General features: G+C 38.9%; 1 protein-coding gene across 1 annotated transcript; it reads right to left on the minus strand.

Annotated features, from left to right (window-relative positions):
* Positions 1-29,203: 29,203 nt before the first annotated feature.
* LTBP1 (latent transforming growth factor beta binding protein 1) lies at positions 29,204-210,008 on the minus strand (the record flags this gene model as incomplete). The annotated part of the gene is made up of 33 exons (XM_079550558.1): positions 29,204-29,373; positions 30,578-30,727; positions 32,742-32,864; positions 42,368-42,538; positions 45,124-45,264; positions 46,577-46,705; positions 49,647-49,733; positions 51,023-51,205; positions 55,652-55,795; positions 57,777-57,902; positions 64,861-64,986; positions 67,487-67,609; positions 71,659-71,781; positions 73,889-74,011; positions 78,122-78,241; positions 82,026-82,148; positions 82,873-82,998; positions 84,102-84,227; positions 88,600-88,698; positions 89,287-89,386; positions 90,359-90,381; positions 92,340-92,573; positions 95,222-95,389; positions 96,746-96,868; positions 108,867-108,938; positions 113,689-113,791; positions 124,267-124,544; positions 127,212-127,436; positions 147,516-147,683; positions 161,922-162,097; positions 194,385-194,673; positions 209,267-209,337; positions 209,587-210,008. The coding sequence occupies 33 exons, from the start codon at positions 210,006-210,008 to the stop codon at positions 29,204-29,206; spliced, it is 4,965 nt and encodes a 1,654-aa protein (XP_079406684.1).
* Between the last annotated feature and the right edge of the window lie 49,126 nt (positions 210,009-259,134).

Here is a 259,134-nt window from a genome sequence, read left to right on the forward strand (position 1 = left end):
GCATCCTAAGATGGGTACTCCAGTAACAGAGGTTGCAGCTGGAATTCATCAGAAAAGCCATAAAGTGAGAAAAGCTTGAAGACTGCAATATTCGAGTTTCTCAAAGCACACACTCTGTGTTTAACAGTAACTATTGCTAAAAAAGTGGGCTGATAAGGACAGAAACTACTGCAGCCTTGAGAATCTTGTAATGCTGATCAAGCTTTCTTTACTTTGTGAACAGAGGGTTTAAAGGGTTAGCTGTTACCCTTGAATTTGATTCAAAATAAGATATAGTAACGATAGCTGGGCACTGTAAATACAGCAGGGTTGTTTACCTTCAATTTTGCAGATCTCAGTGAGAAATTATTTTCCTTTATTGTAAATAACCTTAAAAACCAATAGCATACAGGCACAAAACTGGGCTTTCCTCACTGTTTCTTTGAGATAATTCAGTGTTAGCTTTGACAGTGTGTTTCAAGACATACCTTATACTACCTGAAGTGAGCTCAGTGGTGCAGTTATAGAATTTTTACCATAAAATCTTCAGTAGTTTCCTTACGCTTTGCTCACTTCCCAGTGATGCCTGCTAATAAAATCAGCTGCACAATGTATACATGCAGCAGGTTAGTGATGCAGCTGACACGGGACCATATGGCTTTACATCAGTCTTTTGCACCAACCCTGGCACAGTGGTTGTTCTAGAGAAGAAGGAAAACAGGAACAGCACTACTGAGCTACTATTTTTCTGGTGGATTTGGGGTTTAGCTTATGTTCAAAGCATGGTCCTTCACAACAGACAGGCCCATGAGACGCCGCTGTAGCCAGCATCCCTAGAGGACTACAGGCTCCTGAGTGCAAAGCCAGGAGGCACCTCAGAGCCCCATAGCCTGCAGCACTCCTGGCTTTGCGTGCCATTTGTGTGGGAAGGCTGCAGTGTAACCACAGTCTGTAGTACTCCAGCTCAAGGTTCAAAGGCAGACTACCCTCTGATACGAGAACAGGCAGGAAGCCAGGCAGACTTCTGGTTTTGTGAACAATTGCAACTGATTGACATTTTCCTATACAATTTCCAGTTAAACAGTAAAGCCATAAACTATGGTTTAAAGGAGAATTAGAAGCCGTTAGGGAGAAATAAAAAATGAAAGTTCTCTTTTTGCATGAGAAGCGAATGAGGATTATTCTGCTCATATTTAAAGGACAGACAACATGATTCACTAAACTAGAACTCCAGTGTTTACTCTTGATCCCATTCTGAAATGTAGATCTTCCCTTCCTCAACAGGATCCCACTAGTCTCCCTTCTCCCAGCCTTCCCCAAAGCACCTGGCAACCCTCAGCCTTATCGCATACCTGATGCCCCACTACCTGTTCATTTGTTCCAATTCTTTCTCAGTCTTACTCAAAAAAAAACAAAAACCCACACCAAAATGAAAAACCTCTCCACAATAACTCATCTCTATATAAATAATTGATCAAAAGTTCCTTTACGAATCCTGTAATTCTTGTATTTTTAAGCAAAACTTCAGAGATTTCAAAATTTATCAGATGGGGAAATCAATCATTCATGAAGCAAAAGCATAAAAAATGCAAACATCTAAAAATAAAGTGAATTAAAAACCTGGAGACATTTAGGAGACTCACTCCCTGTTTTTAGGGAGGATTTTTTAATCTTCACAAGCCAGTTATGTGTTATTATCAACAATCAATTGTATCTTAATCAGTGCATCTTCACTTTTCTCCTGTATTTCTCTGCTACTACCTTTCTCTTTCAAAAAAAATTCTTCTTTCAACCCCCAAAACTTGCCAGTCACAAGCAGCTTTCTTCAGGTTGATTCACACTATTTCAGTTGAGTACATTTGTCAATTTCTTACATGACTATTTTTAAGCCAAATGCTAAAATTGCTGTATTCCCAACTGGCATCTTTACCTATTCGCTAGCTCTACAGAGAAAGGAAAATACATTTGCCATTAACAACCTCTTCACAACATCATCTGTGTAAATAAACACAATTTTCCCTCCCCAGCTAGCATGAGGAGAAAACACAGTACCTGTCTTGTTCCTGCAACAGCGAAAACAATACAATCGTTAATCACAGATCAAAAAAAAATAGACGTTTAGAGCATGAATGACTGCTTATCAATGAGGCGACAAAAAACACGCCTCTCTCTTAAGTGTTTTCACAAAAGGTCTCAGATGAAAATAGGAAAGCAGTGGTAGCTTAGAAAAAAATAAAAACAGGGAAAATCACTTACTGTACTTGGTTCTGCAGAGGTATTCAACACAAACATCACCCTTCCTTGTCCAGCTGCCAAGTGCTAAAGCATGAAATGAGCAGCTGTTTCCTTCAAGCTGGGGCTGTGTGTCTTAACTAGTCACATGCCCCTCCTGATAAATCTCACTGCTGTGCCAGGAGGTCAGAATCTGAAGATCATTATTCCCCCTATTAGAAAATCCTTTTCATAATAGCAGCCTTTGCTAAAACGCTTGACTGGAACGTGGCGCTATGTGTTCCATAACTTCTTTTTTCCCCCTTCTAAATGACTAACGCCCAACAGTAGATAAGTCTTAATCAACAGCAGGGGCAGTACAAATGGAAAGTTAAACAGATCTCTGTTGATTGCTTCAATTTTGCACCTGACTTTATGATCTGCTGTGTTTAAATTCAGTCTTCCTGTCAGGAAGAGAACATTTTAAAGCACAGTGGTGTTCTTAACATCTTTAAGACTTGGTCTCTCCACTGATCACACAAAATAAGGGAACAATCACGCTTTCGGAGATTAGGCATATTTAAAGGGCAACATCACTACCTCTTGTGTTTACATAGTAGAATGATGAGTGCCTTAATGGCACTGCGGATAATTTTTATTTTGGTGCCTACTATTTTTGCAGCACAGAGACAGAGCCCCATTGTGCCAGACATTGCCTGGTCACACAGGGATACCTCTTCTGGGTTGGGGGCTATCAGTCCAAACTGAGTCAACAATATGGAAAACAAAAGCATCCTTATCCCCACGTTCCTAAATGTAGGACAAATGAAAGTACAACTCTGAAGTAAAAAAAAAAAAAGACAGATCCTAATGGAATTTTCCAGGGAGATACGTGGCCATATATTTCTGAAATATAAGTGAGATTTTGTAGCCTAATTCCCTACAGCTTGGCCACATATTTAAATATATTCAGGTGTTTGAAGGTAAAAGCATGCAGTCAATGGAATTTTGAGGGTGAGATGCAGAACTCAATTTTCTGAAAAGTTGAATTTCCAACACGCATATAGGAAATACCAGGCTGAAACTCCAGTGGTAGCTTATATCGAAAAACCTGACCAGCACACTGTTTCTGTACCTCAGTATGGGGTGCAGTAACGATGGATGGTATCTTATGGTTTTGCAAGTAAACCAGACCTTGCAAGATCACAGCCCCACTGAATTATAAAGGCATTTTCCTGAAAGAGAAGCTCTGCTAATGGTACTGTATTGGAGAGCTGAACAAATTCAAAGGATTGCTCAGAGCCAAAAAGCTACCCATTTATTTCAATTATTCAATTTTAATTGCCTATCTAACTGGCACATTTGTCAGAAATCAACAAATGCCCTCAAGTTACTGAAGATGAAAGCTGCAGGGAAAAAAGGAAAAAAAAAAAAAAAAAAAAAAAAAAAAAGAAAAAAGAAAAGAAAGGGGGCAATTCAGGTTTCTTGCATTGACCCTACCCAGCCCTTCACATTATATAAGCTTGCACATGGTTATGAAACCACACAACCTTCTGTGCTGCCAGCACAGCCTGAAGCAGGGAAGAAGCCCTTGTGATTATTATCCATGCATTTTTGTGTCTCTTGTGGGTGAAACCACTGGGTTTCCTTGGAAAGATTTAATGAAAAGCCTCCTAAACCTTCTCATCACCCAGCAGCATGAAGTGGTAGCAGCCTGTCACAGGACCCTGTCTGTAGGTTCAGTGCTGCAGGAACCCCATGGCCACAGCCTCAGTTAGGGGTCTCCTCATACCCCGAAACTCCAGCCTGTCCTTGGCCACGTGGCAGGGTGCCTGCTTTGTCCTCGCTCATCTCTGCACCTGCACCCTGCTAACACGTGTCCACAACGGACAAACGAGAACGAAGCGTTAGTTCAGTGTTTCTTCAGTTTATAGCCAGGGAGACTCCTGGGTTTGCTCCCTAAGGACGGTCCTGGTGCAGCAGCCTCCTTCTCTTGCTGGCACCAGGGCAGAGGCTCTGGGATGCTCCCAGGCAGCCATTGGGGCTCTTGCAAACACAGAGATGTTTTTAGAAGGTTTTACCTTTCAGCCTAACCGAAATGGCATACTCGGAGACCCCTCGTACTCCTACGGTCCCTCGTAGCAGCAAGGAGCGAGGTGTTGCACGCTGGCCCCACAGCAGCCCCCAGCGGTCTGAGTTCCCCAGTGCAGTACAACCCGACCCACCGCAGCCACCTGTGGCCCGCTCCTCGGCGGCCATTTTCCTGCAGCCACCTGTGCTCCTCAATGCAATGCACCTGGAGCGCCGGGTCGGCCATCTTGTGCGGTGCTAAGGGAGCTGGGCTGGCAGGGATCGTCTGCTCGTCTGGCGGCTGAGCATCGTGTACGGAAAGCAAAATTACACCAGGTTTCAGCTTTGCCCTTGTAAGCAGGGTAAGTAAGCGTGGCATGAGGAGGGATGCTTCTGGAAAGGCAGTTCAGTGGCTAAGTAACTGATTTATCCTACTGCATGGTAGGGCTTGGCAATATGGCAGCGACTTGCTCCTCTTGGAAGCTGCTTCCCTCTGCCTGAAGACGTTGATCTGGCCTCTAAGTAGAGTGCCTCCATGCATGGGCTCTGTATGAGGTTTTTAAGCTGCTGAGGATGTCTTAAAAGAACGAAGGAGGTTGCAAAAAGGAAGGGTTTAAAAATGAGAAACAAGCCCATGAGGAATGAGTGCCTTTAAGTTCAGGACACTGGGAGAAGGATAATTTCAAAGAGGTACTCAGAGCTGTCCCTGCAGAACTGGGTGGCAGGCTGCTGCACGCCTTACTGGTTATGCCTCAGGGCATAGCCCATTGACCACATGAGTTACCTTTGGTAAATGCCATTTCATTCCTCCTAAACACTGCTGTCATTTGAGATCGAGATTAATTGAATTTTATACATGGTTTTATAAAAGAAAAGATCATAAATTTCATTAGAAAATTAATTATAAAATTACTCTCTGCTGATATTTCAGAAAGCATGATTAAAATGTGTTCTGTATAATGATCTGTCAATCTGCACATAGTGTTGTGATTATTTTGTTCATTTCATGGATTATGCAGTATCCACAGCGCTCTTTCAGATCTATTCAACATTCAAAGTTATAAGGTAGCTAATGTGGACACAGCAAATCTACAAAAATGGTGTTGTATTCCTATCTCTATTAGAGTACATCTTCTCTGTGACAAAATAAATAAATATGCAACAGTGTATTCAGTTTCTTCTTATGTTAAGAAAACAGCTCAAGGCTTGATAGAAAAGGATATATTTTCGTTTGTGGTAACTGATGTTTTACATAAAAACTAAGAAATGAACATTCCTCAGAGGTGCCATGAGAAATAGTGAACAGTAACAAAGAAGCATGGTGTGAAATTGTGATAGTATGTTTCACAGCTGCCTTTCAACTGCTGTTACTGCTATCTGTTTGGATGTGCTTGCCTATGTTTTGCTTGTGTGTCATTTCATTTCCAAATTTGGCAATGATACAACATTTATCTCAGCATCAGTGCTTTGAAACTGTGCTAAATCTTGGAAAGTATAATTATTTTCTGAATATGGCAGTTACAAAGTGGCCTGAAAATGCCTTTTTATGTTGGTGCGTTCTGCAGTTTGTTTAACAGGAATTAAGATTCTCAATGGACACAATTGTACCCTCTGAGAATGTGAGTCAGGTTATGCTAACTGCAAGTCTGCAGTATTGCATTTGTTTCTTAAATGGCTGCACTATGATTTGGCTGCTATCTTTCAGAATATTTGGAATGCATAGCTAATAAACAGTGGCTCATTTTCTGGTCTGCCTCATTGCCACAAGTACTATATAGCCTTCACTATCAGCAGATATGAATGAAAGCAGACCATGGCAGTGTTTACTAGACAGGATGTTTTATAAATACCGAAGTGCAATTAAAAAGCCTGCTATAAATAGTCTAACATCTCTCATGCTAAGCTGCTAGCTAAAGGGCATCTGAAGAACATCATGGAAAGGAAATTTTGCTGAAAATATTTTGTGTCTCTCAGCGTTCCTCTGCGTTCGGTCAGTTTTAAGCATCTATAGGCAATGCTATGTGCCTGGCAATCTGTGAATTCTAAGTTCTTCAACATTATGTTCAGTGCTCTAGGGGGCACAGCAGTACTGTAAATGTGATCTGTACCTCCCCTTTCACATGCAAAGATACACCCAATATTTATGTTGTGGCTGAGAAATTGAAGATAAGATTAGGTCATCCTTGAGTCCAACTCTTGAAAAAGTCTCTTCTTCATATCAGCAATTATAAGTCATAGGTGGAGCCTATAGCAGTACCTGGAGTTGAGGTTGTGATTGCTTTTCATCAGAAAATGAATGCTCTTGTTTACTTTTCAGCTTATGATAATGTAGGAATATAAACTGAAATTCTCTGTGTTGCCAGAATATTCTTATGTGTGTTAATCATATGCACATGTTCAGCTTAGAATTTGCAGTTTGTGTACTTAATATCTGTGTACTCAGAACTGCAAGTTAATAGTAATTGTGTCTTAGCTCATGCAGTATTTTCTCTGAAGATGTAATCTCTAATCTCTCTTATCTCCCTATACAAATTTGGCATGAAACATAGCGGATAGTTTTCATTTTTCTGTACTTCAGTCCTGAGAAATGGGATGAGCATAAATCAATGTGTGAATAAAGTAACTTCTTATCCATGCAACATTTAACAACGACAACAAAACCCAAAACAAACAAACACACCCCCTCTCCCCCGCCCCATACTCAAATAAAAAAGCAAACCCACACGGAATTGCATCTTAAAAACATCTCTTGATGTTCAACCAAGATGTTTGGGTAGACCAAGATGGAGTTCCTATAGAAAAAACACCAACTGGGCAACAGCATGCATATGAGGCATTTCACTTGCAAGTTTCCCAGTGTTTTTAGCAAATTTATCTTCGTTAATAGATTCTTTGTTGTTTGATGATAAAATTGCGTAAAATTGTTACTTGTTAGTTTATCCATGATGCTTCTCAGTCAGCATTGTGACTTTCATTTTTACAAAAGCAGCATGAAATAGCTATCAGTTGCTGAGGATCAGCTGAATCAGTATGCATTTCTATTGTTGTTGATTTTTTAAAAGCAAATGAGATTATTATTATTATTTTTTTTTTTGTAATATCTAATGTAAATACAGAGAAGTACTGACAAATATAAATTGTTAAATTGAATGCTGAGGAGTAGTGATGGTGCCTTTGCCCAAGACATAGAGTGAAATTGGCCTGTGCAGTCAAAACAAGCACTGTGGGCTTCTTTGCTGGCAGTAACAGTATCTTCACTGTTTAGTTGTTGTAGTTTACAAACAACAGAACAAAACAATAAAAGCTTTTCACTATCTACCTTATATAGCAGTCTGACTAGGGTGGATATACTTGTGTCAGAAACAGAGCTTGAAGACTGTGCTTCCTCACCTAGATGTGGTATCACCACTTAAGCACCAATCCATCATAAAGGGTGGTATTTCCAATACTACCCTGATTATTCTGACTGTGAAATTTCTAAACAGACTTGTGTGTTTAGAAGAGATTTGTGTTCTAGATTTCTCTGACCATCCTCACCCTAGGTGGTGTTTCACACAAAGATGGGGGCAGTGCTGCATTGTTGAGTGCACTGCGGATAAGTCTGTTGCAGGGCAGTGGTGAGTTAATCAGCAGCTTCTACAGTTTAAATGCTTCAGCAAGTGTTTTTTTTCTACATTGATCTAAGCAAGATTACAAGTGAACAAGAGCATGGCATCAGTATTTTTTTCCGAGTTCTTCATTACATCGTCTCTCAGATATGAAGCAGAATGTTAGTTGCATGAAAAGTTTTCAAGTCAGTAAACATATGTTAAGTAATACATTTGTTTCTATTTTACAGAAAGTACCAGCTTACTTGTCTCTCCTATTATAAACTGAACTGATTTCAACTTTGGCTTGTGTAAATCACCTCTCAGTGTGTTTTTTTCACTCAAAATTTATGTTGGAAAGACTGCTATTCTACCAAATCTACCAGTTTTTATGTGAATCCCCATGTTGTCCATCTCAAACAATTTTTCCATGACTAAAGTACAAGGCATTTATGAGCTTTTTCAGTATACATAAGAAGGGAAAAATGTTTTTTTCTGTAGTGTAAATTTTGATGTATATGTTGACACCCCCCAATGATTCTTGGTTTATCAAGTTGATCTTCTCGGTGGGGCAGCGTGAGCTGATGCTGAGCATTGCTGAGCATCAAACTGAAACAATACCCAGAGCTGGAACAGACATCCCAGCTTGCAGATTTATGTAGTCCTTTTACATTGACTGTACAGGAGTGGAATAAGGGAGTCTAGTGAGAAACAAAGCTGAAAATCAAACCTCTTTCCTTCTGCTTCCTTGAAAGAACTTGAACAATTCTTTTTTTTAAATCTGTTTCTGTCATTAATAGTTAAAAACAAAACAGAACAGTAATCATGCATCACTCCTTTGTTATCAACAGCAATTTAAGCTTCTGCTTGCACTGTAAAATGAGGCATAGATCGTAAGTGCCTAGCTTGGTAGAATTGACAGGCAGTCTCCACTAACATGTAGAATGTTTATCAAACTGTGTTATCTGTCAATCTGTATGAGCTCAGTAGTGTTATGTGTGAGCATTTTGGAGTCTATGCTTCCAAACTTCCTGTGAGATGAGTGAATTTGGATCCATCTTTTGCTTTCTGTATGTTATGGTGTACCCAGTGCAAAGATGAGAGAGGCTGTTGCTTCCATGCTCATGAGTTGAGGAGATTTGCTTATTATAGTCAAAACAGTTAATATTTTTGTATGCCAGAGTCCCTTGGGGCCAAGGTTGCTGTATGCATTAAGCTTTGAATATGGGCCTTTCTCTGTTGCTGATGTTCCCATTTCATGTCTCTTAATGGTATGAGGACACTACTATGCTTTTTTATGGTGCTCAGGGACGTGATTTAGTAGAGGGTTGTTAAGTTGTGGTTGGACTTGATGATCTTTAGGGTCTTTTACAACCTGAGAAATTCTATGATTCTGCTTTTAACTATTGCTTAAGACACTTAACCCTCCTACAGTAAATATCACAGAAAGATGTACAGTATCCAGAATTCTGTATATAAACTGTATTGCTGTATAAAACCATAGTGTTATGTGAAGATAGAGTGGAGGTTCCTTCTTTTAAGAAAGAAAGAAGGGACTAGCCAGGCCTGTGAGGAAGGTCAGTCTGTTTGGAAGAGCTCAACATTAGTTCACTGTCCTCCATTGCCTCTTCACATTTCTGAATTAAGGACTACTTTATTGTTCAGTTGAGTTTGAATGCTTTTTTTCAGTCTTCCTTTCCCCTTTCTTAATGAGCCAGCTTATCTTTGAAGATCTATCTTTAGCCTCCTGAGATTATTGTGGTGCAGTAATAATCCAAAATAGCAGTGAAACATCTTATGAAACTCTATTGGAAAAGTGAAGTATGCTAGGATATAAAGGATGCTGAGAATTCTAAGCTATCTAAATGGAAGCGTTGGTTCTTTTTCGTTCTTAGTGCAATGACCTACAGCTTTATAATGTACAATCTCTTGTGAATTAACTAGCTGGGTAATGCCAGGGCCTGTTAGCTTGACAAAACGTTAAATTCACCACAAATGGAATTATTGTGTTGTGTGACTGAATCATGTTATAGAGCAGCTTTGCATCACACCTGGGTGTTCCTTTGTTTATGGTTCACTCCTGCTTTCTTGACCATCACTTCTTTGCAGTATTGGTAGTGGACTGGCAGGCTTACATTTTCATATTCTTGGAGGCATGTGGTCCTGCATTACAGAAATGCTAGAGCAGTGCTGTATTTTGTGTTGCACAGTTGGTTGAGTCCTTTAGTCACTGGGGGAAGTGACTGCACAGTCTGTTAGGGGACCACAACAAAGAGGAATACTTCTCAAAGCCAGTGTGCCCTATCTATGCAAGAAGTGAAGGATGCCTACGGGGTTTTGTATTTGCAAGCTATTTGGAGAAGTCTTAGTGTGTCATATGGTGTTTTTGATTAAACTTTGCTCAGAACGACTTTTGCAAAGCTATATGTCAAATAGCGGAGTTCTGCTTTGTTTAGATTTCTGTGAATACAATCACTTGGGATGTATAAAAGCTTAAGCTTTGTTAAGCACTTAGTTGCATGAAGTGTGGGCTTCCCCATCCCTAGCTGAGTTTTCCACATAGCCCTGGAGGCTGTATGTGCCATCTTCTCTGTTCTGCTGCAGTGTCGGACATCTTTGTAGTCAAAGGATCTTTGAATCCTGGAAACAACATTATTTGTGGGCAAGGTGTATGCAAGGCAGTCATCTTGTTCCTCCTCCCATTGTTTTTTTTTGTTGTGCATGTTGTATCCTTTGTGACACTGCTATGCTGTTCTATGTATATGGAATATAAAACCACTCTTGCTGAGGCTTGTAAAGGTGGTATCAGGTCAAGTTTCCCATTTCTTCTCGTCTTTGCTTCCAATACTAACTTGCTTTGTTTTGTTTTGTTTTTTTTTAAACTTGTGTTTAAGTTTCTGATAATAAGAAATTTGATAATTTCCTTTTGCTATACGTCTCCATTTGATGATTGCTGCTATGTCTTGTGACTGTTCAGAAGCAGACTCCTTATCTTGTAACAATATTTGCACATGGCTGTGTGGTAAACAGGAGAAGGTAAGACAAAAGATATCTGCACATTGGATAAGGATTGTCTGGTAAAGCAGCTTTTTCATTTATTCTTGTTTATGCAGCAATACTTTTCAAGTCCACTGAAGGCATAGGTAGCTGAAGTTAATGGTAATATTCCTTCAGGGAGAAGCAGTCCTTCACTGACCTTCACTCTTGTGCAGAAGACTGGTACAAAGCCTGTGCACCGTTCAATTCTCATTTGAGCTGGGGATTGGTGTCAATTCAAGCGGTGGTCACTGTTGTCAGTCTCCATTTGCATGTAGAACATCATGAACTGCTCCTTAAGCTTTTATCTTGAGTGCACTACATCCACATGTTCTGTTACAAGCAAGCTAGTTTTTGAGTTTGGTACAAGAGTTATAGGAAAATCAGTGTACTGTGTTTGAAGTCAGACCAGATGATCTAATCACTCTGCCTGCCTTTAAATTTTATCATCCTGTTGAAATAATTTTGCTTAAAATCAATGGGACAGCTCATATGCTTAAATTTAAGCACCTGTATAAACATTTGCACGAGTCAGGATGTTATTCAGCACATAGTCATAATTTCTTTGATAATGCCTGAAAAAAAACAGCTTATTTTTTATGCTGGCATTTCTATTGTAAGTGTTGTGCAGCTGCTTCTTTTTGAAGAGCAATCTTGATGCTGTTGTGGATTCTGATTTCTTCACATGTTTTGGCTGGGCTTCTTTTTTGTGTTCTCTCTCCCCTACTTCTGCTTATTGAGTGAGACTGTACTGTAGACTGTATATGTGACTTCAGAAAACCTTTGTTTCTCTGGGTAGCTCAGTGCTTCCATGTCTTTGCTGGGTTGTTTTTTTTTTTTTTTGTTAGTTTGTTTTTAGTATTAGTGGACTTGATGGACTTAGAGCACACAGCTCCCTGAGGTAAGAGAGCCTGCTGTAGTAGAATAGGGGCTTAGAGAGAAAAATTGGATATACTATTGCAACTGCAAGAGGAATAACAAATCCTGCTAAACCTGACCTACGTACTTGGTTGTTTCTGTTACCCAAAATGCATTTTTGATGTCAGGCGAGTTATCCTTGAGTCAGACTGCTCTTTCCTGGGAAGCTCAGTAGCGCGGGGTGCCCACAGTGATGGCAGCTGACTGGCATGCAAATTGTTTCATACTTCAACCTTGCACTTTTTAATTAAACCCCCTCAAAGTTCAGATTGCTTGTTTTGTCTCCCTACAGGTAAATCTCTTTCAGAAACTGAAAGGAACTTTGCCTAAAGGAGGGCATGCTAGCATGCTATGCTCATAACTCAAACTGTAGCCTAAAAGACTTTTTCTTGAAAATACCTACAGAGGCTCCTACTTGACTCTCATTAGATGTTTTATCCTTTACAAGGCCATGCTTATAGCCTGTTGGAAATGAGAATTACTGTAAATAATCGAGTACTTTGAAGTCAGACAAAGAGAAGCCGGATCCTTTCTGTGAGTGTTATCTAACATCTGTTTCATTGGAATTGCTGCTTGGCACCTCCTTGGATGCAATTTTCAGCTGAATGCTGCTGTTTACAATTGCCCTATCGCAGCTTTTCACCTACATGGCTGACATCCTGCCTTGCTATCTTCACTAAGACAGACTTCAAACATAATAACATCCTACGGGGATACAGTATAATAACTACACACCGTGCTTCCTTTTCACTGGGGGCAACTTTTCACAATGAGCCGCTAATCCTAAATAACACTGAAATAACACATGAATAATCTGAATAGCACGTGCACAGAGGTAGTGTGTTAACACAGGTGAGATTCCTAGAAGGTTACCCTCACAGCTAGTTCAAAGGCAATAAAACTTTGTTGCTGAAATCCTGAATCTGGTATTCTGCAGCTTCTATCCTCCCGCTTTCAAATGGCAACTTTCCTTTGTTAGCAGAGGGCGTCTTTAAAATAGAAGAAAATAAACATGATCTTAAAATAATTTTTCCTCTTAGAAGCCTGTCTTGGTGATGCTAATTCAATTAATTGATATGGTCTGCAGACCATTGTGTCTTAAAATGAAGTTTTCTACATATGATGCCAGGATAGATATTTGTCTCTATCTGAAAATAAGCATATTACAAAATCCCACTCGCATTTGGCTGTTAGTTTTAATTAGACCGCCCAGTGGTAATTACATGGTGTTACAAAAAGCATGAAGAATGCTAGATATTTATATGTACACATGGGGTATTGTTATGCATTTACCCACATACCTAAATATGTGCCATAATAAAGTCTGAGACTGTAGAGACTTTCAGTGCTTCAGTTTTGGCAAAGTCCCTATCTTCATATATACCTCATGGGTCTGAGACTCAATTTTCACAACACTTTAATTATAAATTGTATTTATGTTTATACATTCATATAATCTAAATGAACACATCTTACATAAACATATGTTCCATATAATTCTCCCTCCCTCTCTTTTTTTCTAAATTTTTATTTGAAGCCTTACACAGAGCTGACTTCTTTGGGGCAGGCAGCTTGCATCAGTCTTTCTCTAGCACTTTGTCACAGTGATAAGATAAACGAGATGCAGGTGAAGAAAACAGCAAGAAGATCATGTGAACATATGGCACGGGCATCTTTCACTTCAGGAATAATCTGAGGAATCTGTAATTGAATTCAGGTTTCTTTCTTTAAAAATTAGACATCCTGCCAAACCTTTATCTGAAAATCAGATACAGTTCCTTCTCCCAAGCTCGTGCTGTTTTCATTTACTAGTCCGGTCACATGTGAAAAGATGCAGAGAATGCAGTCAGCAGAAATGCCAAAAGGAGACACTTACCTTAATCTGACAGATGTCTGACTTTCAGAGTGCTGCTTCAAAAAGCTCTTTGCGGCCACAGGGTTGAGATGCACAGGGTTGAGGTTATGTGCTGCTCGGCAATGTCCCATCCATGGCTGCACCCAGCCGTGGCGGGGCCTGTGGAATGGAGCAGGGTCCTGCTGCGTTGGCTCCCAGCAGCTCACTGAGGCTGGGGCTCTTTTGAGCTCAATTAGTTCTAGATTGTTTGGCTAAATGGCAGCCACACTTCCTTCTATTCTTTCCCAACTTAGTTTTCCTGCCTCCAGTGGTGCTTTTTCCTTTCTTTGGTCTATAAATAGGCCTGCCACAGCACAGTCTATAGCAGTAAGGAAGGCAGGAAATGCGATTAAACAAAGGAAAGATCTTAGGGTTGGGTTGTTGGTTGTGGGTTTGTATTGTTTTGTTTTTTTTTTCCCTCGCCCCAGTATAAGTAAAGGAATTTGATAAAGGTAGCTTTGCAGATGCAGTTGTCTGATGCGAGGTAAACACTTGTACTGAAGCACACTAGGATGTCATTGATTGTTTCAAAGGCCCTCTCAAATTTTAGAAAATAATTTCCAGTTTGACATTATACACAATTCAGATAATACTTACCTGGCTTTTTATGTTTTCCCTATTCCCGCTTTTTCTGCTGTCTGCATCTAGTCTGGGGTAATTGCTGTAAAAATAAACAAACCAACAAAACAAACCCCTTTCTGCTAATCCTTATAGCGATGGTTTCATGTTAGCATAGCAGGGCACTCTGTTAAGATTGTGACGCATGGTTCAGGACTGGTGAATTAGTGTGGGCAGAGACTTAAAAGAGTGGTGTTGCTATGCGCAAAGTATTTCTTCTGGTTATGATTTGTATGTGAAATACATGCAAATCTTGAGTCTTGCTGAATGTGATGAAAGTTAAAGACCTGTGGCATGTGACAAATTTAGAAAATACTATACCTTTTGTTTTGTGTGTATTATGTGATCATCATTGTTATTTACTAGTATGGAGTTTAGGAATGAAATTGCAAATCTGTGGAAGTTTTAAGGAGATTAAATGATGTCAGATGTGAACGTCTGTGTTCAGATGTGGACTCCTCAGTGCAAAAGAGACATGGACCTGCTGGAGTGCATCCAGAAGATGGCCACAAAAATGATCCGAGGGATGGAACACCTCCTGAAGGAGAGGCTGAGGGAGCTGGGGCTGTTCAGCCTGGAGAAGAGAAGGCTCAGGAAGACCTGAGAGCAGCCTTTCAGTATCTAAAGGGGACGTACAGGAAAGAAGGGAACAGACTCTTTCGCAGGGTCTGTGGTGATAGGATGAGAGGAAGCGGTTTCAGATTTAAAGAGGGGAGATTTAGGATGGATATAAGGAAACGATCTTTTACAGTGAGGGCAGTGAGGCACTGGCATGGGTTGCCCAGTGAGGTGATGAAAACCTCATCCCTGGAGACACTCAAGGTTAGGCTGGCCAGGGCTCTGAGCACCTGATCCAGCTGTGCGTGTTCCTGTTCATTGCTGGGGAGTTGGACTAGGTGACCTTTAAAGATCCCTTCCAGCTCTGATGATTCTGTGATTCTGGACCAAAGGACCTTGTATAAATACAAGAGGATCTTCAGGAAAGTTCCAGTCTTATTGAGAGCTTCCCAAAGAAGCTAAGGCTAAGGCTGACGCTAAGGCTGCAGAAGCAGCAGTGTGTAAAAGCTGACTGAATGTGGAACAGACCTGACTAACTCTCTTTCTGAAAAGTTCATTTCTACAGTGTAACAGCATTCAAGTATGAAGTCGCTTAGCAGTATTTCACTTGTGCCTTTTTTCAAATGGGTTTAAAGCTTAAATCTGCTCAGTGAGTTGCTAGTGATTACAGGCTTGAACTTGCATCGTGTTCTCTGCGCACTGTGGTGCAGTCAGCACCAAGCACAACCAGTGCCCTGGAGAGGCTTATTCTGGGTCAGCACAGTGCCAGCAGTGCCCAGCTGCAGAGCCTGCTTGCACCGTGTTTGAGGGCAGCCTTTCTTTCAAGCGCATGCACCTTGTCTCCGTGCCAATCAACACATCTTGAAGGAATTGCAGATAGAAGGCAAGGTTGAAGCAGGATTCCTCTCCTCTGTCATTTTGACTTTGCATGCTGGAAGATATTCTTAGCCGCTGTGCAAACTTTTTCATTCTCACTTCATGCTTGAGGAGAGAGCCTGCCTTGAGAGGTCTTGAGAGTTTCCAGTTCAGAATGTCCTTGGGGACAAGGTAGCTCATGGAGCTACGAAAGAGCTAGGAGCTGGGTGAGAAAGAGATGCTGAGGGCAAACGTTCATAAGGTTCAGTCAAATTGCTCTGTGTCAAAGCAGAAGAGATATATGCTCTCAAAGCTCCATTTTTCCAAATCTTTTGTATGCACCAGACTGTAGGATAAATAATGGCTGTGGGAGTAGATGCAGAGCAGAATAACACTGTTGTGCCCGTTCTCTGAAGAACGCTTTTGGTACTCTGGAATTCAAAGCAGCTTTCACTGCTCGTTTACACTTTGTGCCTTGAAAATACATGCATGCCTGCGTGTGTTGGGTATGTAAGCAAACTTTTCTTTTTGGGGAGTGCCCATATCCAGAGTCAGCTTGTTCCTGACACGAATTCTTCACAAGAATTAACAAGCTCAGAGTGAATGATCCAAAGGCAGTGCACTTTACTGGATGCCGTAAGGGGGCTTTATACAGATCATCTTCATTTCTGCCAGTGAGCAGCAGGACACGACCCTGGAAGCTTTGATACAGTTTCCTCTGTACTGCTAATGACTGCATTACTTTAGCTCTGCACCTGGCTTTCCATAGCTGGAATGGTAACAGTGGCATCCAAATTCCCATGAAATTGGAGTGCTGGAGCTTTTAAGAACAGCTTCCAAAACAAAAAGCTGAAATATCTGAACCTTCTCCTTTCCTCCTATGCTGCCCTTCTTTTGTGCTGCTGAGCAGCGTTGTGTCATGCCCAGTCTTTCCACTGACATCAGTGGGGAATAGGTTTGACATAAAGTCCTGCTCAGCGTGAGCCAGACAGCGTTATCTAGTTTGTCACATCTATATTCATAAAATAGCTTGAATTCTTCATAGTGTTGTTTCTGTCCCTCTTCTTTCCTCAGCTGTCTCCTTGCCTCCATGTTTCATCACCTTATGGAGTATGTTGCAAGAAATTACATAATCTTTCCTGGTGAAGCTATACGGAGAAACAACAAACAGGTTTTTGTCTTTTATAGCTCATGTTTAGTCTACCTAATTTAATGCCATGGAGATCACTTGTCTCAGAAGCATTGAGTAAGTTACAAGGACGCTGATTTTTCTTTTGATTTCCAATCCTGTCAAACACAGATGGTCTTTCTGGACTGCAGTGCGGGCTGTGGGCCAGATCCCTCGCTTCCACAAATCTGAGCTGATCCGAGCTGTCTGGGGAATCTGGCCAATTGGTTTTAATGGATCTGTGACAGTTTACAGCAGCTGAGGATATGTGAGTTTAAGAGCCTTTCTAATTATAGCTTATGTTCACAGTATAGAAAGTTTATTGTTTTCCTCCCCTCCACCATTCAAGGAAGCCATCACAACATAAAAATATCCTGACTGATCTACTGCTTGCAGCTGTGGGGCAAGCTGAAGAACAGTTCATTGTGATCTGAAAAAAAAGCAGTCAGGGAAAAGTACGGGTCAGACTCAAGCTGTGAGTCAACATACACATAGAGGGTAATGTGCTCATCGTCTGTCCTCTGTGTTTGTGGCCTCGTGAGGTTAGTGCTGCTGCTGCCTGCAATCCCTCATGCCTTCAGCTATTTGTGTGTCTTGGGTTGTGTGGTTATGAAGAGAGAGAGAGCAGAAGGCTGTTCTATTTCTCACCTTCTTGCTTATCAAACGCAGTGTGTTTCTCTGTACTGTGAACAAAGAGCATGATGGCAGCATAACAGTGAAGATTAATCCTAAGCTTTACTGAAGAACTACTGAAGTTGTTAAGGTCTAAACCCAATGCATGTCTCCATCTCTTCGCTGTGATAGATTGCTATCCAACAATCAGAGGTTTAAAGCTTTTGGGGAGATGGTGACAGCAGGAAACATTACCTCTGTGTTATGGACGAGGAAATTGAGTAACTTGCCAAAGGTCTCACAGGAAGTAATACTTTTATCTAGGATGCTTATTCTGCTAGTTGTTCCTTCTTTTTGTATTTTCTTTGTATTTTACTCATCTCTTGTTCCTGTTTCAGCCCCATCTTTCTATTCCGTGTTCTTTGTATTCTACCTCTGTCCTGTTTAGTGTATGTATAATTTATTCTGGCAGAGTTGATCTTTGCTTGCAGCCAGCTCACAATTTCATGTTATGTTCCCACTTGTAAAATCTTCATGCATGTGCCCTTGAGCTTTCTTCTCTACTTGTGAAAAGCTGCTATAAATAACTGCAGTATTACCACTCTATGCTCCAGGACCCATTTGTCCCTCCATCCTGGGGGGCAGCAGGTGGTGGTTCATTCCAGGGAGGTAAAACAGGGTGCTTAAAGCTTCAGTGAGTTCTAGAACTGTCAGAAATGACATCCAGTAAGTTCCTCTGTAAAGCCTGTGCTGTGCATCTTCGTGTGTGGTTTCTCTGCTCTCCCGGCTGCTTGATGCCATGCTGCTTGTCCTCATTCCTGGCTGCATCCCTCGTAGCAGCGGGGTGGGCATCTGCCCTCAGTATTGTTAGAGTTATCTCATACACCTGCATACTGCTTCCATCTGCATCCATCTTATTTTCCTGTTTTATAGGGTCACTGGAGAGAGAGCCTTTTTTAGAGCACCTTGCACAACCATGTGCCCTTTTTTGATTTGCATTTGCTCTGACTCAAAGGCATTAATAATGGTTAGAAGCCCTCAAGCTTTACAGACCCAGACTTCAGCTTGTAGCTGTTTAATCTCAAAAGCCCACTTTTCTACTCCTGGATTTGTTTTAATGTGTGTATTTTAGAATTGAAATTTCCAAGAGAAAAAGTTAGAAAACATATGGCAGTGACAGATCACTTCTACATTGGTGTAATGCACTGATAAAGAGCAAGAATACATTATACAGGCAAGGCATCTGTAGCAAAAAGGCTTTTATTATGGCTTCCCGAGTCTGGGTGTCCACCGTTGTATTTACCCTTTGTAGGCAGGTGTAGATTGAGAAAGAACAGTCTTTTAAAATGTCTGAAGTTTACGTGCTTTGCTCTTAGGCAGGTAGGATTAGCGTTTTTTTGCTAACTTCCTCTTGCAGTGATACATTGAGCAAGGTGAGTTACTTCACACTTAGGACTGTGCAAGTTTATTCCCCCTTTGCTTCTTTTGCCGCAGTTTAGAGGGTTCCCATCTTCTAACCAAACTTTTCTGGTTTTCAAGGAACCAACAGTCCTTTAGCTCCCAGTCCAGAAGAAGTACACAGGTCAAGTTGTGCTCGGCACTGTTGTGCCAGCTTGTGCAGGGCCCTGGTGAATGCCCTTTGCTGATGCTTGAAGTAGGGCATTCTGTCCCAGATGGGTCTTTGAGGCATAGCTGCAAGCAGCGCGGGTCTCTGTTTGAGTCTGAGTCATACTGACTCAGGTGCTCTCACTGGAGTGGTAAAACAAGCCCCGTCAGTCACAGGAACATGGACCTCTTTCTATCATGTGCTCTTGGAGTGGTTTTGTCCTGCATTAGGTGACATCTCTTCTTCAGTGCTAAATCTGTTGCCTGCACCTGTCTCGTTGTGCTGCAGCCTCCTGTGATCTTGCTAAAGGAAGAGTTGCTCTTTCCTGGTCCCTGCGGTGCTGGCATGTCACCCCCTGGCTGGCAGTAACTGGGCCATTGGGAGGCCCAGAAGCAGGCATAGTGGCTGTGAGGTTTCTCTATGACTTCAAAAGGATGAGGATTACACCAGAGCTGTCTGTCCTGTAGTGTTGGGAAGATGAGTGTCTGCCTGTGGCTCTTTGTTCAGCATTCCTAGGAAGTGTTCCAGTGCAGTTAATGTTTTCTGTATCTGCTTGACCTGCCCAGAGGAGCTCACTTTACATGAGCTAGCCCAGCTGTTCGCAGCTGGGATAGGAATGTTGTTATGCAGGGAGATTAAATAGTTTATTTCTCATCCATCAGGATGAGGCCTCAGACAGCTAGTCAGCTGGGCTTCTAAGGTGACAGCTTTTACCTTGGGCTAATGGATGCTTTATAAATAGCCGTTGTTAGACACTAATTGCTCTGCTGGAACCTTTACTTGTTCAGCATGTTTTTATTCTCAGTTGTAGTCCAGGCTTTTCACTGGCTGCCATCAGCAGTGTTCCCTGTCTGAGGCTTCACAGTTGGCTCAGAACTTCACTGCAGACATACAGATGGTGTCTTCTTGGAGCTATTTCTGGAGATGTGCTGTTATCCTCTGAGCTGCTGATTTTTATCATCATTCCTTAAACGCGAAGAGTGTGGCACTTCAGATGCTGTGCTGACCTCTAGTGACAAAGACAGAAGAAAAAGCGTCTGCTTTTAACACCTATGAATGCCAAAGCTTCCCCATAGTTCTCCTTTCTGCAGTTTGCAGCCCAAACAAATCATGAGTGTTTCATCTCTCCTCATGTGTCTCCACGTTTTGATGATATGTGCTTATATTTCTGCCCAGTTGTTGAACAGCTGCTGCTGAATCCAGATCTGCTAGTTGTGCAACAGGAGAATTCTATGATCATTTATAAACGTTTATAACATAATAAGTTAATGTTTTTACAGCCTGCTGATACTTCATTTATGGAATCATAAAATCCTTAAGGGATTCCCTAGGGGAAAAGACCCCTAAGATACTCTGATCCAACCGTCGGCCCATCCCTCAGTGCCACAGCTCCCCTCTGCAGTTCCATCCCACACCTCCCTGGGCAGCCTGTTATGATGCTACAAGAAAATGATTTATGTAAAGCTAACTTAACTCCCATAACTCAGAGTTTGAAAACACTGATGTGAATCTTCCTTTTGTCCCTTAAGTACATGTATGCTTTAATTCACATTTTGCATTGTCAGTGGGGAACTTGATAGGGTTTGGTGAGATAATATTTGTTCTGAAACACAGAAGAAATTTGTATTAGCAGATTGCTTCACTACTTCTAGATCTCTTTCAAAAGGTTTTAAACTTTTTGTGAGTTTTTTTTCTATAAACACAGAAGTGTTTTTTTCTTTAAACACTTTATTTGGCACTGTTTTGAATTATTATTATTATTATTATTAACTTCTATAGAGTTAGGAAAATGTCTGTCTTCCTGTTTTGTGAGCTGAGTTATTCCCTGTGTGAGTCCCCAGAAGTCAGAAGAACTGTACCAAAATCAGATGAGAAAGCATTAACACAGATTGTCCAGCGGAGGGCCACAAAGATGGTGAAGGGCCTGGAGCATCTCCCCTGTGAAGAAAGGCTGAGTGAACTGGGTCTGAAAAGAAGACTGGGACCTGATCCAGGTCTATAAATATCTAAGGTGTGGGGGGCAGAATGGCGAGGCTGGACTCTTTTCAGTGGTGAGTGGAGACAGGACAAGGGGAAACAGCGAGAAACTGCAGCATAGGAAGTTCCGCACAAATGTGCGCAAGAACTTCTTTACAGTGAGGGTGACGGAGCACTGGAACAGGCTGCCCAGGGAGGTGGTGGAGTCTCCTTCTCCGGAGATGTTCAAGACCTGCCTGGATGCCTACCTGTGCGACCTGGTGTAAGGAACCTGCTTTGGCAGGGGGGTTGGACTCGATGATCTCTGGAGGTCCCTTCCAACCCCTACAATTCTGTGATTCTGTGATTAACAGACAGTGTTAATACAGAAGAAGAAAGAGAAGGAATGTTGGGGAAAATTTCAAAGAATGGAAGCTATGAAATTAGAAGCGTAAGGGAATGGAGAGATCTGCTGCAGGGATCTTTTGGGCCTGCTCTAGATGCTGATGAGAACATGCACAGGGAGCCATTGCTCAGGGTGTCACCAAGTGTCTTGTAGCTGTTTTGAGTTAGGTATTTAGACAGGAAAATACTTAGTATTAGATTTTCCTGGCTTGTCTTCCTTATGGTGCATGTTTGCGAGTGTTTTGTTTTAGTCTAGTATGTAGTAGATGTAACGTTTGTAGCTAGTGCTCAAACATAAACTAAGTTTTACGGGATGAAGTAAGGGCCAGCTTGGCTGAAAGCAGTTATTGCTGCCTTGTGGTGGAATCACCCAATACCAGAACTATGACCAGATGTTAAATTAATATGTATAGCTGGATGCACTGTGTTATTTCCTTCATTAGTGAAACCCTCAAAAACTTCTTTACCATTAATCGACTTTGTTTTATATTCAGTGTAATGAGAATGGGATAGCATTGCAAGAAGCAGTGTAGTTAATGTAGTTCTTTTGTGTCTTGAAAAATGACTTCTAAGCATGAGCAAATGTGAATGAAAGTTCCACATTCATTCAGCTTGCTGTTGCAAAAAACAAATGATTTCCCTTTCCTTTCTCACTTTATTTTTGAAACTTCCTTATCCTGTGTTTGCTGTGTAGCTCCATTTGGTGATGTTGCAGGCCGGAGTACGTTAGCTGCTAAAAGTATATTTGAAACTTCTTGCTTATGGTAAAAAAAAAAAAGGCAAACATGCGTGTTGCAGCCCCTTGGGTAGTTTTGAGAAGAATATAAATATGATGTGATGTGATGGTGGTATCCTCTGTTTCTACGAGGTGAGAGAACGCTGTGAGATGATGCTATATTCGTGACGGATGTGATCAGCTTACCCTGGCAGAAGATGTCTCAGCACCGGATTGTAGCTATCACTTTCACCACATGGCACATCTGTATTTAGGGACTGAAAACTACTTTGTGGATGCCTGTACCAGTAAACAGGAAGGAATTAGTGCATGGGAGGCTGAGACTTTGGTTGTGAGCTGATGACAGGGTAGGCTGGAGGGGAGGGAGTATCAATGGAAAGGAGTATCAAATGGGACAGAAAATAGGGCGTGCTTTTGCATATGGCTGCCTGCAGCAAGGAAGATGAGTATGGATCCACGGAACAGTGCCCACTTGTAGCACAAGAGGGACCACTGAAATGACTGGAAAATTGACTTAATTTTAAGGTGGAAACAGACTGTCTTTGGCTGGGGATACTGGAACAGATCCTACCCACCCTTTGGGGCAGTTATCTCCTGGATGAGAAGTGGCATAAATGAAACTTCTATTGTGAAAAAAATAACATTATTGCTTAGCTGTACTCAAATCTTTCCTGCAGGAGACATTCCTCATCAAACACTCATAGTGGGATTTTTCAGAAGAGACTGGCACAGCCACTGAACTGAACTCCATGGAGGTGCCACAGGCTTTGGTGGGAAAACAAGCTAAGTCAATCTGGAGTGCTTTGGAAAGTCCAGTCTGGAATGGGTCCTGGCAGCATAGCTAGATAGGGATTGGAGGTGATGCTGAAAATGTCACGTAGAAATTTTCCATGCTGGCTAACAGTATCCTCTTCATCCCCTCTGGTTTAGAACTAATGGAAAGCAGTGTGTGGAGAAGCATGACTTTCAGGGAAAGGAAAATCAGCATAGAAAGTAATAAAAATACCCAAATTTCCTCTCTCCTCTTTGCCTTTCGTTAGGACAAAGGCTTCACTGCAGAACTTTCCTTCTAACCTGAGATTGCTGCTTAACTCTTCATGTACATAGTGCGTAATGCTCCTTCAGGACAGGATACTGCTGAAGTGGGATGAGCAGATCTGTGTCTTCCCCAGAGTGAAAGGCAGACTCCTGGCACTTTCTCAGATGTGGGAGAGGAAGGGGAAGAGCATTATAGAATTATAGAACGGCTTGGGTTGGAAGGGATCTTAAAGATTATCTAATTCCAGTCCCCATTTCACATCCTTTCTGTCAGGTTGCCTGTCTTACATAGGGTTAGGGCACAGAGGCTGCTATATCAGATCATGTCCTCTTGACATGGAAAAAATGTAGTTTGGAAGGGACCTCTGGAGGTCTCTAGTATAATATTCCACTTCAGGCACGGCAAGATTCAGAGTTTGGTGAGGCTACACAGCTGCTGAGGTGCAGGGCTGTATTCCCTGCTTGGTGTACAAACACAGCCTTTGCTGGCTATGGAGCAGTGACCCAGGAGGCTCCAGGTTTTGTGGTTCTCCTGCTGTAAATGCAGTGACTGGAGCCCAGTCCTTGGCATTTTCCAAGGCTGCTGTTGTTCTCTAACAAGCTGACACTGTTGTCACTCAAAGGGAAGTCTTCAGCAAACTGCTCATTTTCCTCATTCACATAGATTTCAGATCTTCTGATAGGAAAAGACCATACAAATAACAAATTATGATTTCAGGAGTGAAAATAATGATTTCATATAAGGCAAATTCACCTTTTTATTTATTTATTTATTTATTTATTTTGCTTGAATGGCTCCCTTGGCCAGCTTGGTGTTAGTCCCCACAGCAAGAACAAACTGCTCTTCAAAGTGGGTGGCATTGCTGAAGAACAATACTGTAGTCTCTTTAAGAGGCAGCAGTGGGGTTTTTAAGTTTGGTGTGTACTTTAAAGGCATGCTGTGGTACTTGTTGGTGGCCAGGTCCGGCCCATGCCATGCTCTACTGGGATCTATCACCTTTCCCTTTGAAAAACTGGGAGGGATTGCCAAAGCCAGGATTCTCTCTGCTGCCACAGCTGCCGTGTGGACATCCGTCCAGGGGCAGTGAGGGATTCAAACTGGATCACTGTGAGCTAATGTCCACAACAACTGTTTGGAGCCCTTAGTGTTTTGGGACTTCTCTTAGTCAGGAATTTGTCTATGTCAGTTGCCTCTGAGCAGCCGAATATTTTCATGACTGCCAATTTTGTCTGTTGAATTCAAGCAATTTTTCCTGCTGTGACAGTGTTTTTCCCAAGGAATATTAGGGATCACTTTGAATACTGTTTTAATTTTGGCTATTTTTTCACTGACAAGCATCCTGACAGGAAAGTGTCTGTTCATATCTAGTGTCTAAGTGAAATGCCTCTGTCAGTGCCATAGTGCCTTTGTTCTCTTTAGCTCCATTACAATGCTACTGTGCTAGCAGAATTCAGTTTTAACCACATCAGCAATCTTGTAACGCCACTTTTGTAGCAAGGAAATGGCTGGCTGGAGAAGGACTATATATTTAAAAAAAAAAAAGAAAAAAAGAAAAAAAAGGGGTTGATATGGGTATAAAAAGTGTTGGTGCCATTTGGTATAAATTGTAATCAGTTCCAGACTGCTGCACTCAAACTTGAATCAAGGAATTGTACTTAGTGGTTTTTGTATTTTTAGGGTTCTCACCTAAACCACAGCCCTTGTAACCAGTAAATGGCCACAGCCATGGTGTCCAATCCCTCCTCTTAACGATGTAAAGAAAATGTTTATTTAACTATGAATTGAAATTGTATTCCTGAGCCCTGCAGCTTTTCAGGTGAAGTGCCAGAACCAGTCACACTACACTGGGGCAAAGTAGGTGGGCTCAAGATCTGGGTTCACATAAACTGGATTTCACTTAATTCCTTCAATTGTATTTTGTTTAAGGCATTTCTGAAGGCCTGGAGCCAGTCAACATGGGAAAAACACTGGGATCTGAATGGAATTTAGGCTGGTTGATATGCTTCTGGCTCCCTCTTTGTCTTAAGTCAAATAACGTGTAAAAAGAGGCAAAAGGAAAAGGCAGAAACATGCAGAAAGTAATAGGCTTGTGTAGTGTCAGCAATGGATAAGTGCAGATTTAATGAGGCTGTTGAACCAGAATATTTCCAAGCTGGAGGCATGGTTTGGGTCAACTGCTGCACCTTTGAGTCAGGCAGGGGAGATGGAAGGACACACCAAAACCTCTGCTGTATACTGCTGATAACAGCAACAGATAGGCTAAGAGCTTATTGAGGCATGGGTTGTCTGGTTGGTTTGGGTTTTTTTTGGACCCAGAGTGAGTGAGTGTCTGCCCGAACTTACTGCTACTGGTAGATTTTAACCCTGTGACCAGTTTCAGCTATACGTTTAAGGAAGAGAGGACCAGAAGGATGGTAGTTTGAGGCCTTCACATTTTAATGAACAGCTAGAAAGCAGTGATGCTTGCTGTGAGCAGGCCAGCTGTTGGCGTGGCAGTGGCTGCATCACTGCTCGTATGGCCTTCCAGCCCTTCCAGCTGCAGACCTGTGCCTGGTGGGTAGGAAGATGCAAGGAGCTGGAGCTGGCCTGCTGAGGGGAGCTGTGGGGAAGGGCTGTAGGAAAACAGGCTTTGTTTTAGTGTTTTTTGCTCACGGAATGACTTGGGTTTGTGTTTTTTCTGTGAAGTCACAAAGCGACTTGGAGTGTATATTGTTTGAGAATGGCAAACTCCCAGGCTATTCTAAACTTGTTGTTTTAAAAAGATGCAATAAACCAGCAAGGAGTCAATCCTTGGCTCAGAATTACTTGGTCCGCACAGTGTTTGTCCTGAAGCAAAGGCTTTTAAGGGTACTGAAGTTTAACTGTCATTTCCTTAGCTGTCGCACTGGGATTCTCCTGGGAGCAGCAGAGACTCACACTGCCATCCTAACTCCCTAACTGGGGAAGGGTTGGAGCAGTACTGAGATGTGGAAGCCTGAGGCTGCAGTGCTGGCTGTGATGGCAGCACAGGGGTGTAAGCCAGCTTTCACAGATGAGCCCAGCCCATTTCTGAGGCAGGAGGAGGCCATCCAGGGGAGAGAGATTGGGAAATTTCACGACAGCCAAATGCAGAATAGAATTCTTTAATCCAGATTTCAGGGTAACACCTTTCAGGAAGAATTTCTTTTAGCAAGGATTATCAAAGATATATATAAAAGAGAATATAATCTAATGTGCAAGTACTCAGCTCCTTACAGCATAGTTCTATAACGTGGTGATGATGGGAAGCTGCTAAAAGTTTGGGGAAAAGCCACAGATCTTCAGAAGAGTGCAGCTTCTTCGCGTGTGAAAGAGCTGCTCTGTTCTCAGAAGTACAGCTCTCTGTTGTTACCGTGCAGAAAGCAGTTTCTCCACTTTAAATTCTTGAGCATCTGTTTCAGGCATTTCTCTGCTTCTTGAGGATATGTGGATTTTCACAAAAAAGAAGGATGAAATAAGCCCCAGCAAAACTCCTTTCAATGAAAGGAAGGTTCTGGTAACCTTGGAGGCAGATTTGATCAGTCTATAGAGCTACATACTGGAGGGACAATGATTTAGTGAAACTGTTTCTGAATACTGAATCCTGCTTAGATACAGAATGTGTTCTCTTAAATTTCAGGATGCCTCTTTTTAATGAAGTAGTGGACTCAGCTCTTGTGGGCAAATCATCATTGATAAGGAGAGAAAAAGAGACACCATATGTGAATTTTCAACTGTCATCACAGAGAAGAATTTCCATCAGTACCTTAAACAGAAGTTGACTCGAAGGAATCCACAGCAGTATGTTAAGCGTTTTCAGTGGGTATGTCTCAGCTATAACTCTGTATATTGTTTTTTGAGATTTCTGTGTATCTCACACTCTTATTTGAGAAAATCTAAGGAGATAATAGGCTGTAGAAAATTTAAATTTAAGCAGGACAACCATGAGGCCTTTAGCTACAGCATTTCCTAGCATGATCAGATTTTTCTTCTTTTTCTGTAACCACAGCAGGTAAGCAGGTAGTTTTTCTTCTAATTTTAGATAAGCTGTAGCGTTCCTCTTCTGACTGAGGAGAGAGACTGGCCCTCCATCCTTCTCCTGCTTAACTCCAGAATAAAGTTATATGTTTGATACTTTGCAAGTAGTCTCTTCCTTGGAGATACCCCCTAACATTTTTATTTGGGACAGTTTCCTTCATTTTTCACAAGTCAGATCTTAAAACTACAACGTCTTCACTTGTTCTAGTGTCAGACTTTGGCAGTTACAGAGGAGAGGCCCTGAGAAGGACCCATGCTTCCACAGTGAACAGGGACAGGGGCTTTAACGAGACCTACTGAGCGCTTAGTACTTAAAAGGATACAGTGTACAGCATTTTTAGTTCTGTGACTGACCTAAATATTGTAAAGTACTCAGACATGAAACAAGTGTTCCTTTTCTTTGGTGAAATGAGAAATAAAAATCAAATTTTCAGGCAATTTGAAAGTCTCATTTTATCCTTTTCCTCTTAATGCAGGGCAGGTCAGAAAGACGCAACAAAAAATGTTTCATTTGGAAAACATCACAAGGACCTGCTGTAGGATTGCCAAAGTAAACTGTTTCATTCTAGAGGAGGTCGAAGTGAAACATCTGTCAGTCTGGTAATCTTTGTGTCCTTCCACTGAAAAATGGAGCTGATGGGAAGGTACAGTTCAGCAAGCAAAGAAAAGGAAATTCTCCCTCTTCTCTTAACTATTTCTGAAAACTGAGCCATCATACTGAAGAGCCTGATTCGCAGACTTAGTGGGAATTACGCCTGAGCCAGGTAGCAAGAAAAGTTCCATGGAAGACAACATCCAAGTCAAACAATTTCTGTAGGTCTGGGTTTGAAATCCTCACCCTGCAAGTCTTAACTTCAGCCATCAGCTAACTCAGTTTCTGGTCTTATTAAAACAAGATGAGAAGAAGAAAAACAGCCAGGCACCTCCCTCGCACTGCTGCAATGTAAGTTAATTCTAGTACTGTAAACACCCTAGGGTTACATTCATGTAACTTAAATACCAATAAGGGAAATAAAAAAGTCTACAATTAGTAAATAGCTTTTTCTAAAAAAAAGGTGATTTTATTGAGTTTTAATATACAGCTTTAATATGTTAGGGTAATCATACAAGATCTCTCGTGTTCAATTTACACATTACAATACAGACGTGAGCTAAAATCTTTTGTTTTAATGTACAAAAGGAATCCAATGTTGTCCACTAGCAGCTTTGAACTTGGCAAGAAAGGTTCTAGAGACTTTAAGTGCAGTAACAACCATACAGAATACAAAATGAATACAAGGACTTTTCTCCAAGGTATATAAACATTTGAAAACAAATGGTGCCTGCTCCACAGGGCAGACAACTGGCAAATTAAAACAAGTCACTGACCAATGTTCCAGAGTAGAAGGAGCATTACCCTGTGTAACAGTTCTTATAAAATATCCTAAGAATATCTGTATCAAATAATTTGTACTGATCAGAAAAAAGGTCTGAGAAGAAACAGTAGGCAAGGAACTGAACAATCAAAAATGACATAGTAATATAAAATATTTCCATCACTATTTAAATGCCAAATTAAATCAAGCAATAGTAAAAACAAAACAGAAACAAAAACAACAACAAAGAAACAGAAAACTAAAGCTCTTCTGTTTAAAATAACAGCACTGTTTTTGCTTATTTTCAATGATTTTTTTTCTTATGAACACACTATATACTTGATTATTTCTTTCATACAGAGTAATGTGTCCATTTGGTTTGGTCTGTCACTTCAGTGAAGCTGACCAGCAGTCAGCCCATCACGTCTCACCTTTGACACATATTTAATGCGTTTTTCCCCTTATGTTCACTACTCTGGTGCCTCCTCTTCTCAAGTTAAATACTTTTTCTTCTTTTTCTTTATACAGTGCAGAGTATATGGGCTTAGGATATGGAGATTTTCCTCTACTCCAGTTCACTGTCTAGTTCTGAGTTCAGTGGTGTGCAGTAGTTTGGCTTGTCTGAAGGTACGTACCCTGGGAGACACAAACACTTGTACGAACCTTCTGTGTTAATGCATTTGGCGTTCTTGCAGAGAGACATCCTGTTGTTCAGCTCATTGCACTCATTCACATCTGCAAAAAGTGGACAGCAAAACACACGTACTTCAGCATGTAGGTAAAACATTTATTTCCAGCATTCGCAGGAGCAGAGTAGGCTGTAGGAAGACACTGAGAATTATGTATTCAGTTGAGACCAGGTGGTAATAGGCTAGCCCAAAAACTGTAACACACAAACCTTTTGTTGGGAAGAAGTGGTAGTTACCATAGGAAATCAGTGTATTTAAAAACCTTAAATTGTTACATTACTTAAGCACAAAACACAATAACCACTTACAGGTTTCCACTTGATTGCATGAAAGTAGCTTTATAAGAAGGGTGTTGCTGGTTCTTAGTATAATATCCGTATTTGAAAAGCAAGTATTTCAGGCCTTGCTGGTGCTGCCAACAAGACAGGTATGAACAGCAAATTACCTGTAGTCCATAATGTGCAGCATTTGGCCTGAAACACCCAGAGCTAAGGAGGCCAATTTGCTGTAAAGTTCTAAAGATTACAAGGCAAGCAGGTAAGCTTACCATGATACACCTAGGAGACCAAAGCTGCGCATTACACAGCACACTGCTGGCAGGGTTAGCACGGACACTGACAAATACGCACACACCCCCTGTGATAGGCTGTAAGCTGAGAAGTGCTGGTTGTTTTGCTTCATCTTCTACCTGCCGCTTCACCTTTCCCTGTTTTTTAATTGTATACACAGTCACTAGATGTCCTGGTTGTCTGCTGTGCAGATTGACTAATTTATGAGTGAGAGGACAGACTGTTTATTTTCACTGCTGAAATCAGTGAGAGTTAGTGTACAATGTCCTGCCAAATGGATATCTGAATATTTGGGAGATAATGCTTAAAAACTGCTTAAAAAACTCGCTCCTGAAATTATTCTTCTGCTCTGGATCCAGATCTATTGTCTATTGAAAAAGCTTTGCTCTCTGTGTTACAGTGTTGCATTGTTGATACAAGTTTAAGCTTCCTTGCACAAGGGTGTGTCTTTTCATTTCTAGGCTCTTAACTGAACACAGCTGTCACGAGCTGAGGAACAGCACCGCAGTTACTTCTGTAGCCCTTGCAGTAATGAAGATTAAATCGGCATATTTAATAGAACATCAGTAATCATCAGTATCCTCTTCTTTTTTTTTTTTTTCTTAGCCTCTGCTTAGGTCAAATGACCGAATAAAACTGGCAGGCTAAAAGAAGAATAAGTAGTAAATACACTGTGCTCACCAACACAAGTCATCTTGGCCATGTCCAGGTGATAACCATCAAAGCAGTCGCAGGTGTAGCCTTCCTGGACTCTCACACATCGGCCATTTTCACATCCGTTCAGAATACCACACTCCTCTGCTTGTAACTCCTCAAAGCTGTTCAGAAAACCTGAGCGAAGAAAGAATTAGCAACAAGTAAGTTAGTTATTGCGCTGCTGAATGAATATATACACCCAAACACAGAGCGAGACTGAAATTCTCTTGGAGGTTTGCTGGAATGTGAGTTGACTTTGCAGAATGCAGGTCAGCTTTAGCAGAGCTACACCATCTGGAGTCGTAAATGCACTAGAAAAGCGCTCTGATGTTTCAAGATGAAAACTGAATGACTTAGTGAATGCTGTATTTTAAAATTGTGTTTAAAAACCTGAGGGTTGGCTTTTTGGTTTGGCTTTTTTTTTTTTTTTTTTTTTTTGGTAAATGAAATGGCATGCTTTGTCTATTTTTTAAAGGATAAATCAATGTTTTCTCAGTTGCACATTTTATTTTAATATTTAAGTATATCAACTTTTGTGTAAACAAAGGTAAGCAGTGGTAGTGCAGTCTGGGACAAAAGATCTTTACAATAGTATTCTAGAAAAGTGAGGTGTGCTTATGGGGGGAAATACTTAAATTCGATTGCCTTAAGGAAAGTAAGAAGAAATCAGATACTGCTTTACTATTGTGGGTTTGGTTAATAACTCTTTGGCTGGTACTTCAGCAATCAGTGCCAGTACAAATACTTGTAATCTACCCGTCGTTCCATGTCATAATTCTCAATGGTGAGTAGTCAAAGGCTCCCTGTTTCATTATGAATTTATGTATAAAGAGGGATATGTATTTAAAAAAAAAAAAAAAAAAAAAAAAAAGACATTTTTTACACATTCAGAGATTTTCTTTAAGACTGAATTGCTCCTCTTAGTTCTGCGTAAGTTTTTCAACCAGCTTTCAATTCACCGAGCTGTTTGTAACAGGACTGCAGATGGCAGCCCATCACATCAAAAGGCCTTCTAAGGAAAAAGGCTGGAGCGTGCGAGACTCTGTTGGCCTACCAGCATAATGAATATATAGCACAGAAGTAGAGGTGAAACTGGGGCTGGAATGGAACAAAGTATAATACATCTCCCCATCTGTCCCATAACGTATGATTAGTGGAGTGAATGCACAAACCATCGGTTTATGTAAAACCTGGTTACTTATTCACTGTTACAACAGTTGTAACCAATTTGCAAAGCCATCTTGCAATATAAATTTCTCTCCCTTTCCCGCTGCTTGTTCTGTCTTTTTCTATACATTTCATCCTGTCTTGGTTCTTGGGTCTCTTTTCTCTACTGCCTTGCTCTTTCTACTCTGCCCTTTTGTACTATCCTCCACGTATATCCTTCAACTTCGGCTATACATACCACTTTTCTGTGATGAAAATGTTGGACCTACACCAAGTGGCTGCTTTTGAAGAATATACTGAGGTCTGTAAGGATTTATTTCCCTCAGGCCTTAACAGGAAGCTGGGCCAGATCCATCAACAGCCTGGACATTCCTGAAGGACATCTGAGATGTTGTACACAATCCCTCACATCCTGCCTGCAGCCCATTCCTGAAGGTTGTATGCATGCATGCTCTCTGATCATCCTTTCTGTAGTTTCACTGCAGAGAGAGAACAGCTTGCGCGCTCTCCGTTTCTTCCATCTGAATTGTGCTGGAAAATCATGAAATACTGGCATGGAGGTATTTTTTTCTTTTTCCCTTTTTTTTTTTTTTTGTGTGTATGTGTGTCTCTTTTCAACTAAATGTACTCCAAAGAACTCTGTCCCAAGCTCCAGTGGAAAATTAATTTGTGAGAAAGAAAACTGGCGCTCCTCTCTACCTTCAGCTGTAAATCTGTTGGTAAATATAAATGTAGTGCATTTGGCACAGAATGTTCTACTGTATTAAAAATTAAAATTGCACTCTGAGCCCAAATGGACTCTTATACAATACAGGCTCTTGAACCAAAACACCTGACTGAAAGCTAATGTCATAGGAATAACTAAAAAATAAATAGGACACATTACTCAGAAGCAAACAGAAGAATAAAGCCAGCTACAGGGAAATAATCCAAGTTACAACCCTCATTTCAAGCATTTTACATAACAGAGAAACTTGCTTACGATCTTCAATGAAGTATGGATTAGTTTCTGGAGTGTAGTGCTCCTCAAAGTCAACCAAAGCATCTTGTCCATATGGCCGTCGAGATCCTGGAACAGGAATGTTGCACAGCTGGGCATAATCCTCTGAGGGGAGAAAGAAAAGAGGATATAAAACTAATCACACTTGTAACACAGTCTGCGTTGCATTAGTCGCAGTGTATTGTGGCTCATATTAGCTGGAAATAAACTTATCTTCCTAGAAACACCATAAATCTGCGATTCCCACAAAGCACTGTCTCTTCAAGAAGAATGTCATTAAAATGTAACGAGCCAAATACAGACTATTAAGTCATAATGGGATAACGCCAGGGATAGATTTCAGTCAGTAACTGCACCAAAAGTTATGGGTCATGTTCTTCTGGTCTGCTCTTGCCTTGAGCTGAGGGATGCTGTGTGTCCCACTGCCAGTGCACCCCTGACCAGAACTAGCTATGCTTATGCTCTTTGCTGGTTTAATAAAGGCTCTCCCAGTCCTTGTCTGCTAGCAGAAGACATCCCAAAGGAAGCAAAAGAAGCTGTATTTCTGGCAGTGCCAGCCAACCTGCAGAAATCACAGAATAAAAACCCTTCCAAAATAGCATGCACTCCTTTGCAAACCATTCTTCAAACCACAGGCTTAATTGTTAATGCTGTTCAAGGTCTGCTTTGGCTGCAAACCTGACAGGGCAAGAGGAAATGTATGGGAGAAATAGCTACACTGAAATTCTGCCTCTTGAGCGAAAACATACCAAAGCAGCTCTTCATTTTAGGTGTCAGAGTCTGAAATGCTGGTGTACAGAGTTTGATTTTCTTTTTTTTTTTGATTTATTGTGCTCCCTCAGTTTGTCTCCAGTATTTTTAGTAAATGGTAACTTATTTGAGACTGGAAACTCTGTTAAAATCCAGTAATCCAGGTGCTCCCTTACGCTTGCTACAGACTATTTAGCATCTGTTTCTGTGAAGATTGCCTGGTGTTCTGAGAATCAGGCAGAGTAAGGACGGGAACGAAAACCACCAAAAAGAGAGAGAGGAAAAAAAGCCCTAAGTAGATACAAAATCCAAGAATTGCAGATGGTTACAAAGCCAGAAACCTCATGCTGTGTTGAACTGTCCCAGACAGCAAATAGTTGGATATATCCAGACTGCCTCCAGACAGCCCAGAGGACAGCCCCTTTTGCTGCTCAGCACTGTCTTCTGGTTTTCCTAGGTACTATCATCTCCTTCACATGGGATGGCTTCACACTGTACCAAAAAGAATAAGGTGCTCAAAAGTCTGCTTGAATTCTGTGGCCAGCAACTCGGCTCTTGTGAATGTAAAACACTATACTGAGTGCAGAGCTTGTCATTGCATTTTGTAAAACTGCCACTGGGTTCCAGCCCACGTCTGCAGAATGCTACTTAGAAATCCTTCTAAACCTCAACCACCTTCTGCTCCAAGTGCGAGGGTTTTCTCCATTTTGCTCCTTTATATTATATTTAGACACAGTACTCTGTATACCTGAACAATCCTCTCCTCCTCACCCAGGTAAAAAAGGACACTGCCCAACGGAGATATCCCATGGTACTCAAACAAAACACAGCCAGCATAAAAAAAACCTTGGTATATAATGTTACCCACATTCCTTAATGCACAGCTTCCCACTGAGTTACTATAATAACGATCAGTTCTAACAGTTGTTACCAGAAACACCTTATTTTTTCCTTTCCCCTCATTTTACTTCAAAGTACAGGAACAGCTGGGTTGTCATCTCAGACTGACTCTTCCATTCTTTTATGCTGAACTACTGATACTTTGCCGGTCACGTGAAATGTCTGCATTTTTAGGTCTCATTATAACTAAATTAGCAGCAACAAAATGATGAAGAGTTGTCTTAGAGCTTACTGTAAGATTTGCCTTTGTTACAATGAGTTTTAACTGTATCAATGTCTTCCACAAGGCTATACTTACAACTGTAATACTCTGTTAAACTCTTGGAGTCCATCATGCTTAATTAACCATTTGTTAATGTAATCTGATCCTTAATAGTCCATATATTACCTGTATATACAGTTCTAGTACAGAAGCTTGCAAAGCATTTAAGTAGTCTTAACTTTACAATGTATAAATCTATAGTACGCATATAGAATGTACACGCTTTTTTTGATACATACTGTGATGTCTTCAAAATTACCTATAATAACCTTTGTGTACTGTATGCTCTTTTTAATTGTCCAAGTAATTGTTGATTCAGCTACTAGATAAAACCAAGGAGAGCAACAGCAAGCCACCTAAGAAATCATAAGAAACTCAGGACCAGTAACCAAATGCACCATGTAGTTGTACTTGCTTTTCTCCCTAGGGAAGGAAAGGGTGGGCAGAGAGGAAAGTACAAAGATTGGAAGGCTCTTAGGAGGGATATGCTATGGAAAATCTTGAGAACTGGCGTTTTGAATCAAAGTTAGTTAGAGACTTGGATGCCTTTACATTCCCTCTTTGGATGATAGAACAGCATGATAGTTACAGGATGATAGTTACTGCAAGACAGATGTGTATGTATAATTGTTGTTGTTTTAAACTTTTCCCCTTGCTATGCTATGTTCCTACAGTTCCAATTAAAAATATATTTTGGGTCACCGCACTGCGCTGGTCACAATTTCCCAGGGAAGCAATTTAAAACAAAGTGCTATAAGATACTTTGGTGAAGACATATGAACAGTGCACAGAAAGCTGCAGCAAGTGTACAAATGAGTGAACAGCATGATGCTGCCCCGGGGAGATGTCTGGAGGAGGATGACATCATGAAGGCAGGAGGGAGGCAGAGAACAAGGAGCAATCTGTAACAACCTCTGAATTACAAAAACATTTCAGCTGTCATAGAAATTAATGCTCGCTTTCAAAATAGTCTTTCATATAAAATGATGGAAAAAAGTGTTTTCTATAATCACAGTCAATGCTAGAACTTTTTTCACACAGATTCATTTTCTCTGCTAGCTCATCTTCTGGCTGCGATCAGCAATAATGATGCAACTACTGTTACAAGGGGCAATTAAAAGGAGTTAATCTGTGTTGCCTCATGTTTTTCTGTGTTTTTCTCACAACACTGATATGAAGCATTGAGACAGCTTATTGTATAACATAGCAGAGCTATCATAAAAGGAAGCTGATTTATGCTTCCAAAATCATAAAGGACATTTTCTAAGGCAGATGCATGCACATAAAACAAATACGTTATGGGATTACAGCTAGATGCTCATGCATACTGGCACAGATATTAGCCATAATTGGTGGTGAAAGCTGGGCTGACAAGACGACAGAACATAAAAGGGATGGATGGACCGCTTTGAGATTCTTGTTAGCACAAATGCAGCTGCACATATAATTTGCATAAAGTTGTAACTGCGCAAGCTTGTGTGGGCTTTGCTTGCACCTGGAGTCATAGAAATACTAAACTCTCTAGTCAGAAAAAACATTCCCTATTTCATGCATCTAAGACAAAATACTATATTAAAAAAGCGTTTCTCGACATAACCGTGATTGAACCACAGCCAGTCCTCCCTCCTGCCTATAAAGCAAGCTTTATTTCTCTTCCAGCTTCTTAGAACTGTCATCATTGCACAAACTAAAAAGCAGCCAAGGCTATCAACATCATGGCAATCCCTTCATGTTATTTAAAAATGCAACAGATCGACTATGGAAGACGTTACTGGAGGGAAGGACAAAGCTAACAAAACATGTATTACATGTAATGAAGGTACCTTCCCAATCAGAGCTTCTGGACATCAGTCTGAATAGGCTGAGTTTCTGCTGTCTCAGGAGATTGCATCACTTGTGAACTGAAGCTGAAAATATTTCTGTAGTACCTTTAGACTGTGCTCTTTGACAATTTAGATAATTTTATCAACATCTTTCACAAACAGATGCTGAGGTTTGTGGTAGACTGCATTCATATATATGCTACAACTCTTGGTACTCAAGAAAACATGAAGGGTACTAGGACTTTTCATGACAGACCATGTCTTTGCATGAAGAAACTCTAATTGAAATTGCTGAGGAAAACTCTCAGTGGATATAAAGCTCTGGTTAAAATTGAAGGAAGTACCAACCTCATGATATTAAAATCTTCCTTATGTTCCTCATCTGAGGCTGCTCATATTTCCTAAAACAAGCTTTTCTCCTACTGCTTGTGGTAGATTGTTAAAAGTCAGAGTGTTTCTGCCACAGCTTTGCAAATGGCCTTCTGACTCCTTGCTGACTTTCATATATGCATGGAATTCCATGAGCAAAACCCTTCCAAAGTTATTCTGCTACACTTCAGAAAAAAACATTGAAAATCATTGACAGAAATGAAAGCAGCCAAAAATCTGCACAATGGAGCATAAGACTTTAAATATTCAAGACCCAATCACTACTATTTTCTGTGCCCCAAAGGTAATTCATTTGTCCAGGATCCTTACCAGAAAGGAAGCATGCCATCCTAAATGGAAAGATGAACAATGATCTCCAGAAATCAATCCAGTGCCTCCCTGCTGATCTTTACCATCTTGAAAGAGTACAGATGGAAACTCATCGTTTATACACATTGGTTTCCCTTGTACTTCAAGATCTTCATGAGGGGCACCAGCCAGAACTCAGAGGGAAAAACATGTTCTCATAATATGGAAGCTCAGCCCAGAACTAACTCAATGTTTACGAAGGATACACAAAGTTCCTTGCCACAAAAATGCAATCCAAATAATGTGTTCTGCCAGAAGCCATGAAGTTCAACCATCATGTGTAGGCATCTCCATGGTCTGCACCTGAGTTAGTCATCCAGTGCTCCTTCTTAGTCCACTGAAAGACATAACTACTTTTAGGACACCATCTCATTCTGAAGTAGATGTCTGGAATAGGTCAGACAAATCTAACCATCAGGGTGCTTACTTCTTCTTTCTGGTGGAATGGGAAGCTGGTAGGGCTGAAACACATGTAGGTTTTCTGTATAAAAAGCATGAAATTGGCCAAGAGGAATCCTACATTCTCCTACATAACACTCCAGATGACTCACGTTAGCCACTGCCCTCGGTAGTTCTCTCAGTAGTCTGGGCTTTGCCTATACTACAGTGGAGATAAAGAGAAACTTTAAGTGTAGCACAGGTCTTCAGCAGTTTCTGATAACACAAAAAACAATCAGAGAATTGTAGGATGGTTGGAGTTGGAAGAGACCTTAAAGCCAACTAGTTCCAGCCTCCCTGCATGGACGTAGGCACTTCCTGTTAGGAAAGTATAAACTCCTGTAACATCTAGTGAGTGGAGTTTTCATTGCTATTTCTGTAGATCTTCTAAACATAAAATGGTTCCAGTTAAAATGCGTACCCACGAAATGTCAGAGTAAAATGCTGAAAAAGTGTAAGTTTAAACAGGTAAGCAGGCTGAAAAATGGAACAGCAGTATTCTCTACAGTTGCACGAATGTCCTAATGACATTATCTTGGTAGTCAGACCACCAAGTTTTATACACTATATATTTTGCTATAGATGCAGCAATGTATCCTCATCCTCAGTAAATAGTTATTAAAATGTCTGTAAGAAATGCAGAGCCCCAGTCCTACCACCTTTTTCCATATCAGAACTTCTCTTGGCAGCTACCTACATACAGGAAGAGAAGACATCCCCCTTAACAGGCTGGCATATCTTTAGTTCAGGGGCATTAACTCCACCTTCCTAGCATCCTAAGCTGCTTACCGAAGCAAAGGAGGTACTGCACTGCAAAAAACAAAGTCCTAGGCAGGTTTCTGGAAAACATTTTACAAATATAAAAACAGACAGTCTCCTTAAATTAAACACTGACCCTGACACACTTCCTTACTCCACATTTTCTAACTTCTATCCCCTCCCTTCAAACTTACTGTACCATGAAACAACACACCTTGCCTAACATTCATTTCCATCCCATAAGAGTCTCACAAGAGCTTCTGGAGTCTCAGCAGATTTTTAATGCGGGTGTTACATGTTCAGGTTAGCATGAGATGTCTATGGCCTAATTCTGGATTCCAGATTTTTTTCAGTCTTGGCCTATTTCTCCGTTTTCTGGCAGGGATACTTTGACCCAGCTGTTAAACCCATTGGAGTCTGTCTTGATGCCAATTACTAGAGCATGCACTCCATATGGAAACTGTTGGGTCTTCACAACACTAACAGTAAATTGAGTGAAGAAGCAGAGCATCTGAAGGCAGGTTGGCTGACAGGCTTTTTAAGGAATGGATGCTTTACTTTTGTTATCTAAAACAAAAATACCCACTTTCGCAAACTTCATCAATCTGTCAATTATTAGAGATTGCAAGCGATATTTAAAACTTCAAATGGGTTTTTAAGAAACTCAAAAGTTTCTTGACGACAATAACTGAAAGTTCTTTGGGCAAGTACAGCTTAAGATTGCAGTAATTCCAGGAAAAGAACCAAAACTTTTAAATTTTCACGACTTTGGTATTGGATGCAAACATTGAAAGTCTTTTTCTGTAACATAATGATATCATAAGATTGTAATGTTAGAAGCAATATAATTGGAATCAACCTGTCCTTGCTTCCTTCTTTTAATGACAAGAAGGCCTATCCTGCAAAATTGTTAATGCAAATAAGATACATTCAATCACATCACTATATTTGATGTTTGCACTATTTTTGTCAGGAATTTGAATTAGTATTTTTAGTTTATTCCTTGGTGGTGCCTTCAAAATACTTACTAGCCTTACCTCTGGTAATATGTTGCTGCTCAGTTGCAATACTTAAACTATTGCTAATTCTTTTTGTCTCAGTCTCCAAATACACAGCGTCATTTTCAGGGGTAGTTGTTTGATCAAGCACCAGAAGGTAGGAAAATCCCCATCAGTAGTTTTCAAGAATGTGAGCAACTACATAAATTTCATGCTGATGAATGGATGGATTTCTTTTTCATTTATGTGGATCAACTCTTTATCTCCCCACTGTTTCTATGCTGGATCTGATTCAAACAGGAAGTTTAAATCTTGTAATGAAAATTTCAAGTGCTTTCAGAAAAGGCTGGGACACCATATGCATTTGTTTTAGAAGGTGCTTAACATTCTATCACTCATAGCTGTAGCTCTGTATTTCCTTCTAACTGCAACATCTAGATCCTTGGGTATAAGATAATTAAAATAATTATATTTATGTCCTTAACTGTAAATCTTATGTAAGTTATATAGGCAGAGTATAGATAATGTAAGAAGAAACCACAGATCAGCGAATGATCTAGTTATCTAATCCATTTCATGGTAAAAGTCTGTCAGTGGTAATGCATCCCCATGTCTTCTTTTTCATGTGTCACAAATCTTCAGAACGCCCCTAACTTGGAAAATAAGCAAACACCTTCAGTAGTAAATTTGGCCAACACAATACACAGCTATTTAAAAATGGAGAAATTCCAGGTTCCCCACCCAGGACCTGAACCTGTGACCTGCTAGCCCAGAGGTGTGAAAGCACTCTCTTGAGCCAATGATATCACTTTAAGTGCTACAAACTGAAGACATGTCAAATGAATCATTTATTCAGTTCAGTCAGCTTCAAATTTTTCTTGGTAAATGTTCCTGAAAACGGAGAAGGTTTCCAGGTTTGTGTGTGTGCACGTGCACATGTGCAAGGACACATGAGCATGTACCACCTACACTAAGGAATGCTGGTTTTTTTTTACATACTAAAGATTCAGTATGCTTTTGTTCTTTTTAACTCTCTATATTCCAATCCAATTTAAGTAGTCTGAGATCGAAGTATGCCTCGTACTTTCATTTAAGGCAGATATTTTGCAGTGCTCTTCAGCTTTGAGGATCATCCAAGTGACTTCTGGCATTTTGTTATCCATCGTGATCCTTCATATCATTTCTTTAAAGAACTACTCATGTCCTTTCTAGTTAGTTGGGATCTGCATCCTGCTGTTGTCACAGGGTTTCTGCTCCAGAATCCTGTGGATTCTGGATGGATTAAAACCGATCTAATTTCAAGTCTAAATATGTTCGAACTGAATTTGTTCCCTCATTATCTTACATGGATACCGTTATTTAAAAGCTAGTGGGACTTATCTATGATGTTGATATAGCAGAGCCTTACCATTTACAACCCTTATTCTGCATTTAAGTCTGTCTTTTTCCATTTACCCTTTTAAGATGGGTTCTCCATACCATGACCATCGTGGTAGTTCTCTGTTCTTTTTCAGGTTTACTCTACTTTATTCTGCTCTGTCTTTCCATCTGAGGAGCTCCAGGTCAACGCAACAATTCTCACCATGAATTATTGCCTTGTGTTTTTTTTTTTTCTTTTCTCATTCCATTTCAATTGTTATTCTAGCCAATGTAGTAATTTCATTCTGTACACGTCCAGCTTATGTCATACTGTTTTTCTTCTTCAGTCTCCTGAAGAAGAGTGAGCATTAACCAGTAGTTATTCTGGCCAACACCAAAGTCAGATTTTTTTTTTTTTTCCAGTTGCTGTACTTCCAAAGCAAACTCAAACACAGAAAGATGTATATGAACAGTTCAAGGAACTTGCAAGTGAATTCTAAAAAGATAAAACCCAGGCAGACAAGAACACAGCTCCATTAGTACTTTGATAAGCTCTTCTGTGTACTTTGAACCATGTTACTGAAAGACACTTTGTAAGAAAGTCACATCCAAACTAAGCACTTCAATAGTTTATATGGAAGAAGTTACAGTGATTGCATACAAGTTATTGTGGTACCAGATTCTATAATACCAGGGCTGTTAAAGGTACAGATGTATCACCTCATGTGCTGACATACAACTTTGTTGCTTCTAGGGGGTCTCTTCTCCAGTTTTCAGCTCACAGAAAATGTCTGTGTCAGTAACAACATATCTCTACATCTGTTTAGCTTTTGTACTCGCCACAAGACATAGTTTCTACTTGAAGTATCCTGGAACAATGTCTAATTTCTAAACGCTAAACCAAAATGTAGTCATAAAAAAATATGACCTGCTAGTCAGTTTGTGCTCTAAAACACTCTTTAACATCCTTGGAAATCCTTTAGTCCTTATTGTACTTCATTTCCCTTACCTATCTTAAATTGCTTCTCTAAACATTTCATAATAAGCAAGCATGTAACCATATAATAACAACAATTTCTTTGATTTAGTGATTTGAAACCACTATTTAGCAGACCCTTATCAAGCAAACATCCATTTGCAGCCAGTCTGGCAGAACATCACACTGAAAATATATCTGTATGTGTAATACCTGCAACAAAAATTGGAATCATTTATGTAGCCTGCTGAGTATTAGCATGTGTGCACATGAACTATGTGTATCTTTTCAGAGGTAGCTTTTAATTTCTCTTTCGTGGTAAGGAATTCTGCTACTCTTAAGATGCCCTCCTATCTTCACCAGGGTCCTACACTGCCAGTCACTGAGAGATTCACCCAAAAGAAGTGGGTCCAATAGATTCCAAAAAATAAAAGCAGTACATTTTCCAAATCTGGACCATAATGGCTTCCCCTTATTTAGGGAGAACAATTTCCATTAGCTTTTGAAGGGTTGTGGGTTTTTTATTCATTATTAGCCCAGGTATAGATGCAAGAGATTACACATGCCAGAGTTTGTTCCAAGAATGGAAATGTTCATTTCCTTACCTGATTCTTTCATCGGACACAAGGCGCACTGCATGCCCCAGGCTTCACCATACAAGCAGCAGCACTCGGTGTATGTAGTCTGCTTTCCAACCAGAGGTCGACTACAGACAAAATCGTCACTTAGATGCTGCCAGCAAAGATCCTGGTAGACCTCAGTTTCTTCAGTTTGTTCTGATGGAGAAGACAGTATTACATCATATTTGCAGCACTATTGTTTAAAAAATAGATACTGGCATAATGCAGAGTTCTGTAAATACACACTAGAGATTAACCTAGCTTTACTGCTCGTGAATCCACGACAAGACGGACTTTACTAAATACAAATTTAAGCATTTTTAAGTGCTTGGTGACTCATCCCTTGAGATTTTGATTTTTCAATGGCATTATTAGACACAGAATACACAAAAACTAAAATTTCCAAAGGAAATAACCATTCATTAATGATAATAATTATTAGTAATTATTAACAGTTAACAATAATTACTAATAATTAATTATAGGACTAGAGGGAATGGTCTCCAGTTGTGCCAAGGAGATTCAGATCGGTTTTAGGAAAAATTTCTTCTCTGAAAGAGTGGTCAGGCACTGGAACGGGCTGCCTGGGGACATGGTGGAGTCACCATTCCTGGAAGTATTCAGGAAAAATTTAGATGCTGTACTGAGGGACAGGGTTTAATAGGAAATACTGGTGGTAGGTGGACACTTGAGAGAGGAGGAATATTGCTGAATGCTTAGCACTGACTCAGCTTGGAAGTTTGCATAGATCTAAAAAACAAAAAAGCAGTGTTTGGACAGTGGTGAATATTTGGAGAATTACTGGAATGAACCTTCAATAAGGGTTATTTTACTTTTCTTACATGACTAGCAATAGCATCAGAATGAACCGTTACTGTTAGAACAGAGCTGAACAACAATTTTACATGGGCTCAACAGAAGACTGGATAAATTCTTGGAAGAATCCCATTAACTAAACAAACTGCATCAGACTAATGAAATCCCATCAGCTGAAAATAGTTAGAGGCTGGGAGAATATTGGGGGTGGGGGATGAGGGGAAATACTGTTTATCTGCTCTCTTCTGGTCCCTAATAATCCACTTACAGCTATTGTTAGAGATGGAATACTGCTGTGAGCTACTGTCACATTCTTACCAACATTAACAAAACATGCATTTTTGTTGGAATATTTGGAATATGTTTTTCTGGAATATTTCAGAGGCATACTAGTTTTTACAAAATTCTCAGCAGCAACAATTATTTCCTAGTCCTAGCAATCTGAAAACTTTATCAAAAGGAGAACAGAAAACTTAATATACTTGGAAAGTAAAAACCACAGCACAATTGTTTTATAAAAACATCTGAAAGGTTTTGATTTTGTTCCAACACAGAACAAAATATAAGAGTTGTCACAAACGAAAATCATGCAAATATTAACTACATTTTTACATGATACAGCCACAAGATGCAGTAGTGCACAGGTAAGTATACAACAAAAATCTACAGTGTGTTCTGCAAGTGTAAAGATCTAGGTAGATACTCGCTAAGAACTTGCCAGAACATGCAGTGAAGAGCAGCATTGGTTATCAGCAACCAGCTCTAAATCCTGCTGGTACAAAGGAACCAGCGTGTGCTGTCCTCTGCAGCAGGGAGGACAGTGCCAGTAGTGATACAAGGCTTGAGTGCTTTGTGCTGGGTGAAAAGGTCATTGATGTATTCTCCACAGTATTGAATGATGGAACACCCTTCTGGGCCCTTTTCTCTTCAAACCCTAGATGAAAGCAAAGAACAATCCTGCTTTTTGTTTGTTTAACTCGAGACTGAACCATAGGAATGCTGTTGTCCTTTCACAGTTCCAGGCAAGAGGATGACTACACTGCTCCTCAAAAATACCAGTTCTGTAATTCTGCATGACTAAATCAGGCACTTGGTCTGTATATCCACATTTCCTTTCACAGAAGCACCTTAGGAAAATTTATTGAGAGTTACAGGGACCAGAGGTCTGGATTATGCTTATGCAATGCCAATACTAATAAAAAACATTGTGATGTTTCTTTAAAAGTTGAGCATGGCATAGGCTAAGCTGTACAGACTGAATAAATGCTCTGGATTTCTGAAACATTTCTAAGAATCTCAGAATAGCTGACATCCTTTTCAGAAATCAATCAATGTCCACTGAAATCAAAAGAATGCGAAAAGTATTATTTAAATAGCGTCACTGCAGCTCACAGCTTGAAAAGTGAGCCTGATGCAACTCAAATATTAATCAATTGAAAGCATAGATATAATTTAAGCTGTTTTCTTCTATATCTTGTTATTCCTGGTTTTATTCCAATGGTAGAAGCTCACAGTCATTCATTCTGAATTAGAGTGGACTAACTCCAGAGTTAGCCCACAGCCAAATCCCAGTCTCACAAAGCCTGCAAGCAAGATGCACCTCTTTGTGTACAAAGCTGTAAGAGGCCAATGCAGAGCTGGTGAATCAGCAGTGGAAAACTCCCCAGCCCAAGCCTAATTTTAATTGATACTTTCAGCAGTCTCCTGTCTAACATGGCAAGGTAGAGCCCTGTGAAGTCCTACAACATGTTGCTTTCTGGATAAACAGGTGATGAACTAAGCAGTGCCCTCCAAAATCCTCTTGGGAAAAAAAAGAGCAGGATCATCCAAGCACGACCCATACTAAGCTTACTGTGGTCTGTAGCCACGTCAGCACCACCTTATAGAGGTGTACTCACTCCAGGAATATATATAATGGATCATACCACTTGAATCTGCTGGTCTGATGCATCGCTTTTCTGTTGCGTCCAAAACCATTGGGTGTGTACAGAAACAGTTGTAAGATCCTTCTGTGTTAATGCACTGGCCATCAATGCAGCTGTTTGGGTCCTGACATTCATCCGTGTCTTAAAATGGAAGGAAATGTATCAAGGAAAGCCAGCACAAAGCAGTTGTATCGTGTTAATCAGTGTTTATATTTTCTTACATTAGGAGTAGATTTCCCTGCATGTCTTCTGTTAAGTACTGAAATCCTGCCTGTGCCCATAAAGAAGAACAGACAGATGAGCAGGATGGTGATCTCTAATCCTCAGATACCAGGAAGCATCTGGATGAGGAGGTTTGCTGAGGTAGGAGTGCCAGGCATACCCTGCATCCAGCACAGTTGCAGCTGGTTCACAAGTTCCTATCCCTGTGGGATAGTACTGGCAGGCATTAGAGGTGGGCATACTCTCTGAGACTCTTCACGACCTCATCAGAAGGAAGGATTAAGTTATCTGGCCACAACGTTTCTTAGTTTGGATTGGAGAAGAAAAGCAGAAATTTAGCCCAAAGGGAAGAACAGGCCATACTTAAAAGAAATTACCTTAAATTAGCAAAGAAAAACAAAAATAAAACCAACCAAACTTTGTAAAGAAACAATCTTAGAAACCCAAGGTGAAAGACTCTCTTATTGTGGTTGCAAAAATTACTTCCTTTCATTATGCTATTCTGCACATTTTACAAGGTTATTTGCTTACAGAATAAAAGCCAGGGTGACACTAATTTTTAGCTGAATACCAGAACCAAAGGAGTACAAAATTCTGTGGACTAAACTGAGCTTCAGAGACCTGAACTATAATTTCACATTGCATTTTAACTCCTTGTGGAAAATAATCTGTCCTTAAAAACAAACAAACAAAGAACCCATACCTCTGTTGATTCATTATACTAAAACCAGCACACTTAACTAAGCACACTATGGTGGGCTTCACCATACTGATTTCAGGTGTTTGTCCCATGTACAAAGAGCAGAAAGCTAAATGTTAGCTGGTGTAGTAAAGCAGCAGTGTATGTTTGCAGGGAGGGAGCTACCTCCAATCACTGTGCTGCCTGGATAAGGGCTGGTAGCAGCTCTAAACTACACTCAAGGGAGCACAAGGAGCTGTTTTGGAGATGCAAACTCTTGGGAGCAATTTGCTGAGAAAGGAAGCAAATAAAGCAATCTCTGCTCTACATGCCATTACCATGTCAGCCAAAATTGCTGCCCAGCCAAGCAGAAGGGAAAAGAAATGACCCAGTGCCTCTGAAAAAGCTGCTATTACAGGAGTTTGGAGGCCCTGTGTACCTCTCCCCTTACTGGGAGTACTGCAGTTCTGGTGGGAATTCAGCTGTTTGAGTCTGCTTGTTTTGCCCATCTGCATACCATTACAGTGACAAGACCATTTTAAATAAACTTACCAAAGCACTGGAGCTTAACAGGGTCATAGTATGTGCCTTGTTTGCAGTAGCACTCATAACCTGGCTGTGTATTCAAACAGAAGCCATTTTTACAGATTTCTTGTCCAAAGAGCTGGCATTCGTCAGCATCTGAAAAGAAAACATTAAAGGCTGCATTATCATAATTATTACAAGGCCACACAGAAGAGCAGAATGGAATAAAGCCTGTACACGTCTGTTCAAGTAAAGTGCACTTTAAACAGTGGGGCCTAGCAGCACAGATATTCATAGAAAAAATAAATCTGATATAAAAGAGGCAAAATAGAAAAGAGGTAGCCAAAACAGAAAAGAGAAAACTTGTGCACTATAACTTTCTCTTGTCAGAGCAACTCTTACGGCACATACACATGGTAGATGAACTGCACAGAGTAAAGCCTGTGATACTGGGAGAGCCTGCAGCTCCTCTATCTAGCCTTCGGGCAAGCAAAACTGATTCAATATGGCCAGGCCTATGCTTTTCAATATAATTTGCTTTACGCAAGGGATTCTCACCATGAAATCCAATCAAATCACATCATATTACTACAGAACTAACTAAGCAGTTATGCTTATTGACTTTCGTCGCTGCTCTCTTTCTTTCCCCGCAGTTTGGCAACTGCTGTGTGTAGCAGAGAATCCTCCTATCGGCACTGTTAGTGATTTCATTATGCAAACGTATCAAAAAGTTCACTGGAGACTTCCTTCCCCATAGAAATAATCGTGTCTGTTGCAAAATGCAGTGCTGCAGCTCTTAGAGCCACCAAGTGACAAAGAGAATCCATCACGCTTTCAGATGAATTATTTTTTTCCAACCCTCTTTCATTTGCTCAACCTATCTGCTACACTGCTAAAGCACTCTGTTGAAGCTAGGTTGGTATAAAAACAGCAATAACAAGCACAGTGTAAAGTAGGTGATTTTCTCTCAATACCAGTTGTCTCAATCCACTGTCTTCTATAGACTTACTCCCCACTAGGGCAATATATACTTCAGCCTCAAACTGTCATTTCCAGTTGTACATCAGTTTTAAAGGCAAATTATTCAAATACTTTTTGAGAGGAACTGAAAGAACAATAAAGCTATTTTTACAGTTACTCTTCCAGCCCCTAAGTGGCTTCAAACATTAAATATTTTAAGTTGGACTGTTTAGCAGCAACGCAAAGATTAATAAGAAATATTATTTAGCTGGATGTCTGTACATGTATTTCTTTTTGCTGTGGAACAGAGGTATGTGTCTGTCTGGGGAAAAGTGGGAGAACCTGGCTGAGCATATTCACTTCTGACAGATAATTTCAAATGAAACAGGAGCTTTTGCTATATGGAAAAGTTTGCTGACAAGAGCAACAGAAACACAAGTTAGTGTAACAGAGCAAGATCACATTATTAAAAGGACTTGTCCGTTTACTGTCTGTCCTCTGTGCCGTTCCTAAGGTTATTAGGAAATAAACTTATAAAAACAGAAAGAGTCTCATTATGGCAAGGAATTGCTGAGGATATTTCCAGATTGAAATATTTCCGCCCTCCAGTACTCATGGCAGCTAGAGAGGTTACCAACCCTGAGGTAGCACAACAAAACCAATGAAGATTTGGTTTGACACATCTGGACATCGTGTGCACACAGTGTGTCCCAAATCTACAGAAGTCTCTACACAGATAAATAACATGCTTAAACAATCCTCTAATAAACATACCCTCACAGAATGTTAGGTGCTTCAAGAGAAGCTCTGTAATAGTATCCTGACTTGTCTAGATGGAAACTGTCAGCCTAGCCATCTCATGCCATCAATCATAGGTCTGGAGTGATCCCATGACATCTTTTTCTTTACTCACTCTAAGTTGGTCAACAAAGAGACACCTCTAAAGAGTGAAGATCTTACACAAGAACCCAGTTTAAATGCCCAAATTAGTTTGAATGAATCTGGGTATTAGTGCCTCACAACTTTCAGTATCTTTTCCATGTCCCTGTGAAGTAAAGGACAGCATGTTCCTCAATTTGTGAAAAGCAAGGAAAGGTACAAATAAATACTTCATGAGGACAACACTGAAAGATAGAAGGAGGGCAGAGAATGGAACTATTCACTAACCGGATAGGAAAAATGACCTATCAGTATCCTGGTCATTGAGGAAGGATAGTTAAAAAACGTACAGATAACAATCATACGAAGAAAATATTTCACCATCAGTTTTGTCATCTCTCAGATTTAAGACTGACAGAGCTGGGATTTAGCTGGAAGCAACTTTGGCCAATGTTTGTCAACCATGTGACAGTATGCCTCTATTAATAGTAGCTCTTTAAAAAATATCCAATTTTACTGCATTTTTATGTGATGTGAACACATGGTAATCTCCACATAAATTCTTGATTTGTAAAACAGTGATTCTAATAGGAAAAAAAATATATAATTTGTATACTTTTTAAAGATACTGCAGTTACTGCATAACTCAAACACAATACATTGATTTCATTTTAGGTAACTAATACAGTGCATGACACCATATGCTGAGGAAAATTGATTTCACAAATGTGAGTGACCACTTTTCAAACAGGAATTTCCCTGATCTCGCTCTTCTCTTAGTGATGTCCACACCCACAGGCTCAGATTTCTGTCACTCACATTCTCTACAGTCTTTTGTTCAGGAATAATTTCATGAAGTTCTGTAATGAGAATCTCATTGCTGAGCTTCCGTCAATTTTTATATTCACTCTTTCTTCTAAGTCTAATTTTAACAGAACACCTCCTCCCAGCTGCCCATGCATTTATCTACACAGTTCAGGCTGCTTTGCATTTTGTATATAAATGACTATTTGAGGTTTACAGTCTTGGCATCTAGTCTTACAGTATATAGCACTTAATACAAAATAAACTGGAATATCACAGAGACCGTATAATTGATATTCTGTCTGTCAAATGATGATCTTCAGCACTGTTCTGTATCAGAAGCGGTTTTTGTCACCTACTAAAATTTGAATCAATATGTTTACATTGCTAGCTCACATTTCTAGTTAATCAACTACCAGAAATTCTGAAGGAATTGATACAAGTCAGCACTGACCTTTGTAATTCTCAGCAAGAAGCCCATAAGATGATTCTTCAGAGGGAATGAAGCCTTTCCCTTCAGGACACAAATCAGTGAATTCAGCTACGAGAGAGGGAAAAAACAAAAATTATGCTGTCCAGAAAAACCTACTTGCATATACTTGCTATATACATGTTTCAGGGCAGTTTGAGAAATCTGAGGCAACCTACACATCTATGCCATCATGCAAACCTTCAGCTAAATGGGTGATGCTAATTCTACAGTTCAACTTTTTGCTGCTCTCGGCACTACTAGCAGAGGAAGCTTTGAAAAACAGAGCTAGGATACCCAGCTATCACAGAGCTGAATGTAAACTCATTTATCTAGCTTCTTGTCTGAAGAATATAGTCCTCATTGGGTTACATGGTGCATTGGTGTTATAACAATGTCAGTAGCAAAATTATTGTAATTAAAGGGAGTTTTGGCCTTTCTGAGCTACACTGCAAGTTGTAGTGTAGACACATCCCAACTGAGATACAACCCTCTGTGCATGGACTTCAGTGAAAACAGTAATTAACTGCAACAGGAGAACATCGTATGGGTAACAGAGGATAACTGTTTAAAGTGTCTTGGAGACTGTACAGAATCAAGTAAACCTATCCAAGCAGAGTGTTTACCTAATGTGCTTCATTACAGTTTCACTGATCTTAAACTACAGCTAAAACAGGAACTAAACAAGATGATGCATACGAATAGAAATTAATGTTTAGTATTTAATATAAAGAAGTTTATGCATGTTCTCTTTTAACGCGATTTTTTCCAGATGGTTCTGAATTTCAGCCATCACTGTTTATATTTCAAGTATTGTTTTCAGTATTTGTGACAAGTATCATATGGCTGTGTTTTTCTAATTTAATATTTAGAGGTTACACAATAGTCTGCAGACGGCATGATTAGCTGTACTGATCAGTAAGTAGGAAAATGTAAAACTATCATAATATATATCAGTAATTCATAGTAATGTAGAAACAAGATTAAGAAAAATAACTACAGACTCAAAAACATGTGATGCTTACCTTTGTTTTCCAGCTTGTGGAAAAAAAATCTAACTAAAATGATGTCATTGCATCTATACCTTCTGTGATAATCCATTTTTGTTTAAAATCTATTGGAGATAATGCTGCATGGTAACATTTTATTCTTATGTTTACTATGGCAAAGCAAATGGATTTAGACTAGATCTAATTATTCCTATTGACTTTTCCTCTACAGAAATCTCTCCTGAAAAAATCATGGCGATATTCTACGTAATATGGAATCTAATGTGAAAGCCTCTGACAGCAAAGCATACTAAAGTTAACAAAAATACAGTGCTTCAAAAATTTACATGTGGATGGACAGCTTCATCTTACCAGTTCCAAAGACAGGGCATGGGAAGATTTCACAGTTATCACCCCAGCCAGCACCCAAAGTACAGCAGCATTCTTGTTTGGTTACATTGGACGCAAGCACATTGTCACAGAAGTTAGCATCGTTCAGATTGTAGTAGCACTCCTTCTTTCCATCTTCATGTTGATCAGGCTCTATTGGCAATTCTAAAAGTGAAGAGAACGTCTGTGTAAGATGTTAGGTGAAATAAATAGATTTGTTTTACAGGAGAGTCATGTGAGTCATGGTTCTGAAGTCACCACAGTGAAGAATAGTGTTGCCTGGTTGAGAAGAAAATAGCTACAAATTCTGTTTTCACCTTTTTGTTCTTGGGAAGAATGGTGGGAGTTCATAACTGTTCTTTTTCAGACCCATTCTGAAATTTTTCATACTTGCACTTCCTTCACTTTCAAGCAGATCTACCTGCTGTCATGGCTAACTATCTAGCTATCATGCCCAACGCTGTGCTTTTCATGTATGAACCTTGATGCCCTTCACACACATGACCAAACATTACACAACCTCATTTTACAGATAAAGAAGGTAAGGCATAAACTGGAAAGAACTGATTCTCCAAAGAATGAACATTTCCTTTTGATTTTACTGGGGAAAAAAAGCACAGTCCATATTTGAAAACAAAGCCCTTTAAGATTTTGGCAAAAGTAACCGTGCAAATCTGCAGCAAGCAGAGGAATATAATACAGATGTCGAGTTAACTGACTCTGCGTTTTACTTTAAAATAGCCTTTACAGGCATCCAGCCAAGAATTAGTATTTTTTGCCCTTTGCAGTTGAGTGGGTCCTCTCCTACTATATATACATAAGGACTTGAGGAAAAACACTCTTTCCCATAGATCCAATAAAAGATATTAACAGTCAAAAACTTTTAAAAGCAAGGCACTCCTTAAGTACGCGAAGGAGTGAGTTTGAAAAGAAATACACAGTTTAAGCTTCTATATTTTCAGAATCCTGTCCATCTAACCTTGCACTTGCATAAAAATTCTCTTCAAGAGCTCAATAATAGAAACTATCACATAAAATTGTTAATCGCACTTGATCAGTATGACAAACTCTTTATGTGCCATCTGTAAGGTAACTGAGCAGCTCACATTTATTAATCAAAACAAAAACTTTGTTCTTTAGTTTTAGATAAGCCCTGAGGTGATTTGTTCACTCCATTTTCTTCTTGTGAAATGCCTCATGCCTAGCACTTAGTTTAGAAATACTGAAATTCATAAAAAAACACTACAAATAATTGCATATTGATTGATTTTCCACTGTTTGAGATTTCATCTGTTTCTTTTCAGTCTGTTGCACAATATGCCAAGTGGCAGAGAACTGTCAAGCAATGTATCCAGGTGGGAATTAAAACTCAAGGCTGCCAGCGTACAAACTCATTGTGTAGCTGGGAGAACCACGTACACTTGACCACTGTGTCTGTTTGCCCCTTCCTCTGGCCGTCTCACAGAGGCAACGCTCAGCCTCTTCGCACAAGTTACAGAATGCATCTTTTTCCTTGTCCCCTCACGTAAGAAAAAATGGCTGTGAGGTGGGATCTCAAAGGCAGTGATTGCCTAACAGATGCTGAACGAACTCCAGCTCAGTACCTAAAACCCATCCTGCCTTCCCGGCAGGATGCAAGCAGGTGAGACAAGGCAGCTTTATTGAGCATGCAAATAACAGATTCATTTTCAAAAAAGCAGTAAGGATTGCCTGTTACTGCAGTCTAATAGTATGAACGTGTGTAATAGTTCTTTTGGCTTCTCATTCCAAACAGACAATTAGATTTATTTCTATTTTCCTCAGAAAAGCGCCCGTGTCTGTTTTTGGAGATTGAGGAGCTGGCAGACTCCTCTACTCAAATGTAGTACAATGTTGCCACCTACAAGGCACATTTTCCTTTGCTCCTTTGCCAATATAACTAAGTTGTACATTAAAGGAAACACCCAACTGAGTGCTTATTTCATCTTTGTTAGTTTAGTCTGTGGTCTCCCCTCATCAGATAATTACAATTTTCCATAATGTGCTGAATTTCATAAAGTACGGTGGTTTTGTGGTATCAGCTGCTGTCCAATAGGAACCAAGTTAAGACTATCGTGTGTCACAGAAACTAGGGAACTAAATCTGTTATTCCAAGGTGAGAGAGCAGTACTTGAGCTACCAAATTATACATTTTCTTTGGCTGTCTGCCATCTGTCTAACTGAATCAAAGCCAAAAGCTTTTAGCAGGAGAAAATGCATGGCACTTTTCATGCTGTTTACCAGAGAAAGAACACCAGAAGCTGCCCCAAGAGGGAGGGGAGACAATCTCATGGTGTGATTGTTTATTCCCATTTTACATATGATGTGTTGGTTTTTCCTCCCATTATCTGTTCAGCAGCTTAAAGGTCTGTTGTTTACACAGCTGTGTCTGAGGGTTAGTCAAGCAGGCTTCATGAATGTTTGGAAAGCAAATGAGACACAAGTTTTATTATTATTTTTTTAAATCAAGATGAGCCTACGTCTACAAGCTTCTAATTTCTTTCATACACTATTAACCATTTAGTAAACAGGTTGTTTCTGAAAGTGGTTTCAGCAAGTATTTGGACCAAATATGATAGGAAATGGACTTGCTATTTCATACTGTTGCTTGTTTTGTGTTTTTTGCTGTTGCTAGAAAACGTAAAATATTCCTCTATCTAAGGCACTCAGGTAAAGTAATTTTATCAGGTTGATACAACTGTTAAATTAGCAGCCTGGAAGACAGAATCTATCTGCTGCTAGATGCAGCATGAAGTATTTGTCAGAAATAGATTTATAGATCTTAATGTAAGCTTGATCTAACAATATGCTTCAGTATGTGACCAATGCAAAAATGCGCATTAGCGTTACAGGATTCAGTGGGTAATTAGGACATTAGTATGTAATTAGACTGTAGCATACACATTTATTTATCTAGGTAACAGTTTGAGACAAAGCCTTAAAATAAATTTACCTGATGAGATCTTTTCTACCTCATACTTATCTCTTAATTGCGCACAGAATCAGTGATGTAGTTGTTAAAGTGAAAATGTGGGAATCGTTACAAAATCATGACTTCTAAAACTTCAGCAAAGACTCGAGTGACTGAGCATGAGTAACACACTTTCTGAGCTCCATTTTCAGAAATAAAGTAAAAATGTATTGGTATGTGCCTACAGTCAAGGTGTAATCTTACGGATTTCTCAACTGGCTCCGCATGTGGCAATCTACACCACCTAATGCGTGTGTGCAGTGCATTACAGACACAGGTATATACGTATGTAATTCAGCAAGTAGTAAAAGTGATGCATGTTTACAAATGGTATCTGAGACCACGTCCTCATAGATGACGGAAACTCAGATTGTGATATAGCTCAACCACCTCCCTGGGGAGCCTATTCCAGTGCTTAGCACCCCTTTCTGTAAAGAAGTTTTCCTTGACATCCACCTAAACACACCCTGGCGCAACTTGAGGCCATTTCCCCTCATCCTGTCACCTGTTGGGGTTCCTGCTCCAGCTATCTTCCTTTTTTCATTCCTGTAAGCCTGAATTTTTCTCATGGGATTTTGTAGAAGTTTCAGCTTGTCAGTCAGCTGTTTATGGTATTTCACAGGCAACATCTTGAGTGCTGCTGAGTGCTGTATTCAACAATCTAAATACTTGTTGCACTTGGGTCACAGATGTTTCAACCTTGTTTACAAGTCAGTGATACCACAAAATAGCCACAGCTTTTTAAGTTCTGAAGTCTGCATCCAGCAGAGTCAGGTTTTTTAAAGCGTTCAGAAGCTACAACTGACTACAGTGTAAGAAGAAAACAGAAAAATACCAAGATTTACATTCCAGAGGGGGAAAAATGTGCAAGTTAATTCCTTTGTTAATTGTTCTCTGTTGCTCCCTATACTGAGTTGCTTCTAGATCAGTCTAGAAAACTGGAGGCAAATCCGTGAGTTCAAAGTTTGTTCTTAAAGAGTGTATTTGCAGTAGTGTTTGCAACATCCAGAACACCTGAATGAGACCTCACAAATCTTTGAAGATGGACACTGAGGAAAAACAGGACAAAAGATGGAGTAAAATGTGCAAAGGGTGCACAGGCACTGACAATTCAGTGTTTAGGCTTTCCTAATCACCTTTTCTGAGGCCTCACATTGGTACTATTTAATGCTATGAGAAGACCACTATATACAAAGTTTATTTTTAATCATATTCTCCCTTGAACATTGCCTAAGAATACCAAGAGGTCATTGTAAAGAATAAAAAATAAAAAGAATAAAAAAATCACTCATGCTGTACAGTTGATGTCGTATCACGTTTCATTGTCACAGCACAGCAAATATGAGATTGTTTGATCTTAACTGCTCCAGGTGTTCACTGTTATTACCAAGGCTGTTGGTATAAAAAACTTAACAGGTACTTCTGGTATATTTTCACTGCTAACTATGCATTGCAAATATTATTTAGTCCTAGACACAGCTTCTCTCATGCACACATATTAAGGACAACAAAGTTTTAGTTTTCTGTTATTAACACAAGAATTTCTACCGACTTTTCCTTTGCACGGGTTACATATTCACTGAAAATCATGCCAAGCATTCAAAAATCTGCTGGTATTTTACCTGGTGAGGTACGGAATCGACACTGTCCGGTCATGGGATCGTACTCCTGGTTTTCATCAGAACACAGGCACAGGAAAGAACCATCGACGTTTTCACAGAGGGCTTCGCCACATACCCCGCTCAGCATTTCACATTCATTCACATCTGGGAGAAAAGGCAGAAACATAAATCAATTCAAAGCCATTACTGACAGTTTATTCTTTTATCTGCTGTATCTGTGCCAATGTTGTCTGCCAGATTTCAGATATGATCTCTGGGGAAGGATTAAAGCCTCACTAATACCTAAGTGGGCTCATAAACAAGTAGTTAGGCCCTTTGAAATAAAGGTACATGAAAGCCACTGTGTAGTTTATAAAAATATTGGTGCTGCTTGTAGACTGGAACACCAGTTTTCTTTTGTTGCTTTTTGGGGGGGTTGCTTTTTCATTTCTAAATACTTTCTATTTTTTTATTTAAATATTTATATTTAATATATTTAATATTTTCTCAGCACTGTTTCCTTGAGCTTTAAGATTGAGTCTCATTTCATTTGTTTCCTTAAAAGAGCTACTACAATCAAAATTGTTCTCTTTATTATCAAACTTCCAGTAAATGCAGGGAGGGAAATAAGTGCTGTGATACAGACTGCGCTATGAAAAGACAGTTCACTTTTCATCTCAAAATCCCATTTTTCCAGTGAACATCCACTGAACAATGAAATCTCTGCCTGCACTTCCACTGCATATATTCTGTATCTGTGTGAGTCCCCACAGGCTGCTCTGCAGCCCACAAGGGTTATTTTCCTACACAAATTTCCTCTCCCACTTTCAGATGCTCCAAAGTAATAACTGTGACTGGCCAACTATTAAACAAACAGAAAAATCCACATATTTTTAACATGGACTCCACATACCTACTAATTAGTCTACCCTAAAATGCTTACTGTTGATGGGAGTGTTGTCTGCTGTTTAAAGAAAGGTCACCAAATACTCTCAGTATGACTTTATTCCCTTTTAGGCTGTGAAAGTTTACCAAGGAAAACTACTTAGTGTTTCTACTAGTGGCAGAATCTGAAAGTTATAGTTTCTTCATTATGGTTCAGAAATATCTATAATTGAGTACAGACTAAAGTGTAATTTGTGAGGCAGTCTTTTATCCTTTTTGCAGAAAGAATGAAAATCTACTCTTGTGATCGAACACTGCTTTGTATATGTTTACTTTTTATAAGTATGCATTTTAACTTTGAAGAACGTTGCCTGGTCAGGAACTTACATTTTTCCTAAAATTCTTCTGCTAAATAACCTTCATTGAAATGTATAAACATTTTACAATTGTCCGCCGTATTTCCAGGACTGTGTGTATATTAAAGAAGGTAAGAACTGAAAGACTGAGTTTTGTCCTAATTCTGGCTTGAAGAAATTGTTTAATGAGTACCTTTCCTTGACCTGGTACTAATTTTCTATTAGAAACTTGTGCTGCCTCAGACACTTGTTAGGACCAACCACTGCTATTAACAACAGACAGAGAAACCCATTACTTAAAAAGAAACGGGTGCTATTTACACATGTATGAAAATCTCACACCTTTTCATGGTGATGGGTGTCTTTCCTGGGGCTTGAAGTCAATGTTAAAATATGTTCAAATACAGTGTGCCTAGGGAGGCGTGCCATCTAATTCAGTCTGCATGTACCACATGCCAGACTTTATTTCCTGTAGGAGGTACTACAGAGTTCTGGTTATTCAGTTGAGAGACTAAACAGATGTTGCATTTAAATAGATTAAAGCATTAAATTCACTCTGTCAGGATTTATACCTGTGCATGGTTGTGACATTCAGAAACAGCATGTTTTCTTGTGTTTTTATCTTTTTCTAGGAGAGAAAATGAGTGGTTCAACTTATTTACTGTTGGTTTCTGTACAGTTCTAGTAACAAGTTCTCCCCACATGGCTAAACAGTTATATTTCCACCTGGCACAGTGTTCAGTGAGCAAAGCACAGCTCAACTTTCTTTTGTTAGCACATGACACAACTTCAGTAAAAATGATGAAAAAAGAAATACGTTCTTGTCAGGAAATGCATTTTGCTTATCAGCTGCTTTTTACTTGCTAGAACCTTATAAGAGAGACCACTTGCAAGTGGGAACTCACCTGTACACCCTTGCCCATCCTGTGAGTCCTGATAGCCCTGGTAACAGAGGCAGCGGTAGGAGCCATCCATGTTTTCACAGAACCCGTGGCTGCCGCACACTGTGCCATTCACACATTCATCAACGTCTGCAAAGAAGTATTTAACATCAGCCATGTGACAATCAAAACAGACATTCAAGAGGAGCGCAGGAAAACAACTAAAGGGCTGCTTTTGCAAACAGATAGCTGTAATGCCTCTGCACAGCAGAAAGGAATACACGAAGGACAGACCCGAAATCCTCAAGTGAAGTAGGAAAACATAAGATTTTGGGAATTGTTTCACTGTTAATTTCACTGGAAATACCTCATGTCAGACAATGATTTTCTTTCAACCGCCTCACACGTGTTTCACCAACCTGCCCAACCTTGGCATGAGGGTACATAGCACAGAATAAGACACAGTTTAAACGCAACCATCTCTGCATTTCCTACAGGTTCTGCCAGCGTAGTGTTACACAGTCAACAGCATATGTGAAACTGAACCCCTCGTGCAAGAAGTGCTCAAGAGTATGGTTACATTCCTTTTGCAGAAGTGCTGAACGCAGGCCAAAGAGTTTATGTGGGACTGAGAAGTGCTGAACATATCTCATTCTGGCACTTGGCACAGAAGAAAATTTTGTGGTGCATATGTAAGTGGCAAATATCCACAGCATTCACCTTCTGGTTTTAATCCTCAATGTTTACACATATGAATAATCTTACGTAGGTAGGCAAAGTAATTACAATGCCGGCATGCTTTCTATACCAGCCCTTTCATTTGTAGTTCCCATTTGTGGTTTACTGGTCTTACAAGTCACTGCATGAGTAAGTCTGTTCTTGACTCAGCTGCCCACCAACCTGTAATGAAGCAGAGCTCCTTGTGACAGAATGTGGTTTATTTTTGTAAGTGCATTACAAGTGCTAGGAATATATTGTTTTTATCTTCACTCGAATCAAGACCTAAAACCAAGGCTATGACCATCTGTGGTCATTTAAGATGTCATTGTGTGTTTTTCAGGAGGAAGAACATTAGCTTAAAAAACTGAGAACCTGCCAAGATACTAGGATCAGTACCTTCTGCTTTCTGAATTCCTCTGCAGTTTGAAGTGGAGAAGTTGTTGCTAAATTTCTTTCCTAGAATTCATTGTGACTAGTAAGTAGGGTTGCTGTTCACCCAAAATTATGTTCTCTGCTGTGCCTCTAAGATAATCACATTTTAAATGGTAAAAAAAAAAAAAGTGACACACTTTTGATTTACCTAGTTATTAGCTAGATCATTAATCCTGCTTATTAGAGCAGACCATGTGATGGAGCCTACCACTACCGTACCTTGAGCCTTAGGCACTCACTGAACTCAAGGGCTGGTAGGACTGAACCCTGCATTGACACAGAGGATGTGTTTGAACAGGTGAGCAGCACTTTTTGACAGGTTTAGAACTGCATATCAATTTTCAAGACCAGAAGAGAGATCCACAACATATAGCCTGGATTCTTAAATTAATAAGTTAAAAAAATACCTCTGGTTGTTCTTTTTTACTGAATAAATTGTGGAACTGTGTACTTTACATAAAGGCCTCTAATATAATTTTAAGGTTGTGTAAGTGAAGGAAAACTCACCTCTCACTGAATTGATCCACTGGTTAACAACATTCAGCTAAAATGCAAATTTCATGCAAAAACTGGATGTACTAAATACTCTGAAATCTTTCAGACATTTATGAATATGATCAATTGTATTTTAAAAACACTTGCAGATAGAACTTGTGGAATATTTTATTTGTTTTGTTGGTTTTGTCAGTAGAAGTTTTTACGAGCTTCACGTCTTGATTTATTAAACAGACAAAATAATTAATTCTATAAAGTGCAATTTGTATTTGGCAAAGAATACAATTGCTACTATGTTTATTCTGAAAGAACTGAATGTAAAAATTAGAGTGCTTTTTGGATACTGGACTTCTTGAAGTCTGCCACTAACCCTCCTCATTAGAATTAATTCAGCAGTAAGAGCATATAACATATATCTCCATTAAAGACACCGTCAAAGGTGAAAGGTCAAGTATTCCAATGATGGAATAGTGAAACGATGCATATAGAGTTACTGGGAGAATGGAGATAAAACTTGTACACCAGCAGTTACAGTTGTGTTTTTGTGAACCTTCACTTTTGCTACTGAGCACTAGACCTGCATGACATATTTCAGGTTAATTTTTAGTCTCATGACCGTCTGGAGTTTCATATATCTGGTAAAAAAAAAAGTCTTAACACTATATCTTTTATACAGAAAACCCTGCTAGGGGAATTCAAATTGAGTAAGCAGTGGTGGATTGACAGCCAGGAATTTAAGAAAACAGACAATAATGCAGTGCTTGTATTTTTAGTGGCCAGCTATAGTTTAATAACAGACGTTCCTGAGCCACAGGATGTTCACACTGCTGAAAGCCCAGACAGGAGAGACTACAACTGGGGATTTTGGAATTACATGAATTATAGTGTTTCTTTTACTGAATACCTAAATATTAAAGAAAACAGATAGGAGAATGGATTGTGCTCTTCAATAAACTAAGGTCATTGACTAAGGTCACTGAAAATCTGCAGAAACAAAATTTGGGATTGTAGCAGGTGTCGTAATATAGTATAAATAGTACATACTATATCCGCAGGAGATGGCTTTGTTTTTAAAAAAGTACACAGTCTGAACATGACTGGATCTTTCAGTGCATGGGAAATTACAGAGAAGGTCCAAGCACCAAATATTTTTCCTTGTCTAGACAGCTCACTCAAAGGATGCTTGTTTTTCAGCCGGAAAGGGCATTTGTTCCTTTAATGACGCTGTAAAGCATGAGCCTTGTAATTGGCAATTCTCTTGCTATATAGAGACAGAGCAAGGGAAAAAATTAAATATGAAATAAATACATCCTATGTCTATGCAGTGACTAAAATAGCTCTCTAATTATAATTGTTTTAGAATGCATGACTCAGTGCTGCCTGCTATAACCAAAACTCCTTTGATCTAAAATCATAGAGGTGTAAAGAAAGGCAATGCTCATGCACTCAAGCCTGATCCTACTCAACTCAACAAGCCATTGCTGTTTTCTGCCAATGTGAACAAGGTGAAGGCATATTTAACCTCAGGCACAAATATTTAAATCTCACTGGTATCAATTTACATTGCAAAATTTCTGTCAGGTCAGTTTTGTATGCTGCTTAGAAGAACAGCTGTGGTTCTGAGACTTCCAGGGCTGTCCTTAACACTCCCAAGTTAAAATCAGGACAGTGAATATCTGAATAAAGAAAGATTGGTCATCTGGAGGCAATGATTGAAATACTGTGATATGGTAAGATAGACTCTTGTTTTTCCCTTTGTGTTCCTATTTCTTTAGTGTCCTGTTAAAAAGCAGTTGTTGCCCTAACACTTCTCTAATCAGGAAACATTAAGAAAGTTGGTGAAGTTTGTGATTATTCTTTATTCATTGTGAAACAAAGCTCACAGGGGCACTCTGGAGATGAATGCCTGAATCCAACTTTGGCAAAAGCTTTCTTACCTCAGTATTTAATCAGAGACTTGTTGAAAATTAAGTTGCTTACTGCATAAAATTTGCAAGATGGCAACTGAGGGCAAACAGACATCGCAAAGCTCTAAAGGAATATGTAAGTTATTTTGGAATGCCTGCTGATGCTGACACTGGGGCTATGGGCTTGGAGCAGAGAGAGGGAAAAGTGAGGGAGCCACTGAGAAAGATGAGATTTGACATGAAAACAGAAGAAGCGCTTGGTGCAGGGCATTGACTTTAGCATCAGATAACCTCTACGTTGAGTTTTTGCCAACACAGTTGACTAGCAACCAGCTGAGTAAGGTATCTATAGGAACCCCAGAGAGCTCCACAGGGAGCTATGGAGTGCTCTAAGAGCCTCCTGTTCTGAGAGCACGGCACAGTGAAATTGCTGAGCCTGGGGCCATGAAGCAGTGAAATGTCACCACCACAACAAAAGTTTGTCTACACCATGGAAGCAGACACAGTCTGCACAGCTGTTCAGTTTGCTTTGGCCATAGCCATAAAAACTCCATACCAGAACTGAACCACATAGGCTTCTCACTGTTTTATGTTGTTATTGTTTCTGACTCTTCAAAGAATTATTAAATTCATACAAAAACAGCTTGGAGATACGGAAAATCTGTTCTCCAGGTACGGAAAAGCATCCGAATCCAGCAAAATTTCCTCAACTTCTTTCTCTGATGGCATAAACAGTTATCCTCACTCACTTCACTGGAGATAAATTCAGAGGCACCTCGTGTAAAGAACAGTAGCTTCTGCAGATTGAAGCCACATCCTTTCTCAGTACCTGGAATGTCACACATTCTTTCTGTTTCTAACCTTATTGTTTCTTTTTGCAAGCTGACTCTTGAAACTGACATCAAAACCAAATATTAACTAAGCAGTGAATGTTAATTAAGCACTAAAGTAATCAGTGCTTCCCTTAAATGATTTTCTTCGACTCTAGAAATGTTATTATTGAAATGACAGAATGGAGAAACTAGTTACAGTAAAAAATGAGTGCTGCTGCTTCAGAAGACTAGAAGTACCTCTGTTTCACCAAGTTATTAAAATACTTTTCCAAGTGCTGAAGTCTGATCTGTATTCCATACACACCAATTACTTGTGAAGCACAGTGACCTGGTTTTGTATTTTTTTTATTCTTCACTAAAAATGTTCCAAAACTACTCATGCTCCTGGAAACGGATCTATCTGCTGATTTCATCCCTTTCTATTTAGTAAAACTCTGGCTTTTAAATTTTAATGGAGATTACCTATGTACTGCTGTCTCATATGTGATAGTAACTCTTCACTAAGAACTACTTATTAACTGTCAGAGATCAAGACAGAGAGGATTCAGTTTCTGGTCTGCCCCCTAAAATCAGACTTCTTAAGTTGTGTTTCTTGTGTTTCTGTTCAGTGTTGTCTCTTTTAATTTCTGAGAGTTTGATTCCACAAGGCTGGTATATGTTCTTCTAACTGATTTGGAAAAAATATTTGGTTTCTACTAAAAGCAAGCTACATTCTTCTTTCTTTTTTTAAAACTATGTTAAACAGTGAGGCAAAACACCTGCTGCTACTTTCCTTGCTGAGAAACCGAAGGTATTTAACCATATCCTACATAAAGATTGGGTAAAATGTATATGTGCTGTCAGAAGAGTCTAAGAACATGATTTTTAGCAACTGGTTACCAGAAAAGTTGGAAATTGCCCCATTGCTTGAAATCATACAATACTAGCTTCTCCATCTGACACTGGGCCTATTCAGAGTCTTCCTCTCTAGTCTAATTGCCAGGCTTTTCTATAATGTTATGACAAATAAATAAATATTTAGAGATGAAAAAGCAACAAAATATCTACAGGAGTTTTTTGTTATCAGCAATAAGTAAAGCACAAATAGTGTGTTTGATGCCATGCTGTATCTAAATATGTAGAACACATTCTCTTACATCAGCATAGCAATATTCCCTTACCAATTTAATTTCCTTATTGAATTACTTTAGTAAGTTCAGCTCGAATAATAATTCTGTCTTTCCTCTGCTAAAAGTAGAGTGAGTAAATGTTACAGAAGTTTCCAAGCATCTTCTCCATAGAAGGAAGAGTCTTTTCGTTAGACCTAAGCAAACTGATGAGAAGAGCTGGCCCATGGAAAATCAATCACATGAGAATTTATTGGCTTATAATCTAGGATAGGGAACAGCTTGCTTATGTTTTGGATGTTGGGGATCCACTACTGCAAGGTTTTAACACTGAGCTATCCCTGCCCAGATCATCTTCTCTGTGTGCATCCTGCTGATCTACTACAGCATATACAGACTTTCTCCTCTTCAGAATTATTACTTTCCACACAAGGTTTCCTGCCTTGAAAAATCCTTTCATCCATAAGCAAAGCCATTCTTCATCCAGTTAGGGGAATTTACATTTTCTGCAGTATCACCATCACAAAACCACGTATCTCCTTGGTATCACTGAACTCAAGTCTCCTGGCTCAAATTAAGTGCCGTAGAGTAGCAATCATTAGAAAGAGTTTGCTTTCTATTAGGAACAAGGTATTTTCTCATACAATAACCAAATAACAACCCTAGTAAATTGTAGTAAATTCTAGACTTCTGGCTGATGTTTCTCAGTGGTGTTATTGCTTTTACAACCTTATTTGAAAAATACTCGTATGAGCACACCTGCATATGAAGTGTAAGCTGTATCACTGTAAAGATCTAATCACTAAGATTTACTTAAACTTTTGCCATTTCTAAGTGTATGAAGTTCTATCATAGGTAGCATTTTACTACAGTTTCTTACTGGAGCTCTGTTGCATGGATGCCTCAGCTGGTTGCCAAGGTGTTGATAAGGAAGGTTCTGTTGTCTCACATCCAACTATAAGAACGTTTAGGCAGCTCAGGCTTGTTGCTAATGCACCTAAGACTCTTTAAACTAAATGACACTAAATATTTATGGCAGTAAGGGTTACCCATCTGAAACCCCTCAGTAGGCTGAATTCTAACGTCTTTTTACTTGTGTTTTATATGTTTTACTTCTCCCTCTGTTGCTGGATGATAGAAATGATTTCTCACTCTGAAAAGATTTTCATATTATTGCAGATGTCTGCTTTCACATATCTTAACATATGAATATTATTCTCATCTTTGCTATCATTGGCCATATTTAGATCTGTATTTCTTTTTCACTGACTTCTTTTGCTCAAAAAAAAAAAATATATAATTAAGATGATAAAATTTTTATAACAGAAGTAAAGCTTCTAACAGCTTCTAACAAATGTGAGCTCCATTGTGTCTTCCATTTTGTATATTTCATGTTATACTTATTATGATACAAACAGCAATTTATCACATCATGCATTTAAGAGAAAAAAGCCAGAAAAGACCTTTAGATGTCAGATTGCTGAGTTAATAATGGTTCTGGAACATTACATAAAAATGGACTGCTTCCCCCCCACCTCCTCCAGCCAGTCAGCAAATCAGTGAGAATGCAGGGGAATGCAGGGGGAAGCTCATGAGTTACTGTGATTTGTCTCACCTTCACAGGTTCGGCCGTCCGCAGACACAGAAAAGCCCTGCTCACATATGCACTGGTAGGAACCATCTGTGTTTAGACACTCTCCATGAGGTGAACAGAGGTCAGATCTCTCACATTCATTGATATCTGAAAGCAGAGAGATTAACAGCTTTGCAAGCAGCAATCATTCCCATAACACCAATCCTAAGTTTGATTATTCTTAAAAAGCAGCTTTCATTTCTACCAGCTATGCAAATCGTGTTCATTTTCAGGAGCAAGCAAGTCCTGTGGGATCATTTTTAAATACTGTATGTTCAGATGTATCATACTTTCCAAGTGTTGCTGTCTGCAGTGAGGACAAGCAGATGAGAATGATTCCTGAAACGTCACTTTGAGCTCTATACAAGCCAACATTTATTCTCTATCAGGAGAATTCTCAGCTGGCTCCATCTTACTGTTTCTTGATTGCTCTGTGTTGGTCAGCTTGTTCATCTGACCCCATGTGTTATCAGCGGGTTTGGAGTTGAATCTTTTAACAGGATAGCAGAATTTCTTCCTCTTCACTGTGTCTTTGTTGTTTAGATTCCAGCTATTGTTACAGCCACACAAAATGCATTGAAGCAGACAATAACTTTGATAGAATGGGTAAGTTATGATTTCAGCATTAAAGTCCCATGACTACATTATAAATTTTTTTTAGATACAGACTGATTATATCCTGTGTGTATAAATCCTTTCAGGCTGGTGTCCTGAAGGCATGGCACAAGTGGAAAGAACAAAGCTTGAGGAAGGGCAGCATCTGTATGAGGTGCAGAGGGAAAAGTTTTCTCTGAATTCAAGGTCAATGCAATGAGATACTCTGTGAAGCTCTCTGAATTTGTCTAAGTCCCATAAGGTCAGCATTGACAAGGGCAGCACATTGCCTTCTTAGCACACATGCTGCTCTCAGGACTGAGCTGTGTGGTGTTTGTTTTTTTTTTTTAACTGCCAGAACAGTTTGTTACACAAGAGTATAATAATGTATTAAAAAACAGGAAAACAAAATTAATAATGTGAGAGAAATAAGAGTTTGAATTTGTCTTAAGAGAACTCGACATACTTTCTGATTTGGACTCTAACTTTGCTCCTTACCAAAATACACATTCCTAATTTCTAGTCTGAATTAGTCCAGATGCAGCTTTGCAGACACTGCATTCTTGATACATTCGCCAGTTTAATTCAACAGCTCTCTACTTTGAATTTTGACTTCCTTTGAAGGGAATCAGTCTGTGATCAAATCACCTGCCATTTTTTTCTTCAACAAAATAAATGTTTTAAAATCACTCAGTCCTTTTACCTCCAGCCATTATCTATTTCGGGTTCATCTCCAAACTCTGTTCAGCTCATCAGCATTCATTTTGAAACGCGAGTTCCCAAGAGCACGTTGCCAAGAGCAGTTGCATCAATTGCAAAATAGAGGTATATAATTTGTGCATGCTCCTGCTAGATATTCTGCTTTTTCAATCTTTCAAGCAGTGCATTAGTCCTACTGGCCACAGGGTTGCAGTGAAAGCTCATATTTAGCTACCTATCTCTGACCCCTACATCCTTTTCAGTCAGTGTGCTTCAGAAGGAAATCCACTAAACTACCCATACGACTAAGATTCCTTCTTCAGTATGCACCTCACTATATTAAAATACAGGTTGGATGCTCATATCAAGTTTATTATGTGATCACTCTACCCTAGTGGCCTAATATCTTGGTCTTCTGCCATACCCCTAATCACTCCACTCAAATTCTGTTAATTTTTTTAATGTATTTTTTGTTATTACAGAATTCTGATAAGAACTGATTTCAGCCACTTAAGTTTTTTTCCATTTTACTGCTGTTAAAACATTCTGAAGGTACTGGGAAAAAAAAAATAAAAAAAAAATCAGTTATTATATTAGTATGGCTAGTTCTACCCAGTCCACAATACAGGACAAGAAAATACATTCAAGATTTCCATTTTTGACTTCTAAGAGTCTGTTAGATCCTGTAACAGCTCAACTACAGCAAGAACGTGCTACCAATTTCCAACTCTAGTATCACGCTTCCTATCTCATAAAAATGGAAGTTTTTTGTAAAAGGGAATGCTGAGGCATGCCTAGGTGTTGTGTCAACACAGTTAGGATTCTTCAGACTCAAAAGCTGAGAAGTACTTCTTCTGGGCTTGGCAATGTTGATTTAGCCTCAAGTAAAACATTCTCTTCCTTCTCATCCTCCACCAAGTGCTGCCAAATGTGTTAGGGATGAGCCATGTTTACCTAATGTGATTTGATATGACCTGTACTGCTCTGTTACAACATCAGTTCACAAATGCAGAAGATACTGTCAAAATAAATGCTCCTATCCTAGATATATTTGGGATATTGCAGCACTGAATCGCTGTTAATTCTAGCAGAGGTTTTCTTTCAAGTTAGGAAGGCTGAAATTTAAGCTTCTTGAAATAATTCTTCAGTTTGTATTTAGAGACAATGGTATTAAGTGAAAAAATATGGAAATATTACCAATCATAAATAAAAATAATTTATCCTCATTATCATGATTGATGACCATCACAAATTACAATTTTAGACTTGCACATTTATAAAAATGATCCAAATATTTTTAACAGCTATTTCCTACCTTGACATCCCCTATTGGCTACCTCCTGGAAGCCATCTAGACAAGAGCATTTGTAAGATCCATCAGTATTCATGCAGTTTCCTCCAAGGCAAATATCGCTGTCTTGAAGGCATTCATCAATATCTGAAATAAAAATGTAACTGAGTGATTAGATGACACAAAAGCTGATGAAGCTCTTAAGTGATACTTATCAACTTGAAGCTACAGTGTCCTTTCATAAGTGTGTGACAGAATGCCCTTTCAATTTCTTTCATCATACTGTCAAACTGCTTTATTTCTAGAAAGCCTTAAAATCTGAGTTTCTGACATTTCTTCTTACCAAGCACGTCTAGTATGTGCCATCTGCATCACTAATAAAAACTATCATCAGTGACCTTTATATCAATCTCTCCATTACTTTAATAGTGACTGTGATGTTAGAGTACTACAAAAATCCAACCAGCTGTACGTTTAGAAGATAGATACAAAACATGGCTAGTGACGCAAACCCGTATTTTGAAATATGTATCTTCAGACATGTTTAGACCAAAGATTGCTGAGCCTGAAGTGATCTGACTTGGATCTTGTCCACAGCACGTGCAAGCCCAGACATAGCTGGTGTGCCACACCAGACAAGATGTACTTGTGGGGACTATTCAAGCAACAACCACGTGGACAGGTTTGTAGGACACAGGCTACACTATATGCAGTCAACATCTGTGTGTTAAACATGTTGCTCGACACACAGCAGGGCAAGTTCCAGGCTAGAAATTAGATACAAAGCAACCAAATATTTAAAGAACAAGATACTAGGCATTGTCTCCACCAAAAGTCTTTTCTTTTCATTCAGGAAATGGAGTGCAGGTACAGCATTAACTCAGAAAGCACTTACATTCCAGTGATATTCTACTTCTGGTTTTTAAAAGCAAACAGAAAATAAGAGAACAAAAGAAATGTAAGTAACTTCCTTCTGCCTCCACAGTTCTTTACCTTGTAATTCATTGAGCCTATTGCTATGGCAGGACAGATAATTTCCATTGAAAAACTCCACAAAGTTTGTCCATTGCCTTGGAATATTCTTAAGTTTTTAACCACAAATTTGATCTGAATAGATTTGTAACTTTTTTATGCATTGCAGGAATAATAATTCTAATTAAAAAAAAAAAAGGGGGGGGAGGGATAGACTTAACCTCATTTCTGCACATTAGAATGTGCAGAATATGTACAATTACTAATTGTTAATTACTGAGTAATTACTAGTTACTCATTTACATACTTGGGATTTAATCTATTTGATTAAAATAAGGAAAAGTAGTAGCTTTCTTGCATTAAAGATTGTTATGGCAGATAAAATTGCACTTAATGCTGACAAACAACCTTTTGATAACCACATGTTTTGTAATCATTTTCAACTAAGAAATAAATTGTGGTTTATTTAAAAAAACAGCAATTAATTTTGACTGGGAGCCTGAAAAAAAACTAACGACTCCCCTGCGCCGAGTTAATGCCAAGTCTCTCAACAAGAAAGCATTTTCTGCCAAATTCAGTCAAAACTCATTATTTTCTGTATAGGATGCAAACCTCTTGTTCTCTGATGGAACAGAATGGGCAGCAAACACAGGAGTGGGTACTCTTGTGATTACTGCCCAAGGATCTCAAGGAAAAGCAGAGACAGTAACTAACGCTTGAAATGCTCAGTGCTTTTTACCATCTTTCACAGGTGCATGTCTAGAGCATTTTGGCTAGCAAAATCTTTGAAAGCTGCTGGGAAAACTTGAGCCTCAGCTGCTTTAGACAAGCTCTTGTATGTAACTTCAGCTGATGCATGTAAGTATTTCTTAAGCTGAGGAAGAACAAGAAAAGTGTTCTTACAGCATATAAAACGGTTACACAAAGCATTGTTATAGAGAGTAGAACTAGCACTGTCTTTTCAAACACAGTTTCCAAGTTGCAAAAAGAGTCAGCAGTATCACATGCTTCCAAAAGTAGCGAAGGGATATAATGCAAGCATAGAATTTCTTCAAGAAGTTAACAGATTTTGAGCACAACTTTTAATATGAAAATCTTCAGTGAACAAATAGCCTCCGCAGATATTAACAGATAGACTTGGTTACACAGTCTTGTGAATGAGACAAAGTCTCCAGACTAACAGAACAGCTTTACTCATTTTTCCTATGTGATCCAATTCCTCCTCTTTTGCCTTAAGAGCTAATATAATTATTTTTTTCCTGAAAATTGCCCTTGAATGGGAACAACAAAGAAATAAAGTATGGATCTCTCCTGACAGCCCATGGCACAGTGATGGAAAGCAGCAGAAGTTACCAGGTCTGGTATGAAATGCATCAAAACAGTCAGAGGAAATGTGATAGAAACTACAATGGATTTAAATTAACTTCTTTATTTCATTTGCTCTTTCTCACTACAAGATTCTTTAACAAACGATTTTTAAGTTCACACTCTGTTAACAGCATTTACTAATACATCATTTTTCCCTGCAGACTTAATGGTTTGTAAGGCCTCTTGCTGAAGCAATCAAAATGCTTGAAACAGTTCTGCATCCCTCCCTTCCACCCTCTTCTCCCAATATGCTGAGACAAAAGAAAGAGAATTGTTTCTTTTTTGGGATAGACAGGATAAAGAGATCTCTGGAATCTCATCTGCTGAAGCCTGTTGAGGGCAGCTTAGATGAGTATCTGCCAGGAATAAGAGAGCCTGTTTTATCATTGGGAGGCAGGCTGGACCAGCGATTCGTTTAACCACACTCTTTTTTGGCTCTTGATACAGCACTTCTACATCTGTCACAACTCTCGAATGTGTTGAAGCCAACAGGGAGCAACATTTTTTGACACAATTTTCCACTGCCATGCATCATCAGGTCACATTTCTTGAAGCTGATGCAAGCGATACTGGTAATTCATCAGGACCTCTGAGATCTTATGTTCTTCTATGACCAGACCCTCCAAACAGGTCAGTACTAAGGGTATCAATATACTGAAGAGATTAAAAGATATCCTCATTTCTTGTTGGTGAGAGCTTCAAGAGCTGCTGCCACTCATTAAACATGGACAATCCCTCAACATCAGCACTTATAAGTCTAGTCTTACAGAAGCTTGCCTTGAGAAACAGGCCTGAGTCAGCTCTGGGCGAAATGCTCTTCTATCCTAATCAATGGAAGAAGAGTGTTCCTAATGTACTGCTCTGTATGGGAAAGTGGTAACTGCCTCCTAGATTCTGTGCGAACAATAACCTAACAGCAGAACACACAGTAGGTAAAGCAGCAGTAAGGAGCTGTCTCATTTCCTTGCTATTAGCAGCTACAAAAAGCACACCAGGGATTGAAAGATTATATATGCTAATACTACAACTGTAGCAAGAGCTTAACAGAGTTCTTCCTCCTAAGGAGGGAGATAAGGAAGCAATGGAGGTAGAACTGTTTATGGAGCTCTTCAGCAAGAAATTTCACGTGCTCTGGGTCACCACGAGCACTGCAGCAAAAGGCTATACCTATTAATGATATTAATAAAATAACAAACCTGTTTGCTGAATACTGGACATTAAGCTGCCTGACTTGAGAGAAAATAGAATGTGGCTGTTTTCTATAACCTAGCATTTCCTTTCTCCCGATTTGCCTAACATCTTTCACTTCTTGTTTTTAAAAGCATAGCACACAGATTCCCTTCTGAGACAGTGAAAGTTGTGAGCACCAGCAGATCCCTCTGGAGCACATCTGAAACTGTGCATTTCTCTTGCAATTGCACATGTGGGATTGCAGTGACTGGCTACAGGTTCCCAAAACCAACTGAAGAATTTTTCACTTAGCAGGCCCCCACGTGAACAGTGTCTGCTGGCAGAAGCTTTTGTAACAGAGAATCTAACACAGACCTCTGCATAAGCAACAAGATATGAAAAAGGTGAATTGTTTTTGGTATCAGTGCCAATTGCTCTTCTAGCCTTAGTGTTGGCAACACACATACTGATTTCTTGTATGCAGAAAGATTACAGAAACTGTTTCTAAGAAACCATAAATAGGTACCTGTGCAGATGTGAACTGTTAAATAGTTGACAGTGAAGTATCAAGAAGAAAGGAAGCGATGTATTTTTCTGTTCCATTCACAGAAGAGTTCATGCCTATGGCTGAAATACTCAGGATCTTTTTGAAAAAATGAATCAATAGCTTATGTCCACAAGCTTACCTTCACACTGATCTCCAGTAGCAGACAGCACGTAACCTTGGCTACAAACACATCTGAAAGACCCTTCTGTGTTCCTGCAGCGTCCATTGACACATAGTGATCTGTGCTGGCATTCATCTATATCTGTAGCAGAAGAGACAGGGATGACATGACACATCAAAAATACAGATTACTGAGCAAATAGTGAAAAAACATATCTGAACAAAATAGCAAAGCACGGTGTTATTAGCAAGTATTGCTTCTCTTGATTTTATTTACAAATGCAGCAGACAATACGTTGCATAAAAATATACAAAACTGCAGATGGAACGTTTCCCTCGAGGTGACTGCATTCGGTATTCTCTCCCGTAGTGTCATTATATCCCACAGTGGACATGCAAATACACACAGACTCACAAGCACACACAGACATACTGCTTGAGAGCCACTTTTGTTTCTCTCCTCTCTGGCAAAGGTAACAAGCCAACTGCTCCAATGAGTCAGCAAAACCCACAAAATACTTTCCAGCCAGCTCACCACCTTTTAACAGGGTGTGGTTTTAAGATGCACACTGACAGGCCATTCCCCTGTTAACTTGTACGTTGAGGCTCCTTTAAATACTTGCCTTGTAACAGTATTAATCCTCCAAGTATGGGGAAATGTCTCTTTGCTTCCACAACCACTGCTAATCCCTCAGTGCTTCAAGTTCTCATAATGTGGGGTCAGCCTGGGTTACCAAATGGACTTGAACACTAAGTTTAAATTTTCCTATGGAAAAGTCAAAATAGTGGAGGAGAGCAGCACTCTGAATTTAGAACTTACCACGTGTTCTGCATAAGCTAGGAACTGCTTTTCCCTCTCTCATTTATAATTACAATTTCTTAACAAATGTTTTTAATTTATATTACAGGTTGTTAGTCACTTCTAGGATTTAGGCACGGGTGCCTATTGTTCTGAGAATATTCTATAATGCAAACAGGAGAAAGTTACTCAGAAGTTTTTCTGGTCTCTGTTACGGCTACACAGCCTGATCGCTTTCTTGAGTTGTGGTCCCCTGCAATCAGAGAAGTTTTGAATTTAAGGATCACTGAATTCTGTGGGGCTGCATGAAGCATCTGGGTGCATGTACAGGCCCTGACTTGAGAAGGGTGCACTTTAAGAAGAGCTGTCTGCACATGCCAGTGTAGCTTGGCAAGGGCTCTTTTCCATGAAAGGCTCAGAGGAAGCAGTCAAACTTTGTCTACATACTTTCCCCAAGACCGGTCTGCTCTGTGTCCTGGACAGCACATTTAACTCACTCACGCCATTTAACATTCAGTGTGTTTTGTTTCAAATTTCCTGACAAAGTCAAATGAGTGATTATTCAGTTCTATTGTATTATTGTAGCACCCAGAAGTCCAAATGTGTTTGGTGCTATACACAGACGCTTGCGTAAAGGGAAAAAGAAAAAAAAGGAAAAGAAAAAACAATCAACAAGAAACTTGGATTTCTGTGTGCTTCCACAGCTTCTCTGAGACATTCTCTCAGATTTTCACTTTTGGTAGAGAGGTTGCTAGAGTCCTAATGCCTGCTCAAGGAGGAAAGGGATATTCATGGTTAATATATGTAGTCGATATTCGCTCTCAGACTGCTCAGCTCTGACATCAGACCTAATTTTGATCCACCAGAGCAGCCGTGGCAGGAATGTCATATGTGGAAGAAATGCAGGACCTAACACTCTGAGGTGCAGGTACAGCTCTTGGAAATATTACACCACAGTCCCTCTAAGCATGCTGCTCAAAAAGCAGTGATAGCAAAGCAGGCGTCAGCTCAGCATTTAATTGACACACTTTGGGGTTCTAAGCCTGGGTTTTTGATTTCACTTCCTGATATTTAAAAAAAAAAAAAAAAAAAAGTAAAGAAAAGCAAATAAGCAAATCCCACACTAAAAGTTTAAGGCAGCAAAAGCAACAGTCCCCAAATCTCCAAAATGACAGAAATGTCAAGCATTTTGCAGGAACTCCAAACAAGCAATATAAATATTACTAAACATTGCTGATCTGCTTTATAACCCCAGATGTTTTATAAGAAATCACAAAAAACACAGTGTGACCACAGAAGTCATAAAATGGAAATCCACATTCTTCTTACATGCTTGGTTATGCAGTCTCTGTGTGATACATTTGTTGTGTCTCCATTAAGAGGAATGCCATTAGATGAAACATTATTGAAAAAGTGCCACTTTATGAATTTTGATCATATTCCTTCCTACCTTCACACTGATCCTCTGATGCAGAGAGTTTGAAACCTTGGCCACAAATACATCTGAAAGACCCCTCAATATTTTCACAATGTCCATTTGCACAGAGATTGCCATACTGACATTCGTTTATATCTGTGAATATAAAGAAAGCAAAAATATATTGTTAACTTGAAAATACAACCATCTCTCAGATAGGCTTGGGAACTTACTCAACTTCTGTCAGACTTGAGTTGGCCAGTGCTCAAACACAAGTATGTTCACAGGCCACATGATCAAAACACCACTTTCATCCTAGTACTGCAGTTGAGAAATTTTTTTCCCCCCAATGTGTTTTGTACTATGAATGATGTACTAATATCATTCTTACCTAACTGAAGTTACTTTTACCCATAATTTTCCTCACAGTGTCTTAAACTACAGTGACAGTAGTGCAGAGAAGAGGTCAACAAGTGCTGGTACTTTCTTGCATTCCATAGATGCACTCTTAGGAAGCATACATGGCTATGATAAAAGCACTGGCAGCTGCCAATAGCTTGTAACGGTTATTGCTAATCCTTTTGCTATTGCAAGGAACAGTCCAGCAAAATCCCTTGCAGATGTAGGTCAAGCTGACAGGTCTGTGTTTGAAGCCGTTCTCTCTTAAGCTATTTTTAAAATGTGCTCAGAGCCCCCCTACCTGCTGCTGCCTCTCTGCTTGTTCACCTGGTGTTAATATACTGAGGAAAGTACAGAACTCAACCACGTTTCCTGCTGTTGAGTTTTTTGCTGTCTTTTAAAGCTAGGGCAATTAATGTGCAGGAGTTCTCTAGTGTGTAACTCACAACTGTACACAAAGCCCGTGCATGTGAGACAGTACCAGACAATGTTTTTCAAAAGCATTTAAGGGAGCTCGGTTCTAAAGGATGTAACTAACACTGAGGAATTTCAAGGGAATTTCTGCATCTTCAAGCAGACCCCTCTGTAAGGGTAGTCTGTCTAAACAGGCTCTATATAGCAATCCTAATGAGCTAGGCCTTTGTAACAAAAATTTTAAACTCCTTTCTTTACAGGGGGACTTTTTCCCCCTCAACGTTAACTCAGTAGACCACTCTCTGCAGTCAACATGAAAATTGCTACATCACTTAAACATTTTCAGAAATTCTTTCTGAATGCAATTTGTATAAAGAACAAACAATAAAGCACAGAGATAAACAAACCCAGCCAGAATTCATTCAGTATTCTAAACTGATCAGTCCTTTTTTTCCTAGGGATAGCTTTCACTTCAATGCTTATTTATTTTGAGGGTTTACTTAACAGCAAGCAGGTGTCTCTGTTTCTATGGAAAAAGCTGTCTTTTACAGCTTTACGGATGCAGAAAAAAATTAAATCTCATTTGCTTTTATATGTCAGAAATCATATTACCCTCAAACATATCTTTTGTCAACACAAAGCATAGAAAATCTGCTAAAATGTAGTAAAATCACTGATTATTTGAGAGACTTGAGCTATTTAGGCAGCTGAAGCCGAGGGAGAGCAGAATAAAAGATAAAAAGTTTGAATTCATCATCATAGCTTTTATTAGTTACCGTGAATTTCTGCAGAAACTACTTTCCTCAGATTTATTTGTTATTCGTGGCTCTTCACATGGTACTGCACATTTGGAACTCTGACAATGCCCACCTGTCCTCAGAGACAAAGGAAATCACTATTGCTACCTGTATTTCAAATCATCTGTATTTCTTTTTTCCCCACTCACTTGAGCCTTTGTAATACCTTGTCTAGTCTACTTAGCCAGACGGCAACAACAGCATAGGTTCACAGGTCTTCTGCTATGACAGATCTAGTAGGCAGTCTTAGTTCTGCAAGATGAATTTTTGAAATTCCTAACTGTTTCAAAATGATCTCACTGAACAAAATTCAAACTTTGTAATGACTTGATCGCAGGACTTGAAGTTATACTAAGGAATTTTGTTGATGACAGTACATTAGTAAGAGCTGTTGACCCCCTCAAGAGCAGAGAAGCCCTGCAGAGAGCTATTTACGCCTTGGAGAACTGAGCAACTACGACCTGAATGGAGTTGAACAAGAGCAAGTGCCAGATCCTGCCCCTGGGACCAGACAACCATTGATATAATAAGCTGAAGAGCAGCCCTGCGGAAAGGGATCTGAGGATTCTAGCTGTGGCAAGTTGAACATGAGTCAGCAGTGTGCCCTGTCAGCCCAAAGGGCCAACCACATTCTGGGGTTTCTTGACTAAAAGATCAAGAGACTTCCCCACAAAGCCTGAAACAGAAAAGCCAGAAACAGAACCTAAATCTGAGAAGAAGTCCAGAGCTGTAGGTGATTCTACCGAAGTCCCTTACAGCTGGGCCAGAAGATTGGCTTCGCTGATCTCTGTATTAGTTTTGAAAGTTTTTGGCCGGGTCTCTCATGCCATATGAGCAGAACATCTTATTTAACTATGTAGCTGCAAAATTCATCACAGTATTAACTATGAGGACGAAATGGTCTAAAAATTGTCATTTTTCTTCTCCCCCATTTATTCATAAACACACCATACAGTACTCTAGACTCTGCTAACATTCATTTTCATTATATATCATGATACATCACTTTATTTTGAAGTACAAATCTGGAGAGAAAATGATTTAAAAAAAACCCACAATAGTAAATGCAAGTGAACTTTAAAAAAATAAATAATTCAAATAGTCCTTGTACAACAGAAATGCATGATGCAGCCTAGGGAGGCAGGGTGTGCTTATTTTTTAATCTCACCCAATATATGAATCTCACATTGCATGGTCCCAGCTGAACTGCTGTTAATATATTCTACTCAAGTCTGAAGTGAATTGATAGGCTTGCCTTTGTTAAACAACAGATATGTTCCTGGTTTTAAATCTTGGAAGGTTAAATTATAAATAGCATTAAAGAACTCTGGAATTGTTATGCTGTGCTTTCTAGGACACCAAGTGCTGGCAGAGGAATGAGCTGAGGCAAATAAATCAATATTAGTGAAACCAGCTCTGAGAAAAATCAGCAGAGCTTCAACTGATCTAAACTAACACTAGAAACAGCTACATTTATGGAACAATGGGCTCAAATACCCATCACAGATATCTCGGCAAATATTTTCCTTCACAGTGTATTTAAATGGTACCATATTGCAAAGCTGTAAGACAAACTATCCATGTTACATTTCCTAAAATGTATATATATAGCTCATCTCCAACATGATGTAAGTCTAGGATAATTAGAAAACTGATCACATCACTAATGATGTGAGATGTCTAGGCTTAGAACATACCACAAAACAAAGGAAAAAAGGGAGTTATAACACAGTAATAAAAGGAAAAGAAGCATCTGCATCTGAGAACAAATACTTATTCCCTAAATGAGTAAGTTTGTTTGTAAATCAAGAATTCACATCACTCATTCTACTCCTACTAACCTGGTTAGTAAGAATGAAATAAGTGAAAGGTATGCCATCATATTTTCAACTAGGCTGTTTTCATGTAGGTATAGATACCATGCATATATAGTGCCCAGGGCAGATTGGACATCTTTCACAACTGAGTTCAACTCCAAGTTTCCAGCAGCAGCACAGGAAATGGCACTTAAAACAGAAAGATTTTATTTCTTTTTGCAGAGTGCATACATTTATTCTCTTACCTCTACCTCAAATAGTTAAAATTCGTTTGAAAAAAAAAAATCTAATAATTAGAACAAATAGACAAAAATATGTGAGAAATCCTCCTAAAAATCTAACTTAGAGTGAGACAAGCTGTGAAAAGATGTGCTGAATCATACAAGATATGCTGGAAGTACGGATGATTAAGATAATAGTAACATGATTCACAAGCAAACTCTCATGCTTTATAGAAAAATCTGCCAGGCACAGTGATGTGTCAGAACTCTCTTGATTTTTCAGTTTGTTAAATACCTCCAAGCAATGACTTACTAGCATTTCACCAATAATAAATCCTTTACAGTTACGTATTTTTGTTTCAGTAATTTTATTTTGTAATGACAATTGTATGGTTTGTAGTCTAGTCTTTCAACTTATCTGCATTAAAACAAGATTTCCTTATGTCTTCTGTGTCTGAGAAATCAGTCATTTCAAAAAATTGTATTCTCATTTATTATCTAATGAAATGGGTACAGGCAATGCTGTCATCAGGTTTTAACATTTATGAAATAGAAAATACAGCATCACCGAACAAGAACCATAACCAGAGACAGAAACAGTATTAGTACTCAACATACCATGGCACTGTCCATTCCAGCCTCTGAATCCCACTCTACAGGGTATGCACTGGTAAGAGCCAGGAGCATTAATACACTGTGCATCCGGACAAGTAGTTGGGGTCATGCATTCATCAATGTCTTCAAAAGAGAATACAGAAGGAAATACCGGTCAAAACCATAACAGAACAGTGAATAATGAAGGTAATGTGGTTATCCTGGCCGCATTAATTTTATACTCACAGATTTAAGGAGTCATGTACTTTCTATAAGATACCCAGGAAGGTACAAGTTGGAACAGACTTAGACCAGTGAAGAGGCATCGCTAAGGCAGAAACTGGATCACAGTGCATGCAACAATCTGAATTCTCTATTATACTGCAATTCCTTTGTTAGGCCCTGCACAACACGCAGATCAGATTACCGGCTTAGATGGGAATTAATTCCTTTGTTTACATCAATCATCTAATCACTGAACTGTCTTGAGGTACCTCCTATCATCAGTCTCAGGAAATTCCGAAAGTGCACTGGAATGACAAACTGTAACTGGCTTTGCAAAGCAAAAAAAGTAATCTGGTACTCCTAGTTTACTCATGACAAAGCAAGAGATAGGTTCTGAAAAACTCAAGTATTTATGGCTAAGCTCTAAGCAGCTACTAATAACTTCTTATCCTGCACCACAGAAACCCACAGTACACGAAGCGTATGCAATCTAATAGAGACTGCATGCAAAAATTGACATTCAAAGACATGTTGCTGTCCAGAGACCAATGGCTAGATCCTCCAATTTAAATTACGTGCGCAGCCTCAATCCAGCCTGCTCCATACCTGAGTATTACTTTATGACATGGTTTAATTATACAGCAGTAATCTTTCCTACAGAATACTTGCTTTGCTCGTTGCAAAGAACTAATGAAATTCACACAGTATAAGTTATCTCTAACTCAAGCTCCCTAAGCACCTGCCCCTTCCCTGCTCCAAGCTTTCTACCTGTTGCACCTCCTGCAATTAAGGACCGCTGCTCCCACCACAGATAGTCCAAGGGTGGCAATTTATGCCAAGTTCTTGGAAGAAGCTCACAGAGGAAAAATTGCCTCCAACACCTGTACCTTAATTGGACAATGCTCCAACCTCTAGAGAATTTGACATTCTGCCTCCAAAGTAGTCACTGATTGTGTACAAATCACATTTTTTCATAGAATCACAACTGTCCAACAGAGTACTTTCTCATAAAAACAGCAACGGGCCTCTTAAACCTCTAAGTTTCAGACCTGCAAATGCTTCTCGGTCTAACACCTGTGAGATTTTCATAGAATCATAGAATCACCAAGGTTGGAAAAGACCTAAAAGATCATCCAGTCCAACCGTTCACCTATTCCCAATAGCTCCCACTAAACCATGTCCCTCAACACAACATCCAGCCTTTCCTTGAACACCCCCAGGCTCGGTGACTCCACCACCTCCCTGGGCAGTCCATTCCAGTGCCTGACCACCCTTTCTGAAAAGTAATACTTCCTCATGTCCAGCCTGAATCTCCCCTGCCGTAGCTTGAAGCCATTCCCTCTGGTCCTATCACTAATGACACGAGAGAAGAGGCCGACCCCCAGCTCACTACAACCTCCCTTCAGGAAGTTATAGAGAGCAATGAGGTCTCCCCTGAGCCTCCTCTTCTCCAGGCTGAACATTCCCAGCTCCTTCAGCCTCTCCTCATATGGCCTGTGTTCCAGACCCCTCACCAGCTTTGTTGCCCTCCTTTGAACATGTTCCAGGGCCTCAATATCTTTCTTGCAGTGAGGGGCCCAAAACTGGACACAGTACTCGAGGTGCGGCCTCACTAGTGCTGAATATAGGGGAAATTTTAATTAACAAACTACCGTCCTCTGAAACCCGCTCTCAGAACTGCCTGGACCACATTCAGCTTCAAAACACGTAACATGAATAATGTATTTGGTACAGAATTTTTCTGCCAAAATAAAGTCTAAATGTTGCAAAGCTTTACAAAAATCACAAGATTTTCATAGAATCATAAAGGTTGGAAAAGACTTTAAGATTGTCTAGTCTATCTGTCCATCTACCAGCAATACTGCCCCAGGTGTGGTCTCACCTCTATGTTTCTTATAGGAAACTCACTTGTTTGCAGTGATGTTCCACTATGCCTTTAACACTACTCCATGAACAAGGAGCTCAGCAAGAAGAATGTACATGCAATCTGTATGTCTCCCCAGCTGGGCCCACAACACTGTGTGTGCATATAGCTTGAAGAGAGAATTAAGATAGGGCAAGTAAGCGTAAATAAACTGCATGTATTACGTGCAGCTTAGGGATATTTGCTTTTATTTTTGAAGTGAGAAGGAGGTAGAAAGGAGTTATTTGTGGAATTCGAAATTTGTTGGTAGGCTGACTATAATGTGTAGGTGTAATGACACGGCAAAATGATTCTCTGAATGTGTCATTTCCTTGGTTCGATGGATTTAGTGTAGGAGGGATTTTCCCCAAAATAACCTTAAATAACTTTCAGCAGAAAACTTCATTTTGGAGACTACATATCATTACACCACCACACTACTTAAAATACAAGTTAATAAGAAATTTAATGCGCCGTGATATTCTGATTTTTTAGTCTATTTTAGTCACAGAGATTCCCTACTGACAGAGAAGATTTGGAAAAACAGTTTTAAGAGCAGTGTGTGAAGTTTTATTAAATAGGAAAAAAACCTATATGAATAGAAAAAGGAATGTCTTAGTAATGCTCAGAGCAGCAAATATGTCCCCAGCAACTTTATGTTGCTTATCTGCTAGGCAACCTAATATGTTAAAAATTTTACTGTCACAGGTAATTTAGAATAAAGGATGAACAAAAGCTACACTAAAATAAAACAGCTGTCCGTGGTTTTTAGTTCACAGTTTGTGCTGAAAATGAAAAGAAAGGGGAAAAAAAGAACAAGAAAAAATGCAAAAATGTCACAATGGAAATAACGCGAAGTTCAGATGTCCTAGGATCTCCTGCAACATGAAATATCTGCTAGATATATATTTCCAAACTAATAAAAAATATAGTCACCTTATCACTTATTACCCAATCTGTTTGGAAACAAGCACTTTTATAGTTAGAGGATTCCATGGCAAGTGCTGCCAAAATAACTGTGCTGAGATGAAACAGTATAAGCTGTTCCAGATTTTGTCCACACTGGCGGAATTCCTTTGCAGCATCTTACATCTAGATAAGAGGAATTGAACTGCAGTTACAGACATCAAATAACTGAAAACGTTTCTTGCTTAACCTTGCTCCCTCTGAGAATTCTCCCTTTGCAGATCACGTCTCAGTGCTAAACCTCCCTTGAGCAGCAGGCAGTCGTAATCTGTTCAAACAGCAATAACATTTGGAACTTGCTGTGATATGAATAAATTGTAACTTAACTTAATTGTCCAGGACGTATTGCAAGATAAAACAATCAATGCCCTTTTGAACATTCTGTCATTTTTAGCTGCTGCACAGGGGGGAATTAAATGACCTGAAGGCAAACTAAATGTGAGAGAAATCCAGCAGTAAGTCTAAGGTAAAGAAATTACCCATGAAAGTAAGCACAGAGTAGAATGGGAGAAAAGAACTCTGAACACAAATAGATGTAATGCTACTGTGCCAAGACATACGAAAACAAACAGCAAATGAATGTTGAAATGAATTAAAAAAAGATATCAGGTAAAAAAATTAATAAACATGCAAAAGTCTCTGTGGAGTTATTTTGATATTTCTACACAATATCCTGCTTTCTTTAAAAAAAAAAAGTAGATGTAAAGTTTGCTATTGAAATCAGAAACAGCAGTCAATAGGGAAACAGACAACATGAATAAATGCCTCCTCATATTGCATTTGTTTGGCTTGGCAACCATTACTTGTTACTACTGGTGAAGAGTCCGAACTTACCTTCACATTCACCTCTCCTGTTCATCTGGTACCCACTGTCACAATATTCACATCTATACGAGCCAACAGTATTTATACAGAAACCTTCCCCACAAGTATGAGGTCGTGAACATTCATCAAAATCTGCAGAAATGAAAAAAAGATGTTAAGACAAACTCTGCTCCACCATGAAGTAAACAAATGCTTGCATCATCCCTAAACTCCTCTCTAAGTAAACGTTAGTAAATAAGGTTAGATTTTCAAACTGTTTGCAGGTCACAGCCCTAAAATTCTTTTTATTGAGCAGTTTTGTCTTTACCTCGTTGCTTGTAATTGAAGAGAGAATAAGTTCTAGAAACAGTCAGGTGGTAGGAAGAAGGCAGTGATCAACCCTGTGATTGCAAACACATTACTTGCCACTGGGTGCATCTTGTGCTCAAGGCAGCACTAACCTAAGGAAGATCATAGCACCTTCATCTGCTTCTGTTACTCTGCAGCATCCTTGGATGTTTGCAGTTAACGTCCAGAAATATGGTTTGTTACAACTGCTACTGACTGAAAGAGTTGGGAATATTTTTATTTCCCATCACATAAGGTGTTTGTACTAAATGGTCGTTTTCCTAAATAAATATGATACTGAATGTTTTTTTGACTTTTTTCCAACAACAGATAGGTAGGACAACTCACTCAAATACCCTCCACAATATCTAGCGAGAGACAGTTAAAAATACTTCCTGACATCAGCCCAATACCAATGTCATCAAGGAAAAAAGGCAAAAGGAGATTTCAGGGAGGTTTAGACAAGTTTGCCAATTCCTTTTTTTTTTTTTTTTTTTTTTTTTTTTTTGTAGAGGAGAGCAACAATTACCAACGCAGTCAGTTCCATCTTCACTGGCCATGAATCCAGCTTGGCAAATACATAGGAAACTTCCCTCAGTATTTTCACAGCGTCCAAGGGAACAGAGATGAGGTGTCTGATTACACTCATTAATATCTATAAAAGAAATAATAATATAAGACTGTAGAATAACATAGTTGTGATTCAGTCAATGCTCATATGTGATGCTTTTGAAAAGACTGTCCTGTAATTATTGTAACTATTTGAAAAGATGCACTGAATGGTTTTGGTTGGAAAAAACTACTCTTACTGGCTTAGACTATATGACTTCAGGCATTGGCCTGAAGAACGTGACATGATTACTATTCAAATCACTGCACTGAGTGTAAGCGGACATAGAACAGAAATACAATTCAGATGAAATGGAAGGATTTTAAGTTGCCATTTGGCTACATGTGTGCATGCAGATTATTCTTTAAATGTGATAGTTGCATGTGATAGTATGTGTATCACTGTGAAGATACTGGATTTCTGGTAGCATAAAAAACTGCTGGTATACAATCTGGAAATATGATATAATTAAGCCTTCCTGATCCGAGTTACAGAGAAACCAGCATTCTCTGAAAGGAGGAAAGATATCGATTCAGCTGCTTCCAAATCTGAAATGACTCATTCAGAGCCAGCCTAGGCTACTCCTCATTCTCATCAGAGCTCCCTGTTCCACAATTTAGTAGCTGTGAGGGGACAAAGAGCTCACTTACAGATCTGTTAATGTGCTTCTGGGATGCCTACAGTATTCCTTCTCTTTTTCTGCAAGTGATTGGAAAGGAAAGGCCTAACAAAATGACTGGATTTAGTCCAGATGCAAAAGCTGGTTGTTTGTCAAATCATTCTGAGAAACAGGCACTACTTTGGCTGCTCCTTCTCTGAACAGAAGTGTGTTTTTTCCAAGCAGTTTGGCAATTTTAGATGCTTTGATTCCAAACTGAGAAGAGATGGTCTGTCTCATCTCACAAAGGAAAGTCTTTCATTCAACTTTAATTAAATTTGCATTCAGTTCTGAGTGGTGAAAAGCTGTATCAGAGACAAGCTGGGAAACTTCATTTGACATACAAGAACTAGTTTCTGTGTAGTTAGGAAGCATTTGGTAGAGGAAGCAGCTCCTGACTGCTTTATAGCAAATCCCTCCTGATTAGACTCTACATTTCAAACATTTCATAATACAATTATTTCAGATCTTTGAAAGCAGCCATTCATACCAGAGCATTTTGTCTGCTGATCATTAAGTCTATATCCCTCGTAGCAGATGCAGGTGTATCCCACAGGCAAATTAATGCAGTGTCCTGCTCCACAGATATCAGGATTAACTGTACACTCGTTGATTTCTAAGCAAAGAGAACAAAACTTCAAATTATACTCTCCCAAAAAGTTGCTTAAATGCATAATATTCTGTAATCCAAGAAAAAACTTGGGCCCGAAAGCAACTGCAAATCAACCTTTTGAGTCCTGAGCTTCAGTAATAGGTAATTTATCTGGTAGATAAAGAAAACATCCAGGCTTTTCCTAATGACATCTTTTCATATCTCATCCAATATCTATAAATGGAAACAAAAACACACTACAAGAATATAAGAAAAAGATATACAATTTAATCTTTATAGAAAAGATTAAGAAAATACGCATGGTGGGTTTCCAATTTTTTTTCTTTTTTTCCCTTACAGAATATAATACATCTGTTACCAGCTTGGATGTCTTTGTAAGATAAGGATATACAGTAAAGGGCAGCACTGGATGCTCAAAGAGTTGTTTCAGAAATTCTCTGAGTATGCATGTTACTGCAAAGAATACCAATTAATATATCTGGATGTATATTTAATTAAGGTTATATATGAAATGGTAACTTCTAAGAAATCATATTCTTAGAAGTTATAATTTATGAAAGAAGAATAACAGAAAAAACATTAATATATATCTAATATATAGATATATAATATATATCTATATATATTATTAATATATATATATTTATAATATAATATAATATATATTATAATATATAATATATATTATATATAATATAATATATAATATATATAATATAATATATAATATATATTAATATATATCTAATAATAGATATATAATATATATCTATTATAATATATATCTACCAAGGTTAACTATAGAATGCACAACATACTGCAAGAAGGAAAATCCTAGAATTCTCCATAAGTCCTAGTGGGTTAAACCAACCATCAAACAACTAGAATCAGTTACTCCAAATGCAAGCATGTAGGTCTCTCCAAAAGTAATGCCTCCTATTTATTTCTGTGGAAACTATAACACATACAAAGAGCACAATAACACAATCTGATAGAGCACAGCTGTGGCTATAAAATACTCCTTTTCACATAGACACCACCATTAGCCATGCATTTTCACCAGCAGTGATCAAGAGCCCACATGCTGCACTCAAAAGTCTGAACCAGTGGAGATGACCCACTGTTCACAACCGCTATGATAACACAGTTTCCAGGAAAACATTGCCCACACAGTCCATCTTTCTTTGGCCCAAGCAGATGGAAGTCAGAACGTGCCAAACCCTGACTATGAGGTGGGTGCGGTAGGACAGGCCAGTCAATATAGGCAATGTGCTCCACTGTTTTCTAGCTGATATGAGGCCTGGAGTTATCGTGCTGTAGAAGAAAGGTGTCGTCTTCTCTGGTCTGACTCTACAAGTTTGAGTCTTCATCTTATCACAAGGCAGTGGTCAGAATTATTTGTCCAGGTTCCAGGAAACCTAGAAGAATTACCCCTTTCCTATCCCAAAAGACAGTGGACATCACTTTACATGCTGAGGGTTGCCTCTGGAACTTTTTCTTCAATGGGGAACTCACATGTCACTACTCCACAGAGTCACAGCGGTGATATCATGTCTTGCCACTGGTAACGATGCGATCAATCCAGGAAACTGTCACCTTCAGCCTTGGTTCAGTAGGTCCTGACAAATTTGAATTTGAATACGGTGTTCTTTCTGTTCCTGTGTAAGCAATGGTGGGACCCACTTGGTGCAAGCTTTGCAATATTCCAATGTTGCCACCATTGTTTCCAATGCATTGAAGCTGATGTTCAGCTCCATACACAATTCCCAGATCATAATCCGCCAAGTTGCAACAATGAGATGATCCAGATGCTATTTTGTGGTGTGACAAGCTGCATAAGGCCATCTAGATTGTAGCTTACATTTCACATCACCATCACCTCTGCTGAAATGCACCACCTACTGCCTCACCACGCTAACAACCACTGTTTGGTTTCCAGAAATGTCTAGCAAGCACTGATGAACGTCAGTAAGAGCAATTTTTTCCACATGGAGAAATTTGATGACACACCTTTGCTTCATATGCATTTTCATATCAGACTGCCCCTCTGCTGCAATCTGTGACATGGCAACAAAATGCAATATCGACAGGAAGGTTCAACCTCTACTGCCATATCACCAACACCCATCTCTGACGTCATGGGCCAACATAGTAAGATAGGAGGCATTACTTTCAGAGAAGCCCTCATGTATTACAAGGAGAGGAATGGTCAACACTTCTAGTATTCAAATAACACACTATGCGCTGAGATAATGATAAAATAGGAGTTTAAGAGATGCAATGATAAAGTAGGAATATGAAGACTGCAGGGCATGTTGAACTAGATTAGCAAGCTCTTATCCAACTATATAGTTCAATCAACATATCTATGAAAGTATCAAAGAGCTAAAATTGGGCTGAATGCTAGAGCATGAAAGGAAATTCACGGATTTGGAGCAAAGAGATACTAAGATCTGTACCGCAATATATCTGACCAAATGAAATTGAACAATTTTTCCACGGGTGCTCCAGAATTAACCCTATAAGAGGTACTGATATACAAACATGGAATCACTTTTAACATATGGGACAAAAGCAGCAACAGAGAAAATTATGCACAAAGTAAGAAATGGTTAGCCATGAGTATGGCAGTACAGATTTCCCTACACGCTTGCTGTTTCAAATTTAATGGCATCCAACTTAATGGCAGCATTAAGTTGAGCATCATAAGAAAAAGGAAGTTAAAATACACAGAGAATACTGAACTACAAAACCATGGCATAATTCTAGCATCTCTCATACTGGCAAGCCCTCCCTGGTATAAGAAATGGTTGAGAAAAATCCTACAGTTATAAATGCTGTAAGTAAACTGTGGCAAAATTGGCTTCCATCCACACATGTAACACACTAAATTCTGGGAATTTCCACAGATGGTCTCTTAAACTGGTTGCTTTTTAAAAATGTAAGTAGTTTTTTTCTGGTTAATCAACATTTTGATATTAAAATGTAGTGAACTTCCGCAGGACAGCAGACAGGACAGCTCCACAAACAAGACAGAAGACCTGAAAAGAAGACTCACTCACACAACCTGCACGTATGGAAAAAATGAGTATAGATAGAAAGGAAATGCTGGAAGTTTCAAAGAACAGCCCACAGTTTGCAGTTCTTGCAAGATCACATCGGAAATAGTCCGCTTCAGTTTCAAAGAGAAAGAGTCTTTTGTAATCCACTTTAATTGGGAGATTTTCTGTCCCAGATATCTAAAATGGTTTCTGATGCTTTGCAAAAGCTGCCTTCTCTGTCAAAGGACAAAATGGGGATAGCAACAAGGATTTTAGTTCACGTATAATCCTTCTCTGTCACTGACAAAAAATCACTTCTACCACAGTTTTCCAGAAGGAATACAGCCTGAGGATGAAAACTCAACATCCATCATCACATCCGGAGCCTGACATAATCTCTCTTGTTTTTTCAGTCCTGAATTGGAATTTATTTAGTCCACAAACCTTGATTTAGTAGCTCACAGTATAATGTGATATTGCTCCTCAGTGTTTCTTTTGCTCACCCACTCAACACCTTTACCGGTACCTAATGTTAGTCATATTCTCTACCTGCAGAGGTCTCTTCATGGTCTTGAAGGGGAAAAAAAAAATAAAAATGCATACACTTCTTCAGTCTCACTTCCTCAACTTTTATACATTCAACTTTTACCTCTGGACCGTGTAACACTAGACTTTGCTACTCCACTGTCCACTGTATCTATCTGGTTGCTGCTTAGTACTCTTCTAAGAGCAAAGCTTGCATCAGGATGTTCCTCTTGTCACTTTTTGAACCCTCCACCTCCAACAGCCTGGCTAGTCTGTAAAGCTCAGACAGGGCATACACCAGACTGACTATACCTGTTCTGCTTGATACTATTCACTTCACTGACTGTATAGTCTTACTTTTATTTTCTGAATTATGGTCATGTCTAGAAACTCCAGTTATAAATCACAGCTCCTTTGAACACATCAAAATAGAGTTGTGCATCTTTTTAAAACACTGAAAATGCTGTAAATGCATATTTGTCTCTGCTATTCATGAGTCAATAGTTCACACTGACTATTGGTCTACAGTTGCAGATTGGGCAGTATGAGGTAGAATTACTCATTTTTGTTTCTACCATGTATTTGCGGCCACAAAAATCACAATCCTGGGAGGGCCTGTTCCAGGCTCTGGTGACAGCACCCTAATTTCTGTACTTTTTCTTCCTACCTCTCCATAGAGTACTTCTTTCTGTTCTACAGCAATATTGTCTTAGCTATTCTAATTCTAAAGTAATGTGGAACAAGTTACTATGTCAGGAATTCACAGTCATTTCTTAACTTATTTTAGTACTTAAAAGGAAGCACAATACCTGTAACTTGAGTAGGTGCAATTACTTGACTTGCACTCGAAGTAGAGACTTCAGGAGCAACTTCAACAGGCAGAGGAGGAGATGTTTTCTCAATCACTACTGTGTGACACAGAATGGAAATTAATCATATATAAAAAACAAACAAACCATTCCTAAACCCTCAGACCATCCCCACATGATACTGAACTAGCCAGATACTATGAGGCTTTTCACTAGTTTATTCTGCTTAGATCTGGAGTAGAAAAAAATAGTGTAACTGGGTAGCCATCATTCTACCATTTTACATTTCTGAAAAAAACTGAGGTGCTGAAGAAAGCAAGAACAGAAAAAAATCTGCATTTGAAGTTACACATACTTCTACAAGAAGGCACTCATTAAGTTTTCTCTTGAGTGGATTATAAGGCTTTAACTCTGCTGACATTCAAATCTCACATACTCACTCCAGGATATCACTTTTGTCTACAGCATATCTTTGTTTCACATTTGACACTTGCATAGCACCCAAACAATGCCAACCTCTCAATTCATCCTGCTTCAGCTTCCATGGCTGGTTTCTTTTTTTCCACCCTTTCTGCTCATGGAAAAATAGCTTATTAAGTTGCAGTCAGTTTTTCATTACTCTGTTACCATTGCTATTCTCCCATTCTTTAAAGAGTTGCAAGTACTCTTCACTGAAAGACAAGTTACCTGGAAACTGTGGATGCAGGTTAATAGTTGAAATTCCAGGAGAAAGCTGAGGCTGTCCAGGTTCTAGGATTTGCTTTTCTTGATCAAGTGAAACTAATTCCTAAAAGAATAATTAGAAATTTACTTTCTGAAAATGCTGTCTTAATTCAGCTATCATAAGAAACCAAGAACTCTTGGATTGAGAAACTGTTAATATTCTCCCATGAGAGGTTTTGGATAGCTAGTAATTAATCATCAATATAAATATTAAAGAACAAGGAATACTGTTTTTAAACAATGGCATTCAAATTAACACTGGTTTTATTTGAAGGAGCCATTTCATGGAGATTCTAATCCTATCTTTAGCTTCATCATTCCGTAGTTCTCCATCTTCTGGTCTTTAATTGCTTAAAAATAGTATTTAATTGAAATTCAGCATCACACAAAAGTATACAGTCACATCTGGAAATCTTTGACAACTGTGAAAGGTTCTCTCTTAGCTATTGCTCTGAACATCAGATTTTTGTGTTAGATGCTTGTAAGCCTTTAGGAAAAAGGTATGAAGCACAGCTGCAGTTATTCATAATGGATCCTATGATCTTCAGCAGAGATGACCTAAAACTTCCAGAATGGAGGACCTAAAAACAAATAAGCACCTGTTCTCTGCTAAACATATTTCGATCCTAAAAAACTATGCAACTGAAGTAGGTATTAATGAGTCGCTCAGGCAGGCGTCACAAACAGTCCTCACAGCTTCCTGCTGTTCGCCTCCAACTCACTTTCTGTAGTTGTCAGTCAGTCATCAGTGCCTCTCCTTCATACTGCCTGCAGTTTTCAATATCCTCCTTAAAATACAGACTCCAGGATCAGACAGAACAATACAGAACTTTACCAACAGCAAAGGGAGATTAAAGTCATTTATTTGCTGTACTTCCCTATTTGCCTGTTCTTTATGTATGATAACACGAGCACTTTTTGTTCAAAAAGAGTTGTTTGTACCCCACAACCCCTAAATGCTCTTCAAAGTTACTGTATCATAGACTGCACACATTGCCGACATTCTAATTCCTACACATATTACATGATGTTTTACCTGATCAGGGGCTGCAGTTGCCACTAAAACCAGAAAGAAAAAAAAGAAAATTAATCAATCTTCACATAGCACCAACTTACACCATTCAATTTTAAACTACTATCACATTTGAAGATGGTTGTTACCATTACAGAAAGCTTTCAGACTCCATCCTTATTCCAAAATTTTGAAAAACTGAAGTAGTGTTCCTAAAACAAATGTAAAAGCTAACCTGCAACCATCAAGGATTCTGCACACCAACCAATGCTTATAATTATTTACTTAGCATTCAGCCTTCTAACAGGTTTCTTTCTTTTTTTTTTGCTTCAAAACAATTCAAGAAACTCATTTGTAACTTATTCTCTGACTAAACTCTTACAATTCCTTAGGTAATATCAGCATCTGTGATTATTTAAAGGTTAGTTAATTCCATTATCATAGTGACATGTAAATAATCAGTAACAATCTTTTAGAAATTCATTGTTAAAGAAAAATGTGTTAAAGTAGATTTTTTTTAATGTAAGCAAAAGTATTTTTGTCTTATTTTTCACAAAAAAATTACTTCGTTTTTAGGAAAGGGGTAGACATGTCATGCAACTTTTCATTTTCCACTGCAGTTTGCTTTTTTTTTTTTTAATTTGCCTTTTATTGATGAAAATCTGTATGGCTCTATAAGACCTTTTAGGAATGTTTTTCACTTGAAAATCAACATTTTCCATAGGAGAAAAAATCAGACATATCCCTCTTTGCACTTCAGTCTCTTCAGTATTAGCAGGGGAGGCTGACTAGCAGACCTGGGAGACCTGCTAATAAAATTTCAAAACTTCAAAATCTGAACACATCCCAAAATGGAATATGAAGTTCAACCATTTACGTGTGTCATGACTGACTCACAGCAAGCATTTGTGAAGGTGGTTTTGGGCTTTTACTTTTTAAATTATTTTTAAAACTAAACCTCTTTTTGTCAGATTCTGTGTTTCATGATTTACCAGAACGTGGCAATGCTTCTCATCGCTAAATTGATCTCTGAGGAAACGATACACCACTTCTTAACAGAGAAAGACCCAAAGGCATATCTGAGATTATACAATCCTGCACAGACTGTATTTGAATGATTTATTCTCTCAGATTCAGTTTAGCACCATTTTTTTTTTCCCAAAAACAAAACCAGGAGCATTGATTCTAACAGGAAATAACTCCTCTTGCATAGAACTCTGCAAAATCAACTGAATGAAACTCTTCCTAGTAATGGCCAGACATACAGATAAGTAGCTACTGCTTGGAAATAACTTACTATGCACTCTGTATCAGCAGGTTTTTCAGGAAAGTATTTCTGCTTGCCTATAATTAGATCATGCTAAATTTGTTGGCTGTGTATCTGCAATGCTGTCGCTTTCTGCATTTCTTTGTTTCTGTCTTTGTTTCAAATTCAGGGCAATTGCAGCTGTTCTTAGAGAACTTAAGAAGTTCTTAGCAGAGCTTGTAGAAAACCACAAAGAGTCTGCAAGAATATAAGTAAGGGAATCAGCTAACCATTAAACAGTCCAAAGTGGTCAGGCTGAAGGAGTGCACATCTGAGGGGGATGAAATGTGGCCACAGGCTGGTAAGGCATGCCCAAATCAGGTGGTGCTATTCTACAGAGATACTAATGAGCCCTTCACCCTGCCACCCAAATATCAGTGAATCAAAACCCGAGCTGAGTCCTTTGTTATATTTTAGAGATAATAAACACTTTTACACATCATACATTTGCTATTTCTTATCATAAACGTTAATCAGACTAAAGCAATTTCTCTCTTTCGATAGTGCTCTCAGCATATGCTGGGAGCTATACGTAACTCCAGAAATCTATCCCATAAGATAAATCATCTATTACACAGAATGATCTGCCTTGGGAAGTGACTCCTTTGTCCTGAGCTGTACACAGCTACTGTGCAAAGAAACATACCACTGAAGACACATGCACAGAAAAATAGAAAGACTGAATTTTCCCACTCTCACCTTCTTGCACAGCCATGTCAGGCTCACTTTTCTGTGAGAAGGTCAGTGCCTCCACCGGCTCTTCCTTTGCTGGGAGAGGTGGAGGAGAAGTACCTTTAGCAACAGGTTGAGTAATCGGGGTCTTGCCAATGACAGGTGGCTGTACTCTAACTGCAGGGTGATGATATAGCTTGTTTCTGTGAGGGCCAGAAACCGTATAACCCATTCCACCAGGGCAGATTTCCTTAAAAGCAGCTAGATTTGGGATGGGAAAATATTCCTTTTAGGAGTCTAAAAGTGCAATATGTTGACATAGTGGAAAACATAATGAAAACCACTAATAAATTTAATCTGCTACTGTATACACATTTTTATTTCAAAAAATATTTAAAGAGAAACTGCATTGCATACTAGTATGACTGAACGTTCTCCCAAAAGCATGTTCCGGATGCTCTTTCCTAGGTTTCCACTACAGTTTAACATCTTTCTTCAGTTACATTTAATCCATCATTATGATCTATCAAGATCATTTTTAAAATTAATCTTCTCCAAACAGTACATCCTGAGTGCAAATTTAAATATGCAAATTGCCATTATCATAAGGAATGAAAATTACTATTTGTCACTCCTTTTTTGCAGAAACTAAAGGAAAAGAGTCTCATAATTCCTGTACTAAAGGAACGGAAGAGTATCAATCAGAAACAGTATCCCATGTGATACCCATTAGAAGTCTCATACCAGCCCTGATGCAAATTGTACTGAAACAAGTGAGTCCTCCTAAAGACCTCAGTGAGCTGGATGAGGATCATGGGGGAAAAAAAAAAGAAAAAAAAAAGTAAACCCAAATCACGACTGGAAGAGAGGGGCAACAATCTCATTTAGAAGGCTGCTATATTGCAAGGGAATAAAAGTTAGGCAGCAGAACTTGCTCTGATCTGTGCAAATGTTCTACATGAGCATCAGGTTTTGCAGTCCTAGTAGAAGGCTTTGTTCCCACCAAAGATAACAGTTATGCTCCTGTCAGAGACAAGGGACTTTAGGAGTCTGGCACTGCTTCTTTGTTCTCATTGCTATAGGCAAAGCCCATGTCAGGATGAAACACCACAGATGTAGTCTTCCAAGTGCCTGACGTGATTTCTTACAATTTCTTAAGGGATGTACAGGGTGGGACATTGGTAGATTCACAAATATTACTCTGAAAACACACCAGGGTTAAAAAAGAAATCAGAATCTAAAAGAAAAACACAAAATACTTGCTATAGATACCTCATCAATGAAGTATTTGAATTATATATTAAGTTACAGATTTTTGACTACAAATGATATATTTGCAGTGAATACAGATAGTATATTAGTACTAGAGAAAGATGAAAGGTGAAACTGATTAAATCTAGTGGATTCAAAATAATGAAATACTTTGGGAAACATTAATATCAAATTTTGGCAGAAGAACACCCAATTGAAGGTGAGAGTTCTGGTCACAGAAGGAAGACAGACAACTTGAAACCCATCCCTTTGGATGTCGGTATAGGAAATCTTAATTTGGGTCATATTCTCTCAAATGCAGAATAGAAAGGTGGACTTGATTCTTACATAACTTATAAAAGTGCTCTCAACACCTGCATATACAAATCTGGCCATTTTCAGTCTCTGTAGAACTGGCCTACTTCATACAAATATTTTAAAAGATATCAGAAAGAGATGATGACTTTTAAATGCAGTGACTCTTACAGTAACATGGGATGCTGCAGTAAATACATTACCCCATTCTGGAACACCCCACTTTCACACATTTTTCATTGAAAACTCTGAAAGATCATTATGAATTTAACCTGTTACAGAAAGGAACATGTTTTTAAATAACAAAAGTCGCCATGAAATGGGAAAAGTGTTTCCCACATAGCTCATCAAAACTTTCTACTCACAGATTTTCTCCCAAGTCTTTACATTAAGAACAGCCATTAAAATATCAGTATCATATTAAATGATGTATTTTTATGACAAGAAAGCAGTCACTGTTGTAAAAAAAAAAAAAAAAAAAAAAAAAGATATATTCTCGGCTCCAGAATATATGGAGTTGGACACGAAGTCTCATGCAATATTCTTATAAAGCATTTACATTAGCATTGCTAGTCACTTGATGAAAATGCATTTTGTTTCATTAAAAGGTTATAAGAAATATTATCTGAAATGAAGCTGGAATTCAAAATCATAATCAGCAAACTAGCAACCCAATAATGGGAAATAATGGCTTTAAATATCAATTGAAATACTCAAAAATTGTGGTTATTTCCATTACATTCCATAAGCCCAGCTTAACGAAATAAGGAACCTGTTACTTTCACTGCACCTCTGTTAGCTGTGGATTTCCCAAAACCATTAGTTACTTTTCAAAATCTGAATCCTTACAGCATTCCAGAAAGATGCATTATTTGTATATAACAGTGACATCTTCAGCAGCAGATTCGGTATGAAGAGTAAATTACAAAACAAATATCTGTGTTAAAATACTGATCAGGAGGGACATTGTATGTGTCACAATAAGTGATATTCAATGATGTTTTTAAGGATATTAATTTGACCATATACTTGGACAAGACACAATATATACCAATTTTTACCAGACTCCAACTTTGGTCATTTAATTTTTAGGCAAAGTCAGAGAACAGAAAGAACTCTGAAGCAGTGACCAGCAATTTTAACTATCAAACGCTATCATCCTTTCACCTGTGCCTTTAAGAAGTACATAAGTATTCTACTATCACAGAGAAACTGTAATAACATTACAGTCCTAATTTACTGACAGACACAATTTATTTTCAAATCAATTATTGGATTATTATTATTTTAATTTAAAAAGAACGTGTAACAAATTTTTTTTAATTTTAAAGAGTGGTTCTTACCTGTTCCTGGAAGGGGGCACTTCTCACAGTTTGGGCCCCAGGCTTTTCCAACACTGCAACAGCAAAGCTGCTTGCTGAGCTGCACAGAAAGAGGATGCATGCATTGCTTTCCTGCGCTAACAAACCGGTAGCAGGGTCCTTTCTCTTCAGCAACCATAGGACTATCAGCTGCAATGGAAGTGGAAGAGAGGATGGTACTGTTCACTGTTTCCAATATGTGTCTACATGGCTGCTGAATCTATGTTGCTTTATCTTATTTATGCTTTTTTTTCTTATTAATGCTCCATAATTCTATGACTTGTACATGTGTAGAAACAGTATTTTTCATTGTTCCTGTTTTCTAGCTACTAATGTTTGCACTACTATCCAGCCTGATCTCATAGCATGCATTTTGCACTTAATCTTCAAGCCCAGAATGTTAACCAGGAGCTCTGTGCAGAATTCCATTGGGCACGCTGCATAGATATAATTTTGCACTGCATACTAGAACACTAGTTAAAATCTGCTGTTGTACCACACTGATGGAAGCATTGGATTATCTGCTTTGCTACGGCAACACAGGAATGTAATTTACGCTTCAGAGAAATCAGAAGTTCTGAAAATTGTTCAAAGTTACTTCTCAGCCCCACATAAAAACCCACATCGGGTTACTGAGATTGTAAAGTAAAATGTCTATTCCTTTTGGAATTAAAAAATGGAGTAAAATAAAAATGATAAGAAGATACCTAATATAATCCACATTCTTTAGGTCATACCTTGAGGTTTAGATTTGAAGATGTTTTGTTTTATTGACAATAAATGGTGAAATGAGCAATACCAATTACTCATCTTCCCTAGCACTTAACACAATAAACATTTTTCTCCCACTTAAATTTCATTGTACTTAACCTGTTTGAACTGCTGCAGTCTGTTTGCTTCAACCTGATTTTATTATACTTCACAAATCTAAGGCAAAAATGTCTATAGCTCAGACTTGGAAAAATATGCTGTTTTGCTTACATCAACACTATGTGTAGCAGTCTTCCACCCCTAAAAGCTCCAATGCTTTTACAACATGGGGATTTCAAAACTCTCAAAGAAGAAAAGAGAGGTGTGTGAGGGAGAGGCCTTTCAGCCTTCTATAAAACCATAATGGAAACTACCCAGGCTAAAGCTGCAGAGACGGAAGAGGAGAGTGTAGGATACAGAGCTGATGTAGGCTGGGGAAATAACAGAAAGGGAAAAAAACGTGAAAAAGAATTACACACTGGTGAGAAAGACTCAAGAGGGTAGGAGGCTGAATCAGTCTTTTGAAGGCTTTGAGAAAGGAAGAACAGGACAAGAATCTGGATGGCTGATGGTCCAGGGCTTCCAGGAAAGAGACAAAAAAGAAGCGTGAGTGCTCAGAATGGCTAAACAAGTTGAGTAAGAGAACATGAAAAAAGACAAGTACAGCTTGGAGCAGTAAGCGTCAGTTATATAAACTCTCATAATGAATTGCAACTAAGCATCTATTTCAGTACTTAGATCTGCACTATTACTCACCTATGCATCTTGAAAGGGTAGGATCTGGCACAAATCCCAGTTTGCAGGTACATCTGTAGCTGCCCATGGTATTCAAACACTCACCATTAGGGCACACTCCCTGTAACTGACATTCATTGATATCTGTGGAAAAATTCAAAATAATCAGATACTGAAACAGGATTGCACCCATAGGAACATAAGTTCACAATAATTAACAATTGCTGAGACTTGTTTGATGAAATTTGCTGTTACCAGGCTGGTTGCGACACTGTCTCTTCCAGGCTGTCACTGAATTATTCTCTAATGTCTCATGCATTCAGGTCTCTATCATGTCTGGTATTGGATCTATAATTTACTTACTCTTAGACAATCATCTAGATACCAGCTGTAACCAAGTCAGGCAAACCAGCATTTTATTCCAGGAGACAGTAACAATGTAGGTTTGCACCAATAATGAAAATCTTAGAAAGAAGGAAAAGAAGGGACTGAAGGAAAGCAAAGGCAAGCACAAGCCCATAATTTGTCTGTCCTGGCTTATCTCTAAGAAGAATAGCAGAAGCACATTGAAATACATCTACTTAAAAATGTTTATGCACATTAATCCTACATAAGACTAAGCTAGGAAAAATTGCCTACACTGCTGTATAGAGAAGATTTGAGCACAAGTCTGATATTTCAGTCTGCCTTCTGGAAATTAGGTAGTAGTGACCATTAAAGTACATAGTAAAGTACATAATATATATTAACTTTCCTCTTAGTTTTTATGAACTCTTCACAGGTTTGATGATATCGTATGTTGCGATCAATGATGATGATCAATGATGATAAGAAACTGAATTTGTAAAATGTAACAGCTGTGCTGGAATTAGCTTTTGGAAACCTACAGAAAGCATCTTTAAAATCTTTCACATTACTGCCTTCATTTTACTCCACAGGTTTGACTACCTGTCTGTCAGTGTGTTATGATATGACTTAAATTCACAGCACAACAGAATAGCAGTAGCAAATTCAGTGCTGATCTTATCCCTTAGCTTTTCCACTACTGTACCCAATCTAATCTTGACACTGACTTCACCTCTATGCACTTAGCCACAATTGACAAGGTTGATAATTTATATTCAGTAACTTTGGATGAAATACGATGGAAACAACACAAATTACAAAAGATCAGCTCTGCCTCAAAGGAATTACTTAGTGAAATTCCCAGACTGTATGACCTTCTGACCCCAGAGGGAGCAGACTATTGAAAAAGGAGAATGGTAAAGGAAAAAAGAGAAGAAAAAACTGCTGAAATACTCTAAAGATCTTTAACTAGAGCAGTCTATGCTTTGACACATCCAATCTGAGCAGGAAGGTATCCTATATAAGCAGTATATTGTTTATGAATTTCACTTATACAGAAGATGTCAACTGGACTTGTTTTAATGCACTTGAAAATTTTTAGACACCTTCTTCAGTTGCTTAGTCTAATTAGGTTCATTATTTTGCCCTGAAATCTTATAACAGGACTGAAAGAATCTACAGAGTGCCAACTGATTCCAAAAGGAAATACCATCACTGTTTCAATATTGCATTTTCTGTGACTATTAAGAGGAATGAGCTAAATAAAACAGTCCACAAACTGAAGACATTCCTGAAAAATTCCAAAATAGAAACGTATTGACACTGCTGCAAAGTTCTTAGGAAGAATGCGTGTATTGTACTCTCCATTTTCAACATATCAGGCTCAACAAGGAAGATATAGATATTATTACAAAAAACGGAGAAGCTAATATAAAGCAAATACTGAAACACTCAGAATCCACTGTTGAATTTTCTACATGCTGTAGAAACCTACTGGAATTTTAGACCATAGAAAGGCTTGGGTTGGAAGGGACCTTAAAGACCATCTACAGTCCCAAGTCTCTGCTGTGGGCAGCGTTCCCACCCACCAGCTCAGCCGCCTAGGGTCCTCATCCAGTTTGTCCTTGAATCCCACCAGAGATGGGGCACCCACAGCTTCTTCAGGCAGCTGTGCCACTGCCTTGTTATCCTCAGATCAGTCCCGAAATTCTTCAAAATGCTTTTAAAACAAATAAAGAAAAAAAACCAGCCCAGAACTTTATGCCATGTTGCTGCTGAGAAAAGCAGGCACTGATATGTATCAAATACATCAGCAGTACTCTGAGAAAATCACATTTTACAGTTTTGCCTGCTAATAATGAAGGTTCCATACCATGGTTTACTAAGGTGTCTAAATTGCAAAGAAGTAGCCATCTACTTGTCATTCATAAATACACGATCATCTTCCTTCCCAAATGATTCAGTTCTACAAAAAACCTCACCAATACTGCCATTACTGTCTCTATTAAAATTCTTTCTAGAGAAAATATTCTTGAATGTCTAGTATTTAAAAATATTGTCTTGGATTGTCTGTACTACAGAGACCCCACTCATGTATACTCTGTAATTGGTATTTAATGTGAACACTGCCATGTGCTCAGCTTAAAAGACAGGTAAATAGCAATGAATATTCCCTCCACACTTTCCATAGTTCCTGGTATGGACATTCCTCTTGCTAAATTTGTCTAACTTTTTATGTTGCCTTCATTGTGCATGCTCTGGTGCCTCAGCTGAATTCAATTATAATTAAGTTAATTATATTAATTATAGTCTTTGCCAAGTCATGTTTTCTGGATGAGTTCACAGAATTAGAGCTGACACTCTATGTTGAATTGCACAAGCCTATCTAGGGATTAAACAGAAACAAGCCAGAATTTGATTACAAATTTCAAACTTTCTCTCTCAAAAAAAAACAAATAAACCATAAACAAAAACAAACAAACAGACAAAAAAAAAAACCAATTCCAAAAACATGAGAAAAGTTTTTAGAACGCATGTGTGGAAAAATCGCTTTTAGACTTATCAATTTCATTTCAGGCTGTTGTTAAATGTCACCAATCCAAAATGTTTCTTACCACTTGCCAGCCAGTCCAGCTGTGCAAACTGCACTGGAATCAGCTTATTCAGGCAGCTAGAAAAAAAATCTGGTTCAAAATTAAAAGATTTTATTTTTTAAAATCCATCTCTTTTTATATATATATATATATATATATATACACACACACACACATATATATATACATACATATATATAAATATGGATTTTAAAAACAATGAGAATTAGTTTGCCCCATTGTAAAAACTAGAGAAAACTAAGAAAAAAGGTAATGAGAGGAGCTTTTTCCACACAGCACCTGGCATGGCTTTACCAGAATCTCTCACAGTAGGTGCTGTTATGCATAATTAAGGAATTGATAAAGTGTTGATTTTGTTGGAGTTGCTGCTTGGCAAAGTGAACGATTTGACCCTGCTCAATGAGTATAAACTGCACTGGCATCAGTGACGCAATGTCATTTTACACTGTGCCTTACCGTTTGCTGTTATTTAGTTTTATGCATGCCAAACACATGGGAGAGGTCCTTAGCACTCTGCACTCCTAGATTAGGTGGTTCCTCACCCTGAGTGTTTGACAAGAAATGAAAGTTTTACTTCTGTTATAGTGGCAACTGAAGCCGTGTGCCATCCCGGAGCTGTTGATGATCCCACTCTCACATACCCATGCTAATGTACGAAAGTTTTACCATAGCTGGATTTGACAATGATGCTGCAGTAGCATACTGATTAGCATAAATCCCAGCTCCTTCTATACTCTCATCCAAGCAAACATCTTGATATTCAGTGAGATCAGCTACCACGCTGTCCACGAGAGGCACCGCAGTCTTTAAATAACCCAGATGTTGCAAGTCAATCACTTGAAATGCTGTTGGCCTATCTCACAATCTTCCTAAGAGCTTAAAATTCTCTCAACAACAATTAGCATTTGACACCTTTTTTTCATAGTTTCTTTATAGGTCTACTAAGTGACAGGTAACCTGCTCTTAGAAAATGCAATGCCTTAATGAATCACTTTGCGGCTGGATTTCCTTGGGGAAAAAAGTAGCAGCCACTTCTTAACTGAATGTTTGCCTGTTTACATGACAAGTGTTAATTTCATACTTAAAAAAAAACAAACAAACAACAACAACAAAAAAAACCACCACAAAATCTATCAGAAGCAAAGGAGGAAGATGAGAACAGTTTAAAATGTTATTCATTTACACAAGCACACGCTAACATTGACTTAGTTATAAAAAATGATAATTACCATACAACATTTTTCTGAATCTGAAAATAGTTTCATCTTCAAAAACTTTTGCAGATACTAGTAACTAAAAGATGGAAATGAATGGATAAATAAAATATCAAATTTAAAATAATGAAATACTGTTTACTTTACTTGCTTTTTTGTCCTTGCTGATTTCTAAAAAGGGGAACTTAAAGGAATCACATTAAAAATACGCCAAAACACAAAGGCGTTCTGAAAGCACATCACCAGAATTCTATTCCACAAATAGTTAACAAATTTAGATTAAGAACAGACCTGTTTTTAGCCATAAGCACATATACACATTTGGAATCACATGTTGTGCACATCACAACAGCAAATTCAATGTCACTAGTCTAAGTGCAGACATCATAAAACACATTCTTTTCTTCCAGTAACCATGATTTAGGGAAGGACTGAATAATACAGGAGAAAGAAAGAAAAGAAAAAAAAAAAAAGTAAACTTTGTTTACTTTTCTCCGAAAGTTCTTCCTTGCTTAAAGATAAAAAAAAGTCCTGTGGCTTTTCAGCACTTCAGTCTATATTCTGAAGGTCAGGCTCTGTTACTCAAATATGTAATTTGATGATATATTTATTCAGCTCACTTACATGCACTGTACATTGGAGAATACTGACAATTGAGAAGAAAATACATGAAATGGTACTCTGAAAGGATGGGAGGCTAGAAAAGTCAAATTCTGTTCTGAGGTATTTAACTTTTAAAAAAGCAGTTGGCATAACAGGAAATTTCCCTCTGGCTACTGTATAGATATTGTGTACAAAAGGTCACAGTGCAGTAGAATCACCCTCTCTTTCCTGTATGCCAGCAGATGGAAAAAATCTGTGCTGAAAGGGAGGAAATATTGCAGGAGGTATTACCTTCTCTTTTTCTGCTTGCATTCCTAATTGCTACAATTGCTTCTAAAGTAGGTCAAAACACTCCTGGGGCTGCAACAGCTGTTCTTTGACACTACTTCAGCTCTTTACTGGAAATCTACATTCTCCTATCTTTTCTCGTGCAATGGCATGCCTAACTCAATCGCATTCAGGAAGTGAATCATTTCAGGTTCGTTCCAGGATTAATGACACCATGATGTAGCCTGAGTATTCCTTCTCCAAGGATAACAAACTATGCCAAGTGTAAACACCAAGTCCTAAGAAAAATTCCTGTGCCTACTTACATCCAGGGACTTGTCACTTACTGCTGAAACAATATGCTTTGCTTGGTTCCTGTAAAGCACACTGAGCGATGGTGCATCACAAAGCTATAGTAGCCTCCTTTGTAATTTGCCCATTTATTGAAATACTTGATTTGGATTCTTCTGCAAGCAAAAATGAAAATGCTTCAGAGCTTAATAGCCTTTGACATATTAACAGCTCAACACAGCCTACCAAGCCTGATGTCCACTACAGCCAAGTTAAATGTTGCAAAGGGATTAGTCGATTAGCAGAGAGCTGTTCTGCTGGAGACCAACATACATAAGCTGATGGTTGGAATATCAACCCTGCAGCATTTCCCTTTGGCAGCCTCCAGATGTAAGAGTATTTAGCAAAAGGACTTCACTGAGTTTTGGCTGTGTTAACCATTATAGCAGCTCTTCAGACCACCCAGACCCAGCTGGCCTAATGCAGAATCACAGAAAGCACTAAGGTGGTGTAAAGCTGTCTGCTCCCTCTTCAGCCTTGTACCTCACTTGGAGGAGCAAAGACACTGTCTACCCTTTTCAGATAGCAACAGAGGCCCATATTTGGTCACAGACTAAATGGAATTTGAAACATTCTTTCCTACAAAATGAAATTCATTCTTTCATCCCCATTTTTAATGCACTGAACTCATGCTCATCAAGATCATCACAGCTTGAAGTATTTAACCACACTTAAGCATTTACGTTAAAAACAAAATTCTAGAACTGAATGTCCATGTTTATTAATGCATTCTGGTCAAAGCAGTGATCATGTGAGACTATGCGGTTTAAATCTACAGCATTCATTTTAAAGAAAATATTTTTGCACAAGAAATACAGTCTGCAAGTTCAAGAAACAACCAGAGGTTACTACACAAATTTTGAAAACATAACAAAGCAAATATAAACTGAGATAGCCTGTTGTGAATTTTTGTTGTTGTTGCTTGTTTCTGGTTTTTTTTCAGTGTTTTTTGAAAGAAATCATTGCTGCCATTCATGGGAAGAATGCAGTCAACCTTTACAGGAGCACTGATAACTTTGAGTGACAGTAGCAGCTATCAAAATTGGATTTAAAAAACCTCTACAATATATTGAATTAAGACGTATAAGAACTTGAGAAAAAAGGCTGACAATGACTATGAAGTCATTCAGTATTAATTGATTTCCCTTATGAAACAGATGATCTCATTTTTGTACAATGCTTTTTCTACTTTACGTATTTGGTATGTGACTTCGGTAACAACCTCAACAAATCCACCTCAAAAGACAATGTTAAGTTCAGGTTTTCAAAGTCACACTATGCACAAAGTGCATAAACAGAAGAACATAATTTCTATCCGCACAACTTTTAAGGCTTTTTTTGACTACGAAACAAATTCCCCCTTTCCCTAATGCTGACTTGCCCTGTTTGTTTCACTGAGCTCTTTAGGTAAGAAAATTCTGCATTGTGGTTTAAAAATAAGAAAGAAGAATTTAGTTCCTTCTGCTAGTACTAAATAAACAATTAGCTTTGCGTAAACATTTAACTTAAGATTCAATTTTTCTTTTACTATAGAATTCAGAATAAAGGTGGACTGAAATATCAAAGAAACACAACTTGAGAGAAAAGCTATTTTTGCAAATTAAAAAAAAAAAATCAAGATGCAAAGCTAGTGAATTGGCATGCAGCTGTCCAAAGGTAAGACAGCCGATCACAGATTTTAGAAGACCTTTTTCAAATGATCCTGAGTCAGATTTTTTTTCCTTGCCTGAGAGTCAAGTGTTCGCACAGATGACAGGACATAAAAACTAAATATGCTACAGTTCCAGCTAGGACAACTTGATATCCAGGATGTTCTTATAAATACTGGACCAAGAAAGAGAACTTGTAGAAACAGAAAGCCTATTCAGGCCACCACAGACCTGATAGCTGCACTGAAATATTCAGACAAACTTGTGGCTAGGAAGGAGTCAACAAGCATTGTAGGCTTTCTCATATCCTCTGTCACAAGCGTTGGGTGCCAGAGGACACAAGCAGTCATAACATCTGCAGCCCACATCTGATTCCAGGCCTAACCACTATGGAAAAGTAAATTTCTGAAGGGGGACCTCTACACTTAGCTATGAAATCAGATCTCTAATTTCTTCAAAACCTCTTGGAGGTATGCAGACTAGCCTTTGTTTAAATAACTAAGTAATAAAACTGAATGGAAAACCCTTATCTGCATTTGATGCAAAGCAAACAACCTATCTTTCAAAAAGAACCCCAGATTCTTAAGACACTTCGCTGCATTAAAGTAAAGCAAACCATATAGTTCAATTATATACCGATTAGAATTTGTCAAAGTATTGGGTGACTGAATTAGCAATGACTTAGCAATTAGCCACTGAACATTATTTAGTAACATGCAATATTGTTACATATTATATATAGGTAATATGTAATATAATATTTAGTACGATTTTCATATAGTAATGTCTTTAATATGTACAGTATCTGAAGCTATAAATTAAGGCTGGAATAATAATTTAAGGGAAGTTCTACTCAATTTCAATGTACTTTAAAATTCCTTGGGAGTGGCACTTGACTGAATGGTCTCCAAATAGGTGCAATATGAAGGCATAATCTTTTATTCCCTTTACAATCCTGAGTTACAACTATACCTACTGACATCTCAGAAAACACTGTTTCAGCTATAATTTACATTGCAAACCACTACAAAATCTTCAATTTCAAGAAATATATAATGTTCTATTATCATTGTTTCAATAATAATCTGATTAGAGAGAACAAGATGAGGCAAAAGAAACAAACAACAAGGTTTGGTTGGCAATGAAACTTTTGCAAAATATTGTTTAAAAATTACAGGGAAAATAACAGTTTCTTATTCTAGGAAATGACCTGCTGATTTCTGTGTGCTAACAGAACAACAGCAGGAGAAATCAATCCAAATCATTTTGTGCTTCTGTGTGGAATTTACTGGAACACAAATTTGCAGAGCCAGACGTTTCAAACACATAATCAATGTCCAAATAATAACCCAGCCCGGTTTCTGGAGATATATTTATTTCACGATACTAACATAATAAAACAACTTATTTGAAAGAAGTTTGTTAACTTAGTAACTAAGCAACAATAATTAGCATTTTTTGATGCTAGTCTCCTTTAAGCAAGAAAATCTATATATGTGAAAAAGAGAGAAAATTATTGTATTTTACAGACAAATGCAGAAGGGCAGAATACACCTTCAAAATTTATTTTAAATCATGATGAAATCAAGGGAAAAAAGCTTCAAGTCCCCAGTGCATATCATTGCAGAATTTGATCCAATAACATATAAATACTAGTTCCTTTGAGTGATTTACATGGAATGTTAAGCAAATGAGGACTTTTCTTTAAAGTTCAACTTTCTTTTCACTGAAAAACAACAAATATTCAGGTATTTTTCCAGTCCTCCAGATAAGACTTTTAAAAGTGCTCTATTGGCACACGTTCGTTTCCTGAAAAAGTAATCCAAATTGTTTTTACCAGCTGTTTTTTTCATCCTGTTTCAGTTTTCCAAGAAAACCATTAGCAGAAGAAGGAAACACTAAGTATAATTCTAAACAGGGAACCAGAAAATAGGACCATATATGTATTTTGACAAAGAACTTTCAGCTCTGATAAACTCTGCATCGTTTTCAGTGACAGCCTAAGGGCGTCTAGGCGTGTACATGTAATAAATCATTCAATTGAAAAGATAATTACTGAGGGGAAAAAAGCTTTCTTGATTGCAATTATACTGAACTGTTCAAATTAACATACCCACAGATGGCTCTTTGTTGTCCTACATACACATAAGAGAGAAGAATGATTCATTACTTTAGCTCACTCACTTGAAAGGAAAAAAATTCAGGATCTTGTTATTAATCACGCTTATACCACACAGGCTTTGTAAACTAAGGAGGCTTTTGACTGCAAAACCAATGTAGAACAAACGGTTAATTAGGCTTTTAGGCTGGAGTTTTCAAAGGCAGTGAAAGTTGGATGACATCTAGGTGAAAACAGCACTCTCTTTAAGCTGCAGGCAAAGATTCAGAAATATATCCCCATTATTATTTGGTCTGCAGTGCTGGCCCTTTCTGAGCATGGGCACAGCATGCACACCCTTTCAGCAAAGAATAATCTAATTAAAATGTATACTTGCATACGAACATGCTGTGCCGCTCCTTTCCAATTTAATTATAACGGTTATTACAAAAAAATGAACACTCCCTCGCCAGCAGCTTTAACATTTTTCTCTTCACAGTTACTCCTGCTGCTTTGCTCAAGTTCTTGAGACAGAGAGCTATTTCTTCGTTAGCCCCGTTCTCTTTTAGAAAAGTGTGTCTGCTTCAGATAAACACAAAGCGGACATTTTTGCCATTGAGAAGCACACGTTAATGGCCATTTCAGGACTGAAATATACCCTGCAAGCAGCTCTTTCACAGATGAAGCTAGTTTTCCTGATGACTGCTCAAAGGTCAAAATCCTGACCCTCTGAGAGAAAAATGGTAATCTATTAATCCTGTCTTTGCTTCATGGGCATTCCTTCTCTCTAGTCTTTCCTTATTAGTACCGCATTTTCGGAGTATGTTGGTGAGTAAATTACTGAGAAGCCACCCAAGTCTCGATACTGCAAAGTGAGAAAGTTGTAGCAGTCACCACCTCTGCCCTTTCCAGAAAATTAAGAAATTGTTCCCATCCTTAGTTAATCATCAGTCTCCTTCCTAGTGGGATTATCTGACTCCCACTCTCTGGTTAAACTGTTAAATTTCTGTGCATGTTACATGTTAAGTTTCCATGCATCGACTACAATTATATTCAGAGTCTATGGCTCTCTTTCTTCCAGGGTAATGATAGCAGAAATAAAACAAACTCTTTAAAGCCTAACATTTCTTGCAATACTAGTTATTTAGTACAAAAATTTGTCAGGATAAAACTAGCAAAATCCAGTAGAACAATGCCTAGCCTCTCAGGTACTGCTCTATTGCCACACATTACCATGGCAAGACTGAATTCCTTCCTACCCAGAAACGTATGTTCTCCTTCTTTGTCAGCCTGTCGCTGCTCTGGGAAACAACTTCCTGGAAACATTTTTCTTCCTGGCAAACTACTTCTGGCAACTTTCACAGGAATCAGACCATTTTCTGTCTGTAGCCCCTGATTTGGGATCTTGGTTTCCATCTAGTAATGTTTGTCAACAACTAGGTAGGAGAATCTTAAAAAGAACTGAATGCCCTATTCTACTTTAAATGTCTGCTGGGTTGCTGCTGTCTAGGAATGCCATGTGTACACTGTCAGGTTTGGGCTCAACTACTGAAGATATCCTAAGTTCCTGTCTTGCCTGGACCACGTTCAGAGGGATGTATGATGGTACAGGTGCACAGTGTTACCTTTCAGACACTTCATAGCCTCTCTTCTACATATTCTGAAAAAATGCATAGCTAATATACAGACCGAGACAGTTTTGAAATGGCTGAAATATATTCAGCACCTGTTCATTTGACATAAGAAAAGGTGGTCCTTGGATGCCTTATATTCACCTCCACTGTTTCACTTTCCAGTCATCCTCAGTATGATGCCACCAAAATCTCCCCAACCCTTTTGTTAACTAGAAGAACGTTATAATCTCTCTGCAGATCAGGGAAGAAGCTCTTGAGATGCAATTTGCAGCTCTCCTCCGTTTAGTTTCTCAGTATTTTGATCCAACCCAATTTTCTCTCACAATCCTCCAAGTGCCCCTAATTCTGCATACTGGTAAACCACTAGGTAGGGAGCTGAGCAGCAGGTAGGCTAACAAGCCTGACAGAGCAATTTTCAGATAGCAGCTCACCTCTCTCAATGCAATGAAAGCAGCAACAAATAATCATGTGTTTAGTGATACACAAACCATATTGTTTTGTTTTCTAAAAATAATTTATTTTCAGCAGGCTGACATACTACTTCTTCATCCACATGCTAAGAGAGCTTTCAGTTAAATTAACTTTACCTCCAAAGTGCCTGCATGTATCCTTTAACACCAGTTACTCCATTTTATCTTTCCACCTCCACAGCTACTTGTTGGGTGACTTTTCATGGTTGCAGTGGCAACAGTGACTAATAAACTGGGTCACAGGTCAGCATCAGCCACACCAGCACTCATGTTTCCCTTCCTTTCCATCTCTCTCTTGAGAGCAACACCACAGGACATGCTCTCAGAGCACAAGAAATTAAACATTTTCCTATACGCTCACTCAATAGTTTGCTTTTTTATATTCACTTGCCAGTGACATTATCTGGCTACAATATCATCTGCATCTCACCTCGGAAGTCCAAAATAATCATTCTCTATATGCTCGATAGCATAACGGTTATAGGAAATATTCTCTGTTGTGAATTCCATCTGACTTAACTGAGCAAGTCTAAAAGTTCACGGTTTAACAAAACAATTGCAAGAATATGCATTTCTAATGAAAACTGAAAAACAAAGCAAACAAATCCTTATGAAGTCATTTCATACACCAAAGAAAATGAAAATATGCACAGAAGTTCTAAAACTTTTTTTTTTATTCTGGAGCAAAGAACACTCTATAATGTTGTCAGTAATTGGAAAGAGTTAAATGTGTGTGTGTATATATATACACACATGGATAGATCAATCCCAACATTTTTTCCCAAATACAAATAAATAGACCAGATTCAATCATCTAAGTCATAAATATCATTGAATCTATCACACAAAAAAACAGTGCTTAAAATAAACACAGTCAGCAGTGGACACTGTCGTACCTTGACAAAACGTAGCATTGATCCTCTTGTAGCCTTGTGGGCATTCTGTCATAGGACTGTATCCATGGTAAGCTGAACAAAAAAATTTACATCGGTTAAATACTGATGAACTGTAGGCTTATTTAGAGAATCTGATAACTAAGTTATTATATAACTCTAACTCTATGCAGAAATTCAAATACAGGTAGACTTAATTCAATCTTTTTGCATATTTACTGCTAACAATTTCCATTATCCACTCAAATTTGCTCTCAGTTAAAAAGATGACATCTTTGAAATCATCCTCACTGAACTCAAATATTCAAATAATTAGTTCTACAAACCTGCAACAAATACCATGTTGAGAAAAAATAAGGTTGAAGATTTACCCTGGAAAGTCAATGCTTTTAAAAGTGAAAATAGCTTTGGAAAGCAAAAATACATATGTGTGATGTGAAACAAATTATAGTGCACCCTTTGTTTCACCACAGTGAATTTAAATTCTTTGAAATGCATAGGAAACAGAAGCAACTAAACGTCTGAAGCAAGACAAAAAGTAAAAGGGGACACGTCTCTGATTTACCTAAAAATTTTTCTGAGTTTTAGAAGACTATGTCACTTATTGGCTGATCAGTGGAAACTGTCAAGAGTGTAACGGCACCGCAAAATACCAAGTCCAATTTTGACAAAATAGAAAGTGTTCTGTTAAATAGATTTTTTCTGTTTATTGTTTCTTTCCTCCACTTAAGGTTGCCTTTGAGACTACAGAAAACTGCTTATTGATTCTTCAATTGTTCTAGCATAATAAAAATGAGACCAGTAACTTCTTTGCATGTTATAAGCTAAGCTCTTGACAAAACCCAGTACTTCAGCAAACACACAGATCTAATGTTTGGCACTGTGATCGCAAAAGTGATTTCAGTAAAGAGTCAATAGTTTTTGATAATTTGAATGCTACAACAGGATACATTCAACATTTGGTCAGAATTTAAAAGTTAAGCTGGCCAAAAAAAAAAAAAAAAAAAAAAAAAAAAAAAAGCATTACACTGCATCCTTAGTGTACACAAACTGTCAAATTAGAACAAAGTGAGATAGCGATTTCACTTGGCATTATTTCACATGTGATGCCTGAACTGCACATAACTGCACATTTATCCCTACAGTTTAGTTCAGAACTGGAAATCAATTCATTACAAAGGGAAACATAACAAAAAATACATTTTTAAACTTGTTTTAAAGTTTTTCCTATGCTCTGGAAGAATTTAAGTGATGATCTTGAGACACAGTTTTTGGAGTAAGGTAATTTTAAATTGCTGTGATTATTTCAAATAATTGCTTAATTAGAACATAATGACATTTTCGATGTGATGAGGGACATGGCTTAGTGAGAACTATTGGTGATAGTTTGACTGGATGGTTGGACTAGATGATTTTGTAGGCCTTTTCCAACCTTGGTGTTTCTGTGATTCGGTGACATTTTCAAAATGGCTTGAAGCTATGAAGTAGTTAAACACTAAAATCGTGAGGGGTACAGTGAGGTCTAAAAATATCAGTGAAACACTAACCATTAATGCTGTCAGAGTTAGACTCATTTTCGCACTGATTATGTCCTAATTTATCTGTGTTTCCCATTACAGAGCTCATTCAGTTAATATTAAAACCAAAACACCTAGTTTTTGTGGACATAATCAGTAGTACCCTGCAGCCCTAACACAGTACAAGCAGAGATCTTCCAGTTGCACATGGAAAGCAGCCCATAATCTGTGCCAGGCCTTTTCCAGTGCCACAATGCATTTTCCCTTCCACGGTGACTCAGCTGCTCTAGAAAGTTTAATGGTGGAGTGAGGTCAGAGACTTCAATCTCTCCATCCCTACTCATCCTGCTCCCACACTGAACAGGAAACAGTGGCTTATTGGCAGCCTTCTTCTTCCTTGTACTAAGAACAGCAACATAAGCAGGTCATAGTAGTGTATGAAGCTTGTGAAGTGATGGCTAGTCATCCATGTGGTAACTGAATGGAGTCCTACATTACTTACACTTTACTCACTCAGACAACCTGTTTATAATTACTAACTGTTACCAAGAAGCCTGAACAATCATAATATTTCCCATGTAACACAGAAATGAAGTTTGTTTTAAAGGTCTTCTTCTGTAGAAGTTCGCAGAAATAGAGATCTCCAAAATTCTTCCTTTATTTTAATGTAACACTGAATAATCTACAGACTTAGAGACGCAGGAATTGTCTCAGGCCAAGGCACTCAGCTTTGCAACAGGACTGGTCCCTGACTGAGCAGTGGATATTTAAAGGATATATACAGGATACTTGGGCCTGGATCCAGATTTTAAAGTTCTAGTTGTGTGCCTAAGTTCAAATTGGACATCCATAAAACCCTGAGATGCTGTAAGATCACTTAAACTCCTGCAACACTCCAAATTTGATCGCTTAAGTTCTTAGAAATCTGAAAACTTACCATTTACACCCATGCAGATTTTTAAAAGTTATTGCATGATTGAACAGCATCGTGCTTAAATAATTTATAAATAAGATATATAATGATAAATTGCAGACACTTCGATCAAAGCTTCCTGATCAGTTCAGTCAGTGAATGTTCTTAAAGCAACCAACTCCCCAGCCATACTCGTGATATAATGTAATTGGAGATGACACTGTATTTTAATCTGTGGAAAACAGTATACACACATTTCCTCCTCCCTAAGAAGGGCAGAAAGATAATGTACAGTGAGAGCTTCTACCTATAAAGATGAGAAGCACATCCCACTTAATTTCAAACCCTTACTTTCCAGGAATACCTTAACCACAAGAACAGAGTTATTCTAAGTAATAACATACCCTGTTTCCTCTTGAAATTACAGTTACAACTCAAAAAAACAATTCAAAATTAATTGAGTCAGAAGGCAGGGATAAGCACAACTCACACTATTAGTAATTATCAATACCAGGAAAGAGACTGAATTCCCATTCCTGTTCCAAGAAATGTTTCTTCATTTTATGGATTAAGGCATCTCCTCATAGGTATAAAATGTAGACTTGAAACTCTTCTGGCAGATGAAGGAACTCTCAACTGCCTCATCTTGAGAACATGCGTTAGCCACTAAGGTTTTATATGAAAAGGACAGTGATCCTCTCATTAGTATTTACAAAAAATTACTCAATGCATTGATAAAGGCTGGTGGAGGTTTTAGGGCTGTACATCCCAGTTGCATTCAGCCATTTCTCTGTACCCTCTAGGAGGAATCTAGGAGACCGAGATTTCAAAGGTGGTTTGCCCCAATGTTTCCCTATTGGCTTTAACAGCATACAGAGTGTGTTGGTATTATGTAGCTTCCTGAACAGCATACTGCCCAGAGTGGATTTCAGGATGGGAAAGTTTGTTCTTTACTGAAGCTGTGAAGAATCAGACATGGACTTCCCTTGGAACTAAGCACCGAAAATTTATATTAGTTCTTAGAATCACAGAATGGTTTGAGTTGGAGGGATCTTAGAGATCATCTAGTTCCAACCCTGCTGCCATGGGCAATTTTCCAGAGGCAAATCTGAATCTACTAGCCAATACATTCTGCACATCCACATACTTCTAATGAACAAAACTTTTAGCTGTAATTAAATTGCTACACATTTAGACAAAGCTATAAAATCAGGACACATTTCACAATTCATAGTGATGTTACACTAATACAAAAGGAATGTCCCTGTGAGCAATTTACTAACAGGGACATTCAGAAATTTACCCCAAGTATGCTCTCTTTTGGAAGCAAAGCAGAAGGTAAACATACTCCAAAACATAAAATTTTCATGTTTCATAAAGTCGTGCAGGCTCTTCAGTGGAAGGAGAAGCCAGAGAAGTGGAAGTCAAAGTAAATTTTCTTCTGGGGTTATATTTATTACATTAGACTTGTGGACAATAGTACCTTCCCAAAATATCAAACACTGAACATGCTTCATGTATCACAATACGTGAAGGAGTACTTCTATAGGAAGTAGCCATCTGTAGGAGTAACAGTGGCCTTGGAGACCTAGATAATGACTGCAGCTTCTTGCACCACTTTTGGGCCTGTTAACAGGGATCTAACTCCGTTCGCAACTTCACCATTTTATTCTTTCATTGAGTGATAAATATATTAAATGACAGAAGTACTGCTGGTTTTGTGCAATAACCGCATAATTCATAAAAGTTTAAGAGGATAGCTGCACTTATCATCTGGAATTTCTTTCTCATTATAACATCATGTCAAATCATAACAAACCAGTGAGGAAAGTCTTTGTCACAGTTAAATTGTCAAGGAAGTTACTCCAAAACAGAGCAAAAAACCATGTATAACTGATAATTTAGAGCCTAGAAAAATTTGGCTCCAAACTTGAAAGTTCATCCGCAGTCTCAGGAGGTCATTGCATTCACTCCAACCAGTAACTGGCGCCTCTATAATTTAAAATTTCTGTGCAGACTTTTTAAAAAAAAATAAATAAATCCAGCTGGAAGAGGCAAGATGACTCAATGTCATTACCCTTCTTGAGAAAAATGCAACAGTGCATCATTGCCTAAGAGGAAGAGGAGGAAGCAAGAAAAAAAGAAAAAAACCACAACCACACTAGCACTGTTGGCTGTGTTGAGTGCTTGCGTACTGTAACTGCTGGCATACAAGAGAATTCCTGTTTCTGCAACCTGCCCCTAATCAAAGCATGGTGTGTTCTCTCTACTACGTTCTTTTTCTTTTCCTCCCACAAAAAAAAAAAAAAAAAGAAAAAAAAAAAAAAAGAGCAACTACTACTTGAGAAAAGAAGTTACAAACTTGTCCAGAGAATAACAACAAAGAAACACTTACATGGCTTCTTGGGACACTTCTGGCATTTGTTAAAACCCCAGGAAGTACCCACTGTTCCACAGCAGTCTTCTTGCTTTGAAAGACCAGGAAGTGCTTTGCCACACTGGAAAAGTTGGGTAAAGAATATTCAGGTTAGTGCTGTTGCATGATACTCACCTGTAGGATCATGTTTCTCTTTCAATCATATTGGGTCAGCTTCTTGTAACTGAGGCACCAACAGATGACTAGAGCTCTTAGCCAAGTTTAAACAATGCCCATGAATGGCTCTCTGCACAAGAATGAGCAGGTTTGGTTATATTATTACCCTCTTCTGCTTCAAACTCAAAAGGAAGATAAAAGAGAAGAAAATAGATAGTATATTATTCTTCATCACAAAACTGTCTTCCTCTGCTTTTTCGAAAGCCATGTACGTTATTTTAAATAAATTACTCCTTTAAAAAAGTATTATTTTAAAGAGTATAACTGATTTCTATATTGTTATTTCCTATGTTAATAAGGCTCGACTTTCTGTCAACTTATGTTTAATGTTTGTGACTGTTACTGAAAATTGCCAAATTATTACATAAGATTCTGCTATTCAGATAATGAAGAATTAAGGAATACATGACTCTTGTCAAAGTTAGTGAGATGCATTACTCAAAATGCTTCGTGCAAATATTTAAACTGATCTTGCAGTCATTTCTAAGCCAAACACTTCCTGCATTTTTTTCCTGATTAAGAAACAAAGTTAAAATGTATTTCTCTATGAGAGATAAAGACATTAAGAAGTACATCTACACTTGTCAACTAGGTTCAAAATCAAAGCACTCAAAGCGTGAGAGAAGTGCATAACAGGTGCACTTTAAAAGCAAATACTGATATAAATAGGCATTGCAGGAAATAATTCAAATGCATTGAAGTGTGAATTTGCACTAGAGTGAATGAACCTTCCCTGATCTAACTTTTCTTCCTGACTAAATATAAAAACCTCTGAACCAAATGACCATCGGTGTTTATTTTTCAGCTTAAGATAGCCGTCTTGTCCTCCAGCACAGGCTGCATGGCCTTGTGGTTGCATTCACTTCTACTGATAACCCTGTCACTCTGTAGTGGAGATGCATGCTGAACACACAGGCACTGACAGCTTCTTCTCAGCTTCCTAAAGTTCTTCTAGTATGCAAATGCTCATAGGTCACTGATGTTCCTGAAGTACAAAGTTACTCTATAAGGCTTCACAGTTTGAATACCAGCAGGACAGTAGGCCACCATACAGTACAGAGCTCTAACATATCAGTGGGTTCCCTCTTCCTATGGGGAGGACTGGCAAGGTACCATTCCAAGCATCCTCTCAGCCCCTTTCTCACACATTCCCTAGGAATATTGTGGAATATCTCAGCAACAAAGTGAAAGCAGCATAATTTAAACATCAAATAACTCATGTTTGAGCAGCCAGGAGCATCCTCTGCCCAAGCCTCCTATATGAGATGGAGTTTTAGTACCAGAGCAACTTCAGCAAAGTTACTGTGTGCCTCTGCCCATCATACCTATATAATAGGTGGTAGCACCATTTGTGCCTTGAGCCACATTTGGAGATGATACATGCACAGCAGAAAGAACAGAGCACCTGGACAGGTTAGAAGATACTCTGTAGAAGCCTGCTTTCATGCGACCATCTGCACATGGTCTTGTCCCAAATTTTCCCATGCTCCTAGGGAAAAACAATTGTATCCTGGATTGTATTTGGCAATGTTAAAGCAGTAACATATCTATGCTTTTCAGATGTAGGTCCAGGCATGCACTATCTGAGCACATCTTTTGGACTATCTTGCTCTCTGCTACTTGAGAACTGTCAGGATTCATCAGTACATGGTACTGATACATCATACATCATACATCAGTACATCACTGACCATTTCTGATCTTTCAGTTACACTCCGATCTGATTTCAGAAGCAACTCTCAGTCAGGCACAAAGGCAGGCAAGGTGCGAGAAGAGGGAATTCTGCACACCTCCAGTCTGCTGCAGCACCTCAGCTCTTCTCAAAATGGGAACTAGCTGAGGATTACTAATAATGTCTCCTCCAATTAAAAAAACTAAACTAAAAAAAAAAAAAAGTATAGAATTCACATTACGCCTTTACACAACACTGCTCTTTTCAAGTTACATGTGAAGTGAGGGTGCTCTCAGAAGACTGTTCTACTTTATTTACATCTGCTAAACTCCTTTCAAAGAGCAGGTACTGCTTCTCCCCAGTAGGAACCTCTTAGACTCAAGTCATACTCTGTGGCAGTTTGTGAGAGCCTGCTCCAGCAATTTCTACTCAACTCTCCCTCCCTGCTTTGTGCCTCAGTTTTACAACCCTTCTCCCACTGAAAAGAAGTGGGAGGAATTGAGGCTGATGCTGCACCTCCCCTTACGATCTCAGAAACTGAGGCTTTGGGCAGCCAGGCAGATAACGTAACACCCTGTGCTCCTCGCAAGGTCACAGGCTTCAAGGACACATACCAGCAGTATGCACATGAAGAGGCAAGACTACACTGACATGACAGCCAACACGCCATCATTAACTAGTACTTTCTTTTCCCCCCTAAAATAGAAAAGGTGTAATCTAGCAATAGTAAATGAAAGGCAAAATAAAGGTTAAAAATTAGAAAGGAAAAAAGGAAAGGAGGAGGAAGATGGACTGAAGCCTATTTTGAGTTTAGGTGTGGTGCTATAGCATTTGCACTCTACTGAAAATCATGATCTCCGTGGTCATAACTTTTTCAAATTTCCATAAAAAACCATGAGCAAAAATAAGGATGCCAAAGTCTGAGTCATCTGGCAACTGTGGTTTGTAGTCCTGTCAGTAAAAACTGGCAATGTTTAAAGGTGCTGCTCCCACTGCCTCTATGGTGAACTAAAGCTTGAAGAATCGATAATAATTTGGTTAGCGTCCAGATCATTGTAGAAACTGGCCAGCGAGGAAAAGCCAACTGCCACATGGGGCTCCTTGTAGTATGAGGCCTATGTAATTTTGGAGCTATGTATCAGAAAAAATGATTGCTCTGTAAAGTACTAAGCCAAGCAGAAACAGCGCATTCTTCTACGGCTAATAAACCCTAATTTCTCTGGTAACTCTAACAGCACTTCAGACACTCTCAATACTCATGGCACCGCACAAGCTGTTTCCGAGCCAGTAACAATTTCTTACGATGTTCCTCCCTTTCTCAGGCCCTAAGCATTACTGAATTGAAGCTCTGTTTCTAGAGGTCTCAAGAACTTTTAGGTAATTTCTCTCCTCGTCAAAAATCTTATCCACTTCCTACCACTGAGAAGAACTCATTAGTTCTTCAGAAAGTCTATTCCAGTCTCTGAGTCACAAGTGACTGGAAAAGTCACTTGGGGGAATCCATGCCTATTTTTAGTTTGTCTCACTATTCAATACAACTCCAACACATAAGCACAGGACTAAAATAAGCGATGAAGCTAAACACGTGCACATAGCTTGTATTATGCATGAAGGTGACGCCATTTTCTATGCTTAGATTTACAACTTTCTATCCATCATCCATACATATTTTAAACTAATCCAGCCTTATTCCTGAGGGCTTCTGGAAAACTCCTCACAGAGAGAGAACAGATTTTCATGAATGATACATCTGTCACAAGGTTATGGTTTTGACATGATTCCTATTGGCTCAGAAGGTAAAAAGACATGAAGGATTGGTATAAAAGAGCTTAAACTGTGCTGAAAGGGGCTCAGCAGTAGCAGGACTATGAAGCACACATGGTACTGCTATAAAACAAAGTTCTTCCAGGGTAAAGCACTCACAGACACTGAAAGTATTGTTTCGAGTCCACATATTTTCTCCATGCGTGCCTGGGCTTCTATGCCAATATTTTATATAACCGGAGGAAGTACCAAATATTCCCGCTGTTCGACTGGAATTCTGGCTGACCCTGTGCTGGTGCACAAAGGCAACCCCAAGCCACATCACCTCTTTGTTCCCTTGTCCAGCGTCTGTCCCACCTCCACGATGCTAACAGTACTTGAGTTGTGCACCACTACTAATATCTTTTCCAATGCTTGGGAAAAGGAAGGATTACATCCTCGAAATCCCCCCGCTAAGGCAGTAGGAGGAATGTATTCAGCTCCTGTTGAAGTGCAGTAGGGAGCCCAGTCCAGCAATTAGTGTCAGGACAGTCGCAAAGGGCTCTGATAAAGGACCAGAAGGTTTCCTGAGACTCTCACTCCTGCGTGACCCATCTACAAATCCCTGTCATGAGCTATTAGTTAAAACCACAATACAGGCATAAATAAAGGAGTGTCACATGATTAACTATGATTGAAATCGATAGGTGCTTTGCCCGAGTTAATAGCTAATGACTCTGGGATTCAGCTCCAAAGACCGCATTTCACATACCACAATAGCAAAAGAGAATGGATACACTGTTTAACTTTCTGTAAACTATTCAACAGGCACAGACCTTGGATTGTTACTTCTTTCTCCCCCTTTTTTTTTTCCTATAGGTATTACAAAAAGAGTAGGAAACCCCAAACTCAATAAACCCTATTACTGAAACAATTAACAAACACACTTAATTAGCGTACTGACCATAAGCTGAGTGACAGGTTGATACAAATGAAGAGCATTATCCGCTGTAGCACTGGCACACTAGCAGCCATTGTCTCAAAAGCAGAGGAGAGAACTTAAATGCTTCCAGACTTTCTAAAAGAACTGGTAAAGAATTTGCTTTGGCTTAACTAGAACATTCTTCTTAGGCAAGCAAAAATCACCCAGCTTTCTTTTATTCAAGTAATTAGAACAATGTTTGGTGTTTCTGGTATCTGGATACATCTTTTAATCTCCTGATACTTTGGGGTATTGATTTTGCAAAAAATCCATTGTGAATGAAGCATCAATCCTGCAAATGAATCCACACTGATTTCTGACAGTCTATTTGTTTAAAAACTTCAGAAGCCAAACCATGAGCTTCAAGGAATTCCAGACAGTTATTTTATTTTATGAGATGGTATTTTTAAGACTATTCTAAAGAAAAAAAAAGTACTTTAGAAGTGCTTTAGGAGAAAAAGCACCAAAATGGAGCAGAAAATTTTACTTCCATCATTTTTTTCTTGCCTTAAGAATACGAATACAGAAGTTTATTTCATACAGTTGTCAAAAAATAAAAAAATAAAAAAATAAAAAAAACCTCTGAAATTTACCTGCAAAGCAAACATTTTATTAAATCTGAAGTTCATGAGGGGTATTCTTATGGCTGAGTGAATAACTTCAGTTGGCATATTACTACTGTCATCACCTCCAGACTACACGTGCTATGAACATACTGCATACAGTAGGGACAGATAAGATTAGGTCACTCACTAAAAACAATCAACATACTTTGCTACTCAGCAGTGATCTAAGTTCTGCTCCTAAAAAGTGTGTGCGTGCTCTCTAAGCTCAGTACACGGTCACTGTGTGTCCTCATGTCAACCAAGTTAAGTAAACGCCTGATGATTTGCAGTCAGAATTTATGGTGATACAGCACTGATACAGCACTGACAGTTCCTAAGTTTTTCTGGCTGTCACCTATCACTTGTGTGATTTTGTATTTTACCAACTCCAACAGCAGAGAGGAGGGGGGTTGCTCAAATCAAGATAAATGTTTCCTGTAAGAGGCATTACTGAAAAAGAAACAATTTTCATTAAAATGTATCCCACAAAAATGCTGATCAACTGACTTCTGCTTATCAAGCATATTTGTTGCTGTTCAGAACAAAGCAGCCCTTGAAACATATCTGAATGCATAACTATCAAAAGACGCTTCTCTTGTCTGCTATAAATGATACATTTTGGTTTTCTTTAATAGGATATTTCAATGTTTTATCATAATATACTAAGCCTTGCCTCATAATACCGGAACAACTCTAATTCAGCTTCCCTACTCAATGGGGTCATAATAAGTGCAGATCTTTTCTACAACACTTTTCACGGCATTTTGCAAGAGACCACAAAGCATCATTCATTAAACCACTGACAAACAAGGGGTAGAACATGTCACCTGAAAACTGTGGTATGCGGTTGATCTGAATTTAATACAATCCCCATAAAGAGGGTCAGAAGAGAGCATTATTAACTGAAATGATTTCTGTGACCATTTCAGAGAGTAGACCATACATTCTCTGCAACTGCGTCAGTACAACTGAGAGACAGGGAGGAGGAATGAACAAATATAGGCAGAGCTGGTTTCTTAGTCAGTGTCTCGTCTGGACATTTTGGAATATTGCTTCCATCCAGGCAAGGATATTAAAATCAGTCTTTCTTCAGAATTAAAAAAAATAATAATTATTTTGTTTTGAAGTTATACCAGAAGTCTCCTTAAGTAAAACAGATATTTAAGAAAAACAGCCATAAAGAGTCTCGCCTTAGAGAAATCTGGAACCAGCTTCTACAATTCCTAGCTGTTTTGCAAAAAACACCCTCCTCTTCATAGTTATGCAAAAGAGAGACCAAAACAATTCAGAGAAGACAAACAAACAAACAAAAAAAAACCTCAGCCAAAATACTGAAATGTAGGAACCATTAAAAAATGCAAGAAAAATTTTAACAGACTCGAAGTGTACTCAAGGTTAGAAAACATCAGCTTACTTCTCTTTGTATAAATTTCAGTAGATAGTAGGTATCTGCTTTCTTTCCTCAATTTAAAAGCAAAGCACTCATAAAGCAAATTTAATGGCATTTGAGATTAACATAACATTTGTTATTAGGTGCACTGCTGACAATGTAGAAGTATTTTGGGAAAGATATCCTGTGTCATAACAAAAGCATATGTATTAGAATTACAGTCAAAAGCAGCTGAAGAGGAAGAACTAAGAAAGAAAAAGAAATTGAACCACCCTTATTCACTTGCTTTTTAAATACAATTTTACAAATCAGTGCTTGAGGATGACTCCATATTTCAGAAACACAGTATGCCTGGCAGTACAGAACCCTGCAGAACACCATGTCCTTATGGAAGGCACAGAAGCTTACAGTGCTGACCACAACTCAACTGCTCTCCGTCTGATGTAGCGTTTTTATCCTATCGCTCCCGTCGTATTTGTTTTCTAACTCCAGGTCTATAACTTCTCAACATCATTTTACACACAACAAGGAGTTCAGGAACAAGTTTGACTCCTGCTGTTTTACAACAACAATCACTTTCTGGTCTGCACCTTAACTGCCTGCTTACGCTACGCTGTGCAAAAATCTTGTTGCTATCAGGAAAGACATTGATGAACCACCACTGATGTACGTGGTGTAACATAGTAAGCTATAATGTAACGTAGTAAGCTCTCCTGAAGCAATCACTGTAACACCTTCCAGAGGGGAACTATTTGTTAAATGCACTGATGGGAGAAAAGAGGGGCAGCCAGAATAGGCGAATCAACATTAGTTGAAAGCCATTCAGAAGATTATTTACTTCTGACATTTTTTTTCCAAATTCTAATATTAACATTACTTCTGTAGTTACTCTCTTCATTTTATTTCCCAATGCTGAGGTCAATCCACAGAACAGTCACAATTAAGGAACATATACAAACACGTGCATATGTATTTACGAAAACATAAATCTTCTTTATGTATTCTAACTAAAATAGGAAACTGCATCTAGCCACTCTCAATCACTGTCCTCCTCTTTTGTCCTTCTAAGCACATAGACCGCTGTCTTTTCACAAACCTTTTAGTATCCTTTTCTCATGGTCACTGCTTTTGGCTATAGTCACTTGTGATACCACAGACAAGTGAGCAAATATGAGGTGTAGAAGAATTTCTGTTCTGAATAAGGAGTGAACTAATGCTTGACAATATGATGAGGTTCTTCAACTGTCCGTGGCATAATGTCCTCCAAGCTTCAATTCAGGATGGCTCCAGTTGCTAAATTAAACAGTATGCACTCTGTTGGAATTCGACTGCAGAAAACACACCCTGGCTATTGTGGGATTTGAGTACAGCAACCAGCCTACAGTTTGTTCAGGACTACTGCTTTTTAATAAGACACATTAAAGGAATTTAACTAAGGTGGGGTGAGAAAGAATGCAATGAGAGACAATGAATATTCCACAGAAGGCTGAGGGAAAAAAAATTAAAAAAAAAAAAAAAAAAAAAAAAAAAGAGAGAGAGAGAAAAGAAGATGGAGAGAGAAAGGAATATTTAAAAAAAAAAAAAAATAAAATGATAAAATGGCTACACATACACAAAAAGCAGTAAAGATTCTGATACTTATGGTGCAGGCTTAAAATGTTAAGTTCCGCTAATCCTTTTTTTAAAGTTGGTTGATTTGCCTGCAGGAGGCCACACACACATCCATCCACTCCATTCTGCTCTATAGACAATAAAATCACCTCTGATCTCAGGATATTTAATAAAACATTTCCCAAGCCAACTATACAATCCGCCCTGCAAAAAAATGTCTAAACACTGATAATGGTTGAAAAAGAAAGGATACCAGAATTATCTAGTCTAAACTCCCGAAAGATCTTGCAACATGTTGCTATTAATGAAGAAAAACTAAATTTAGCAGCTTGTCTGTACAAATAAAAAGAATACTTGTATTTAGGAAAGCCAATATTTTTTTAAAAAAATAGAAACAAACAAAAAAGCAAGTTATTTTAGAACGTGCCTATGTAAGAATAAATAACACTGTGCATATTTTCCAGCTAAAGGTATATTTAAAACATGCAGATAAATAATATTCACTGTCTGACCGCAGGAAAAGCATATTAACATTTCAATTTCAAAATTGAAAGGAGAACAAGTCACTTGAATCTATATTTTCTGCAAGGTCTTAAACAAATGCTCTACAGAACACTACCCTACAGCTCCATTTCTAAATGGAACTATAAAATTAAATAACAAAAAAATCTAACTATGTTCTTGTCCAAGACAGAGACTAAATATGAATGAAGTTTGTAAAAAATGGGAACACATTATTCTAAACTAAGAGGCAGTCTCCATTCTTGAGAGCACTGCAAAGGCACAGTTTTTCAGGGGAGTATTAAAAAACAAAAACCAATGGAAAAAATCAAGACTGAGCATTTAATAGGTTTCTAAGTCAGGCCTGAAAATGATGCGAGTAGATTTCCCCTTTCCTCCCCGTTTAAAACCATCACAATGTGAGAGACAAGTACTGCACAGAGCACGTTTTAGATATGGATAAATATTTGAAATATCCCCCTTGTGCCCGTGCCAGAAAGAACAGACGTGAAATTTACGCAGCATAGAAGGTAAAAAATAAAAGGTACAAAGCTTAACATTCAGAGGAAGGAATTTTATCTTAATTAATTAATTAATTGCAGTATTTTAAAATATTACATGATAATGCCATGTTTGTTAGAATTCTCATTCTTATGAAATAGGGATTGATTTACTTTTTTACATAGGCATAGTGTCTTTCAGTCAAATCCATAAACTTCCAGTTAAACACATACTTCAACTTGCCAGAATCAGACTCCCAAGTTAAGGCTTTTATGTTATTGAAATAGACAAGCCCAAAGATCTCATCAGTATGAACTAACACTGTGGATAACAAATCAAGCATTTAACAGTTAGTGAAGACTAGCATTTAATGTTCCATATGCAAAGATAACTCTGATTTTTAGAAATGCCGAAGGCAGACAATGAGAATATAAAAATTTCATCTTAAAAATTCAACCTTGGCAAGGTGATAAGCAGTTGGTAATGGTGTCTCACTAACATTCTTGCAAGCTATCCATATATCTACATATATGCGGAAATATATAAATATGACAACGCTGTGTTGCTCAAGAGCCCGAAAGAAAATATGATTTTGAACAGTCACTTGAAAAGTATGAGTGAAATAGCATGTGTGATTATACTGTTTTAAAATGAAGTAAAGTTTTAATGATTTAGCAAACTCTCGGTTGGCTTTCCTGATTTCTCTATTCCATTCAGTGGTCACATTTAAATAGAGTCAAAACATTAGCCTATAATACTGACAAACCTAGGTAGTTGTTGAAAAGGAATTTAAGAGAAGACTACAACTCCTTGACAAAATCTGACCGCTGAGATGCACATGCAATTGGGCTCATTAAAGCAAAGGACAGTCCAAGCTGTGGAAGATGGTATAACTTTAAACGTTTGATCAGAAGAGATAGAGCTATGACTTGAGTCATTGTTTTATTTGGAAAAATGGTTCATAAATGGAGAAGAGGCAGCAAAAATACTTTGAAATCAGAACATGGGGGATACAAATCTACAGAAACTTAACATATCTCTTGAAAGAACAGCAGGTTTCAGAACAATGTTACTTTCTAAACTATTTTACAGTTTATTCTTAAAAGAATTTTCTTTTGAGAAAGGATAGTCAAATGCATCTCATCCCTGTAGTTGATGAAGAATCATACAGAATCACAAAATGGCTTGGGTTGGAAGAAACCCCAAATAGTGTCTAATTCCAATCCCCCTCCCCTGCCCTGTTGTGGATGGGGTTGCCAATCACTACCCAGATCAGACTACCCAGGAACCCATCAAGCCTGGCAGAATTATTTCAGTCTTTCATAGTGTTGTTTTAAAGGCATTTGTCTCAAAAACCTAAGCAGATATTTCTTACCTGTGTTCCAATAGTCTCCTGGAAGCAGCGTCCAAGCTGAGTTTTAACTGAAACAGGAAACACATGAGGAATGGGTTGTTGATTTGTGTAAGTAGCATGTCCTTTCTGGGTCTTCTGATATGGAAGACCTTGGTAAGAGACCTGTGGATGTCCTGGCTGAGGTACTTTCGATTTTTGTCCTGTTGATGCACTGTCAATTCTTGAAACTTGATGAATCTGAACTGAAGCTTCAGGGGGATGTTTCACATGGATATTCACTATGTTAGGAGGGAACTTCACTAAAATAATTGAAAGAAAAACACAGAAAAGTTAGTAGTAAAATACATACATAAAATAGATCCCAGGCACCTCTAAGACATCTCTTTTTTGTACATCAGAATTTGGATGAATTGATTTAACGAGACAAAAACGTAGACAACCCTCAAACTTTGGGATTAGAAGGAAGGGTGAATGAATGCATACAGTCTGATTTACTAAGCAAGAAAACGAAAACTTCACGGAGAAAAGAAAGACATTATAGGACTGTAAAGACTGCTACATAAACATGGATGTCAAACTGACTGGTGCAAGATTAAGATTTGTGGTCATAATGCGTAGAAAGAATCTCATTCAAAGTTCCAAAATTCAAATTCTACCAGGTTATTTTTGGATATATAGTAAGTTTTATTGTCTTTTTCAGATCTATGATCTTTCTCTGGAACACAGAAAATGCTTCGGATTTCATTTCTTCACCTTTATATACCTGCCAAGTCTGGAGTTTGCCCCTGCAATAGCTGCCAGCATCTCAGTCATCTAAAACCACCACTCCCATCACTAAACTTTGAATCCAGGATTTGGCAGATAAAGAGGGAGGAAATGTTTTTCAGATATATATATATGTATGCATTACATGGTTGTAGTTTTAATTCTAGTTATAGATTGAGAACCACAGAACATTTAGTGTGCATTGGTCTGTTTATGAGCCTCAAGCCTCTTTTCATTGAAACAAAAATGTCCTTAAAACATTCAACTCAGTTGAGTAGTTTGGGAGAGGATAAGGGAAAGAAATATGTAAGAAGTTTTACTGTTAGTAAGTTGAATAACAAAGTTAACATTTACTGTGTCTGGTTAGAGCTCTCTGGTCAGCAAGTACTGCATAGACCAAATTGAGGCCAGTCAATAACTAAATATCAGATTGCTTCGACAACAGACAAATGTCATGACATTACTTCCTCTAAAATGCATACTGGATTGCTGAGTCTTTTGAATTTCCTCCTTGCTCTTTTAAACTCATCTAGATATTTTTACATCTCACAAATTTCACCCTCACAGCTTCATTTCTTGGAAAGCATACTTCATTTATCTTAGCTGTTTTGTAATAATATTATTTTGTAGAATTTCTTCTTTTCACATTATTTTGATTTTGCCAGGCATATTTTCAGTATTAACTGGTCTCTCATAGTTATTCTTAGGGAAAACAAACAAACAAAGCCAACAAACCGAAAAAAAGGAACAAAAAAGAAATACCCCCAAATTTATGTCTACTTTGTTCTGCATTGTTTCATTTAGGAAAACCTTCAGAATATTCCCAAGAGCAACACCAATAAGAAGGTAGTATTAAGTCAGGAAAATATGGCTTCAGGGTCTTACTGGCTCTTCAAACCTTGCTTGTAGCAGAAAACAACCTAAATCAAAATTTAAGCTAAGTGAGACCTATTTCAGATAAATGCATGAAGATTCAGAAGGAGAAGTAGTGAAGCCTTTCTAATTCTACTAGGGAAGATGGCTTTTGAAGGGTGATTCAAGTGAGAATAGTTTACCTGTGATAAGAACATAACTAATACTAAATCATTATCTGTATTCCAAATCATAACTGTTTTATGTATGAAAGGGATCTCTTCCACTAGCTTTTCTGCCTGTCATATCTGCCACGTTTTAAAGTGGAAGAGAGTAGATTTAGACTAGATATTAGGAAGAAATTCTTTACTGTGAGAATGATGAGACACCGGAACTGTGAGAGGTTGTAGATGCCCCCTCCCTGGAGATGTTCTCAAGGCCAGGCTGGATGGGGCTGTGAGCAGCCTGGTCTAGAGGGAGGTGTCCCTGCCTGTAGCAGGGGGTTGGAACTACATGATCTTAAAGGTCCCCTCCAACCCAAACCATCCTATGATTCCCAAGCAGCGTTATCACAGATCTCCTCTCCAGGTTTTGAACTGCTGCACAGATCTGCTGATTAATTTTGATTTCTATTAGCCATTTCAGGATGAAATGTTTTGCACTTTTCTTGAACGAAATTAGCCATTCCTCCCTACAACATCCTCATTTAGGAATGTAAAAGGGAAGCAAACATTTTTAACTGTTGATGGTTCTAATGTGGAATTGAGGGACAGGAAAAATATTTAAGAGGTTAGGCTCCTAAGCAATGAGAGATCTATTTTGTGTTTTTAAGACAGGCACTCTAAATCTGAAAATTTTAAAGAGTACTTTCATGTTTCAACATTTTGTCTACAATAATCTGATCTGGAGTTAAATAGCCACAGAAATAAATTTCTGTGCTCCTAAATGTGTTTCTGTGCTTCCCCACACCACCATACCCCATTTCAAGTGAGAAACGCTCCGGAGAGCTTTAGGGACTAATACTTGAACATGTCACTGGAAACTATTTCCACCACCTTCTTTACAGCATTTATGTAGTAGTAGAAAAACCTTTTTTCTTTTTTTCTTTTGTTCCTTTGACATTGTTTATACTATCTAGAAAGACAGTTCTGTTTAATTGAATGATATCATGGACTCCCTACTTTATAAAGCTGACTATTAAATTAACTTCCAGGACTCTGCCAATTGATATAACAAAGATAAACATAGATTGCATAGTTAGTTTTATGTTAGATTTTTTTTTCAATCCTGATAAGTAAATAAAATCAATTCCAAATGAAAAAAACAATTATATCAATAAAATAAATTACCTTTTACACCTTGCTGTCCAGACATTGTCAGTGGTAAAGTATGAGTTGAGTGGATAATTTGTGATCCTACAGCCTTATTCATTTGTTGTGGGTGATGGTACAGTTTTGGAGTATTGCCATTCTGCACGGGGATCTGACAAAGTTTGCCGGTATAATTAGGAGGGCACTGGCATTTATCTCTGGAACTGCACTGGCCTCCATTCATGCAGGGAAGATGGCAAATAACTGAAACAAAAGCAGAAAGAAAAGTCTTGTTAATGACTTTAACTGTAATTACAATCAGTATTATCTGACTACATGTCACACGACAGTCAAAGAGGAAAGGAAAAAGGCTGAGACCTTTATTCATCTGACAGTTGAGGAACGACTATCTATCTGACACACTTTTGATTGCCTTGTGGAAGAGCATCTTTCCTTCCCCTCCTTCTGCACCCTCTGCCTGGTCCACATCTTCTTTTCATGAGAAACACAGTAAGAACATTCTTCTTTCAGAGGTACCACTATTTCATTATGCTTTTAAGCAAGACTCTAAAGGAATACTGTGCCTGGCTGTACCTTTATTGTACAGGTATTTCTATTCAGTCAGCCTTCCATTTCTATTACCTTGGACCTCCTAACCTTCTCTGAAAGACAATGGAAAAACTCCACTGGAGGGTAAACTGTGCTGAGGAAAACTTCTTTTCACTGCAAACCTCAGCTACTCTCAGGAAAACCACGTCTTACTGAGTGCCCATGTTTTTGCTTGACATTTCTCTCTCAGATAAAATAATTTGTACAGACTTGTTGATGATGTTGATGTACAGACATGTTATAAAAGTGTAAATTCTATTAAATTAATTTCAGAGACAAATTTCCAAGTCATTAAAATGCTGAAATTCTAATATAAAGAGAAGGCATATTACCCCTGTGCCAGTTAGCATTTGCACATTTACAGCAATGTAAACTATCAGACAAAACATTAAAAAAAAACAACATCAAATGAAAAATGTTTCTTAACTTACATACAAACAGCTCAGTACATTCTAAAAATGTGGTATAAGTCTTTATAATCATGACAATCTAACTGAGTTGTCAACATTTTCAAGAATTAAATGATATAAAAACAAGATTAATACTGTAATTTTGTACAAGGCAAGCTAAGGTCATTTTTTTTCAAAAGTTTGAGATTTCTGGAAAAATAACAAATGTATCCATTTGTTATCTGTTTTAAGATAAGACTCTGGCTGAATCAATAATTTAAGAAAAAAATCTAGACTTGCAGCAATTCTGCAAGTAATTTTCTTGGATTGCTATGGCTCAGTTTATATTGAATTACAATGAAAACGTAGAACTGTAGATAAGATCATTAGGAACCTGGAGCTTGTTGGCCCAAGGGGTATCATCTCTAGACCTCCACAGCTTGTTGCCATTATTAATACTAATAACAGTACTGGAAAAAGAATTCATATGTTGTGTGTCACAAGAAGGCAAACAGGACATTGAGCAGCTGTGTAATTCACTTGGCCCAGAAGTGCTACAGAAACACAGCAACTAGACTGCCCTGGAGCAGAGCATCATAGCATTGACAGGATGTGGGACGTACTCACCTCATCACCAAGATGGGTCAGTACACAAACATAAACAACTAAAACTGTTTTTTTCTGCCCTATTCTGCAAGTGTTTATTTAATATTTTTATTGCCTTATCCCAATTTTCCAGTTCATATAAACTGACCAAAAGTACTTCAAGCCATAGGACTGCAAATCAGCAGCAAGATGCTAAGATGCCTTCAAAAGGCAGTCTAGCCTTCTCCATGACAGGCCTCAATTTTTCAGTCATTAGAAAGCTGTTGTGACTTCATCCAAGCATACAAAAGACATCCTTGCAGAAAAGACCATACTTCAGAACAAAATGAAAGGCAATTTGATCCCAGTAGTAATGAAAGCAAGATCATTCTCTCACACCAATTCTTTATGTACTGGCCAAGTGAGCAGATTTACCTTAATGGCAACAATGCACAATGACTCTCAGATGCTTGCAAAGATCTGCTTAAGCAATGCTGAGAACACATCGCACAATAACACAGCCTTAAGCAGTATCAGGTGATAGCAGTCAGGTGTTTGAGAGGAGTAACGTGAATCAAAAGGTCTCACTGAGGAAGGCATTAAAAAGCCTAACCCATCAACTTTCCTTCTGCTCTCCCTGGCCCCAAGACGACAAGGAAATGAGCAAAAAACAACCTTTAAATAATACAGACATACTCAGTATTTTCACCAAAACCAATCAATTTCTTCCGAGCACCTGTTCCCATAAAGCAGCTGGTTTCGGGAAGGCAGCATCACTGTGTAACCCTCCCTGACCAGACACTCCTCTTCTGAAAGCAGACCAAAAGTTCTGCTTCAAAGAGTTGTGCTAAACATTCCGGACAGGAAGATAACAACAAAATAGGACTTCTTGTCCTCTCTCCATAGTGATTTGCAGTGATTATTCACATAAGTAACTTGTGCAATTAATGCAAACAAACTACTTAAAAAACAAGTCTAAAAATTAATAGTGAAGAATGTATCGATTTCCATCTTTTGAGTGTCTGGCCTACTGCACGAAGAATGAATTTTAAATGAGCCTACATTACATATATTCTGAAAACATAAAATTCTGTAATAAAAATAAATAAATATGGAACTATACAATTCTGATTCCTATTCAGCCATGTAAGAACCAATAGGATGCATGTTTGGGCTAAACCAGATAATCTCAAATGGCAAACTTTATGAGTAATAGCGAACTTTGTCAAAAAAAGAAGAAAAAGATGAACATTGAACTAACATATTTGGCAATTTTAAATAGGCATAGTAGTCCCACATATGCTACTTCTGGTGCTTCCTCTGGTAGTTTATGGACAGAGAAAGGGCTAAGATTATGATACCAGTATTGGAAATCACAAGCAACTAATTATATCAGATCTAGGATTACACACAGACCACTCAGGAAAAGTGAGCTGAAAGGAAGTAGGCCTCCAAAAAGGTGGAGGAAGTAAATGCCACTTTTCTTTGACAATGTTTTGGGAATAACAGGTTAACTAAGAGCAAGGAGCCCTGGGGAAAGGACCACTTAAGGCAGAAACAGGATACAATGCCAGTGGATGTTTGAACAGCTCAACTTCTGATGAGAGTTTTTTCTGCGTTTTATTTTGTCATTGAGGTTAAAGAACTTAAACAAACAGAACGGCTGAAAGCTGCCAGCAGGCATAGGGGACATTCTGACAAAGCCATTCTGACAAAACCCAGACCCAGGCGCTGGGAGAGACGGTTAGAAGATGCTGGTTTTGCACATACATTCATAACTTCCATTCAGACAAAGGATCCATTGGAGCCTGATTCTCACTGGGCTCCTCCTCATTTCCTCTGAAAGGGGAGAAAGAAGGAAATAAAAACATTTGTAATGGTGTGAAATCCTCTAGCTGCTCAGAGTCTGATAAAAACACAGACAGACCTGCACAAGATGACATGAAATGTCTGTTCACATGTGAGTATCTTACAAACAAAATATAGGATTAACAGACCTAAGAAAAGCAACAAATTCTTCACTTTATACAAGTGATGACTAGTAAATCGAATCTCTTAATGGTATATTAAGGAACTGCCAACATAAAATTGAACAGATTTAACAGTTTGTTAATACAAACGAATATTCATCCTTTAGATATATGAAGACTTGTTTAAGTGTCTAGAAACACTAAGTTTTTTCCTCATTCTTGAGCAAGTAACTGGTAATTACAAGCTTTGGTTTCTCTGGCATCAAAGACCTTGATTACTCTGATCTGGCAGAGGTGTGATGTTTCAGATGCCTTCATAGGCAGTCTAAAAAGGCAGGATTCGGAGAAAAAAAGAGGAATTTACAACAGAAGTCCTGAAAAAGTTACCCTGGCTATGGATTGGACTGTAACAATATCACCTAATTTGTTTTCAAGATACTCAGACGACCTTGAACAGCTCCAAAAAAACTAATTTAATCAAGACTGAATGTTTTTGTTTAATCAAAATGATGTGTAGCAAAACAAATTCCGAGAACTTAAATCCTTGTAATCCTTAGAAAACAGCCTATACTTACAAAAATGAACCCTGAGGATGTACGTAAACTCTCTTCCTACAGCCAAAGTGTTGAATAAAATTAAGATGACTTTCGAAATGTTCCTCATCTAGCTTTCCAAATCACTTTTCATATGCACCTCAGGGAACAGACGAGTTTATCTCACACTTCCCCTCATCACTGTTTGCTTTTCTGACTTATTTGCTATCAATTATTCCAGTGTAAGCATGATTCAAGTACATCAGCAGACTCTCCAAGAACCTCAGTACTGCTCACTAGATCACAGTATTTCCATGAATTAGTTGATTTTGTCTGAGTACTACACAGTTATTCTAAATCCCTTGGCAGTTTGTGCACCTTTCTTCCATGTTATTAAGCATACAGAAAATGCAAAAACTGGCACAGATCTTCCAACTCATTCTTCATATGAAAGAAGGGATTGTATGCATGGAAGTGTAGCACTGTCCTATAGAATGATGTTCTTGTAGTGCTGTGGTTCTTCTCCTCCAGACCTTTACCATCTGTGTAGCCTTCCTTTGGACACCTTCTAATAGGTTCATGTCCTTTTCATGCCGTGGCACCCAACCCACAGCCAGTGCTGGAGGTGAGGTCACACAGAGCAGAGCAGGACTACTCCTCTCCCTCAGCTGGTGGCAGTGCTGGACCTGGGGCACCCCAAGGTACAGTTGGCCCCCTTGGTTTGACATGGCACACTGCTGGCTCATATAAACTTGTTGCCAAACATGACTCCTCAGATCCTTTTTCACAGGGCTGCCCTTCAGCCTCGTCTCAGTGTGCACATATATCCAGGGTTGACCCGTCAAATGTGCAGGATCCAGCTCTTGAAACATCAAGTGAGTGATGGCTGTCCAGTCCTCCAATTTGTAAAGATCTTTCTGCAAGGTCTCTGTGCTATCGAGGGAGTCAACAGTTCTTACCAATTAAGTGTCATCTGCAAACTAATTTAGTATACGTTTTAATCCTGTATTCAAGTAATTTATGAAAACGTTAGAGAGAACAGGACATACAGAAGTCTCTGTAGTAAAAAAAAATAATAATGAATTAGTTAATTACTAGTGTAATTAGATTAAAGTAAGCTTACCCAAATGCAGATTGCCCTGAAACTGCGTGAATTTAAACATATACTACGACAAGATGTAAACTGATAGGAACAGGGGACAGCAAAATATAATAGAATAAGAGTGTGCTTCCAAGAATGTTCCTGCTGAAGTACTTCATTATCAGAGGCTGATTTTATCAGACTTCCTGGACACCAATTGTGAATAAAAACACTAACATCTATTTTATATACTCCTAAGATTTGATTTCTCCTTATTCTGAGCTCCTGTATTTGTAATTGTCAACACAGTACATTCCAAATGGCTACCTAATGCTCCTTTACATATGAAATCCTGAGCTTCAAGTTTTTCATAAAATAAGCTACTTAAAAAGATACACATACTGAAGTGACTACTGCATTTTAAAAATCACATTTTAGTTCTTGTATCTCTCTCCCAGTACATGTTTACAAGTTGAAACAGACCCTATGTCACGTCACTCCAGATAGCACGCTTCTTTATGTGGTCTATACTGAATGTGCTCCTTTGTACCATCACCTTCACATTGCTTATTAGCAGATGCATAACAATCCTAATAAGGACCTTATCAAATAAATTTTGAATCCAAATGCTGCAATGCAATAACAAATATAGAACCAAAAGGCTGAATGTGATAAAGGAACACTTCAAATGTTTCCTCTTGGAAAAATCTTGGAAAAAGATATACAGCACTGGAGGGACAATCTCATATGGCAACCTACTTCAAACTTCACACAGTTTGAACAAAAATATGCAGTTATTAAACTGTTTTCTCAGCTATCACAAATTAACTTTGTTAGAATTATCTATCTTACATTTTCAAACTATTACTACCACAGGATGTTTCAGAAAGTAGCACAGTCCCAGCTGGGAATGGGATTGTAAGTTCTGCAGTTTATCCAGACAAGAAAACCAAATTATTGCCAAAAAAAACAAGCTTCACATGTTTTAATTAAAAAAAAAAAAAAAAAAAAAAAAAGGACTCAGAATGAAAATCATGTTAGCCACAAAGAACAGCCCTGAAGTTTAGCGAAGTTTAACATTTCCAAAACACAATTCTTTCTGCAGATGTTATTTTCAGTAGGCAAAACCATACTCTTTCATTCCCATCATTATAATAACTCTAAAAACAAGTAGATAAGCAGAATTATGGCATAGTTAGGAACTGTATTTATTCACTTTTATTAACACCTCCACCTCTCAATAAAATAACATTAATAACATTAACGCTAAGCTAATTATCAGGGTCATTTAATTAGCTTATTACTAAGTACACATGCCATTTCAAGATTGTAAATTAAAGATGTAAGTCAACATCACAGTCAATGGATGTACTCAACTAGTAGGGAATTTCTGAGCAAGAGAATGAATCACACTTGAGTTACAATAACACTTTACTTCTCTTTGATCTAATTGCAACCACATTTTTTGATTAGGAAGACTGGTACAGGTCGCTGCCCTTAAAATATTCCAGAGTCTAGAGATCTTTGAGGTTTGGATTCAAATCACTGTTCTCATCTTCAATTCAGTCTCATGACTGAAGCTGGCTGAATTACTAGGAGCAAGTAGCAGTCACTAAAGCTGGCTGAGCAGGCATGATTTTACACTTTAAAACATGCTGGTCAAGGTCCTAGGGAATTACTCTTGCTCTAAAAGGATTCTTCCACTCAACATATAAAATAAACTCCCCGACAGCCTTCTCTTTCTGTAACTCTCTCTACTCCATGAAAAATGCCATACGTATTGTACATATGTACATATTTAAAAAGAAAAAATAAAAGCGAAAAGACATTGCACTAAGAAAGCTCAACAACTATCATGATGCCTGTGTCTAGTTATTTTCAAACTGCTGAATGGTTACATTAGAAAAGAAAAACCTTACGGATACACTCTCTCTCAGCCCCAGATCACCAAGATGGCCATTTTCAAGTTGCTATTACATAATTCTTCTAAATAAACTTTGCGTTTTGTCATAGAAAGAATCTATTTTCCTTGCAATATGTCTGTTGAATACATAGATCCACAAATGAGAACTACAACAGTAGTTTATTATAATTATTATTAACAGATCTGCAATAACATGATTATAAACAGAAATGAAACAGCAGCTGTTCTCCTAATACTTTCACTGCTGTTCTCATGATTTTGGAAGATACACCTCTTTAAATGAAATTGTATTCATAGCAGTTCTTTTCAAGCCCCTCTATGTATCACTATCAGCAACAATTTAACAACTCATGCAGTACATTAAGGCCTAATTAGAAGAATATCTGTGATGTTACTTGATGCAGCACTACATGACAATTATCAAGGAAAGCAAGTGGCAGAAAATCTCACAAATTCAGGTTACCTACATCTTCAGGCATTTTACATGTTCACATCTGCCAATAGCAACTTTCTCATTTAAATTTTTTTTTTTTTTTTTTTTCTTTTTTTTAAACTCAGCTGAGAAGTACAGGCTCAGCTCTGGGATGACCATTATCTCCACAAATAACTGAACTTTATTTGAATTGCTGAAAGGCTGTCTAATGATTAGCATCATTTAGTGATGGCATCAACTCACTGTAGACAAGGTGCAGTACGCATACCAAGTCAGTATCCACTGGAAAAAAACAACTGTTTACTTATGAAAAAGGAGGAGGGATGCTATCTTCACAGTAAATGGAAAGTACTGAGATTCTATGCAGGACGGAATGGAGTAGGTGTTGCCTTTGTTCTTTCCACATTTATTTACATCAGTAATCTCATTAATTCCAGATGCTGTTCTCAAAGGACATGTTTGGCCTGGATCTCTTATGATCCCTCTAGCAAAGACCCCCAAAACTTGCCATGTGACCAACACTGAGGGACTGTCACCCCGTCTGGAACACCAGGAAGGTAGCAGAGTTCTGAAAGAATGCAAGAAGCAACCTGTACATCGCGCTGCAGCATTGGAATGAGGGTCCCAGCCCTCAGAAAGAGCCTCACACTTACTGGAAATTATGTGAATTCAGATGCATGAGGTCAAGCCATGGACCAGGAACCAGCTAAAGAACAGGAAACAAACTATAACAAGAGATGGAGTACAATGCAGATTAAACACCGCTAATGTTGGGTGTTTAAATTAGAGCTACGTGTCTAAATCTCAGTTGTTAATAAAAGCTTCTCCCAGTGTAGTTGAAATAGTCAATGTATGTAAGAGAGCTACTCGACTGACCAATTTTAAGCATCTGTATTAAGATTTTATTAGAATTTATTATATTATCAAAATTTTTAAATTTCTACTGATGGCAAAGAAGATTTCAGCATACACCTCCAATGTGGATGCTGACATTCACGTTCTGTTGGTCTGAAAGCTGAATCACACTGGAAGTCAATTTTTCATTATAAAGACATATAAATAAGTACAAATTTTGGGGCACCAGTCACCCTTCAGTGAAGACACCGGCAAGTATAAGAGATCCTGACACTGAAAACTGGGCAGTGTGTTTAGATCATAAAGGACAGGGTAACAACATATTTTAGAGAAACACACATTTTTGAGTAATCCAAGAAAGAAATCCAAAATTTATACAGGCAAGACAATTTCAGCATACTATTCAGCATACTAAAGAAGACTGAGAGGGGACCTGATCCAGGTCTATAAGTATCTGAGGTGTGGGGGGCAGAATGGTGAGGCCAGACTGTTTTCAGAGGTGAGTGGAGACAGGAAAAGGGGAAACGGCTGGAAACTGCAGCATAGGAAGTTCCGCACAAATATGCACAAGAACTTCTTTACAGTGAGGTGACGGAGCACTGGAACAGGCTGCCCAGGGAGGTGATGGAGTCTCCTTCTCTGGAGATGTTCAAGACCTGCCTGGATGCCTACCTGTGCGACCTGCTGTAGGGAACCTGCTTTGGCAGGGGGGTTGGACTTGATGATCTCTGGAGGTCCCTTCCAACCCCTACAATTCTGTGATTCTGTGATTCTTATGTCTTCCTTAGTTTTAAATGAAGAACTCTGAAAAACTTGGGAAAAAAAGCTTGATGGTAGTGCTGTCATAAAGATGCACACACAAAGTCAACCAGCAGATATGCCCCCATGTGTGTCACCTATCACTCAATGCTAATCCAAAGGTTAACTCTCTCACAGGACCCATATCACCTCCTTCCAAGATCACTGCCATCACTGTCTAGATGACTGAAATAAAGACCATCTGACCTACACATGGAGGGAAAAAAAAGAAAAAAAAACCAACAACCCAACAACCTATTACACAGTGCAAGAAATAGGATGTAAAAAAAAAAAAAAAAAAAAAAGACTATTAGACTATTCAATTGTCATCAGAAAAATTAGAATCATCCCCTGTTAAGAGAAATGGGCTAAGGTTGTGGTTATTCAACATAAAAAGAGAGTAGAGTTAAAACAGTAATTGAGAAACAACTGACACAAGGATCCTGGATCACTAACATGCGTGATTCTCACATTTACTCGTTAAATCTGCTTCTAATATTCTCAATATCTGAGATGACATACACTCTATTTTTAGAGAGACATGGAGAGAGTGTTAAGTGATGACCTAGTCCTATCCTAACTATATTTGATGAAACTACTGATTATATTAGAGCTGATTCTGATATATTGAATGTAACAAAAATACTAGGCCTAGAAACTGGGTACTAAGGAAAAAAAACAATACTAATTGCTGTGGAATTACTGCATTGCAAATGGCTAATGTCAGACCTTTGAAAATAATGCTAACACATATAGACAAGTTACTCCAGTCATTTATTCAGATTTCTACAGTAAATATAAATTTTAGATACATTTTCCCCTTTGTTTAAGACTTACGCAATTGAACTAAATTTTCTAGGAAAGCCTAGGTTTGAAAATGGAGCATGGTAGCAACGCTTTAAAATCATCATTCTTTAAACAATTTCCTGCAGAATACAAGAATATGCGTATACAGCAATATGGTATGCTGCAGTATTAAAATTTCATGTACATCATTTTAAGCAGTCCTGAGTAACTTATTAATTGCCACTGTCAAAATGAGAACGCTGAAACCAGTTTGCTCTACGTCAAATGAAAACCAGCAGTTCCTATGATCCCAGTACTTTTAAGGCCCTTACTACTCTGCATATCTTTGTGTATGCCTGTGCACACATAATACAAATGCCTATTAAATGATCTTGTAATATATCTGTTTTCAATAAACAGAGTAAGAGTTCAACAGAATTCAACAATTAACAAGCATCTTCATTGCTACAGGATCCTTCCAGGCTGCATTCTTCCTTTCTGGTGCCAGCTGAGCAGCATTATCTGCCCTGAAGGACTACAAGGTTAGCAGTAACTGACCTTTAAAGGCACTAAGCTGTTTGTGCCACCAGGTTCTCTTCCGTAACAATATTGCATAAGGCTGTTTCCAAAAGATGCACTGGACTCCTACGTGAAGTAAAAAAGTAGTAACAGCCAGTAGCGTAAGGCAGAGAAAAGAATTGCTAAGACATCAGACCACTTGGATACTATGAGTCAAAATGAAAAAATGTCATGAGAAACATTTAAGCTAAGTGATCACATTCCTGTTATGCAATAGCTCTGAAGACCAGTAGTTAGGTCATCAGAATCCTTATTATCTCTGAAAACCGAGTAACAAAAATTTAAGCAGAGATCCATCTCATTTAACTTTCCATGCCTCCATGAGACATCTAAGGACTGTTTCTGCTCAATATTCCCCACCCTGTCAGTAAAGAAGATCTCATCCAGAAGGCTGTTTGGGCCACCAATGGGCCAGTCTATGTACCAGGGTTCTCCCTGTCACTGACTGTTAGGTCCCTCACCCAGGCACCTCCACCATTAGACTTGGTGACTACCAGCCTTAGATCCTAAAGGTCTTTGAGCAATGATCCACTGCATTCCAAACCACAAGACAACATAAAGTTTAGAATAGAAAAAGAAAAGCCAGAATAAATAAAACAACCATTAAAAATGTCAATAATCCTAAACATCAGGAGACTGCTCTCCAATTACTGTAACATCACCATAGTGCTCATTTTGTGTGAGAAAACTGACAAGAAAAAAATCTGAATAGACTTTTTCAAGTGGATATCCATTAACGCACAAATAATAGCTCATAATCTGGATTCTGTGGACAAGTTAAAAAAAACACACATGAGCTATCTAAGATTTCCTGGCACTGGCTACATCAGAAGAAAGTGGAAAGTTTTCTAGGGAGTTGACCTAGAGGAGGTGACACAATATGAGAATATTGGGAAGGATATCATTCACAGTTTATGTAATAAATAAGGTCAGAGAAAACCAGTGAAAAGCAAGAGACTCAAATCCTGGAGCTCTTGAGAAGAAAAGTGGCACAGTCAGTGTTAATGAACAGGAAATCTAAAGTTACTCTGCAGGGAAAGCGCAGTTGAAAATCTGCTAAAAAACAAACAACTTCAACACGTATCATTCTGGTTCTTTTTACAACATGTAATGGTTATATGAATAAATGTACGAGCTACACAATCCTAAATATGATCAGCATTGACTAGTCACTCACAGTTCCAAGGAATTAAATGTGTATGTAAATTCCCTGTGCTGATGCCAGCTCCACTGCCAACCTTCACGCTGCAGTGCTGCAGGGGATGTGTACAGTAATAAAAAAAATTCTCCTGCCCCATATGCCACAACAGGCATCCTGGGACCTATGTAACTTCTCATTATATAGAAAAATGCTGTTTCAGCACCTAACAGAACAGGCTGAATTTAATATAATCAAACAATAAGTAAAACAGAAATGACGGCCATATACTGACTGCAGGAAACTAACACTAGATGTATGCTATGAAACTGGTCTCCTTTGGTTCTCTATACCTGTAGTTTCTAGTTTGGGGTGTGCACACACCAGAGGGTACCCAAGACTGTCAACCGAAGTGCCTTTTTTCTATCATTAATTTAAAAATATGTTAAAAACAGAGGGTTTTTTAACCTTTAAGTAATTTTTAAATAAGAAAACTTATACTAAAATACATGCTCAAAAATTTCTTACTGATAGAGTTGAGCCATCAAAAACTTTGGAGACCACTGCCTTATTCAATCCATGCACAGTCCCTCTCAGAGAGATATCAGAGAGGCTGAGTTCCTAAACCACGATAGGTAAGAAAAGTTGCTGCAAGTTCTCCTGAACTTAAAATACCTGAATAATGTTAAATACAAAATTTAACTTTGTAGTTCAGTTTATCATCTTAAAATTAAAGTAGAAAATAACCAGCATGACAAATAAACAAAATATGTAGTTGAATAAGATACAGATGAGAATGCTCTCCGTGAGCAGGCTTCTTACAGCTCAAAACTCTTCCTGCGAGAGAAGCAAACAGTCATTTTCCTTCTATTCACTGACATGACCTCAAGACTTTGTAAGAGGTTTACTTAATACAAGTTTAAAATTCCCATGGACTTCAATTTGATGGAAATCTTTATGTGCCTCACTGAAAGATCACAGTCCCCTTTGCACATATATTCTTTTTATGAAGAGATACAAATCTTAAAAGAATTAAGATGTGTGTAGTGAAGATACAGTTCATGTTCCAAAAGAAAGATCCAGAGATCTCTCTTCATCTGTGCTATAAAACAGGCCTCTTGGTTGCAGAGTGCTACTCAAATCTAAGAGTTCATTACAGGTTAAGAGTGGGAAGGTTACACAGGTAGCACACTGAAAAGAGCTGGAATTCTCTGGGGGACAATAAAAAGAAAAATGATAGAGAGAGGCTGAATTTGGAAAGACTGTGATAAGCACAGAGCAGTGACAACATGTTCCCTTCTGATTGTGTTACATCCAAAGGGACATGTTAAACACAGAACTGTGTGATAAGGGAACCGTTCATAGTATAAGGTACATTTTAACCAGCAGTGAAACTGGTCAGACTCTTCTGTGCTTGCATAATTCAAAGGGAATATTTTTTTTTTTTTTTTAAAGCCAGTTGGCATATGCTTCATTTTCAGTGAGGTATGTGCAAAGACATTTGGTTTAGCAATAACAAAATTATAGCTGTACAAGGTAGTGTATTTATTTGGATATGCAACAATGTAATCATTCAAATAAATGCACTCTTAGTTCTCTTTCTGTAGCACTTGAAGTCAGATATACATAAGCTAATCCCTATAAATTAAATCCACATACAGTAAAAATAAAGCATTATGCTTTTTAACTTTGTGTTCTGTTTTGCTTTAAACATACTCCATGTGTCTCTGAATGGCTGCAGGTGTGGATTTTGTACCATTTCCATTTGTGGTTTTTCCTATGACTGCACATCCAAAAAACTGCGCTCTCTATAATACACAGTTTGGTGAGTGCTTTCAGAGCAGATGGACTTTTGCTTCACAGTGATGGTCTGAAGTCCTTAAGGTGAGCAAAGGGGTGGAAATGAGTTGCCAACTCAGGCCTAAGTTCAACCTTATTAAGACTGTCTAGCTGAACAATGTATTTTCTTTAAAACAGCATCTGGCCTTTGTTAGAACCAGAGGGGAAGATGTCAAATTTGAGTAATTAGTTTAAGATCATGAAGAAAGCTCACAGATGCTGTAAACTGTACCGTGGATACCATAACTACTTATTGATGACAAGTACTAAATACAGGGGGGAAGGAAAGCACTCCTTCTGAGCAGATGTGGTTATCAACAAAGATATCATTTGTTTTTGTAATATGAGCATAGGTGACCAAAAACTGCCCTTAAACCTTGAATGCTGACCAGACTGCAGAGGAACATTTGCACTACAGGCCAAAATTGAAGCCCGCCAGTGGTTCAGATTCAGAAAGCCTACACTACACTACCTGGATTGTAAGTAAATAAATTCATTTCCTTGTCCTCTCAAGTTTACATTACAGGACAAATAGAGGCTGGAAAAAATGAATATCTGTTAAACTAATGATCATGATAAGTGATTCCTCCCAGAATCAACATGCAGATGTTTTGCTTTGGCCTTGCAGACTAGGAAATACCATTTTTTACTGCATCTTTAACAAGACAGAGGATGTAAACAATTCATAAAATAGTTCTACTGTTATCCATCTTTCTATTTTACCCTCTTGGTCCAGTGCTTGAGGATGAATACTTGGCCTTCACTTTGCTACAGCTGTTACAATGCTGCCGCACAAATAAATATCCCAAGCATGGCCATCATTAATAAAGATTATATTTCAAATTACCAGCTAAAACAGTGAATAAAAATGTTAATGTCTTGATCTTGAAAGAGTGCAAGAGCAGCTCTGACAGGCTGACCAACTTCCTTGATTACTGTTACAGAAAACTTAGAAGCTAATCTTTCAACCAAGTTATCCAAGAATTCTGAACTTTTCAAGTGTCTGCCAGTGCCTGTTAAAAGAAAAAAATATTTCATCTGGCAGCAAAAAGAGCATAAAACAATAAAGTCTGACAGGCCAGAAATGATAATTACTGCAGGAACAGTAGAAACAAAGCTTTTACCAAATAAGGCTACAAGGTAGCAGAGAAAAAAGGCAAACTGACAGTACAGAGAGAATAGATCGATTCTTACAACATAACCACACCAGAAAAGCATGAGTCTACATCAAATTCTGTGTAATAACCAAGACTATTTCGAAGTAACACTTTGTTCTTAGACACTGAAACTGCAAAACTAAAAACAAACCTTGAATTACAGACCCGTTGTTCAGCTAAGCACCTATTCCATAGATGACCTTCTCATCAATTAAGATATCTGATGGAGCGTAATCAACTAAAAAGCTAACACATTTAATAAGTAAATAAATAAACCCCACACTTCTCCACAGTGCAGTTACTAAAAGGAATTCCTAAAAGTTTGCATGACGTTTATCAATTATTTTAAATCTGCAATTTGAGAAGATACGTCTATACCTGCTAAGACGTGGTTGAACCCATAGGAATAGTGATTTGCTGGGGGACAAGCTTCATGGATCAGACATGGATTATCTACTCATAGTGACATCATAACAAAAAAGAAAGCATCTCTTATAACATACCACCATTCTAGCAGTTCTTAATCCATGGGCAGAAAACTGAACAGGGAACACCTCATAAACTGTCAAAAGACATTCCAGTTTCTTCCCAGTCAACACAAATACTTCCAAAAGCTGCTAGTCTTTCAATCTGCCTTCCCTGGCATACAAGCCCTCATAGGTCATCATTTTTTTCCCTACATCAATTTTTTCCCTACAGCATTACTAACAATAAACGCTTTCTAGTATCAAACAGTACTGACAGATCTGCCTCAACGGTCATAATCTTACAGTATCAGTTAAACGTAGTAGTATGGCATGTATCATGTAGAGCAAAGAAACAATAAATCTTTATTACACAGCAAATGACAACAAAAAGGTAGGGCTTGCATCTCATCTCTTAGTAAAGAAATCAGCTTATGTCTACCCTAACTTTAAAAAGAATTCCTTTGGGAAAAAAAAAGCTTAATGCCATTCATTGTCCTTGTATCTCTTGTCATACATTAAGAACAGCTGAAAATGTGTTGTCTCACAAATCACTGCTGTTTTTGAGCAACTCTAAAATGCAAAGGCATTTCCATCATTTTATTATAACACAAAAAGATACATTAAATTCTGAATTACCAACAGAAATTAATAATCATAAATTCAGAATTTCAATTGACTTTTAATAAAATAATAACTTTACCTTTTCAAGGTTTGAATAATTATGTTCCAATTATTACTGTTTCCTAGATAGGAAATACTCTTAAAATAATTTTTATGTAGTTGGCTCCTTACTAAATTCCCTTCAAATAATCCATTGCTTTAAAATACACTGGGCAAATTTTCTTTCATTACTTTCATCAGTAGACCAAATAAAACATAAGTAACATGTTTATGCTCCTTTTTGGATGTTTGTCTGTATATAATTGAAAACTTCTGGACAATCTCAATTATATTCAAAAGCAGTTGTACAGAGTCAATACAGTGCAAAAGGAAAAATCTTTGATAAAAAATTCCAGCAGGGAAAGTGGCAACATTTGAATGGGAATATCATTTGAACATTATTCAGTAAGGTATAGGATAAGTAGATTGCTGTGATCCACAGTGAGATTCTAAACTTTATAAGTCTCTCCAAAATACAAAGGACCAGATATTTTCATACAGAGAATTGTGCAGGGATCAGAAGCAGGAGAAAACATTATAAGGAGAAACAGAGGTACTGATGCACATTAAAAAGAGACCTAAAAGGGGAAAAGGAGAGCAATAATTTTATCATCATCTCAGTGATCTTGACCTTTCCACAATATCTTCTATGATCTTGGGAAAAAAATTTCTTAAACTCTTCTTGGTCTCCACCTGCAGGGAGCTTTTATTCCCTGTTTGGAATGGATACTGCCAAGCACGTGGACACAGAATTTCTGCAGAAAGATATGCACTTCCACTGAAGAGCATACTTTTTTTTTTTTTCCCCCTAAACTCCCCATTCAGAACAGCTTGAACAAACTGCTTTAAATAAGACACTTCAAATGAAGGGTAAAAAGAAACCTAAGTATTAAAAGGGTGCTTCCTTTATTAAAATCTGTCATTCCTGTGCAATGAATAAGGCAAGGATCCCGTGGAAAAAAAAAAAAAAAGTAGAATGTAAACCTATAATTAAATACATATGCACAATGGGGCAGAAATTAAAGCACATGAATAACACTAACTTGGACATTTCTTAATTTCTTACCACTTCATTTTACAGTTACAAATTAGTCACTGTCCGCCCACTCCCTACAGAGAGAAAATTCATTTCAAAAATAGGGTATTTTGGAATGCAGAATAATTTTGAGGAGGAACAGGACACATTACTGAGTAACTTCAACAGTGAATGAGACAGGAAGCTCATATGTTATTCTATATGCATCCTTTCCTACGCACATATACCAACTCAGTTTTACAAGCCTCTGTAGAAACATCAGAACTGAAAAACCATATATAACCTTCACGTGCACCAATCATGCAGAATAATGAGGATCATCTATTCAGCAGAATGTTTCCACTCAGATTAAATGCTTTCATTCTCCAAGACAGAAAAATACGGGAAGTTGGTTTAACTGTGCAATATAACCCATTCACAAAAATGAAGAGGAAAAAAAATTCATTGAAGCACACAGGCATCAAGGAGATCCTTCCTTTTAAAACACCAAGTTTTCATCACCTTCTTTTGAAACGTTAGAGTTCTCTTTATGAAAACAGGCAAACTCTCAGCTACCTGAAAAGTTACATATTCCCCATTCAGTTTCTTTTTGTGGGTTTTTATTTTTAATGGCTTATCCATATCTAGTAAAATTTTCAGGAAACAGGATTTGTTCCTTGCCTGGACTTGCTGGTACCACGTTTTAGTTGAAAGGATCAACTAAATAGTTTCAAGAATCTGAAACAACCCATGGAAAAACTTGAGCAGCTTTAATACAAACACTGCAGCTTATTCTCTTTGAAAAATCAAAAATCTTCCAAAACTCAGCATAAAAGTTTAAAAGTGAAGCACAAAATTTTAATTTGGTCATTATTAGAAATAATGAATTTTTAAAAGAAAGCAAAATGATGCCTAATTGCAATCTGACATTAGAGAAGCTAAATTGAATCAAGCATATTGCTCCTGCTAAGCAAATGCACTTAGATTAATGACAACCTAATGATCTAAAGCAGTTTCCTATTTCCCATTCATAGTAGGTATCTATTATTAGACATAGGAGTTAGGTTTCCAAATAGGGCATGCAAATTTATCTTTTCTGAGTCTAAGGAAGATCAAACATTTTAAGAGACACTGAAAACATGCTGCTCACTGCTTTAAGTATGAACTTGCTAACACAACATTCTATTTCATACTTGCACTGCTTAAAGTATCAAATGGTCAGAAAAAGAATTTCCACTTGTTTACTTACTGTTTATCAAAAATAAGTTTGGAACCAGGCCTTAAAAGCAAGAAGCACAAGCAAAACATAATTCAGATCATAAAAATATAGTAAAAAAAAAAAAAAAGTCTCCTAAGATCCAAATTGCTTCTGCTTTATGTATCAGGAGACATCTTGATCAAGACAAGCCCTAGCTAATGAGACACTCATTAAGAAAATGGATACACAAATTATTTAAATAAAATACATCTTAAGCTCACTTCAAAAGCTCCTGAAAAGCAGTGACCTATGACACAACTCGACCTACAGGAAGAAGTTCAATTCACTCAGACTGGAGTGAATTGGAGTGAATTAACTGGAGAACTCGGAAGGCACAGTTTAGATCTCCTCCTTATTCCTCTCTCTGTAAAATTGATGACACTCAGAGATAGGGTAGATACTTTTTTTTTTTTTAAGAGTCCAAGACAGTTAGCCATAGACAGATTAAAAAATGCCCCTACATTACTAGTGACTTGTTTTTAATCCCTCTTCAAACATACTGCTCCCTTATCTTTCCATCAAAACTATTATGAAGTGGTTTTGTTGAATACTTCCAGCAGGCTATTGTACACACTGAATCACAAATTGCATGGCCTGAGGCCAGGAAGGAAGGTGTGGAACATGCCTTTACAGGTCAGTTTGCACACACCAAATTTGTAAGTATTTGAGGGAAGGTTGAGTTACAGCACAGATTTACATAGCAGACAAATTACATGACTGCCCATTCTCAACATTTCATAATTTCAATAAAAAATTGGGTCACAAGGGTGGGGGGGTGGGAATGGGAAGAAAGGAAGGGAGGTAATAACCTTATCCTCTCATAAAAGTCGGAAAAAATAAATAAAAAATGTACTTAACTGTGGTTCTTGCCAAAACATCAGTTAAGAAAAAAAATTTGTATTAGCAGTAAACACAAGTCTAAAGTTCTGAAGTATTTGCTTTACCATCCCTTTCTAAAAACCTTTCCTTTTTTAATGCTTCAAATCTACCATAAACGAAGTGTTCTGTATAGCTTTTCTAAAGCAGTCTTTATTATTCTTACTTCAACACATATATATTTTACAAATATGGATGTTATCAAGGAATGTGTTATTCATTTCAGGAGCTTTCATCTACAGTCTGATAGTCTAGCAGAAGTCTTAAGAAAGGGAACTGCTCTTTGTATCGTCTGTCTGGATGAAAAGGAGAATGATTTGAAATAGCTTTTTTCCTCCCTCAGAACATGAAATATAGTACACTTTAAAAAGGGCAGTATTGGCCAGGATCAGCACTGCCTGACATTATGTTTATACTAAAAGGAGACTAAAAATTACAAAGTTCATATCTGGCATTCTTTAAGTACAAATGGGCAAAATAATTAATTTTTAAATTTAATATTTTTTTAAAGAGAAAGATAGAACAATATTTTCACAATCACAACAATGATACTTCCCAACAGCAGCTATGGATATCATATCATAAACTAAAAAATCTAAAAAGTGATCAAGTACTCATCTATATATCTGAACTTCATTTAGCTTACCAGCCTAATACTTGAAGACAAATTCCTACTAACACCATATACTGCACAGCTAAAATATGCAAATCCACTAACCCAGACAGCTTTCAGGGTTTGTTTTAACACAGTCGAGCACTTACAGGGTTTAGACTGGCACACTGCTGATACTTTTATTGAGCAAGCAGAAAGAATAAACAGAGAAATGACTGGCTTCAATAACTGGACTTAACATTATCTCAGTTTCTAAAAATGACAAATATGAAATTTGACTAATTCTCAGCAGTACGGAAGAAATTAAACTGCCTTTTCTTTTTTTTTTTCTTTTTAAAAAAGGGACCACAGTCCTAAGGAACTCTTGAACAATTTTTTGAAGACAGAATGTTAGCTCAGTTTTTATGGGCATTTGATACTATTCAACTAAAAAGAGCAGGAAACAGAGCTTTTTGTGGAATCTGGTATTTTTTCTTTTTAGAAACACAAACTCTGAGGGATTATTTTTATCAAAAGCTTCAGCTTTTAGCATTCTGTAGCCCTGCAGATAAAAATTCAAATGAAAAATACTTTTTTTTTCCCCTGTGACACAAAAGAAACTTTTGGGATCATTTCAGAAGGAGACCAGAAAGCTTGTCTAACAGAAAATGGTTCCTACCCAGCAAAGCCCTCCAAACAAAGAGCTGCAGATGCACAACTGGTATTAATAACAAAAATCTCCTCCCTCTGTTAGTCAAGAGAGGACAGCTAAGGACAAATGCAATTTCAGAGTACTTACCTACTCGGAAGTTAGTGGCTGTCAGCGTGTCAGCAGCATGGCCATTCTCACTGATGAGGGTGGTGGTATTTCCCTTCTCACAGTTGTTCTGACAGTTGCCCTTGGTACAAGTCACTTTGCAGATGCTGGGTGTAAAGACCACCTTGATGCGACCAGTGTGATTTCCCACTGTCAGCGGAGGCAAAGAAAAAAAGAAAAGTAAACAGACCACTTTGGTATCCATTGATTTCCTTCAAAAAGTTTTTTGGGAAAAAAAAAAAAAAAAAAAAAAGGCGGGGGGGGAAAAAAAGGCGACAGGTCTCCAGGAGGAGGGCAGTCTGCAGTGCTCTCTCTCATAGATCTCCAGTGGTGTCTCTGAAACAGGAGTAGGAAGCTTAGCAAACAGAGCTCTGGGATACGCTCCAAAACCACATTTAAAGTCAAGTCACTGGAGTGGGATTAGTAATCACAATGCTGCACTTTATTCACAGTCAGACAAAGAGCAATACCAAGGGCATGACAGCTTAAATAGCCAACCCTGACAGGCAGATGTAATGTAAAGAGGCTGGCTGTGCACCTAGGGGTGAATAAACTCTTGTGTCCTCCCGCATACTTTTCCTGTTTCTGCACTTATTAAGTCACTATTTGTAGCTCGACCCCTGGAAATGTTTTAGGCATGCGGCATGTCTGAAAACATCTGTCTCAAATCTCCTGGCACCCCAGCCTGAAGTGGTCAAACCTTGTGACGCAGCTGCCTGGACCCATTTTTTCACAGTTTTTTGGCACCGTTTTTCCACAAGTATTTACATATTATAGGCTGTGAGTGGAGCTCAGTCTTTCTTTAAGTAATAAATAGCTCAGTCAGAGAAAAGGGTGAGGAGTGTCAATAGCTGAAAATACTCGTTCTGAGCTCAAAGGAGGAAAAAAAGAGCTATTTTAAAATGTACTTCCATACAGACATTTAAATAACTTATATGTAATGAGGACTGAGTAAACACTAACTTCAAATTAAGCTAATTTGAACAACTACTTGTTACAGAATTTGATTGAAAACCAGATGTATTTAATTCCAAATCTAACAGCAGAAGCCAAAAAAGATTAACTAATTAGTAAAAGACTACTAATTAGTAAAATTAAGGGAAAAGAACAGGTGTTATTTACAGTTATTTACAAAGAAAACATTTTGTCCTCTGCACACCTACTAATAACTCCAGTAAGTTCTAGAAAACATAGTATAGTGTCTCTGAAAACACTATAACCATAAATACTTTTATAACAAAACTAACAATCCCTAGAAATGATGCACAGGAATAGAAGAACCTCCCTCCTCCTGTTATAGAAGTTCTTGGACAGTCATACAACCTAGTTACACAGAACACCCCTCCAGACAACTCCTATTTTATTTTTAAATCTCAATAAAATGAAGAAAACCTTTCCACTTCAAAAGAATATAAAGCCTCTTATTTTTGGCTCTTCATAAACAAATAAATTAAAGCAATTGAGCCAACTGTTTTGTCTTCAGTAAAGGCATTGCTCTATTTGAACAGCAGCTGCATTACAGATGCTCCCACCTTATTCAGACTGAAAAAGTGCTTCGAAGCAGATGAACACAGACACAGAAATAAATGTTTCAGTTAAAGGCTAGTACTGTAATTTTGGTCAACTTAGAAGACACCGTGATTCTTGGATGTCACCATATCTTAAAAGGTTATTAATACACCTTTCCCAATGAACAGAGATCTAGTAACTTGTGAACTGTTGAGGCTAGAACTCCTAGGCTTTCTTTTTGTTAAACAGAGCTTCACAAGCCATACTGCTCTCTTTGTATTTTATTTATATGATTTTATATATATATATATGTACATATGTATTGTATATATGTACATATATATATATTGTATATTTACATACATGATCTCCAATGAGATCTCTATATCTCTGTATATCTTTTCCTAGAAGAGTCTAATCCATTTTCTATTTTACATTTTCAAATGTTTTAGTAACATTTATTTCCTTCAGGATGTGATGTAATTAAAAAAACATGGTTCATTGAGTCACAAAAGTCAGTCTTGCCTACACTATAAAAACTACTGTATTGGGAGACCCACACAAGTTTTCCAGCTTCAGTTAAAAAAAAAAAAAAAAAAAAAAAAGGAAATAAATTGTTATTTAATTCTCTCTCATAATATTTTCTACTACACTGTGGAGTCTTAAGCTCTTAGAGAACTTGGGCACAACCTTAACAAGTAATACTTTTTTTAAACAACTCAAATTTCATCTCATAGTTCACATTTCATCACAAAAAAATCTGCAGTATACTTCTTTTGGCAGAAGACATGCTTAATATGAGACTGAATGGAAACTGCAAATTTGCCTCTTGTCTAATTTTGGTGAGAAAACTTTGGAATGTAAATTTGGGAGTAACAATAAGGAAGCAATAGTTGAATGACACATTCATAACTACTGGCCAGTATCTACAGAGGTGATTATCCATGAAGCAGTATTAAATGCAGGCTTTTGGTGGACCAAAAAGACCAAAAACTATGCAATATAAGCCCTAGCTCCTACAAATATTTGAATACTTATTCAGCAATGCCTTTGTAAGAGAACCAGTTCAATTCTTATGGCTATTCTTTATGGCTATTGCTTTACCAGGAGCAAGAAATAAGACTTTGTATTATTTTGACACCAGAAGATTTTTCCCACCTTTCTCAGATTTACAAACGATAAAGAAACTTGTATCTTTTCCTCCACTAGCAACTCACTGGTTTTAACTTTCTCATTTCTTCTGGAGATATTTCTTAAGACCTCTGAGCTGAAAGTTAACCAGTGTATGAGGAGCCAGCAGATTCGAGGCATACACACCATCTTCATCATTCTCTGTAGTTGCACCAAGGAGACAGAACTATCCTCACACAGTCTGAGGTTCAGAAACGATAATGGTGAGCATAATACACGCAGATTTAAATTGAAAACAGACTGCAAATCCTCTTGAAAGGAAGCACTTGGCAAAAGTGCTGCAAGGTTAGCGTCTTGGACTTCCTCAAATCCTCTCCCCACCATTTTTTTTCCCCCTTTTTTCCAGTGGGTGGGTGGGAGGGGGTATGTATCTGTGTGTGTGGTTTTTTCTCTTTTCTGTAAAGGGGGAAGATTTAATCCCAAATGAGAAACAATATCCTTCTGTACTACTTAGATGGTTTGGCTGCGTGAATGTTTCGGTCACAATTTCAAGCAAGAAAAAAAGCACATAACTGCCATAACCTTAAACTCCTTTCTACTTGGACTAGTTTGTGTAAAAGAGGATACTGCATTTTTAAGGTTGCACACACAGATGATTTTCATCTTTAAATTCCAGAAGCTTTAACTGATGATGCCACTGTGACATAGGTATGAATGGATCTGCAACTTAGATTATCTCAGATTCACTTCTGGAGAAAAATGAAGGTGCTACAGCGCCATAACATACCTGAAATCATTATTTTTATACAGAGCGATAAATGTATCAAACTCTCCAAAATGAATTTTTAACACATGGAAATGAAACACCTTACTCTGTTCTTAAGTATAACAACAGATTGTGACAAAATATCAGCATGAGACCAGATAAATAAATGAGCTTAATGAAAGAAAACACAAGCAGAATATATAAACACCAAATCAAAAAATTACTGAAAAAAAAAAATATATATATTATATAATATACATATATTATATATATATATATATATATATATATATATATATATATATATATATATATATATATTTTTAAACTAGAGACAAAGTCAGATTGTTGATTTACTAAAGATAAGGCAATCAGCATTTTCTTGCTAATCTTTATTCCTGAACTGGACAGTGAGTTTTGTAATGGTGAGACTCAGGCAACTGCCTCATTGCCCTGCCCCCTAGCCTACATTTACTCATATTTAAGGTCTCTTAGATGCATCTGTCAAAGAAGATCAGTGGAAGAATGTACCCATAATTTCCAAAACCCATGAAACTCTCTTGAGACAGACTGAAAAAGAAAGATGTCTGGATAAACTGATGAGATTTTAGTTGAAAATTGGCATCACGTATGTGTGATATTTTTTCCATCTCTGTAAGTAACTATGATAGAATATTATGAGCACAGCAAGCTCCCGCTGTGATAAATTTATGATCTAACAACAACAACAACTGCAGGATAAATGGAAAATACAAGTAAGAGGATTTCTTCATAGAATCCCTTCCACCCTTGCACTGTCACAACGCACTGATTTTTTTTTCTGCGTTAGCCAGAAAGGTGGCTAAAAGGAGGCAGCTGGAAAGTTTTAGGTCCAGGTAGTCACAATGGTTCATGCAGCCATTCCTGGGCAGACTTATACAGGAAGAAGATTCCTAAAGAATCTCCTGGGTCCCTTTGTTCATAAGGCTGCTGCTCAGCCTTAGCTTCTTTCTAGAAGAATTTGTATAAACACTTTTTTTTTCTTCGTTTTATGACTGCCCTCACAGCTCCAGCATTCTGCAGAGATTTAACTAGATAGTATTCAATAGCTGTAGTGGATCTCAGAAGATTTGTGGCACGTCCCTGCTCTGAAGGAAGACAATAGACTAGTGAAAGCAGAACTGGTATTCTGGTAAAAAGACGACTACACTGCACTGTCTCATAGCTCAAGTGGGGCAAAGAGAAGAACAAATTTTAATGTGCAGAAAAAAATATTATATTATTGTGTGCATAATGTTCTCATGCTTCATGGTGATTTAATTAAAGGAGTGCATTTATTCACTATAAAAAACAAGCAGGGGTTTATACTGCAGACTTGGCTGGTGGGGCTTACTCTTACCTCTCACATAATCCTGGCACAAAAATTTCTTCTGACTACTGTTAGTGTTGTAGTGGGTTTTGCTGTTTTTCATCTTTTTGGGTTTTTTTATTTATTTAAAAAATATCCTGAGGAAACCAAACTACTTGATCTGGAGGCTTCCCATTAATACCTCCAAAAATGATGTGAACTCAGTGTTTTCATAACACTACCTACTTTTGCACTGAAACCAGTGTGTTTTCATACACATATCTGCACAGCAACTCATAAGGCCTGAAGGTTCTACCTCTGAAAAAACTTGTACCTGCCTATTCCTTTGTGACAGGGTTATCTCAGACAGTTTCCTATGTTTTCAAGCAATAGCCATGATGAGTGAGGAGAACTTCAGAACGCCAATCTGTTTTCCCATATCACAGCCAAGAAGCTTTTAAATGACAAATAGATTCAATATTTTAAATTCTCAGATGACCAATTCCCTTAGCCTATCTTTTTTTTTTTTCTCCTTAGTTAAACACAGATAGAAAAACAGGAAAGAAGTAAGGAGAAATTACTTATTTCCTAACACAGGTGTCTCACTGTTACTTTTACCAGTCCACCTGATTTAGTCCTTACTACTAGAAATGCTTGTTCAGCCAAAAGGAAAGCTGACATAGTATAAAAACCAACCACGTAAGTAAAATTGTTATTAGAACTATTGTTGAATGACGTTTTATATATATATATAAAATTCAACAGTAAGTTAATATATATATATTCACTATACATATATATATATATATTTCATTTTCACTTAGTCATAAATAAAAAGAAGTTTTGCAAAAATGAAACTTGGCTATTATAAGTTGAAACTTACTACAAGTTGAAACTTGGCTATTACACAGCCGTTACTAGGCACACAGAAAGATGGAACAGGACTAACAGACCATATGATCTCCCCTACTGCCACTTCCCAGCACAGGATGAAGTAACAGCATTACCCAAAAAGTCTGTCCAGCCTACCCTTAAAAACCTTCTATTACACAGACTCCACAGATTCCCAAGGGAACATATTCCAGTGTTTCACTCTGTCTTATTACAATGACATTCCCAATACCTAATTCACATTTCCCCAACTTTATTTCATCTAAGTTCCAATGCCTTCTCTGATGCTCTCTCACATTCCTGCATAACGTGAAGCACATTTGCACACACCCACTCAAATGTTTTGAGCAAGTAAGGAGCATCTCTAGCTGTCTTTTATTTATAGCTACACATTATTGACATGCATACAAGACACACATTAATGTAATTAATTTCAGCATTCTTTCTACTTCATTATTTCTACAACTTCCACTTTTTCTTGCATTTGCATGATCTTGTTACAAGTATTTCAGTAGTTAATAGAGCTTCAGTTTTAATATTTTGTCACTTTTTGAAAACTCAATTGTACTGCCTGTTTGCAAACCAATATGGCCATTCTAAGAGCAAAACACCATCCAGCTATCTGTTATAGTGGTAACTGAACAATGGTCTCCACAGCTGCTTTTTGTTGCCATTCTTGTCATCATTGCTATTGCACACTTCTATATATAGCTATTTCTGTCTCTAGCCATGTCATTAAATCCTCACATCAACATTTCCTTATTGCTCCTTATTTACGTGTCCCTTTCACAGCCTTCTCCCACCAATCTGAAATGAGCTTAGACTTACTGCTTGTTTTGCACTCATGATTTCTGACTATTTTCCTCATCTATGCTCCATAGACCAAGAATACTAAACATACAGCAAAAAATTTTCACCCGTTCTAGGAGAGACAAGTAGCCCATTTTTCAGTTCTCTTAATTTCAGTTGTAGAAATTAAAAAGTTAAAAAAAAAAAAAAAGTTATAGATACACAGATATTGTATAAAATAACTTGCTACAGAGAAGCTTGCCTTATTCAAGTAGCCTTTCTTCATCAACCTCAGCAAATTTTGATCAACTATGCTTATAAAAGTGCTATGTTTTGAGTAGATGGCTATTACTTAAATATCAAAGGAGAATATGCAGACATAAGTGCTGAGATAGTTCTAAAGTACATTCATAGTTGTTGTATTTTCATCCTCCCACCCAGGAGGCCTTCATTGCTAAATCCTCTTAGGGACACAGCCCTTATAGAGGAGGTCAAAGGAATTCAGGTTATTTAGAATAGTTTTTGCGCCGCACAAGTGCATTACAGATGAATTATGCATTCATTGGAAAATTGGAATTTTCCATTGAAAATTACAATGGATTACAAAACCATTGAAATACACTGGAAATTTGATTTCTGTCAACAGGTATAATGGATCACTTTTTTTTCTTTCTTGCCTGTTCCACCACTTCAAAGATTCAATATGTGCCATCCTAGGCCAGAAAACAACCTAGCTTGGATTACAGCTATTTTCCACATTTAAAATGACACAAAAACAAAACAAATCAATAGTTGGTAGTGAAAAAAAATATGCCTATGATTTCCCTTTACATAGTTTAAGATGTTTCAGAAAAATGCAACTGTGAATAAATGAATAAAAACTGCGATGTGATCTGAAATGATTGACAGAATGGCTTCAAATCTGTTTGGCTAAATTTATTGGTTTCTTTGTTTTAAAGGTATTACATGCTAACTGGATCCACAAAGAGATATGATGCTAAAAAACTTACATTTTAGTTCCTCTAATCAGTCATAGCCCTTTTGTAGAAGCAGTAAGATAAGTCAATCCCATGGAGAAAACTACCTGAAACAGTATGCTGCACAGGAATATGCCCAATCAATGGATCAGAACAAAAGACTGTGTTCAGTTCAAAATCTTCTAGGGCTTACATCATTTTCTTTGAGGAAGCAAGGGACTCACTCTTCACTACAGCTGTAGCAGTAAGCACTACAGCTTTCAGGCCCCACCGTGCCATAGCACTCTCTAGGAGGCTTGACTCAGTTCAGTAGCTTTAATAGAGCTTAGTAGATTGCCCTTCTAAATCTAGAAAGGCAGACAAATGCTTTACCTGCAGAAGTAGGTGGAAACTGGGCCATCTTGTTGCCAATATCTCACTTTTTCAGACTAACGTGCTTTTGAAAAAGAACTTTAAGCTCTTCAAGAGCCCCACGCTTGAAAATTCACCAACTGCACTTCATGTTTGGGACTGAGACTTCTCCAGCATTAAGCAATCCAGAATGAGATTCATGTATGCAAGCCCTGCTTAGCTCCCATTCAGAGTAACCCAATGCTTAGTTACCTTAAGTTTATCTGGGCTGAAAGGGTTTTCAAAGACCTGGGAACAAAAGCCTTAAAGTCACTTTAAGGAGCAGATAATCATTTTTATATCTAGGACAGAAAGCCATTCTACACACAGCACATTTCTGCAGTAATAAAGCAGAAAGGACTTCACTGTCCATCTCTAACAGTTTTCCACAGACACAGGCTGCTGCAGGTACTACTGCAGATACTAAACTCAGCCACATAAATTTAAGATATACATGATGGTTCAGGTGGGCACAGGTGAGCACACATTCTTAGTGTCACTGACTCATAAGTATTACCAAATAAAGGTAACAACTACTGTCTACTCATCAATAGGATTCTTTCAAGAAGGTCTGAATTAGACATTTATACACTGGCAATGAGACTCATTCCAACCCAGTATAATTCAACATAAACTATCCATTTTGCTTAAGGCCATTCTCTAGGCTCTTTCTCCAACCAAGACATCACACTTTACTGTGTCTTAAGATAGAATTAAAAGTCTTCAGGTGAAATGCACTATTTCTTTAGAAAACAAATTCTTGAGACGGACACAATTTCCCCCACCCAGGATACATAACTCCTTTATATGAGAAACCAAGTGTTAAGTATAAAACTGTAAAATTGTTTACCATTTTCAGGAAGAATAAGGAAAAACATTGTACATTACCTAAGTATAATGTAAGTATATCCGTACAACATCCTATTTCCTGAAAGGAAGCTACTGAAAAGCACTAAGGAAGTCAGCAAACTCTAAACAGCGATAAAGTACATAACATCATGGAATTAATGAATACAATCCTCTCTACACGCTGAATCACCATTAAAAATCATCTCAGCACTGCATGAAGCAAAGATCTTTTTTCTTTTCAATTTTCAGAAGGGTGGGATGGGAATGTCCACAGTATTTCTGTGGACGTCACTGATTCAGAAATCTCACTGGATACAAGAGAACCTTCTTGCAGTACATTCTGGCTACGTTTGTTCATTTCTTCTGGTGTGGGCGATGACACTGACATCAGAGAAGTGCACTTCCACATCTCCTGCGAGTAAAACCAGACGTAGCTACTTGCAATAGTCAGAACTAATCCCTGGTATCCAAAAGTGTATCACAACAACTCTTATACTAGCTTAGCTAAGGGACATTTAACTTTTAATTGTATGGGTTCAATCTGTCTATATAATCCAGCTGAATTACAATTTTTAAACACATCTTAGAGGTTTTCCCCTACAGAAAATTCTGGAAAGTCTCTTCCCTCTTTCTTCTTGAGAAATCTTTGGATTTGGAGCCAATTATCTTTCATCACAGCAGTTGAGATGCATTTGTCTCAGTCCCCGTTTTCCCCTAGCTATAACACATTTTGAACCGATTTTAATGATGTTTGCCAGATCACCAATCTTTTTTCCAACATTTTTCCCCACACTGCTGCTTATCAGTCTTGGCCTCGATATCCCACAGATGGATGATCACCCATCTGTGGGCAAACGTAACATTTAGATTAATTCCCTTGCCTGTCATGTAGACATTCAATTATTGGTGAGCCCAGAACAATAATGTACTTTTTTTCAGTCCAACTAGAAAGTTACAGTACTTTTGGGGAGTTGTGGTTTTTTGGTTTTTTTTTTTCTTTTTTCTTTTACTGGCTTCCTCATTTGTAAACACTGTACGGACATACACAATTCTGAAGATACTCTGGAAGGGTATTGCTTGCTTGTTCTATTATGTTTCAATATACAGTACATTCAATATACAGTATATATATATTCAATATACAGTATATTCGGTATACAGAGTTATCTCCAAGGATTTCAAAGATCCCTGAAGTCTTTAATAGTTTACACAGTTTAATTATTATTAAAGTTATTTTTGTCACTCTACTTTGTAAAGCAAAAACAAAGTAAATGTGCTGCTAGAATCTACAGAGGTAACCGCATTAGTGTCAAACCAGTTAAAGCACTTAATTTATACTTGGACTTTAACCTCTTGTTTCTAAGTCCCACTGGAATCAAATACAAACTGTAAAAGGCTGTTATAAATTGCCATCCTTTCAAATAGCAGTATTATTAATGCTCTTATATGAGAAAGAGGAAAAGGATGCTTTACTAAAATTGTTTGGCTTCTGTCACACACACAAAAGAAAAGAACGCTTTTGTTTGACCCTGATGCTGACTGCACTGAAATTTTTTCTTAAACACTTCAGAACGTCCCTGAAAAATTTCCCTCACCTCCTGAAGGAAAACAGATATTCCGCACACACATTAAAATGTCGTGCATAAGAAAAAATTCCTTGACAGTCAAACAGCACCCCATTTCCTTGTCTATCATCCCATATCCTTACTTGTATTTAAGTAAATCACAGGAGCAAGAGCTGAAAATCAGTTCCCACAAGTGACCAAAGTGAATTTGATGTCACGTTCTCTTCTAATAGAATGTGTTGTGATCCTTCAGTTACTGAGATCTCTCTTCTCTGCCTGTTAGTCTTTCAGCTCTTTGTTCTCTTTTTACACATCTCATGCTGCTGGCTATACCTTGTTTAACCACAACACAGCCAGAACATGCCTCCTTCACCACTGAATTTCTCAAAACTTCTCTTTAGAAAAAGTTACCAGAGTCCAACTCTAATACACATACATACATATATAGAAACTTCAAGGAATATATTGCAATGCTCTAGCTAAAACAAGCCACTGAGATAATTATTTTGTAGATTATGAAGAGCTGTTTCACAAATACCAAGAAAAGTGAAAGAAAACATGATCCACTAAAGACCTGATGCAATTTTCCCCCTAAAGTCAACACAGAGTAGAATCACAGCAGAATGTCACACCACACAGGTGCATTTACATGGAACGCACTGTATCTCTGAATCCGTGTTTTCAATATTAAAACATTTATGTATTTTAACAGCAGTTTACCCATACTTACTGCTGGTGCAATGGTATTATTATGATGTAAGTGTTGCATGGTAAAGTCTGGACACAATTCCACAAAAATAGCCTGAAGTGGAATCTCCAAGCAACACACTTTTGCCAAAATCAGCCTATGAACTCATCACAAACTAGCATGGCTAAATTCTGTACGAGCTTAAAAAGTGCTTCTCTAAGTTATCAGTGTACTACGCTTGCAAATGCTATTGCTACACAAAAATTCAAAGAGATCACTCTCCAAAGTTCTAAAATGTGAAACATTTTCTTCCACATTAAACATATTTCATCTGCATAAACATATTTGAAATGATGTAAAACCTGGGGCAATATAGTGCATCACTTGTTAAGAACAATTAAAAAATACTTTGAAATGATTTTTTTTTTTAAATATAACTTTGACATGCTTGTTTGTTCAGAGAAAGAGCTTGGTGCTGCCCACAGAACCATGGACAGACTCTTAAAGTTCTGCTATCCATACATGCAGCCTTATCCAACTTCAAGACAGAACATATGCACCACTAAGTCAAAGTAGAAAGCTGCAATCTGTTACTCACTTACCATTATGTAACCCATGCTACATAAATTCCAGACATATTTTTATTTCCTATCTAAAGTTACTCTGTAGTCTTTCTTGCACAAAGTCTCCTTGATATATTTTATGAGAAATTTCAATGAAGACCAAAAAAATTCATCCAGATAAAAAGAAAAAAAGAAAGTCTCCCATACTATTTAACTGTATAAACTTCACATCCAATTGCAAAATTCACAGGCATTTTCTATAATCCTCCTGAATAAACAGGACAGATTAGACCCGTTTTCCTTCTTAAATTCATATTTATCTTTGGAACAACATTCTTATCTAAACACACTTTATTTACTTCATAGAATGCAGTTCCAGCTATAAGACACTCTTTATACTTCCTCATGAGTTTTGTTTTTCAGTATAATTTCCAATCACCTCAAGTGCTAATTAACATGTTTTTCACAACACACCTATAAGGTTGGGAACCAGTGGCATCATCATTTCATACTTAGGAATAGTAGCCTGCTGGGGGCTGTGTGACTGTGGTCATATATACATATATACTTAATGTATATTAACTCCATCAACACTGGGCAACTCCAGCAACACTGGGCAAACAATTTCAGAAACAGAAATTCTGCTTCCTCTCAGCTGGAACTACAAAATGCACCCCACCACTAAAAATTAGTCTTCAGATGTCTCAAGATGGAAAAGGAGACCTACTGAACTAGGAAGGCCAAAACACTACGTAGCATTCTATCATGACACAGAACTGCACTGCACTGTACTTCTCCTTGATCTTTCATGCTCCTCCTAATCTGCCCCTGGAGACACAGCCATAATAGTCAGGGGTGGCACACACTGGCTTTGCAATCCTATCAGAAAGCTCTTTCGACATCTTTTGTTGAGTTCCACGCAATCCCATGAGAGATCACATTTATAGTCCTGATTTATGACTTCTAAACTTAAACTCTGACTTATTGAATTTTAAGGCTCTGTTGGTATGACGCATAACTTAATAGGAGAATTCAGTTTAAATGGCAAAAAAAAAAGACAGTCTTATTAACTTGTATGTATGCACTGTGCATTCTGAAAGCTATCAGAGAAATGGAATTGCCAAAATACACCATAGTAAGCATATCAGAAGGAACTTTAAATTCATTTGAATCAAAAAAGTATTTAAACGTGACTAATCTTTAACATTTTCTCTACAATATCTCCAACTAGTGATCTGGCAACACTATTACCAGCCATTCAAACACAACTGCATATCTGTAAATCACTGGATGCCTAGAAGCACCTACTCATCTTTGGCAGCTATGCTCCCAAAGCACCACTAGCCTACATTTCATCCCCTTCCACCTGGAGGTACCTCTATCTAAAAAGATCTGAGGACTGACACTTTTTTCCCAGTTTAAGTCTACCAATTTCATGTCACAGGACTGAATTCACCTGTGGAGGTCCTGAACAATAGAAACTCCTGGTTTTCCTTCCCTAATTCATGTTCCTCAGCATACTGCAGAGATCCAATAAGTTAGAAAGAGCAAGAAGCAACGACTCCTTTGTCTGATAAACTGATAAAGTTATTTCCTCTTGATATCATAAAAGAAAAAAAAAATCTCACGTTAGCCCATTTGTATTTAGAGGCAATGTGGTACCTGCTAGTAACACTGACTTCATCTAAGATAGGTTGACTCTGCCAAACATCCTGAGAGGACAAGGGCAAAAGCAAAGTTTTTTAGTTTGTTTTTTGTCATAATCTAATTGACACCATTCACTCCAAGCACCTAGAGAACTACGCACCCTGGGATTTATATGCTCACTGGATAGCAAGAAAGAAGAAAGAGACACAATCCAACACTGATGACCACTAATACTGAAAAATTACAGAAAAAACAATGGCACCTTCTTGTGAAAAGTGATGTTGATGTTGACAATGCAGTGAAGCATATTCTTGAAACTTCTGAGAAAAAGGTGTCGTGCTTTGCAAACAGCATGCTTCACTGCTCTGAAAAGCTTAATCTAAGGCCTAAGGCTGCCACTGTTCTCCATATTAGGGCCAAGACTTATTATCCATCATTGTGTTTAAAAATATAAATGGACAGAACATAAAGATATGCAATACAGAAATGCACATATATTCATACAAAGGAAGTGTTTAAAGGCTTAGAAAAAAAGCCTCTTCCTTACATCATCAGAGCGTATTTTTCTGTGCTGTAGCAGGGTCAGGAGACTTTGAATACCTTAGCTCTCCATCTTAATCTGTTCATTATTTAACTGCAGGAGCTTTTGTCCAAATCAAACCAGCAGACACTGGTTGGTAATACCTAACATACGATTCATCAAGCTCTTCATCATTTAAGCCAAAACTTGTCCTCAGATTCCCCCAAAAATGGACCATGAGCCAAGGCCACAAGCTGGGCATCTATGCAATCCTTTTTTTTTTTTTTAAAAATTTTTATTTTTTTATTAAATACGAAGCAGAGACAGTAGTCCAGCCTTCATACTGTGTAGAAGTTCATAAACACATAATAAATTAAATATAGAGAAAAACAGTCACCAATGGGAGTCCTAGACTCCAATTTTCCAAGAAGGATATCCATCATATTGAAGGGAGCTGTCATCCTAAGCTGACTACACTCTCAACTACGCCTACTTCAACAAACGTTGAAGGAAAAGCTATCATCTAGAAACAGCATTATGACAGTCCAACAGTGAATGAAGTTCAATTTTTCTTTTCATCCAGGAAATCTGTTTTATCTCTCAGCAGAATGCACAATATTGAAGCTTTTGCTAATCTCAGAATTATCTTGTCTAATTAACTTTTTTTTTTTTTTCTTTTCGCCTTTAAGTATTACTGCAATTCAGGTGAACAGACAAAAAATTTCAAGATCTTAACTAAAAGAGGCTTATAGTATGCTTTTTGCAATTGTACTTACATTGAAAAGATGACGCAAGTTGGTCTTGGCCGAGTCTCAGTGGTAATGAGCCCTCAGTGGACTGTTCTCCTGAAATCACTTTCTTTACTGGATAATATTTGGGTTTGATCACATATTCCTGTGTTTGGCCATGATGAAGATTCATCATCAGTGTCTGAGATGAAAGTGGTATCATCCTGATTAAGGGAAAAAAACAGAAGAGACACAGTAAGTATTAATAAGTTAAACTTCAAACCAACTGGTAAAAAAAAATTAAGACAAATTCATCTGTACTCCAAGCTCTCAAAAGTCAATTTGGGAAACTTACTAGCTTCTAATTAAGCACCCAATTTTCCATGCATTTAACATTTTAATTGTCTTGTCAGCTCAACAAGCACTTAGGCATATGAAGACTATAGGGATTATATCACCTCTTTTTTGATAAAGAAGTATCATGAAAATGGGAAGAAATCTCAGAAAACAGTGAGAAATGCCCTACTCAAAACCATGAGTTGGAGCTCAACTTTGTTGGCACGCATACTTTCCAGACTGGTCAGAGAAACAGCAATGCAATTAAACATCTGTGTTTTGTGCAACTGTCATTGCATACCAGGAGTGGAAAGTAAAACCTGCACCCAGATGGATTTCCCTCTGATCCCTGGAAGTTAGTTTCCTTCCCCACAATATCACTCTACCTGTAAGAGCACTGCTTCTCTTGCACTTCCCTTTCCCTTTTGATGAGTTTTTTTTCCCTATCTCATCAGAAGGTTTCTCTCTGTTTCCCAGCTCGCATCACTTTCCCATCTTTCTCTTTGTCTGCACCAGTGAACATCTCTAACCAGTCCTATAACCACACGGCTTCCCTTCAGAGCTAAACTATTTCCTCTTCTTATCAAACAAGATAATTCCTTCAAGCTCACTGATTCTCTCACTGACAATTGCAATTCCTTACTTGCATTATTAGATTCTTCCCTTAAACCTCACTGCACAAGACTGTTCCAATTTTTAGTTGGAATTCCCCTCTCCTTATTCCCAGAAACCACGGTTATTTACCCATATACCACTTATAGCAGGAACTGTTCCTTTGCTAACACAGAAACTGGCCTTCTCACACTCCACAGTACCACTCAACAATAAACAAAGAAGGGAGTAAGTCACATAGCTGCTAGCCACATGCAATGAAAATGCAAGCTATTTCAGGGTACTGGGCTACAGGGTTTCGCTGTCCAGCAAGCAGTAATAGGAAGCCTTTGTTAATAAATCCAGCAATAGCAATTCTTCAAGAATTTGTAGATGGTGTAGATCATACTGCAGAGATGTGTGTTCCTCAAGAGAATAGTGTCAACTACTAAACTTAGTAACAGTGGCTATTAAGATTACATTACCAAATGAAGGCATAAAGAGTGGGATGATGTGAGCGCTTCTACTAAGCTAAGTGATTGCTTGGTCAGTAAAGCATAAATATGGGAAAATTATGGGATTTATAACAGCCACCCCTCAAAGAATCACAGCTCTGTAGTGTAAATAGCTGCCCTTAGAAGAAGAAATAGGCAATGCTTCCCCACTGCAGTAAGACTGAGGAAGGTTCAGCTGAGCAACAAGACGGATGACTCCAGAACCATCTGCCTACAATTGGAGTCTGATTCCTTAGTTACGTCTTTTGAGGATGCTTAGTAACTGCTGTAGCCAGTGGATTTGTAGTTAGAACAAACAACAGAGTTTTGTTCTACAGACTGTTATTAACTTGGATCAGTTCTAGAAAAGTTTATTTGTTAGTACAGAAAATTAGTACTCTGATAAACAACAGAAACTTTAACTCTTTGTACTATCTCTAGAGTCAAATTTTTCAGATAAAGTGCTTATGCAGTATATTCAGGAGAAGTCCTTTTCCAAGATTAAGAGAAAATACTATACTTTCGGCGCTGTTTTCAAGCTTCCCACATACCAGATCAAAGAGAGCCATCAGTGATAGTGGAGGTTAGGTTCAACTTGACAAGGTATCAGCAAGAATGCCTCAACCTGAGAGAAAGCCGTGCCACAGTAATGACTGATTTCCTAGACAAGTCAACACAATCCTTCCTGCACAAACTTGTTTCTCCACAGGTTGTAAGCCATTGTATCCATCCACTCCTGCACCTGGACATCAGAGCACAAGTTTTTCCCAGACGATGTGTAAGCAGGCCATGGTCACAGAAGTCCACATCGTACAGAAGCACACATTGCAGCAAACTTTTAGAGGCTGCTTATATTTGCTTTAAGTTTAATGTTGTTACTTTCTTGACTGTATCCAGAGAGACACTGCCATTTCAATGCCTGCTTCCTGTTAAGGCTGACACATGTTGCAAAAAATTACTTTTTATTACATATCCAGCCACACTGCAGACCAAGCCCATCAACTCACAACAGATTCCATCACTACACTTATAATATAAATCCAAAACCTAACCAAATGCCTCATACCATACCAGAGACAGGCATGCTATACACTAGAAGCTGAAATTTACTAAGACAGTTGTCTCCTACTTCTCAGGTAATCTTCTTCCTTGATTTCATTCCCATTTAGCTTGCTAACTAACTAATATTAGGGCAATACCGGAATACGTTTTGTTCTACAAGAGAGTGGTTTTCTTAGAAGTATATAGAAGTTCCCTACTCTAGAAACTCTCCTTCTTTAAAGGAAGTATTTTCACTGCACATCTATGTTGGTACTCTCAGTTTCACTAGGGACTAAATAATCTACTGTTGTATTAAAGGGAAAGCTTACAACAAGTTTGCAGCATTAAAATTGAAAAGCAGAAGATGAAACCAAGTTTGCAATGAAAAGTGGTCTAGACTCTTGACATTTTCTGTCAGATTTGATCTTCTTCACACATAATTACCAAAGATCTTGATTTTGGGTATGCATAAAAGTTCTCCCCATGTTTAAGAACAGCTCAGAACCAGACATCCATTGCTAGCATGGATGTGTACTAACTAGCAGCACGTATTTGCCAGTCACCTGACCAGTTGACTAGTCTTGCTTGAGTCTAATTCCTGATAGGGTCAAATATCAAAGCATTTATGAGAACCCTCCGTTGTGACTGCTCTTTTGATGTTCAAATTCTTCTCAACGTGATCTGGCTCTTAAAGATGTTAGTTTATAATCCAAAGGGACGTTGTGAAGCTAACTGTGATGACTGGTACAGGAATCACCCCAGGACCTATTATGCTTTTGGAAAAGATGTTAGCAGCTCTACTACAACTCTCTGAAAATCATTTGGTGCTACAACTGTTAGTGCCAACTTGCCAAATTCCTCCCAGCCTGCAAGCACAAATGTTTCTTCCCTTTCCTGAAAGGCTGAGCTCTGGATCTCTGCCTGAGCCCCTCATGCAGCTTCTGTCATACTGTGGGAACTCAAGTGCTGCATCCACAGTCATATCAGCTGCACCAGGGACCCCCAGTAAAAAGCACAAGACAATCCTTCTCATGGAGTAGTAATGGCAGGCACTGACTTTGTCACTGTTTGAATATCCAAATTAAAGAACAAGTAGCATGATAAAAATTTCCTTATAACTCCTCAGGATTCAAAGCCACTAGAAACAAATGGTGCTCTGTTGCTACCACAGACAAGGAGATAGTCAAAGTAGGTCTCAGACACTCTTAACTAGGCTTTTAGGACTTAAATGAAAGGCATACTTAACTCACAGCCATTACACTTAAAAAGCTCTCATCTATAAATAACAATCATCACCACAACCAAAATCATTTTATTGCTTCCCAGCTTTGCAACACTGCTTACTGCACATTTCAACATTACACAACCAAGATGAGCCCTCAGGCACTGTTGCAACAAAAATACTAAAGTACTATTAATGCTCCCCATAGTACAGGTTAAAAAGATGCAATTTATAGTTTTGATCTTTAAATTTTGCATGAAATAGCCAAGACTAAATAAGATTGTTGCATTATGTAGGCTTATGTCACTAATTTGGTTGGTAGTTCACAACTAAATGGTCAAAACTGACATTAACTTCAATAAGCTTGATTAAAAATTTTCCATAGCTAAAGTGTACAGAAGACAGATGTCAAACACGTTTCGATGTCAAACAAATGTCTAAGCATGTTTTCAGCAAACAAAATTACAGACACTAGCTAAAAAGGTTACAAGAATACTGCAGAGGAAGAACAAACATTTCCAGATAATCATCATGCAAAAAAAAAGAAAAGCTCTCTTGCTTGATAATAGCAGACCAGGAATGCTATGTATCAGAGTAACTCTGGCAAGCAGAAATGAAACCAGCAACGTTTGGAATGGAAAGTACTGTCTAGACTAAATAAGACAAGCCTATCTCAGACTGCTTTCTTCATTTTATTTACTGTGAGTCTGATACATGCTCCCTGCTTGGCTCCCAGCTAGCAACAATTGAAAGAAAAACAAAGTTATCTGAATTGTTAATAATTTTAACCTAGAAATTAATTCCTTCTTCTCTACCTTACCCCAGACTCAGAATTAACAGCCAAATGGAGAAGAAAACCCAGCACTTTCTAAAATTATGATATGATATAAAGAAAACATGCAGGACAGTTTTAAAGGCATGAGAATAGAACTAAAAGCCTGCTGTCCTGTAAATTACCAGCAGTAAATTATCAGTTCAGCTTGACCTTTGCCAGCTGTTTCTTCCTTTGGTTGCTTGTCTGTTGTTTGTTTTTTTTTTTATTTTTATTTTTTTTTTTTTTTTAAGTTTAAGATACAAGAAAAAAAATCTAACTTCTCAGCCAATGAAGAACATACAGAATTTCTTCAAAGCCCCTTAACATTATCAGACCCAGAAAGCATGGCCTATTTTATAATGCACTTCCAGTCACAAAAGATGAAAGAGGAAGTGTTCAACCTTTTCTTTCTTCTCACCATCACAAAAATTCTGCACCAAGTGTATTTTACATACAAAAAAGTATTAATGCATAATGAAAACTTTGCCCCTGACTTTAATGGTAAACACTGCAAACCTGATATTGAGGAATGCCTGCCCAAGAATAACATTCATATTTTCATCATAAACCTACCTCAGCTTTATGCCATTGTAATGAAGATTTCCTGAGGCTACAATTTGCAAATATCAGTGCTTGGATATGAATAAATAATTTCAAACAACGCCTTCAGGTTATTCAGTTTTTGTTTGCTTGTTTTACTATTTGTTTTTACTTATGTACCAAGGTACAGGTGTTATTTACACCATGCAGGATCTTACCTGATCACGATCAAACTGATTTGCTTTGGAAGGGAAGTAATGCTATAAATCTTATTAAAGATTAATAAACATACCTCATCTGGTACGAGATTTAAAAAAAGAAAGAGTCACATATATTGTAAAAATATCCCTAACTACAAGTTGTGCTCAACTTAAATACAATTTCAGTGGTCAAACTCTTGTTGAAGACAGTTGCAGCAATGGTCTACTCTCAAATGTCTGCTAATAAAGTTAGCCTTGTATTTGTAGATTCACCTGTATTGCTTACAGGTTAGACAGAATCCTTTTGCCACTATAAACTGGTGTAATAGTTGAACTAAAGCTCTATGAACTAGCAGTGTTTCCCAATTAAATCACGAAACCATGATTCCGTTGATCCACTATATCTTCTGCACACAATATAATAAACTGAAATATGTAAACTACAAACGTTCCTCCAGGTTCCTAAAGAGAAGTACTAAACTGAATTTTCTAGGATAGTGAGAAAAGATTTATTCCTACATCTAATAACCACAAAAAGGTTTCGAAGAAACCTGGCAGTTGAATATACAGATATGAAGGACAACAAACAAATGCACATGTACTTTCACACAATCCAATGGAAGCTACAGATCTTGCATACAGTTTATGCAAAAGCAGATAAGCATATCTCAAATTAAAGCATTCAAGCATTTAATTTGTAAAACACTCCTGGAAAGGTACTGGATTATATAAATGTTAATTACATTTAATTATTGAGAAGAAGGAAAGCTCTCCTACTAGATCTTTTCATCTGAATAAGATGAACACAGAAGTTTGGTCCACTTCCCTCCCAGATGTCACCAAAATACAATTCATGCAAACTTACAAAACCTTCATAGACTGTTAACTACCCTCAATGAAGACCAACATACATAGCAGTATATGTGAAGGCTAGGAAAATATGATACAAACACAAACAAGAAACTGACATGAGTGTATAGTCCCACACTAACAGAAATTTACAAACTTTCTTCTTCATGCACTAAAAAGAACAACAATAAGACACAAATAATTACTTTATACATACATTCACCAACATTTAGCCAGCAAAACTCTTCATGATTCCAGATGAATTAATTCAATGTCTCTATGATTTAATATGGGTTCTCAGCCATATATGTGTCTGTGCATACACACACACACACACACCCCCTTCCAGCCATCTCTTACACTCCCAGATTTCCAAAAGCCATTTTTTTGTCTTCTTGAATGTTGCTGGTATTAAACTCCTTAACAATTTCAGATTCTAGAAGACTTGCTACCAAATTCAGAAATTTTTGCATTAAAAAGTTGACCTTTAGGGCATTTTATATTGCAACAGCGACTCAAGATGAAATACAGTACTCAATAGCAAAAACATACTTAACCAGATCATTGAAAGCTGAAACTACTACTGCAAAATTGCTTTTGTTTTCATACTACTAGTGCCATGTTACAAAACACTATGCTGACACTATAGGTACCAAAAATTCTGATGAAGATGCATAAACTAGTGATAATTTCTATCTTATCCACCCATGAGACAGACTTTGGTATTAGAAAGGTATGTTGAAATGACACTTAAAAATAGAAATATACACTCCCACAGTGGATACTGTACAATAAAGAGCAAAACAAACGAGCACAGCTGCTTCAAAGGAAAAACCATGCATCACTAATCTACTCAAATTCTTGAGCATATTAAACCAAAGAGCAGACAGTTGGCTGATATAATTTACTTGAAATTGAAAAAGACTTTGAAGACTTATCTTACAAGAGCCCACTAAGAAAGCCTAAATAATAGAAGTGCTGCAAGCTTAAAACAGGCGAAGAGATAGAACAGATGCACATGTTTTTCTTGGATACATGTTAATTATGGTGCACCCTTTTGAAGTCTCTCTAACACATACATGGTTTCTTAATGTCTCACTCTAGTTAAATAAGTGGTTTAGAAGTGTACTACGCTTTCAGAAACCCTCAAATTTCATTTAGCCTTATGCACAGTATATATTTAAGCAAGTTAAACTCATTTTGAGAATAAACTTATGATCTTGTCTGAATTAAGCATAAGCCTGTCATTTAGGAGCGTAACAAATCAAAAGAACGTATGCCAGTAAAGAAAAATCTTGGACAATCTTTGAGATTCTGATGGTTAAAATAATGACTATGAAGAAACTAATGCAATGAGCAAGTAACTACACCATCAAGACTTTGTGTAGATACAGATATGCCAGCAGAAAGATTTTTCTCAGCTTATGTCAAGAAAACTGCTTCGAAAATATGATCTCATTATCTCATTGCTGTAATAACAGCTTCTCAGAAGGGGTCAAAAAAAAAAAAAAAAAAAAAGGAATCACTTGTAGGTTTATAAGTTAGACCTGTGTGAAGTAGATGAAGTTGTTTCTCCTGTTCAACAGTGCACAATCTGAACTTAAGCATTACTGATGTTTAGGCTCACTGCAGCCAACCAGGCAAGAGCATAACCACATCAGAAGTTCCTAGTGTACAAAACTGGATTAAAAGATAAAACTCAAAGTACTTCTGTATACAACGAGCAAGGACGGACTTCAATGCACTGATACCAATAAAGCTAAAACAGAGCCAGTGACACACCCAGGCAGAGGGAAGCTGTTCAGTTACAGAGCAAAATTCTTTAGAAAATGTATGACAAAGATATAAAAATAACCCTTAATCCAAAATAAATTCAGATTATAATGGAAATGTATTTTTCACAAACTGCACAATCAGTTTTATAAAGAACTGTTACAAAATATAGATCATGTTTGCTTCTGAGGATGTAACAAATGTAAATGGAAGATGAGCATCCCTAGAATTCTATTATGAGAAGACTGCATGAAAAAAAAATAAATTCCTAAGCATACAAGTTTCTTAAATAATAATTATTACTATCAAGTCTTAATTTTCTCATTGTAAGGATGTGCCAGCAAATGCACCAGAGCACGTCAGAGCATTTTTACCCCTCCGTAATGCACGCTGATTTCATATGTAAGTAACTACTAGCAGATGTAGTGTAACACTGACTTTGTCCAACTGTTATAGACCAAAAGTGCAACATGCTCATTGCATGAGAATAAACCATGCCTTCATATGTTTGAATGATGAGATGTTATTCTGTGACAACCATCTGAACCACATTTACTGAAGGATTTCTAAATTGACAAGAACAAAAAAAAGTAAAATAAATGCACAATGATAGCAATCAAGCTTAGAAAATTCAAGACTGAGTCCAGACTCCAGCTTCAGTATGTATAGTTCTCAGAAGAAACTCTTTGGCATATTATATCAGGAGTAAGCAGCTCTGACAGACTGCACTGCCTAGAGAATACAATCTCTGCCATTCGCCAGGGACTGCTCATACTAAATTACACCACAGAATTTAGCAATCCTAAAGATGGAGAATCGGGGCAAGAGGGTGGGGAGGGAAGAGCAGAACCAAAATTTTTATCCAAGTTCTCCTCCACAGTGGCCACATAATGTCAAGTGATGCAACAGAAGCATGCTGCCGGCCACATCTGCCAACACTGGAAGCAATGCAGGGAAGAAAGGGGGAAAAAAAGTACATGTTATGCTGTATCTCTGATGGTGGAAAGATAACTGATGAAAAGTTCTGGAGGTAGAAGTAATGTTTGCATTAGGCCAAGAACACTTACAACATCTAAACTTTCAAAATATATAACTACTTTCTTAGCTGAACTAGATAAACAACTCAGATGGCCTATTTCTTCATACCACAAAATTGAGTAACAAAGATTATCCTTTGTTTAAATTCATCACAAAAATGGAATGTTTCTATTTGCAGTAAGAAGCAGGAAAGGGGAGACAAGAGCACGCAGTCACACTTACCAAGAAGGCTAACTCTGGGGATCAGGATCTCCCAAAGCCTTGTGACACGTATGTAAATAGTTTGAGCATCAAATCACGCAAATACATTTTCTAAGCAATCCAGGTACTAAACTGATGCACAATCAGAGGACAGCAATTACAAAAGTTATTAGTAAACTTTAGTTAAGTCCTGACTTCAACCACAAAATTCTCTGTTCATTAAAAGTGTACGCATGTAATGAAAACACAATTTTGTTGCACTATTATCTATTTTCAGATGAGTAATTTTGGTGAAATTGCGTTTAAGCCTACAAGATACTATGTCATAAATAAGAGGCAGCTTTAATACTGTTTGTTTAATCCTTTTTCTATATCAGGGATCTTGTGAGTACAACATCCCTGGTATAGAAAGTCACTTTAGAAGAAGTAAAGAACCAACTAAAGTACAGCTAACCGACTGAAGCTACAAGAAGTAATGAAGATTTATTCACTGTCACATCCTGGAAAATTCCTCTGCAGAAAGAATATTGACAAAGAACTTGGGTGAAAAATTAACAATAAGTGTGCCTTACCTATACTTTTAACTAGAGACCACAGTCAGTAATTAAAATCCACTGGAACACTATTGTCAGCTTGTTTAATAATGGACACCAAATACAGTCAATTATTCCTATGTGAATAATTGCTTGAATCTTACCAGGGGCAGCACTTAAAGAATATCCCTACTAGGTCAGCATCCCAGAAGCAGGAAAGGCACAATACATCTTTTAACTTCAGACATTAAAGGAAGAAAAAGTGCAGTACATCAACATTAACTCAACATATTTATAGGTAACTACAAAATTTCATACACCAAGTAAACTGAAAAGCCACATGCAAAGAATCTAGACATAGATGTAGACCATCTTTTTCTCACTTACTTGCTTAACTTTACAGTAGTAAAAAAAATTGTTTGCTGGAAAACTGACTGCTAAAATCTTTCAGAAAGCAAATGCAAATAATATAGAGATGATAATATTTCTCAGGCAGGTAATTTTTGGCAAAAAATACAGAACTAAAGGTGATGGTACATTTCAACTGAACTATGACAACATTCAATTGCTAGTGAGTCCAAAGAATGCTGTGATTAACAATATGTTCAGTTATTTTTAAAATAGGTAGAAGTTTACCTAGTGCACTGATGTTACTGATGAAAGCTGCCTCAAATCTCAATTTTAATAGCAATCTTACTACACTATTTACTTCAGAGATTGCGAAACTAGAATAAAAAGGTCAGAATAGGTATGCATTTTTTTATCCTTCTCTTTCATGTATCCACAAAACAACAATCTACGTCACAACTCAGAGAGATGCTGTAAAGTATTTAATGGTGAAATGTTTTTAAGATTGTACAGTGGTCTACACACGTAGTGAGAAATACTGAAACCGTTAAATTGCTCTTAATATGATTTGTTGCCCAGTTAATCCCATGAAGTCCTGATTCCAGTAATGTCAAAAGCAGAACTCTCATTTATTTCATTGCTGGCTGCCATTTCATCCAGGAGTTTGTTAATTATTAAATGCAGCTTTGAATCTTTGGATTTAAAACCTGTAGATGCAACATGGAGCTGCCTTTTAGCAGCATTAAAACACAAAGTAAAGACTACTCTTCATTCCCCATCCTAGTTCCTAAACCCACATTTGCCACCCCAGAATGCAGTGAAATACAAACAAACTTAAGGAACACTGTATCCTCGACTTCAGCCTGTGATCAACACAGGGATAAAGTATACAAAAACAATCAAATTCCTTTTTCATAAAAAGAAGTCCAACTACAGCTCAATTCAGCTTGCAAGAAAGCAGCTATAAAGAATTTCTGACATACATCTGAACCAACAGTGTCTGGAAGAACTTGATCTCCTATTCCAAACCACTTTGCCTACTTTAAAAAAAAAAATTAAAAAAATACTGTGACCAAAAGCCCAGACTGCATTCCAGAGGTCTAGGAATAGCTTGTTTTCCTATTTGCAGTAGGTAAATTTGAAGACTGTGAGGCATTCCTCTGGTTTTTAAGGATGTCTCCGATTTCTCCTCAAAAATTCACTTTGCTTCTTTTTCTCTGCCTTTCAGATTTTGCTTCCCCTACATGCCTTCTTTCTGATCCTGCTCCAGCCCTTAACTCTGGCTCACAGGCCTTACTGCTGCATGTACTTTAAGATGCTGAAGTTTGTGACTTGCAGGTTTGTATAATACACTGGCATAAGGCAAACCACATTTCACACTACTTTTTTCCCCTCTGTTGCATAAGTGTCTTTTTTTTAAAATGTAAGATGAATACTGTCATTCCAGCAAGTCAGAACTACAAAATGGGCAGGTTATAAGGTGTTTGAAATTACAACCTTAGGGCTCAATTTAGCAGTTTCTCTTCACGTTCTTTTAATTCACGTGCTTTGATATTGAAGTGTCTGTGGCGTCTGTTCTTTTTCTTTTTCCTTGTTAATGACTTCAAAGAAATACATGCTTGAACTCCTAAACACATTAAACTAATTTAAATTATCTTAAAACATGCAGTGACTGCTCAGTAAGCCAGAAAACGTAGACTGCATCTGGAAACAACCTACTGCTTAGTGAACTACGTGAACAATCAAATAAGAAATGAATACATTAAGTAAATAATACTGCTGACACACATATGAGTTAGTTAGAAGTTGCTGCAGCACCACTGCCAGCTAGAAGCATGAAAATAGATTTTAAGAAATTTAGAAATAGATTTCAGAAATTTAGGGGTGTGTGTTGGTTTTTATTTCTCTGTTGTTGTGTTTTTTTTTTTTTTTTTTTTTTTTTTTTTTTTTAATAGGTGTTTATAACATACTATTTATGCTCTCATATTTCCTAGAAAAACTACCTGTGGAAAGCATACATTTACAGAAATTAGTATGAAACAATTCAGATGCATAACTCAAATCTACAACCACATTGGTTTAAAAATATCATTTTAGCTAGCATCTGATATCCATCTTCTTTAGCTTGATGACTTACTGTCAAAAACCATGCAAATATTGCAAATAATCTCTTCTGTATTGGCCAATGCATGTCAAATCACAGAGAGACTGGATAACCTCACACACATACTAGAACATATACATATAGCAAACAATCTAATGAGATAATTTGTCATGGTAGAAATAACAGCAAAATAAACTAGTACCACCACAAGATCACTCTGATAAAAGCCTATGTGTTGAGAACCATGAATCACAACTCATTCTGTGGTGTCAGCTGCCTTGCAAATTACACATCTTCAGTGGCCCTGTGGAATGCTGTCTAAGGAACTTTTGGGAACCAGCACTTGTAACGGATAGACCTTTTTGAGGCTTATGCTGAGCATCACATCCAAAAAGCCTGTAAGAACTCCGCAGTCCTTGGTTTGACATGAATCAATTTAATCTTTATCTTAATAAAACAAGAAAAAATTTCAAAAAGTTGTGGGTACAACTGCAAACCCAACGCCACTGTATGCTTCAGGTCTCTTAGCCACTTTGAACGTTGATGATGGAGAGCACATACTTCCCACTTCCAGTGCTGAAACATTCATGTAGATGGTATTTCTTGACACCTTCACAGCCCTTTGGCAGTTCTTGTTCCTCAGAGATGCTGGCTCCAGCAACAAATACTGTAGGTTCCTACCCCTACACATCACCAACAATAAAAAAGAACAGCTGTACAGAATCCCTGAGCTTAACAATGCTTTGGAAAGGAGGAAAGATATAGCAGTTGCTGTTCACGTCCAGTTCTTTAAATGCTACTTTGGGCTTAGTTTCTTTAACTGCCTCAGTCCTCTCTGTCAATTCATGTTTACAGGCATACCAGATGATGTATGACATAATCAGGAATATGCAAACTGTCAGCTCCCCTACATGCACTCACAGACACATGAGCGAGAAAGATACTGATTCTGTCCCCTTTCAGCTCACTAGAGGATGCAGAAGTCCTATGATCTCCCTTGGTACTTGTTGATCAGGCTGACTGCCATCATGAGATCAGTTCTCACTTTACTGGAGGAAGTAGCTATTACCACCATTAGGTACTTCCTAAATCTACAATCCACCTTCCAAGGGAGGTATGTCAAGTTGGACTTGGTACATCGATCAACTTCCCTTCTGTTTCAACCAGCAGATTTCTCCTGTGGCACAATGGGCAGCCTTAGCTCAAAAGGCTTACGTATATCTAGGTATAGATGTGTATATACATGTTTTATATATATATACATATATAGATGTGTGTGTTAGCTTTACATGTGTTTGCTCCCACTCCCCACCAATATCTGTAACGTATATACACAACACTACAAAGAAATACCAAATTCAACTTCAAAGAAGAAAAATGCTTGAAAGCTTAACCTTGAAAGGTCCATATCTTTTGCCACAGAGCTTGGAGAAGAAACTAATCTTACAAAAGCAAAGCACAAATCAGCAAGACCGTAAACAGGGAGAACAGCTTTATTTCAAACAGTGCCTCTGATTACAGGAAACATTACACTCAATCACTCTTTTTTCTCATGCTGGGATTGAGCCACCATGTGATAGACCACATCAGCTGAATCCTTGCAAAATACTGGTATGTCTGGCTTCCCCAGCCTGCAGCTCTCCTATCTGTGTCCAAAAAGCATTATCACTGGAAAGCAGATAAGAAAGAACGGACTTGGATTTTCCTTCTCTCTGCTCTCGACTTCCTTGAAGGCACAGCTTAATAGTTTCATCAGACCAAATTTGTAACACAAAGGATGATCGTCACTGCCCTTACAAATGAGAGTGTAAACCCTAGAGATTTTACATATCCTGTCTGTGCATATAAATCAGTGGAAGGGGTAAGGAGGTGGTCAAATTCAAATTGAGACCATGAAGTTGTAAATTTCAGTACTATTTTTTCTTCCTTTCTCATTTGTATTTCTGAGAGAAGGTCTTTATCTGAGAGGAGGACAAGTTCTGAGAAAGGAGATGAAAACCACAGCACCCATAAGACAGTAAAATCACAGTGTGGGTTCTTCTCTGTTAAAGTTCTCAATCATTTTGGAGCCCAGAAGAGAAGTTTTTGAGGGTGTCAGTCGATGAAAGACTCAACATGAGCTGACAGTGACCAGAAGGCCAACAACATCCTGAGTTGCACCAAGAGAAGTGTGACCAGCAGGATGAGGGAAGTGATTCTGCCTCTCTACTCTGCTTTCGTGAGACCCCACCTGGAGTACTGTATCAAGTTCTGGGGCCACCAACACAAGAAGGACATGGAACTGTTGGAGCAGGTCCAGAGGAGGGCCATGAAGATGATCACAGGTCTGGAGCACCTCCCCAACAGGAACAGGCTGACAGAGTTGAAGCTCTTCAGTCTGGAGAACAGAAGGCTTGGAGCCTTCCAACACCCAAAAGGGGACTTACAGGAAAGCTGACTTTTTATAAGGGCACGTAGGGACTAGTCATGGGGAAGTGGTTTTAAACTGGAAGAGCATAGATTTAGACTAGACATTAAGAAGAAATTCTTTACTGTGAGGGTGATGAGACACTGGACCAGATCGGCAACCATCTCACTGGGCCCCTCCCTGGAGATGTTCTCAGTGCCAGATTGGATTAAACTGAGTAACCTGGTATAGAGGAAGATGTCCCTGACTACAGCACGGAATTGGAACTACATGATCTTAAACTCCGTTTCAACCCAAACCATTCTATGATTCTATGATTTTATCACCATATCAACTGCTATTGTATAATGGCTTATTTTTCACACCTAAGAATCTACACTGAAGTAACAACTTCCATGCAAAGTTCTTGAAGAGCAACTTCCTTACATTTTCCATTTCTGATGGAGCAGAAGGCACTTAGCACTTAGTTGAGAACAAATATTGCTAAGTACCTTCCAGATAAAGCAAAAGACAAAAATCCACCAGCACCAGAAAAACCCGTTCAGTTTCAGAAGCACAAGGTACCCATCAATTTCTAGCAATAAAATTAAAATGAATCAGCTGGATCTTGAAAATGTTTGGATTCTTAGAAAAGACCTTTAAGTTTTCTTGCATTCCCTTCTGCATCTGACTGTACAACAGCCCATAGTTCTCATCCCTACTGTATATTGCATGATTCTCTGTAGTGTAGTTCCCAGTGTTTCATTCTTGATTTTTAAAGATAATGAAGAATAAAACATTTCTGGCCTACTTATCACTTGATTTCACAACTGTAGTTTCTATGAACTAAGACTCTCTGTAGGAAACTAACCTTTTTTGTCAGTTTGCCTGCAACTGATGATTTTATTTTGCTTAAGTGACCTAAATCAAGAGAAAATTATAACAAATAGACTGTACAAGACTTGCATGTGACTTAAACTGTGCAAGGCAGGCAAGTGTATTATTCCCTGTCCTCTTCCCAGAACACAGGAGAAGTAAGAAGGAACAGAAAAGCTGGAAGCTGACACTGGAAGTAACATATCTCTATTATAAAATTCAACTCTGTGTAGTAAGTTTGGCAATTAAGATGATATATTTGCAGAAGAACATCATGGTGATACACAGCACAACTGAACGTGAAATTAATAATCTGAAGCACATAACCACAGTAAAGACCATAACTATAACCAACTGCATGTGTTTAAAGGTACAACTGAAAAATTTTCTGACAGCTTAGACTAAGTATGATCAAAAGCTCTGAAGCAAGCACTGTCATTTTAAGAAACTGAAGATTTAAAAATACATGTGCAGTATTTTCTATACAGTTGGAAAAGTTTTCAAAAGCTTTCATTTTAATGCTTTCATATTATGTTCTATGTAATCAGAACATGAAGTACTTCCGATATGAGTCACTCGTATTTTAGAACTTCATAAATATTATCAAGAGACAAGCTTAGCAAAGCCACACCAAGTTCAATATCTCAAGCAACTTGACAACTATTAAGCAGAGACCTACAATCTACCCCTCTCAGCATCTAAAAGGAACTTTGACTTTGAATTTTTCTTGTGAGAAATGAGATATTTCACACACATTCTCACAGAATTTTCCACCTACAATATTGTAGCCAAATAGTGAAAAGAAAAGCTTGCAATTACCACACATTTCTTTATTATCTCTTTGGTCTTGTTCTTTCAGACCAGATAGTTCCCCCCATTTTATTTTAATTTTTTAATAACAAGAAAATAACAGACTTCATTTTACTTAGATAACAGCATTTAAAAAGTAAATGGTCTTAGGAGGTGCGTTGTCTACAGTGCCATCTAACAAACTGAAAATCATGCCTACTGAACTCTGCACTTCTAAGCCCAAGTTCCTAACTCTTAGAGCATTCTGGACACACTTTGTAACATCTGCTGAGAAGAATTCATCAGCTTAAGAGCCTCAAACTGAAATCTGGCACACCTGGTCTTGTTTCAAGAAGGAAGCTGTCTTTTGCCAAACCTAAGGAGGAGTGGATTTTAGCATTTCCATATTGGAACAGAAATATTATTTTCCTGATTGCACAGCTTGAAAAACACCACCACACAACAGCTTTATGTTTTAAGACTTCAACATATCTTAATAAGAACAAATATTTTGCCCATAAAAATAAAATTGAATTAGTTGAAAATGTTGCAGAGTGCACATGAAGTATGACATTCTCAAGAAGGGAGCACAGCCAATGAAAGCAAAGAACACTCATTTTAAAACTGAGACTCACCAGCTAGTTTCCATAGCTACTTTTTAAACAATTGTAAGCTCAATCATTTCTTAGAACAACCTTGTTTACTATGAATAACTTTAAAATGACTGTTCTAAGAAAAAGCTATTTGAAACCATTTACAAGCAAGCAAAACAGCTAGCAGTGGCTGCAATTCTAAACTTTAAAACACAGAAAAGGGAGAGTATTATCTGCTCTTTGTTTGCCTTAAAGATTTACCTTTTCAGAATACTACTACAGAGTGAACCTCCAATGAGGATTCCAGCCTTGCCATGCAAAATGCTTCAAAAATATACAGCATGGCAGAAATTACAGTGCAAGGATCAAACAGGCCAAATACACACACGAAGAAATTGAGTCAAAGACAAAGAGCTCCAAGAAAGAGGAACAGACTTCCCAAAGAGAAAGTGAAGATGAGCAATAGTTAATCACTAAGTTTCTCTAAGGTCATTTATTTATCTTTAATGACAACACAGTACAAGTAAATATCAGTTAAGTAGATAGCAGCAGTATTACCTCATCCTGGGAAGAGGAAACTGTGCATCTTGTAGAAAAAGCACATGCAGCTCACATTACAGAAAAAAAGGATAAGACATCAGCATCCTCACAGAGCAATTTAGGTCAAATGAACTGTAGGCTTGTTTGTACCTACCAGGCCTAGCTTATATTCTTATCCTTGGATAAACTTAAAGCACTTATTACAGAAGGTAGAAAATATTTATATGTATTCCAGCAAAGAATGCAGTAGGTTGAAGATTTTCTCCTTTTGCTGTAAAACACTCAAACATTGCAGAGAAAAACTGCATTTGCAACAGTGAGTCCAGACTTCTTCACTCTCTTGGATGGAAGGTTCTACATGCAGCTCCTTATTAGAATTATTCAAAGCAATCTATAACCACAGCACTGGAGAAGAAACAGCAGTGTTCACCAAAGCAGTTCTCCACAAGTGTTAATAACTGCCTGACAGCAAGACTATGGAAAACTGCACACATATCCTTTCTTTAAGACCCTATTAACATAAGCAGTTAGAAGGAAAACCTGCTCCCCAGTAGAACGGAAAGCCAGCTACAGAAATAGCTTGGAGTAACATGCATCTCCATTCTCCAGAGGGAATTTGAAAAAGGGGTGGAATGCCCAACCAGACTAGCTGTTATGTGAGAAGTACTGACCGACTGCTCTGGAATCAGCCCTCGCAAGGTTGCTGCATACAGAATTAGGCGTTCATCCTTTTTTCCTCTCTTAATAATAGTAAAATTTGGCAGTGAATGGGAAAAAGTCACCAATTTAAGCACCTTGCTTTCCTTTTACCACCTCATCTTCAGTCCCTATCACCTGAATCTGCATTGGAGATATTCTCAGTGTACAGCTGTAGATTACAGCTGTGGATTACACCTCTTTCTAATCCAACTTGGAGAAACAGATCAATTAAATAAAGTAAATCCAATTTATGGATTTACTGGATTTCTAAACCACACATCAAAAAAAGCCACCAAAACATAGATTAGCCCTCCACATTGCAACAGAAGGAAAATACTTCAGTATGTAAAACGTTTCCTGCAGGGAAAAGCCTCTGAAACACTGGAAAAGGGAAGATGAGTGGCTGATTTCTTGTTAAGGACTTGCATGTGTGCAACAGCTGAAATTCTCAAATAGGCATTATATAATAACACACACACAAAAAAAAAAGCTGTTCAAAGCAATAAGGAGGTACAGCCAGGGCAAACAGCAGTTGTTTGCTACTTTAGATCTTCAAGGTTCTAGTGCATGAAGCAAGAGAGAAACCAGGGCTTTTGATGCAGATCACTACTTATAAGGCACACGCAGCCTCACAGTAATTAAGTTGCCAAAAGCATCCATTTTAGAGCCATCCTCATCCACCACGCGGAACTTAGAATAGAATCCATATCAGAGATCATTCAGATCATTCTTCAATGAACAGGCTTTATATCCAATAATTACTTCTTCCAAAAGCCTATACAGGCTATAAAATATTTAAATGATAAAAAAAAAAAAAAAAAAAAAAGAAAAGCTCTCCCAGTGCAAAATTCATACAGAGAAATGTATGTAATTTAACTTTGTACTCCCCAATATTGTCAATCCCTAAAAGCACTTAAAGCTAAAAGGGATTCTGGAATCAAATACTATTGTCCAATGGTCAGTAAAGATGATTACAGAAGTGGCAAATGAAAATGCATTTGTTTCATACTCTAAAACTTGAAACTTTTTGCTAGCAACAATGCAAAAACAAGGAGCCAGAGAGGTAGATGGTTTCAGTGCATGGCCCAGAAGGCAGTGTAAGCACAATGCACATCTGTGAAAAACTGGAATGGAGAAAGTTCCACAGAAGAGAGAAACTCCATTTAAAACAAAAGTTGATGGCACTTAAAAATTCTACTGTGATATTCCTAAGTAAAAGACTGGGAAAGAAAGTGTACATCTCCGAACAACACACCCACTATTAGCAAAAACAGCATACTCAAAAGAAAGCAGAAGTTAGTAACAGTAACAAGCATCCAGAACAAGCAGTATGTTGTTCAAACAGGCATAGAGCAGGTAATCAAATTGTAGTATTTCATGCAGAAGCATGAGTGCATACAAGTTCAAGAAAGAGAGTGGAGAAAGACTGACCAGTTTTATACAGGCATATTAGGAAGGAAGCATTCCTACCATAGGAAAGGCAAACAAATAGGGAGATAAAAAAAAAAAAAAGTGGAAGCTGGAAGAGTGATGCTACTTATGAAAGAGAAGCTTCTTGAATTAGATCAGCAAATTGGACAAATCACTAACAGCATCCTTGTAGACTTCAATTTCCACTAGAGGAAACAGTATTAAGGCTGTATTACCAGTTCCTTAAGACAGCAGCAGTGACCATATCTCTGAAGCCACAAAGTAGCTATAATAATACGAAATTTCAGTTAACTCCAAACAAAAGCACAAGAACAAGACAATTTTTTGTTTGTTCATTTTTACACAGTTAACATCTTCACAGATCAGTGAGGCAGGAACTCAGAAGCAAAAAGAATCTTGGTTTGACCTAACTTGCATACAGAATTCAACTAAAATGTTATCACTGAAGAGATGCCACAGGACTGAACAAAACGAGCCTTGAGTTAACATTCTTAAAGAGGGAATAGAAGTCAGAGGATTCACTACAGCAGTTAAGAGTTTTAAAGATAATAAGTGGGGAAAAAAAAAAAAAAAAAGCTGGTTAGAAAAAGTCAAGAAACCAAAAGCCTGCCCAAGGGTCCTTAGACCCAGGAAGCCACGTATTAAAGGATCATGCAGAAAAGGCCAGAGAATTAATTCTCAATTAATTCTTCTCATCTGTGTCCAACTTAAATAAAGCTGAGAAATGTCCATATGCTTCCCGCTATGATGGACTCTCACGATCCAATTCAAATTGTAGCATAGATAAAAGTTAGGGAACAGTCAGTTAACACCAATACATCATTAGACCTGACAGGTAGAATCTTGTTTAACTTCTGGAAGTTGTGTGTGAAAACAACCTATTATGTAATATTGTGTATACACACACAGATCTATACATATATATATATATATATATGTACATATATATATATATATATGTAGATAAGACAATTATCAACCATTAAAAAAATAAATTCATCAAACAGGGCTTTGTTTTCCTTATCATTGATGTGGGACATGTTTTTAATTCCATTTGTTACAATCTATGCACAGTGCCTGGAGAAGTGAATCAAACACAGTGAGCTCTTTGGAACTGATATGAGTCTTGACTCAAGCTGTTTTCTTCCTAATTGTCATGATGACTGTGTTGGCTTCCTGACTTAGTTAAGGCATGGCTGAATGATAAGGAAGGTTCTGGATGACTCTCCTTAGTATATTTGCTTCATCCTTGCATTCAGCTGAAGATGATATTATCTGTATTTTCGGCAACTCAGTAGAGAAAGGACATTGAGCTGCTGGAGCAGGTCCAAAGAAGGGCAACAAGGCTGGTGAAGAACTTGGACAATATGCCCTCCAAGGAGTGACTAAAGGCACTGGGGCTGTTTAGTCTGGAGAAAAGGAGGCTGAGGGGAAACCTTATTGCTCTCTTCCAATATCTGGAAGGCGCTTACAGCGAGAGTGGTGTTGGTCTCTTCACTGGTGACAGGACAAGGGGAAATGGCCTCAAGTTGTGCCAGGGGAGGTTTTGGTTGGATATCAGGAAAAACTTACTGAAATGGTTGTTATGCACTGGAATAGGCTCCCCAGGGAGGTGGTTGAGTCACCATCCCTGAATGTGTTTAAAAACCATTTGGATGTGCTCATGGACATGATTTAGCAGAGGGTTGTTTGAGTTAGGTTGCAGTAGAACTTGATGTTCTTTAAAGTCTTTTCAAACCTGAGCAGTTCTATGATTCTACGCTAATAATATAGGAAACTGTGAAGGAGTGAAGTGCAACAACATTCACCCATTATTACTCCAGCACTGATCAGCCATTTCTTGCACTGAAGCTCTCCTCAGGCAAATGGTGCTATGAAGGCAGATAAAGACATAAACCAACCACCTGTTGCAAACACACCTCCTCCTCCAAACACACATTAACCTCCTGCCAAGATAAGCATCCAGATTAAGCTTTAGCTGCCTTGAGATTGAAGTTGCTGCGTATAATGCAAGTCACTGCATCAAAATGATTATCTGAGAAGCCTTTTTCTCTTAATTGCATTAATGAAAATGCAATGTCTTCAAACACCTGTAAGACCTTCACTTTGCTAAATCATAGTTCTAGTATGGATAAAACAAGATGCTCCCACAGCTAGGCAGTGTCATCTCAGGAACTGTAATAATCCAAACTGTATAACTGTGCAACTGAACCTCATGATGGTGATAATTCATCCTTTCAAAATTACTTCCAATATGTGCTTGTTTTTCTGGTGGGTACTGGTTGAAATTTCTGGCCACAAGCTTACTTACACCAAAAGTTCAGCCGACTCCTTTTGACGAACCACAGCTAGAAAACACCATGCCACATGAAGTACACTGTATATGCAGTGACCTTTCAGCAGTACATTGGTCTCTACCCACCAGAAAAACAAAGATAACCTGGAAGGACCATTGAAAGGACAAAGGCATGATCAAATTCAAAAGTGTTCAGATAAAAAACAATCTTAGAAACAAGTTGGAACAAGAGACTGGGCTTTGTCAACCACAGCACAAAAGGATTCCCTCAAGGCAGTTTGCCATCATCAGCTGCACACTTCTCATACCAAGATGAGTCCAATGAACCTATCAGATAGCCAGCCTATTTTGTAACAAAGTTGGTTTTGTCTGCCTTTCACACAATACCTAGTAAGGCCATGGTCCAATACTCCACTTAGACCTAAGTCTGTTACAATCTCAGTAACAGCAAGAATATTCAGTCCAACAGAATTAACTACAAACTATCGTTTAGCTTGCAGACAGAATCTGCCTCACTGGAGTAAGCTAAACAAAAGACTCTGTGTTTGTGCTCCAGTTGTTAGAAAGCTAAAGAATAGGCCTCAGAGAGAAAGGCCGAAGATCACAATAAAAACTTGCAGAGTTGCCTTTATAAACATTCCAACTCTGCATGGCCAGGAGTATTAAAATGTGCGCCAGCACAGCTCCAAAAGGACACCAGGACTAAGACTGATATCACTGTCATCACAAAATCATCTCCACAAACAGAAATGATTTCAGTCCTGATGGAGACCAGCTATTTCAACTAAACAGTGACTTCAGCTCCTTCAACCCAATGACTACATTCCCCTAGAATGATGAATGGAGGTGCTCTTGAGGGGTGACTCAATGCCTGGCAATGGAAAGAGATGAGTAACTACCTTTGAACCAGTTCTTGTTCTAGCACACATACATCAATAGCACTGCCAAAGACCACAGAAGTGAAAATAGCTGCAGTATCAGAATGGTCTCAAAAGACTTGGGTTTCAGTTCTGGTTGATGCCAAGGATCCTTCACGTATACCTAGTGTTGCCACAGCAACACGGTTGACTTAATTAGTCAACCATGCCTTCAAATTACAGCTAAACCACTTTTCAGGCCCAAAATGCTTCTGATCTTCATCAGAGACAATGTGAGGACACAAAGCCTCACAGAGACCCCTGTGCAGAAACCTCTGACAAAACAAAACAGAACACTGTAAATCACTGTTTTGTAATTTCTAGGACGACATAATTATATAATCATCTATATTTTTATGTTTAAGTTTGGGAATCAAGAAGATTCAACACAGCTAATTATTCTCAGAAAAAAATTATTATAAACTATGCGCGTGAGAAAGAGACAGAGGAAAATGAGAGGGGTGCCACCATTGGTTTTTTGTTTTTTTTTTTTTTTTTTTTTTAAATTTACTCCAGTATAAAAAGCCAAAGATATAAAGAGCAAAGCAATAAGAACTCCAATACTGTGGGAAAACTCAGAAAAAAATACCTTGTCTAACAGGTAGATTTGTTCTGGAAAACAGGAGAGAATGTCTAAGCTGGACAACAGCTAAGAGGAACTGCACAGGAAAAGAGGTATTGGGCCCCCTGTACCTTTGGTACAGATGCACAGACAGCTGCTAATCCATACAACATCAGGTGATGAGTTCAAGGCAAGAAGCCTAAACAGAAATGAGGCATCAGTGGCAACCCACAAAGTACAAGCATTGATCACTTTCTCCTCTACATACCCAACAGCTTTAGCTGTGCACTTTGCTGTTGCTTTACTACCCCCCAGCCAAACCCAACACACCAGCAGAACAGGCTGAGTTTTGCAAGGACAGCAATCTCAGGCTAGGAATTCACAAGATAGGCACTAAAGATACCACGAGAAACTGAACATCAGTAATTTTTCTTCTTAGCCATTAATTACAGAACTAGAAGTCTAAATGTCACTTTGAGAAAATGTTTTGAAAGGGATACAGTGTTGAGTACAGCACCTTGTATCTGTAGCATGCTACATAGAAGTTGTACAGGCAAAGCATAGAGATCAAATGGGGCTGACTGTGACTGCAACTCATTTGCTTTTAATTTTTGTATTAGTAATCTTTCTTCTGAAGCCATAAGAGAATACAATAGAGCTCACGTATTGATTTGTATTCATCTGCCATTTGAGGAAAGAAGGCTTCACTTCAGCATTCAATAGAAAGACAATTACACACAATGAACATAGATGCTTCAAAGAATCTGTTGCCAATAAATGACATATTCCAGGAAATTCAAACCACTCTTCTCAAAATTCTGATATTGTGCAACATGAAAATAAAACCTAAGTAGAAGGAAAAGCAAAGCTTGCCACCTACTGCCCAATGACATAATATGTACTAGTATTGCCTAGCCTTCCTTTCAAGACTTATGTTTTCGAAACTCACTTCCATGACACAGTATGTACAGAATTGTTTCTTCAGCAGTCTTTTTAATAACAGAAAACACCAAGCAACCACAAACAGTATTTTCTTCAAACTGCTTTTAAATGACTTATAAAATGCTCAAAAAGTCTGGGTGCTATGGTAAATGATGCTTCAAACTGGAAAGACAAAAAAAAACCCCTGCTTTTAATATCGCCAAGTGGTATTATGGCCCTACAAGATAACTTGGAAAGAACTTGCTAGAGGGAAAGACAGACAGTATTTACTGCAGGCTCCTCTAGTAGAATACTGGCTGGTAAAATGCTTCAACTTACTTCTGAACAGTAACAGATCTTGTTTTTTTCCAGCTGTCATGTTCTTCAGAATCCACATTCATGTCTTCAATAGAAATAAAAAATATATATATCTGTCTCTTGCCATACACTGATAAGCAGTAACATCTCAAAATTCAACTTAAGATGACACAAGTAACAAACCTTCCTAGTAGTGGTTACATTAGCAACTGATTACACACTGAATCCAGCAGTTTCAGATTCCTGTGAGGAATTTATTGTACAGGGATGTATATATCATAGAAAACATTCATGAAGTTTAGAGTAAGTAGACACTGCTTTTCAGCAGGGATATCTGCCTCATAGTGAATAAAAACTTTTCAGACTATAGCAGTGAAGAAGCAAATGAGTATACTAGAGATGAAGCATGTCTCTCTTGGGGATCCTAAATCATGAGGCAAGCAAGCTATTCATAGATGAGAAATCAATGAGGCATTTGTAATTAATCAGACAGGCTCAACCCCGAAAATATGTCTGTCTTTGTCTGAGGTCAGCCCACATCATTCTCTGAATGAAAACACTTTGACTACCTAGTTATCTGCTACAAGAGTAAAATGGTAAGATCAGTAAAGGTCCTGGAGGGGGGCTCCTTTTGTCTTTGCTATCTATTTAATAAGGTTATTAAAAAACAAACTCTCAGTATAAGCTATGTGTTTAGACAATAGCAAGTTATACTAACACCCAAGACAAAAAATAAAATAAAATGAGGTGATACCTGCAGTTAATTTTTAAAGAGCTAAAGATCAAATAACAAGCAAGATTTCTGTTATAAGAACAAAGTGCTTTCTCAAAGTTCGAAATACCACCGACTCATTGATTACTTTAACACATACACAAAAAGTCCACAAAAAACCCCACATTTTTCTAAAGACAGAATACTGTTAAATATTATTTCTATAGTTCAGATCGGTAAGAAACCTTGCCCTTTTTTTTTCCTTTGGAAATTACAGATGTATTTTAACAATGGACATTGGTTTTGTGAATCACCCTCCTGAGAACTCGTCCCACAGCTGCATATAGGGACAATAAAAGTGACATGAAAAGGATTCCCATTAGCTTAATCAATCACATGTGCTCCACAAAAAACTACTTCAAATACTGTTTTTAGTTCATCCATGTCTTCTATCACTATTCTTGCACAGCATTTTAAGGAACAAACTTTTCACTCCTTTTAGTGAGTAAAATGTATCAGTCAAGTATAAAAATTGGTGAATAGTTGTTTGGATATCACAAACAGTTGTTAATAGAGCAATTCTTTTAAAGCAACTAGTCTGAATACTTGAAGACTTTCTAGTACATTTCAAAAGATTTATGCCAACTCAAATTGTAAACAAGTAAGCATTTCAGTCAAGTAAATGACTCTTACTAGAACAGAAAAGATGCTGCCACCTACCCATAAAAACTCATGCATCTTCAACCTCCCAACAAGCTACATGAATATATAAAAAAAACCTCTAACAATTTTAGTGACTATTAGATATTAAATGACAAATTGTTTGCCAACATCTCCTGAAATATTTCCTTGACAAATAGAAAAAAAAAAAAGCAAAATTTAAGTGGAACAGCCACACTAGAAGATCACATACCAACCAGTTCACAACAATAAATTAACACTGAATACTACTCATTAAATCCATTTGCTACGCATCCTTATGACCGGTATCATGGTTTTTGAACTAGAAGAAAAACTGAGAAATGCTATTGTTTGAAAAAGTGGCTTACATTCCTCTTCTCAACTGAGCTGAAAGCATTGGTTTAGTTTTAGAAGTAACTCACTTCCCTGAAAAGCAGTAGCAATTATTTCTATGTAGATGGAACGTGCCTACACCACTTGTGTTTTGCAGTTAATAATGTACATTAGTGAGAACATATTAAAGTACCACTCAAAAGAAAGTAACTCAGCAACCACTTAATTTAAACGATAAGTCTACCTTGCACGGAATGTGGTTCATTTGATGAGACTACTAGAAGAAAGAGCACAATGACACTCTCAAAAGCAATATGCCTTACAGAGCAGCTTGAATAAGTAGAATACATATGTGGTTTTCAAGTCCATTAAGAAGAAAATGGTTCAGAATACCTCCAAGGGTACACTCCACTTCTTTGGAGCAGTTCTCTCACACAAAGCACTGTGCAAAGATACCTTAGAAGTCATGCCAGATAGTTCATGACAGAATTTTCCTGATCCTCCATGGAGCCACCTAGTGTTAATGAAACCCTAACAAGTAAACAGTGAGGTCATTACATTTCAGAAAGTACTAAAGGGATGCAGCCATCAGCTTAACACTGAAAACAGAGCACAAGTCTTCCATTTCTCTGTGACACAAACAGTAGGCTCAAGAACTGATAGACAAACCTCTTGCCTGATCATTGGATTTTAGTTTTAACATCTGAGAAATAGCACTTCACCAGTGTTGCAAAGCACATGCGCTGATCTGAGCTCACATATTTAGGTATTCTTTTCTTATACTAAATCAGATAGTCAGAGCACTCGGCTATAGGAGTACAGAAACCATGACAAAGGCTCTGAAGACTAAGGTAATTTTCTCTGACTGTACTTAAAAACATAAAGTCATGGCACTTAACCACAGATTTGTTCAGGACCTTCTGTACAGTCAGACATACATTCTTAAGTGAACATATTAAAACCTGATTTGCACCGAGGAAAAGCAGCTTTAAGAACACCAATACAGAATTATCTTGCCCAGAAGAAAAAAAAACTGATTTTCAAAGAGATCACATCATCACTAGAATTACAGTTCAATCCTTTCCATAAGACATGGCATCTTCTCCTGAAGTAAGAAGGCAAGGGTAACATGAGTTCTTGGCTTTGAAAGGGCACAATATTACAGAGAGTAAATAAAACTGAACTACAGCTTTTAGAATGTAAGCAGCCAAAACAGAACATTCTAGTTTTAGCTTAAAGTTGTTTTGTTTTTTTTGTTTGCTTGGGTTTTGTCTGACTTCTATTCCTGAAAGTGTGAATAATTTTTATAAGCCAGACTTTAATAAGACCTTTGACAGTCTCCTGTTGTTTCCCTGTGGAAAAATTGGTTAAATATGGGTAAAATGGATTATAAAGTAGGAGAAAAAGCTGCCAATACTTCCTGACTGAAAAGACACTAATCAATCATGTAAAACCCAATAGACAGGAGGTGAAGTGAGTAACTAGCTATTTTCCTTACATATCGATACTGGGACCAGTATTGTTCAACATCTTTATTAATGACCCATACAAGAGGAAAAACACAGCCTCAGCAACTATGCGCACAATTTCAATCTAAGGAAATAGCTGTTGAACCAGAGGGCTGAGGGATTTTGACAGGCTCACAAGTTCAAAGGCACACAAAGTCCTGAGATGTAACAACCCTAGGCAAAAGTACAGATTTGGAGGTGAAACTGCTGGAAAGCAGCCTTGGAGAAAACGACTCAGGGCCTTGGTGGACAAGCTGAACACACGTCAGCAGCATGCCCCCATAGCAAAGAACACCAATCATACATATTGGACTGCATTAGCAACAGCACAGCCAGCAGGTCAAAGGAATATTATTCACCTCTATTTGGCACTTGCAAGACTGCATCACAAGCATTACATCCAGTTTGGGGCTTTCCAAATCAAGAAGGATACTGACACAGTGGAATGAGTCCACCAGAACCGCCAAGAACTGGAGCACAGATTGCATGAGAAGAGAGAAATGCATTTGCGCAGCTCAAGGGGAAGACGTTACTATTTACAACTCTTGAGAACTCATAGGGAAGACAGAGCCAGACTTTAGAGATTGACTCAAAACCACAAAGCATAACAGTCACGATGTGCAACAATAAAAATTACAACTAGATAGAGATTTTTTCAGTCATGGCATTTTTATTTATTTTAACCCTGAGGAAGGCCAAACAGTGCAGTAGGAGCCCAGAGATACTATAAAATCTCCAGCCTTGAAGTCCCCGAACTACTCAAAGCTCAACAATACAAACCTGCTTTAAGCATAAGGTTGGACCAGACTGCCTCCAGAGATCACTTCCAACCTGAATACGTCTGTACTTCTAAACTGAACACAACTCCGAAGTCCCATGCCATCCCTTAAAAACTAAAAAAGTTTCTTCATAAAAAACCAGGGTCTTTTCAGACAGTAGTTCAATCTCTTGTCAAAACAATAAAATTCAATAAAATACTTGCAAGCATATCCTGCCATCAAGTTTAAGTGCTCTGGCTCTTCCCTATAGAAAGTTTCACTTAGTCTGTACTGCTTTAATATCTTTAGTACAAAGAACAGTCCTAACAGTGATGTCCTCTAGAATTAATTACTCTCACCAGCTGTTAACCTTAAAAAAAAGACTGGAGAAGTGTTTTCTTTAAATCTTCACCTGGTCACCAATCTTGTAAACCAATGTTAAAACCTTGCTGTTTAAAAAAAAAAAAAAAATCACATATAGACAAAGATACAAAAACAACTCTAATACACAGGACAGAAAATGGAATAGGTAGAAGAGCTGCACTTACATTTTGTAGTAAGCCCCAGCCAAGAGAGTTAGTACAATGCAAAGTCAACAGCATCTAGATTTATCTACACAAAACCACAACTTATGAAGAGACTATAAAAAGAATATATTCATTTTTCAGTTACAAGTGTCCTCCATTGATAATTTCAGTAAGGTTACAGCAGTATGCCCAACTCTTCTCTCAGGTTTGCTTATTAAATTTAAATTCATACTGACCTCACACTTGTCTTTATCCAGCTATTAAGAACTGAGGAACTATTGGAAAATACATTACTTCCTTGAGCAGAGAGGGGAAAAAACAACTTTAATACACAGGTCAAATAGATTCACTAAAATGATCAAATGGCTTGTCTGCAATAGCATGAAACTAATTCCAGTATTCCAGGATTACAGATTTGGAGGGAACCTTTCATAGTGCGTTTCTAGATGCAGACACACCGATAATCCCAATTCTGTCACCTAAAGTCTGCACATATCTACCTCTCCTTTGTTGACCTTTGCCCAGTGCAAGAGCCAGCTTTCCAACTTTCAAACTTTCATTATCACTTCGCAATCCCATTAACAATTGTCTCTTTGAAGAGGCTGCTATTGGCTGAAGGAACACTGAAACACTTCAGTATATTACTGAGCTTGATGCTAGCGAGTATTTTGAAAACCATAATGGAAAGCTTAAAGAAAAAAAAAAAAAAAAAAAGCTCCTCTCCCCCTCCCTCCTCATCCACGATTTTTTGCTCCCACAGCTGGTAAATGCCAAAAATCAAACTGCTGGGGCTATGCTGCTGCCAACATGTGAGAGAATGAGAAGCGAAGGGGACGTTCAGAGTTACTCGAGAGCTATCACAGCAATTCAGGACCACAAAGCACATCTGTTATTGAGATCAGAGTTACCAACAGGTTTCAATAAAAAGCAGATTTTTGTTTCCAAGACACCATTTGTTTTCAATTACAGCCATCCACGTCTTCTGCTAACATTCTTCAAAGATGAGACCCTGTACCTGATAACATCCATCCCCAGCCCAGGGCTATGGCAGTGCCTGTGTGTTCTAAATCCAAGATATTCCAGGAAATTAATCTCTCTCCAGGTTTCCTTCTGTTCAGCACCCTGTTCTTCAAAAAAAGATCTCTAAGAAGAAAAGTGAACTTCCTATTTCCCTATCACTGCTACTGTAATCCCATGAAAACTCATTAAAACACATCTTGATGAATTGCTAGAAAAATTGCATTGAAAAACAAAAATTGATAGGGAACAGCAAAACAGAAGTGCTGTTGAGACTGGTCTACTGTAGGAGCTTATTTTGGTGTTTCAGGTTGAGTTCTGCTCTGGCTCTCAACAGTCCTTGACAACTTAGCATAGCAAGCAGTGTTTGGATTATCATATCAACAGCATCCACAGCCAACAGCCCTAGTCCTGCCATAGCCTTTCATAGGTTTTTAAGAGTAGGAACAGGAAAAAGCTATTCAAAAAGATTTGAGTAGCACACAGAAAAGACAAAAACCACAAGATATTCAAAGGAGAAACTGAAGTACAAATTAGATCATTTGCTCTGCCCTAATGGTAGAGATCTGACCTCAGTCCTCTTTCAGCCCTGTAAATTGTCCTATTAGTCTACACAAGATCTACTGATAAGATAGCACTGATTTCAACAGTTACATCTAGACATGCACCTTTTTGTCTCATGTGAGTGGTTTGTCAAACAGCTCACTTCCTCCCTGTCTCCTGATAGGGTTATAAGCTGGATTTCTCAGAAAAACAGAGTCTTCAGAGTTATTTTTCCCACTCCACTACTAAGCTGCATGAAAATGACTCATCCTCATGTCATTTCAAAAACTAACAGTCCCATTTACCTTAAAAAAAGTCTCTCTAAACCTAGGAGAAAATCCTTAGGTTAAGAAGGTTGTATTAACAAAGTCCACATAGCTTAGCACTGCTTGTGGAAGTGTACAGAAGTCTTCGGATAACAGATAATTTCTTGAGTTTTCTTGAGTCCAAAGTCAGTTCGTTTGCATCTGGAACATTGTTCTATGCAAGCAGGAGCAGAGATTTTGGTGAAGCATGACATTTTGCAGCATGCAAAGGCAAGTGCTCTCTAGAAAAACCGAGTCATAGCTTGGTGCTCTACACAAGCAAAGACAAATACGTGTTTGCTATCTCCTTTCTTCATATTTATCCCTGAACTCAGAATTTCCAGCAATAATGGCAGATAAATCTTCACTGGAAATATCCATGAGCTTCTCCTAAGCATCATTTCAGAGGGTGTGGAAAAGGACAGAATTTTTTTCAGGCAAGAGGAAACAACATTTTTCTTTTAATTGAAGTACATTTTACTACCAAATTTGGACAACTTGCCTGTCTTGCAACAGAAGAAAGAGATGCTTGAGAATACTGTGCAGAGGGAAGAAGAGGGAGGAAGGCACACAGGAGTAAGTTCTGATAAGAAAGGAATTGCCTGGCTTCTTTGAAATGATTTGCTAGAGAGAGCTTTGTGGAGCTAGGCAAAGAAGCCAGGTGCTGAGGATTAGTAGTTCTGCTGGGTCTGTGAAAAGGGAGCAGTGAAAAGTATGACGATTTTAGTGGTAATATCCCCTTCATATTAGTGATTCCAATAATGTTATTTCTCTGATAGACTGATAAACTGGGCTCAGAGCACTTAAAAAAATATCAAAATTGGGTGAAATTTTCTGTCTTGTGACTTCGAATCCATTTGTTCTTAAAGCCCACTCCACCTTCTAAATTTCTCAAATTACATGCTGGAAAGAGGTTAAGAACCCCTGCAGAACTGAGGTTAAGTTCCTTCCTCCTATTATATGACATGTATGAAGCTGGTTTTGCTTATGACTCCACAATAACACAAGCTACAACATCCACAAGAGGAACTGAATAAGTTTGGGAGGTAGGAATCCAACAAAGAGGCAACCTGAAAGCACTAGATATCGTTGGCAGTGTCTGGTGATCTCTATTCTCAGAAGCAGCTTGGAGAGGTGTACTTTGTTATTAGGAGCATACAACTTCTTTGGTGCAGTCTACAATAACCATACGATTCCATTCTGACTGTGGGCTTTTTAAGATTACCTTTTTTATAATTCTGGACGTGGGAAAGCACAGTTTAATCTCCAGTCCTAATAATCTTTCTATCGTGTCTAGAAGAAAAATAACTGTATCCTACTTACAGCTATTAAAAAATAACATCTGTTGCAGGAGGGATACACTTTTTGCCTCTGATTTCACCTGAAGCTGAAGGAATAGTAACTGCTACAGATACCTAAAACTGTCAACATTCAATTCGAACACCAGGCTCCTGTGCAATCGTCTCCTCACATATCACATGCAGCCCTGAAGCAAGCTCCACACACATTCAAAAAAGCAACATTATAGGCAGAGAAATTTCAGACTCATTTGAAGTATTTCAGCTAATCAAAGTAATACAAAGTCTGGAGGCAGAGAAAGAAAATTTTTCTATGATAGTCATGTTTCCAGTTTGCAAGGAACAATATTTTATAATTCTAACATACTGGACCTCATTGAAAGAGAAAATAAATTTAAAAACAAACAAAACACTTACTGTGGTTGCATTTGCTGAGGTAATCCAACAGGAGGCTTCTGCTTGATGGTGAATGCCATCTGAGGCATAGGGCCAGCCTTCGGTGGGACTTGCACCTTCTGGGAGAAAGCCTGCTGGGCAGCCTGCTGGGGGATGGGCCACGGGGGTACAACGGGGCTCCGGCCTCCAGTGGAAGATGTGTCTTGCATGACTGTATCCTCACAGGAATTGCCTTTTGTTCCTGGCTTACACACACAGAGCTGAGGCCGCAGACACATCCCTCCGTTTTGGCACGGTGGTGCACAGTTAGCTATAGAAAGACATTTTAAAATGCACCTGTGAAACAAAGAACAGCAGAACATGCAAACCCACCCCACAGTTAAAAAAAAAAAAAAAAAATATATATATATATATATATATATATATATATATATATAAATGTTAATCGAGTATGAGACTGTAACATTGCTAAGCTCCACAGAAGCACATAAGTTGGTAGAGCGTTTATTGTCCTCCTACATAATACACGTGTGACATTTGAACAGCTTGAAAAAGCAAAATGACGCAGATGTAAAAAATAGGAAATACACAAGTTAAAATCTATATAGCACTATTATAAACCTGCCTACTAGCAGTCTTCTGTACCCCTTCCCTGCATCCTGCTTCTCCATACAGTAACAACCAAATTGCATACTGATGGAAAAGAATGCAGATTATAAAACTATATTGTTGATCCAAGCTTGGATACATTCTGTTACTATTTAAAGTGATCTGAAGAACACTACAGCCAAATTACAGGTGACTAAATGATATAAAAAGGCATGATGCAATTCAACCCTTCCACTGCTTCAACCATTCCAAAGCAAAGAAATCACCACTGCAGTAACATTTAAAGATGAGAGATGCACAAACTGTTCCTACAATGACATAATTACAACCAGGGATGGTGTTCTTTGAAGAAACAGACAGGTGTTTAAGATTGCCTTGAACTACACATTGCTCTATGTTCCTTTTTCCATCTGTGTGGATGGATAAGTCTCCTCAAAAGACAATTCACTTTCAGATACCTGCCCTCAGATGGGATTAATTAATTACACTGTTTGTATCACTATCCACTGACTATAGAGGGAATTTGAATAATTAACTTAGTCTCAACATTAGACCTTGTTAAAACACAATTAGTTCAGTTCCATTTTGAATAAGCAAGAAATAGAGAAGATGCAAATCTCACAGATGAAATGAAAAAAGCAATAACAGCAGCTATGATCATATATATACATAAATTGCATAAATTCAGGATTTATTTTAGGTGGTTAATCTTAAAATGTTATTCCATTTTAAAAAAATTTAAATAACAAAGATGGAAAAAAGACGTTTTCTTATTCAGTGGATACATTTTAATAGTAAAACAAAATTTGAACTAAAATATTTATCAAAAAATATATTTTTTTCCCCATTTTTCCCCCTAGAGATGGTATTCAGTGAAGCACTTATGAGAAAATATACTGCTGAGCATACTTCTAATATTGGTAGCAGAAGACTTTTTTTTTTTTTTTTAAGCTCAGATAAAACAATATGCCAGAGCACCAAATCTACAAGTCTTACAGGCTTATCTGTATCATAAAATACAACACATGGTACTATACCATATTTCAGTATATCCAATTTCATAACAATTTGGAGAAAAGAAAGCACCGCTCCAAATAAATTGGAGAACTCCGCACTTCAATCAAGTTTCAACACATACACTATATATAAAAAGTACACATACAAGTTCACATATGAAAAACATTGCTAGGATGGAAGTGTGTTAATTCAGTGGGACTTCTTTGTCAGCTGATATCATTTGATAGAAACATATCACATGTATCATCTGTACACATGGCACTAGATTTGCCACAGATCTTGTGCTTTATATGGAGTTCTTCTCTCAGATAACTTCCCCTTCCATCTGTTATTCAGCAGCCTATCTCCTCTTGAATGCTGTTTGACTGAACTAGCTTAATTGCACCTTCTGCATCCCCGGCCACAAAAAAAAAAAAAAAAAAAAAAGTCATTCACTTATTTGTATTTCTGGTTACTTTAAAAAGCATGGATTGTGTCTTTGACTGCCAGAAGACTGAAGAAAATTTTCACTGAGAACTTGAGAAGGGATTTACAACAAACATATGTTGTTATTCATAAGCCAACTCTTCCTTGCGTCTTGCCTTTAAGACCCAGATTTTGCTAGGCACACAAGAAATTCACACAACTGCAGTGGATCATATGTTTGGAAAATAGATTCTGGGACTCTAAATTGTGAAGGAATGGAGAAAAACCTGAATTTGTTATGAGCTACCATTGAATACCAGCCACTGAAAAATACTGCAAAAAAGCAGAAAAAGCAGGTATCTAACTGCCCTAAGCACCACAATGCACCAGAAATATGAAAAAGTTACAGGCTAGACTGACTGCAACATTACCATAATTTGGAACCATGTATCAGCTGAACAAAGCCTAAGCCTACAACACTCATTGGATTTCCCTTATTCTAATCCTCCTTGACTTGATAAAATTAAATATTTTCGGAAGAACTAAAGATCAAAGATCACAAGACCCCTCTGGAAGATTTGTAAACATGGAAATAACAAAGCACACATTCAAAAGGACCTTTTCAAAATTCTTTTTAACATGGTTCTGTAAATAGGACACCTGTATTTTTAGTTACATACAACTACAGGCAAACCAGGCCACTCCAACACACCTCCTTCATGACTAAATAGGAACTCTCATTCCAGTATTGCTCTTAAAAAAAAAAAATAAAAAAATAAAAAAATAAATGAATCTCATCATTGCAAGGACAAAGCACACAGAATCTTATTACTGCTGGGTAACTGGTCTCAGTGCTACTACTGAGCTCCAGCTGGAAAGGAAGCAAGGAACACAGCATCTCCTACTTGATGAAATAGAAGAACAGCTGCCTCAGCAACTCTCCTCTCTACTGCATGCAAATCACTGAATACAGGCTGCTAATACAGAAAACAAACCAAACAACAATCTGCACCGCATTTTGAGTTGTTGAAAAATAATCTGACAGTTTCTTTATGTGACTTCGTCTTCCTTTCTAGATAGAATCACACTACCAGACAGTGACAACACAATAGTTTCAAACAGAAATAACCAAGTAATACAAATCTAGGAGGTGCAGGTGACTCAGATGTGTTCATTAAGAACACTGCCCACATAACTAGTGATAGAACTATAGAGAATAGCCTCAAGTTGTGCCAGAGGAGGTTCAAGTTGGATGTTAGGAAAAGATGCTTCTTCAAAGGAGCGGGGAGGCAGTGGCACAGGCTGCCCAGGGAGGTGGTGCAGTCACCATCCCTGGAGGTGTTCAAGAAACATTTATGTGTTGTACCAAGGGACAGGGTGTAGCAGGGAAATATTGGTGGTAGGCAGATGGTTGGACTGGATGACCTTGGAGGTCTTTTCCGACCTTGACGATTTGACAATTCTGTGCATTATTCCTCACTAACATCACTATGATAAAAGGCTTTGAAGAGACTCCAAGAGCAGAGCAGTGACTCAGACACCTTTGTCATCCTGTAATAACAGCATAAAGATCACAGTGAAATAATTTTGGCACAATCTGGAGTGTTTTAGAAAGAAATAACAATCTTCTGCAAAAGATTTAGAAGTCTCATTTTTACAACATGAAAAAGCATTCATATTTTAAGTATATTTACTGAGATTTATGGACTTCCATCTATATTGACCTAGAGGCTTCTCAACAACTTATTTCAAGAATAGAAATCAAACACAGAATTAAGCTCATAAGACCATCCCAAAAAGGTAGAAGGAAATACCTGCTCTCCTAGGACACCAATCACAGTTGTGCATTTCCTAATTTAAAGTAAAATAATAATTTATGCATGCACAGAAAAGAGCACTGAGAAAACAGCAGCTCTTTTTCTTGTTGTTAGGAACCAACCTATGCTTCAAAAACCTAAAAAGTCTTCAGCTTCCACTTATCAAAGTGAATCTAATAAGGTTGCAGTGAGTTTTCGTCTGCCTGGTTCAAAACACAAACCGTTTTGAAATTACTATTTCTTTTTTACCCCAACTGGAAGATTCTCGCTTCACTTACAGTGACATAAAACCAGAAGGTTTCTCAAATTTATGTGTAAAGCATACAAAGCTCCACAGGACAAACTGCATTACTCCACCAACAAAACGAGCATCAGCAGTCCCAGCAAATGTTAAGAGATGCAGTCTGAAATGTGACCAGTGACAGCAGGCTGAAAAAACTGACCCACGAGATCTTCACAACAATCCACCCTTCGGCTGAAGTTCATTAATGTTGTGTAACAGATCACAAAGTGGGATACAAGATCACAGTTTTAGGAAAGAACTAAATGAGCTTTTAATTGATACAATGCAGAAGTTTATTTTTAAAAATGGTCAAAACAGCTGCCATGTGCCAAATGTATGACCTAATTACTTTGTTTTAAGACAACAATAATGGCACATTTAACTTGAAACACCCTTATTTTCCATAGAGCTAAGCTTGAAAAAACTGGTGTGTGGAAAAAGTCGATCATGGAAAAAAAAAAATAATGGGTGGATACACCTCTGTTAAAGGTGGTGGGTTTTGTGACATGACTGCAAATTCAAAATGAAGCTCAGTAAGGATGCAAGTAATGAGATTAACCTTAGAGAGTGAGATCAAAGATGGGTTTATTTAGTTCAGCCTGCTCTCCTCTCATTAACATGGATGCTTAAGAATGGGTATAAAAACTGGGTGAGAGATAACATTTTGTACCATTATAGCCTTAAAAAAATTAGACAATTTCTGAGCAGGAGTACTGTTTGCACATTTAATAGCTCTCAACAGAGCTTTCCATCAGGAGTTCACCAATCTGTTTTCCAAACTAAAACTTCTTTTGCCGAGGAAGTTGGCCAGTTGGGAAGACTGGGTACATACAATATAACAAACCACCCCTGCTTTCCAAAGGAGTGATTTGGTAAAGGAACATGAACCTACTTTGGGTTATTTTTTGCAGGAGTTAAATAAAGGAAGTTTGTCCCATAGGCAGCAGAATTAGTACAGGCCTGCCAGAAAATAACAAGCGGGACTGTGATGATCAAAGGCAGGAAATCACCTTTTTGTATGTCATGCCTAAACATTCTAGAACTTCTAAGTACAGAAAACTTGAACAAGCAAGCATAAGCAAAAGGCTGCAAATTTATAGGTAGGGAAGAAAAAGCAAGCAGGACATCACCTCTTAAGTGTACCAAGTAGGAACAGCTGGTGGCAGTTTGAAACACTAACCTCACACCTGTGGCAGAGAGGGAGTAATTAACCCAGGGTATCATTGCTTTGAAAGTCCCTGAACCACAAGACACTGCAGTTTTCTGTAAAACTATCTCAACATGCTGACCGTTTTAACATATCTTTCCCTACAGAACTACTGCTCACCTCTGTAAGCAGACTGGTTAGATGGGCACTCACCAGCCCTAGTATGGCTGTATTTATGCCATTCTTTGACAAAAGCAGTCACAGAACAACAATGCTGCCCTTAGGCCTTAGAAGATCCTTCCAACACATCCGTGTTATAGATTTGTGACTGATTTACATGTACATAGGTCATTCTCAAAGTAGCACCCCCTATTTATTTCAGTGGAAACTACAACAGATATGAGGAGCACAATAACATAGTCTGATCAAGCACAGTTGCAGCCACAAATCACTCTTTTTCAACACAGTCACCACCATTAGCCATGCATTTTCACCAGCAGCGATCAAGAGCCTGCATGCTGCACTCAAAAATCTGAACCAGTCAAGATGACCCGCTGTTCACAACTGCTATGATGACACAGTTTCTAGGAAAATGTTGCCCATGCAGTCCATCATTCACCAGCCCAAGCAGATGAAAGTCAGAACGTGCCAAACCCTCACTATGAGGTGGGTGAGGTAAGACAGCCCAATCAAGATAGGCAATGTGCTCCACTGTTTTCAAGCTGGCATGGGGCCTGGCATTATGGTGCTGTAAGAGAAAGGTTGACTTCTTCTCTGGTCTGACTGTGCAAGCTCAAGCCTTCAACTTAGTCAGCACTGTGATAAAGCAGTCAGAATTGATGGTTTGTCTGGGTTTCATGATATCCACAAGGATCACATCCTTTCCTATCCCAAAAAACATCACACATCACTCACTGAGGGCTGTCTCATGAACTTTCTCATCAGTGGGGAATTTACATGTCATCACTCCACAGACCACTATTTTGACTCCGGCTCCTAATGGTGACACCATGTCTTGTCACCAGCAAGCAATCCAGGAAACTGTCACCTTCAACTTTGGTTCAGTAAATACTGACAAACTTGCACATCACTCTTTCTGATCCTGTGTGAGCACTCATGGGACACACCTGGTGCAAACTTGGTGATATTCCAGTGTTGTCACCATTGCTTCCAAGATATTGAGACAGATTAAGATCATTAAGCTCATCACTTTGATTTTACATTAATTTACATTCACCTTCTCCAAACAATGGCATCTCACTTATATCCTTGCATCTCCTGATCATATGGAGAACTGAAATTTACAGAAGTATTTTTAAATGCAAAATTCACAAGAAAGTTTAAATGGTGCAAAAAAAAAAAAAAAAAAAAAAAATTCATGCACCACTAAATTTTTTGCCTCAGTTCTACCTTTAAGAACCTCCTCTGTCAAACAGGCGCTGTTGGTTTGTATTTAAATGACCACAAACATTTACCATATTTCCTAAGCTCTAATGCTTTGATATGATGAACTACAATGAACAGTAGTGAGCTGTGTTATTTCTAATGAGCTCATCCAATAGAACCTTTCTGTTTGAAAACAGATTTTAATAAGAGGGTATTTTTCCCTTTCAACTGCATATAAGCAAGCACCAGTTTGGTTGTCAGGAGAATGTGCTGACTTCCAACAACTTCCACCACTGCAAATGTCTCACTATCCATACTGCCAAATATTGCTAATCCTTTATAAAAACCTAAGCCTATGTTGTGAACTGTTATCTTTAACAGGAATGTGTAAAGCCTGTCAGACAAAATATATACTAGAGCACAATAACAGAAAATAGTCATTGGAAGGAGGCTTAGAAGTGTGTGAATGCTTCAGATTCCAGTATAAAATGGTCAAGCAACAATGCATGTATCAAGTCTACATAAAAGGGAAAAGCAACACTAACATGAGTATACCTGTGCTTAGAGCAAGGTTCCAAGTTCTGCTATGTTCAGCATGGGAACAGACTATTAAGGGCATAGCAAGTACTGTCATCTTTTTCATTAATCAAGATTTCTATTCCTCAAGCACACAGAGAAACCAAATCTAAGTATATCTTGGTTGAGTGAGCATCCTAAACTAAATCTGTGATACAAAGGCACCTCTAGCTCCTGCTGTGTTGAAAGACAGAGCAATGATCCCCCACCAGTACCAAAAGAAAAGAGGAGAAAGGCCTCCTTTCTCTTGAGAGGCTATGGGGATTCTGAATGGGAAGAGGCGTCCTGCATTGGTTCCCTCAGAGGAATCTGAATACAGTGCCAATATCCCAGAGAAGGGCAAAGTTTACAATGACTTCCTGTTCTCCCAATTGCCCTACTGAGTAGCTCACCACTTGCTATTAGACTTTTATATACTGGATGCCACATCTTACATCTTTGAAAGCACTACATATGTCAGGAATAAGGAAGCAACACAGGTTTTGGATTTCTAGTCTCCAAACTGAAGAAACATTTAGTGCTGACCATCGAGTACTTTTCTGGGGATCCAGTTCTCCATCTGAGTAACTTTCTCCAGATGGTTTTCAACAACTGAATTTTACCAGAAGTATATCTAATACCTCTACACAGTTGTTGAAGAGGGAGAGATGAATTAGCCACCAAGCTTGAGACAACAACGTTGTAAAACAATCCCATAGGAAGTTAAAGTTACTTCATGTCATTTCTGCTGGTTCTTTAGCTCCAAAAGAGATTGCATGATCTCTATATGATTAATGGAAGAAATATTATGACCATCTGTGTCTTCCTACACAGGAAATTTGTTCTTATCACAACTACATGGTCTTAGGGAATTCTTTCCCTAAATATACTTCAAAGGAAATCATGCATCATGAAGGAATTCACTGGTCCACTTCAGACATCTGATGCATTCCTATGTTGACATGGACAACTACCATAAATAAATATAACCTCCAAGAAAGGGGGGAAAACACACAGACAACAACAACAACAACAACAGCCTTTGTCACACAGTTTAAAAAAATAATAATAAAATAGTTGCTCTGCCAGCACAATGAGCACATAGCACACTTGATTATTTTCCTACCTATCTTCATATGCTATAATAGATCAGAATTTAATGATAACTATACTCAAATATTTCAAAAGTCTAACTTCAGCAAAAGGACAGTACTTTAACAGGCATAAGAACACAATGTGCTAATTGATATTGGCATTTTCAATCATGTATTTACTGGAGTTTGTGCAGTCTAACTTAATTATTTGCACTATGTAATCTATGAGATTATTTTTAGTATTTAATGATTTGTGATCAGAATTACACATATTCTGATATTACAAACAATTAAGATTCTCACATGCTACACATACTTCTTTCAACCACTATAAATGAAATAAAACACTACAGAATGGACCAGAAATTCCATGTTATGTGCTGTTTTTGCTTGCTGGAGCACTTAATGATGAATTCTGCAATCCTTTTAATTCTTTTAACTTTGCTCATTACGTTGTTTATTCATTTTGTTACAAAATACTTCGTAAGAAATACACAGGAAACTGAACAAACTAGTAGAAATTCAATAAAGCAATTGAAAAATTTTAACTGGATGCAGGATTCAGACAATTGAAACATTACAGAAAAGAAATACCAAAGACTATTAATCAAAAAAAAGTAATTTACATGCTAAGAACAAAAAAGTTTTTCTAAGCCCAACCAATCCTTAATAAGAGTACACTATGCAGTTAACCTTCTTCTCAAATCCAGGCCTAAACTGCCATCTAGAGATGATTAAAAACTGATTGGAATTAGGAAAAAAGCAAGCCTTGATACAGGACACAAATCAATTCCCTCTCTTAGTGAGCAGCTCTCTGAAACTCTGCACTGATGCAGAGATGACTACCTGCTTTTCACATGAGAACATAACCTACCAGAACTATTTGAAGCTCCATATTTAAATGAGTATCTTGACTTGTGAAGACATGAAATCCTTGATCCCCTGTGCACAGTATGAAATGCAGAGAGACACTGGAGCTCTGCATTCTTTCTGCAGTCAATGGAGAAGATCCACTTTCTGGGAATAAATTAAGCTACACAAGGGAAATACTGTTGCTCCTAAAAGCAGAAAAACCCAAACCCAGCCCAGCTTTAGTCTGTACTGATTACTGATTAGACTCACCTGGCAACATGAACCACCCACAATCCTCTAAGGCTCAGCACTGCAATAATTAAACAAGGACTCAGCTGAGGCTGGTCTGTGCCCTTCTCCATCCACACTCATTAACTCCCTCACTCCCAGGCAGCCTGAACCTGCATCAAGGAAGTATCTGTTTCCAAGAAGTTGCACTTCACAGCAAAGCTACAAATAAAATTATCTCCAGAGGTGCTGCACTCAGCTCTCCCAAGGCTCCCAGGGGTGCAGTACCCCATACCTTGCTATACCTCCCCCTTTCCAATGGTTAGGAGACATGCTGACATCAGCAGCATGGCTGCTTGGCTGTGCTCTCACCTGCACTGGTCCCTTCCAATCCTGGCCGTTCTGTGATTGTGTGAGAGGCACAGAAGAAAGCACCCCACCTCCTTTCCTTCTCTGCTGCCAAGAAGAGCAGCCATACAGATAGGAGTGCTACCATCTGGGACGTGGCACAGGAGAGGCACCCCTGCTGAACAGCAGAAACAGCCCCTGGCTGCATTTTGTGAGGTGCCACTGGGTACTGCAGGGGGTGCTCCGCTGCCAGATGTTGTGCCTGCATCAGGTAGAGCCCCGGACCCCGAACAAGGACACAGCTAATGTACTTTGCCTCATATTGGTGTTCATTCCCAGAGACCAGAATACAGCAAAATAAAACACTGAATCCTGAAACACACCATGGGCCTCAGGTCTTCACAATTTGCTCTTATTAGCATACGCTGCTTGCTTGTATAGGCAAAACCAATGATAACAAGAATATAGATTCTCCCTTTATCTCACCTCCCAAGGAAGGTGAAACTGTTATTGAGGGCTGACCCCCTAAATAAAAGCCAGGCTATTTCTTTCATGAAAAATTTAAAAGTTACACTTAGTGTTACAGTAGCAACCCACAGCAGAAGCAAAACAGAGCCACAGAAGCAATGGCTTTCAGTTTTTCAGTTTCAGAGTTTTTAAAAGCAACATCAAGGACCAGATTAAAAGGGTGAGTTAAGTGAGGTCAAGGTAGTTCCGTCTCTTTAAAATGCAAACATTTCATTTTGATTTAGACATAGTTTGAAGAAGACTGATACAACTTTTACTGAGATGATTCCAGTGTGAAGGAAAAAAAAAACATTTGTTAAGAGCACGTTATAGTCGGACTTTGTATATACAGTGTAAATAAACAGAGCTTGGTAAAGCTCTAAGCCATCAAACAGATGAAGAACAAGCCTTGGAAAACATTTATGACCAGAAACCCTTCAAGAAGCACAGCTGCAAACATTTGAAGCACTCATTCCAGTGATCAGAAGTACCATCCTCCTGGATACCACCATTTCTCAGAGCCCACTGTAGGCAGAGAGAGAAGAGATACTAAGCAACCAATACAAAAACACTTAGTAGCACACAGTTTTACATCCACGTATGCTACTAAGCTTCCAAGTCTGGATCCCAGCCCTAGATCAGAACAAGATCTAAGCACACAACCTTTCCTTCACTTCCTCCAAGACAACTCAGGAGCATGATCTGGAAGCAGCCTCAGGCATGCTCCAGACAGGCCTGGCAAAGCCAGGTGTCCACAGCACCGGTTACATCATCAAGCGCCCTTGTCCTGAAGGAGCTGCAGCTCACCCAACAGCAGCCACAAGCATAGCCTGAGGTTTTGGGGACTGGACAGCTCAAAACATAATGGCAATACACAACTGGAGGCCACACATTTGGGAACTGAACAAAGTGGACCTTCCTCAGAGCAAGCTGGTCTTCTGCAGCAGAAAGACCGCTTTCTGAAAAAGAAATTAAATCTTATCCAGCGCATTTATTTAACGTGGAGTCCGGAAAATTTTCAAAATGAAAGAGAATAAACATGATGATCTTTCAAAATTGAAAACGGATTGCCTTTTCTGATGATCTTTCCAAAGTGTCTGGGCATCTGAGACAGGAAGAACTTCATAGCCCAGTTCAGAAAAATCTCACCCAGATCCAACTCCCAAACCCTCACTTTGCACCCATCCACAGAAAACATGCACACACACATACAGCACCCTGAGGCAACAAAGATGAGTCTTCTCTCTTTCTTAATCCATGAGGATAGAGCAGGTGAACTCTGCATCTGAGCAGATTCTCTCTATATTAAATACACTTTAAGCATGACCTTGCTAGGTTCACTTTCTCACTCATTTGCACTATGAGCCTTTCTTACACTTCTGCAGGAAGTTCACATTTCAGCATTCCTGTAACAATCAGCTCTCCCTCCTACTATCATTTGTTAATTTGCCTCATGATGTTAGCAAAAGTTACAATTCCTCCAGCCTATTCTATTTACTTTTTTTTTTTTTAAAAAAAACTATCCAGTTTACACTGAGTACACATTCTATATTAATGCTCCCAACAAAATATATTACATACTTCAGAAGATGTTTACTATTAAAACAAGGTGGTCCCATTAAATCATTTTTTGGAGATATCAGATCCTGTGTACAATGAGCAATTTCTTTCTTGACTTCCCAACATGTAAATAAGTTCTTTGTAATCATTATGAACAAGCAAAGGAGCCTAATTTGTAGGAAGCAATATTAACTAATACAAATTTAGTAGCAAGTAACTAAGTAAGAGACAAAGGCTTCCAACAGGGTAAGAAAGCATTTGAGAGATAGGATTTCCAGCTTTTATCTTCCAGTCAATGATTGGTTATAACTTGTCCAAGGTCACATTTAACCTACAGTTTAGTTTCCGTAAATGAAACAAATAATGTTAAACCCACATTCTGTGCTTCATTTGCCTTACAGCCATGTTAGAAAGCTAATTAACATTTGTACAATGTTGTGGTGGCACAACAAGTTCTAACAAAGCACAGTGTCTCCAGCTCTGGTGGTATCTTGTAATTGCTCTTGCACAGATCATAATTTCAGATAACGATGACTGTAAGACAATCTGTCATAAACATTTCCACGTGCTTATAACCTTCCAAGGTGTTTATTGCTGTGGTTGAGCCTTTGCCACCTTTGTCTTTACCCAAAGGTGGATGTGCCAAACATTGCCAAAAGATTTTTGAAGGTTTGAAGTAATTTTCCCAGCACAAAGCAGCTCTGAATACTTTTAAGGCTGAAGTCTATGATTTCAAATCCGAATTATGCAGTTCTTCACAAGAAAAGTCACACCAAGACTGAAAAAAAGTTAAGATAAAACTTGACAATGTAAAACTGAAATGTTAAGCACAGCGTGGAAAAAAGCCTGTATGCCTGTGACTGGATATGAGAGCCACTCTCCTGCAGGTAGCAAACAGGAACACAGAAGTTCACCTCCCGAGGACAGACTGAAGTACTTGAAAGACAACATGAACATGGTCAACATAACTGCCAATTCAGCTTCCAGCTAAAGTTTACAGAGGACTTTGAGAAGTACACTCTTCTCTTCCCTCCATAGGGTGCCCTATGATCTGCACAGAACATTTCAAATTTGCTCCCTTAAGAAAACATACCGCAGTTATCACTGTACCTGGCCAAGTTGCTGCTGATCATGGACAGGAGTCAGCCAAGGGAGGAACAGCCCCAACCCCAGGTGTAACAAACAGACCATGAGCACCACTACCACCACAGGAAGGAGGGAAAGGCTAACAAAGCCTGCAGGACTATGCCTCTCCACTTACACCCCTGCTTCTGCAGGTTACAGGCAGGCTTATTGCCACAGGTGCAGCATAGCAGAAACACATGGTGCTTGCTGCAGCCTGGGGTTACACCTGAGCTCATAACTCTTGTGATCAGAGCTGGCTCTCAGCACTCTGCTTCTGGAAGCATGATGCAGACAAATGGAAGTTGGCTCTGGAAACAGGCAGTATGGGCCTGGGGTTTATTAGCTCAGGCTTTGCACCGTGCAAAAGAATATAAGCTGGCCCTAGAGGCCAAATAGCTTATTAAAGTGATACTGAGCCTGAGGTAATAAATGCTGACAGGTCCGAACTGACTCTGCATGACTCAGCTCAGGTGTGTCTGCATCTGTGGTACAACTAGAAGAGTCCACTCCAAAACTGACAGTTCTCTATCCAACCTCAAAAATCACTTATCCCTATAGGAAACAAAGGAGTTAACAGTTGTTCTCTAATAGGGTTTCTGTTCTTCTGAAAGAACCACTGGGAGGCTCAAGAAAAGGAGGTATCTGGCTTTACAACTCTGAGACTCATCTTCCACAGCTCAACCAAGTTAGTGCTATCTCATCGTTTTCTTAAGTTACAAAATCATACAGTTTTAAAACATTCAGTGCTTCACTCAGCTTGCCAGAAAGGTACAAGGAAAATCCAAGCCAAGTGTGATGCTGCTGCTGGGAGGCATCAGAGCAGGCAGCAAGAATATTTTGTGCAAAGGAGAGCCCAATATTACAGACAATATGAGAAAGATCCCCCCAAACCCTGTCATCCTTTCTTTTAACTCTCTCTGCTAATCCATTCCTCCAATAACTGTGTGAATAGACCAAGTAATTCACAGATTTAAATGAGATTCTTCAGGGCTATCCCGTAACAACCCAAATGGCCTGGCTTAGTCTGTACTGAAGGACCAAAGAATGGAAATGAGTTTAAAAAGAAGACAAAAAAGAATAGCTGAATGATGATAGGGGGGGTTGAAAAGATGGAATGTAACCAAGAAAAGGCACAGGAAACTACTTTGTTTATTAGCAAAGCTTGAAAGTTAACTGCACTGAAGTTACCTGCAAAGAAAAGTTACTGGAAGACAGAAAGAGTGAATCCAAGCCACAAAAAGGAACATTTTTTGCTCAACACAATGAAGGCTGAAGTGCTTGAGAGAGCAGCACCGAAATTCTGAAAAGTCAGAAACTAAACTGCCATCTTGTGAAGTTACACTTTCCCCACTTTGGTTTGCCATCGAACCAAGGTACATATTTTGTAGGCTCTGTGCTCAGCCCCAAAGCCGCGCTGTGAGAAATGTAGGCTGCAGGAAACCATTCCGCTACTTTCACTTGCAGCAAGCAAGAGAGCCGAGACAGCTCACCTAACCCCATCAGCACGCACTGCAAACGTTCGTTTAGATGACTGCCTTAAATGCACGTCTGAGTTGGTCAGGGAATGAAGCAGCTCCGTCCTTAGGAACCGCCATAAGGACACCGCCAGCAGCAGCTCCGGCAGCTCGCAGTCACCTGTCCTCTCCGCGCATTACAGATGCAGCTGCTCCCTACTGTGAGAAATCCCACCCAGGGACAAACGTCCTCCCGCACGGGGGACTCCCGCGTCCCCCTCGCATCCCCCTCGCATCCCGACGACCGTTCCCTGCAGCTCCCCGTGGGGCAGAGGCGCGCATTGCGGAGCCGAGGCAGCGCTCCCACAGCCGCGCACCTCGCGGACACCCGCAGAGGCTTCCCGACCGGGGCTGCTATTCCCTCCTCCGTAACCTCACGGCGGCGCAGCTTCGTGCCGGCCACGTGCCGCCCGCCTCCCTCAGGAGGGATTCTCCCCGTTCACCCGCAATACTCACGTTTGATGCACCTCTGCGAGCCCGTGGCTTTGCTCCAGCCGTGGCAGCACTGCCCTCCGCAGACGTTGACCCTGCGGGAAGAGCAGAGAGGGGCGACGGTCCGGAGGGGCCCCCATCGGCCGCCGGCCCCCGCACGGCCGGGACGGGAGACAAAAGGGCGGGAAGAGCAGAAAGCCGCGAAGAGCCGGGACGGCCGGGGGATGAACGCGGGGCCGCCCCTCGCCCGCTCGACGCCTCGTGTGCCCGAGGGGAGCGGGCGGGTAACGGCGCGAGGCGCCGAGAGCGGAGCGCGGCACGGCACGGCAAGCGGGGCACCTTACCCCGGTAGCGGCGGCAGCGGGTGCTTCTGGCGGGGCGGCGCGCCGCTGCTGTTGCCGTGAGGTCCCGGCGGAGGCTTGGGCCGCGGGCCGAAGCGGGCCGGCTTGGCGAAGGAGGAGGCGGCGGAGTTGGAGTGGCTCTGCCCGACGGGGCCCAGGCGGAGCTGCACTCCCGCGCCTCCCGCTTTGCTCATCCGCCGCGTGCGCTCCGCGGTGCCGTAGCGCGCGTTGAGCTGCACGTTAAAGGTGCGCTGCTGCTGCCCCGCGAGGAGGGCCGGGCGCTGCTGCCGGCCGCCGGCCGATCCCGCCTGGCTGGGGTGCAGCACGTAGGTGATCCTTCGCAGCCTGCCCTTCTCGGCGGCGGCGAGCGCCGGGGAGAGCAGCGCCCAAGCGCACAGGAGGAAGCCCCATCCGATCCGAGCCATCTCTGCGGCCGGAGCCCCCGCCAGCTTCGAGACCCCCGGCGCCCGGGGGGGAGGCGCGCGCGGCGGGGCGCGGGGCCGTCCTCCTCCCGCCGCCCCCAGCCCGCAACGGGGCCGGGAAAGGAGAGCGCCCCGAGCCGGCCCCTCCCGCCCCGAGCCGCCCGCGGAGTTCAGCGTCCCGCGGAGCGGGAGCACATCGCTGGGGAACAGCGGCGGTGCGAGCGGCGGGCCGGTCAGGGAGGAGCGGGGGGCGGTAGCGACGCGGAGCAGATGCGAGCGGTGCCGGGCTCCGCGCGGTCTGTGAGCCGGCCCGGGCTGAAAAACGCCTTTAAGAGTCGTGCGGCGGGCGAGCGAGCGGGGGGAGGGAGGGGACGGCGAACGGGAGGAGGGAAGGGGCGCCGCGGCCCCGGTGCCGGCCCCGCGTTGGCCCCACCGTGACGTCAGGGGGCGCGGGGCCGGCGCCAGGTAGCGGCGCGGGGGGCGCCGCCGGTGCGGGTGCCACGCGGATGGCGTAAGGGACGCGCGCAGGGCAGCGCACCTGGTGCGTTCGTGCGCGGGGCGGCGAGCGGCGGCAGCGCAGCCCCGGGGTAAGGGCCCGTCGGGGTCGGGCAGTGGTGTCGGGGAGCCGAGGCTGGGAGCCCCGAGGTGCTCCGTCGCTGCGCAGGTGGGAGCGCAAGGAAAGCACCGAGGCTTGCAAGAGGTCGGGCGCGCTCCTCTGCCCGCGCGGTCGGAGCCGGGGGCTGGAGACCACTCGGCAGAGCCTCGCGGCATCAGGGGCGCCGTTCTCTTTTGTTCGTTGTCGTTGTTGTTGTGTGTTTCCTAAAGAACAAAACACAAATCCGGAGCGTGCCCCAGGAATTAACGTGTAAGCAGAACCGCCTACGTTTATCGACAGTGTATCTTAACTGATGCTACCTTGTAGCGCTGTAAATAAAGTTTGCAGAATGCCGTGAAGAGTCCATCTTTGAAAATACTCAGAATCTGATGCGTTTGAGTTCTTCCCTCCCCCCCACTCCCCCCCCCCCCAAAAACCTCTCGGAGAATCAAACAGCTTGTGAATGCAGCAGCTTGGAATCTAGGTCTTCTTCCGCAGGTCCTCCTCTGCTCCTTTCCAGAGCTTTAAGGACACTGACCCTGCCTCCAAACACATGAGATTTTCCTCTTAAACGCCATTGGCAGAGCCGGCACGGGGAGCAGGAGGGTTTCGCATTGACAGGATTCCAGGCAAAAGCCAGAGTTAAGAGCACAGCGGTCCCTTCCTCCTTAGTTCCCATCTATTTAAAACTGCTCTAAAATAGATGTTTTAAATAGATGAGAGATGGGAGCTCTCTGTAGCCACCGCGTAAGGGAGCCACATCGACAACAAAGGCTCCCGCCTCAGTGCCCTGAGTTTGAAGAGAAAATGGCACCGGAGGCTCAAAAAATCCCCACGGGGCTACAGTAGAGCCTGAACTCCAGAGGTTTGGAAGGAAGCTGATATAAAGCTTAAAAGATCCACCTTGAAAACAATTCAGAAATTAACTGCTGAGACCGCTGCCTCCTCCCTTGGCGAACGTGTACATCTGCAGTGTTTTCTTTAACACCCTGATCAGCTGAACTGCTCACACTTCCAAAGGATAATTACTGTCAATCCTAAGCACGCTAAATATTTTTACAGTGTTTGGGGAACAAAAAAATACCTTGAAACCAGAGAAGTGGTGAGAAGACTGAGTGAGCAGCGTGACACTGATGTGGCACTCGGGATTGTTGCTCTGCACAAGGCCGCTGTCCTTCAGAAGTTTTCCGGCATGAGATCACAACTACTTGTGTGGCTGGGGTTGTTGTACAGAGGGCAAAAGCTGCATCATTCCACAGCAGGAGCCAGTTGCTTTTAAGAAATGTGGGTTTTAAGTCACGTCACACAGAGTGCAAAGGCGGTGTATCACTGGCTACTGTACAACAAATGGTGAGGGATCGCAAGAGAAATAGATCCACAAAGGTGGATGCCTTGCAGAAAATGATCTAGGTTCAGAAACATTACTGAAAAAATTCTAACTATTAGCTGAGATTAACTGGTTAAGATCAAGCCTTCCTCACAAATTCACACAGCAGATCTCTTTGTCTTCTCCCTTTTTTTTTCCCCCTCTTACACGGAAATCCACACATTTCTTGTCTGTTTGTCTGGTTTTGGTCACTTTTTTTAAACTTTGTTTCCTTCCCAGCTCTGGAAAGTTTAGGAGTTAGGGACCTGGTTTGGCTGCATTAACACACTGAGTTGACCACAGAAGTTCTAAGAGCTAAAAAGAGAACCTTGGTGCTGCTGCAGTCAAAAGCTCGGCTCAATTTTTTTTTTAGCATATAGAAGTCCCTGCTTCTATAGACCAAGACACATCTAACCAGCACCAAGTGGCTGTGTGCTGCCCTTTCAGAAACAAGCCAAGAATTTACTACAGCTCCTTGAGCAAACAGTATCTGCAAGAGAGAAAACTCCTCTGGCTGCCTCCTACCTCCAAAAGAAAAGGCATCAACTGGGCGTGCTATTAGATGCAGGAGTTAGCATCCTGCACCACCTGCCAGCTACACCACTTCTGTTCCTCTCCCCTTCTGATTTGCGTCTGAAGGGTGAACACAGAGAAACATAGAGTCCTCAGTCTGCACAGCTTGCACCAGAGAGGCTGTGCTTTGGGTGCTCTGTGATTAGGGTTTGGCTGAGGTGGGCTGAGCTGATCAGAATACCATGAGACTTGCTGTCTGACAAGATGGCAGGATTGTTTCAAGGGTTAAAGACTTAATGAACCAGGGAGAGACTTAATGAACAAGTGTGAGGGTGACAGTATCTGCAGTAAGAAACAAAATAATACTACTCAAACCAAAATAAGAAAGCTAAGCCTCCATATACTCTTCTGTTTCATTCTCATTACTTTGGGGCCAGCTCCATGACGTGTGTGCAGAAGGCCTTCTGAACAAAGCTGGCAGTGATCAGACCTTCAAATTCTTTCTCAGCAAACAAAGGGGACAGGACTGTGGCCTTGTGTCTCACAAACTGTGGGTATGGGACCCTGGTTTGCCAGGCCCTTAGCAAGAGGCTGCAGGGTATATGCATGCTATGTTGAGGGTGAAGTGACCTAAGCGTGGCTGATCACAGACTTACATTTAGGCACTGGAATGGGCTGTCCAGGGAGGTGGTGGAGTCACCGACCCTGGAGGTGTTCAAGGAATGTTTGGACATTGTGTTGAGGGACATGGTTTAGTGAGAACTATTGGTGATTGGTGGATGGTTGGACTGGGTGATTCTGTGGGTCTTTTCCAGTCTTGGTGATTCTATGATTCTATGATACGCAGCAGTGCCACAGAGTATTCCTGCAACCTGATGTCCAGGTTAGCCAGGCAGCAGCTGAACCATCAGCAGTTCTCAGTGTGTTGCACTGAAAGGCCAGCTAGAGGTCCTGGTGCTTGTCTACACCCACTGGTCAGGACGCCTGCAAGAAAAGTGGAGTTGGGAGCTCATGATACATGTGAGGGTTTCACTTGTACGCTCTGATCAGCCCTAGTTATGGCTACAGAAGAGCACTTTTACAGCAGCGAGGGCCCACAAGCTTCAATAACATTACTCCAAACTTTTGGGAAAAAGCAGACTCTACAATTTCTTGTAAACTAAAAAATCAGCTGGCAATCGGTTTCTAGTGTATTCAAGTGTCTGCAAAGAAGTCCCTGTATTTTGTAGGTTAAATTGTACCTTTAGCCACAGCTTCCTAGATGTATATGTTACTCTAATCAAGAAGGTATTTCTTTTGAATGAAAGTGAACAGTTTAACTTTACTGTCATCAGAGTAGGGAAAAGAATTAACTGACCTTTATTACGTCACTAAAGCGCACATGACTCTAAATACATAGATTAAGTAGATTTGCAAAGCAAGACCACACTGATGGTAACACAACTTCTATGAAGTATTTTTTGTACAGAACTGTACCTTCCAGCCTTAAGGCAGAAACTGTGTTTACTCCATGGTCAGCAGTTCCTGAGTGCTACCACCATATAATTATTAATGTTTCACAAAAAGTCCAGCTTTCTTGGTCTTCATGTAGGCATTTATATTCACTTCCAAGGAACTCAGATGGTCAGACTTGGCGTGGACTAATGTCTGAGGCCTTGGAAAGAAGTGGCTTGACTTTGCTGAAGCCATTCGCTGCTGGTGGCCCTCTTCCATGCCTCGTGAATCTGTAATAATAAATCTTTTTGTGCCTCAGGGCAACTTACATTATGTTATCTTGGGTAAACACTCTTATGCTTCCCCCTCCATCAACATGCTACCATAAATGCACCTTTGTAGCACCTTCCCCATCTCCTCCTCAGAAAGAAGTCTTCCTCTCCCCACTGTGATCATGGTTCTGGTGCACTGGATGCAGTACAAACATGCCAAGAGATGAATGATACCAGCTTTCCCAATTGGGAATCACAAGTACCTGAAGCAGACTAGTTTTCAGAGATGAACAAGCTTTTATGATGAGATTTACAGCTTGCTCTGTACATGAATTCACATCTTGGAACAACATGGGTTCTGTGTGGTATTCGGTGTCTGAAGTGGTCAGATTAACACACAGGTAGTGCAGTCTGGATGGGAAAATGAGACAGACTAATGATAGTCAAGGTACTGATCATCTTTTCCCTTGGACTACTTCCACAAGAGGCTGCTACAAGGACTATTTTTTTTTTTCTTTTTTTTTTTTTGGGGGGGGGGGGGTAAGGGTGGGAGAGGCATTAAGTCACAATGAAATTTGGATTCATTTTGGCAAAAAATCTAATGCCAGTCTCTCACTGTTGACCACTGCCATACCCAGCAAAATGCTAGAAGCAAGTAGGATTTGGCTTATTTTCAACTTGCTGACATAACTGTCATACTAAAATTAGTTGCACAGATTTGCATAGTCTTGAATTCCATTTTCCTGAACTAGCAGAAATCTCTACTGGGATATTTGGCAGTTTCACAGTTACCCTCGCATAAAATAACTGATTCAGAAATACAAGATTTTTTTTCAAGATATGAAAATCTCCTTACTATGCTGTTACAATTATTTTCCCCCTCAGGGAAATAAATATATCTTGTCTACAAAACAATTAAAATATCCATTGAACTTTTAAAATGTACTATTCCTCACAAATTGCTCGTTTCTTTGAGCAATGCCCTGTACACTGAAAATAAATAAACTACAGAGGAAATTAGGTGGAAAGGAGCATAAAACTGAAAAAATACATTTAACTATTTCACTTTACCTTCAGCAGAAGACATGTTTAAACTAACACATTCTTCACAAAAGCAAAGTAAATATTACAACTAATATTTGAAAACTCTCGCAGCATGGCTATGTCATATGCCAAGAACACTAACCTCTACAAAAATAAACTTGAACAGTGGATCCTGGTTTTTCACTGTCGCACTATATGCTGCTCAGACGTATGAAAACTAAAGGAAAAAGCTTCATATTGGCAAAATAGAGCTCCTCCTGACTTGAATTAGCTTTGAAACGTCTTAAAGTTCTCATAATTATACATAATTGAGGCAGACAAGCCCATCAGCTTTAGGAGAAGGGATGAGAAGTACATGGAAGCAGTCTGAGATGAAGGAAAGAGGAGCCATCGTTGATGGGAAAAGCACCCATGACTGCAGCAGCTACTTAATGATGTCAAAGGTAACATTTTCACATCCTTGCCTGTGCCTAGCTTCCAGCAGGCCCCAACAGCTTGGGATGACCCTAGATGGGCAGCTTGGGGCCCTGCTCTCCAGATCACAGAGAGAAAAGAAGTCCTGCTCAGACTGCTGTGCTAAAAAGTAGAATCTGACTCAACAATCAGAGTAAACAATTGTTCAAAGACCATCTGGGCACACAGAACAGCAGATTCTGGTTCTTTGGACTAAAAAAAGGGCAGAATACTACTTTTAATGATACACTTGGAGCAGCTTCCAGCCACACCAGTGCCAGAGGTTGGGAGTATGTGTATAGGTTCCTCTGTCTGCTGCTTTTTGAAAGCTTGTGGTGGAAGGTGGTGAAATGAAAATTACAAACTTTTTTTTTTTTAAAAAAAAAGGAGGTAGGGAGAAAAATGCTAGTCTTTCATTTCCATCACTTTTTCTCCAATAGCAAAAGGTGTCTGCAGAGGTGTTTAATGTCAGTCTGTAGTGTGTCTGTCTGAGGTCTGCATCAGGATGCTTGGGCACTGACCCTGCTCTGAGGAGGAGTTAGCCAGAGGACCTCTGAGGAGTCTCAGTTACCCTCTGAGCATATGCCAAGTTGTGGCACTGTGCCTAACAACCTCAGGCAAAAACAGACAAAGCTTGTGCCCATTTTGGGTGGGATAGAAACCTGTTTCAGGAAAGTATGCCTGCAGGGTAATGGTATGCAAGGTCCCCTGCTGCAGGCTGCAGTGGGGAACTTGTGAACTAGAGGAGACCAGAAGAGCTAGGTTATTCCAGAAAGGATGAATCAGATCCCAGTGAAAAATTAAACACCTGGGCTTAAACACAGTGCTGAGCACAGTCTGAACTGATCTTGCCACAAGACTGGTTGTAATGCAAGCATACTGTAGAGAGGCAAGCTCAACTAGTACAAAGCTTTGTGTGTATCAGAGAAGATCGAACGTGACCTGGTAACTAAGGGGCTTAGCCAGGAAGGGCCTGGTAGGGGTTTAAAAACCCAAACAATTAAAACATAGTTTACAACAGGACAAATGAAGGTGATGTGAATGATTACTTTGAGCTCCTGTAGAGCTGCTGAACTGTAGCTGTCCCAGATAGCCTGCAAGACTCTGGGCTAAACAAAGGCACAAGGAGGTCAGAGGAAGCCAGTGACTGAAGTTGTCCTTATCATACAAACACTGTGTTAGATTCCTAATGGAAGGATTTTCTTCTTGAGGCAAGCTAAGCATACACAGCAGTAGCTCAGATGCTGCTGCATTCCCTGTGCAAAGGGGCAGCAGCAAGAAGTCCTGGGCCAGAGTGACATGGGGACAATGACAGAGGGACCTGCCCAGCAGTTTTCAGCAAGAAAGAGTGTGTTCCTAAACTGTATGCACAGCCCACAAATTGGTGGAGCAGCAGCACAAAAAAGTGATCCAAGGGCTTCAATCTCAATGAGCTGCAAGCAGTGGAAAGATTTCTTACTGATTTCACTTATCTTTGGATTGAAGAATGTAGACAAAGACTATGGAATGTAGAGTAATTCATGTGAAAGCTTTAACCTGCTTCAGAGTCTGTCGTGTCATGACATCCTTTTTCCATTCCTGTTGGTGATAGGCAGTTTTGCAGCTTTTTGTTGGGCTCAGAGCACAGAGGTTGAACAAAGGATGAATATGAAAATGATGAGATTTGTATTCACCCCGGATTTAAAATAAAGTTTTATAATTTCCAGGTTGTAATTTGCTGTGATTCCCTAAAGCAGTAGCAGATGAATCTAAACAGTGCATGGCCTGTGGTCTGTCCGCAGCATGCCCACATCGTCCTGCTCTCAGACATTCCCGTGACGGCCAGCCAGTGAGTCACTCAACCACAGCTCCTCATTGCCAGCAAAGGGAGCTCACCTGACAGGCAGTCGTACTCCTCCCCTCATTCATGCACTCACTCACTTCTGCCAGGGGGGTTCCTCACCCCAGCACAGGCGGTGTCTCCACAGAGTTGTGCTGAAGGTCTCTTCAGAAGCCTCTCCTGTGATGTCTGGGGGCTGATTCACTAGAAAACAGATTTACAGGGCAGTGAAACATCACACGCAGCAGTTAGGAACAGCATGCACAGAGTCTCAGCTACATACATCTGCATTCCAATCTGGAAATAACTTGATGATGTGCCTCAGTGGTAAAAGGTCTGAGAAATTTTTGTTTGAATCACATGTAGCTGACTGCAAAGAGAAAAGCCATTCTCTTTACAGATTACAGTCAGCTGGGAAAGTAAGCATTCAGAGCAAATGCTCTTGAGTGATGTAGCCCGTTTTTCTCATTGTAGTTTTGTTGAGTTTTACTCAGCAGCACACAGTGAAAACCCTCTAGATTCAAGATCCATGCATAGATGAATTTGGTACCTTTGCCTAAAAGATAGCAAATAGCTTTTGTATTCAAACTTACAGTTTTTGGGTTGGAAAAAAAAAAAGTGTTTCTATTCTTTTCTTTCAAAACAAGCATAGAACTTTCAAGGAGCACAGTTTCCACCTATCAGAGCACACACAATCTTGAACTGAAAATATGCAATCTGAAGAAACAAAGAACAACAATATTTGTACAAAAGCTTCTTGTCTATTTCTGTTCTAAGCACATCGATGGCTATTGCTGTCCTAAAATCAAGTAATTCCTATACTCCTTCTACGCTGACTTACCTGTAGTGTCCCTCATTTTCCATGAGGCCATACCTATGGCTGACAGTGATCTGTATTCTCCAAAATGGCAAGTTTGATGATTCCCAGAGAGGTAACTTGCAAGAGTTTTTCAAGCAGAGGTGATTTCACAGCAACTGCAATTGTGAAAATGAGAAATTATGACTGCCAACTACTGAAACTGCGAGAAACTCCCTCCAGTAGAGAGAACATGAACAAGGACCATATGTAAGTCCTTAGCATTGATCAGCAAAAACAACGATGAGTTGGTTTTTTTGAGTGTTCACCAGTTTTGCTTAAGTACTATGTCACATTCTCAGGATCTATAAGAATCTTCTGTGATTCTTTACAGTACAGTTCATCAAATACTGATATTTTCTGTTTCATCATTTAAAGCAGCTTTTGCAAGCCATAACTGTACAGCTGTTCTTCAGTCAGTTCATCATCTTCGTTATCACATATCTTTCACAGTCTAGAATAGATCTCTACTAAATAACTTAGTCCTGCTCAAAGATAGGGCTGACACGTTGAATTCCTTCTACTTGTTGTTCTATTATTTTCAAATTGAATGTTGATAAAGGTTTTTTTCTTAAAGAATTCAAGTATTGTTTTTAGTGCAGAAAGGATCTAGGTGATTTGACAAGACAATCAGCCTGAACAAAGTTGTTTTATAAAGCTACACAAAGATTTAGTAACTTTAGACAAAAGATTCACAACAACAGTTTAAGTATTTCCTCATATTTGGAGGTAGGGTTTATAAAAAAAAAATGAAGCTCCATATTCATAACTCATTTATTAGAAGTGTTTGTTTGGAATCTGCATCCAAATCTCATGTTCTCTCTCTCTCTGTGACTCCAAGGCAAGCAGTACATGAGGTTTACTTTCTGCTCTGTTCAGGAGAAATTGAGGAGTTCTGCTTAATTTTAGACTGCTGTAAGAGCTCTGATCAGCAGCTTTGGTAAGTATGCCTTTTTCCTTTCTATTAGAACATGTTTGTATGGATTAGCTGAGGCTGAATTTGCATATAAAGTACCCCTCTTTAGCAAGTAATTTTCTGGAATTTAGCTCTTTCCAACTGTTTCTACAGTAAAAATTTTGAAGTGCACTTAAGTGTTGTTTACAGATAGATGGCTTATGATTCATATTGGGAATAAAACTCAAAAAAGTGTTTTGTCTGAATTCTCTAAGTTTTGCATGGAAAAGAATAGTGCTGCAAGAGCTGTAACAGATTCTCTGCTCCTCAAAGGAGGGATCTTTTTTTTTTTAAATTGTTTGGTAAGTCTGCTGTAAACAGATGTGTAATGGTTTGTCTTAGGTACTGAAAAGAAGTCACTGTGACTACCTAGTTAAATACTATATATATGCTGAGCACTCCATTAGCAAGTTTTCACTAGTTTTAAAAGAAAGATGATTTAAGGCATCTTTTTCTTCTCTTGCTGTGTACTACTCTTCATTACATGTCAGCCCTTATCCTGTAACATGAAAGCTTATCTTCTCAGCAAAGGAGGCTTTGAGTTCTCTCTCACTGGTAAAGTAGTTTAGCACTATGCCAAACTGGAAACTTTCACCCTTCCCCTGGGGTAAATAAAATCTCTATAGCAAGAGTTCAAGTCAAGCAAGTTCTTTGCTAGTTACTCTTTCCATGAGTCACACACTTCTCCTGAATCTGCCCAGCTCCTTGTTTCAGCAAAGCAAGATCAACATAACCCTAATTGTATTTTATAGCTGAAAAGGATACTAATTTCTAATACTAACAAGAACAAAAGCCCTCTTCAGTTACAAACCAAACTTTTTGCATCTTTGCCTTCTGCAGTTTCTTTCTTCACTTTCCCATAAAGCTTAGCTTTCCTCTCGCTGTTTTCCTAGGTCTGGCTGTCTAATCAAAACAAGGTGTTTACCTTTTAAGTTTCTCACATAGATTATTTCTCAGCAGCTACCAGTCTAACAAATATTTTTCACTGGAGGGAGATGCTCTTCTTTTCTTAAGCTATCTGGTCACACATGCATTAGGGAATTACACTGGTCACATGATCATCCTCCACAGTGCTCCAGTGCATAAGGCTTAGACTGAAATCAGCAGTGGTGTGGGGGTGTACATGGAGCTCGGTTTCAAGGGCCAGCACTGCCTGTTACAGCCCTCTTCTAATTTGTAATAATATTCTTACCTTGGGGAAAACTAATGCTCTCTGAGTATACTGCTGATCCCGCAATCAATTAATCATGCACAGTGTCTTAACTATTCTATACAGCCATTGTTTCCATATTCCAAGAAGAATAATAAACATTATAGGAAAACATATTTTTATTTTTATAATTAAAAGAAAATCGGAAATAGTATCTCAGAGGGTAATCTGTTTTGTCCATAATGGGAAATAGAGTACAGTGAACAGCATCTTCCAGGGCTATGTATTACGGCACATGGGAAACCTTTTTTGAAAAGGAAGAAAACAAGATGTTTGAAAGTACAATGAACACTTAAACTGAGCGTGTGGGTGAGAAGCTGTGAGCTAGTTTTCGTCACTGATGGTGCTGATTCCACATAATATAAATCCATTTGAAATACTGTGCAGAGCAAGCAGAGTGGTCCCAATGGTGAGGTTTGATTTTTATCAGGTATGATGTGCACCAAGGTCTGTGTATTGTCAAAGAGGATCTTGTCATAGACAATAATCCCACTGAAGCTCTTGGAATGTTTTCACAGTTCCATTTTCCAGGATATCCTCAGAAATAAAGCTGGTGATGTCTAGGCATTGTGGAGGATGAGTTATATTCTCCTGTCTCTCAGTAGTAGGTTAAGTCACTAGGTGTTGAACACAAGCCTGTTGAAATGCAGTTACAGTAATATTTTGGCTGCCTAAATCTGTAATGTAAAGATGTTTGGAGTCACAGGTTTATGAGTGCACTATTGTAATGCAAGCTATAGCGCAATGTACTTTCAACTGCAGGCAATTAATTATTATTTGTTTATCCTTATTTGTTTTACTAGGCCTCTTTATTCCTACCTACAGTTTTTTACAACATGCAAGAATAAGCATTATTAGCATTTATATCTAACAAATGCCAATATACTCAGAAAAAGAGCCAAGCACCATAAGAGGTTTTGCTTTGTTTCAAATGTACAATGGTGTAGAAAATAAGCATATGTTTTCGGTTCCTTTTTATCACTTTAGAGTGTTGTCTGGCTTTTCCAAACAGTATATATAAATACTATTATATAACCCCAAGATAGGAAAGCACTTGTTTAAACATGTGCATGCCTACAGTATCATAATTTGCAGAGACTCAGAGTTGGCACCATGTTCTGACATGGAAATTTAGGGTTGCACCACATGTACTAAACAATTGCTCTAATGTTTGAAATACAATGGCCATACTGTTTTGTTTCCAAGTTCCTTTAGGAAAAATCAGTACAGATTTTTTGGTACAAAATTACCACTCTAGGTACAATAGAAAAGTATTCAGTGTATTATTTCTGAATACAGACATTACTTACAACACTGTAAAAATAAAAATAATTTTTAAAACCCTTTCAAATTAAAGCTTAGGCACAACATTTCTAGTGCTACTTGGGACTCTGAGATTCAGTAGGAACATAGCGGTAGCCTGTGGATGCAGAAGCCACAGGTGGAAAGCTGAAACACAAACAAACAAGGCCTCTCTAGAAAAAAAATAAATCTCCAAGTTAAATATGCCAGTTTCATTGTTACGAACTACCGAGTTGACCAGGCACCTTGTTCTACGACAGCCAGAGGAAAACAGGTTTTGGTACCGTATTGAAAGGTAACAGTGGAAAGAGGGAGGAAAACAGCCTGGTAAAAGATAGCTCCCGGAACTGGATGCAGTTGCACCATGGATGGCTGTATAACTCTGCACATCCTGCTGCTCTGTCAGCCCTCAGGAGTTCTCACAAAACCTCAAAGACTTTCCCAGCTTAGTCTTGCAGATTTTGACACCTCTCAACCCCTCACAGCATTGTAGGGACCACAAACCAGCCATGTCTGCATATGAGCTGAAATAAGGCAGAAAGGTTTTGATGATGCATTTATACTAATCTTGTATCTTGATAGGAAGTCATCTCTCGGCTTTCCTGGTGACCAGAACTGTCATCTAGACTCAGGAAAACCTACATGTATGGAAAAATTGCACTGACCAGAGTTCCACGTACTACAAAAGAACACAGCAGTCTGTCAGGAAATTTCTCTGCTAGGCTATAAGAAAGCAGCTCAGCTGTTCAATTTTTTTTTTCCTTTTTTTTTTCTGACAAACTTGAAAAACGTGAGCCAAAGATCAATCTTTGTAGCTGTAGAGAAACTCTATGGTCCCTGTTGGATGTGGCTCTGCTAGAGAGAAACTACTGATAGAGTTACAGGAATGCTACAGCAATTACTTGTGCCCTGCACTTTAGTAGTTCTCAGCAATAACTCCACAGCTAACTGGGTTTAAACTGACACTGCTATGGCACCCTATCTGCCCCAGGTTCATTTTTAATGCTGTCTAGTTCTATTAAGCAGCTAATAATACTCACACCTATGCAACACTTTTTCTTTATAGACTACAACAGACTGACACAGCTGTACCCCTGTTTCACACAGGGGAAAAGTCAGGGAAAGTGAAGCCGACGCTGGACTTTCTAACGCATGCTGCAGTTTGGGTGGCAAGAGGCTGACGGATATTACTTGTTTTTTTCCTCTGGTGTGCTGGAAAAGGGTTTAATTAGCCACAGCAGACTTCAAGTGTGCAGGCACTTACAGAGCTGCAGGGCTCCCACACATCCTGCAGGTGCAGCCTCGTGCTTTGGGCGCTAGGGGCTCAGCAGGTGCCAGGCTGCACCCTCCCACCATGGCTCCACTCAGCCCCAGCACATCACTGCAACCTCCACAGGTTGGTGTCAAGTCACAAAGATAAGGAGAAATAAAAAGGAAGGGGTTGCACAGCCTTGGAAAAATTGTGGGTGGCCCAGGGGGAGGCAGAGAGGGAGGCTGTGTAAGGAACAGGGTACGCAGTGCTGAAACTTGCAGGATGGTGAGCGGAAATGCATTCAGGGAAAAAAGAGAAGGGGGACACTCTTCTACCCAATATACTCAAGTTTCAATCCAAAAAATGTCATTTGAATCAGGGAGCTGGAATACAAATGAGGTGCAGTGTGCACCTGCACCAGGCAAAATGTCAATTAAAATTGTGCAGGCAGATTTACACCTGGAATTCCCTATTCTGAGTGCCTGAATTGTATGCCTGAATTGTGCAATCCTAAAGCTTTTCAGCACTGACATCTGTCTGCATTCCTGCCCTATGCTGGAAACAGAGTTATAGGTTGGTTCTCCTGATTATTATGCCCACGTAGGTGAAAGCTTAACACAAGAGGAGGCTGAGTTCCTACCACTGCATATGAACAACGACCATAAGGCAAGATTCCAGGGCTAGATGGGTCAACAGTTTTTTTACAAGCAACCCCACATCATCTAATTGTCATCATACACAGATCAACTTTCACGTTCACAGAACGGAGAGTTTTGGCCCTATTACTTCCTTGTAAGGCCACCACTGAATTTCAGTGCTCTGAATCCAAGACACCATCCTCTTCTAAATTCCAGTCTTAATTTATCCACAGCCAGTTTATATCTGCTCCCTGCTTTTGGTGTGAGAATTTTCTTTCTGAAGTTCAGGGCATTTCCAGAGTGGGTAACAGGTATGCGAACTTAAGGACCAGTCTATTGGTACGTCATCCATGGGTTAGTAGTAACTGCTACGTTGATACAGTATTCTGTACTTGAAAAACCCAGTTCTGGATGTAAAAGAAAGACTACGCATCTGCCACATTTTCTACAGCTTGCAATTCTAACTAAAAATGTATTAATTTCCTTTACGGAGGTGTAGACAGTATTCTTGCCTTCAACTACTGATTTTAATTAACGTTACAATCAGCTTTAATGTTTAAGAATTATTTTAAGCAGACTAAAAGATTTATCAGTTAAATAACTAAGCTTTAGCCTTAACAAAACGTTTACATAACGGGAATTAAGGTTTAAATAACCTATTAGTTTAGAGAAATCACACTTCATTCCTAAGAAGACACTAAATATGCAAGAAATTAGTTTGATAGGGAAACTTATCACCTTAAAACAAGAAATACTGGAAAGTAAATAGTTACTTGATGATTAATCTTATCAAGGCTTGTGCTGAACAAGAAATACATGTTAGGCCCTTCGGTTGAGTGCAATATAGTTTTTATGTGGTTTAAGTTTCAAAGCATTTGTATATTTACTAGTTAGATTGACAGGTCAAAAAAATCAACAACGAACAAAAGTATACCCTAAGAATAGGCTATCATGCTATCATTCTTACATAGCATATGCATCCAAATCCTCCGAAAAACATAATCTGACTCTCTAAAACAGTTACAAGAAATCCACCAGCAGCTGCCTAGGTTCTGATTTGTTTACAAAATTAGATCATTAATTTAGGTGCAACTAAGAAGGTAAATTTGGCCCTCCCAGTTTAAATCTCAATCTTCAAGTAATGTTCCTGTTCCCTATTTTGTTACGATACCCTATTTACCAAGAAATTCTGAGTTGCTGGAAAGCTGTGCTGTCAAACAGTTGGCACAGCCAGTCAACTGCAGGACTTTCTTTTTAAAATTAATATTGCTGTTTGAGGCCACAGTGTGTGTGTGGCTCCAACTCAGCTGTTCAGGATAAGGGAGTGGACAAAGGCATGTCCTGCCCTCTCAGACCTTGCTATACTGCTTCTGCTTTGGGAAGTGACAGAAGGGCACAGGCTGGGGGATGCTCCTGGGAGCTGATGGACAGAGAGACTTCCGTTTCCTCAAAGCTTCTGACCTCTTATCGACGTGAGCCCAGGCCAGGCCAGGAACACGGGGTGCGGTGAGGAAGCTGTGGGCCACAGCTCAGCTTCACTGCCCACGTGCCTGCTGTATGAGGGGTTGCTCCCAGCAGAAGTAGGCCCCTCTGTGGGCTCCTCTCCTCTCCAGGTCTTTTCCTGGAGACTAAAAACTCAGTTGTAACCATTGTAGGCAGAGAAAAAATTCCTGCCTAGCAGCTAGGAAGGGGAAACAAGAAAAAAAAATACAGGCACCCCCCACCCCCTTTGAATCTTCAGTGACATCTGAGTGAGTGTACATAAAGAAGAGCGCTGTTATAACTCTGTCAGCATGGGAAAGCAGGCAGAAGGCAGGGAGCATGCACACGGGAGGTACATACAAACTCCTAAAAATAAGAGCCTATAAATGCACTCCAGAGTGAAAAGTAAGTGAAATGTTTTCAGAAAATTCTAAAGGGAAGAGTGGAAGAAAAGCAGAGCAGCCCTCTGGGAACTCTGCTTTCTTAAATCATAAAAATCTCTGTTTTCCCTGTCTGGAAAAGTTGTGCACAATGCTCAGAACAATATGTTTTTATTTTCAGCCTTTTAGACCAAATAGCCATGAAAAAAAAGCTCAGTGTAAACTGCTATGAGTGGGCAAAAAGTCCCGCCTTTTAGTTTTGTGACACGTTTTTAAAAGCTGGAGTTTGAGACACAAAAGTAAAATCACTAAGCAAAATTAACAAATAAACAGAATATTTCAGAAATGCATCTATTTAACTAAAACATGCTTTCCTAATTGCTGTAGGTTTTTTGTGCCGTATGTATAAACATTTCATGTCCATTTATGAAATTCACAGAAATTCAGAATCTAAGAATGGTTCAAAAATGGAGATGACAAATGTGTTATTAATAAACCATACATATATATTTCACTGAATGAAACGGCTTGAAAACAAGCCAGACTTCCAAAATGGAAAGCAAGATACATTTTTTGCTCCTTCTTTTTTTCTTTCTTTTTTTTTCTTTTTCCTGAAGGCATCCGACTGTGCAGGAATGCTTTGTGGAGAATTTAAAGACGGACAAATAATCAAAAACTTGGTAGAGGACAGAGCAGCAGACTGTATTAATTAAACCACAATTATTTTTGTGGCACTACTTGCTTTTGCACGGCCATGCAGTATATTCACACATATTGTGTCTAATCCTACTATCGTGAGATAGACAAAACTCTAGACAGCAGGAATTTGGCTTGGCTAAGTCAAGCACAGTGACTTATTTCAGATGCTGATAGCTGCTTCTTAAAAAGAAGCATTGTTAGCTTTTCCGGTATGTTCTATAGCCGTACTGAATGAGACTCAGATTACGTGGGTGTGCTCAAGGGAAACCTTTAGACAACACCCAAATATTGCAGACATTTACAAAGCCATTAACAAAGCTTTGCCTGGATGTGTTGCTGTATCTCCAGCTGAACTGGGTCAGAGACTGAAGCCCCTCGGAACCCTCTCAGCTGCTCCCTGTTGCTTTTTCCTTTTTCCCCTTCCAGAGATTACCCTCCTCTGAGATCTGCCTCTGTTACTGCATGCGTAGGTTGACATTGTGAAATTATGCAGTTGCTGTGACTGCTTCATCATTAATATCCCTCAACAGGTACTCACCTTATTAAGATCCTGATTTTATCTCTATTACTTCAACTAGGGATCAGCCTTTTAATTCTTCATTGGTGGTAAATGGAGTGGAGTGAGCTTGATCAGAGGGCTTGCTGAAGCTGGCACCCACCACAGTGGCTAAGGCTGGTGTAGGAAACCAAAGTTTATAGAAGCAGAAAATACGCAGAGGCACCCTTTTCCATGAGGACTGGCAAGCCCCTCCTGATCAGCCCTCTTGAGAAGTGGAAATTTCTGCTCCAGCTCACTGAGCTAGCCCTTATTCTCAAACTCTGCTGCACCCTAAATGCAGACTTCCTTAGATGCCAATCAAAGGCAACCTTTTATTCCTCAGTTTGACACAGCACGGGATGGATGTTAAGGAACAGATACGGATAGGATTTCACCACATTTGTTTATATTTATATTACGTGTGTGGCAGGGTTCCCTAGAAATCTAACAAATTGTAAGTGGGGGAAGAGGTGATAAGAGGTCGGGGAGCTTTGGCAGGCTGCTGCTGTAAGCCAGTGTTTGCTGTGCATATGTCATGTGTAGATCCTGTGCAAAGGTCAGAGCAAGGTAAATATTACAATTCCTAAAAGGTCTTTGCACAATTAACATTTGAAAAATAATATGTATTATATAAACTGCTATGTTTTAAAGAGGCCAGGAAGAGGAGAAGGTAGCCTGCAGCCAGGAATGTGCTAATTAATGTGTACAATAGAAATATTAACCAAGTGACCTTAGGGGTGGGAAGGAAGGCAAGAGGAAGGGGAAAAACATGACACAATACCCTTAGCATTATGTTAGAATCCAGCACCATGAGAAACAGGACAGATAGACAGGAAAACAGCAGTTCTGCCATCTTGGCTACAAAAAGCTGTCCTTACTAAGAGAATAGCTCTGCACCTAAAAGCTGTGTATAACAGGATGACTCACTCTAAGCCCCAGACAGTGCACCCTGAGGCTGGGGTGAACAGAACAACCGAGCCTTCAGCCTCATGAGCCCTTGGAGACCCTAGAGAAGATATTCATCATACCTGTGACATGCATATGCAGTGAATATTGTTTAATAGTGAGTTTTGTTTTCCTGTCTTCTCATTGTAGATCAATGGCTTAAAGTGAACTTGTCTTTTTAACCTCAGTCTACAGGAAAATCTGACTGAGTAATCTCACATATTAAAGCATTCTGTTATTTGCAAGCATGGCAATGTTCAAAATTTTTCCTATAACCATTGTCCCTATCTTTGTTTTCCAGGATACTGTAATGGTACTACAATGAGCCTCAACTTTGCCTCTCCTGAGCAGCCTGTGTGGCTATCTCTAAGTGTGAGCTGAGGAAGCACCTGCCAACATGCTGCTTTGGTCAAGAAAATCCTCCAGCAGACTGGGTGAGTCAAGTACAGAGCCTGCCAAGTACTGTGCGCTACAAGGGAGTTTCTAATGAAGCAATGAAGCCTATGCATTGCTTCCATTTTCTTGCTGCTATGGAGGAGCGTCCTTAAGTTGTGGCCCCATCTCCTGGCTTGTTCCATTTAGATCTACCAACTCATTTTCCTTTTCTGCTCTTAGCTGATCTTGCAGATGAACTGCTCCGGGCTCTTCCTGCCAAAAAACTCAGTTTGTCTCTGCCTCCTTTTCCCCAGCAACACCCTTCCATGTCTGTGAAATTCCTCATCCGGTTGTTTCTGTCCCTTCTTCATGACCTGACATCTTTATCAGCCTCTCATGTTTGGGCTGCTGGGGCATACAACGCTGCGGCTTAGGATTGGACTGACCTGGCAAGAGCAAGGAGAGGTGCCAGCAGTGTCATGAGGAAGAATGATGTAGAATTTTAGCCAACTTTCGACACGTGAAAATATTGCCTTAGAGTAATTCAGAGCTCTCATAGCAGTTTGGATATATATACAACCCTCACACCTGCCCATAACTTGCTTGCATACTGTATTTTCCTAACCATTTTTTTCCTTATGCTTAGAATAGCATTTTGAAGTTGCTCTTAGTCTCAGCAGCAAGATGAATAGGAAGGATAGATTTAATGGATAGTTTGCACAAAGGATAGGATTCAAATATCAGCTCCTAGTGTTACAATTATCTAATTTTTTTTTTTCCATGCAAGGACCCAGTCAGAGGAATTCATGCCCATACCAAAATTCTTTCAATACCTTTGCTGGCATCTGTTGATTATAGCCTAAACAAAGGAACAGAACGGGTCTTTTCAGTCTTTTAACAATTCATACGTAAAGTCTTTGTTTCTGGAGCACAAGAATGAAGCTGGTCCCCAGGAATAAGAACAGTAAAGAGAGACCTCAGTGTAATTCTGTTCCTCTTCATGATTAACTGCAGTTAGTGAAAAACAGACATCTCTTTCATAACCTTTAGGTTCCTGGAAATGTATTTGAGTCATACCAATTTGTCAGCAGAACAGGAGCTCCCAGCGTGACAAAGTTAAAAGAGACTATGCTGCTCTTCGACACAGTGAGCATATTCTCAAGGGTGTTATCAGGTAGGATGGCTATCATATGTCTGCATAAATCCTGAGCAATTACTGCTAGAATACTAGAATACTAGAACACAGGCTTAGTGCCTGCGGTTCAAAAGGGACGCTGATAAGTTAAAGAAAGTTCAAAGGAAGGCCACAAAGATTAACATGGGAGATGACCAATCTTCCTTGTCCTGAAAGCCCTGTACCAAAATCTTTATTTGTCCAGAAGACAGGAAAGGGACACATAGAGAATGACCATTAAAAGTGGACATTGATCCCCCAGAAGACCTGCTGCTCACTGCATACGGGATGAGGAAAGGTTGTGATAGGAAATGAGCTGGTGACTCACTTCTTCCTTAACACCATGATAGATAGCCCAAACCCATCAGCTGCTGGGCCAATGCAGTCCATACATCATGGTTTTGGCATAGGATTGCACCTTAACTGCAATGCATCTCATGTAGCTCTAATGCTGCTGCTTAGCCACCTGGAAAATAAATGTCCTAAATGAGAAACAACATGAATTCAGACTTCATCAAAAATAAGGTTAAGGATTGACATGTTCAGAGACTGATACATGTGTAACAAAACTTTGGTAACTTCTACTCAGCAAAGGATGCTGAAGATTGCTTGTTAAGAATATCCTCATCTCTTAAAGTCAGCAAACTCTAATCCAATCTTCGGTACTTCAGAGAAGAAATCTCCTAAGACAGCTATAAACTCTTATTCTTCCCTCTCAATCCTGTTTTCCTCTGTAGCAAGCCAGTGCACAAGTACTGCTTATTCACACAGCGCATGACTGAAGTTGAATAGCTAAGAAATCTCATTCAAATTATTCTTTGTTTTGCTATATTGAAAAGAACAAGTGAAAATGAGTGTACCTGTTTTTAAGTTCCTACTTTGAAAATGTTTGTGATGCAGGAATTTATAAACTTAAAACAAAAATACATTCTAAATTCTTAGCAGTCCAGCTACTCTGGCTGCCTCTTTTCTAACAGTGGTGTGGAGCTGCCAGTGGTGTACACTCCCAAGTAAACTGTACAGGGCCTTCTGACTTACTGCAGGAAAAAACAAAACAAAACACCAAAAAAAAAAACATCCAGAAGCCTTTGGCCAGGATGACCCCTGCTAGCAGAGGTTTGGAACTTCGACGTGTGTTATGACACAGTGCCTTTTTTCTGCAGCCCATAGGTATGCAGAATAGCTGCAAGGAGATGACGTGGGGATTTATGGAAAACTAACTCAATTACAAACATTTAAATAAAGTCAAATGCATTTTAATGAAACATCACAATCCCTCTCTGAACAGGAATCACATGACAACAAGGAGAGCTTCAGCAGCCACTAACATGGCTAGTGAGGTTTTATAATAACAACAAAATTATCGTATGTTACTATTAAATCCTCTGTCACCATTGATAGAATTAATCAAGTACTCCTCAGTACATAAACGCATTGGCAAATTACTCTTATTCTTGGTCAGCAGTTGTGGTGACAGGACTCTTTCATTCTTTGAGTGATGGATGGTATGTGTTGCTGCTGGGAGACAGAAGACAGAAAGTCAAGTTTGGGGCTTAGCGAATAGCCTAAAAAATTCCAGTGGAGCTTGTGCAATGTGTGAGAATCAACCAGATACAAAAGGGAAGGAAAAGCCCTAGCTAGTCATTGTAAGACAAACTTTGGATAGCTATGTGAATTATTTTCCTGCTGACATCACTGATAGCTGCTTATGGAAGTGCCATAATGTTTTCTAAGCATTGTTTGGATTTCTTGGCTATTTTAGAAACCATTTCAACCTCCAGGATGTCAGAAGCAATAACTTGCCAGGGAAGAGAAGACAACACCAAACATCCTCACAACAGCAAAGGGAAATGCCACTTTTCACACAGAGAGGAAAAGGAAAAACATTCAGGAGAGTCTTCCTCTTAAAACTAGAGATCAGACATCATAACTCTCTGTGTGGCGGTCCAACTGATTTTGTTGTCATTAACAACTATATCAAATTAAAAGGGAACCACAGAAAACAGCAAATAATCTCTGCTTGCTTTCTGTACCTTGGCACGCCATACCCAGTATCCCTGTGGTTTCCAGAGAAAGGAAAAAGAGCAGCCTGGGACATTAGGGAGATATTTTTTCTGAGCAGTCAGTATTTCTCCCCAGTGCTCTGCCCTGCCTCCAACAGCAGGCCTGATCCTGGCACTTTGAGTGCTGTCCCTGCACTCGCAGGATAGCTGGGCAGTGAGACTCAGTGCGAGGAACTTCACGTCTGTGCTGTGTGGACCTGACAGTGCCACCAACCACATTCCTGGGACCTGACACATGCTGGAACACCTCTTCTATGCACATTTCTCCAATTTTGGCACATCCCAGTGGTTTTCTTAGAAAAATGATCTAACTATGGTCATATGACTTCAAAATGTAAAGCACACATTTTGGCCCCTCAGCAGGATAGTCTTTGAGCGAAAGCCTGTAGAAACATACTCATGTCGTTTTGACCACCAGAGGGGGCCTGCATTTTCCCAGATTCTCAGTAATAAATAGGGAATCGTCTTTTAGGAGAGGAATTAAAAGGCAAGTATGTATTTGTAATGAGGAGAGGACCTACAGGCACTGAGTCATAGTCAACTGACTGTCACTGTCAACACAGTGACAGATGGACAAGGTAAAAAGAAAATAAGCAGATGTGGGATGAGCAAAGAGTGCTGCCACATATCTGCTCTGTAGCTGCTGTGCCCAAAAGGTATCCTGCTGAGGAAATTCTTAAGGAACAACAATTTTTTTTCCTGTGACTCTGAATACGAAACACAATGAGATTATTCCATTCATTGTCCTGAATCAGCACCTTGCCCTGTGTTCATTTCAGGAAAAGTAATGCTATAGCTATGAGTCAGGTTTGCAAAACTGTCCTTACATGTCTTTATCAACATATCAATATCAATAGCTTGATTTTAACTTCAAAATGAAGCATTTTTCAGTTATTGGTATTTTGTGAACATTTTTTTGTATATCTAAGACAACGTTGGGCATCCCAGCTCCAGTTCAAGGAATCTACTTCAGAAAGAATAATTTCCAGCTGACTTCTACTTACAATGAGAAATCCAGGCACAAAATTTTACATGAAAGAGCAGGAAAGCTCAAAATAAAAAAAGATTCTGTCTTTCCTAAGAAAATGAACTGATATATAACAATATATTACAAATATTATCAATAACAAATATTGCTTTTCATCATTACCTACTTAGTTGGCACTGTACTTGAAATCTCAAAACCACTCGTTATCCTTTGCTTGAACTTTACTGTTTTCTCTCTGTAATACGAACGCAAAGCACGTGTAATACCAAACCCCATGCCTGTGCTCTAAAGCAGCTTTCAACAAGCATCTATATAATCATATACAGAACAAAGCAGCAGAAATTAAAATCCAGCATTAAATGTTAAAAATCTTGTTTATGTTCCATGACTATTACCATAAGCTGACTGTATAAAATAATGCCATTAACACCACTATCTAGAATTTAAAGATAGGAAAGTTGCTGCTACTTGAATAGCAATAGCTAATTTAGCATATTCTCGCTTGGAAACACTTACAAAGAAATCAAATCTTTCAGCTGGAAACCTCATTCCTAGAGTTACTGAGTAACATATAAATAGGACCACTTAGCCATATAACATTTGCCCCCCACCCTGACTTATTCATCTATCTGTAGCAGATATGAAAGCTTGTGGGTGGCCTGACATGGTCCTCATTCAATTTTATTTAATTACTCACTTGATTTCACTTGAAAGAACTATTAAAATGGCATCTTAATTGCTCAGTATTATCCAGAATCTCTTTCAAAGCCCATAAATGTCAAGGATTAAAAATGATGTCACTTTTCTAAATTCCCTATTCAGGGGAAAAAGAAAAAAAAAAGAACTTCCATCCAGGCCAAAATAAACAAGCAAACACATAAAAATACACAGTCCTTAAGAACGGGATCAGCTCTCCCCCCTCCCCCAGTGCTGCACTACTGCTGCAAGCAGGATCTGGGAGTACGGATGGCAGATGAAGCACTACAGCCACAAGGCCTTAGCAGCCACATTTGGGATCCTCAGACCCCATGAGCTGGAGGTTCACAGCCACCATCACGATGTCCTCCAACACAGGAACTGCCAGCCTGAGTCAGACCAAAGATCCATCTAGTTCAATATCGTGCCTCTGACAGCAGACAAGGGCAGGCGCTTAGGAAGAAAATACGAGAACAAGGTATGTGTGTTAGAGTGATGCCCCCACCCCAAATATCCTCTCTGCTTCCGACCATCAGCAGTTCAGGGATTTCCTGAGCCAGATGTTGCATCTGGACCACTGGTTTTAATAGGCAAATATAAACTATGATCCCAACGCAACCAGGGGGGAGATACAGGGGAGTGGCTGCAACTGCAGTCTGGGAAATACAGCAGCAAAAGGCAGAGTAGCTTCATGAACACAGAGGTTTCTGAGCCTTTCTGACCTCCATGCACACAAGTGTCATAAATTCCAGGCTGGCATTAAGGAGAATTAACTCCCATCACACTTTGTAAAGCTAGATCATGCCACAAGTAGTCTTATCAGGCAATCTGTAGGTAAGCCCTATTCTTACATGCACAAGCAAACATACAGCCTACTTCTGCAAGCAGATGTTAATGGCAACGTATATTGAATCTGCCCCTTACAAACCTCTCACGTAAGAGAACTCTGAGTGGATATCTGATTTAAATGAGTTTCAATCTAGCTGAGAACTGGAAAGACCTTGGTATAGAAGCATGGAGCATTAGAGCAGTTAGCCATAAATTCGCTTCAATTGCTGCAGCCGCCTTGTGCAGCAGAGCTGACATACACAGCTATAAGGAGGAGCTCTCATGGATCCAGAAATAAGATTTATTTTTACCTTTGGGGAAGGATGGAAATGAAGACCATTACCTTCTTTGGGAAGTTGGATTTTATTGTGCTTGATCTCCATGTAAGGGCTTTGCCTTTCCTTTGTTTTAACTGATTTGAAAGAAAAACAATCTTTTATATCTGCCATAAATAAAATCACCTTCCCTTCATCTCCTGATCAAATGCCACTCACATTTTTTTTTTTTTCTTTTTTTTTTGACGACGATAGCCCCAAAATAACTGAACTTGGCAACCTGGCATACAGATAGTTCTAATCCTGGTGCACACACATGTTCAAGCTTGAAAACAAACTGAGTAAGATAAAAATAAAGGTGTTGGTAATTCTGAGTATGTCTGCCCAGCATCTGCTAAGACTTTCAGCATTTCCTAATTAAACTGCCCTGTGTTTTGTGACTTGACACAGATATACCTACCTGATCTGAATGCTCAGAATGCTCCACAGCAGACAATGAAGAAAAGAAATGCTTTGGTTATCACAGAAGAACTTTGTGGATAGTGAGAGGAAAGGAAGAAATTGCCTAAGAACAGACACTGGAGAGTGTCCCAAATGCTTCTGCTCCTTTCTTCTACTGTATGTTCTGCAGTTACTCATCACTTGACTCTAAGGGGTTCCGGTCTGCTATTCTGTATCACAATGAATGTTGAACAAGTGGCATCACATTCCATTCCAGTGAAAGCGACTGAAAATCCTTCCTGTCTCATAGGCAGCAGATGTTTTACCCTTCTTTCAACTCCCCTTTCTTTTCCCTTCTCCCACTCCTCTCCTCACTCAGTCACCACCTCTGCCATCCCTGTGTAGCCATGAAAGACAAGTAGAAACGCTGTCTGGAGGGCTGAAAGTGGAAGACATGGCAGATGGAAACACCAAAATCATCCTTTTCTGTAGGCTCTCTGGAAGCAGAGATGCAAGAGAATTTTGTACACTGCTGTTTTACTGTTATTGTTTTTTGTTTTTTGTTTTTTTTCCTGTGACTTGACACAGATATACCTGCTTGATCTGGATGCTCAGAAGGCTCTAACGGCAGACAATGAAGAAAACATCTAGCTGTAGATGTCCTGTTCATTGCAGGGCAGTTGAACTAGAACCTTTAAAGGTCCCTTCCAACGCAAACAATTCTATGATTCTACTACTGAGATTTCTGACTGATTTTAAAACTTTAATTGATCTTTATGCTGTTAGCAAATTCTTTTATAATTATAAGGAGGTAGTGCTACATAAAGTGAAATTGTCAAAGACTTTACACATTGATTTAGCAAGCTAGGATTGTCAGCAATACTCACCTGCACATCACAACCTGTGACTCCTGTTGGAAAGAGAGGTGCCACTGCTGTGTTAACTCACACGTAAATGAATGTATTGCCAAGGCAGCCATGCAGCCTGAGACCTGCCACAGTCATGCTGGGCTTAAGTGGGAATTTGTTGAAAAGAAAATAGTGGGTAGTTCTGGGTACCACTGAGGCATACGCAGGGCAGTAAAGCAGGCACTGGCAATCTTCAGAGACCCAGAGATGCAATAGACCATCCATCTGACAGGTCATTTCCGTCATGTGAAAAAGCAAACTTCAATAATCTCTGAATTTTCTGAGCATGGACAGCATCTCAAAAACAATCACAAATACTGAAAAATTTTGAAGTACGTTTTCACTCTGTTGGGTTTCTGATCAAGAAGTGAAGTACAGAGAGACATTGCTAGTAAATAAAATGCTTGCTGTTGTATCTACGTGTCCATTTCATACACTAGAACTTGAATTTTTCTCAAGCACATCTTAAAACTAAAAGAAAGGAATCGATTTTTCTTGTAACCAGTTACTTACCTGATTTACATTCCACACTGTTTAAAATTCAAGGAGTGATGGAACCTTACATCCCCAACTGGCTCATGCTTACTATAGACAAGTGGTCACATTGATCCTTGTCAGGCTTAAGATTCAGTTATCCAAAATTCAATAATGAGAATTCATTTCAAACAGTAGTTACAGCTACGCTTTAATCAGAGCTGGCAACAAGAGCAACGTATTTTCTCACTACGCAGTTGCTGATCACTTTAGGCCTATGAAAAGTAGGAAAATTAATTAATTAAAAACTTGCTTCAGAATACTACACAAAAGATTTAATATAAACTGATATTTCCCATTTGCCAGATGCTAACAGGATTGTGGGTGAATTTGCACAGGTGATCAAGCTCTTTGAGGGTAAATCTTGTAAGACAAATATTTTAAAATATGATTTATTATTTTTAACTACCTCAACTGAAAGCAATAAAATTCCCTGCTCACTGCTTAAGGAATGAGTATCTGACACGGAATGCAGCAGAACTGCCCCCGAACAACTTTGCCCTGACCCACCAAGCATAGGGATAAAACAAACGAGACAGTTCTTCCCTCCCCTCCTCCTTTTCTGAGAAGTCAGCATTCTCCAGTGAAAATAAACCAGTGTCAGTAAGCGACAATTCTGGAATTCTCCTTGAAAGTTAAATCCCAGCTGAGATACTAAATCACTTCATGAAAATGTGCCCTATTGTGAAACATTTGTATTGGGGTCCTATTGCACTGTCCTTGGGTGCATTCTTTTTTAATAAAACGGGCATTTTCTTCCACTTGGGCACATCATAAAATTGCCACTAAATGATACTTCATGTGGCAGTTCTGTAATAATCAGAGACGTGCCGGTTGGATTGTTTTAAATGTTAGTCCTAATCCTTCAGGCAAATACTAACAGATAGTAGCAATTTGTGTAGTCATCGGAGCATAAAAATGAACTTTTTAAAAATATCTAACACTTAAAAAGCAAACAAACAAACAAAAACAATACAATAGTTTCCTTGTCAGGGCATAAGCAATCTCCCCACAAAACATCTGAGAAAGAATGAAATGGCAAAAGTTTGGACAAATCCAGTTTAGTCATTGTGTGTCTCTGCCCACATGAGGACATTTTGATGCTTCCCCATTTTGCTGTGGCATGAATGCAGTCGCGCTGAAGAAGCAACAAAAGCAGGGAGGTGGGCAAGAGGAGACTGATGTAGCAAACTGAAAAATCCTATCTTCCTGCTACAGGATAGTGTACATCACTTAATACTCTCAGTCATACGATCTGATTTTCGGGTGGTCCTGTATGGAGGCAGGAGTTGAACATTATGATCCTTGTGCATGCCTTCCAATTCAGGATTTTCCATGATTATGATATCTCTCAGTAGATATGCTAGGCCAAAACTGGCAAAAAATTATTGCTGAGACAAACACCAGATGTCTAAGTGACATTGCAGATACGCTCACAAAGCCACTATCCACTAACTGAATGATTTGATCTCACATTTTTTAAATTATGAGACTCCATTGCTTGAAGGTGGTACAAAAAGCTGTTGCCCACCTCCTCACATTCATACACTGGGCAGCACAATAACCCAGCCAGTACATGTCCTGAGAGCCTGAGGTCTGGGCAGTGATTTGGTGCTGTTTTGTGGGACAAGCATGCTGGGAGAGCTATCAAACCCTTTATGATGTGGTCTATCCTCTACAGAGCTACATGTCCCGTTGTATCGTCTGGCATTGTGGCTTTCAGATTTTTTACCCACGAACCTGGAAGACGAGGGCCAGCAGGGCTGCAGGTTTCTGTGCAATACTTTCTCCTATGCTCTTACCAGGAACACCTGGCCAAGGAGGTCAGACACAAGCTCCATTTCTTACCCAGCATGAAGAGAGCCAAGTCATGTACAGAACTTAAGGACAGAACTTGAGGACCCTGTGGCCAGGACATTCATTTTGGAGGAAAGGGCTATGGTCTTGGTATCCATACCAGAGATCATTTGTAAATTCATTTGTAGATACATGCATATATACACTTATGTAGGCATATAGAATGCCTACATTAGACATATACGCCTATGTAAGTGTATATATGCGTATATAACTAACTGAGCTTCAGTTCTTTTCATTCCAGCAAAAACACCCCAAGCACTGACAGAGAAGTGAGCACCCCTGAAGCTGCAAATGGAGGTGCAGAACAGAAACTCAGGCACATTAAGCAGGGAGGGACTTGAGGAGTTTGGGACAAGCAGGCAGCAAGGTGAGAGCTTTCAGGCCATTTTCCTATCTCCTAGCTTGAGCGCCTCTGTCATGTGTGGGACTGAGTCTAAAGCTCCAAGTTGACAGCAATATCCTGCATGTGTTATCAGATAGGAATGTTTCTCCTCCGAATCTAACCATCTGTATTTGAGGCTACAAATACTTTTATCTGAATTATGCTGTAAATATTTTCCCAGATTGCTTTCAAGGAATAAATAATATGAAGCACTACATCTCTGAAAAATCCAAACAAATATGGCAATTGTTTAGTAAAGGCTAAGTGCTTTTCATGAGAATATTTAAGATAAAGGAATATATGTACTTTTTGGAGCTTGAAGAAAGAGAGATGAGGCTGAAAGATGCATGGAAACTCAATATTCTGTCTTTTGAATACTCTGATTTTTTCTCTTCCTATTTATAATATGATTCAGAGTTTGTTAAAGAAACTGGGAATAGCACAAAAGAGGTGTTAAGAGGTGACAGTTAAAAGGTGATAGTACTAGAGACCAGTCGATTGCAGGTTTCACAGAGAAAATATTAGGAAGTTCTGCACGCCCAAAAGGTTCAACTGCAGTGTTTGAAGATCAGTCACTTACTCCAATAGTTATTCTAAATTTTCAAAATAAAAATGTCATCACAATTGCTTAAACAGTCTTCTGATTTTTCCTTCTCTTCCTAGATGGAGAATTTCCATCAAAATATGTAGCTTATTTAAGCCTTTGCTTTTGTGCTGATTCTACATGCTAGAAAGGCAAAAACAAATATTAAGCATGTTTTTCAAAATGACACAGAAGAGACCGAGCCAAGTTAGTTAATTATCCTTGTGACCTCAGCAAAATGACAGAGACCAATATTTGGTCTCTGCCAGGCAACATCCTCTCAAATTCTGGAATGACAAACAGCGGAAGCAGTGTTTTCTGTCTCCAATATCTTACATATCACACTGGCAGCTCTGTTAAATCAGCCTGTCATGCTATGTCACCACTAAAGGCTGGCACGCGTCACACAGCAAAGTAATTACCGGTATTAAAACTGCCTGATCTCTTACCCCTGTTGTTGTAACACAACTTTCCCATCTCCATTCTTGATGGAATTCTCTGACTTTAGGAAAGGCCTTCACAAACTCAGATGTGACACATTTCAGCATTACCCTCCTTTTACTGAGCAGACACACACCTGTCTCAGCACCTGTGTTCACATTATAAACCAGATGCTTTCATGCCATGCACAATGTCATAACAAGATCCCATGTCTGGAAAAAGTTAAATAAACTCAAATAGTAAAGCACAGTAATTTCTATTTTGAGGAAATTAAACAATTAAACTGCTTACAAAAGGATGCCATAAATTCTCCATGACTTCAAATCTGTGTCAATAAGATTTTTTCATACCTAATTCAAACGTTCTCGGCTCAAAGTTAAAACTGTACAGTAAAAGTCCATGGTTTGTGCTATCAGGATAACTAGAGGAGATTAATATTAATAACCCTCCTCTACTTCAAAATCAATCAGTTCTCTGGCCAGAGGGGCACTAAGACATTTGGAAGAGTTCTCCAACCTACTGTTTTCATTCATTTCACCATTTTGGAGACATGAGACACGTTATTATTTTTCTGTGTGTGCATCTGCTCCACTTGTTATTTTCTTGACTTTTGAAAAATATATAAATAAATAAATCAACACAAAATGTTCCCCAAAAGACTTGCTTACATGATTGTTTTGCCTGCTTTGGATTCAATCCTGTTTTTATGCTTTTATTACAAGATATTACAAAGAAATTCTTCTCTTAATTGCTTAACTTGGATTTTTTTCCTGAAAAATCAATAGCTTTTTTTTCCAAAGATGAGGGACCTCAGCTCAGCAATCAACAGCTATTTCTAATACAGCACGTCCTAATCATCTCTGCAGGCATCACTTACTGTGTTAAGAATTGCCTAACATTTGAAGAAGTAGGATCCTAAAGCTAAACTCAAAAATATGTACTTCGTTAATTTTGCAGATAGAAAACACAGGAAGTTCCATATGAACACAAGGAAAATCTTTACTGTGAGGGTGGCAGAGCACTGGAACAACCTGCCCAGAGAGGTTGCGGGGTCTTCCTTGCTAGAGATATCTAAAACCTATTTCGACACTTTCCTCTGTGGAACCTACTGTAGGGAACTTGCTTTAGCAGAGGGTTGGACTCCATCTCCAGAAATCCCTTCCAGTCCATACTGTCTATCTGTGAATACAAACCAGCTCCCTCTGACACAGCTGACTGATATTAAACCTATTCTGTTACATAATGTTGAAAGCACATAAACCATCAGAACTCATTTCCTCTTTATTTCCTACAATCTAAATAAGTTAATGCATCTCTTTTTTTTTTTTTTCTCCCATTGCCTACCTTTCATATGGGGAAGAGCAGAAGATAAGAGATCTGTCCAACTAAGGAATCTGCAGACAACGGACTTTGTGGCAAACCTATGTAACGTATAATTCATTTTCCAGATGATATCCTGCAAAACAGGGAGTCTGTGTGCAATAACATCCTTATGTGACTTAATATTTTATTCAACAAACTGATATTGTTATTATTCTTGGCCTACTTCCTTAAGATACTGAAAATGTGTAATGATGATGAGTGTCTTCCCTTAAGAACTTCTGAGCACACTCCTATTTCACTGGAATTTTAAGAGAAACACAGGTGTGAAATTGTACAATCAATAGGTGTACAGAGCTTAGGCTAAGTAGGACTACTGTGGTAGAAAGATAATAAATGAAAAATGCTCACCGGTGTTGTAGGCTTGCAATAAACTCCACAAGGAGCAATCTCCAGAAAGAAATCCTTCCTCAGTAGCAGTCAGCACTTGAATGGGATCTAGGAGAGGTGGAGCAGGCTCCACCCCTTCCAGTAGCACAGGTGAATTGCATTCACCTCTGCTCCCAGGGCTGACTCATTGCTTGTCTTGAGTGGTGAATCAGAGGTTCAGGCCTGATCAATGGTTCCCATACAGAAACATGTTACATTCCTACAAGTTTGCTAAATGAAGCTGAAGAGAATTTTCTATTGGGCCTAGAAGGCCAGTGGTACTCCATGGAGCATGAAAAAGAGCACAACCAGCAGGTTGAGGGAGGTGATCCTGCCCCCTCTGCTCTGTTGAGGCCACATCTGGAGTACCACGTCTAGTTCTGGACTCCAGTGTCTAGTTCAAGAAAGACAGAGAACAACTGGAAAGGGTCCAGTGGAGGGCTAGAAAGATGATTAGGAGCTCTTATGAGGAAAGGCTATGAAACTTAGGATTGTTCAGCCTGTAGAAGGTTGAAGGGGACTTTTATCAACGCTTATAAATATCTAATGTGCAGATGCCAAGTGGATTGGGCCAGGCTCTTAGTGGTGACCACTGACAGAACAAGGGGCAACGGGCACAAACTGGAACATAGGAAGTTCTGTATGAAGATAAGGAAAAAAATCTATACTTTGAGGTGACAGAGCACTGGAACAGGCTGCCCAGACAGGGGGTGGAATCTCCTTCTCGGGAGATATTCAAAACCTGCTTGATGCTTTCCTGTGCAACCTGCTAAAGGGAAACTGCTTTAGCAGAGGGTAGGACTCAATGATCTTCACAAGTCCCTTCCAACCTCTACGATTCTGTGATTCTATAAGAAAAAGCATCTAGAAGTAGACTTCAGGAACTTTGCTTCTCGCAAAACTCCTTCAAATGCGATGACTGAGAGATTTCTATTTTATTTTTTTAAGACAAAAGTGTTTGGGTAGTAGTCACAGCCCTCTGCACACCAAGTGGCTCCATGCAGGTGTCATCCAGGCTGCAGGTTAACTCCACACAACAGATTGCCTCTGCCTCCTAGCAGAATACTGCTGCTGCTTCCAGCCCCAAATGACAAAGGGGAAGACCTGGAGCCCTCCTAACGTGCCAGGGACCTCAGCTCAGGAGTCATCATCTCAATGCTGTGCCCTGTGAGCAGGCCCTGCAACTAGCTCCCACTCCTCCCTAAGTGTTGGCGAGAAATTGCACAATCCATAAAGCATATCCAGTAATTTCAACACCATAGTATTTGTGTTATTTCATTATGTTGTTATGGTTCTGGATTTCATTCTGCCAGAATTCTGTTTTTACCCTTTTTTTTTTTTACTGCAAGTAAAGTACTAAAAAAAAAAACAATTATAGTCTGTATCTATAAGGAGGAAAAAAAAAACCTAAAAAAATATTAAATTGAAAAATGACCCAGCCTCTATGTCAAAATTTTTCCTGGAACCCATGGATACTAGATAGACTACAAGAGAAAATGAAAATAAATTTCAAAATATAGCTATAGTAGCTAACCAATCTGGATAGTCCTACAGAAACTTAGAAAATCAAGTTCAAGCTAAAATACAACAGCAGGAAAATCAGATTCTCATACTCTCAGAACACATATGACAGGATATCTGTTTTGACTGAAAAATTTCCCACTATATTTTTAAATAATTGTTTACTCACGTAATAAATTTGTATGTGTCCAAATGTTAAGTACTCTTTATCTCTTACCTCACAAATCTTATCTCTCTGATGAAAACCAATGGTACCATACTCCTTAAATACGCTGACACTGGAAATTCAGCTAGCGAAACAAATGCTTAACAATTTTATTGTTCAGTTCCTGAAAGGACTGTGGTTTTCATTAATGCCAAAGCCAGTTACAAAAGTTACTTTTCAGACACTGTGCATAGTAACATGGACTGATGTGAGGTACCTAAATGAAGTTCATTGCAAGAGTAAATCATGGCACATTTGTGTTTCTCAGTTACGAGATACTGCAACTAACTGCTACAGACCTGCAGCCTGTGGCTGCATTCAATCAATTTCCCCGTGCTTCCAATTAGCAAAGATGACATATGAGTGACCATCTCTGACACTGCAAAGCTGCACATACAGGCAAGCCACAGCTTTTGTGGTTCTGAGCAGGACTGGTGCTTATTGCTAAGAAATGTAAAAGATAATCTCTTATAATAAAAAAGCATGATAATTTGGACACAATCCCTTAAAAAAAAAAAAAAAAAAAAAAAAAAAAAAGACCCAGTCTTATGAGAAACCACTTTTGCTGTAGACTTAAGTGGACACAAAGTCAGCACATGATAAATTATTTAAGATGCAACAGCTGATCATATGCCTGGTCCAGGTAACAGCATGCTGACACTTTCTCTTGCTTTCCCTTTCATGTACTGATGTACTCACTGCGTGAACTGAACTCTTCGCACTACACAGTAATACCTTTCTTCTATTCTCAGTCTGAAGAGAAACATTCCTGACAATACAACATCAATATCTTGCAATACAGAGTGTTAATGATACTGAATGATTTTCTTAGTGTCTTTACCTTATCTCCAGATAGAATGGCCTGTCAAATGTAGCGTTAGATGTGGTTGTGAAACCCAACATTACCTCTGTCCACTGCCTAGAAATACTATTTTTTTTCTTGCTTATTCTCATCTGAAAGGTAGATTCTATTGAAGAGTTTGAGAGTAAATACATCCAGCTGTTGCTTGAGTTATGAAAGGCTGGAAAAAAATATGCTTTTCCTACTATAAGAAAACGTTGCCTTTCTCTACATAGCTTGGAATGCCTGCTCTACTAGATTTGGCATATACATTATTTTTATTCTGCAACACACATTGGTATGTGATAAAAAAAAAAAGTGACAAAATCACTTCTGATTGTACTCAGTCTCCCCAAACACACATCCAAGTGCAATGCATTTCCACTCCCTTTTGAGATTACATTCTTAGTTTCTTTTACTCTACGGGTCAGTTTCACATGAGCAGGCAGCCAGGCCATTATGTGCTGATTTGTGTTGGTTCCTCTCCTACCGGGTGGTAAAAGCCTCCCATTAAACGCTTAGCAACTTTTCCTTCTGCTGACCTCCAGAGGCAGGTGAGTGCTCTTAGCATCTCAAAAGAGTGAGCTTCTGCATCCTCAGCTTCAGACGTGGTTGCCTTTAAAGTAGTTTTCAGGACTGCCTGTTCCCTTTTTCTGCCAGAGACATCAGTGAAATAAAGCACTGAATCTCTGCCAAAAGCATAATGGGCAAAAAAGCCATGCTCAAGCTTTGTGTCAGAATAGGGATGTCCCACGCAGTCCTGCTGAGTGCATGGGGAGCTTTCGCTGTTACCTGAGAGTGAAGTATGAACTACCAACCTAAAAGCTTTTCTCTCCAAAACATACTAGAAAAAAGTCCACCACAATAAGGGAGATCAGCCCCAGCCACACAGTACAAAACATGCCACAATCCTGCAGTATATGTCTGTCATTAAAAAAAAAAAAAAAAAAAAAAAAAAAAAAAAGGAAAAAAAAAAGGATAAGAGGGACAGGGATTGTACCCCGAGACCTTGTCTGCATCCCTGCAAGTGTAGACATCAGAGTAGGGCACTCCAGCTACAAAGGGCAAACTGGAGCCAGGGAAAGGGTGGGGTGAAGAGCAGGCATGTTCAACAGTTCTTTATTTCTACAGCAGTATAGGAAATCTTAGTTGTTGGCAGACTGCCTTGGCAAGGCACACCTCATCACCCTTTCGGTGCAGAGAGGAAAGAAAAGATAAAGGAAGCTAAGTAAGAACCCTCTGTGGATTTAGCGACCAGTCCACCTGGAGCCAGAGGAGGGATGAAATGTGGTGTTTGAGTATCTCCTTTACTGTGGCTATAGGCTAGAGATTTCTGCCCTACACTTGAATTGAGGAATAGCTGTTGGCCTAAGTGCTGGAACAGCAACATCATTAGGACGGTGAAACATACAGACAGGCTAGATGCTTCTTCCTTCTCGGCATGGGAAAGAGCTCAGCTGAAATATTCTGCCCCATTTGGACACTGCACTCCACAGATGGAGCCAAATGGAGATAGTCTTGAGGATAGCAATGGAAACTAATCACAGGTCCAGAAAACCTGACGTAGAAGGAAAGATTGAATAAACTGGGGCTTTTTAGAGAAAAGGATTGAGAAGAGACTTGATAACAGTGCGTAGGACTGAAAAAGAAAGAAGAACAAACTGTTTTCCAGGCCTTGCGTGGACAGGATGAGAAGCAATCTGCTTGAACTGCAGCACAAGAAATATGGGGGAAAGAGTTCTCTAACAAAGAAGAAAAAAAAGCAGAGGTCATTATGGGTGCTATTTAAGAAAATATCAGACAAACCTCTATGAGAAGCGATGTTAGTTTAATCAATTCTTCCTTGGTACAGGGAATGGACTTTATAACATTCATAAGACTTTTGCTTGAGAAAATTCCAAACGAGAATTGTTGTAGGTTTTTTTTGTTTGTTTTTTAATTTAAAATAAAGAAAGAAAGAAAAAAAAAAAAGGGCCTGAGAGAGAGCTGCATGTGAAAAGCCCTGTATGTGTGCAAAGGAACCAGGAGACTTCTGACCACCCCTTGCTCATGTGAATCCTCACCCCTGATGACCAGCCCAAAGACAGGAATTCTTCCAGAATAGGCCACCATCCTTTTCCTGTTGGCCAGACATTGTCCTTACCCTCATTTGACTGCAGGAAGCACATTCTGGTGAGCAAGGCAGTTTAAGGAATGCAGGCATGTTAATTATTAGGGCTTCAAAAGATACAAGTTCCACTGGGCTGAATTCCAAAGCTCTGAATTAAATGAAAACTTCATCTTGATCTCCCTTAGCCCGCAGTGTGTTTTTAGTGAAAAAATATATATAAAAATACACACAGATGCTTTATCAGTGCAAAACAATAGCACAAAACATTAGAAATATAGTATCATTTTTAAAGCAAAAGCTTTTGGTGGGCACTACTCCTTCAACAAGCTTCCTCTTCACTGCTGTTATAAAAATTTAACAAGAAAATGTCATTGTAATGTTTACACTGCTCTCCATTTAAACAGATGTAAATACATCTCCACTTCCTCTACTGCTTGTTAGGAACTCACATCTCAGTTCTTGTGCTGTAACCACTCTATGTAATGGGTGCCACTGAGATTCTGAAGGACATAAGTAAAATAAAAAAAAAAAAGATAATTTCAAAGTATTTCAGAAATGAGCTCCCCTGCCTGTAGCTTCCCATATTTCCACACCGCAGTTTCTTCATGTTTCTGCTCAGTTTCTTGCAGGAGAGTACATAAAACTGTTATTCTGCTGCTTGCTTCCCTCTCTGTCTAAGAAATCCTGTGAGAGAAGCAAGAAAAACATCAGATGTGTTCTTTCTCTGGCTGCTGAAAAGCTTTTATTTTAGACAGCAGAGTTAGGAAAGGCAGCACAAGTACTTCTGCTCCTCTGCCTACTTAGGTTAAGAGAGCATAATTCTGGACAGAGATTCAGAATTTGGTCTGTCTTATCTATTGTGATAAACATGGGGTTTATATTATGATTAAACATCAGATGGCTCATCCACTAAGATGTTAGATCAGACAGTATTTAAGGAAATTTGGGTGTCTGCACAAAAGGAAGAATAATTCTCTCATGGGAGCCTGAATGCCCAGCTACCATCAACAGCTGGATACACTATAAAACAGCAGAATCTCATTCTGTACCCAAAAAAGTTGTGTGGTAGTTGTTTTTTCCCCCCCATTGAATAAGAGCGGAAATCATGGGAAAACTGACTCAGCTATGGGGGCACACTTTAGTTCATGCAGAGAAGAAAACTTCTCCTTGCCAGTCCATGAGTGCAAGCTGTCTGAGTGGGAGAAGGTGCAAAGCACCAGGTTTTTCTACTCTTTAGACACTCAGCTTGTTTTCTGAACTACCGCTGTTAAATAAGTGCCTTTGCTAAAGGTTAAAATCTCTGCTATTCACTGCTAGACTGTGATGTGTCTCTTCTCAAGAGGGCTGTGGTACATCTTTAGATATGCCACAACTTACAAGTCAGAGTTCCTTAACTACTACACTTGTTTCTACCTTGTCGGATGGTCTGGGGCAAGTCATCACAACCTTCTGGGCCCTACCTTCCCCACATGTGAAATGGAGTTAATGAGACTTCTTTGAAGCCTTTACAAATGGATGACTGAAAAATGCTACTTATCATTCTCAGCTAATTTATCCAGCAGTTCTTAAAATTGCTGTAGAACCCATCTCACAAAAGTTCAGCTCATTTTAAAAAAGAAAAATCAGAAAAATTACAGCAGCTCTGACTCAAAAAAATCAGGTCCAAAACTAAGAATCCAATGAAAATCCTGAGTTTTTCATTTAATTAAAGTACAGACAGCCAACTCACATCCCACTTCTTACCTCACTAATGACTAACAAGAGTTCCCCAGCATCCAAACAAGGCAGGGTTTGCCGTATGCAGGGAAAAGAAAAGCTAGAGGGAAGTCTCTCTGGGATCTATGAAAAACATAGATGATATGCTTTCAACATATTCCAAAAACATAAAGGATGAAAAACTGCCTTTCAATATAGCTAAGAGTTCAAGTACTATGAGAGCACCATTAAAATACACATCTATATTGCACCACTGAGGCAGAGCATCACAGGATACATCAGTGTTTTATTTCACTGGTTTTAATACAGGCACTGCTATGTCCTGGCTGTGCTAGGGCTATCTCCTTATGGCTTTACTTTTACTGTCTAAATGTATACATGAGTGCTAGAAGTACAATTTGGTGTATAAAAAAGAGATTATAAGAAAAAGTTATTTAAACAATAGCAAAGGATAATTATCCAATCAAATACAAAGTTATCTCCACAATTAAGAATAACTGTGCAATTGTAAAAACAAAAACAAAAAAATAGACCTAGTATTTATCAGCACAGGCTTTTATAGTGGGGCTGAAAAGTGAAAACCTATGCAACCTGGATTAGTCAACCAGCAGTGCTGGCTGCAGTCTTGTGGATTCACCTAAAGGAAAAGGAGACAAGCACCATTTGGAAACACATTGTGCACCTGCTGTTCTGTGCACATAGCACTGTAAACCAGGAAACAAACCACCAAATCTAGCTAGGAAAGGTTTGAACCAGGTCTTTCAAGAAAGCAGAATATTCTATCTTCAGCAAAGTGGAAAATCACTGATATCCACTGCAGTACTGCATACCCAAAATGCACTAGCTATTTTTAGTAGTTTCATGTACAATTGGGGCCCGTGTGATCATTCTGCATATATTCACCTGTGTATTCAAACCAATGATTCCTTAATGAGATTTACAACACTTTAAACACTGGTAGACTTGTGAAAGATAGCTGAATTCCTCCTCTTTTTTTCATGAAAACAGATAGATGGTAGAGATACTATCACAGTCCTGGCTCTGAGAAAATAAGCAGTTGTGAGTTCATGATATGAGAGAAGCCTCATGGGAGTAAACCCTTATATAAACACCCCAACGATGGGAAAAGCTTTGCCTGGGGCTCACATCCTCTCAGATAGTGAAAGTCAATCAGCCATGAGACAAAAAAACCATAGGAAACCAGGCTCCATTAGTTCTTCTGCCACAAAATTACTTGTTTAACAAAATGGCTATTCCAGGCATTCTGAAGAAATGCACTGTGGTGTAGGCATGTGCAAGTCTGGATGACTTTTTTTCCCCTTTTTCACTAAGTGCTTTTCTTTTTATTAAACTATAAATTGCTTACCTAACTCACTATGAAATGTCCTCACTGCAGTAAATAGGAAGACAAATAAAACAGTGACCTGTGAAGCACCCAACATGAGAGCCGAGCAAATGTTTGCACAACCAAACCGTGACACAAGTCTACTGAGAGCAACAAAGAATGAACAATTTAAACCTCTTGCCTACTTAGCCAAAAAGTGATGCCTTACTTTTTAATGAGTAAATCTTTAGCAGAAAAAACATGCCAAAAGTCAAACTATTCGGAATTTTCCTTTCAGCAGTATATTGTGTCCTAAAATTTTCTGCAGTTGTTTTGTATACTGAAACATCTGAAACCTGATTTATCATCAGAGGGCCAGTCTTAAGAATTCAGTTGGAAAAAGAAACAACAACCCAACAAGTCTATTTTGATGCCTTACAGCTGGTCACCTTACAATTAAGGCATACAAAGTCATCAGTGATTTTATTTTTAATCATGCATGCATAACTCTATTGCTTACTGGAATTCTTACTCCATTTGGGAGAAGAGGAAAGTTAGTCACAAAACTCCCTCTTCTTGACAGTAAACTTTCTTGAAACACTAAAGCAAATTACAAAACTGTAATAGTCTACCCATCAATTTCTGGATTTAACACATATGTATACAAACACACCCTTAAAATAAACAAAACTCAAATAAAAACTCCATCACAACGCCCTGGAAATCTGCAATACACGACTGCATCAGCTTTCATAACAACATCCTAGACACTTTGACCACAGTCAAGGAATTGAATCTTTTTGGGTTCCCTAGGATTATTAGGCTGAAAAAGTAAGGCCTTCTCTCGTGGCCTGTTAGTAGGCTTTACATTGGTTTATATTTTTCAGATCTGCATCAAGAAACAGGTTAGACATTCAAAAAAAAACAACAAAAACACAACCATCCCAAGTTCACCTCAAACCATTTGGCCAGCAACATAAATCTTACCTGGTTCTGGCTGAAAAGCTTCATTAAATGGGAGGGTGAAGGAAGCAGCAAGTCCTGTATGTTAAATATGACCACTGGAATGGGTAAAGATTCACCCACTGTTCAGGACAGCAATCACTCCAAGGATTCACCACTCTCCCATGCCCGTCATTATTACAGTTCTTCCTCATCTTTTCATCCCATTTTTATAAAGAAACTGTTGAGTGCTGCAGTCACACAGTATGGAACAAATGAATTTCCTTGGGTGAGTCCCTTCTTCATATTGTTTCTGGTTCTGGGAGGACAGCAGGAAAATAATTTCTAGCTACAGCCAGACCAAAACTCAGGTGGAGGAGTATTTTCTTTACCCCTCTTAAGCCCCACTCTGACAATATTTTCTCTTCTCTGGTTTAAAGTCCTTCTTCTCTTTCTTTCTGTCTCTTTTTGAAAGTCTCTGTAATCGTTCCCTTGGCACCTTAAAAACTGCTTTAATTTCCTGCCCCCCTTCCCTCAGGCCCATGACATCGGAACTGCTTTCAGCTTGTTCCCCTGCCATGGGAACTGCTTTGCATATGCATATGTTAGATGATAAATATCTCTCTTCATTGTTTACAGATCATTCATCAAGCCGACCTGTAATCACCTGACATTCACTCTTTTCTTATTTTAGTCTCTGCAGTGATTTTTACTGGTATGTTCCCTAATCAAGCATCTCTGTCTGTAAATGGCTAATTATCACCAGACCTGTCACCAGCTAAATCCCGTGGTATCTGAGCATCATTACTGTCAGTCCCTTCACTATTTTTTAAATCATGTGACATCATATTCACTTAAGCTGATTTCATACTTTGTATCCTACATATTCCATGTTCCTCTACTGATTTCGGCCACTATGTAAAAATAAAACAGTCAGCTGTGATGAGTTCTGCCAGTGACATAAACAAGCACTGTGACTGGAATGGAAATAGCTATATGTAGGCACATATAAACTGAGAAGAGAAACAATCTGTAAGAGTCAGGCATCCTGGGAAACATGAATTAAGGGCTAAGTGCTCCAAGGCAGATATCTGATCCTGCACATTCCAGGCTATCTGGGACCTTGATCCTCCGATTCCCTCCATCCCCCTCTTGTATATCTGTAAATAACGTTTCTGAATGTGAACCACCCTGCATCTGGCACAGGACCGCATATGCCAAGCTGACTACACCCTTCCCCTGGGGCATAAGGTCATGAATCATGATAAACACAGCAGTATAGGAATTTCACACCATATAAAGTGATTGCTTACAAGTAGCAGTAGTGATTACTCCAAAAACATTTCAGAAAAAATAAGGGAAAAAAGTCAATTAGATATGCAGACACTGTAATTAGGCTGTAGCCACCACTTATCTCTTTACTCAGCAGGCTTAGTTTTCTCTTCTGCTGCTGCTTTTTCTCCAAGGAAGCTTAACCCCCTGCAATCCTCCCCAGTGGACAAACAACATTTAAATTCTCTGCCCCTGCAGCACAGAACTCCAATTCAATTCCTTTCCCTGCTCCCCAGGAAGAAACAAGCTGAGTGGGTTCCTTGTGGGGTACATTCATTCTGCTTAGTAGCTTGAGACTAGTCAGACTTGGAGAGTGTCCAAACTATTCCATCTCGTAGCTCTCCCTTATGCAATTGCTCCAAGCCTAATCCTACTGAGAGCAGGCTGTCACAAGAGATCCAGCCCTCGTGGGTCTGTGCGTCTTTCTGATGCATGGCACAGATGGCCAGCCATACAGAAACACCCCACATTTGCAAAAATGTGGAGAACAGCTTTTCACCAGCCTCCCTGTTCTGCCCAGCTCACAGGCAGACGATCTGCGTGGGAGCACACACAGCTGGAGCAGAGGACCAGCTGCTCAGTCCCAGCTCGGATGTAGGAACCATGGTATAAATTAAACACTTCTGCAGCAACCCTTGAGGTAGGCTCACCTTGTGCTTTTTTCCACTCCAGCTTAGGTGCAGGTACCACCATAAAGTGGGAAATCTTGATGCCTAGTTGCAAATTACACACCTGCCTTTAAGGCCTTGTGCCCCACACAGGGAGGTGCAACTCACACCATGCTCACCCCTCTGTGCAATCAGCTGTGCAACACCAGGCACAGATTTCTACATGACGAGCACAGATCTCTTTCCCTCACTCTCAGTCTTTTGGCAGGAAAGTTTACTTACAGGCTCAGGCTTTCTACATTTAGAAAATCATCTTCAAAGCTGCAAATTGCATGCAGGGACTTTCCAGACCCTTCAGTACTACTGGTAACAGCAACAGCAAGAGCATGTATCCTCCTCCATGTGTTCCTTTGGGCTCATCTTAAAAATACTCTGAGCACAAAAATAAGTCACGCCTGAAGGTCAGTTAAAATGAAATCTTCCAAATGGTGTTGAATGTGCCCTGATAGATGCAGCTGAGAGGACAGGCTGGGGTTTATTCTCAACACCTTTCATATCTCTCAGTACTTATGCTGATGGCAAAGAGGAGCCAAAAGCAAAAGATTCCAAGGGGGGCACACATCACAGATCTCACTCTTCTGTGTAGAGAAAACAATACCTACAACTTTCCTTGCCATTCAACCATAGGAAGAGTCCAGGTGCTGCTGAATTTACAGGTTCTCAGCAAAGAAGTCTGCTATGGACCAGCTGCCCCACTGGTGCCATCATCTGCAGCTGGATTATATATATAGCACATGGGAGACTGCTAGCATGCATTAATTTCAGATTTCTATTTCTTCTGACAAATAAAACCCTTTTATTGTTTTATTTCTCTAAATACATTCTGGACATTTGTATTTGTCCCGTGCAGCTGTGAGAAGCTTCCTTGACTTCATATAGAAGTTATACATCTGTTACATTTGCCATCTGCTATATTCACAGAAAAGTGTAATACATTAAAATAGAATGGAGATAGGAGCAGACTAAATGAAGGTAGAAAATTAAAATCTTTGTTCCAGAGCAGAAGAAAGTTATTGATTTTAGTACTTGCTATTCACTAGTAAGCTTGATGATTTTATGGTTTCCAACTCTTTACCCTTTCCTGTTTAAATGTTCTCCCTTATCAGCCACTTGGAGTCTAAGGACTTTCAACACTGCCTTAATTCTGTCTTGCCCTCTTTTATGTTCTCTTGTCAAGACAGCCATTATCTACTTGTCTTTCTATCTGTGGCTTATTTGTTCTGTCAAGCCAACAACCTTCTCTTTGTCAGCTCCCCTAGGTCACATCTGGGACTTTTTCCATATGTGTAACTACACATAAAACCAGTGACTTTAAGCCCACCTGCAGAGCCCTCTGCCTTTTAAAAGGACATACCTCACATCTCCTGTACCTGCTCAGTGAACATTACAGCAACTTGTATTTCCCTTATGTGGCAGTCCTTGGGTTGTGGTTTTCCTGGAGCAAGAAAAGTCTAGCCATATCTAGACTGTTCAAACTAATAGGGCCTGGGAAGATTATGGTGGGCCCGGGCCATAGAACCACAGAGGGTTGGAAGGGACCTCTAAGATCATCTAGTTCCAACTCCCTGTTATAGGCAAGGATACCTCCCTGTAGACCAGGTTGCTCAAAGCCCCATCCATCCTGCCCTTGAATGCTTCAAGGAACCTTGTGGAATTGGTTGTATGGCCTCTGCCATGGTTTTGGTTTAGATCTGCCAACACTCAGCCAGGCAATACAAGGGCACATTTCAAGTTTGGGCACTGGGGGATCATTTCCAATGTTATTCGAGAGAGAATCATATTTAGCCGCATGGGTGTGAGCTGTGCCATGTCAGCATACAGTAGGATAAATCCTAGCAAATGCTACTGTAAATACCAGTCCTTCCAAAGGGACTGCCTGAGATGCTTGTGTGCACTGCTTACCCCACAGAGGATCTCAGCCATGACTAAGGTCCCAACGTCTGAACCTCGAAACCTGAACAGCAGCGGTGTTTTGCTATTCCTGAGGTCTTATGGGTGCTTGAGAAAGTTTCTGCTTCCTCCCAATCTCATATTACTTTCCTTGTCAAAACATTGCTACTTCATGCTTTCATACCCCCAGCACAGAGATGAGCTCAGAGATTCTTCCCAACACCAGTTCTTAAATGCTCTCATCCCATGATATAAAGGAGAGTGGTTTACAAAACAGTATTTATACCCATGCCCTCATTCTGTTGCAATTTAACACCATTTTCAGAGTTGTGCTGAGATCACTGATGGTATCATGTGCGAACAGGACAGTAAATTATAAACCCATCATTCTCCTTTAAAAGGCACAAAAGCACAGACACACAGCAATCCTAAGTACATGTTTTTGTCAAGCAGCAAAAGGCAAAGCAGTTTTTAAGCTTCTGTCAAATAAATGCTGCTGTGAGAATGTCTGCATATTTGAAATGTCTAATATTATTTCAGTTATCTTCCTCTTAAATCTCTACTTTTTAATTATTTTTCCAAATAAAGTTTGAAATATTCACAAAAGCTAATCATAATTAAGTTTGCAGAAAGACATATTTAAAAGCTGCTAAACTTAAGTTTCAACAGCCACTATATTTTCAGGAACGGTTACTTCAGTTACCAGGTTTGGATCCACCATGATAAATCTACACAGGAGTAACTTTTCCCCAGTGCACCCAACACAGAAATGTAAACAACTCAGGCTCACATGCAGAACAAGCTGTAAGGGGTACTGGAGATTTTCCATTTAGAAAGTACTCTTTGCACTACCAGACCTGAAGTGAGTAGAAGAGCTCTTTCACTCAGTTTCTCAGGGGAAGTTCGCAGCCTCTGCATTTGACAGATCTGAATAACTCTGCTGCTCCATTCCTAAAGTGCTGATGCGATATTTTCTCTGGAACTCCAGGAGAGAAAGTCCAAAGTAAGAAAATTGCAGATTAAACTTTGGTGGCAATAAATCAGAGCATGAGAGCTTAAGACAAAAAACTCAAATGCAATTGATTTTTCTGCATAGATACTACCTACCCATCCCCACCATTTGTTTTCACTGATGTAGAATACTGCTGTAGAAATGCCATTACAAAAGGAAGCAGCATCAGCGAGGATATCAAGTTTTCATCTGGATTTATGTCTTGGAAGGTCAACATATCTGCAGTGATCCAAACCATGTGCAAACAGCATCTGACACTAAATCCTAGTCATATTCACTGTTGTCACAGCAAGCCACTTTCACTGCCCCTCCAAGACTTTCACAAGACAGCAGTCCCTTAAGAAAAACACTTGCAATATGCAAAACAAATTACTGTAAGAAAGTATGAGAAAATGTCAGCCAATGGTCCAAGCTCACAAAGGAATTATGTGGACGTATCTATGATTTTTAAAAAACTAATTTGCCACCTCCTTCCAAGTTTCCTTGGCCCAGTGCTCCATGCAAGCCATCAAACTGACCACTCAGCTAAGATCTGCAGGATGGGTAGAACACACAGAGTCCCAGATATGCCACCATGTGTATATACACAGGTGGTCTGTGTTTTTTGTGCTGAGTTAGTTGGAGTCACCCAATCAAAGTGCAAAACTCTTGGTATTATCTGACAGAGCAAAGCACTACAGGAGTATAAGAAACACAGGATACAAAGAAAACAGGATAAGCAATGGATGAACCTCAGATGACATAAGCTTTCTCCAGGATGTTCAGAAAGCCGTGGAAATCCTAATGACCTGTGTCAATTCTTCTGGTTAATCACCTGCCAAATGTTAGCTATGATTCTAACTAGGAACATCTCAGAATCAGAATTATTTCTGATAAGTGTTTCTGCAGTAAAACAGCATTTGCAGACTGAAGTACATCTATTACTCTGCATCCTTTCTGGAAGGCCTGTCAGCAGTTCAGTGTTCTCAGCATTACTGCTGCTTTATTTCATTTTTATAGTTAATTTCTTAAAGTGGACATTAAAAAAAAAAGAATAAGCTTGTAAGTACTAAATTATACAGGACTGAATTCAAAGTTCTGGTTAAAATTGCATAGGACACTGATTTTGGACTTGCCACACTTCCCTATTGGCTTTCTTAAGGTTGCTACATCAGCAAAAGTCCTTGAGAAGCACAGACCAAATGCAGAACATGCTTCAGCTACAAGAACTCTGCTTAGCATGACAGTAAGGTAGTTTTGCAGTTACAGATTACAAAAATTATCTGGTTCCAGCTGCTTGTCAAGCTTACAAAGTACATGCCTGTTCTCTCTTAGCAAGAGAAAATGCAGACTGACTGGAGCTGCATTCACTCTGCCTGGTTTTAGGACCACATAGAATTTACAGCCAAATTACAGGCCTCTAAAAATAGGAGGTGATAGCACTGACAATAGCAAAACCCAGGCAGTGCAAGACAGACTGCTATAAATACAGCAAATCCAAAAACTGCAGGTATGGCTGGAGCGCTCCCAAGCAGACTGAATCATGCAGACCATATGGGCTGCTAAAAGCCCTACAGTACACTGGTGTTTGCACCTACAGTTTGGTTCTTTTAATTCTGGGCTATTGCCAAGCTACGACTTACCTTCTGTCTCCAACTGCAATCTGTTACTTCTGTTTGGTCTGCTGTCTTTCTTTGGCAACGCATTAGTTTGGTCTGATTATTTACTGCTCAGTTCTCTACTCTAGGAAAGAACCGGGCCTTCCTACCAGTGAGTAGTGCTAATCTTTTTTTCGTATTTCAGAAGTTGCACAGGGGCCATCATCATCCCTGGGCTGCTGCTGTCCCTTCACAGTCTCGGCTTTTGGCAAAGGTTTGTAGTGCTCTAACTCCTTAAAGTCCCTTGTCCTCTGTCTGATCCCCAAGATTACTTAGATAAGGCAGAGGGAAAAACATTCCACTCTACTGAGTAGACCCCATCTTACTGCAAGTTACGTTTCTCACACTTTTGTTAGATACCTTCTACACTAATTGCAACCTTAAAAACCATTCCAGCACCTTCTCTACCCAGAACGTATAGAGAAATCTTAAAGAAATTCAGAAGAAAGATTACAGGGAAGAGAAGAAGGAGCATGGCTACTGGAAACTGACAAAATGAAACTGGTTGGGCAGAAACACATAAAGAGCTATAAAAAGCTGGTGAAGCTGGTGGTGCTTTTCCAGGGAACACAGGTTGCAAATCTGACAAAACTGAAAGAAGTTCACGTGAACAGCCTAACTCTACTCTAGAGTCCAGGGAAACACCAATGTGGTTTACACAGCAATTGCATTATCACCCTTCAGGGAATAGAAAGCCGTGTGGGTTTGCAGAACCTGGGAGGGGTTCGGAGGTGGATGAAAGGACAGCACTTAAGATGGAAAGAGTATACTGCTCATTTAGGGATGACAAAGAAAAAGATCTGAATTGTAGAGTTAACTTCTAAATGGGACTTGCAAAATTTAGCTGATTCACTTTAGCAGTGATGTGATGAACAGGCTAACTTTCCATCCTGAAGAATCTCATGATGTTAATACCAGTTTTCTATTGCATGGCTCTTATTTGGTATTGTTATGTGTTAATTAAATTCATTTTTGGCCAGGAACTGTTGTAGTTGACTCAGAGGTCACTGGGGTTTAAAATAAATAGAAAAAAAGAGAAGAAAAAGGGGTACGTGACATCACTAGTGACTAAAAGGTTCTTGGTGTGTTCTGTAAAAACAGTGTGGGCAGAGTAAGCTGGAAAGAGACAAAAGACTTTCGTACTTGGGTCACCTTGGAAAACAGGACTACACACAAAGCAGTTAATCATCACAGCTTTCCAAACCCAAGCCACCCTGCTGTTGCAGAGACCCAGTTTAGGTCTGAATCAGTACTAGCGACTTAAAGTTGTAACCCGTCTTTTATTTACCTGGTGGGGCAGAGCCCTGACTCACTCATGTGTCTTGTCTCTACCCAGCATTCTCCTCTTGCTCAGTGAAGCCAGTCCAAATTCAAGAACTCACTTTTATTGCCTTAAACAATGAAATTCAAAGTGTAGAAGTGAGTAAAAGGGCAAATGGTATGAAGATAATAGAAACAAACAGACAAAGCCACCCATTGGACTATTTTCTTTTGTTTGAAGAACTGCAGATACAACAAATGTTATAAGCCCTTCCTAAGAGTAAGAGTGACTCCATTCAGAAGGCAAGTCTAACTAAAAATGCTCCCAGGGTCATGAAGTTTCTATTCGTATCCTGAAAACCAAACACAGTTACTAATAATGATTATTCCTTTGACAAATGTTAGTAGTTAAAAGAAAACCAACAAAAAAAACCCGCACAACCTCTGCCGCTGCTTTCAGCCTATAAAGGATTACTCTTTTATTAGTGTAGCTGAGGGATTAGTAGAAATATTTAATGAATGCAGCCACTATATTTGAGCACATCCCTGACTAAGCTACTTGTTGACTGAAACCTATCTATTTATAAGTACTTCTGAATGATGCAAAAAAAAAAAAACATTATTGCAGTACTACAACAGCTTTCACATAACTTTTTCAATACTTTCTTGCCATTCACATTGTGACATTTGTCTCATTTGTCAAGTTTTATTTCAGAGTCCAAACACGTAAAATGGGTCAGATGGGCTTGCCTACATCTGGCTTGATTTGCTTATGACTTCTGACCTCAAGAGAAGTAACTGTTACTGGTCTGGCACCTCTCAGAGGAGAGGGACACACCTTCCAGATGCACTTGTGTACCCACCAGACCTCAGGGAATGTCAATCAAAGAGATTCTTAAACAACTGTTATCCATGTCTGTGTTGATCCAAAGTAACCACCAGCTTTTTACAATAACAAAAAAAAAAAAAACAAAAAAAGATTTATAAGGTTCCAAGTTTTGCAGTTGCAATGGAAACCTCTACTGCGAATATAAAACTAAAAACAACTGAAGTATATTCGTTTACATATTTTAAACCTAACCATGAGAGCAGCAACAGAAGGCTTTATGGAAATCAGGGGTGAAACAAAGACATCAGAAAGTTCAGATTTAAGGCATACAGTGTTTAAATGCATTACATTTATGACAGCAAAGCTTTTTATCCCTGAATTATACAGGAAACATTTACAAATTCTCTCCTTATTGTCCATTAATAACCAATTTAGATGATCCATATTCAGGCTGACATTAAAGCCTACCTCTGTCAAATCTGAATAGGGACTTTGTAAAGACAGTCTATGAACCTCTAATGGAGAAACACACTGATTTTCTGAGCGCTTAGCACGCACTTTAAAGGTCAAATGCCTTTAAGTGCTTCTTCAACAACACAAGCAAACAAGCAGTCATTTTTGAAAATGAAGAATATAAACGCTGTCTAGGCCATCCCTTAGACTAGTAACAAGCATGCTAGAAATGCAGAGACAGGAGGCTGATGTGTTCCTGTCTCTGTATTGAGTACTACTTTCAAGAGACTTACCTACCTGTAAAGGCTCATTCCTCTTAATCTTCAGAATCAAGAGCTC

Source organism: Tetrao urogallus, assembly GCF_951394365.1.
Source record: "Tetrao urogallus genome assembly, chromosome: 2".
Taxonomy (NCBI): Eukaryota; Metazoa; Chordata; class Aves; order Galliformes; family Phasianidae; genus Tetrao; species Tetrao urogallus.